Source organism: Lemur catta, chromosome 10, assembly GCF_020740605.2.
Source record: "Lemur catta isolate mLemCat1 chromosome 10, mLemCat1.pri, whole genome shotgun sequence".
Classification (NCBI taxonomy): domain Eukaryota; kingdom Metazoa; phylum Chordata; class Mammalia; order Primates; family Lemuridae; genus Lemur; species Lemur catta.
Window position 1 is genome coordinate 11,244,399 of NC_059137.1, and position 244,138 is coordinate 11,488,536.

Genomic DNA, 244,138 nt, shown 5'->3' on the forward strand with positions numbered 1-244,138 from the left:
TTTCAATATGCCCTGTTTGAGATTTCTGTTCTGGAAATTTGGGGTTGAGATGAACCAGTGGGAGCATGGGGGCTAGTTTGGTGGGTTGGCAAACTAACAGTGATAGGAAACAAATGAGAGGTTTGCTGTGACCACACATCACAGGGGCTCGGGCCCCGAGGAGACAGAGAGGTACGTTTCGGGACGTCATTCCAAGGGTTTCTTTTCACATTTTGTTAACGAGGAGGAGGGAGGCTGTTCTTCCATAATGCCGGTGGCATTTCTGGTGCAAGCCGGGTGTTTTCCTGCATCTCCCCCCCATGCCTCCTCCCCACCCCCCATGGTGCTCCTCCACTTCCAAATGCCATGTCACAACAGCTCTTGGATGTGTTTTTCTCAACTGTCATCAGCTCCAGCTGGCAAAACCAACTTCTTGAAACACAGGAAGCATCCAGCGGAAAATATTTTAATAAAACAGACTCCTCATAAAATATTGTTCTGGGGGGGAAGAGACGGGCTCCGCCAATCTGTCGGCATTGTGTTTCGGGACGCAAGAAGACAAGCCGGTGGGCAGGAGCCAGAGCCTAATGGGCTTTTGTTGGAGGTGGTTCTGTCTTGGGCACACGGGCTCCGTGCCTGGCCCTTTAATCTGGCCTGGGTTTTCTTGAATCACAGATCTTTGTCTCCACTGGGAATATCAAAGTGCTTCAGAAACTTGAGGATTTGGGCGGCAGAAAGAGATGCAGGATCTTTGAAGTTGAAGGGAGAGAGTCAGTCCTCCTGACTTCTTGCCCCAACTCTCACTGCCAATAGCACAATAAATAACTAACTTTGTGGACAGCAAGATGGAGCTGATTAAGAATAAGTTTGTCTGCTGCAACAGCCAAGCACCCTGGGATTCATCAAGGCCCAGAAGCGTTGGCCATCAGCTCTCTGGCCAGTGAATCGTTGAAGTTCGTTTCTTCCTTTCCAGCTGACGTCCATCCATCCGATGCTCCACCTGTCCATTCGTGCATTCGTTCATTCAGCAGGTATCTTTGAAAACCTACTAGGTGCAAGCTACACAGGATTTTTAAGAGGAGGCCTTACAAGGGAGTTTCCATGCCGACTCTTTTGTTGACTTGCGTTGTCCCAGAATGAAATTTTCCTTTGTCAGATTTTCTTCCTGAATCAAGGGTAGGTTTCCTAGCCCCTTAAAACCATCTGTTGGCAACTGGAAAAACACTTCAGAAAGGTTTCTGGGGAAAACTGAAAACTCTTGTTTTTCAGGTAACATTCATTGGTTAGTAGTTAACATTTCTCTTCAAAAAATGTTAGCTACTTCTATTATTATTCAGAGCAAAGCTGGTGGAATGCCAGGGGCTTCCTTAGGGTAGAGTTAGGGGTAGGAGGATCCAGCAAGAGAGGCGCTGGGTCAGAGGCTAGTCAGCAAGAAGTGCAGCTGGGCCCCTGTGACGTCTGGGCCAGCGTGGTTTCCCTCCAGAGTGGGCACTCACGCTCAGGACATGTATCTGACTGGTGTCACCCAAGGTCATCCAGCTAGAAAGTGGCAGGGCCAGGATTCAGAATTCTGCTCAATTTCATTCTCTCCATCACACTCTGCTGCTCTCCTTGGGGCAGGGCCCATGGGCATTCATTTGTAGTCTAGTTTTGCCCAGATAGATAGCGCCATGTCCTAAGAGGACTTGCCCAGCACACCACCCTTCCTCTCTGGTTCCTTGGAGGCTGGAGTTGGGAACTGGATTTACTCAGTCCTCTCACCACCAAAGAAGCAGTGTCTACTGTGCCTGAGTGTTTCTTCTTGGGGAAGGAAAGAAAAGTGACATTTACTGTACAGCCCTTAAGATTGTGAAAGGTAGGTGGTGGCTTTCCCATTTAACAGATGGAGAAACTGAGGCTCAGAGAGAGACTTTCAATAACCTGACCAAGGTCTCAGGGCCAGAAAATGGTAGGATTGGCTGTCTAATGACAGAAGCCTGGTCCTTTCTTCTCTGACATCCAGGCTTTTTGCTAAGAACCTGATTATGAGGACAGTGGCTGCTGCTATGGACACAGTGAGGTTCACAGCTCCCACCTATTAAAGGCGGCCCCGGGGGTTTCCAGCCAGGCCCCCAATTACTTTCCTTTTGGCTTGCCAGGGAGTGTCCCACCTAACTTGAATGGCAACAAGAGCCAATAACAAGCTCTGAAAGGCACTGCTGTGATCAGTGTTGCCAGCCCCCTCAGGACCGCACTAAGGCCAAAGTAGGGGTGACCACGCTGACCCCAGGGACTTCTCTTGCCAGGCAGCCCGTCATTCATTCCCTACTGGGAAGCTGCCCTAGGGCCCAGGGCAGCAGCCCTCACAGAGTTGCTGAAAGTATGGAGGGAGATCGTTATATGCATCTGCCAGTTGCATGGGCCATTTGCACACATGCTCTGGCAGAAGATGATGTGCTGCTTTTGCATGTCCAACATGCCTCACCCTCCTCAGCATTGGGCTCGGCACAGCCTCCGCAGTCCATTGCTCCTGGCTGTGGATCACAACAGAGTGGAGCCCTTTCCTTCCTCACAGCCCCAAAGCTGTCCTGCGGGTGTGGACCCATAATTTGGATGGTGGCCTGGTACATGGGCAGGGCTTTGGTATGCAACAGGCCTGAGTCGGCATCCTGGCCTCCCAGCTACACGCCCTGAGACTCCTTGTCTTCTTTCCTTAGCATGATGCCCGTTCACATCCCCAGGAACGTGGTCTGGGAAGGGCCACAGGAGATGCAGGAGCATCCTAAGCTAGCAGAGCACATGGCCTCCCCTCCTGCCTCATCCCCTGCTTAATCTTCACAACCCAGACATAGGGCTGTCTTCTGACTCCTAATGGTTAAGGGGCTTGCAGTCGGTGGTGGATCTGAGAGGGCCACTGTCCTGACCAGCTGCAGAGCAGAGCTCTCTCAACCACACTTTGTCTCCTAATGGACGAGTCAGACACCTTCCAGTCACGTGAGGGTCTTGCCGGGCTGCATCCTGGTTATTTGAAGTTTCACTGTGCTGAGTAAGATTGGTGCAGATTCAGCCACCAGGGTTGAATGTTGCCCTGCTGCCTCTCTGGCCAGATCCATGCAAAATCTGCTCTGCTCTTTTCAAGTAATTTTTTGTTTGTTTGTTTGTTTGTTGGTTTGTTTGTAAAAGTAACCCAATAGCTTTATAGACAATCTGGAAGTTAGGGAAAAGAGACAAGGTCATTCTGAATCCCACTATAATTCAACTACTTGTTAGCATTTCTATGGATTTCTGTACCATCTTTTTCCTATATCTGTTTTTCAGAGCTGCAACTCCTTGCAATATCCCATTATATGGACTTGTTCCATGTGTCTCTGTAACCCCTATTATTCCGTGACTACAGAAGATCCCACTGCATACCGATTTGTAGACTACCTAACCATGCCCCTCATATTAGATCTTTAGATTGTTTCCAGGTTTTCGTTAATATGAAAAATGCCAGGGTAAATATCCTTGTTCTCTAAGCTTTAGCTTATTTTATATCATTATAAGAAATGGAATTATTAACAACTACCATTAACTGAGAACTATGTACTAAGCACTTTACATGCACCATTTCATTTTATCCTCATAAGAAATATCCAGAGGTAGCTATTATGAGCTCTATTTTATGGAAGTAGCCGAGACTCCAAGAGCTTGTTACTGCCCTTGGTCACACAGCTACTTAGTAGCAGAGCTGAGCTTCAAACATGTCTCTATAATAGCAAAAGCCTATACCCTTAACCAGTTATATAGGCAGATTTCTGCTCCATATCGCTAAATAACTTTCTAAAAGAATTGTACCACCTTATACTCCCACCAGAACTGCATCCCCCAGAAATCTGGGTCTGGGGCACCCAGAGGAACGTGTGGCTGGCATTAGAAATCCTTCTGCAGGTTGTGCGAGCTGGATAGGCAGCGTGTACACCAAATGGCCAGCCGTGCTGCTTAGGAACTGGAGTGTCTGATCCTCTGAATTGCACTGCGTGACCCCAGCACCAAGGCCCCAGAAGATTAAAATAAGATCAGAAGAAGCTGCCAGAAGCATTTAGTGAGAACCCTGCCCAAAGCCCAGGTCTGGGAACACTTTATAATAGTCTCTCTTTGTGCCAGTTGCACACATGCTCTGGCAGAAGATGATGTGCTGCTTTTGCATGTCTAACGTGCCTCACCCTCCTCAGTATCTGGGCTCGGCACAGCCTCCACAGTCCATTCTCCTGGCTGTGGATCACAACAGAGTGGAGCCCTTTCCTTCCTCACAGCCCCAAAGCTGTCCTGCGGGTGTGGGCCCATAATCTGGATGGCGGCCTGGTACATGGGCAAGGCCTTGGCATGCAACATCCCTGGTCGGCATCCTGGCCTCCCAGCTACACGCCCTGAGACTCCTTGTCTTCTTTCCTTAGCATGGTGTCTGTTCACATCCCCAGGAACATGGTCTGGGAAGGGCCTGCAGGGGCTGCCCAGGCCTCTGCACTCTGACACCCCAGATGCAATACTCCCCTGTGAACCACCCATTCCTCCTTCCCACGGCCACAGTCTGCTGGGCTTCCCCTGACATGGCAATGCCCTACCGTGCTGCAGTTCTCTCTCTCTCTCTCTCTCTCTCTCTCACACACACACACACACACACAAACACAAACACACCAGTAGTCCCTGAGCTCCTCCAGGGCTGGAGCCATGTGCCCATTAGCTTTGACTCTCCAACTCCCAAACCAGACCAGCCTCTGCTCAGAGATGTTTCCTAAAGGAATGGACAAAGGAACCGGCGAAGGCAGGGCGCAGTTTACAGCCCAGCCCCCGGGAGATGGGGATACGGAGTATCAGTTAACAACCACAGACATGTAAGGAGCACCTACTATGTGCTGGGTATGATTAAGACATGAACAGGAAGCTGCCAGCACCTCCCCTGCCCTGGCCTTCTAAGAGCCCGGAACCACAATCAGCCCCAGAAGCAAGTCTCCAAGATGCCAGCTGGGCCCTGGGCCCCAGGGGGTAAGGGCAGCTGTTGGCTCTACCCCCTGGCAGCCTGCCAGGACCCCCCTCCCTGAGCAGCCAGGAGTCCAAACACCCAAGCAGAAGGTCACAGACCCAATTAGCAGGCCAAGGGGCTCCTAACCTGACTGTCTCTCTCTCTCGTCTCTCTCTCTCTCTTCTCTCTCTCTCTCTCTCTCTCTCTCTCTCTCTCTCTCTCTCACACACACACACACACACACACACACATAGACACACACATGCACACGTACACACACATACCCAGTGGGTTCTGGGCCCTGGAGACAAAGCCAAGCCTGAGGCCAGACATGGAGCCCAAGCCCAGACTGCAGCAGCAGGAGCTACCAGGCAGCCCCCTGGGATGTGCCGCAGTGCAGGGATGGTCTCCAGCCACTTCTGCCTGGCCACAAGGCACAAGAACTTTTCCGGGAGCTGTCACCATAGGGGGAGTTAATTCCATCTGGAAAATCAAGCCTTTAGGATGCTTTAGGAGAAGGGGCCCCATCCTCAGGACAGCACTGACTCCAGTCACCTCTGAAAGGCTTTGTTGTCCCCACAGAGACCCCTGCTTCTTCCAGATTCCATGTCGCCATTTCTCAAGGGCCTGTTGCATGCCCAGCAATTTCACACGTGTCATCTTGGTTAACCTCCCTGCTCCCCAAAATGTCTTTGCAGCCAGGGCATTATTAGCCCCATTCAGCCACGAGGGAGCCAAGGCTTAGCAGCGGAGTGACCTGCTCTCAGGCCAGGATGTGCACCCAGCAGGGCTGCCGGGTCCCACACCTGCCGCAGTCTCACCCCTCCACTGCTGCCCTGAGCCCCAGAACTTGGTCTGAGGGAACTTAGGCTCTTGGTAGGCAGAGGCCATCCTCAGGCTGAGGGCACTTGTTCTGTACAATCTTCCCAGCAGGGGAAAGTGTCCCCAGCGTGTCCCCGTCCCCATCTTCCCTCTGCTGTACATCCCAGAGAGCAGGCAGAGGAGAGAAGCCCTTGTGCTTGGGCCTCTCTGCCTGTGTGAGTGTCCACCCGGTGGCCTTGGAGGGAAGTCTCTCAGGGCATGCTGGGGCATGGGTATGGACATGTGAAATTGGCACTAGTGATTTTTATTGAAAGAAGGAATGAATGCATGAACATACAGGTTGAGAAATAGTTGAACAGAGGCACAAATGACACCTGGAAAGGCAAACGGCGTGAGCCACCCGAGGCAGAGATGGGGCAGTCCGGCCAGTACAGCTTCCTGCATCTGACTGCGCCTGCACCTCACATCACCCCCGACCCCACGCGTCCTTCGGTCCTTGTGCTGGTTCAAGTCCCTCCACCCCTACTTGGTCCCTGCCAACCCCTCCAGCCTCTTCTCTTGAACTCCCCACCCCAGTGTCAAGTCCCCTGTGCACACTCCTCTCACAGACACCTCCAGGCCATTGTCTGGTCCCCAGCAACCTCTGCTGTACTCAGGATTAAGAGCCCGGTTCCCATGTCACCTCCCAAGCGGAGACCCTTCCAAGAGCCGTGAGCCGTGTACACCCGGACCACTGTCCTCTGGCAGAACAAGCCCCCAGTGGGGGGGAAGGACCTGGTCTCCCACACTTACCGATCTCCCCTTGACCCGTTCACCTGACAGGTAGAACACCCTCTCCTTGCTGGTCTGACCCGTTGCAGCAATGATTCTTCTCATTGTTTTTATGTAGCTAGTCACCTACTACTGAGTACAAAGATCCTACGCACAGCAGGTTCCTGTATCTGTCTCCAATTCTTCCTCCCTGAGAACACTCCCAGCCCTTACCCTGGGTCACCCAGGGAGCAGCTGCAGTGCAGTTCTAGAGCTTCCTCGCGGGTACTGCACCACCCTGTCTCTCCCAGAGATCCCTCGGTCTTGATCAGAGCTGTTTCCTTTTTGTTTTCCCCCACTTCCGCACATGTCAAGGGTGTGGCCTGGAGTGCTAGCTATGTCGCGGTCGTGGAGGGAAGCAGGTGGGATCTCCAGATGGGATGTCTCAGACCATTCTGATGTGCTAAGATGAGCAGCTGAGACTGCTAACCCTGACTGGAGAGGTCTGGGAAGACAGGGACCGCCTTATTCGTCCTTAACATCTGGGGAAGACCCTGTGCAGGATAGAAATGCCCAGGATCTATTTGTTGCAGGTGAATGTGGTATGTGGACGGTAATTGAATATTCACTATGTGCTAAGCACTCTGCAAAGCCCTTTACAAATATTTTCATTTAACATTTATGATAAGACTCTTAGGAGGGCTATAGAATCTCCATTTTACAGATTAAGACAATGAGGTTCAGGGAGGTGAACCGGGCAGGAAGGGGAGGACAGTGGACAGCTGGGCGGACTGGCGTCCCCTGGACAGGCAGGAGCTGGCCTCATCTTGGGCCTGTCCCTGTTCATCAGCCCCTGCCCACTGGAGCCACATGCCGGGGGATGCAGCAGGGCCCGGACGTTACAAAGTGAAGATCCTTTGTGCTGGAGTGAAATGATCCCTTGGAAAATGATCACCAGCTCCCCTTCATTACCTCTGGAGACCAAGTCCTTGCTGATTTTTCCCATCTTTATCTCAAGTACATTTAAATGTCAATTAAATTTGAAATATCTACATTTGTCAGCATTTCATTTTGGGCCAGCGTGACGTGCTGCTGATTTGTCCACGCGATGTGACACATGAAAAAAACTCCCGAGATGCAGATCTTCCTCATTAAAAAATAAGCTGGTGCGATCCTGGCACGGCGGAGAGCACAGAGCACGTCCCCGCTTCCTGACGCCGTGTCTCTGACATGGTATTTAAAAAGGAACAGCCTCGCTTGTCACCACTGTCACACACACGCGCTAACCGGCGACACGTTAAACCAAACATTAGAAAGGGTTCGGGAAGTCATCTGCATGGGAACTCCGTGGAGACGAGGTGGGCAGAGGCGGGAGCAGCCGTGGGGGACGGCGGGGGCCGAGCGGTGATGGACGGCCCGGCTTGCTTTCTCGCCAAGGCTCCGGCAGCCCTCGCTGGGCAGCCGGGTTTGCCACGACCTGCCTTTGCACAGACAGCTCTTTGTGTGTAGTAAAATCCAGGCAAGTGGTGGGTGGCAGACTGCAGGGTAGTAGCTGAATTGGGTTAATGAGGGAAAAGGTACATTTTTTTTTCATATTCTGCCTTAAGCTAATAAAAAATTTAAGCCTGGACGTTTTCGATGGTTCATCCTTTATCTCTGACAAATATCTGACTGTATGTTTCATGGGAGAACATGAGCAGCTGAATTTAAATAAGATTATTTTGAAATCTCATCTTTCATTAAAAGTAAGAGAGGAAACACCCCACCTCTTATTTCATTGTTTCAGATGCAGGAAACTGAAGCGGCAGGATCCCGTAGTGGTTTAGAGTCAGGAAAATCCAGATTCAGTTCCCGGCTCTACCTTTAGTTGCTGTGTGACCCCTGGCAAGTGACTCCCCCTCTCTGAGCCTTGGCTTCTTTGTCTGCAAAATGGAGAGTGATAAGGAATTCGTGAGAAATTATATGGACAGCATTTCAGCCAAGGCTTGTAAGTACTGCTAGTGTCATCGTCATCGTCCATGTGGCCTGGACCCGACAAAGCTCTGTTCTGACCATAGCACATGGCAGACTTCTCACCTGGGTGCCTTGCCACTCTTGAGAGACAGGTGGTATGTTCAGGAGACAACCTGGGCCTCTTGTGGAAGCCGCTGCCCACCCAGCCCGGCCCGGCCAGAAGGCAGGAGGAGAGTGGTCCATGAGCTGGAACTTGAGGCCCCCCAGCCACCCTCCGCAGTCACACCAGCCTGGAGGCACGGGGTTTTGACAGTGACCTGAACTGCAGCAGCCTGATTTAATGAAGCCAACATCTAGCCCAGCACAAAGACTCTTTGCTCTTATATGAATCCAGAAATTCCTGGCAGGTTTAGTGGCATTCCACTAGAGTGCCAAGCTGTGATCTTTGCTTTCCTGTCAAAGCAGTGGAGGTGCCCATGCCTGGATGGGTGTCAGAAGGGCATTGAAGATGGATGTGAGGGCCACTCGAGAGCCTCACTGTTTGACACAGGACGGAGCAAGTGTCCCCTTGTGTGTGTCCACGTCAGCCCTGCTGACACAGTGAGGGCTGGAATCTCTGCTCGCCACTTCATGGCGGGGTCACTAGTCACTTCTTTCTTCTTCACGAGTGGCTCCCCAGGGCTCGGCTGCCTGGGTCTGTGCACAGCGAGCAGGTGGAAAGTGCCTCTTGGTGCACGGGTGGATGGATGGACTCACTCTCCATCAAATCAGTACAGTGACACCTTCCTGCCAGGTTCTTGTGAGGGGTAGAAATGACATGTGTAAAGCCCCGGCGCAGTGCCTGCTTGTGGATATCATTTTAACACTTTCCTGAGGCTTCTGCCTGCCCCTGTGTACCTGACACCCTCACGCCCTAATGTGGTCCCATTCTTCATGTCCTAGTGTCTCGGAGGACAGAGGGGAACCCAGAGAGGGGACCCTTTTAAACTACAACCGCGCTAGGGAAAGGAGCCATGTGATGTGGTGGGGCTCCAGGACAGTGGATGGCACTGGGCCCCCGGCATGCTGGCTTTCCTTCCTTCAGTTGCTGGGCACCCCGCCCCCCACAGGTCGGGGAGAGAGCAAGCGGACACCTGCCCTGGGGGAGCTCACTCGGAAACAGAATTGCAAGAGGTTAAATGGTATCTATGAAGCACTGAGACACGCAGCCAGAGAGAGCTTTCTCCATCTGGGGGGAAAACTCCAGCTGGGAGCTCCAGGGGGCTTCCTGGAAGTGCCATTTGAGCTGAGTCTTCAAGACCGAAGAGCAGTCAGGGCACCAGGCAGAGGAGACAGGGGGAGTGTGAGGCCCCGTGTGCTCAGAGACAGCATTCCTCAGACGTAGGCATGGCTAAAGTGCAGGGGTGCCGGCAGGAGGCCGCAGAGGCAGGCAGAGCCCACATGCAGCACGGAGTCTGCCCCGCGCGGAGCTCGCACTTGACACAGCCGCTCCCCAGAGTGGAGCACGAGCCCAGGGCTGCCCACCCTCCACCCCTCACCTGCTCAGGGGAGCAGGCCCCCCTACCTGGTAAACAGAGAAGCCATTCTGCAAACGTCTGGACATTCTTATTCCTAACAGTTTACTCAGTGGATGTGTTTACTCACCACACAACCAATTGCGGCAGAATTGTGATTCACGATGGCAGGTGTGCAGGTTTTAAGCAGGAGAGTGACAAGGTCAGGTTTGTGATTCAGAACAGGACTCCAGTGGCTGTGTGGAGGGGGCGTCTCTGCTCCACCTTGTTTGCTGTGGAGGGAGCAGGAGGGAGCGGCCTGGCCTCGCAGCTGGCCAGGGCACGTGCCTGGGGTCAGATCTTCCTGCCCTCTCCGCTGAGGCCAGAGGAAAACGTTCCTGGGCCGATGTCCTGTCTAGGCCAGGAAGGGCTGAGGTGTGCTTGCCCCTAACAGCCGGCAAGGCGGCCTGGGAGCAGAGAGGAGCCAAGCGCTGTGACCCGCCACCTCCCCGGGGTATGACCCTAGGTTAGGGGCTTCTTTTTGCCTGGCCAGACCCTGGGGACGATGCGCAGAAGTGAAGGTTCTGGTGTGAGCGTGCAGGGACCCAGCTCTGGGTACAACTGCCTTAGCAGCAGCCATGGTGGGTCGTAGCAGAGCCCAGGCACAACCCACTCGCCCAATCCCAGGGGCAGCGGCTGTCCCTCATTTACCCTCCAGCTGTGGTTCTCGTGTCCTTTTCTTGAATACATTGCCCTTTCCTGAAATAAAACCTTAAAGGAATTCCTGCCATATAAAGCAAAGATAGGAGACTGCTTTGGCTGGTGGAGAGGAGAGCCCCTCTCAGGCACCTGGTGTCTCCCACCCCACCCTCTCCCCAGCTTCACCATCGCCTCAGAGCAAGCCCAGCCCGTGACTGGGGCAGGCATGTGGCGCACCTGCTCCCTGGCACCTGAGCCAGGATTTGAACCCAGGTCTGCTCGGGGGCCAGCTCCTCTCTCCTGAGCACACGGCCTCTTGCAGGCCCCGGCCGGTATATAATTCACAGGAGGCTGGCGTGGAGTTGCTCTGGCCTGTGTACGTGTTTGTGTTTACAGAGGTAGAGCTCACAGGTGGCTGACAAGGGAGATGCATTTTTTATAACAATGAATATTTAATTTCCACATCACAGATGAAAAAGACTCTCTGAAGAGGCATCTGAGGGAAACTCCAGAGAGCAGCCGCTAATCAGAAAAGGGCCTTCTCTCGATGCTCTTCCACATGGCTCACTTTTTTCTTTAACTTCTTTTTTATTTTTTAGTTTTTCCTGATTATTGAAGTAGATGTGCTCATTGTAGGAAATGTACGAGACACGGAAACCACCCGCGATCTCACTAGCTGTTACTGACATTTAGGCACGTGCCTTTCCTGTCTTTTTTCCATGCATTTTCCCGTAAGTAGAGGAGAGAGTGCAGTGTAATCACAGTTCTGCATCCTGATTCCTACGAACCTTTTGTCAATGCGAAGACAACATTCAACCACTGCACAGATTCCTGTTGCAGAAAATGGGTGGCTTCATGTTTTAATATTATAAACAGCAGTAATGAACATCTTTGGGCGTAACTCTTTGCTACATTTAGAGTTATCCAAATGGGTGTAATTACTAGGTCACAGATCATGAGCTTAAGGCTCTTGGCACACATGGCGAATCCACGGTTTCTTTTCCATCTGGGACCAGCTTCCTCACCTTGGGGCCCCTCTGGCCTTCTCCCAGGAGCCGCCACCACGGGCTGGCAGAGGGAGGCCAGGGCCAGGCACGGAGCCCAGAGCCCTCCTTCCACCCGCACGTGGAGTTCCGACGACGCCCCTAACTGTCTTTCTCTTCTCTTTTGTCTTCCTCTGCCCCAGCCTGGTAAAGCCCCTGAGACACTATGCGGTCTTCCTCTCCGAAGACTCCTCTGACGATGAATGCCAGCGGGAAGAGGGCCCGAGCTCTGGCTTCACCGAGAGCTTTTTCTTCTCTGCTCCCTTTGAATGGTCTCTCCTTCCTTCTTCCATTTCCCTGAGCATGGCTTGGTGACTCTCAGGGGCCGCATGGTGGTGAGGGGTGGGTGCTGCTTGCCTTTGCATGGGGGTGAGGGGTGTTTGGAGCTGCTGCCTGCCAGTGCCCCAGTGCCATCGTGCAGGGTGGATGCCTGGATGCCCCCTCCGTGTGCCTCCTCTTCCTCTCAGGGCATCATTCGTCTTGTGCTATGGGGGCCGTGATGATGGAGTGGGGTGACAGGGTGAGAAGGCAGCAGGGGTCCCCTTTCCTTACGAGGGGCAAATTGGCTTCGAGGTTAATGTAATTAGTGATCCTCAAGTCCTTGTTTATCTCAGCACATCTTGGAAAGCCATGGAGAAGAGGAGTTATATTGTAAGTTAAGAAAAAAACAAAACTTTACTAATATGGAATGTATATATCAATCCCAGCATACCCAAATGTTCTGATCTGCCTGACTTTTTAAAGATAATTTTTATCATTATTATTTATAGCCTAAGCTTCATACCAATTACAAATAGCAATTTTAAAAAAGAAAAAAAAGGTTCACCCACAATCCTCCCACTCCCCTCAAAGTTAAGCTTTTATAGTCCTCCTTTCTTTGCCAGTTCTTGCCCCTCCACCCACAAGTTCTCCAGAGCTGGGATTGAGCAGAGAGACAGCTTTGGTCTGTTTTTATTTGTTAGCAAGGTCGTGTGTTGTTCATGGGAGCCTTTAAGGGAAGGAAAACGGCCGTTTGCTGAACGCCCACAGTGCGGTGGTTGTTTTAGCCGAAGAGGAAATGTTCCCCCCCCTCCCCTTCACACCCCCTTTTACGCTCTCCCTGTTCCCAAACCCCAGCAGAAGTCCCCTGCATCAAGTCCCTGCCCCTGGGTTCCTCTAGGGACCTTATAAACCCCAGACCGCGCTGCCTTCTAGGGGTAGGAGGGTCCTGGCCCTTTCCTGACACCAGGTCACCTGGGACCCGGGCAAGTCAATCCCCTCCTGATGCCCTCAGTTAGAAAGTCGTGGCCTAAGTCAGTGTTGCCCAAGCATCACATGCCACCTTTTCTGTATGCTGAATCTTTCTCTTTAGACTTTTTTTTTTTTCCCTTAAGAGACAGGGCCTCGCTCTGTTGCCCAGACTAGAGTGCAGTGGCATGATCACACAACCTCAAACTCCTGGGCTCACGCGATCCTCCCACCTCAGTCTCCTGAGTAGCTGGGACCACAGGTGCACACCATCACACCCAGCTAATTTTTTAATTTTTTGTAGAGATGGGGTCTCACTGTGTTACATAGGCTGGTCTTGAACTCCTGGCCTCAAGTGATCCTCCTGTCTTGGCCTCCCAGAGTTCTGGGATTATGGGCATAAGCCACCATGCTCAGATTTTTTTCTTTTAAAGTTTTTAAAAATTAGCCTTGTCCTAAGAAATAATATCTATGATATCATAGGTTTAATGTCTTAGTTATTATTTCTATGGCTAATTAGAATAAAAATAAAACCATTGGAATAAGAAATGTTTATCCATGTGTCAACTTAAAATCACCTTGCAGAAAAAGGCATCCTACTTGGGTATCACCCAGCTCCCACCAAGGATCCCAGCAGGTTAAGTCCAAGGCCCAGCCCCATCACATTCGCTTTGAATTAACTGAGGCTTTAATTATTTAAGAATGTTTAATGTTCACTTTCTTAGCCCCTGACCTCAGAGGTTAGTGCAGGCCTTCGTGTGTGTGTTTAAAAAGGAATTGGCCCATCCTAACTCAACAAAATAAGTTAAAAAGAACAGTATTTCCTTACATTTCAGAAGCACAACAACTTAATTTTCTTTATCCCGTTCATTGTGCTCAAACTCGATTAAAGGGTCTTTAATCCCTCAGTCAGAGTGAGGGAGGGACTTTTGAAGTCTCTGGAACTGGGCTTCCATTTCCATCTCTTCCGGGCGCGTCGTGCCAGAGGGTGAGTTATTTAACTTCTCTGAGCTTACAGGTCTCATCTGTAAAGTGGGGCTGTGAGTCCTACTTGCACCTTGCAGGGAGACAGTACCGTCTGACGGCCGCCCTGCTGGTAGTTGGGAGTCTGTCCCGGCCACGGTTCCTTCCTGGGCCTTCGGCGCGGGCCTGTTCCTGGCCGGCAGGTGGCGCCCTTGCCCCGCCTCCCCAGCGCCACGCGCACGTCTCTGCCAGACCCGGGGCCACCCCAGCCCCGCCCAGCGCTTAGAGGAGGCAAGATGCAGTGCCTGCCGGGGCTCCACCCGAGGTCAGGGTTTACGCAGGCTCAGCCTCTCCGCGTACCCACTGGCGCCCTGGGGCTCAGGTCAGTGGGGAAGGCAGGCAAGCGGAACCCTTTGTTACTTACCGACGCTTGGGTCGGCTGCAGGGTTTTGAGCGTGAATGTACGGAAAGTGCTAGCACGGGGCCCAGGTGGCAGCCACGCTCACTGGAGGGTTAGTGATGCTGTGACCAGCCTCCGCGTGTCTGCTGTGTGCCAGGCACCGCATTTGCTCATGTGATCACCACCCCCACCTGAGCAGCTGAGGCCCAGAGAGGTTAAGTGACAAGAGATGGCACGACCAGAACCAAAGTCAGCAGCAGCCGAGGCCCAGACGATTCCCCTGAGGGTCCTGGGGTTCTGCCCTCTGGAGTTTCCCCGTGAGCTGTGTGTGCACAGGACCCGGCTCTGCGGCTACCTGTCGGTCACAAAACAGGGGCGGGGGATCAGGACACATCTGCCCGCCTGCAGTTCCCCTCTGGTCCCGTCGCTCCCCACACCGTATCTGAACGGCTCACAAGCCCACCAGCCAGTTTTGTGAAAGGACCCGTGGTTTGCAGGAAACAAAGCGGGTCCCTTTGGCTGTGAGTGACAGCAGCCAAAGCAACTGGCCCGAGGTCACAGCCCCAGGTCTGTCAGAGTGGCCAGCTTGCACCGTCACTGCCACCCAGACGCCTGTCCTCGTGGGGTCCCCAGGACACTCCTATGTCCCGAAGGCTCCTGGGCAGGCTCTTCAAGGACTAGACGTTCTCAGGGGCTGGAGCTACTCGTTCCGTGAAGGCCCTGGGTGGGAGGGTCAAGCCTGCTCTGTCTCCTCCCAGGCCACAGCCCTATCGGACGCTCAAGGAGTCAGACAGTGCAGACGGCGAGGAGGTGGAGAGTCCGGAGCAGCGAGCGCGGAAGCCCTTGGGCCCTGCCCCAGCTCCCCCTGACCGGGCCGCCAGCATTGACCTTCTGGAAGACGTCTTCAGCAGCCTGGACATGGAGGCCCCCCTGCAGCCGCTGGGCCAGGCCAAGAGCTTGGAGGACCTCCGGGCCCCCAAAGACCTGAGGGAGCAGCCAGGGTCCTTTGACTATCAGGTATGGTGTTGGGGGGGGCTCTGCTTTGCACACCTAAGGCGGGTCACCCATATGACAGTGGAAGAGACCAAAGGAGAAACCGTGACTTTTCCAAGGTCCTCAGGCAATGCCTGGGGTCGGTCTGACTGCAGACCCCGCCCAGCAGCCAGACCACCCTAACAGTGATGACTAGAGAAGATGCTGGAGCCTGGTGGAAAGCTGCCCCCCGCTTCCGTGTGTGCCTCAGACAGAGGTGGGCTGGTGCCCCCAGACCTCCAGGCAGGGCTTTAGCCACTGCTAAAACTGGGATGGTTCCCATCCCCACCCAGGCTCCTGACAAGAGCTTTTGGATCAGAAGTCCACATTCTGGATTATTCCTGTGTGACTACTGATTTCCATTGTGACTCCCAACCCATCACATCCCCTCTCTGGGCCTCAGTTTCCTCACTTGCAAGTGAACGCTGCTGACTTAGCAGTCACGGGGTCCCATGGTTGGATCCACAACGCTCCCACAATTCTAGCAGTTGACAAGTGCCCCCTACCGGGAGTGGGGAAGCTCAGGCCAAGAGAAAGGGAGTGACTGGCCCAGGTCGCCTAGCGTGTAAGTGGCAGAGCCAGCACTCGAATCCCGTCCTCCCACTGTCTCCCTAGCCAGCGTGCCTTCCACCAGCCCTGCGCTCCCTCGCCCTGGGGCTCATGGTGACAGAAGGTGCTGTGGTTCTGGAAAGTAAAAAGGGCCTGCCCTTGCCGGTCGATGCAGTCGCCTTCCTAAAACTACTTGGCAACCACTGGCGTGAAAGGACAAGAGCTTTGTCTCGAATCCCTTTGTGCCACACAGTGAGAAAAGCCTGGGCTTGGAGTGCAGACAGACCTGGGTTCTGCTGGTGACCTGGGGAGCCCCCAACTGCTCCAAGTCCCGGGAGTTAATTGGCTACACACCTGGGAGCACACGCCCGGCACACAAGGGGGGCATGGCAACGGACACACCGTTCCTTCCCGTCTGTCCCCTATGGTCACTGCTTCCCTCGTTCCCTCCCAACAGAGGCTGGACCTGGGCGGGAGCGAGAGGAGCCGCGGGATGATGGTGGCCTTGAAGCTTGCCCACCCGTACAACAAGCTGTGGAGCCTGGGCCAGGACGACATGGCCATTCCCAGCAAGCCCCCAGCTGCCTCCCCTGAGAAGCCCTCCGTCCTGCTTGGGAACTCCCCAGCCCTTCCCCGAAGGCCCCAGAATCGGGATAGCATCCTGAACCCCAATGACAAGGAGGAGGTGCCCACCCCCACTCCAGGCAGCATCACCATTCCCCGGCCCCAGGGCAGGAAGACCCCAGAGCTGGGCATCGTGCCTCCACCACCCACTGCCCGCCCAGCCAAGCTCCAGGCTGCCAGCACCCCACTCGGTGACTTCTCAGAGCGGCTGCAGGCGGATCGGGAGAAGAGAGCCGCCCTGAGCCCAGCCCTGTTCCCAGGGCTCCTCCCCAGTGTTGCTCCCCAAGGCCCCACTGAACTGCTCCAGCCACTCAGCCCGGCCCCGGGGGCTGTGGGCACCGACAGTGATGCCCTGCTCGCCCTCCTGGACCCACTTAACACAGCCTGGCCAGGCAGCACCCTTCCACCATGCCCTGTCACCCCAAATGTAGCCACCCCATACACCCCCCAGTTCAGCTTTCCCCCTGCAGGGACCCCCACCGCATTCCCACAGCCACCACTCAACCCCTTTGTCCCATCCATGCCAGCAGCCCCACCTGCCCTGCCCCTGGTCTCCACACCAGTTGGGCCTTTCGGGGCCCCTCCAGCCTCCCTGGGGCCGGCTTTTGCACCTGGCCTCCTGCTGTCCGGTGCTGGCTTCTGCACCCCTCACAGGTCTCAGCCCAGCCTGTCCGCCCTCTCCATGCCCAACCTCTTCGGCCAGATGCCCATGGGCGCCCACACCAGCCCCCTGCAGCCGCTGGGGCCCCCAGCAGTCGCGCCCTCGAGGATCCGAACGTTGCCCCTGGCCCGCTCCAGTGCCAGGGCTGCTGAGGCCAAGCAGGGGCTGGCCCTGAGGCCGGGAGACGCCCCCCTCCTGCCTCCCAGACCCCCCCAGGGCCTGGAGCCAGCACTGCGGCCCTCTGCTCCTCAACAAGCCAGAGACCCCTTTGAGGATTTGTTGCAGAAGACCAAGCAAGACGTGAGCCCGGCCCCGGCCCCAGGCTCGGTGGAGCAGCTCAGGAAGCAGTGGGAGACCTTCGAGTGAGCCAGGCCTGAGGGCAGGCGAGCCAAGCCTGAGTGTGCATCGCCCACTGCTGCGGCTCCGAGGCTCCCCTGCCACTGGTTCTGTCCAGGTTCTGCCGGTGGGTAGGGATGGGACCCCTCTCTGCCACCCCCTGACGCCCTGGTCTCCACACCCACTGCCCATCTCTGAGGGAATGGCACCAGTTCTGGCCTAGGAATCAACCCGGCCCCTGGGCACCCGTCCCACCCGGCCACGGCCCCTCAGCACCCCAACTGGGTTTTGCACTAAAGAGGTCAGTCAGCTGGGCCAGTGATCGCCCAGACCACGTCCTACCCTCCTTCCCTCCGGAAACATCCCGCAAGGCTCCGCAAAGCCTCTCCTCCTGAGCCCAGTTCTCCTCCCCCTACCGCAGCCCAGCCCTGCACACCCCACCTGGACGGGCACAGGCATCAGTGTTACCCTCAAGTGTGGGCTCCTCTGCACGAGACACAGGTGATTTGGGGGTTCGAAGTCAGGACTGCTTCCGGGTGGAGCATCCACATGGCGGGGCATTTCCAAACCCTCTCTAGCAGTATGCACATGTGTTCTTTCCTGAGTCTTCACCCAACCCCAAACTTCAGCTGTTTCTGGCCTGGTAGGATCTGGGTGCCGAAGGATCTTGGGCTCCCCTTTGATAGCCAAACCCAGCCCCAGCCACCCTGCACGGGGGCCGGGCACCAGCAACTCTGATTTGTGGAAGAAAAATAGAAACCCACAAATCTCAGTGAGTGAGGAGGAATCCCCAGCCCTCTGTCACTCTAATACTTCCAGTTCTTCTTGTCTCTCCTGTCACCATCAAAGCTCGGCTAAGCCTATTGTCACTTGGGGGCTTCGTGGGCAAAGCTGAGAAGGAACGTCCCAGATTTCAACTCAAAGGTCAAGCTTAACGTCGCAGATTGACGTGGGAGCCCCAGCTCCCTGGGCTGGAGCAGGGTGGTGGCCCTGGGCCCCTTCTCCAGGGTCCCGGTGGTCTGGAGGCAGGAGTGGCTCCAGAAGCCTGTCCCTCCCCACCTGTCCCGAGCTTCTGGCCAGCACAGCAGTTCCTGAGGCCAGCATCACCAAAGTTAGATTGAAATGTCTTGTTATTGTTTCTTTTATTTTTCTTTTCCTTTTTACTTTATTGATTTGATGAATCTTGAAATTGATTCATTTCCATAAAGCAAGTTAAAGTATGGCCCAACCATTTAAGAAAACAACCATCTGAGACATGCAGGAAATTGTGAGCATTTTGACCTGGTTTCTCATTTCCTATTTGTGAATGGTCAGACACAGTCTATGCAGAGTGTCTGATGGAGCCAAGGGGGTCCCTGGAGGTCCCTGTCATGCCAGGAAGCCCCCTGTGTGTCTGAGAGGCTGCTGTGCGTGCTGAGGCCTGACGGCCTGTCCAGCACACAGCCCGTCCTGGGTCCGCTGCGGCCCAGCTGGGCTTCTCTTACCATCTGGGGAGCTCTGGCTGCTGGGGGAGCTGTGTCGCCTGGGCCAGTGGGCGTCTCCCCCGGCACTAGTGTTTCAGCGCAGGTTCCAGTTCTGCCCCCGACCCAGAGCAGACCCACAGGCCCATCTGGGACAGGTCAGAGGATGAGAAAAGAGGTGCTGGGCAGCCCCAGGGCAGGAGGCCCCACAGTCTCCCTGGCTGTGCTGGGGCTGGGGGCAGTGGCCCCGTGTTCACGTGAGCACTGCTGTCTCTTCACTTGCCGCATTGAACTTGCAAACCCAAGGAGGAACTTTGTGTGTGCATTCAATAAAATCTTCTTAGGAAAAGGCTGACATCTGTGTCCTTGAAGGAGCTCTGTGGGGACAGGAGTCTCCATGTGGGCTCTTGGCTTCTTCACCACCACCTCCTGCAGAGGTGGAGGCCAGGTGCGGAGCGCCTAGGGAAGGATTCAGTGCCCTCCCAAGCCTGTGCCCATGCAGGGCTCTAATCCAGTTCATCCCTTCCCCTCACAACAGGACACAGGGGCGAGCTGGTGACAGGCCTGCACAGCCCTGCCGGGATCACAGAGCAGGCTACAGGCCCCCAGTGGTGTTGCGGACACCCAGTCTCCAAAAAAGAACAAGTTCAGAGGGATGCCTGGCAAGTCACCCCCACAGATCTCTCAGCAAGAGTAGAACCTGGACTCTGCCCCTCTGCTGGGTATTTGTGTTCGGAGGGGAGATCTGGACCAATCAGTCACCCACAGTGGGTGTTAAACACACACCCCAATCCCCCCATGACCTGGCCGTGCTCCCCCTGTCCCAGGGCTGACCCTGAAAATGACAAGCACCCAGAACCCACAGGAGCAAGGGAGAAGAGGACAAGGGGCTCCCCGAAAAAGAGCAGCCAGCCTGTAATCCTAGCACTTTGGGAGGCCAAAGCCAGAGGATTGCTTGAGCTCAGGAGTTCAAGACCAGCCTAAGCAAGAGCGAGACCCCCCTCTCTACTAAAAAAAAAAAAAAAAGAAAAGAAAGAAAAATTAGCTGGGCATCATGGCATCCACCTGTAGTCCCAGCTACTCAGGAGGCTGAGGCAGGCGGATCGCTGGAGCCCAGGAGTTGGAGGCTGTAGTGAGCTACGATGACGTCACTGCACTCTACCCAGGGCAATAGAGCAAGACTGTCTCAAAAAAAAAAGGCAGCCAGCTTTATCTATGTGTTGGGGTTCCACATAAACTGTCTCAGGAGGTCTGCAACTAACATGGGTTTGGCAAATTCCTGACTTCAACAAACTAAAATAGGAACCAGCTGTGGCTGAGCGGAGGGTAATAGACGCTTCCTCCCCTCTTTTCTAGGGGTTGTGGAGAAAGTTGTGGCAAAGGTGGTCCCACCTCCAAAGGATGAGGCCCAAGCAAGCCTCTCAGCCAGCATTCAGGGCCCTGTGTCCCAGCCTCTGCCACATCCCAGTCCCTTTCCCCACCCAAGTCCCCCAGTTGTCACCTGGCTCCACCTCACACCAGATTCCTATGCCTCCTGGGAGCTGGCTGACGCTACAAGGTCAATTCAACTGCCAACTTAGAAGTGCAAAAGGATCTCCTGGCCTTGACACCTGGAGCCCTCAGTCACAGGAAGTGTTGGCCCAGGAAACGGAAGGATGAAAGGGACTCCATGAAGCTCGCAGGAGGCCAGGCCCTCAGGCAAGTGCCCCTCTGGGCTCAGAGGTCACAGTGACAGGCATCACCAGGGAAGGGACTGCAGCAAATTCCCCGAGTCTGCCCCTGCAGGACCCGTCCCACACAGAGGCAGCCGTGTCTGCTGAGCACTCGTCCTCGGCAAACAACTCTGAGGGCTTCCTTGAGTCCCCCCGCTGACTCCTGCCAACGGCCATGTACAGAGGCAGCCGGTCTGCAGGTGAAGGCGTGACCTTGCCAGGCCACCCGGGAGGGTCTGAGCTGGAGAACCAGGTGGTCGGGTGAGTTGGGGGCTTGGGAGGGGGCAGGGCTGCTCCTTCGTCCTTAGCCCCCTCTGCTCTGGCTTCTTGCCAAACCGCAGGTAGCCCCTCCCCCCTCCCCCTCAACTCTGGCCAGGGGAGATGACACTTCCAGACACCTAAAAGGACACCCAGACAGTCCTTCACGTCAGGCAGGAGTTTACGACTTCCAGAGCTCTTTCCCCATTGTCATCCTCTCTGATCCTCACAACAGCCCTGTGAGGTAGGCAGGGTGCCATCCCCATCCAACGAGTGACCACAGCGAGGGGGAGGCTCAGGACAGCCCGTGGGTCCTCTGCTCCTGCGGGCCAGCCCTGGGCAGGCACGGGGGTGGGCTGGGTCTGCGGTTCCCTTGTGTGACCGGCTCCGGGCAGAGACATCTGCCCGAAGCAGCATTTGTTCTGGGGGCCAGGAGCCTGCGTGGCCTCCACTAATGGGCTCCCTTGACTTCCCAGCTGCCTCCAGGGCAGGGGCAGCCCCTGGAGGAGGGAGAAGATGCAGGAGCCGCAGCCTTGGTGCTTGGGCAGGGCCTGGGCTGCCCCCGCCCCAGGGCGTAAAGGTGGTTTCCACGGTGCCCCCACACACAGTCGCGTACACACACAGCAAGAGCGGCGGACACGCCCGCGAGCCCCAGCAGAGCACTCACACCGGCTCTGCAGACTCACACGTGCCCAGGCACACGCTCACACACACTCCTGAACGCACCGTGTGCGCCCACGGGTGCCCTCCCATGCACGGTCGCACACCTGCTGAGGCAAACCCGCTGGGTCGGATGGAGAGGTCCACACCCTCGCCAGGCCCCTCTCTATTTCCCTGAGTTGGTCCCCTTTTCTCAGTCCACGATGGGGCAGAGGCAGGGGCCGCCAGCCACGGGGACCCCTCCCCAGCGGTGTCCCAGGCCCTGCAAGCAGCCTCCTTGGGTCTCCAGGTAGAAATCGCTCAGGACCTCCAGGGTGCTGGCACTGGCGGCCAGGCTGGCCTAGATGAGTCTCTCCTCGGGCGGCACCTTGAGGACACTGTCCATCTCCAGCCGGGCCCCGGCCACCTCCTGCTGGCTCGGGCTGTAGGTGCCCTCGGACTGACGGCGCTTTCTGGCTGCCAGGATCCCTGAGAGGAGGCCCAGGAGGAGGAGGAGGAGGCAGGCGCAGGCTGCAGGCACTGCCACCTCCAGCAGCGGGAACGGCAGCGGCAGGGGCAGGCCCTTCTGCAAGAGACACACCAGGAGGCCTGAGACCGCAGAGAAGGCGAGCCCCTCGGAGAGGAGAAAGGGGGGCACAAGGACCTGCTCAGAGGAAACCAGCGCGGGAGCTGGTTCCCAGGGAAGTAGTGAGACCTGGCACCAGGGGTGTGCAGTCAGGTGCCAGGAACCCACCTGTCACAGCCACTGCAAGGGGAGTCCTGTACAACCCAGGGTTCTGGCTGGACAGACAGAAGACAGACATTTATGGGACACCAGTGCGAGCCAAGCACTGTGTGGGGGGCTTCACAGAGCCCTGCAACGGCCCGATGAGGCTGAGCAGGAGCAGGGTGGCCGAGCCCAGCTGACGGGGATCCACCAGGGCCTGCCTTCCTGTGGGGCCACTGGGACCAGGCCTGGGGGCGCCAGCAAACCTCCTCCTCAGCTCCAGCCGCAGACTCCCGGGATACCCCATCAAAGAGTCTTCACACCTGGAATCCTGAAGTCCCAGAATCACAGGATTCCAGGATTCCAGAGCCACAGTCTCAGACTCACCAGCCCTCCCTCTGCACCTTGAGGCTTCTCAGCGCGCTGTGACCTGGGTCCCCAGCCCCAACCCTGGAGAAGGGGTCCCAAAGCAACAGAGTTCATCCCAGCCCTGAGTGGGCCCTTGCCAGCCTCCACCCCTGGGCACTTCTGGGGGAGCTGTAAAGCCATTTCCTCCCCCTGCCCTGGGAGGAGGCTGGGAGCGAGGGGGAGGGGAAAGAGAGGGAGGGGAGGGGCAGAGGCTGTAAAAGTTCAGCTTGAAAGGAAACATTCCCCAGAAGCAGAGGGGATTTGCGGTTTATGACCCGCACTGCCAGGGCCTGTGGAGATCAAGGCTGCTCCCCAGACTTCACTTCCTGAGCCCCCTCCCACCAGCACCCACCGGGCTCGGCGCCCCTCCAGACAGCAGGGCCTGCTCCACCCCTTGATGGGGGTGCAAGAGGGAGGGTCGCAGCTTCAGTGTCTGCGCCCCTCTGTCCAGGCCCCTCCTCAGCTGAGCCTCCCTGAGGTCGGGCTGCCCGCTGGGCTCAGAAACCTGGGCTGCCTGGGTCTTCCGACCCCAGGACCCTGGCTCAGAAACCCCTGGGCTCTTGGATTCACCGACCTAAATCCTAGAACTCCAAGACCCTGTGGGCCCTGAATTGTGGCCCCAGATGGGACTTGGCAGAGCCCACCTGTCCCCACTGCCTCTCCCCTAGGCACTGTGGGGAAGCCCCTGACCCGTTGCTGATAGAAGGGGGGGGGCAAAGCTCTCCCTACAGTGAAAATACCTCCTGTGTGGGGAGTGAGGAAGGCACCTGAGTCTCCTGTCCCTGCCACTCCCACCCACGACAGAGCTGGTCCGGGAACAGTTCCACGGGTGCCATACACCTTCCCCCACCCCCAACGTCATCCCACTGAAGTCCCCAACAGGCCTCTGCCGGGGCCCTCGCCCCCTCTGGCATTGCTCACCACCACTTCGCAGAACTGGCCGGAGAACCTGGCACTGCAGAGACACTCAGACACCCCAGCAGCTGCCCGGCAGGTGCCCCCGTTCAAGCAAGGATTGGCTTCACAGGGGAGGGTGGGGATCCGGCACCTGGGAAGGGAGGGGTCTGAGAAAGCTGCTCCCCTCATGGCCGCCTCTGACTCCCCCAGCTGCTCTGGTGCCCCCTGCCCGCCAGCAAGCAGCAGAGCTTATCCATCCACTGTCCCCACACACTGCCCCTGCCTGGCTGGGCCCTGCCGGGTGGCTGAAGCTGGATGTGATCTACACACCTGCCACCCGCTTCCCCCAGAGTTCATGACCGAGAATGACTCTCCCTCAGGGTGGCCAGAGGAGCCAACTCCACCGCGCTGAGGCCCAGAATCTGCCCTTTTAAGGTCTCCCCAGGGGGTCCTGACACAGGTGGGCTGAAGACCCAGCTCTAAGCACCACCAGGCAACCGCTGCACACAGCAGGGGTCTGCCTAACACAAGGAAAGGCCTCAAGTGACAATTGGACTGCCCAGCACCGCGATGCCAGTGAGGAAGCGAGCAAGGAGCCCCTTGCCCATGAACTGGCTGCAGGGGCAGCTCTCCACACTCACCGGGCCACCTCGCAGTTCCCCTGGCCCCTGACCCACCTCTGGCCAGCAAAGCCCTCCTGGCAGCTGCAGTTGGCGCCCGGGGGCCCACCCTCACACGGGCCGCCATGGGGGCAGGTGAGGTTCAGGCTGCAGTCCTCGGGCAGCACGGGCAACCTGGGGAGACAGCAGAGGCTGCAGCGGGCGGGGTGCCTGGGACCTGTCCATCCCCACCCCCTGTGACCGCAGGCCGCCTGCGCCTGTGTTCTCATCTGTGGGACTCAGGGCCCACCTCCTGCAGACTTCGAATCAGTCATGGAAGCCGTGTCTGAGGAGGGGAGGAAGGGACACCCGGGCTGTCACTCAGCTCCTCCACCCACCACAAGTACAACCTTTCCTGAGTTTCAGTGGCCTCTGAGAAGCTGACAAAACGTAAGGACCCTCCTGGAACAAAGTCACGCTCCTGAACACAACACTGGGGCCCGACGCTCCCTGAGGGGCGAGGGGAGCATCAGGCCGCCGGGCTGCTGCAGGACACATTCCGTGAGCTCCGGAGGGAGCGGGGAGTGGAAGGTGACACTGAACAAGGGAAGAAGAACAACCCCTCACCTGCCCGGACCCGAAGGACTAACGGAGAGAACATGAACGGTGGCAGCTCCTCTGGAAAGCCTCCAGGTCACTAGCTCTGGGTCCCCCACGCCCACTCCCAGACCACGGGTCTTGTTTATCTGAAACTCAAATCTAACTGGGCTTTTTTTTTTTTTTTTTTTTTTTTTTTGAGACAGAGTCTCGCTTTCTCACCCAGGCTAGAGTGAGTGCCGTGGCGTCAGCCTAGCTCACAGCAACCTCACACTCCTGGGCTCAAGTGATCCTCCTGCCTCAGCCTCCCGAGTAGCTGGGACTACAGGGATGCGCCACCACGTCGGGCTAATTTTTTTGTTTGTTTCTATTTTTAGTTGCCCGACTAATTTTTTCTATTTTTAGTAGAGACGGGTCTGGCACTGGCTCAGGCTGGTCTCGAACTCCTGACCCCGAGCGATCCACCCGCCTCGGCCTCCCAGAGTGCTAGGATTACAGGCGTGAGCCACCGTGCCCGGCCAAACTGGGCATATTTTGATCTGTGTTTTATCCGTAAATTTATCAAATTTAGCTGTCGTCCCCGTTTCACAGATACGGGCATGGAAGCGACTTGCCCACAGCGGAAGCAATCCGCAGGCGGCTTTGCGGACTTCTGTGCCCCACCCACCGCCCCAGGGGTCCTCGCTCCAGGCCCCCTGTCGGTGCCCGCTCCCCCAACCCAGGAACCGCGGGCCGGCACAGGCCGCTCCCGGCCACGCCCCGCCAGCCGTCGCACCTGCAGCGTGGGCCCGCGAAGCCTGGCAGGCAGCGGCACTCGAAGCGGCCGTCGGGGCGCGCGTGACAGCGGCCGCGGGCGCAGGGCGCGGAGCGACACGGGTCGGCGCGGGCCTCGCAGCGCGGGCCCTCCCAGCCCGGGCCGCAGGAGCAGGCGAAGGCATCGAAGAGGTCGCGGCAGGCGCCGCCGTGCAGGCAGGGCGAGGGCGCACACACGGGCTCGCCGCGGCAGCCGAGGCGCGGGGCCGGCGCCCCAGGCCAGGCCGCGAAGTGCTCTCGGGGGCCGGGGGGCGCGCCGGGCCGCGGCCGCGCCAGGGGCAGCGGGAGCCCGCCCAGCGCCACGCGGCCCAGGCAGCCGGTGAAGTTCTCGGCCAGCAGGACGCGCGCGGCGCCCGGCCCGTGCAGGAAGCCCAGGTCGCCGGCCAGGCCGCGCAGCGCCACCGGCGTCGCCGCGCCGTCCAGCCACAGCAGCCAGGGCGAGGCGGCAGCCGCGGGGCGTTCCATGGCCAGGCGCACGCGGTGCCAGCCGCCGTCGGCCACGCGCGGCCCGGGCGCAGGCAGCACAGCGCCAGGCAGGCCGCGGCCCCGCACGCCGGCCGCCAGCGAGCCGTTGCGCACCGCCAGCCACACGCCGGCCTGGGCGCCCGCCGCGGCGCGCAACAGCCAGGCCTCGCGGTCGCGCGTGCGGAACGCCAGCGAGATGCCGCTGAGCCGGCGCTCCGAGGACGCGTTGTGCCCGCTGAACGCGGCAGGGGGGCCCTCACGAAACGTGGCCTCGGCCACACCTGCGGAGAGAGAGCGTGTCAGGGAATGGCCTGTGGGAGCCTTCTCCAGAAGGCGGCTCGTGCCATCTGCCACCCCCATTCCCCGGGCCCATGGTGGGGGCACATGCACCCACCTACAGTCTAATCTCAGAAACTGCCGCCGCTCACCACCACCCTCACTTCCACCCCCTCATGCGTTCCCCACCTCTGCAGAACCAGTTCCAGGCCAGTGCTGGAGAGACCACGATGCTCTCACTACCCTCCAGGTCACAGCCCCGGCAAATATCAACCCCTCAAAAAATCTGCCCCTTCCCTCCATGAAACTGCTCCATGTCATCGCTGAGGCTCACTCTTCCCTGCAGCCAGTCATCTTTTTTAAATGCAGATCTGATCATGTCCTCTCCTGCTTAAAGCTCTCCCGTGGCTCCCCACTGCCCTTGGGATAAAGTCCAAGCCGCCCAGCCTGGCATTCGAAGCCCTGCCAACTTCTCCCCATTTCCTGCTGCACCCCTTCCCGTACTTGCCTTTCAGCTGTTACAACCCTCAGGAGCTTTGCACACGCTATTCCCCCTCCCTGAAATGTCCTTCCCTGTGGCCCCTCAGAGTTCACCCTTGAAAACCCAGCACGTGGTCGCCTCCTCCAGAAACTCTCTCCCTCTGGGTGCAGCGGCTCCGCCACATTGGACTGGGGCTGCTGGCCTTCCTGGTCCATCGTCCAATATCCCGTGAGACCCAAGAGTGAGGATGGGACAGAACCAGCATGTGGGCTGCCGGGGACACATACTCACAGACAAAGCCATCGGGGACCTCCTCACAGGTGGCCGGTGGGAGACAGGGCTGGCCAGGGCACCACAGCGGCTGGGCACACGTGGGCCCTGTGAAGTTGGCAGGGCAGGTGCAGTGGAAGTCATTCCAGGTAACAAGGCAAGTCCCGCCGTTGAAACAGGGGTCAGGCTTTGGGAGAGTCAGGGCAGGGGTTGGCTCGGGCCGGCGGTTAGCATCACCCCGCCGTCACCATCATTGCAGTGGCTCTTCACTGAGCATCTACTGCAGACACATTATCTCCTCACAAACAAGTGGAGAGGAAGTCACTATCATCTCCATTTTACAGATGAGGAAACTGAGGCTCAAAGAGGTGAAACCACTTGCCTGAATCACCCAGCCAGCAAAGAGAGAAACCAGAGTTCATGCCCAGGCTCTTCCCATTGCAGGGCTGGTGGAATTTTGTTCATGATCACGTGGGTGTCCCTGTCTCCCAAGGAGCTCCCACGGAAAGGCTCAGGCAGCCCTCTGTCCGGGTCGGGGCGTCCATCTCAGGCCAGGACAGGGTGAGGGAGGCACAGGGACCACCACAGGGTAAGAGCAGCTGAGCGGACAGGAGGTAAATGCAAATCCTGCTATGCCACTCTCCAGCAGTGGGACCTCAGCAGGTCACTTCACCTTAGCCTTAGTTTCCTGATCAGCAAAAGGACATGCTAACCCCCAGTGATGCAGGATAGACAGATCTGGGAGAAGGACCCACGCCCAGATACTTACACTGCACATGTCCTCAGAGACGCAGCCCATGGTGAGGTTCTGGAACTGCCTGCCACCAAGCTCCCTGGGCTGGCTTGAGTTCTCCAGTGGCCTCGGAGGAAAGAAGAGGAGGTGGCGGCCATTGAGTCGCAGGTCCTGGAGGCAGCCTCGGAAGGGCCCGCCCCAGGGCTGGCTGTCAGCAGCGAAGAGCCTCCCACCCACGTGCACCTCCTGCCCCAGGTCCTGCAGCTGGTCGGGCTCAAAGCTGAGCGTCACCAGGTGGCGGAGGCCATCATCCCAGCGCCCAGGGAGCACCACAACAGGACTGCCCAGCGCCTCCACCCGGATCTGACCCTCGCTCAGGAACACCGTCAGGCCAGCGGCTGAGTCGTTGGTGAACTGGAGCAGCAGGCCAGCGGGCTTCCTCGTGCGAAGGAAGAAGGACACGGTGAGGTTGGGGCCTGGTGGCTCTTGGAGCAGAAAGGAGGCAAAGCTAAGGGTGCCCCCCAAGCCAAAGGTGGCGGCAGGAATCTCTGCAGGGAGAGAGGGTGCCGGCTGTGAGGCCCGCGGGCTGGGGACGCCCAGACTTTAGGCGCTACCTTCCCACCTTGCTCATTCCTCACCGTCAGCACACGCGGGTCCGCTATGAGGCCTGGGGCAGTCGCAACGGAAATGAGTCCACAGGTCCACGCAGGCCCCTCCATGGGCACAAGGCAGAGGCTGGCATTGCTCACGGCGCTCGCAGCCCACGAGGACGTTCTCGCTGAGATGCTCAGGCAGCAGGAGGTGCCCATCCACACGCACGTCCTGGAGGCAGCCTGCAAAGGCCGCGCCGCCCAGCTGGGCAGAGAAGAGCCCGGCAGGCAGCGGGGCCGCCAAAGCCGTAGGAGCCAGGGCCACAGGACCAGAGGCCACACAGAGCTGGGCAGGGCAGCTCTCATGCCACAGCTGCAGCTCCAGGGTCCCTGGGCGGAGCGCCACCTCCACCTGGTGCCAGTGGCCATCATTTAGGGCCAGGTCCGGCAGTCTCAGGACAAGTGCAGTGGTGCCGTGGCTCCAGAGTGTGGCCTGAAGTGTAGCCCCTACCAGTGCCAGCTCTAAGCTGTCCTGGGTGCCAGTGCGAGTGGCCAAAGCCCCAGTGGGCAGTGTAGTGCGAAACCTCAGTGCCAGACCCAGGGGGCCACCGGCTGGCACCGATGCCTGCACAGGGCTCCCTGCCACCAGAGAGAAGGTAGTATTCTGGCCACACAAAGGTCCATGGGTACCAGGTGGGCAGAGGCAGACATAACTGTGGACCCCAGACTCGAAGACAGGGATGCAGGTGGCAGCCAGCGGACAGGTGTGGCCCTGGCAGCCAGTGAGCTGCACAGAACAGTTGAGCCCGCCCCAGGCCTCTGGGCACCGGCAGATGTAGCCTGCCACGGTGTCATCGCAGGTTCCACCGTGGAGGCAGGGATCCAAGAGGCATTCATCAACATCTTCCTGACACGTGAGGCCTTCAGGAGAGACCAGACCAAGGCTCAGTAGCAGCCAGGGCCAGAACCGCAGTCTTGACCGAGAACTTACATGCCTCCTGTGATAGGGACCTCAGTACCTATCAACCAAATCAGTTCCCAAGGGATTTCTCAGGGTTCCCTGCAATACCCAGGTCAGAATCCAAGATGCCCCTTCCCTTCCCATGTCTGGTGAGTCTCCCAGCCCTGTGGATTTGATCTCCTAAACACTTTCCAGTCCCCCTTTTCTCCCACCCCACACCTCCTGCCTCACTGGCTTTCTGGACCATGGTCCAGCATCCTCCAGTTCACCTACCTTCAGAAGCTCCCTCCTGCCCATCTCCACCAGTAACCAGGGCTCCATTTCTAAAACATCACCTGGCCACATTCCTCTGCTGCTTAAGGTCCAATCACTCACTCTGACATTCAAGACCTCCTCATGGGCTAGACCCTATCAGGCTCTGAAGCCTCACCCCTGCTTCTTACGAACCTTCAATGGCCCATTCCCCCAAGCATTTCCTGGAAAGTCCTACCTCTGGGCCTCTGCTCGTACTGTTCCTTCTGCTTGGAATGCCTCATTCTCCCTTCCCTTGCCTTTCAAACTCCTATTCATCCTGCAAAGCCCAAACTCAAAAAGCCCAGAGGCTTTCCCTGACTCCCACCTCCAAATTACTACCCACTCCCAGGCACAGCTCCCCACAATCTCACATTGAAAATATCTGTTTACTCAGCTGGGATCTCCTTCAGGGACCTGCAAAGGGCCTAGCATGGCTTTTGTGAATAGAATGATGAAATGGAGTGAGTGGGGGTAGGTGTATGGATCTGTGACACTCTGAGTAGCCCCCAGGCTCTAACCACTCAGTCCCTCTGGCCTAGGGCCCCCATGCTGGTGTGAAGGGGCCTCCTCATCCTCCTTACAGGAGCTCCCGCCAGGCGCTCTGGCCCCAGCTTGGGTCATGAGGTCACAGCCCAACTCCAGCTCAGCCAGGGTCTCCACAAAACAAACCAAGGCCAGCCCCGCCCCCATATCCCAGGAGGAGGAATCCAGGCCCAGAGAAGCCACCAGGATTTGAAGCCTGGCCCAAGTCAGCCCACAAACACTACAGCCTCCTGGGAACAGCCAGCCACCAACCCTAACCTCCCCCTGCTGGAGGCCCCAGTCCTGCATACCTGCCAGGAGCCACAGCCCCTCCAGGAAGGCCCGCAGAGCCCGCAGCCCCATTGCATCCCCCACAGATGGGCTGAGAGCGGTGGATGGGCGGGCGCCAAGGCTGGGGAGCAGAGCTCCCCGCCTGGCCCAACTGCCTGCTTCAGAGCCGGCTCCGGAATGCCAGGCACTGCCTCCCCCTCGCCCAGGGCCGCCCAAAGGGAGGATGGGCAAGGAGCCCAGCCCTGCAGCCAGGGTCCCCCCTCCCCGGCCCTGACCTCTGAGATCTGCCCTCCCTATCACCCATCAGCTGAGCGCAGCGGGAGAGAGGACCCAGGTTCCCGCTGACATGGTGAACCCGGGACATGACACCCCCTCTCCAAGCCTCCATCGCCTCACCTGCAAGATGGGGACTTTAAATCCCTGCTTCATGGGGCTGTGGCAGGGAAGAAAAAACACACAGCGGATGCTTTTCAGAGGCCAGGCTTGCCGTGTGGGCCCACTGTGTGCCAGGCACCCATGAGGCCACTACTCCTGGGGCAGGACTCAGGGAACCTCAGCCCATGGGGGCAGTGGACAGGCTTGCGGGACCCCCAGGGAGGTTGGCCAACCAGGAGGGAGGATGCTGAGCCCGAGCACCTTTAGGTGATCACCACCCCTTTCCCCCGGCGGAGGAGCCCGTGCCCAGGGACCTGCCAGGGAGAGGAGGGGTGTGCCCGAGCAGGAATGTGGGCGGGCATGGGGGAGGCGTCACAGGCATTCCAGAGGGGGCAGGGACACTCGGTGAGTGTGTGTGTAGTCCCTCTGGTTCACCAGTCTCCTGTGTCTGTGCATCCGCATGTTCCCAAGGCAGGAAGAGACTTTCTGCACCCCCAACTCCTGCCCAACAGGCCCCAGCTCCCCAAAAGTCAAGCTTACCCTTCTACACGTGGCCCCTTTTCCTCCTCTCCCCTGGCTGAACTGCGTCTGTCCTCCCTACACCTCCTGCTCACACAGAGTGTCCCTCCTAAATATTTCTCAAACCAATCAGACCCCTCCTACATCAAAAGCAAGGCCCAGCTCAGTCACCCTCAGCTATAACCTGGGCCACCACACCCACCTCCTCCCTGATCCCCATCAGTCCACACATCCGACAGAAGGAAACTTCTCGCCCCAGGCCCACGACCCATCCTCATTTGCCCTGTCGCAGAGCCCGCCCGCCCCCAGGCACCTGCGTAGCCTTCCCGGCAATGACACTGGAAGCTGTTGGGCAGGTCCTGGCAGCGGCCTCCGTTGAGGCATGGCTGTGACGCACACTCGTCCACGTCCACGCTGCAGTCGTCCCCTGTAAGAGGCCCAGCTGTGGCTCCACCTGCGCTCTCAGAACCAGACCAGAGCTGGAGGGGTCCGTTTTACAGCTAGGGAGACTGAGGCCCAGAGAGAGGCATTGACTCAGGCAGGGCCGCACAAGATGTGCTGCAGGGCCAGTCCTTAAGCCCGCCCGGGATCCCTCCCTGTGCGCCTGGACACTGGCGACCACTTGCCCGGCGGGAGGCTCACCCTCAAAGCCAGGAGGGCAGTGGCACAGGAAGCCGGCGGCGTGGCGGAAGCTGAAGGTGCCAGGGAAGGCGGCCTGGACGCCCCCATAGAGGGCCGGGTCGGAGCGCTGCAGGCACCGACCCCCGTGCTGGCAGGGGCCCGCCGCACACTCGTCCTCGTCCACCTCGCACCGCTCGCCGCTGTAGCCTGGGGGCGCACACACGCGGGCATCAGGTCACATGGGGTCGCCAGGCAGCACCCTTCCACTGTCACCAGGCCAGCCCAGGGCCAGACAGCAGCGACAGCTCGGAATATAGTCACCAACGGTGAAGGAGGGACGCATTGAGGGGTTAGGAATGACCGTGCAGCCTTGGGCGGCAGCAGCACGTTACTATTACTACTGGCATTACTGAGCGCTGTGCAGGTGCCAGGCCCTGTGCCAAGTGCTTCACGAGCATCGCACCTTCGCTCTCCTCACAGCACCCTAGGAACAGCACCTATCGGCCCGATTTTGCAGACCAGGAAACTGAGGCTGAGGTTGCAGAGACACCCCGAGAGGCTGGCCCCGAGGGCGCGCGCGCGCGCGCACAGCTGCACACCTGCCCCGCCGCCCGGGCCGCGCACGCGCGCGCACACACCTGGCCAGCAGAGGCAACGGAAGCTCCCGAGGCCCTCGAGGCAGGACGCGTTGTGCGCGCAGGGCGCCGACGCGCACTCCAGCACCTCCTGCTCGCAGCGCGCGCCCTCGTAGCCCGTGTCCGCGCAGTCGCACCGGAACCTGCGGCGGGGACGGGACGCGGGCGGGGCTGAGCACGCGCCCGCCCGCCCGCCCGGCACCCCCGCCCAGCCTGGGGCACCCCGCGCCCGCTCGGCCGCTCGCTCACCCGTTGACCAGGTCGTGGCACGCGCCCCCGTGCGCGCACGGCTGGCTCTGGCACTCGTCGAGGTCCAGCTGGCAGCGGGCGCCCCCGTAGCCCGGCGCGCACACGCAGCGGTAGGAGCCCACGCCGTCCAGGCACGAGCCCCCGTGCAGGCAGGGCGCCGACGCGCACTCGTCCACCTCGGCCTCGCAGGTCACGCCTGCACGGGACCGGGGACACAGAGACCGCGAGATGGACACCAGAGGAGGCCGAGGGAGGCCGAGTCAGGCCGACCCAAAACGGCTCCAGCGTTGGAGGGAGAGAAACGGGAGACTCTAAAGAGAGACTCGCGGGTGCATTCGTTCAGAGCAGGTGTTTCTTGCGGCGGGAGAGCAGAAACCAGACAGACATCCCGGCCCTCGTGCAGTTCACAGCCGTCCAGGCCAGGGGCCGGGAATTCGGTCAGTAATTGCAGAAATGAAGACTAGTTTTTATATTGCTAACGCAACAAGGGGAAGAACTGGGTCCTGTGGAGGCAAGAGCTGGGCCCTGGACTGGTCAGAGAAGGCCTCTTGGAAGAAGAGGCTTTGGAAGGACTGGGATAGGGGACTATGGCGAGTGGTTGCATTTCAAAGAGAGACTGCAGCGGTGATGATGTCCAGCCTGGGACGGGGCCGTGGTGCCCTCGGAGGATGTTTCTGGAGGGTCAGGAGCAAGCCGGGGGGCAGGGCCTTGGGGCCCAGGTACCAGACTCTGGGCTCATCCTGAAAGTTTCAAGCAGGTGAGTGATGTAGTCCTACTTATACTTTAGAAGGCCCTCAGGGAAGAGTATTGCAAAAACCGTGAGCAGAAGATGCTGGAGTGGGAACCAGCCTTTCCTGGTTTCCGTGCACTGCCTTGATTTGAAAACTGAGTCGTCCCAAGTCCCAGGAACCCTCACCATCCTGGGCAAACCAAGATGGCTGGGTGGCCCTCCCAGGGTGGGGGCGGAGATGAAGGGAGATAGTCTCAGAGTTTGGAGACGTACTGCCCGAGATCATCCTGGAGCTCACATGTCATTGGAGACTCCAATGGGCCCTGCCCCTGCCCCTCAGTGGGTTTGGTGCTGGGGGGCCAGGGACCAGCTGACTCCAGCTGGAATCCTCCCCCTTCCCGGCACAGTGAGCACAAAACACGGCCCCTCCCTCCTCCCACCCCAGCCCCACTCCCGCCCTTTGTGCCAGGGGGAGCCAGGCCCAGGCTGCAGGAATCCTAGCCTCCCCCGCCCGGCTGGGAATGGAAGGAGGAAGAGAGAAGTGAGTCACAGCAGACACTGCCCCCACTCACATCCCCAGCTCACCCAGAAAGACTTACCCGAAGCGTCTGAGCACCACACATCCAAGCACACACACCTACAGCATGCACACACGTACATTTGTCACACACGCATTCAGAGAGCCCAGACCCCCTGCAGATGCTGGCAGACGCACACAGATATGACCCACACTCACACCACACAGCTAACACATCCAGACACTGAGACGGTGAGAAAGATGCATGGAACCCATTTCCAAATCCCACGTTCATTCTTTGCACTCTATGCCTCCCAGAACACAGCCCCCCAGTCTGTACCCCTTGCTCAGAGTGGAGTTGTCTGAATTCAGGATTGAAGTAGAACCCAGAGTGTCTACACTGCAGACTCCAGACCTGTCCCCAGCTGCACCCCTCTTCCCGACTTCAGGGGGAAATAGCTCCAGGGTGCTCCCGCCTCAGAGCACGGATGGGGCCGGGACAGGCCAGACTCTGCAGGAGGGAACTAACGCACACTCATGCATGTGTACATTATTCTGCAGACAGCGGGGGTCCCAGGGCGTACCTCTATATTCCAATTTGAACAAGACCACGAGTGTCTCTATACTAGAAATTTGGAGGACACCCAGAGGGAAGAGGGTCCACATTCCCCCCCAGACCACACCAAGGGTGTTCATACTCCAGAACCGTCAGGTGAGCCAGACAGCGTAGTGTCTACCTGACAGCTTGACACAGGTCTGGAGTGAGCAAATGCTAGAAAGACTGTCTGGGGTCCCTCATTAAAGCCACACCAGGCATGTCTGCACTGCCAGAGATGCCTGAGGGGAGTCGCCACCCCGAGCCAAACAGCTCTGTGATGGGACTGAAATAATGCTGTGGAGTAGGCACCGCGCCCGTGCGTACGTACTCTGATCCAGAACTGCCAGGTTGGCCCAAGAAGCGTCAGTCCTGCAGTAAGACTAAGAGAGTGTACACCCCAGAGCTGCCAAGATGCCTGGGGGCGTTTCTATTCTAAAGTCAAAGCCAGATCTGACACGTGTACTCTGAGCTGCTAATGGGGTCGACAGTACAGACCTCTTCCCAGGGCAGCACAGGCCATTACCTGCATAGCCGAGGGGGCAGTGGCACTCATAGCGATCGGCCAGGTTGCGGCAGGTGGCCCCATGGTGGCAGGGCCGGGATGCACACTCATCGATGTCCAGCTCGCAGTGTGGGCCCTGGAAACCGGGCACGCAGTAGCAGCGGAAGCTGCCGGGATCTGGACCCTGGGGCACACACAGAGCACCGTGGTGGCATGGCTGGCTGTCACAGCCCCGGGACTCCGTGGGCCCACAGGTGTAGCCGCCACTGTCTGTAGCCTGGCACTGGGTCCCTGGAGCACACGGGTCTGAGGCACAGGAACTCGGGGGCTCTGAAGGCACCGTCCCTGCAGAAAGAGGACACTGGCTGGGCGGGGTGGGCAGGGGACACCAGGACACTCCCCTCCCCACACTCAGGCCCAAGCCCAGAGCCCGGAAGCAACATGAGTCTGCTCATGCGCAGGAGGATGGACGGGGGCCCAGGGGTCCACAACCCAGGTCCTAACAAGCTGCACACGTCGACACTTGGAACTGGGACTGGTTTTAGGGGTGTCTACACAGAGAAATAGGACCAGGGGTGTGTGGCCCCTGGGCAGGAGTCAGGGCCCCTCCACGGCCTCACTGCATCCCTGCAGCACCCCTCTGAGGCAGGGACTGTCATGCCCGTGGTACGAGACATGGAGGCTCAAGAAGGGAAGTGGAGACTTGCTGAGGTCACAGCGAGGTAGCACTGGCTGGGACGGGCTTCAAGGTCTGTCTGGGTTGGTTCAGCCCCACCTGGGGCGGGGTCTCCTCTGGGTCTCCCCTTCTGTAGGCCTCATGCCTCGCAGGAGGCCGGGGAGGGTGACGGGGTCAGCCTGAAGGAGGGGAGGGGACGGCCCACTGCCCCCACCCCTCCTGCTGGGGGTCTGGTAACTCCATCCCTGCGTGAAACTGGAGATGGGCCCGACCTCAGACCTCAACCCCGGGAGGACGGATGGCCGACTTCAAAGGCCAGGCCCTGTGCTCAGCCCCTCTCATTCCCACCCTTGTCCGCCTCCCCCGCTGCTGGCCTGGGAACGTCTAGAGGGTCCCTGACCCTCATTTCATCCCCCATTAGCCAATGCCTGAGCAGCCGGCCCCACCGAGGCACACGGCACAGAGCAGGTATTGGGACCTGCTCCCTCAACACCTGCCTCGGCCACTGCGGTGCTGCCACCACTCCCGGGCCCCGTTAGAGGGTGACCGAGGGCTTTGGAAGCCCAGCCCAGACAGCCTGCCTCCCCCGTCCTTCCCTCCGGCTTCCTGAGAACCTTGTCACCAGAATGCCCAGGCAAGAACTCAGGCTTTGACACAAAACAGCCCTGGGTTCAAATTCTATTAATAGCTCAGAAAATTGTGAGCTCTGAGACCCTGGGCAAGTCATTTTTCCTACTGGGATGACAGCGCATCCTCGTGGAATGCTGAAGGATTCAAAGCCTCGGGTGCACAGGCAAGTGTTGGCTAGCAGTGGGACTCAGTGAGTGACGGAGGAGGACGAGGAACACCCCCTCCCCCACCCTCGCACCTGGAGCTCCCAGAGCCACCCTCCCCTGCCCAGGTTGTCATCCAGACGCTAACCAGGCCCCAGACCCTGCACCCTCCCCTCCCCCACTCTGGTGACGACCCCCAGATAAGGCTGGCAGCCTCTCCGGCGTCAGCCGCATTCCACCGGGCAGGCTGGCCACTGGCCTGGCCCCCACCCCCGAGCGCCCTCAGGAAAGGGCACAGGTTTGGAGCCTCAGGCAGACCTGGGTTGTATCTGGGGTGCAAACAGTGCCCACCTCGTGGGGGCATTGTGAGGGCCACAGAGGGGACGTGCGTGGAGCCCAGTGAGCCCTCAGTGAGAGGCTGTGCACCCCGCATGCCCAGAGGTCAGCGGGCAGAGCCCCCGTTGTGAAGGGCCCTGGCTGCTGGCTCCTGTGCCAACAGCCCCCTCAGCCGGGTGACAAAAGGGCTTCACCCAATCTGGAGCTTTGCCCCAGTTCAGAGCGGCGGGGACCAGGCTGGGGAGACGCTGCATCACAGTCTGCCCACCTCGGGGGTCCCCCCAAGGCTGTGGGAACAGCAGATGGGCTGTTACTCTAAACGGCAGAGTCCAGCCCGCAGGAGGAAGGAGTTTCCCCAGTCCGAGCCAGCCAGGGAGGGAGGGAGCTGCCCACCCCGGGAGCCGTGCAGTGGCACCAGGGGCCCGCCTGTGTGGGACAACCGTGTTTCTCGTGTAATCTCAATTACTCTTGGCATTTTCCTTATGAGCTGGACGGTGCTATGACTCCTTCTTTGGGGTGGAGGGAAGTGAGGCTCAGAGCTGGAGCAGCCTCACAGCCCCATGGCCCACGAGGGGCTGCAATCCAAACCCAGTGCTCCGGCTCCGGAGCCCCCACGCCAGTGTTTCCTGAATCACTGGGCACATATTAAGAATACCGATTCCTGAGGCCCCGCTACAGGCCTAGAATTCAAAACCACTGGGCCCGGGAATCTGCATTGCAGCCCCTCGCTGGGGATTCCTTTGCACGTTGAGGTGTGGGAACCGCTGACCTCGGGGTTGTCTGTCTTCCAGGAGTGAGCCCGGGAGGCCGGGCTAGCCCAGGGCGGAGAGGGAGAGGCAAGGAGGGGCGGGGGCTGGAGGGCAGTGGGGCGAGGACAGGCTGTCCCTGGCCAGGCTGGAGGGCGGAGCCTGTTGCCAGGGCAACGAGGGGCCTGTGCTTATCTTTACAAATCCCTCCTGACCTCTCAGACTGCCTGGGCTGACCTGGCAGGGGAGGGATTAACAGACATCCGCCCCACCCCTTCAACCTGCCGCCCGGCGGTGGGGAGGGCAGGAGGACCGCAGCCGTTTAGTGAGTGGGTACTATGTGCTCAGGGCTGTGCATCTGTTGTTACGTTATATTTGATTCAAGCTAGAAGAAGTGAATGCCCTTAAGAAAATTTGTTTTTTTAACTCAAAGATGTTAATACGCTTGCCCAGGTTGAAACTAAGAATCAGATTGTCTCCCGATTTCTGAGAAGTCCACATCTCCCAATGCATGTGAAATTTCCGCTTTGCAAACTCTAAATTGCCACCCAGGCATTGTCATTTTAGTACATTCCAGCTGCCTCACCCAGGCTCCAGGAAGGTTTACACAAAAATAGAGGTTCCAGCATCAGCCTGGGCAGAGTGGGCAATCCTCCCTGCCTATCCAGAACCCAGCCGTTAGCCATCCCAACTGTGCTTCAGGACTCACTCAGTGCTTAGTAACTCCTGCTTTACGTGCACTTATAACAGGTCCAGTTATAACTGCCAGCAACTGATGAGAAGTGTTTTATTGAGGGTGAATTTGGGGAAGCTTCCTGTCTTGACAAGGCAAGAGAGAGAATATTTCTAAGAAGCGACCTAAGATCTCATACAGTGTAGGAGCTTCTCGCATCGGGAACAAAACTGTTCATCTAATATTCCTGGGCCCCACGGGTAGGGGTGAGTAACAGCAGAGCACACCACAATAGAGGTTACAAACACTGACTCAGAGTCAACAGGAAAGGGCGAAAATACCCTTTTGGCAGGAAAGTTTGGAATATTTTTTCCAAAAATGTTTACCCTAAGGTTAAAAAGGCATAATTTTGATAACAGTAATTGCAACAATAGCTGTCGTGGACCGAGCACCTACCCTGTGCCTGGCACTGGCATATCCCAGTGTTTCCGAACGGCAGCCTCGGAGCACAGCGGCCAGGAGGTGCCAGCGAGGGGGGGACAGAGCAGGTGGGGTTCCAGACCTGCCACCTGAACAGACCACTTTGAACTATCTTACTGTTAACTATCAGTGGGCTTCCATGTAAACTTTCATTTGAAATTGGGGGTTGCCTGCCAAAACCTAAGTTGGAGAACCTCTGCGTTATTTCATGGAATCCTTGTACCAGCCCTCACAGTGAGCCAGACTGTCCCCATTTTACAGAGGCACAGAGAAGAGATGAGGCGTTATGTGGGCTGTGAATCCCAGCCCTGCCGTGCACTAGTCTGTGACTCTGGGCAAGTTACTGACCCTCTCTGGGGCTCATTGTCTCCTCTCTAAACCAGGGATATCAGAGCCGACCGCATAGACTGACCTTACTCATTCATCAGCAAATCTTTACTTGAGGCCAACACTAGTATCCCAAAGATCCTGAAATTGGGGCAACTGTGTGTGGCTTCCCCCTCGATCCCTGCCTCTGTCCCGCAGGTCCCCACCCCCTTTCTGGTTGGAGGAGGGGCAGACTTAGGGACTGGACTCACTGCCCCTTTGTCTGCTGGGCTCCCTGGGTGTTCGGGGAAGAAGGGGGGTGGATATGAGCCCAGCGTGCCCCATTGTACTCCAAGATGCTTGGTCCTCTCCATGGTAACCAGCTGGCCTTTGTGGCAAATTGGGCCCAGGATGGAGGGGCCCAGCTCTGGGCCTGGCAGGGGTGGGCAGCCAAGCCAGGGGCCCAAGGCCTCCAGAACCCCCCACCCCCTCTGGTATGGAAATTGGTTTTCAAGTGACACAGTCCCCGGCCCCTCCCCTCCTGGCAGGCAGGCCTTGGGTACTGGCATCCAGAAATGGTCATGCCTACGGTGCCCCCGTCCCGCTGCCGGGGATCCCCAGGATTGGGGCTTCCTGTGCAGGAACTGCAGGTGGAAAGGCTGCCCCTGAAGCCCAGCAGGGCCGTGTGGGGTGTGTATGTATCAGCGTACACTCTGTTTTGCAGCATCAACCCATGTCATGTCCCCTGTGCCTCAAGGTTCATGTGACTGTACATTTGAGTGTGAAAGCAAGGGTCAACATACATGCATTGGTGTGTGTAGCCACAGGCCATGTATATGTAGATGTGTGTGTATACACACATGTGCCAGTCGGTCTAAAGTGCCTGTGGACACCTGTTCATGTGGTGGCGTGTGCCCTTGTGCATGCCACACAGGTGTGCAGCATGCGGGTGCGTGCACCTGTGTGTGCATTGCTGGGCAGGGGATGGTCACCAGATCCGCAGACCAGGATTTCATACCCTTCATGTGCAGAGAGCAGAGAGAAGCCCCAGCTCCTCTCTCGAGCCCCAGTCGCCTGGGGGGGCCCAGCTCACAAGTCCCCATCCCTCCCTGCGCCACGGTTGCCTTCACTAGAAAATGGGGTCCTCATCCTCCCCGGATGAGAGGAATAGGAAATGAAAAGTTGTGAGCGCCCCAGGAAAGCCCAGGCAGGGGCTTGGAGAGGCGCGACCCCCATGCCCTGCAGTCTGCAGAGCTCTGAGGGGGGCGGTCCCCCAGCTGCAGGGGAGCCCAGGCCCTCCTCGGCTCCCTCCTCAGCCAGTGGGGGTGGGGACAGGGGACTTCCCAGGCCTGGCCCCGTGGCTATAGTGACCAAGACCAAGCGTCCTGTAGACCCCCGGCAGGAATTCCAGGCTCCCCTAGCTTGTTTGAATCCACGAGGACAAAAGCAAAGACCCCTTGGTGAACGAACAGGGATGTAGCCTCAGGGAGCCCTTTCCGCTTGATCTGGGAATACTGGGGAGGGGGCAGCAGGGGACACACACGTGTGCCCAAATCCCAGGCCATCCCCCAGGACCCAGAACATCCTCAGCACCCCCGCAGAGCAGGCAGGGCTACCACACAAATGGGGGGTGCAGGCAGATGCCCGGCTCGCCTGGGTCTCCTTCCCCTTCTCCGCCCCCCGCCACTGGGCTGGGGTCTGCAGCCCCCACCCCCGCCTCCTGTGGACAGCAAAGTCCCAGTTCAACCCCTGGGCAGCTTGTGCCCCACAACTCGTGCTGGGACACAACTCCCACACCCAAACACCTCAGACGCAGCTCACAGCTCCCCCACCCCACAACTGTCTCACACGCGCCACCTGCCCCACATTCAGAACACACTCTGGGGAAGGCTCATGCCACCTGCAACTCCCCCAACTCAGCCCCGCACGCCCCGGAACTGCCCCCACCAGGAGACAGAGCACCAGGACGCAGCATTTCCCAAGATGCACACCCCGACCCTCACTCAGATCAGCTCCCCAGATCATACCCATCCCTGGGCCCCACCACCCGCCAAGCCTCCCCGAACACACCACAGCCCCCCAGTCCCAGAGCACACTCACCTCCTCGGAGCCCCACAGAGTCACAGTGGCCCAGAGCAGTGCACCCCACCGTCCAGCCCGGCACCCACATGGACTGGCCCACCTTCACCCCAGCAGCCAAGGCCTGGGGTGTCTGTCTTGGGGGGCAGACCCTCCCTGGCCCCCACCAAGGCTTGGACCCCAACTCACCAGCCAAGAGGGCCCCGAGCAGCAGCAGCAGCAGCAGGACAGGGGCCGGGGGACTGGGGGTCCGGGTCCCAGGCCTGGCCAGCGCCATGGCAGCCCGCTCTGCTCGCTGCTGTGGGAACGGGCGGGCGGCCTGGCTGGCTCTGCACCCCCCTCGTCCCTCCAACCAGCACTAATGCCGTGGACAGAGGCCCGGCCCTCCCTCCCCTCCCCGCCTCCTCCCACCGGACTCCCAGGCTGCGCCACCTCAGGCTTGAGGGAGGGTCTGAGCCCGCCCGGCTCTCCAGACAGCAGCCCCAGGCCCCAGGCCCCAGGCCCGGGCTCCAGGCTCCAGCCGGGACTCGGGCCCTGCAGGGCTGCCCTGGCGACCAGGCGCCCACCACCCTCTCCCCCGCCCCTCCCCCGCCCGGCCGGCTTGGAGAAACCTCTGCCCTGGGGCACTGCTCAGGATTCGCTTCTCCCAGGTGATGCCAGCTGCTCCCAGCCCTCAGTCCCCCACCGTGGGGGCCTCCCTGCCCCCAGCTCTCCAGCCCAGGCCTGCACATCCAGCAGCCCCCCAGCCCCTGTCTCTGTTGTACAGGAGCCCCAGGCCCCCCCACCAGGCTTGCTCCCCCAACCTGCTGCTTCCCAGGGCTCCCCACCTGTACCAAAGCACCCCCCGCTCCCCACATTCAACCTGCAGCTCCTGGCAGCTCTCTCTTCCCTAGGTCTCTTGCCCCCCCCCATCCTACCCAGCCCTGTACAGCCCCTGGGCCACTCCCACCATTGCCCTTACGATAGGATTTAGGCCCCTCAGCCCTGCACCATGTGGCCCCCACTTCCCTCCACCCTCCACCCTCAACACCCACTCACCAGCCAAGCTGAGCCTTTTCCATCTCTCCCATTTGACTTTGACCTTTGCCTCTGCTATTTGCAACTTCTGAAAACTCATTGCAATTCGAGGCAGCCCGTTCTACCAAACAGCAGTTCTAAGCAGGCTCTCCTCACCCTTGCCTGGAAGTCCCTCTTGTTGTCTAACCTTACAGTTTCCTGCTGCACTCAATGTTTGCTTGCTCCAGGTGGGCCTCTGGGCTGGACGGGGGAATGTTGTTTGAATGGTGAGGAGTTCTTCAAGGGCACCTGGACCCAGCAATCCAGGTCATCTCAAAGATACTGCAACATAAAACAACAGTCCATTCTTCTACTGCCCTCAGCTCCAGTGGAGGGTGAATCCTCTTGCTGAAGGGACTTTCCTGAAATGAGCCACTGCCCTCTGCCAACGCATCCCTGTTTGGCCCAATTCAGTAACCATGGACTCAGCCCACGCAGGCCCAGGGCTCTGGGATGTGTCCCTGACACCAGAGGCACAGTCTGGAGAAACAGCAGCAGCCACTGAGGGAGCTCCAGGCTAGAGGGATGGGCAAGGGACGGGGAAGTGCAGGGAGGGAGCTGTGGGCACCTGGTCCTCAGTCACAGGGGAAGTGCCACAGCCCTGGGTCCCAAGGGGCTCAGAGAGGGAACCAAAGCCCTGGGTGGACAGACCCCTCGTCCACAATGCCCGCCCCGTCCCCACCCTCGAGTCTTGTGCCCTCCAGGGTGGTGGTTGCTCCCTGTTTTCTGGGACCCTCCCCCAAATCCACCTTGAATCCCCGCCCTTCACAACACCAGGACCCCGCCACCCGTGGAAGCCCCTCTCCACGCCATGGGAGAAGCACAGTCCCCGCAGCTAAACAGATCCGGTTTGAGCCCAGCTCTGCCTCGTATTAGCCAAATGGCCTCCACGGGTGACTCCCTTCTCTGGGCCTCAGTTTTCTCATCTGTGAAATGGGGTAGTAACAGCTTGTGAACTGATGCGGCAGCGCGAGCTCCCTTCGTTGCGCATCTCAGACACTCCCGAGACGTCCAGGCAGAACCAGGATGCCGCAAGTCCCCCAAGGTCCCTGAGTATCTGGATACACAGACACAAACACCCACGCGTCGACCCCGAGTCGCCAGTGCCCGCAGGTGGTCCTGCAGCCGCCACGCGCCACCTTGTGGCCAGACCTGGGAGTGTCCTGCAAAGGCTGGAGGGGACGGAGGGGGAGGGGGCCAGGGCGTCGCTGGGCAGCAGGCTGGGCCGAGCTCAGGCAGGAGCAGACTGTCTTGACCCAAGACCGCTGGGTCTGGGCCTGGAGAAGACAGTAAGAGTTGGCCAGCCCCTCTGAGACCGTCCCTCGGGAGAGTCCGCTTCCCCCACCCTCCCCACTTGAGGGGTGGGGGGTGCGAAGGGAAAGGAAATCTAACCTCAGTTTACCCCTTCAACGACACTGCAAGGCCAGCATGCTGGCCCCCTTCCCTCTGGCTTTCCGGAAGGGTGGGCCAGTGGGAGGGTGGGAGGAGAGGGAGGGGTCAGGGCATCTCTTCTCTTCTCTCTCCCTGCATTGCGGCCAGAGTCTGACTGCTGCTCCAGCTGGGGGCCCCCCACCCCCATTGCTTTGGCTGTCACGGCTCAGGTCACACTGTTCCCTCTGAGGCCAAGTCTGGGGCTCCCTCCAGCCCTGACCTCACTGGGTCTCCCTGAGGCCTTGGGCGTTGTCACCCCCCTCCTCTGTCTTGGATCTCTCTCCCTGTGGCTTCCTCAAGCCCTGTCCCCTGGTTTCCCTCCTACGTCCCTGACCTCACCCTCTTTGCCCACAGAATGTTGGGGTGCATCAGGGTCTGCTCCCTGCATCCTGCCGAGTATGTCCACACCAGGCTTCAGTGACAGCCCAGCTCCCACGGGCTTTCTCTCGGTGGTTCTTGACCTGGTCCCAACTGCCCCTTGAAACAGAGATCTTCTATCACCCCTCATTACCCTGAAATGAAGACATATGATTTCCAAAAGAAAATCATCTCAGTGCCCTAACTGAAATATCAGAAGGAGGTGCTAGATTCTAGAGGTGACATGCACAGATGCTGGTTCAAATCCTGGCTTCTCCACTTCCCAGCTGTGTGACCTTGGGTAAGTCACTTAACCTCTCTGTGCCTCAATTAGCTCCCCAGTAAAAAAGGGATAACAACAGCAACGTACTGCATAGAGTTGTTTTGAGAATTAAATGAGTGATTATTTATAAAAAATTTAGAACAATGGCCATGTTAAGAGTTAGTTTAGTATTAAATTAATAAATAAGGACAGTAATTTATTTTCTTAGAATTGTAAATACTGTTATTGACTACAGTAGCAGACATCATAAAATAATGACAAGTTTGTGGGTATTCACAGAATCCTCCTGAATGTGGCAGCCACAAATGCAGACCAATATGGGGAGCGTCCTATTGGCAGCTCAGATCCCATAAGTAGCTTTGCCATTAATTTCCAAATTACGTAATTTCCAAGTATGTAAGTTTCCAAAATGGCGACAAATCTGGGTAAGTCTCTAAACAAGATAAGGTGCAATCTTCCTTCAATTTACAAGGAAGTCAGCCAGGCACGGTGGCTCACGCCTGTAATCCTAGCACTCTGGGAGGCCAAGGCAGGAGGATCACTTGAACTCAGGAGTATGAGACCAGCCTGAGCAAGAGTGAGACCCCGTCTCTACAAAAAATAGAAAAATTAGCTGGACATGGCAGGAGGATCGCTTGAGCCTGGGAGTTTGAGGTCGCAGCGAGCTATGATGATGCCACTGCACTCTACGTGGAGTGACAGAGCGAGACTCTGTCTCAAAAAAAAATTTTTATAAGGAAGTTGTATTTCTGGCAAATTCGGTATATGTTAAAAATCATGTAAAAATGCTCTCTGTTTACCTGCAAGCCAGACTTGGGCAGTTACAAACAGGTGTTTTCCCTCTACACTAACAGCTGGCAGGAAATTCAACAGTCAAACGGCACGTGGGACAATTCTTTGTGCTGTGGACTATCCTAAACAACACAGGTGTCCAGCATCCCAGGCTCTGCCCACTAACTGCCAGTGGTGCCCCCCAGCATCGTGATAACTGAACACCCCCCCCAAATTCCCAAAATAGGGCCTAGGAGGCCCTGTGCATTCTACACCAACTGCCAGAGGGATTTTTCCAAACCCCAAATTGTGTCTCTTGCCAGGCCAAGTCTAGACTCCTGAGCCTGGTGCCCAGAGCCCTTCCCAATCCAGCCCCCTGCTTGGCCACCCTACAAACGCATGTCAGTACCACCAGCCACCACCTTCTCCTCTGTCTTCTCTTCTCACCCACTCAGCATCTCTCCCTCTCCCCCAGCTACAAACACACACACATGCACACACGTGCACACCCACACCCGGGCTGGTGGTGGGTTTTTTTGTTTTTGAGACACAGTCTCGCTCTGTTGCCCAGGCTAGAGTGAGTGCCGTGGCGTCAGCCTAGCTCACAGCAACCTCAAACTCCTGGGCTTAAGCGATCCTACTGCCTCAGCCTCCCGAGTAGCTGGGACTACAGGCATGCGCCACCATGCCTGGCTAATATTTTTAGTTGGCCAGATAATTTCTTTCTATTTTTAGTAGAGACGGGGTCTCACTCTTGCTCAGGCTGGTCTCAAACTCCTGACCTCGAGCGATCCACCCGCCTCGGCCTCCCAGAGTGCTAGGATTACAGGCGTGAGCCACCGCGCCCGGCCTGGTAGTGGGTTTTTTCTGACAAGTCTTTGCTCCTGGGGTCTGCTCCCTGGAATGCCCACCGCCCTCCCCTCATGATCCAGTGCTGGCTGACACCTCAGTTCTGGCATCACCTTCTCAGAGAAGACTTCCCTGGTCCCCACCCCACCCCCAGGCTTGACCCATTTCCCACAGACCCCTGGGCTTCCCTCAAAGACCCTGGCACTGATCTTACCCTATTTTGGTTGCCAGTGTAGACGTCTGTACCCATCCCAAGGCAGGACACATGGTAGGTGATTAATACGCAGGTGAAAATCACAACCCTCGCCCTTGGGAGCTCATGTCTAGCGGGAGAGACAGACCCATGGACAGCACGAGGAGGTGCTGGCTCAGAACCTGGTGGGGACCCAAGCACAGAGAAGCCAGCTGCCAGAGGGCAGTCTCCCAGAGGAGGTAGGACCTTGGAGCATGAATAGTTTTCCAGGCGGAGAAGAGGCAGAGGCGTACACTCGCCATGGCGGAGAAGAGGCAGAGTGGCTGAACACTCGCCATGGACAAAGGTGAGAGAGGGCATCATGCCTTCAGGAACTGCAGACGGGTCAGTGTTACCTGAAGTCAGAATGTGAAAAGGCAGCGACTAGAGATGAGGCTGGTGGCTCAGCAGAGGATGATGACGCAGAGCTTGTAGGTGCCAAGGAGGTTGGACTTTGTCCTGGGGGCACTAGGGAGCCATGGAGGAGGTTAAAGCAGGAGAATGACGTGGCAGGTCTGCATGTGGCAGAGTTCCCTCTAGGAAGAATGTGGAAGAGGCACTGCAGGAGGACAAGCATGGAAATAATCCAGGGAAAGGTCACGAGGTCTGGATCAGGACAGGCACAGGATGGACAGCAGGAGCCAGCATTTGAGCAGCAGGAACAACAGAACTTGGCGTCTACGGGGGCTGAGAAAGAGGGAGGCCTCCAGGATCTCAGCCAGATGAACCCCCTATGGTGGAGACACAGGGCTGGCAAATGGCCTGGGGAGGGTGGCCAGGACAAAACCGGCCCTCCCCTGGCTGAAGGCCAGGCTGCAGGCCCCTCTGGCGACACTAGAGGGCGCTCCAGGATAGGCCCAGGCTCCTCTTTCCCGCCCGCAGGCAGGATCCCACCCCGGACCCGGTCCCAGACTAGGCTCTGGGGGTCCTGCCAGAGCCTGGCCCAAGTCCAGCGGCCTCACCGTCTCGGGGCCACCTCATCCTCCAGCCACTGGATTTGCGGGTGGGGAGGGGCCTTCTTGAGGTGGGGACAGGTGGGGGCACAGATTGGGGACTGCAGGCAAGAAACCCTGATAGCCTGTCCCCCTCCACAGCTCTTTCCCCACCCATACCCACGGGAGAGGGGAGTGGCTCACCCAAGGTCACGTCACTGTCAGGCAAAGCCAGTCCCAGCCAGAACTGCTGGAACAGACTGGAAGAGAGCAGGCAGCCCTTCCGACTCTTCCTGCCCCTTCCTGCAAATCCTAGGTGGCGGGAGCTTCCCAGGAGCCATCCCCCCACAAGGACACCCCTCCCCCAGGACGTTCTGGGGCTGGGAGTAACGGGGCTTATTGGGTGGGGGCAGAGCATGAAGGCTGCCACGTTTCCGTGGCGCTCTGCGCCTTCTGGAGATGCACCCATTTCGCCGTGAGGCCGAGGCCCGGGGGACAGGGCCTTACGTGGGTCACTCCGGGAATTGGGGCGGAGGTTAACATTCGAACTAAGATCTCTCAATCCCAGCCCAGAACTCTCCCCAGCAGTGATTTCATCAAAGGCCCTTGGGGTCACACTCAATCTGTGTTTGGAGTCGTGGCTAAGTGTCTGGGGTCAGAACCGTCTGGGGCTGAAGTCTGGGCTGCGTCTGCAACCGGGATCGGGGCTCAGTCTCTGCTCAGGGCCAGGGGTCAGGCCGGTGCCCTAAGCAGAGCGCGGCAGAGCCGGCTTGGAGCCGGAGCCAGGCACTCCCGATGGAGATGCTGCCTGGCCCTCCGCCCGTGGCGTTTGGGACTTGGGACCCCAGGAGCTAAAGCAGGACGGGTGGCATGCGTTCATTCACACATTCGCTCATGCGCTGAGCGAGAGTGCGTTAAACACCCCCTGCGTGCGGGCAGCCCGCTGGGAGCTGGGTCTAGCGCGGAAGCGGACGTGGAACAGGGCTGGCCGCCGAGTCCCCGCGTCCCGAGGGAGGAGGACGAAGAGTTAGCCAGAGGAAATGAGCGGGAGCCTGGGGGGCGGGGACAGCATTCCAGCGTCCCCCAGGCCTGGAGGCAGGGCAGGCTGGCAGGGCCAAGGAATGGGACGAGGGCGGTGTGGCTGGAGTGCAGAGCGCAGGGGCGGCCCAGAGCGCTGCAGAGCAGGGGGCAGCGTTAGGGAGTCCCCAGAGACGGGGCGCCGCTTCTGGACGGGAGTGGCTTGGCATTTGAGAAGGATCGCTCCCGCCGCGGAGCGGGGAATGGCAGGATGACAATTTTTGGAAAAGTGATTGGCATGTCTACTTGAGTCTAAATGGCACAATCTTTTAAAATTTTATGAAAACAAAAAATGAATAACAAATACAGACACTGAAACAGGAAACCTTTTTCCTATTAAATCTGATGGAAAGAGCAAGCCCAGGCCCAAAATAATGCTGACAGGATTTCAATAACCTGTGACAGAATACGCCGCGATGCCAACACGGCTCCCTAAGCTGCCTCCTCCGCCGCGCTGAGCACCCGGATTGGAGGCCGCCTGAGCGCACAGGGAGGCTGGGGCTTGGGCAGGGCCAGGGAGGGGCCCGGGGGCCCATGGCCAAGTTGGAACTTGAGTGAAGACCCCCGATTCCCAAGCTCGGACCTCTCTGCGCACTCCGTGCAAGTTCACACGCACCACACACCCCATACACACACGGCACACGCCACATACCACATACCACACACCATACCCACATACCACATGCACACCACACACCACACATTACACACATACACCATGTACACACCACACACACCACACACACCCATACATACCACACACATACCACACACCACACACACACACCATGTACACACCATACACACCACACACACCCATACATACCACACACCACACACATACCACACACCATACACACACACACCACACACACCACACACACCACACACACCCATACATACCACACACATACCACACACCACACATTACACACATACACCATGTACACACCACACACACCACACACACCACACACACCACACACACCCATACATACCACACACATACCACACACCACACATTACACACATACACCATGTACACACCACACACACCACACACACCACACACACCCATACATACCACACACATACCACACACCATACACACCACACACACCCATACATACCACACACATACCACACACCACACATTACACACATACACCATGTACACACCACACACACCACACACACCACACACACCCATACATACCACACACATACCACACACCATACACACCACACACACCCATACATACCACACACATACCACACACCACACACACCACACACACCCATACATACCACACACCACACATATACCACACACCATACACACACACACCATACACACCACACACCACATACCACACACACCATACACATACCATACACACACCCCATACACACATGTCACATACCACACACACACCCACACAACACACGCACACCACATACCACACACTACACACATACACCATATAACACCATACACACCACAAACACACCACACACACCACACATACCCCCATACATACCATACACCACACACCACATATATGCCACACACCATACACACACACCCCATATACACATGTCACATACCACACACCACATACCACACATACACCACACACCACACACTACACACATACACACACCATACCCACACACATACCACACACCACACACTTCACATACCACATACCACACACCACACACTTCACACATACCACACACCACACACTTCACATACCACATACCACACACCACACACCATACACATACACACACCACACACTATACACATACCACACACCACACACTTCACACACCACATACCACACACCACACACTACATACACCATACCCACACAGCACACACACCACACCCCACACACCCCACACACCACACACTACACACACCATACCCACACACATACCACACACCACACACACCACACACCATATATATACATACCACACATACACTGCACACACCGTGTATACCACACACGTACCACACATACCATCCACACATACCACATATCACATGCCATACACACATACCACACATACACCACCCACACCATCCACACATACCACATACACACACAATACACACACATACACCCCCACATCATGCATCGCACACCCTGTACACAGCACAGACCACACACAGGAAATGCTCCCCAAACTCAGATATGCAAATATCTATATACATATACAAGATTCCACAAACACACACAGACTGGCTCACACAGATGTACACTCGCCTGGACAGAAGTATAAATGTGCATCTACGCAATGCCCCCCAGAGCATCCAAATTCATACACAAATTCACACTCATGTACACACGTGTTCACATGCACATATATCTGAGATCACTCCAAGTCTAAATGCCCAAAGATATACAGACACCCACACAGAACACACCTGCACACAAATGCAGATATGTACAGATAGACACAGTATACTCACAAGATATAAAAATATCCTCAGTACACATCTACACACTTCAGCAGACACACAGAACCCTGTGTAATCACAGACACTCACACAAACACACACACACACACACGGGGGTGTACAGCATGCCCCACAGCCCACAGCCCCGAGAGGCTGACAAGCTGGAGGTCTGGGCAAAACAGCCACATGCCCTTGCTCACACCCAGACCGTGCCGGGACCCAGGTCAGCGTGGAGAGTCGTGGAGACCCTGCCACTCCTCTGCAAGGCCTGGGAATCTGAGCCACAACGTGCTGCCTCTTGTGGAAGGCCAGCGACACTGGCCCCATCAGGAGAGACAGGCAGGTCCCCAGGCAGCCCCCGCTCAGCCGCCGCCTGACCTCACCCGATAGCGTGTTCAGGTGTGTGTTTATTGGGAAGCTGGGGGAGCTGGGGCAGGAGCAACGTGAAGATGAAAGGAGAAAGTTGGTCTACTGTATGGCTTTAGCCTGCCTGCCTGCCTCTGCTATTTAATAAGGACCTTTTGTGAACCCAACAAAACCAAGACACAGCCTCTGCCCTCCAGGAGCGCAGGCGGGGTGAGCAAGCACACCTGGGGTCGAGCTGTTGCAACACACATTGTGATCATTGCTGGGAGGACTCAGAGACCTGGCTTCCACCTAGGGCTGTGGGACCTTGAGCAATTCATGTCCTTCTCTGAACCCCAGTTTCCTCATCTGAGAAAGTGGGACCGTTATCTCCCTGACCACCTGTTGGGTTTGTTATTAGAATCAAATGCCATGATGGATGTGGCAACACTCTGTGGGGGAGGAAAGTTTTAGTCAAATAAGAGCCAGGTGTTGGCCAGGCGCCGTGGCTCATGCATGTAATCCTAGCACTCTGGGAGGCCGAGGCAGGTGGATCATTTGAGCTCAGGAGTTCAAAACCAGCCTGAGCAAAAGCAAGACCCCATCTCTACTAAAAAAAAAAAAAAAGAAAGAAATTAGCTGGACAACTAAAAATATATAGAAAAAAATTAGCCAGGCATGGTGGTGCATGCCTGTAGTCCCAGCTACTCAGGAGGCTGAGGCAGAAGGATCGCTTGAGCCCAGGAGTTTGAGGTTGCTGTGAGCTAGGCTGACGCCACGGCACTCACTCTAGCCCGGGCAACAAAGTGAGACTCTGTCTCAAAAAAAAAAAGAAAGAGAGTCAGGTGTTTAATAAGCACCAGCTGTGTGCTAGATCTGTCATATGGGAGAGTGAATAAGTGTGCAGGCCCTGGGTTAGAGAGGCGTGGCTGGGTTCAAAGCTTTGGCAGGACTAGCTATCTGAACTTGAGCAGGTTACTTAACCTCTCTGAGCTTCTATTTTCTCATCTGTAACACAGATATAATAATAACACCCATTTTACGTCAGTGCTGTGGGATAATGCATGTTAAATAAGCTCTTAGCACAGGGCCTGCCACAAAGTACATGCTCAATTAAGTCAGTTCCTGTTGTCATTTTTAAGCTTTCATTTATTCATTCAACTAACATTTGCTGAGCACTTACTATGAGCCAGGCTTGATCCTAAGTGCTCTCCAAATTCCAACTCATTTAATCCATTTAAAAACTCCATAATTATCCCCGCTTTACAACCGAGGAGACTGAGGCACTGAGAGGTCCAGTCATTTATTCAAGGTCACACAACTGATAGGAGGCAGAACTGGGATTGGAACCCAGGTCGATGGGCCTCTCTAAATCCATCTATGAGACATGGAGTTCAAAGTCCTCCTCCCTTCTCCCCAGCAGCAGCCCCTGTTAAATAAATCATCCAGTGACGGTTTCTAATTCCCAGACTTGGTTGCAAATGAATTATTCACATTGTAAGGCCTGCAAACTGCCAGCTGGGCCTCATTACCCAAGAAGGCCCACCCGCAAGATGCCGCTCCCTCCCCTGGGCACGGGCCCTGGCGGACGGGCCAGAGGCAGCCAGAGCTGGCAGGCCCTGCTCCGGGGCCCTGCTCCGGGAACTGGCAGGAGGGGCTTTCCTCCCTCCATTCCTAGGCTTTGCTTTCTAATAAGCTCACACTCTGGTATTGCCGAGAGATCATAAGTTCTGGACTCAGCCAGCCCTGGGTTCCAATCCTGCCTCTGTCCTGAGCAGCTGTGTGACCTCAGGCAGGTGGCCTACCCTCTCTGAGCCTCTGGGGGAGGCTGAGTGGCTGGCCCACACAGTAAGGACACAAGGTCCCACTTCACACTTTCTCTTCTTCCTTCATTTGTGGTCTGAGGCTTGTGCTGCCCTGCTGGGGCCTGTGCTGAATGCTAGGACAAAGATCCTGTCCTGTGGGGACATCCAATGTCTGACTGAAACCTTGGTGCGAGCCAGAGCCCTGGGGCTGGCTGTAGGGGGTACCGTGTGCCCCAGAGCCCCTCTGCAGGGCCAAGCTGCTGTGACTGCTGATGCCTCCCTGGGTTATGCCCCATGCCAGGGGCAACCCATGGCCAGCGCCTGGCCAACATGCGGCTACAAAGGCCCGGCTCCCCTGCCCCCTGGAGCAACTCTGAAGACCCTCAGCTCCAGGGATCCGCGTAGGGGCCTCAGCTGCAACCTCACTGTGGGTCAGTCTCCTTCTGCCCAGTCAGCCTTTCCACTGCCTTCCACACGGCTCTCCCAGAGGTCCCCAAAACCCTGCATGCGATCCCCCAGCCCGAAGTCTGTTTCCAGGAACCCAATCTGAGATACTTGTCACAGACAATTCTGTTTACAGATTGAGCCTAGTTTCTTCCCCAGTCCACACTCAGACAGACCCTAGTCCCAAACTGAGCCCTGATCCCAGCCCCAGATGACTGAGCCCTGATCTTGATCTGACTGAGCCCAGGTCCCATGGAAAGCAGAGGACCGTCTGAGACAGAACAAAGATGGTAAGTGGGAGTTAGAAGGAGCCTGCGTCTGGCTTAGACTAAGAACAGAGCCAGGCTAACAACCCAGTGGGCCGAAAGTCAGAGCCACCCCAAGAGGCCTATTTCAAAAATACCTAAATGGTTTTCTCTTTATGGAAGAAACAAAATCTGAACCAAAATGACAAGAAAAATCATAATAGCTGCCATTTCTCGAGCAAGGAGTGTCCTGGTCACCAGGCCACAGATCTACGTGTGACCCACTGCTTCCTTGGACAGCCTGTGGGGTTCTGTTGTCACCCATTTTACAGCTGAGGAAGCTGAGGCTCAGGGGGAGAGTGACTTGCCCTCTGGACCACTCCGTATTTCTGCAGGATCTACGCTCAAGCAGAGGCCCATCTCCCAAAGGGAGACTCATGACGGGCTTCCCGGCCCCCGTGTCACCTGAACTAGCTACTCGCCAAGTTCCTGAACCTGCCTAGGGCACTAGAGAACTCAGGGGCAGAGTGGTGAGTGGCCCTCGAGTCCATGTGACTGTGACCCAGCCCCAGCCCCAGCCTCAGGCAGGCATCACTGCTCTCTGGGTCTCCCAGTTCACGTTGATTTCATGCTCAACTCCTCGAGGTAGTCACCGTCATAGTAGACATGGCACAGGTGAGGAAACTGAGGCCTAGCAACAGGACGCCACTTATCTGGGCTCACAGAGCTGAGACTCACCCTAGAAGTTCTGATCCTTGGCCTCCCACCCTTTGCTGTTATATATATGGAAGAACAAAGGCCACTTTCCCCGTAAGCTCCACCCGGTTGATAGTTCACGCATGCATGCGCCCACCCCGTCAGTGGCTGTGTAGGGAGCATCCTCTAGGTATGGGGTCTGGGCTGGGTGCTGAGGACCGAGGAGGGAACCAGAGGAAGAGCCTGCCCTTGCAGGGTGTTCAGACTGGCAGGGGAACCACATATTAAACAAACATGCCCGCGATAAGTGAATGCATTTCCACGTGCTAAGTGCTGGGGAGAAGCGTCCTGAGATGTTGTAAGCAGTGTAACAAGGACTGTCTCTCTTGGGGGTGTTCTCTGGGCTCCAGGGAGCTGGTGGGCAGAAAACCTGCAGAGACGGGCCCTGTGGGCTTGGCCTCGGGGGACAGAGGCTGTGAGAAAAGGGTGAATAATGCCCCAAAGGAGCCAGCTGGCTGAGTGAGGCTGCAGCCAGCCCACCTGGCCCTTCCAAGGGGATGGGGTCCTGGGGGCTTGGTTGCAGCAGGAGGTGAGGTGGGGGAATCTTTTGAAAATCTACCCCTGGATTTGCTTTGTGAACCATCCCAGCTGGGGCCTGAAGCCTCCAAGAACTATATCAGAGCTTTAGGAGAAATAACGAGAGAGATTATTTCAGGAAGAGGGAACGGCATGAGCATACGGGTGGAGGTGGAAAACAGTAGGCAGACCCAGGAAGGCAGAGCAAGGAGAGAAAAAGGGCAGAGAAACTGGATCCTGGTCCTGGCCCTTGGAGATTTCATGGCACCTTGGGAGACTCAACTCCCTCTGTACACCAGTGACAATAACCGCTGCCCTGCTGAAAGCCGACTGTGTGCCCAGAAAGGGTCATGTGTGATCTCATTGCATCCTCACTAGATCTGGTAAGATTCTTACTGCTAAGTCCCATTTTACAGATGGAAAAACTAAGGTCAGGAGGGGCGAAATCTGTCGCCCAAGAGCAAAGCATTAATAAGTAGAGGATCAGGGTACCATCCCACGGTGCCGAGCTCCACAGCCCCTGCCCTTGACACTCCCCTGTTGTGCCCACGAAACAATCAGAGGAAGTGTGGAGGTGAAGGGCAAGGCCCACGCCGGCTTCACTAGGGGTCCTGACTGTCTCTCCCACTAAGCCGAGGGCTCATTTACCTCCGTCACTGCAGAGCCCTGTGTGACACGAGGCACAGCATTGGTACTTAGGAGATATCATGAATAAATCATCGTCCTGAAAGCAAACACTTATAATGTACTCACCACGTGCAAGGTCAACACCACTCTATGAGGCTGATACTATTGTTCTCCCCATTTCATAGATGGGGCGAGTGAGGTGCAGCTAGTAAGTAGCGAAGCTGTGATTCACCAGGCAGCACATACATCAATAAATGAACACAGTAATTAATGAGTAAAGGAGTGTGATGATACTGAATGAGAGAAGAGGCGAGTGAGTAAGTGGAGGGCGAAGGGAGGACCGAGGGAGTGAAGGTGAGGTGTGGTCTTGGCGGGGTGGAGGGGAGGTAGAGGCCTTTCTTCCTCCAGTCACCACCTTGTTCCACCTCGGGCTCTAGGGACAGGCCTCTCCTGTCCTCCCAGGGAGCCCGAGACTCTTTGCTGGCTGTTGCCTAGCAACGGTGCCCTGGCCCAGCCAGCCCCACCCACTTCGGTCGGCCAGGGCTGGGAGCTGCAGCCGGCTGAGGGCTGCCCCTGGCAGGAGGGCATGGGGCACCCTGAGCACCAAAACTGGGGAGAAAGGAGGTCAGAGACCTGCGAGGGGCCCAGGTGGGCTCGCGAGGAAGGCTGTGTGGACCAACCGTTTATTCTGAAGGCACCTGCCTGGTACAGGGGAGGGAGGCGACGGACAGCTCACACCGGTACCACAGGGACCTCGAGTCTGATGTCCTTTGAGTAGATCTTGGATAAGTCACTTCCCCTCCCGAATCCGCTCCCTCGTCTGTAGAATGGGGACATAGTGCCCACTCCCCAGGGAACGGTGTGAGGATAGAACGGGAACAAGGGGACGCTTTGTGCTGGGAGGGTGCGCGCTATTTTTGTAAGCAAGGAGTGTGCAATCTATTTCTAGAGGAGACAAAATTTCGGCACAAAGAATTCTCGCAGTCCCCTCCAAGAGAGGACAGGATGAGGCAGGCGGATGGGGTTGCCCTAGGCCAGGAGGGCTCCCTGCAGAGGTGGCCCTGGGGCTGGGCCTGAGGTGGAGATGGGGGCAGAGAGTAGGAGAGGATTTCTGGCTGAGGGAACAGCCTGTGCAGAGGCCTGGAGGCACGCGACTGACGTGCATCTGTGACAGCCCCGTTACTCGCAGCCAGGCACATTTATGGCTCACCCTAGGCTGGAATTATTGCTCCCATTTCACAGGAAATGTTGGCTCAGAAAGGCACAGGGACTTGCTTGAGGTCACACAGCTGGTGAGTAGCAGAGCTAAGCCCAACTGGCTTCCCCTGAATTGTGCACTTTTGGAGAAGAAAAGGGCTCAGATCAGGGGAGCTAAGAGAGCCAGTGGCAAGAAACAAGGCTTTGGAGTGTGCAGGGGCCTCCTCATGTGGTCTCTGAACCACAGCAAAGGAGTCTGGGCTGTGGGCACAGGGTAATGGGGAGCCATTGATGGTTTCTGAGCTGGAGAGAAATGACCCAGCCTGTCCTCCGGTGCTGTCCCAGGCCATCTGTCTCCACCTCCTACACTTGACGCTCTCTGCATCCATCCACCCCACCCTCCACCCCCGCCGCTTCTCAACCACACCGAGAAACCATGTGTGACGGTGGAAAATGTAAAAATATATATGCAACCGAAAAACAACATCGGGCTGACAGTACACGGCTATAAATACTCTGACGGGTGCAGAAACATTCCTCCGATCCTGCTTCCTGCTGCCTGAGGAGCGGGGGCATGGTGTTTGGCAGGTGGGGTGGGGGGACTCAGGAAGGGAAAAGGAAAAGGGACAACTATTTGCGGACCTACTTTGTGCCAAGCACTTTCCAAGCATTACATCACTGAGTCTTTGCAAAACTCTCCAGTGAATCACTTCCATTATCCCCGTTTTACAGATAAGGAAACTGAAGCATAGAGAAGTGGGTCATCTGGCCAAGGTCACACAGTCGCACAGCAAGGGACCAGGGAAGCTGGAGTTCCAGCAAGGTCTGCCTGGTGAGGGAAGCCAAGCCCTGCCATGGGCCCACTGTCCGGAAGAAGAGAGAGCCAGCTTCAGGCTCTGCCTCTCTCCATCCTTATCCAGGCCAGAGAGAGCTTGAGGCTTCCAGGAACTCCCCTGCTTACACACCTTCCATGGCTCCCCATTGCCCTCCAGATAAATGACAAACTCCTCAGTGTGGCCTTCAGGGTCCTGTGATCTGGCTTCTGTGCACCCCAAGAGCCCACCTCCTGCCATTGCTCCAGATTTCTGAGCCACAGCCACGTTGACCTTCTCTCAGGACCTCTAAAGGGCTGAGTGCTCTCTGTCTCTGCACATGCTGTGTCCTTTGTCAGCCATGCTGTTCCCTTCTAGTCACTTCTATTTGCCCTTGGGCCTCAGCTCAAGGGCCACCTCCTCAGGGAAGACTCTCTGGCCTCCTCTACTGCTCAGATGCTCCCATTAACCTGCCCTCAGCACAGCCGTAATCGCACAGGTCCTTGTGTGCGGTGAGCCACCGCTGGTGAGTGGCAGAACCAGGCCCAGTGGCAGGTGGTGTGGCCACAGAGCATCGGCTGCTCAGGCCACCCCACGAGGACCTTCCTCACTGGCAAGAGGAAGAAGGCGCCTCCTCTCTGAGGAACGGGCAGCGCTGGGGCGACGGCAGAGACAGTCTGGAAGCGAAGGGGTGAAAGGGACCTGAAGGGGAACTGGCCTCAGGGCTCTGGAAAGAGAAGGAAGGAAAACGGAGGAGGAGGACGAGGGATGGCAGGGACTTCCGGGGCCCCTGCAGGGGGCACTGGGCACCGACCGAGGAGAACCGGAAATAAGTTGGCTCCATCTCTCGGCCCCTCCTCCTGCTCCAGACCAGCTTTCCACAGGTAGGCCGGACCCAGGTGCACCCCTGCCCAGCGTGCGGCACAGGGCAAGGTTGCCAGTGGGGTTGGTTGTTCATTTTCGGGCCTTCCTTACAGAAGGCCTTGCAGTGTTGCCCAATAGAAATACTCTATGACCCACTTATGCAATATTTAATTTTAATTTTCTAGTTGCTACTTTTTAAGACAGTAAAAAGAAGCAGATGAAGTTAATTTCAATGTTTCATTTAATCCAATATACTCCAAACATTTATACATATAATCAAGATTTAAAAATTATTAATGAGATTTTTTTTTTTTTCCATATCCAGGGTCTGGCACAAAGTGGGCGAGCAGGAAATATTGGTTGACTGACTGGCTGGCTGAATGAAGGAAGGAATGAATGAACCAATGGTCCAAGGCCCTCTCCGATCAGAAGCCAGAGTCCCAGTGTGGCCATGGGAAGAGCCTGGAGAGAAATCTTAACCTCACCTTGCATCCAGTCCTCTGTGTGACTGCGAGTCCCTCCCTTTCTGGGCCTCAGTCCCACCATCTGTTCGATGGCTGGAGGGGTTGGACTGTGTGATTTTTCTGGCCTCTCACCAGAGGACTATCCCCAGAAGAAGGGAGTCAGGCCCTCGGCGAAGGTCCCTGCTCCACTCCATCCCACTACCCTACCCTCCCTCCACCCGTGTGTGAGACAGGACGTCTCAGGAAAGGCCTCCAGGCCACTTTCTGGGGACAGCAGAGCCAGGCCCCAGAGTGGGAAATTAAGTCAGGGCTCCTGCCACAGAATGGCCTTGGCACAGGCAGCAGGGCCAAGGTGGGTGCTCAGGCTTGGCCCTCCTCTCGCCACCGTCAGCAGCTCCATACCTCACATTTGATCCGAACTGGGAAGAAAGCAGGGGAGGGCTTATCCCTTTGATTCTGCAGAGAGGGAGACGGGAGGCAGAGAGACTTGCCAAGTGCAGTCTGAGGTCACACAAGGAGCAGGACAGAGCTGGATACTGCCCCGGGCCTCTGTTTTCCTTATCTGAAAATTGGATATGAAACCTGCCCTCATCCCATCAAACATCAATGCCTCAAATCCAGGCTCCACTGCTTAACACCCCTGTGATCTTGGGTAAGACACTCCACCTGCTGTGCCTCAACATCCCTGTTTGTAAATGGGGTTGTTATGTCAAAGAAACGTGTTAACGTGTGAAGTGCTCACAGAGTGCTTGGCGCGCTATAGTGCCATACAAGTGATAGATATTGTTATTGGCCTTTATCACAGAGCTGTTCTGCAGTTTAAATCAAGTGAGGGGTGTGGCCAGGGTTTGCAAACTCTGAAGTCCCCTCTGGAGAGGCAAGCACCTTTTGGCTGCAAAGGATGTTGCATATTATAAAATGCATTGTGACTTGCAAAGCATTTCATAAATGTTGCCGCAGTAAGGAAGCTATTGTAGGTTAGCCTTTTATAATCCAAAAAGCACTTCAAAATCATAAATCACTTTGGGGACCGAAGAGCTCTTTGTAAGGGCTTTCTAGACTGTTGAGTGCTGTGCAAGTCGGAGACAAGTGGCCTTTCAGAGGCGTGGGCAAGAAGCAGGGTGGGAGTGGGGAGAGAGAGAAATCAGCCCCAGAGGATCAAAACAGCTCTGCTCTCGTTTCCTCCCGTGCCAACCAGTGCAGAGAAATTCCAGCAGATCTGCAGATTCCTGCGATTCTGTTCTGAGGCCAGGGAGGCCTCCCTGCATTGCTGACTCAGCCCAACCGGACGGCGCGAGTTAAGCAGGAATCGGCCCCGTCTTCCTTGTATCTGTACCTTTTCTTTTATGCTTCTTTCTGCCACAAAGGCAATGAACCTGACACCATTTAAAGATTTCCCTCTTGGGCTGGGGAGGTGGTGAGCTCCTGGCCACTCCTGATGACCTTGCTCTGAGGCCCAGCCTCTAGTGTCTGCTGTGTGGTGCATCATTGAAGGAGTAGCAAGGGGTGAGCTCTGAGGGCAAAGGAGGGCTGGGCCGTGCAAAGGCCCCGGGGCTGCAAAGTTCCCGGGTTCCAATCCGGCTCTACTGCTTTCTCATTTATGACCTTGGACAAATGCCTGAGTCCCACGGCCTTAACCTGGGGGTGATGACGCTCGTCTTGTGTTTGCGTGGTGATTAGGTGGCCTGGCATGCATGCAAGTTCTGTGCCTTCGTCAGACCGCAGGCCTGAGGCCTTCTAATAAAGGAGAAATAGACAAGGCAGCTTTACAGAGTAGGGATGTGAACATGGGTTTTCAAATCATAAAGACCTAGGTTCAAATCCTGGCTCTGTGACACACCCTCTGTGTGGCTTTAGGCAAGTCACGTGATCTCTCTGAGCCTCCATTTGCTTGGCTATAAAATGGGTATAATAATGGTCTCTATGTCGTAAAATGCTTGCAAGGATTTGAGACAGGCTGAGTATGGCACGCGTGGCACAAAACCTGGCACACAGGAACTACTCAATGAATGATCACATGATTCCCTCCTCCCCAGACTAGGGGAGCGTGTCTCCTCTGCCATAGCACACGCTTGTCCTCCCTGTGCCTCCTCCCAAGCAAGCAGCAGATAAAAAGCCTCGGACCCAGCCGGAGCCCTCCACCCCTGGAGTCTCTGCAGACCCCCAGACCTCTATCCCACAGCCCCCTCTCCTGGTCCCTGCCCTACACATGTCTCTGGGCTATAGGGCCCTAACCCCAGTGTGAAACTCAGTTCACAGACCACTCATGGGCGATGCGCCCTTCCCTGTGGATTCCATGGACAGGGCCGCGTCCACACTGCAGCGTTTCTTCCCAGGAATCGTGGTGAGTGCAGGTCGTCTTTGTCTAGCTGCAGCCACTGGTCCGCATGGCCCTGGAGGGCTGGGGCTGTGTCCCTCACTCGCTGTGGCTTCCCCAGCACCCAGGAGGCAGCTCCGAAGCGCATGCGAGTCAGTGGATAAATGAGGGGGACCACAGCTATGGAGCGCCCTCAGCTCTTGGATGTCAGTGCTGTGGCAAGGGGACTGTTCGGTCCCCTCCTTGCAGTTAGAAAGAGGCTGACGCTGGTGGGTCCCCAGAAACAACCACCTGCCCAGCACATTCTTGGCCCCTTCCAGGGTCATGTGAATATTACCACTGGGCAGTCCTTCCTCACCCTCAGGCCTGATGCTTTGCCATCAGCAACTGTCCCCAAGGGTAACAGAGACACAGGCTGCGGTTCCCCAAACCAGCTGCACATCAGAATCCCCTGGAGAGCTTTCGAACACCAGAGCCACTTGGAGGTCAGAGTTCCCCTGAGATTCTGATTCAAAGGGTCCAGTGTGGGGCCCGATGATTGATTGTTTTTTAACTTCCAGTTGGTTCAAATATACACCACCAAGGCAGAGAAGGGGACTGGTTTTGGGGAAACAAATGGGTCTCTGAATGCCTGTGGGCTTTCTGCACGAAGCTGTCCATGGGTTAGGCAGTCCATGGGCTGGGCGAGGTCCTGGCCGGAGGGTGGAGGGGAAGGTACGTGCATTTTGGAGCCCCTGTAGACCTGGGTTTGAATCCTGATTCTACCTCGTCCCAGCTGCGCGGCCTTAGAAATGTCACTTCACCTGTCTGTGCTTCGGTTTCTTCCTCTGTTAATTGGTGATCAGAATTCCTGCCTCACAAGTGGTTGGGACTAATCAATGAGAGACCGTTGTGTATAATTACCTGGCACAGGGCCCAGCCCAGAGCTGGTGCTCACAAAGTGTGGTTCTGTTGCCTTCCTGGACAAGCCTGGGGATAGGAGGGGAGGACAAACATGGCCCCAACGCTGGCCTGAGCACCTGGTGGGAAGAACCCTGGGCTGGGAGAAGGGACGTGTGGTCCTGTCCTAGGTCTGGCCCATCATGATGTGTGACCTTGGCCAAGTCACTCCCATCTATGAGCCTCAGTGACCCTGTGCACCTCAACCCTGGGAGGCTGTTAAGAGGTGAGCTTTGAAGGCAGATAGACCTGGTTCAGCCGGTTATCGGGGGCAAGGCACTCAACCTCTTTAAGCTTCAGTTTCCTTTTCTGTAAGACAGAGATCCATTGGTGTGCTTGTTCTTCCCAACTTTGCATCCACTGACGTCATGTTGGTAGCTTGAAATTGGCTGTAGGGGGAGCATTTACACCAAGGAAATTGGCAAACATTACAAGTCAGGACTCCCCTTACCCACCCCTGACAGTCAGTTTACCAGCGCGACACTGGGACTCGGATAATGATACCTTCCACCATGGTTGTTGGGAGATTCAGAGAACTATCGCCTATGTTTTTTAAGCACTTAGCACAACACCTGGGACCCAGTGGGCACTAACACATGCTAATTAAACACACTTAACATTTGTCAGCCATCACTTTGCCTGGTATAAACTGTTCACATCTGTCATCTTATATAACGTTAGCAGTCCTAGGAAATTTCCAGAGGAGGAAATTCAGGCTCAGACAGGCTTGCTGGCTTCAAATGCAATTACATTTTGCAGGCCTACTGTGTACTGAGTTATTCTTCTGTATCCATCTCATTTCAGCCTCACATCTCCCTTTCTCTCATTACAGATGAGGAATCAAAGGCCCAGAAAGGGCAAGTGACCTGCCCAAGGTCACACATTGAGTCTGAGGCCCTCGTGTCAGTCTTGAACCTGCATCTGCCAGCCCCCAGCTCTCCTGGGCGCCCTCCCCACCACATCTAGCTGCATCCTCTTCTGGGTGAGGGCGAGCTTTGCTAATATGATCTCTCCGGCCCTTTCCAGCTCTGACATCCTCGGTATTTAAATCAGCACATGAATATTTCACAAGCATCCTGGGCGAAAATAACCCCCTGCCTGGTTATGTCAGGCTGCGGGCCCCAGTCGCTGGGCCACGGCGCTCTTGCTATTTGCGAGACATGCAATTCTGCGAGGCCTCCCAGCAGCAGCCCAAGGAATCGATAGTCTTTAAATAAGTAATTAGAGGAGCTGAAGATGTCGGCACAGCCAGGAGGGAGCAGGGGAATATAAACTCATAACTCTCCCGAGTTCTCTGTTAAGAACTCGGCTCTGTTTCTCGGTCAAGAAATGTGACAGGGCCTGGGGCAGGGCGAGAGGTGGGGAAGGGCAGGGAGGCTCAGATGAAAACAATCATAGTTGGCATCTGTTGGACCCTTCCTATGCATCAGGTTTTCTCTCATTATTGCCATACTCAGTGTTCTCCTAAAGTCACTGAGGCTCAGAGAGGGAAAGTCAGTTGCCCAGGGCCACACAGCTAGAAAGTAGCAGAGGTTGCAGACCTGTCTTGACTTCTGAGCAGGGTTTTTCAATCTTGTGCTACAGGCATTTGGGGCTGGATCGTTTTCTGCGGTGGGGGCTTCCTGTGCACCCACCAAAGGCTGTTCAGCAGCCTCTACGTACCAGATGCCAGTAGCACATCCTCCCCACGTGTAACAATCAAACATGTCTCCAGACGTGGCCCAATGTCCGCTGAGAGGGAAAATCACCCCCAGTTGAGGAGCACCGCTGCAGTCTGTGTTCACTTTGCTGCCCCTGCCTCTGCTTTTAGGAAACCCTTCTCTTGGCCTAGAAGGTAGTTCTGGAGCCACTGCGGGCTGAGTGAGGGCACCAATGTGGTTACTCACTAGCTGTGTCACCTTAGGCAAGTTCTCAACCCCTCTGTGCCTCCGTTTCCCTGTCTGTAAAATGGGGCCTCACAAAAGGTTCTCATGAGGTTCAAATGAGTTAGTACATACACAGCATTCAGAACAGTACCTGGCACACAGGTGTGAGCCACTGTTATGACTCAAGGGCCCACGTGACCAAGCCTCAGCCGGTCTCTGCAGCCTTAAACTGTCCCAGAAGGCGGCGAAGAAACACCTTTCGCAACTTGTGCTCCCTTCCGTGATGCACGCTCCTTCCTGCCAGCCCCTGAGGAATTGGGAAAACAGCAACGAAGAATGGCCTTTGGTCCCAAAGGATCACGAGGTAATAAGAACAAAAGCTGCCACTTCCTCTCTGTCTGTGCAGGGGAGAGGGTGGAGGCGCTGCACACTGATTCACCAAAAGCATCCGATGAGAACGCAATTCCTTTTATTGTCCAGGAAGCTATAAAAATACGTATAAACAAACATAGTCTATCACTGGAGTTGGTCTTCGCATTTTATTGGTCTATAGCATGTGTTTTTGTTTTACTGACGTCTGTTAGAAATGAGGTTCCGGAACAACTGTCCTCATTTGGGTGCTTGTGAGAAACTGTATCCAGAAAGGCATTTCGGGCCTCTCCCTATGGAAACAGCCCCCATGCTGGAGTGTGTGTCCACAGCTAAAATCCTCCCTCTCCCAGGAGGAGGTTCTTGGCGATCACCTGGTTCAGCTTCCTCACACAGGGAAGCTGGGGCCCGGCAGGGCAGCGCTTTGCACAGGATCCCAGAAAAGCCTGGCTCATTAACCGCTTTCTGAGTATATCAGCGTCACCCTTTATTAGCTGCTGTAATAAATAAATAACCCCATCTCAGAGGCACGGTACAGTTGCCTCTCTTGCTCACAGAACACGGTTCCTGGCTGGTGAACGGGCCTTCCACATGGTGATTCAGGGACCCAGGCTCCCCTTCCTGTGGCCACACCCTCGCCTGGAGCCTCAGGACCAGCTAGCTGCATTCATCTAGAGGAGGGAAGAATTTGGAAGGTGGCACATCGGAGGCTTTCATGGGCCAGGCCTGGGAGTGGCCCATGTTTCTGTCCACGTTCCATGAGCCAAACCTCAGTCACGTGTCATGCCTAACCACAGGCAGGCTGGGAGGTGTAGCCTGGCTGTGTGCCCAGGAGGGCGAGATGGACTGACAGGGAACAGCCGGGCAGGTCTGGGTGCCTGGGCTGGAAGCTGCATGGGCAGAGGGGAGGAGACAGGGACCCGCCCTCCCGGACCTCACAGTCCAGCGGCGGAGGTGGGGGTGGAGTAGCAGCTGCAGACTCAAGTGACTGATGGCCCCGGCTTGAGGCTCAGAACAAGGACTCACCTTTTTGTACTCCCATCCCATCCATCACCAGAAATCCATTTACTTCTCCCTAGAGAGCACCCCGGGGTCCTTGCTAACTCAGGCCCAAAGGCGTCAGCAGTCCTTGTTTCTAAAGGGCTGCAGAGAAGAAACTGAAGCTCTGGTCCATTTCCTGAAAGGCCCTGTTCTCTGCCTCAGACCCAGATGCATTTCCTTTTTGGAGGGAAAGGTGGGAGCCTCTGTCCTCAGAGTTTCACGTCACTAGACACCACCACAGCACTGGAGAGATGACACAGCTTAGCTCACTCATGAGCAGTGAGCTCGCACACACAGACCCACGGCCCGCCCCCAGGACCAGCTGCAGCAGACATTTACTGCTTTGGTCGGCCGCATTTATTTGGGGAATCCCAAGATGGTGGAGGGTGCCCCACCTCCCACCACACAAGCTGACAGGCGCAGATATTCTGCATGCTCTGCGACTAGAATTTGGACATGTGGCCTAAAGTGTGGCCAAGAGGACACGCCCTCCCAGGACTGCCTCTTCAGGTGACACCGAGGCTCAGGACCAGTCAGACTTTTAAAGGCTGTTGCAACAGAGTGACACCTAGTGCTGTGGGGACATCATCTCTGCGGGCAGGAGGTGTCAGCGGGGGCCACTGTGACCAGCTGGCAGGAGGCAGCTTCCCATGGGGCACCTTAACCGGTCTCTGGGTTCCGGTCAAGCCTGTTTCTCCAGTTTCCCTGTCAACTATATGAGCCACCTGATACTTCTCCAAACAACTGCTTTGCATAAACCAGAGTCAGTCTTTACCACCAGGAGCCAAGCTCACAGCTAATAGAGCCTTGGTGCCACACCCGAGTCACCAACTAACTCCCACCAGGATTGTCCTACTGCCAGCTTCACGCAGGGCCACCCCAGAGCTGGGGCAGGTCGAACACCTTTCACCCTCAAGGCAAAGGCCCAGGTTCCCATCATGTTCCTGCAAGAGGCCACTGAGCCATCCCTAACTAGCCTGCCTTTCCACCCTCCTTCAACATGCAAAGTCCTCGAGAGGGCTGTGGGCAGAACCAGCATAATTGGTTTACTCTGCAATCCTATGTATTTTACTTTATGCATTTAAAAATATTATTCTGGCCAGGTGCAGTGGCTCACACCTGTAATCCTATCGCTCTGGGAGGCTGAGGCGGGAGGATCGCTTGAGGTCAGGAGTTTGAGACCAGACTGAGTGAGAGCAAGACCCCATCTCTACCAAAAATTTAAAACAGTTAGCCGGGTGTGGGAGCACTTGCCTGTAATCCCAGCTACTTGGGAGGCTGAGGCAGGAGGATCACTTGAGCCCAGGAGTTTGAGGTTGCAGTGAGCTATGAGGATGCCACTGCACTCTAGCCCTGGTAACAGAGTGATACCCTGTCTCCAAAATATATATATATATATGTATATATATATATACACATGTATTATTCTGAGGAAGAGTCCACAGGCTTCACTCAATGCCAGAGGGTTCCAGGACCATCTGGAGGTGTACTGGAGGTGAGGATCGCTCTGGGTGGCAGCCAACGGACTACTAGTATCAGGATTCCTTCCTCCACAACACAGCCCCCCTGCCTCATGAGACCCTTACTGGTTTGAGGACCAAACCCCCATTCCTTCTGGAAAGAGCTGCCTCCTCCTTCTTGGGAGCAGCTCCTCTCCCCACCCTGTTTGGGTAGGTGGTCCTGGCAGGAGTGGCCATGTCGTCACGTGACCCCACCCTGCAGCCGACTGGTTAAGGAGGGGTGGGCTGCAGCCCCAAGCCAGGCCCACCAGGTCCCTTCCTGCAGTTGGATGTTTTGTTAAACTGGAACTGGGGTGAAGCAGTCATATTCTCCCTGGTGGGGCCGCTGGCGCTGAGGGCTGTCTTGTTTTCTACAACGTAGGGGAAGCCAATTTGAGTAGGAGAGGAAAGCTGGAGAGGGGGAGTGGGAGAGAGAGAGAGAGGAAGAGGAAGGGAGGTGGGAGAGGAGGAGAGAGGAGCAGAGAGCTGGCTGCACTGCTGTCTGGGGTCCAGCGGTGGCCCTGCCCTCCGGCAGTGTGGTTATTTATTGCTTCCTTGGGTCCCTGCTTTTGGCCTCAGCTAGTTAGAGATGGAGTTTGCCACTGTCCTGTGCTGAATGCCCCAAGGCCACACAGAGCCCGGCGCACAGCAGGTGTGCAGTCAGCATCTGCTGGTGGATAACTTGGTCCGGAGCTGATGGGAGGTGGAAAGTTGGGGTCCCCAATTCTAAGTGGTCCCTGAAGCCACAGAAATGGATGAGGTTGTCCAGAGTGGACACAGGGCCAGAAGAGGACCCAGCACAGGCACTGGGAGGCCACCAACTTTTAAGGTATGGCGAGGGGCCCAGGAAGGGGGGACCCTAGAGGCAGAGGAACAGTGGGGGGCAAGGGCAGATGCAGGAAGCAGCAGAGGCCAGGGGGGACCGGGACTGGGTAGGGCCCGCTGGCACAGCCACAGGGGGCTTCTTGGTGACCCCGTGGAGGCAGTTTCAGGAGAGGTGTTGAGGGGGTGGGAGGAGAACCGCATTTTCTCATTCGCAGGGTCACTAGGGGCAGGAACACGATGGACACTTGCAGGCACCCAACCCTCACTTCCGTGGAGGTGGAGCTCGGCCACTACCGGGAACACCTGAGCCTCAGACCCAGCTCAGCCTCTAGGTGCAAAGTCTGACAGGTGAGCCTGCTTCAGTCTAGTCCCAGCTGTCTTCTCTACCTCAACTACCACCGCCCTCCCTTCCCCCACTGCAACCGTCCAGAAAACTCCTTTCACCTTTGACTATCACTCCTGCCCCAGCAGTTCCCGACATCCCCTCCGGACTCATCCTCTGCCCCTTCCCACCGTGGCAGCCATGGTACGATGCACACAGCACTTGCCCGTTCAGCCACCCTGTGGGGACAGGACCGCCAGCCCCATCGAAGACAGAAGGAAGCAGGCTCGAAGAAGGACAGGACAGAGCTGCACAGGTGGGTCCACCTGACTCCAAGTTCGCACTGTTTGATTAGGACTCAGGATGGGGCAATGTTTTTCACCTCTGACCCCCGGGCCTCCCGGGGCCGGGGCGGCAAATGTGGACCAGATCGATTTCCGCCGTGCTTGGAAGGCAGTGGTCAGCTGCTGACCACACTGTTAATTATTCAGGCTCCTTGGGATTCCACCAAGAGCCACGGTTTAACTAAAACACGGCTCCATTGTCCTCACACCCCCAGTTTCCCCTCAGAGGCCTGGGCGGGGGTGGACAGCCAGCCAGCCCGCCCCGGTCACCTCCCCGGGCAGACATCTGCCCCAGACCCCCACTCCCACGCCCCACCTGACAGGTCAGCCCGGGCTTAGGGGCTTCCTGGTCCTCAGGTGGTTGGGCCTGGGCAGAACTGGGACCGGCACCAGGAGTTAGTTACCTGAGGGAAGTTACCGGAGGCATGTTCCAGTCCATTCCATGGGACACAGACTTTTCTTGTCACCGGAGGAAAGCAGACACTCTGGGAGGCAGGGGGCCGCCAGTCCCCATAGGACCATCATGAAGAGGGCTATCTATTCAACGGGGAGAGTCCAGGGCTGTCGATGAGTAGCAACTAGAATTTTAAGTGTACTTTAAAATTCATAAAGCTTTCAATGACATACTTATCTTGTCCCTCGTCTTTTTTGGAACCAGGTGGTGCATACATAAAAATGCATTCATTCAACAGTCGTTTACCGAGCATGCAGGCACTTTGCTAGGTGCTACCAGATGAGGTAAGATATCAACGTGGCCCTGCCCTTGAGTCACAGCAGTACTGACCACTCCCAGTGAGGGGCCTGCCATGTGCCAGGGACGGGTCTAAACACTCCCTGTGCTTCAGTCCACGTGGCCCTCGCAACAGCCCAGCCAGGCAACAGCTGGCACTGTCTCCATTTTAGACAAGGACAGAGTTGACAGATGAGGCATGGAGAGGTACAGAAATGTGCCCAATGTCACACAGACTGTGCAAACGAGGGAGCAGAATTTGAGCCCAGGCATCTGATTTCAAGCCCCTGCTCTCAGCCTCTGCTCAAAGTCATGGTGAAGGAGGTCGGTAGACGTTGGGTAGATGATCACGTAAGTAAAGATCTAATGACAGAACCATGGAGGAAAGATCGCAGGGAGTGTAACAGGAAGGACTAATCTATCCAGGATGTATCTTGGGGGAGGGGTGACAATCAGAAAAGGCTTTCTAGAAGGGTCCTTTAAGCTGTGATCTTCAGGAAGAAGAGTTTGCTTGGGGGAGGGTCCAGGGAAGGCACATTCTAAGCAGTGAAAGCTCCAGGTGTGGAGACCGTGAGCCTTCAGTGCTGTCCTGTCTCTGGGACCCCCTCTGAGCCTGGCAGCAGGGAGCAGGCTGGGCAGGCAGCACACTGTGCAAGGCTGAGCGTCAGCTGTCCCCTTGCTGGGCCCACTTCCTCTTTGTCTGTCATCTATATTTTTAGATCTCTCACTTTCCAATGCCATGGGGTGGGCAAGGGGGAGCCCCCTTCCTCTGTCAGGACATCTCTATCGCGTCCCTTTCCCTCAGAGACCTGACTGCATGCCTCACTGAAGACCTGGCTGCTTCTCTGAGGTGTCATTGATCATCCACTGCCCTTGCTGCGGGCCTCACTCAAACGCCAAGGGACACTGGGCCTCCTCACCCCACCCTCTGCTTTCTTTCCTTCTTCCCGCCAGTTTCATCCCGCTCCACTCCTGCAATCCCTGTCTGGGCTGGGTGCTGGCAAGACAGACCTAAAAATGACACAAAGGCCTTTAGCAGCGTGTGTGCTGGAGTCTGAGTGAGAATGTATGAGTCATAGTGCAAACTGAGACACATATGAAAGTGAAAGGGTGCTGGTAATAATTATTGATTATTAAAGCCCAGCGCCACAGTGCAAGCCCAGCAAACAGATGCATGGTCACCCCGGCTCCATAGAAGGACGGAAAAATGAGGAGAGATTTGGCAAATGCAGGACAGGTAGAAGGGCATCCAGGCAGGGGTAACAGCTTTGCAGACATGTGGCAAGTCTGGGGAAGCGTGGAGAGATTATGTGGCAATAACCTGGTATGTGGGTCCCCATGCTGCAATCCTGAGCTGTGGGGCAGGGGTGGAAGGAGAATCCAGCTGGACTTCAGGAGAGAAAATGTGGACACTTTGATACGACTAGTGTTACAGCGAGTGTTACAGCGAGTAGCCCTGAGGACAAACAGAGCGGCACACGGAGAGTCGGAGAATCAAGGTTTATTCCCCGGCGGGCTCAGAGGAGTCTCGCCACCAAATTCTGAGCCCCGTCTACCCAATTTTTCTCATTTTTATTAAGTTGGGATGATCCAAGGGGAGGGGTCTCAGGTGTCTAATGCTCGCCAGGTAATAGGTTAGGTTAGTGCCTGCACCAGGTAATAGATTTAGTGTTATGCTAATGTGCCAGGTGTTAGGTTAGTAATATGCTAAAGTGGGTCTTCCGTGAGGGGTGGGGGTCTCAGGTGGCTGCTATGCCAAGTAATAGATGGGGATTTTCCTTATCACTAGCACAGGCTGACAAAAACCTGGCAGGTCTGCCATGCCTGTGCCCATGTCAGGCATCGCTAATTGATCACAGCACTGTCCTTCCCTCTGAGCCCTGATTCAGCCTCTCAGCCTGAGCACTCACCACAGTGCTCTGGGGGCCAGTCATTGCCAGTTGTCAGGCTGGCACCGGGGGCTGTGCAGTGGGCAGGAGCACGTGCCTCGCTGGAGGTGAGAGTGGAGGTCAAATTGAGAGAAGTGGGGGATGTGAGCATACGGAGTTGGAATCTTGCACTCTAGGTAACAGGGGCCATCAGAAGCTGGGAAGGGGAGTCACTGGCAGTGGAGGGAAGGAACGGGGTAGGGAGCCCGGCAGATGTCCAGGCCGTGAGCCTGAAGCAGGGCCGGAGAAGTAGGCCTGGGGAGGAGGGAGGAGAAGGCAGTTAGACACCTGGTTTCTGGATTTCTGGCTCTGTGTCTGGGAAGATGCTGTGGGCCAGGCAGGCCAACTTGCACGTGGGAGGTCCTGATAGGAATCTTCTGCCCTGGAGGTCACCAACAGTGAGGGCCACCCAGAGACTGTGTGCCCCAGGGGGAGAGAGGCCAAACTGGTTTGGTCGGTTTTGCCCCGAGAGAGGTAAGAATCTGGAGAAATTCACCTTCTGAGGCAATGAATAGTCACAAAAATGTCTCCCCCATCAGGAGTCTGCAAAGGAGGGGGGGTGGTTCTCCACCCCAAAGCTGAGAAATGGGACCCCGACAGTACTGCTTGCCCAATCTAGGGGGCCTGCAAGGGGAGACTCACCGTCATTCCCTGGCTGGATGTCTGCTCAGCGGCCAGCCGCCCCAGGGCCACCAGAGGGGTTCATGGAGGGGGTGCCAGGGTAAGGCCACTTGGCTTCTGATTCCTAGGGGCACAGAAGTTGGGGAGCAGATGCTGTGGAGGGCAGGAGTCCCAGAGTGGGTCCCGGGGTCTGAGGGACCAGCTGAGGGTTAGCTGGAAGGTGTGGCTTGTCAGGGGAGGGACCGCCAGTGCCTGGGGTGGGGGCTGGGAACTGAGTTCCTGATCACTGGGGCCTGCAGGGGCCTCCACCTGCTGCCACCAGACCCCCAGACTTCGAGCTAAGTGCCCCCAGCCATGGCTCACAGTGGGGAACCACAACTGTCTGGGCAAGTGTCAGTCCAGAGACAGCTGTTCCCCTCTTTCTTCTCTCCTAACCCCAACCTGGGGGTGAGCACAGAGGAGGGGTGTGTGTGCTCACCATGGCACCCCACATTTCGAGCCCCTGATCTCCCAGACTAGCTTGCCTTCTGGATGAAGAAGAAAATTCTGAGTCAAATCTCAGCCTGGAGTTTTAAAACAGCCAGGCCTTAACCAGAATGAGACGGTTTTTATAGCCAAAAATGTCTGAAAGCTAGAAATCGAACCCGTGTATTGTCAAAGATGCATAACTAGTAGGAGGGGTTCGCAGAGCCCAGTTGGTAGCAGTTATTGGAAAAATAAACTGTGTCATAATTGTAACCCAATGAGCCAAAAGTCCTTAATTAGCTATTTACAAAGGGAATACAAAAATAGGATTGGATTTGAAGAAGGAAAGATTTGTAAAAATAAGGATAGAATGCAGTTTTATTATTAGGGACCCGGGAAGGTCTGGCGCTGTCTTTCCACTCGCCCTTCCCTATGAAGTCCCACAGGAGCCATATACGTACATCAGGGGAAACAAAGTCCTGTGGGAAACAGGCCACTGTGTTGCTAGTTGGGTTTCTGCCCCCAGCCCAATGCCAAGCCCTCCCTAGGTTGTCTTGAGGACCAAGGAGGCCTCTCCCTCCAAGGCCAAATCCAAATCTCAGGACCCCGTCACCTTAAGTGGGCCAGGCCTGAAGCAGTGAGGTCATCCAAACATGTTTTCCTGAGGGACCCGGGGCCCTTCTGGGGCCAGGGGAAGCCCTGGAGAGGAGTTGGGTGAGGAAGGGGCAGATGTCACCTCTTGTTCCCCTGTGCCAAGGGCTGCAGAGGAGTTCAGCTTGGGACCCTCTGAATTTGAGGGGTCTGTGGCACAGCAGGAGGTGAAGGGTATGAGGTCAGAGGGCTCTCAGGAGAGAACTCGGGGCAGAAGGTAGAAATCTGAGCGTCATCAGGAAAGAGGTGACGCTGCAACCTTGGAGCAGAGGCATTGGGGAGCGAGGAGGCAGCAATGAGAGAGCCTTGGAGAACTAGCATTTAGGAGGGGAAGAAAGCTGGAGGACCACACCTAGGAGCCCTGCAGCCGCCAGATCCGGCTCCTGGCTGCCTTCCGGCCCAGACCCCCCCCTCTGGCAGCAGACAAGATGCATCTCTCACTGAGCTGCGGCCCTGGGAAACCTAATGGCCTCAGAGTCTGCCCAGGTGGGCAGCGGGACAAGTCTACCTCCCTGCTTCCTGCCGTGCCTCCTCCTGGCCCTGGCCGCTGTGCAGGCTCTGAGGCAGCCCCTGCAGGCCCCGCATTCCAGACTCTCTCCTCATCAGAGTTTACCAGCCTGGTCTCCTTCCCTCCTCCTAGTCCCCTGCCAAGTTCTGCCTGGCTCCCTGCCCCTCTCTTCCCTTCTCCTCAGAACAGGAGCCAGCTGAGGCCTGTCTTCAGGCTCAGCTCCACGCCGAGCCCTGGGACCCTCCCACCTGAGCAGCAGAGTGGGCCGGGGTCTGAGGGCCGGCCTCCAGACCCACCTGCCTCTGCTCCAGCCCCAGTCCGGCAGGAGGGCTTATGCTTGGCCAGAAACACAGACCCAAGGACTCTGAGCCCCTCCCTGACCTCTTTCTTACCTATGTCCGCAGCCCACCCGCTGCCAAACATAAACTAGGTGTCTGATCCTCCAACTCCAGCCGGCTAGTGAACATCCTCAGGGTTTGGGCCTTCTCTAAGCCTCAGTTTTCCATTTCTGTGTAACCCACTTGTCACCGGGGCCTCCCTTCCCTCACTAGTTCAAAAATACCAGTTCAAATCCATATTCCACACCCCGTGGAAGTGCAACGCTGTCCTTCATGCTTCGGAGAGTTCTGGAATGGATTGCATTTTCACATTCCCCTCTGTTCGGAGCTGTGGCTTCTGCTACATCCATTTAGTGTCTGGACTGGGCCGCTGACCCAGGTCTGCTGTGTCACTTTCACACGGCTCCCAGCTGGGGAACTCAGCCAGCACCTTCCTCTGTTTCCACCAGAAACCCATCACAGAAGGTGTCTGTGTGTGAGGCAGGCGGAGGGGACTTACGGAAGACAGGAGGATGGTTGCAAGTGCTGCAATTCACACTCCTTCCAATCGGACAATCCTGTTCTTAAAAGTTCTTTTATCAACCCACCCCTGGGAGGTTTTTCTTCACCTCCCACACTTCCCTACCTTAGTCCGCCTCTTCTCTTCTCTTTTTGCATCTCTCTTCCTGAGAGGCCAGGCTGTGCAGTGGTTAAATGCCAGGCCTCTGCTCCCAGATGGCCTGGTTCTGCTAGCCTGGCTCTGCGTCTTATCAGCTGTGTGATCATAGGAGAGTCCCTAACCTCTCTGAACCTCAATTTCATCTGCAAGTGAGGCTAACATAAGCTGAAGGTAATAGGTTGGTGGTGAGGATTAAAACAGTTGTGGGAAACAGGTAGCACAGTGCCCACTCAATCTTGTTAGCTATTATTATTGTTGTTGTTCACGCCTCCAAATTCTTCTTACTCTGCTAGGCAGAACAATTCAACCATCTCAGACCCTTTCCAAAATCCCGCCCGTGTATGTATTCAAGCCCAAGAAAAGCTCAGATCCAGGAGCTTGCATTTAACAGGACTGGCCCTCCTTTGAAGGCAATGGGTTGGGCTGTGAATGGGCTCTGTCACATGTAAATGGGTCTAACATGTAGATGCTAAAAAAATGTTATGCCCTTCCTTCCTCTTTCTCTCCTCTTCCCAACCCCCATCCGCATAGGGTTGAAAGTAAACAGCTATGACCAGCAGTGGCAGATCCTGGCCCTAATGGGAATGGGGAGGACTTTTGCTAAACTGTTAGGAAAGAGGTGCTGTCTTTCAGGGGTTTCTGTGCAAGCCTGGAATTACTGGGGGCCACCTTTTCTACCCCATGGGAAAAACCTAACTAAGAATGAAGCCAACATAAAGAAAAAGACAATATCTTCATGATATCATTTGAAGTCCTAGATCTAGCCATACCTGAATTCATCCCTTGAGTTTTCCAATTGTGTGAACCAATAAATCCCCCCTTTTCTTGTTTAAGTTAATTTGATTTGAGTTTCTGTCATGTAAAATTGAATGAATCTTGACTAAGAGAGGAATTCAGCTAAAAACAGGGTATGTTTTATAAACCAGGGGAGCCAGGCACAGTGACTCACTCCTTTAATCCCAGCGACTCAGGAGGCCAAGGCAGGAGGATCACTTGGGGCCAGGAGTTTGAAATCAGCCTAGTCAACATCCTGAGCCTCTGTCTCTTAAAAAAATAAAAAAGAAAAAGAAAAATTAGCCAGGCATGATGGTGTGCACCGATAGCCCTAGCTACAAGGTAGGCTGAGGCAGGAGGATTGCTTGAGCAGGAGGAGTTCAGAGCTGTAGTAAACTATAATTGTACAACTGCACTCCAGCCTGGGCAAAAAAGCAAGACCATATCTTTTAAAAACATTTGTTGATTAAAAAAATAATGAACAAGGGGGAAATTCATGGACTCCCACTGCAGGAAGTATAGCCAGAAATCACAGGAATAGAAAGGTTGCATCTGCCTACATTTCTCTCTCTCTTGTTCTCCCCCTCCTCTTCCACATGGTCTCCCATTTCTGCTTTTCTCTGCATGGCTGGCCCTTTTCTTCACCTCTGCTGATCAGTATTTCTGCAGACTCATTGGCTCATCTAGAAAAAGTCCCAGGGTAGATTATCATTGGCCCAGGTTGGGTCATGTGACGACTCCCCCCCACCCCGACCCATTCATTGTGACCCATGTACTTATCTCTGGATCTGAGGACTGGGGTCAAGCCCACCTAAACCGAACAGACTAAGAGAGGGTGAAGAATGGTTTGAAACAAACAAACAAAAAATCAGAGTGCTGTTTTCAGAACAAATGGGGGATGAATGCTAAATACGCAAAAAACAACAGATGATCTCTCCCATGGCGTTAAGTGAATTTTTCTTTTACAACCAACCAAACCCTGAGGAAGCTCAGGGGCAGTGCCTGGAACCAACGGAGCAGCTCTAATGGAAACTTTCCCCTGTGGCAACAGGTTCTCAGAGCTGGTTTTGCTTGGGCTTTCTTTAATAGCTTCTCAAATCACACCGGGTGTGCCAGAGGGAAACTGGCTCATCTACAAAAGATCCCAGTATGGGTTATCATTGGCCCAGGTTGGGTCATATGACCACCCCTGAGCCATTCATTGTGATCCATGTACTTACCTCTGGGTCTGAGGATCAGGGTTAGGCTCACCTAAACCAAACAGCCTAAGAGAGGATGAAGAATGGTTTAAAACAAAAACTGACTCTGGCCCCAGCATGCAGCCCTTCCATGGCATTTGAGTTATAAATGCCCCATTACATGGATCTATTGTGGGGAAAGACTGTCTCCTAGGTCCCGAGGTGGGCAGGTAGCTCCACAGGAAGTGGAGAGGGCCAAAGATGCTAGAGAGAGGGATCTAGGGCAGTGTGTCACTGTGACAGGCACCCCAGCTCTCTGATGGGGGTGCCAGCTTCCTTGGTTTGAGAACAACATCAGTGATGTCTGTTTGGCTCTCAGTGACCCTCAGTCATTGCCCTCTCTGTCTCAGAGGAGGGCTCCTGGCAGTCATGTTTGTGCTCATGGCCCTTGGCTGTAGCTCCTTGTCCTGGTGTGGACCTCTGACCCAAGCTGAGTCAGTCATGGTCCCCTCTCTAGAATTTGGGACTTTAACAGAGGAAGAGACCTTCCCTTGCAGGGCTGGAATATGTGGACTGGGGCTTGTGGGCAGCCATGGCAGTGCCCCCACCCCCCAACAGTGGGCAGGGCTGAGAAGAGGTCCCAGCCCTTTGGGAGGCACGGTCTTCGGTGGAAGTAGCTCTAAAGTGAAAGCACCTGGGAACATTTGGGGCCTCAAGGGCATCTGGGTGCTTTGTGGGGAAGGCCCTGAGCAACCAGAGCAGCAACAGTGAGAACAGGGAAGCAGCACTAACGAGAGGAGGCAGAGGAAGGCCGGATGTCCCAGCAACTTCCCCAGTGAGGGTTTGGGAATCAAAGGCCATGGCCATTGGTAACCACTGCCCTTGGCCAACAAGTTCCAAAGAAGCAAAACCTTCACTGGTAGCCACAATAATGGCCTTGAGAATGCTACCAATAATCAATATTGTGCCAGTACAGCCCATTAGTACTTTCCAAAGGATGTCCACCTCCACAGTCTCCTTTGCTCTTTCTCTGCCTTTACTGGAGAAAGGTGTATTATGCTCTAAGAACTGCCCACAGCCCCATCTCAAAAAAAGCTACCCTTGTGACTGCCCCTTTTATACTGGATTAAGGTGTGCACCTGACACAAAGATAGCCACCTCGTGGTCGGGCCAGGGACCTCTGACCCCCAGTGCTGCAGGAAAGTGATACCCAGTGGGGATAAGGGTGACCCACTGAGCCAACCCAGCCTCTCTCATGGGGTTTGAGAGTGAGCCTCGGAGGCAGAGCTCTGGTTTCTCAAGGTCAGAAGCCACAAGATACAGAGAGAGGCAGTAAGAGGGAGGCAAGAATAAATAAGGAGTAGAGGCAAAAGCCCGGAGGGGGATGAAGGTAGAGGAGAGACGTTAGCAGGCAGGGGAAAGATCCGGGCAGTGGAGGTGGAGGAGCCACCGGAGGGCCCCAGTGCAGAGAATGCCTCTAGCAGACGACATCCCACAGCCTGCACATGAACAGCACTGCCCCCGAAGGGTGTTCCTGGCCCTGAACACCATTCTGAGCTCCAGAGAGAGTAGCCAGGTGGCTTAGCTCCCTGGCCTCTTATCACATGGTCACCCTTAACAGTCACCACCAGAGTGGTCCCTATTCCCTAGTGCAGCCACACACACCCCATCCAAGTCCTGGCTCAGCAGGAGAAGGTGACTCTTGGCCAATGTCAGCTCACCTCAGCAGGGTCCTTCCTCTTGTCTGTCCCTGGACCCTCTCTTCCCCAGAGGGGACTCTGTCAGGGGCAGACTATAGGAAGGACCTTGATGCAATGTGATGACAGCAGTCAAGATGTCACCTGCTTCCAGGCTGGACAGTTCAGGGATATGTCTCAGGAGAGGTGAGCAATGCCTCAGTTAGTAGCTGACCAAATTAAGTCAGGGCATGGTGAAAAAAATCCTTCCTCCTTCACTCCTTCCCTCCGTTCCTTTCTTCCTTCCTGCCTTCATTCATTCCTTCCTTCTCACCCAAGGGAGCCATGCTGAAATCAGGGGCCTGAGCAGCCCTGAGAAGTGAGACCACCTTGAGAAAAGTCAAACCCCTTAAGCCAGAGAGGGGGTCAGAAAGTGTCTCCATCTGTGATCACCTGGTGTCAGGTGGCCAAGAACAGGGAGCCTGGACACCTCTCTGCATGTGACCCTCTAGGTCCCACAGGCCGCGGGAAACCCTGAGGATTTTAAGCAGGAGAATGGCATATCCAGCTTCTGGAAAATGGATTGGAGAGATGGCAAAGGAGAGCCAGGGGGATGAATTAGAAGGCTGCAGCCACCATCTGGGTGGCAGGTGAGCCAGAGAGAGCAGGTTTCTGCCCTGTTGGAGCTTATGGTCTGGTCTGGGAGATAGGCAAGTAAATGTTACACTTCTAAGACACATTCACAGAGTATAAGAAATACCAGTGGGAGAAAAAATGAAGCAGGACAAGGGGTAGAGAGCAGTGGGGACAGAATGATAGCACAGGGAGTGTCAAAAATAAAGGTTAGTTCAATGAACAGCTGCGTCTCGCACTTTTATAAACGCTATTTTTCAAGTCCTGAATTACGTTGTCTTGAATCAGGTTTTAACTCTAGTGGATTCTATTGTTGCCTGGGACTAAGGCATTTTCTACATTTTCTTTTTTTAAGAATCAGCAGCTTGAAAGATACCATGTTCACACATTCTTCAGGAATGTCACATTTGATATGGCCACTGGACACACTTGACTTCTTCATTTATGATTTCTGGCACTTTTCCTCTGAGGCTGCTCAGAATAGCTTCTGATCCCGCTCACTCACAGAAACGATGAAATGAAATCTTCCCGTACTAACCCTGCTGGCGAGCACATTCGCCTGCGTGAGCTGCCCCCGCCCTCTGCGAGGAACTGGGTGGTTAGAGCCGTCTGTGGGCAGAGCCCTGTACTGACTTCGGATGCGGCTCTCTTCACAGAAACATCTTTTGTCTTGCATACTATTTTTCTGGGAAAGTGCATTCGTTTCCAGAAATCTTGTCTCAATCAATAGAAGTTGTGTGCACACAACTGAAGGCCAAGTTTGGCCATTCACTCATCACTAACCTCTTTATACCCCTTTAAATGTTTTTGGTCTGTCCCCCGGTAATACTCAAGTCGATGTTCTGACTTATTTATTCTCTGGAAGTCTTATTTATCTCCCTCAGCATCGTACCGCTTCTGTTTGATTGCTTCTGTTGAACTTTTGCACTCTGGACAAAGCCACGGGCTCAAAGAAGTGTTTGTTATGCTGGCGCTGATGTGTGTACTTGTGAACGAATGTACATGGCGTGAGTGTATTTGTGTGTGAGTGACACAGTTGAAAGATCTCTAAATTTGAAATCAAACAGATTTAGGTGATGGGGCAGTTCTTCTGAGTTCTAGCTGGTAATTTTGGGCAAGTCACCCCTTGGGGACACAGTTTCCACAACTGTGAAGCAAGAATGTATGTGTATATCCAAGAGAAAAGAAAACATATGTACACACAAGAACTTGTACATGAATGTCCATGATGCATTTTTCATAACAGCCAAAAACAGGAAACCACTCAAATATTCGTTAACTGATGAATGGATAAATAAATGTGGTCTGTCCACGCAGGAGAATATTGTTCAGCCATGGAGAGGGATGAATAGTGACACATGCCACAACATGGATGAACCTTGAAAGCATATGCTAAGCGAGGAAAGCCAGACACAAAAGATCACATGTTTTAGTTTCTAGGGCTGTCGTAATAAAGCACCACAAGCTGGGTGGCTTAGATAACAGAAATTTATTGTCTCGCAGTTCCGGAGACTAGAAGTCCAAGATCAAGGTGTTGGCAGGGTTGCTTCTTTATGAGGCCTGTGAAAATCTGTCCTATGACTCACGCCTGATTTCTGGCTGTTTATGGCAATCTTTGGTGTTCCTTGGTTTGTGAAAGCATCACCCAAATCTCTACCTCCATCTTCACATGATGTTCTCCCTGGGCATTTGTCTCTGTATCTAAATCCTACCCCCAATCTTTTTTTTCTTTCTTTTTTTTTTTTTGAGACAGGGTCATGCTCTACTGCCCAGGCTGGAGTGCAGTGGCCTCATCATGGCTCATTGCAACCTTGAACTCCTGGGCTCAAGCGATCCTCCTGCCTCAGCCTCCCAAGTAGATGGGACTACAGGCAGGCACCACCATGCCCAGCTAGTTTTTTAATTTTTTGTACAGATGTGGTCTCACTCTTGCTCAGGCTGGTCTTGAACTCCTGGCCTCAAGACATCCTCCCACCTTGGTCACCCAAAGTGCTAGGATTACAGGCATGAGCCACTGCACCTGGCCTAAATTTTCCCCCTTTAAAAGGACACCAGTCATATTGGATTAGGGCCCATTCTAATGACCTTATCTTAACTAATTGTATCTGCAATGACCCTATTTTTAAATAAGGTCACATTTTGAAGTATTGGGTATTAGGACTTCAACATATGAATTTGGTGGGGGATGGGAGGACACAAGTCAATCCATAACACCACATATCATATGATTCCATTTACATAAACTATCCGGAATAGGTAAATCCAGAGAGACAGCAAGAAAATTAGTGGTTGTCAGGGGCTGGGAAAAAGAGGAAATTGGGAGTGACTGCTAATGGGTACAGAGTTTATTTACAAAAATGTTCAGAAATTAGAGCAACTATTGAATACAGTAGTCCCCCCTTATCCGTGGTTTTGCTTTCCACGGTTTCGGTTACCCAAAGTCAACTGTGGTCTGAAAATATTAAATAAAACTTTCCAGAAATAATTAATAAGTTTCAAATTGTAGACCATCTGAGTAGGGTGATGAAATCCTGTCACCTCATTCCATCCCTTCTGGGATGTGAATTATCCTTTTATCCAGCGTCTCCACACTGTATAAGCCACCACCCATTAGTCCAGCGGTCCCCAACCTTTTGGGCACCAGGGACCAGTTTCATGAAAGACAGTTTTTCCACAGACCAGGGGGCAAAGGGGGGAGAGGGATGGTTTGGGGATGATTCAAGCGCCTTACATTTATTGTGCAGTCGAACTCCTCTGCTAATGATAATCCGTATTTGCAGCCGCTCCCCAGGGCTAGCATCACCACCTCAGGTCATCAGGCATCAGATTCTCATAAGGAGTGTGCAACCTAGATCCCTCGCATGCACAGTTTACAGCAGCGTTCACGCTCCTATGAGAATCTAATGCCTCCACTGATCTGACAGAAGGCAGAGCTTGTGTGGTGGTGTGAGCCATGGGGAGCAGCTGTAAATACAGATGAAGCTTCACTCCCCAGCCTGCTGCTCACCCCCCACTGTGCAGCCTGGTTCCTAACAGGCCGCAGACCCGTACCAGTCCTCGGCCTGGGAGTTGGGGACCACAGCATTAGTCACTCAGTAGCTGCCTCGGTTACCAGGCCGACTATAGTGGTATCAAAGTGCTTGCACTCAAGTCCCCCTTATTTTACTTCATAATGGCCCTAAAGCGCAAGAGTAGTCATGCTGACATATTGTTATAACTGTTCTATTTTATTATTATTACTGTTGTTAATCTCTTACTGCACCTAATTTATGAATCAAATCTTATCTAGGTAAGTATGTATAGAAAAAACATGGCATATGCGGTTTCAGCCATCCATTGGGGGTCTCAAAATGTGTTCCCTTAGGATAAGAGATCACTCTATGCTAAAATCTAATGAATTGTACTTTTTAAATAGGTGAGCTGTATGGTCTATGAATTATGTCTCATCAAAGCTGTTTTTGTTTAAAAAAAAAGAAAAAGTACAGAGCTTGCTACTCTTTCGCCATAATAGGGTTGTACAGATCACATGATATGGAAATGAATGTGTTTGGAAAACTCCGCAAAGACAAAACAATTGTAACCTTTCATCTTTAATTTTTAAATGCCTTCGGTATCTGCTGTGTGCTTGTCATCCTAACTACATGGTGAATTCCCTATTCGTTCCAAACCTCTCTAATGCAATAAGGAAAATTCCAGCTCTCCTTAAAAGCTAACTTAAACAGTCCCTGCAAGCTCACTCTCATATTACTTAGAAAAACATCTCCCTTAAACCTGCCCCATGATTCCTATGAAACGTTCACCCTTTCTGAACAGACGTCTCTTTTACCATGGAATTTATCTTGGTGCAATCTCCAGAAAGCAGCTTCAAGCCTTTGCATTACAAGAGACGAGCTTTCTCCCTTGTATCTTTGCTTTTGCCCTTGTTGGATCACAGCTAGTTTTTTCCCCAGAGGCCAAATAAAATTTTATGAAACAATTGGGATTCCAGAGGCTAACCAAGTCCTTGCTCCTTCTCTGAGGTGCCTCCCTGCATCTCTGCCCATCCCTAAGCCACAGGGGGAGCGGACAGGGCCCTTGTCTCTGTTGAGGCATAACCTTAGGGGCCACTATGTTTGTGGCCAGTCCACTCAGCTGCCTCTGGTTACAGAAGCAATGGGCATCCTCCTCTTACTCGTGACCTTGGCTAGGTGCCTTGCACATGCTCTGGAGTGAATTGCCTGAGTGTTTCAGGCAGCCTGTCTCCTGTTCTGTGGGGTGAGGGATTGCTAGGTATGGACTGCACCAAGGTGAATAGGTTGTAGGTAAACTGTGCAGTTGCTGAATCTAACTTGGCAAATCCTAACTTACAGATCCCCCCAATCCCCTCTTCTCCTACGTGTCTGCTAGATTCTGTGTTTTGGGGCCTGGTCAATCGGGGTCCCCATCCTAGCTCTCTAATCACTTGCTGTATGTCTTTGACTGGGTTGCTTAGCTGCTCTGGGCTTCAGTTTCTTCAACTGTGAAAAGGGGAAATGATCCTTTTCTCATACACTGTGTTAAGGATGGCATGAGATTTCTATGGTACACAGTGAGACCCCAACTAACGTTGGCTCTTTCTGCCCTACCATCTCCTATCCCTCAAGGAAAGCAAGATCTGATCTGCAAGGTCCTTCCTGGCTGGACTGAGAACTAAGAAGCGGTGGAGAGAGTACTGCACTTAGGGTCAGATACACCTAATTTGAAGTCCCAGCTTTGATTCGTGACCTTGTGCAGACTGTTCTAACCCACACCTTCCTCTCCCACTGGGGTTGGGGGGAGGTGAGGAGCACGTGGGAGTATGGGTGAGAAACAGCTTAGAAACCCGGACAGGGCTGTGTGGCTGGTCACGACTGTCTTCCCAGTGACCATGCGACTCGCATCCCTTGGCCCCCTCCTGCACCTTCTGGCTGCTCCTCATGGATCCCACACCTAGTTCCTTTCTAACTCACTTAGCGAAGATCCGGCCAGGTCTCCCGCTCTCAGGGTCCAGGCCCCTCTCTGCAGCCCCTGTGCATTTTCCTTTCTCTACATCCGCCCAGCAGATCTTTTCCTGGCCCACAGCAGCTTTGCAGAGCCCGGGTGAGCTAACAGTCTCCTGTCCTTGACTTGTACGCAGTGGGTATGGTGTTCCTAAGGGACTGGGGAGGGTCCTCTCCATCATTCCTCACTTAGAGCTGGGGGCAGGGCTGGGACAAGCTCCTTTAGCTCTCTGCACTTCAGTGCCTCACCTGTAAGTTGGCAATGACAACAGCACCTACCTCGTAGGTGGCTGAGTAGATTAAATGTCATCATGTGTAAAGAAGTTAGATCAGGCCGGGCGCAGTGGCTCACGCCTGTAATCCTAGCACTCTGGGAGGCCAAGGCGGGTGGAATGTTTGAGCTCAGGAGTTTGAGACCAGCCTGAGCAAGAGCGAGACCCTGTCTCTTCTAAAAATAGAAATAAATTATATGGACAACTAAAAATATATAGACAAACTTACCCGGGCATGGTGGCGCATGCCTGTAGTCCCAGCTACTTGGGAGGCTGAGGCAGGAGGATTGCTTGAGCCCAGGAGTCTGAGGTTGCTGTGAGCTAGGCTGATACCATGGCATTCTAGTCCGGGCAACAGAGTGAGACTCTGTCCCCCCCCCCAAAAAAAAAGAAAAAAGAAGTTAGATCAGAGTCTGACATATTTGATATAATTGTTGCTTATTCATTTAATTGTTTTCTCCACAGTCACTCACAGGACACCTCTCTGCTGATGCTAGGGACACAGCGAACCAGAGACTCCACCCTTGCATAGTCACAGTCTAGGGGGCTGGCAGACAAGATCACGGGTTCCTGTTGCAAGGTGAGAACAGAGGGTGGGTACTGCGGGAGCCAGGGCACGGAGTGGTAAGAGAGGAAGGGTGGGACGGGAGCTAGCGGGAGAGGCACTGACTCTGCTATGGTGGGTCAGGGGAAGGCTCCCAGAGAGTGTTTGGGTCCCGAAGGAGGCACAGGAGCCCACTGCTAGTGGAGGAGAGGCCCAGAAGAGGGCAGCCCGGGGATGGCAACACCACAAGCAAAGGCACAGAGGGGAGGAGAGTGGGGTCCAAACTTGGACAAGCTAGGCAGCCCCTATCACTGCCCTGCCTGATCCCCTCCCACTCATCTGGAACCTGCCCCTGGGCGCCTGCTGCGAGCCTCTGTGCCTCTCTGGCTGCAGGTGTTCTATCAGCCTGAGCCAGGAGCAGGCCACAGGTAGCCAGGAGCAAACACCCCAGGACCTGCCCTCACCAGAAGGAGGGGGAGATGCAAGGTAAATGCCGCAGTATCCTTTGCCCTCGGTGGGACGACTCTAAATTGTGCTTCATCCCATTTCCCAGAGGTCCTCAGCAGGATGGAGCCCCAGTTGCTGGGAATGGTGGCTGCTGTGCACGCACCCCATGTTAGTGCCTACCTCCCATGTTTGCCATCTGCTTCCCAGCCCTCCTCCCAGGGGCTGCTTCCTGGGGAGCCCGTGAGCTCAGCCCAAGACATCAAGCTCTGTCAGAGTTGCCTAGGCACGTCAGTTGTCCAGAATCCTTCTCTTATCCATCCTTCTGGCTACTTGATTGGTTTTTCTGGAAGTTACTGAACATTTAGTCCGTGGCCAGCACTGCGCTAGACATTGAGGGAGATTCCAAGAAGTGGAGCAAATAGTCCTGCAGGAAGCTATCTGAGAAGGCAAGACATATCCGGAAAAAGAGAAAAGACAAAAAGCCAAGAAAGGCAGAGTTCACTTAGGGAAGACTAAGTTTGGTGCAGGAGAGCCCAGGGCGGCGCCACAGAGAGAGATGGGGTGTGAAAGCTGAAGGGCGAGGAGGGAGGCATTTGGACTCAGAGGCCCAGAGCGCCTGGTAGAGATGGTTCTCTAAGCCACAGGCAGTGGGGAGCCATGGAAGGGTTTGGAGCAGTAGAGGGGTAGGAACAATCTCTGTGTTAGAAGGATCCCGTGGGCTCGATCAAATGAAGGATGATGGGTAGGGGGAGGCCTGAGTCAGGGAGGCCCGGGAGGAGGCTGTTGGTGCAGACTTGGCTGGGCCAGTGAGGTTCTGCGACTCCAGCTCAGCCCTGGCTCAGCCAGCCCGGGCTCCCCCAAGACCTCCCCTCAGACTCTGGAGGGCCGGCTTCTCATAAATGCTTGGGACGCTTCCTGCCTTCCCACCCTTCCTTTCAGACCTGTTTCCTGCTTGGCCTCCAAACCTATTCTCAGTCCTCCTACCTTCTGCCATTATCTCTGACTTCAGAGTGTTTGCTTTGGCTCCCACTGTCTCGCGTCTGCTCTCTCCTGCGGTTAGTGGTGGATACTCAGCAAAAACTCTCCTTCCTGCAAGCCGGATCAGACCCACCGGGGCAGGGATTGGTCTTCTCTCTACTTTAAGTAAACGGAATCGGAGCAACCTTGGCCTTGGAAGACAGACTTTGTCTTCTAACGACTTTCCTTCAAAACCACAAATGCATTTTGTCTCGATTTGAGGTGGTTCTCGCCTCTCGTCTCAGCAACCTCAGGGTGAGTGCGAAGCAGTATCTGGCAGCCTTAAGAGTCACAGCGGATGCTGTGCTTTTGTGAAAAGTCGATTTCTCTGCAAACCAGCTGAGAGGGCAAAGATAGCTCAGTGCTCCGTCCATTCAACAACTGTCTGTGAGCCAGGCCTTGAGCTGTGTGCTGGGGAGTCTGCGAGCAGGACGTCTGCTCTCCAGGCCCCCGTGGCCTGGTGTGGGAGGGAGACAGCTAGGGAGACTGGCCACGTGAAAGGTTGTAGAAAGTACCATGGGTCCTAGAGGGTGTGCGTACAGCTCACACCGACCTTGTATTTGCATAGCACCAGAGTTGTGCAACCGCAAGTTATTGAACCTCCCCTGCCTCAGTTTCCTCACCTACAACATAGAGGTAATGAGAATTCTTCTCTTGTAGGGTTGCTGTGGAGATTAAATAAGGCAACACACAGAACGAGCTTAGCCTGGAACCTTGAGGAGTGGGCTTCAAGGAAATGAGAACTATTCTCTTTTTAAAAAGTTCTCATATCATCAAATTCTCCCTTAAAGTGTACAATTCTGTGTTTTTTAGTATATTCACAAGGTTGTACACCCAACACCACTATTTCCAGAATGTTTTCAATACCCCAAAAGAAACTTTGTACCCACTAGCTGTCACTTCCCTGCTCCGGCGACCACTAATCTACTTTCTGCCTTTGTGGATTTGTTTATTCTGGACATTTCATATAAATGCAATCATACAGTATGTGACCCTTGTGTCTAGCTTCTTCCACTTAGCACAATGCTTTCAAATTTCATCCATGCTGTAGCACATATCAGTACTTCATTCCTTTTTGTGGCTGAATAATATTCTATTATATGGATAGACCACATTTTCTTTATCTGTTCATCAGCTGAAGGACATTTGGGTTGTTTCCACTTTTTGACTATTATGAATAATGCTGCTATGAACATTCGTGTAAAAGTTTTTGTATAGACATGCGTTTTCATTTCTCTTGATTATATACCTAAAAGTGCCACTGCTGGGTCACATGGTAACACTAGGTTTACCTTTTGAGGAACTGCCAGACGGTTTTCCAAAGCGGCTGCACCAGCTAATGTTGACTCTAGTTCTCAAAACGCTTTCCCACACGCCATTGCTCCACAGCCCCAACAGGAACTATGACAGTGCCAGGAGGGAAAAGGATACACCCAAGGTCCCAGGGCAAGTTAGTGGCAGTGCCAGGACCTGCCCCTGAAACAGTGGGGCCCAGAATCACTTTGCTGCCTTAGGCACCTGGATTGTTTTTTATGCTCCTAGTGGATGAGATGCCCCTGCTCACGGCAGCTCCATGACTAGCAGGTGGACAGACAGCCTTGGCTTCTCTGAGCCCCGCAGACACCACAGGCCCTGAGCCCCTCTCCTCAATCCCTGCCAGCAGACACAGCCCCACATGGTTCCTGAGCCCCTGGCCAAAAGAACAGTGGCAGACGTGGTCTGGGATGGCTGTGCTGTCCCAGATGGGTAGGTAGTGTCTCTGGGGTGGAGGGGAGCCCTGGGAAGCTTCCTCCCCAGCCTGCAGTCTGCCTGCCAGGACTGGAGCCAGCCCTGGAGGAGGCCTCAGCCCCATTCCTCACCCACACCAGACTCTCCCCTTTTGTGACCCTCCTATTTACCTATTCCCTTACCCAGACCAGCGTCTGCCCACTGCTGAGCTCTCAGACCCTCTTGTTGCTGTGCTAAAATGACCTTGAACCGTGACTTAACCTTGTGAAAGCTCAGTTTTCTCACCTTTCAGCCCTATCCCACAGGGTGGTTGTAGAAGCAGCGCAGGGTTGTGATTAACGGGTGAGGTTGGCGCTCAGACAAGGATTGGTTTGAACTGAGGCCCCACCCCTCCCTTACTAGCTCCGTGACCTTGGACAACTCACCTTACCTCTCTGAGTCTCTTTTTCATACTTTGGGGACTGGGGATACATGGAAAGAGTTAATTGAATACAGCAGTAGGCACAAGATAAGGCCTCAGTAAAGGGTCACTATGGTTATTATTTTTGCAGATAAAGGAAATTGGCACATAAAGTACCTACTATGGTTTTTATCATCCCCTGCCTTTGTGCAGGTGGTTGGCACAGGGTTTGCAGGCCCAAAGGAAGGTGGCCTTGATTATTTCTCAGAGCATATGGATGGTGTTCACCAGAAGGTGAACTCCAAAGCACCTGCAGACCCCTGGTCAGAACAAGGCAGGTCACAGGGTGCTGGAAACTTTGGAACAGGGCCAAGGTTTGAGTGAGCCGACCATGAAGAACAGAGTGAAACCGGCTGAGTGGGAGAGCCCCTGGGGAATGCTAGAGGCAGGGGCTTTTGAGGGTTACTGGGCTTTTAGGCACCCAGATACCTGCTGTGTAAGCAGCCAGATCTATTTAAAGGACCAGGGACTGAGCAGCCGCCATGGAGATGCCATAAGCTTCCAGGGCTGATGAGCCATGTTCCTGCAGGCTTTGGCAGCGTCACATGACCGTGCAAGGACAGAAAGGTGAGTATGCTCTAGGAATCCCAGAAGCCAGCAGAGATCACAGCAGGCTTCCTGGAGGAGCTGGCTTTACAGAATGCCAGGGTAGATGTGGGGGAGGTCATCATCTGGGAGGGAGGAAGCCTCACAGGCAAAACCACAAAAGTTGCTTTGGGGGAAGAGCAAGGAGCTGCATCTTCTTGAAAAAAATCAATGCAATTTTGCCTTATTCAAAGGGATGCACTTTCATCGTAAGAAATTTAGCAGGGGTGAGTTGTGAAAATACAATGAAGAAAAGGAGGAAATGATAAAAATCTGTATTCTCACTCCCCAGAGGTAATTATTACTAACATTTTGGTGTGCTTTCTTCCACTTTTTTTCAATACCTATATGTTACATTAGCTTTCTTTTTTTTTAAAGCAAAAACGGACTCGTGTAATACTGTTTGTGGCCTACTTTTAAAAATGTATCATGAACTCTGTTCTCTGTCATTAAATATGCTTTTTCAGTACTGTTTAATGACTTTATAGTATTCTCTCATATGAATGGAACATAATTTATTTAAGTAATTTTCTATTCTTGGATATTTAAGTGGTTTCCAATTTTTCAGTATCATAAACATCTTTGTAAATGAATATGCTTGTAGCTGAAACTCTGTACATGTCTTTAATTACGTCCTTGGGATAAATTTCTAGAAAAGGAATTGCTACAATAAAGGGTATGCAGATTTTAAAGAATTTTGATACATATTGTCAAATCGCTCCCAGAAGGCTTGTACAGATTTATGCTCTTACTAGAAGAATCTAGGGTGCCTATTTTCTGGCATTTGTATTACTGGTAAGTATGATCCTTTTTCGTTGTGAATTTGATAAATTAAAGACCAGAATTTATGATTCCAAGTTTCCTGATATATAAAATGGAAGTGATAATAATGGTGTCTATCATGGGTTTATTGTTGGATATCATATCATATCCATATCACATACTGGATATGATATGCTTAAAAAGAAAACACGATTTACAATTAGGAAGACCTGTGTGTCAAGACTGAAAAGATAGACGGGAGCCAGCTTTATAAAGGGCTTTGTTTATGTTCCCTTTAACTCCAAAATTAATAATACTTGTAAAACTGGAAACAATCCACAGTTCTGATGATAAAAAGTGAAAGCACTCCTTTGCCTCCCCTGTAATTTTCTCCCCAGAGGTTAGATGCGTATCCTGCTAGCTCTTTTGTTATACAAACTGTGTGTGTGTGTATGTACATCCATGCATAAAGTTTTGTTGTTTGCAAAGTGGGATCCTATATAGGATTTTACTGTTACCTCAGAACATAGTGAATCTACCTTATTCTTTCTGACATCTGCTTGAATGCTATGGCTGGATAAGGCATAATTTGCTTATTTTTGTCTCAAACAATGCAGTAACAACACATCCTCATACCCATTTCTTCAGACACCTGAGCTGGTATTTCTGTAGTTTGAATTCCTAGCAGTGGAAGGCTAGGTCAAAGTAAGTGGACATTGTCATATGATCAAATTGCTGCTCTCCAAAGGGATTGCATCAATTCATTCTCCCAGCACCAGGGCAGGAGCGTGTGGAAGGCTGGAAATTAGGACAGCCCTTCAGTAGCCTGCCCTGGGTCAGCAACAGCCCTTGTCTCCCCTTAACTCTTAAAGTTCTAAAGGAAACCTAAAGTAAAGCCTGGATCTGTCTCCAGCATGAGTTTCTTGCTGTCCTCTGCTGCGAAGCAAGCCACAAAGGAATCTTTTTCTTATTAATTAACTGGGGTTTTATTAAACACCTTAGCAGCTAGCCAACTGCTCTGACCCAGCCATTCCTGGGAGACGTTTTGATGAGAACTTTTGTGGTTTAATTTATGCATCTTCAATGACAGCTTTTGTGCCAGAGTATGTGCTCTATAATCAAATATTAAATTATTTGAGAGACACAGTTCTCCAATAACAAACATTTATAAAGCGCCCCTACTCTTGAACTTTATCCTGTAGGTGATAGAAACCCTGTCTCTAGAAAAAAAATAATTAGCCAGGTGTGGAAGTGCGTCCCTGTAGTCCCAGCTACTCCAGAGGCTGAAGCAGGAGGATTGCCTGAGCCTAGGAGTTTGAGGTTGCAGTGAGCTATGATGATGTCACTGCACTTTACCCTTAGCAACAGGGCAACAAGTGAGACCCTTTCTCAAAAAAAAAAAAAAAAAAATGCAAATTAAGACAGCATTGTGATTTTTTTTTTTTTTCTTTTTGAGACAGAGTCTTACTCTGTTGCCCGGGCTAGAGTGCCGTGGTGTCAGCCTCACTCACAGCAACCTCAAACTCCTGGGCTCAAGGGATCCTCCTGCCTCAGCCTCCTGAGTAGCTGGGACTACAGGCATGTGCCACCATGCCTGGCTAATTTTTTTCTATATATTTTTAGTTGTCCAGATAATTTCTTTCTATTTTTTAGTAGAGATGGGGTCTTGCTCTTGCTCAGGCTGGTCTCGAACTCCTGACCTCGAGCGATCCTCCTGCCTTGGCCTCCCAGAGTGCTAGGATTACAGGTGTGAGCCACCATGCCTGGCTGTGATGATATGTTTTAGCCTATGAACTTTAGAAGGTAAAACTTACTAATATACAATATGTACTGGCAACGGCGTGGTAAGAGAAGCAGTGTTTATCACAAATTTGGGTATGATTCTGTTCAGCCTTTCTGAAGAGCAATTTGGCAATATATATCAAAATCCTTTAAAATGTATAATTTCTCAATAAAGTTGATTTTAAAGATATGTAACTCTATTTCTTGGCTCTCTTGAAATAACTAAGGAATTATGTACAGGTGTACAAGCAAGATAGCCTATCACAGCATGTTTTTTTCTTTTTTTTTTAATAAAAGGGGCCATGCTAATCTCTATATTGTTCCAATTTTAGTATATGTGCTGCTGAAGCGAGTACACAGCATATTTCTTAAATGCACTATAAAAACCTGTTAAAAATAATGTTACAGAACTATATTTATGGGTGTGTAAATGTGTGTATAATATATTGCTAAATTTTAAAATATAGATAAAAACTTGTATTTGGTGTGATCTCTTTAAAATTATTTATTTTTGTATGTGCCAAATGCAGGTATATATATATGTATATATGTGTATATATGTTACTAATATGGCATGTAATATGCTAACATTGGTTATATCTGGTTAGGTGGGATTATTGCTATTTTAAATATCTCTAAAATAATTATCTCAAAACCAATTTTAAAAATCTTGTAGATGTTTAAATAGAGATTTAAAAGATAACCCCCCAGTTAATAGGCTGGCTGAGTGCTATTGCAGGTTCGGCAGGATTAGTCCCCAGGAATAGGCTACAGGAGCCTCCCTGGATAACTGAGTCCTACTCTCTTGGTCCATGGGGAAAATGCTTCCATTCACCTGGATCCTGGGTACCAACCCAACCAGACCAGTCCTTCTTGTAGCAGGATGAGGAGACTAGGAGAGGCCTAGACCACCAGGGTTGGCCTGAGGCTGGGGGCCAGGCCCGGTGCCAGCTGGCCATAACGTGACCCCTTTGAACCACTTAGCCCTTTTCTCCCTGCCTCCAGTCCCCCACACACTGTACTCCAGCATTCGGAGCGTCTTTCAGTTTGTCAGTTGAAACTTGCTTTTCCATACCCCAGAGCCTTAGCTGGAGGGTCCCTTCTCCCTACAAAAGTCTTCCCCTTTCTGCTCCCCCTTCACCTGCACACTTTTGCTTCGTATTTCGTCTTAAAAGTCACTTCCTACTTTTAGAGATGATGGTTACACTTATTTTCTTGGGGGTGTGGTGATAGTTTTATGGGTGTATACATATACCAAAACACATCAAATTGTACACGTTCACTATATGTGCAGTTTATTGCATATTAATTATAGTTCAACCAAGCTGCTATAGCCCAGGCAACAGAGCAAGACTCTGTCTCTAAAATAATAATAATAATAGCTACTTTATTATCATTAAGGATTAAGTGAGTTAATATGTGTAAAGGGCTTTAAACAGTGCCTGACCTGTTGGAGGTGCTAAGTATTCATATTGAGCCTTATTTGGTTGTCACTAGCCATAGTGATCAATTTGGTCAGGGGTGCCTCTGGTATAAACCTTTGGTTAATTTGGATTCAGGTTGATGGTGGATGGCTTTGGGTTATCCCCTCGTTCTAAGAGACCCGTCTTTTCCTCTCTCCCCTTTCACCCAGATGTTGGATGCCCTCCACCACTTAACCTTTCCTACAGTGCATGAAATCTCTGCCAATTTCTCTACATTCTTTTGCAAAACTGTCTTTCTAAAGCCTTCTCTCTCCTAATGACAGAGAGGCACATATGTTGCACCTTATGCTTCTATTTAGAGTTGGGGATTTGAAAAGGGAGTGTGCACACACGTGGACAAGCATGCATGTGCATGCCTGTGTGGGCTTGTGGTTGTGAACACGTGTGTGCATGCATGAACCCACATGGTTGTGCATTTATACATGTTCATGGGCATGTGAGCTTCTGAATGGCTGCACAAACACATAGATTAGTGTTCAGAGTGTTTACACACACACTTGTAAGCATACAGATGTGCCCATGACCATGTATTTGTGTGTGTTGCAGTAGGGTGCATTTAGGTTCATGTGCATGTTTGCCTGTGTGTGCTTTTGTGTGTCTGTGTGCATATGGTGTGAGTTTGCCTTCCCTCATGCACCAGGAGGCACCAAGGCAAGTGCAAACTACAAGGAACAAAGGAATAATCTGCATAATTTAGCCTTTGATCTCTGCCACCCCTGAATCCTCCCTTGCTCTCACTCCAGCTGCCACGCTGTTTCCTAGCCCTGTGCACTCCATCTTTGAGCTTTGTCTTCCAGAAGCCTTTTCTTGCCATTCCACAGGGGAACAATTCTATAGAGGGTAATGAGCATTTATTGAGCACCCATAGCACTCAGGCACCTATGACAGATACTTCACATACACCCTCAAATCCTCGCAGCAATCCTGCAAAGTATAACGATTGTCCCCACTTGACATTTGAGGAAGCTGAGGATCAGGGACATTAAGCCATCTGCCTAAGCGACGGAGCAGAATTTGAACTCAGCACGCCAAAGCCTATGTCTTTCCACTGCATCGAGCTATCTTCCTGCAGCATGCCCAGCTGCCAGGTACTGAGGAGTTGAAACTACAGCCAAAGCTCCTGGGGAAGACGATGTCCTGCAAGGTGCAGGCAGTCTGATGTGGAGGGAAAGGGGATGTGAGACGGGAATCAGTGGCAGCCCCAGAGGGTTGCACTCAGTTTTCATAAGCAGAACAGGACAGAGAAATCCCAGGTGTTTTGCATTGTCCATGGGTGGAATGGGCAGAACAAGACATGGACCAGTAGCAGAAGCAGCTGAGAAGAAAAAGCATCATTTTTGCCACCCCTGTCTTCAGGACCATGGACAGATCACACCAACTCCCTAAGTCTCAGTTTTCTCATCTGTAAAATGTGTTTGGGGTTAGTGTTTTCACAAGCTCATCGTTAAAACTAGTATATGTTGAACTCTTATGGTGCTAATTTATGCAACCTCGTGATAATGCCATAAGCTAGTTACTATTGCTGTGCCCGCTTTTACAGATAAGGACACTGAAACTCAGAGAAGTTACGTTGCTCGCCTGGGTGGCAGAGCAGGACACAAACCTAGAAGCTGTCTAACTCCAAAGCTCCCACCGGTCTTCACTGTTTTAAGGTTTGGAGTATGTACAATACTAGGCACATAGCAGACATTGAGCAAATAGTTGCTATTAATAATAAAAATAATAGAGTAAAAAAATAAAAATTTGTTTTACTGAGGGTTGAGGTGGCATTAATTCCTGAGGTATCAAAATTGCAGTGGATCCCACACAGTTAGTGATTGTTTTTATTTTAATGTTATTTACTTATTTATTGTAGAGAAAGGGTTTTGCTATGTTGCCTGGGCTGGTCTCAAACTCCTGGCCAGGAAGAGCTGGGATTATAGGCGTAAGCCACGCCTAGCAATTGTTTTTAGAATGAGGGTTGCTTTCCTCAGGGAGAACAGTGCTGCCTGTTCCTGACCCCCTGAGACAGCCCGACCAGACTCAAAGCCCGGCCACCACTTTTAGCTGTGTAGCTCTTAACAACCTAACTTCTGGGAGCCTCATTTCCTTATCTATAACAGGAGGATAATAATAGCTTGACTCAGTTCTTCAAAAGCTTAAACATGGAGTTACCACATGACCCAGCAATTCCACTCCTAGGTATATATATCTCTAAGAAAGATGAAAACACATGTCCACACAACAACTTGTACACAAATGTTCATAGCAGAATTATTCATGATAGCCAAAAAGTAAGAACAGCCCCAATCTCCACCAACCAATGAATGAATAAACAAAATGTGGTGTATCCATACAATGGAATATTATTCAGCCATTAAAGGAATGAAGTATATCAAAACCACAGTGAGATACCACTTCATACTTACTAGCCTGACTATAATCAAAAAAATGGAAAAACAGGCCAGGCGTGGTGGCTCACACCTGTAATCCTAGCACTCTGGGAGGCCAAGGCACGAGGATCACTTGAGGTCAGGAGTTTGAGACTAGCCTGAGCGAGAACAAGACCCCTGTCTCTATTAAAAATAGAAAAAATTAGCCAGGCATGGTGGTGTGTGTCTGTAGTCTCAGGTACTCAGGAGGCTGAGGCAGGAGGATCACTTGAGCCTAGGAGTTTGAAGTTGCTGTGAGTTGGGCTGATGCCACGGCACTCTAGCCTGGGTGACAGAGCAAGACTCTGTCTCAAAAAAAAAAAAAAAAAAAGACAAGGAAAAATAACAAGGATTTAGAGAAATCAGAACACTTACGCATTGTTGGTGGGAATGTAAACTGGTACAGCCGCAGTGGAAAATAAGTGTGGTAGTTCCTCAAGAAATTAAGCATAGAACTACCATATGATGCAGAAATTCCACTGCTAGGTGTACATTTGAAAGAATTAAAATCAGGCAATTGAACAGGTAATTTGTAACCGATGTTCATAGCAGCATTATTCACGAGAGCGGAAAGATGGGAATGACCCAAGTGTCCATCAACAGATGTATGGATAAACAAAACATGCTATATACATGCAATGGAATATTATTCAGCCATAAAAAGGAATGGCATCTTGATGTATGATATAATATGGGTTGACCTGAAAACGTGATACTAAGTGAAATAAATCAGACACAGAAGAATAAATATTGTATGATTCTAATTGTATGAAGTACCTGAAATAGGCAACGACATAAATACAGTAAATAGTATAGAGGTTCCCAGGGGCAAGAGGAAGGGAGACATGGGGAGTTGTTGTTTAATTGGTACAAAGTTTATGTTGGAGATTATGAAAAAGTTCTGAGTTTAGATAGTGGTGATGGTTATATAACATTGTGAATGTATTTAGTGCCACTGAATTGTGTACTTACCAAAGGTTAAAATGATAAGTACTTTGTATAATTTATCACAACTTTAAAAGAGAATGACATACCAATACATGCTATAGCATAGATGATACTTGAAAACATGCTGAGTGGAAAAGGACAGTCACAAAAGACCACATATTGTATGATTTCATTTATATGAAATGTCCAGAATAGGCAAATCCATAGAGATAGAAAATAGATTAGTGGTTGCCAGGAGATGGGGTGAGGAAAGGATGGAGAATGAAGGTTAATGAGTACAGGATTTCTGGGATTAAATAGTAGTGATGGTTACACAATTTTGTGAATATTCTAAAACCTGATGTGTACATTTTATAACAGTGAATGCTGTGGTATGTGAATTCTATGTGAATTTGAAAAAAAAGTTTTACTTTCTAGGGTGGTTGTAAAGTTTAAATGAGATATTACAATTTATGTAAATCTGCTCACACAGAGCTTGCCTTATAGTAAGCACTCATTAAATGCAAAGCAACTTGAATAAATGCTAGCTGTTATAACCATTATTACTATTGCTATTATTATTATTACTATGGTCATTACTATTATTTGTGGGTCATTTTAGTCTGTTCACCTCTCCAGAGCTCCCAACTCCTCACCTGCAAGCAGGAATAGTAATTCAAATTCATTATTTAGTTAGGGTTTCTTAGTCACAGGCAACAGAAACCTACTCTGGCTCACTAGTGAAAAAGGGAATTTATAGCAGGGCTGCAGTGTGGATGACTGAATTAGAGGGAAGGAAAAACAACCAGACTTAGAAAGAAAGACCCAAGGGACAGAGTCTAAAGAAAAGTATAACTGAGAAGCCATGGAGTGATGGTGAAACAAGTGGTCCTGAGTCAGGTTGGCTGGGTTCAAATCTAGCCCTGCCCCTAGAGGCTGCCTGCCCCTCCTTTGCTGCCTCTGTTTGTCCTTCTGTTTGACAGGGAAGACAAGGAGTGTATCAGGGCCTCCTTCACAGAATTGTTTTCAGGATTAAATGAATTAATATCTGTATAGTTCTTACCATACTGCCTAATACTCGTAAACTCCCAATAAATGTTACTATTATGGACAGGGCCTTATCCCTGGGATGATTGAACTCTCCCCATTTTTTGGCCATGTTTGGCTCTGTTCAAGATTCAAATCCCTGCCCAGGAGAGGCCAGGACTTCTTGATTGACAGCCCCACTAGCCTACAAATGTGGGGGCATGGGAGATGACACACACAAGAGAATCCAGAAGAAAGGGGAGAAAACCAACTGAGGCCCCCTGCAAACAGCTTCACAGAATGTTGTTAGGAGGATCAGAGATAATATGTGTAAAGTGCCTGGCACATAATGGGCTCTTATTCTCAGCTTTCTCTATAAGGAGGCTTTGGAATTTTCATTACCATTGCAATATAGGTTCGGGAAGGATTATATTAATAAAAGGCTTTGAATGCCATATTAAGGCATCAGCACTTTATTCTGAGAAACAAGCAGGAAGGACCTTCTCCTGGCAACCCCATGGCGTGCTCAGAGCCCTTGAGGACTGGCAAGTCTTCCAGCTGTGTGACTGTGATTGTGGGCAACTTACTTAACATCTCTAGGCTTCAGCTCCCCTGTGCATAAAATGTAGTCACATTTTGGGTTGCTGCAGGGATTAAATGAGATAGCATTTGCAAAGTACCCAGAACAGTGGCAAATGCTCAATAAATCATAGCAGTTATTATACATAAAATAAAGTTAAAAAGCTCCATCTCACCAGGTTGATGGGAAGATCAATCAGGATCAAAGAGGCTACAGCACTTCACACACGGAAAAATGCCATGTCCTGGAAAGATGTGTCCTTATTAAAATATGCAAACCATATTAAAATTTGGAAAGGGTGAGTCTTAGAATTGAGGAAATAAAATATTAATAAATTGATGTTTCAAATAATTAAAGAATGTTCTCATAGAGTCTATTACCAACTTCCCAAAACTTAGAACACAGTATCACTTACTTAATGCTAAATGGGCACAGAGCATAATTTAATCTTTCCTTGAAGCTTTAGAATTTCCTTGAAGGAAAGATCAGCAATTTAAAAATGCACTTTTAGATCCTCTGGCTCAACGGTTCTCAACCCTAGCTATACATTACCATCCACTTGGGAGCTTTTAAAAAATACTGTTGCCCGGGTCCCATTTCAGCCCAATTATATAAATCTGAGTCTTGGGAGGAGGACCCTGAGCCCTGGAATTTCTTGAAGCTCTGCAGGTGATTCTGATGCACAGAGTGTCTGAGAACTACTCTTCCATCAGGGGCCTCACCCACAGAGGGTGCCATCCGTATTTGGAGATAGGCTGAAAGAGGTACACAGAAGCTAGACCGTGGAGGGTTTTATACACCATGATGTGGAAGCTCAGTGTTGTCCTATAAGATGGGGAGCTACTGAAGACTTTTAACAAAATCATTGATCCAGTGAGAATTCAAGTTGGAATGACCATTCTGGTGACTTGTGGAGCTGAATTGGAGCTGGCAAGATGGGAAGAAGAAAACCTAGAGTGGAGGCCACTGGAACCATCCAGATTGTATCAGTTATTTTTACTGCATTAAGAAGACAGCCCCCAAATCTGGTGGCTTAAAACAATGATTTGTTGTTTCTTATGATTCTGTGGGTTGGCCGGGCAGTTCTTCCACAGGTCTCTCCTGTCATCCTGCATGCAGTTGCTTTCAGCTGGCAGGGTGGCTGGGGGCTGGGCTCAGCCATGACAGCTGGGTCTCTCCAGCATGGTCTTTCATCTTTGACTTCTTCTGAGAATGGTGCACTTGAGGCGGTGTCCTAAGAGACTGGAGAGAGTGCTAAGAAACTGCAAGGTCTCTTAAGGTTTGCCTTGGAAGTCGTAAAATGGTTACTTCTGTCTGGTTCTATTGGCTAGAAGCAGGTCACAAGATCCACCCAGACTCAACAGGTGGGGAAATGGGCTCTGCCTCTTGGTAGAAGCCTGGCAAAGTCACATTGCAGAGGGGTGTGCATTTGATAGGAGGAATTTATGGCCGTATTTTGCAATCTACCACACAGATGGGAGATGCTGAAGCCTGGCCTACAGCAGGGGCAGTAGGAAGAAGTGGACTCATTCAGTCAGTCAGTCAAGTAGTGATTCATTCAATAAATATTTATTGACTCCTATACAGCAGGCACTTTTCTAGGCATTGGGAAGAAAGCTGTAAGTGACAATGACAGAGTATTGCTCTTGTGGTGCTAACAATATAGGGGTGGAGGAGGCAGGAACAAAAAACAAATCGATGTAGCATATAATGGGAAATTCATAAGTGCTTATGAAGAAAAATAAAGCAGGTTAAGGGATTAGAGAATGCTATTTTAGACGAGATTTTTCTACTGAAAGAAGGCCTCTTTGAGTAAGTAAAATCTGAGCAGAAACCTGAATGAAGTAAGAGAGTGAGCCATGCAGATGTTGGGAGGTTAGGGGAAGAATGCTCAGGGCAGAAAGTGCAAAGGCCCTGAGGCAGGAGTATGTTTCATCTGAAAAACAGCAAGGAGTTCAGTATGGCTGGGGCGTGGCTGGGGCACAGTGAGAAAGGCAGAGGGTAAAACATGATAAGGTGGGAGAGGCAGGCAGGAATCAGAGCTTGTGGGACTTTGTAGGCCATGATAAGGATTTTGGATTTTATTTCAAGTGAAAAGAGAGAAGCCATTGGTAGAGTGTGTGTGTGTGTGACTTTTTATTTGTTTATTTTTTGTTAAGATATAGGATCTTCTCACTCTGTCACCCAGGCTAGAGTGCAGTGGTATGATCATAGCTCACTGAAGCCTCAAATTCCTGGGCTCAAGTGATTCTCCTGCCTCAGCATCCCAAGTAGTTGGGACTGCAGGTGCATGCTACCACGCCTGGCTAATTTTTAATTTTCCTTTGTAGAGATGGGGGTCTTTCTATGTTGCCCAGGCTGGTCTTGAACTCCTGTCCTCAATTGATCCTCCTGCCTTGGCCACCCAATGTGCTGGCATTCCAGATGTGAGCCACCATGCCCAGCCATGATCCTTTTTTAAAAAAAATGATCATTCTAGCTACTGAGTTAAAAAAGATTGAAAGCAGGGAGACCAATTAGAAGGTTACTGCGACCAGGCTTGGTGGCTCACGCCTGTAATCCTAGGACTCTGGGAGGCAGAGGCAGGAGGACAGCCTGAGATCAGGAGTTTGAAACCAGCCTGAGCAAGAGTGAGACCCACATCTCTACTAAAAATAGACAAAAATTAGCTGGGCAACTAAAAATAGAAAAAATTAACCAGGCATGGTGGCCAGCACCTGTAGTCCCAGCTGCCTGGGAGGCTAAAGCAGAAGGATCGCTTGAGCCCAGGAGTTTGAGGTTGCTGTGAGCTAGGCTGATGCTATGGCACTCTAGCCTGGGTAATAGAGTGAGACTGTGTCTCAAAAAAAAAAAAAAAAAAAAAAAGAGGTTATTGCTTGGACAAGAGTTGTAGCAAGGAAAGTGGTGAATGAAGGTTAGATTCTAGGTATATTCTGAAGGCAGAGCAAATAGAATTCCCTGAAATACTCAGTCAGGGTTTATTAAGGAGAAGTTAAAAGCTTTTGGCTTGAGCAACTGGGTGAATTGTGGTGCCCTTTACTGAGATATGGGGGGAAGCTTTAGGAAGGAGTAGTTGAGCAGGGGGAAATCACAAGTTTGGTTTCAGATAAGTTAAGTTTGGAATGCCTTTTAGACCTCCAAGTGAAAATACTGGGTAGGCAGTCAGCCACTGAGTCTGGAGTTCAGGGTGGGGCTGCAGATAGAAATTTGAACGTTATCCATGATTACATCAAATCTTGAGACTGGATGGATTACTTAGGGAGTGAGTTTTACAGTAAGAAGATCTAAAGACTGAGCCCTGGGGCACTTTGATGCACTTTGACATTAGAGGTAGGAATGACAGGGAGGACCCAGCCAAGGAGACTGAGAAGGAGTGACTGGTGAGATGCAAAGAAGAGGAAGGGCTATGGAGTCCTGGATGCCTGGAAGAAAGTGTTCCCAGAAGAGAGCATGTGAAAGCCAGAGAGATTAATAAAGCCACAGAGATTAATAGTGCTGATTGCTGCTAAGGAGTCAGGTAAGCCGAGGCAGAGACAAAACTGACCCTTGCAATATGGCAACATGGAAATCACTGGTGACTTTGACAAGGTTAAATAGAGCAGAGTAGAGTGGGTTGAGCAGAGATTGGATAATTATAGAGAAATGAGACTCTCTGAGTGTGTTTGTGTGTGTATGTTTAATTGGGAGAGAGTAGTGAGTGTTTGTACATTGGTGGAAATGTTTACTAGAAAGGGCAAATTGTCAATGAGGCAGGAGAAAGGAGGGTAATGGCAGGAACAAAGGGCATGGGATCCAGTGGCCTCAGGGAGCAGCTGGCCTTAGGCAGCAGCAAGGACAGCTCCTTCGTTGTATCAGAGCGAAGGCACAATATATGGGCTCAGAGGAAGGTAGGTTGAAAGATTTGGCAATAGAGGGGTGTGGAGAGAGTCAGGGGCCATTTGGAAGGGAGAATGAGGGATGAAAGCAGTCATTTCAGGATTTAAAGAGTCTCCCCGTGAGCCTGGACACCATCCCTTATCTGCAGTCTCTGCCAACACTAACTCTGTGCCGGGCCTAGCACCAGGCAGAGGGGTTCACAGATGACTCACCAGTGTCCCTGCTAGTGAGAAGTTCACAGTCTAGGAAGGGAGACAGACCTATAAACCGACAACTTCAGTAGAATGTGCTAATAATAAAGTCATGTACAAAGTGTTTTGAGAACAAAGCGGGAGTGAGAAACTTTGCCTGGATAGGTCAGAGAAGGCTTCACAGAGGTGACATTTAAATTAGGCTTCAAGGAGGACTAGAACATTATTAAGCTTGCTAGAGGAGGAAAGTCATTCAAGGTGGAAAGAATAACATGTGAGAGCCACAGAGATGAGAAAGATCCTTCCATGCTTTCTGTCTGCTCCACCTGTCTCTTTTCTTCTTTCTGTACCCCACCCCCCTTCCCATTCCCAAGCTGTCATCCCTCAGGCTTCCTTAGTTCAAGAGGAAATTTTTCTTTTGGGGAAGTTTAATAAACTTCCGTTCAGCCTGTACTGAGTCATGACAAAGGTGTGTTTCACACTTAAACAAACGTCTCAGATGTTATTTTTTGCACTTGAAGAATGAGCTATTTTTAAAGAAATTCAAACTTACTGGGACCCAGCAAGGATGATTTCTGTGACCTGTTTTTAAGAAGTGAGCTTTGGTAAAGGAACATAGTGATCAGCAGTGATGGGATCAGAGGAGCTGGCAATTCTTTTCTTTTCGTGTTCCAGTGAGCCAGTGAGCAGTTTCACCTTGCTAAGTTGCTCATTTTATCTTGGCTATCTGGTGTTCTGGAAAACTCTCAGAGAGTGTGTAACAATTAGCCAATTGTACACAATGAGGGGAGATGAGGACACCACTCTCTCAGAGGTGGACTAAGATAATGATGGAAAAGGGGTGGATGGAAGGAAGGGGATGGATTTGAGAGAGGTTTAAAAGGTGCAAAGAACAAAGGGGAAAAGACATTGTCACTGTACCTGTCTATGGAGTTTGTCTCAATTCCTTCCCTCCTTGTACATGCATAGAATTCTGAGTCTATCCTTCCACCCCCTGGAATCTGGGCTGGCCTGTGACTACTTTGACCAATTGAACTTACAGGTAGGCTAGTCGTTAAGTGATTTGGCAGCTACTACTTTGAGAAGCCCAAAACATATGAAGAAGTTACATGTAGGTAGTCCAGTTGCCATTTCAACTATATTACCCTGAGATATGGTTCATAACAGAAGGGAGAAAAAAGTCTTTAAATTTTTTTTCAGATAATCCTCCAGTTTTTATAAATTTCCAAGAGAGAATTAAACTCCCTTTCCTAAAAAAATTAATTGCTTTTCCCATTTCTTTAGTGAACCTCAAGTGCAAAATCTTCTTGCCCTTGTTGGTCTGAGGAGGTCACAGCATCTGGATGCTGAGAACATCTAGGTACAGGTTGTGGTGGACTTAAATGAGAGAAGATACAGAAAAATACTCTGTAAATGGCAGAGTTCTGAATAAGTGTCCGTTGTTATTATTAGGATTCTTCTCTATGATAAATCCTTAATGCTTTAATGATCAATTTTTAGATAGCAAGTTGGTTTTGCCTTAGAGACATCCAATGAATTGTTTTGTTTTTCTTTTGCCATTTAAAAAATATATAGAGAGAATCATTATGAATTCATGGCTTTGTCTATTTTCAAAGTCTTTTCATTGCTGGTTGTGATTATTCTTTGTGATAACCTCATTGTCTGGTCTTTGCCTGTTGAGAGCCCCCTTAAACTGGCTTTTATAGCCTTTAGGTGTGACCTCATTAGCCTTTGAGATCTTCTTTGCTTTCTGACACGACAAGATATCCCAGGCTCATCTTACACATTTCCTGCCTTAATTGTGAAATGTGCCATTGCTCCAAAGAGCCCTGGCCCATTTTAGTATAGAATGGCATTTAGACACTTCACTGTGCCTGCTAAGGGTGCACGTTGCTAGTGGGTTGCTATTGCTCCTAGGCCTTCACAGTGTACAGAATTAGAGAGCTAGAAATATATATATTTTTTAAACAAGGGAAAAAATATGAAGTAATGCTGATATTTCCAACTCAAATTTAAGATGGTAAGTTTTTTACTTAACCTCTCTGATGTTACGTTTGTATCTCTTTTGTCCTGACAATCTTGGATCCTAATAACATTAATGTAATTACTAATTTATTTTATCCCACGATAGCCATACTTCAGAATAACAATAGCGATATCATTACTCGCTGTCTTAGTCTGTTTTCTATTGCTATAACTGAATGCCAGAGACTGTGTGATTTGTAAAGAAAAGAAATTTATCTTCTTACAGTTCTGGAGGCTAGGAATTCTGAGGTTGACAGGCTGCATCTGGTGAGGGCCTTCTTGCTAGTGGGGACTCTTTGTAGAATCTGAAGGTGGCAAGGGGCATCACATGGCTGGGGACTCATGAGAGACAGCCAAACTGGCTTTTATAATAGATGCACTCTTGTGATAACTAACCCACTCCCTCGATAACCCATTAATCTATTAAAGCATCAATCCATGTATGGATTAATCTATTCATGAGGGCTCTGCCCTCATGGCCCAATCACCTCCCAGAGGTCCTACCTCTTAACACTGTTACATTGGGCCCAAGTGTCTAACACGTGAACTTTTGGGGGACACATTCAAACCACAGCATTAGCAATAAGACTATTGAAAGAAGTTTCTTTGTTGTTTTTTTCCCTTTAGAGCATATCCCACTGAAGATGTATGACCAAAAATACTTTGTTGTTTTTTTTTTTTTGAGACAGAATCTTGCTCTGTTGCCCGGGCTAGAGTGAGTGCCGTGGCGTCAGCCTAGCTCACAGCAACCTCAGACTCCTGGGCTTAAGCAATCCTACTGCCTCAGCCTCCCGAGTAGCTGGGACTACAGGCATGTACCACCATGCCCGGCTAATTTTTTGCTATATATATTTTTTAGTTGGCCAGATAATTTCTTTCTATTTTTAGCAGAGACAGGGTCTCACTCTTGCTCAGGCTGGTCTGGAACTCCTGACCTCGAGCGATCCACCCACCTCGGCCTCCCAGAGTGCTGGGATTACAGGCGTGAGCCACCGTGCCTGGCCTAAAAAAAATAGTTTGTTTTAAGGTGAAATGGAGTAATTCTTTTAGTGTATGTGTGGTCATGTTATCAACTTGATATAAAGGTATGTTTGTGTTTGGGCTTGTTTTTCATTTTAAGGATTATTTAAAAATTTATGACCTAATGATTTAATATTTCCATGAATCATTTACATGACTTCAAAGTCAAAGCTAGCTAACAAGGCTTGTACAGAGAAGCCTCATTTTCAATCCATTCCCCTCTGCTCTGTTCTTTTTCTCCCCATAGAAAACCTTTTAAAGTTTGGTTTCTCCATCTTGGCACTATTGACATTTCAGGCCAGATGATTCTTTGTTATGGGGGGTTGTCCTGTGTATTGTAGGATGTTGAGCAGCATTTCTGGCCCCTACGTACTAGATGCCAGTTGTTACAACTGAAAATGTCTGGACACTGCCTGGAGAGGGGAGGGCAACAATCACACCTCACTGAGAATCATTCTTTTAAAGGAAACAATTTCTTGCTGACCCTTGAGATTTTTACCCTCATTCTAAGATATCTGCATTTAATGCTACATTCTGTCACTTTAGGAAACCACTTTGTACCAACATGATCACTAAATTTTGGGTGCCAGGAATTGTTTACAAGGTGGCGGTCCTGGTGATCCAGAATCTTCTCATATTATTATTGTTTGCAAATTATAACTGAACCAAGACACACATTAAAAACTTCTCTTAGAACTTGTGTATCTCTGAAAATATGTCTACTCAGAGGTCCACAGACACCTCAGCACTTCCCTGGTTTATGAAATACCGGGGCTGGGTGATTTCTTAGGGCTTCCCTACTGCCTTAAGCCCTTCTTGTTCTAAAAGTATAGGACCTTGTTTTTCTTTCTTTCTTTCTTTTTTTTTTTTTTGACAGATTCTCATTCTGTAACCCTGGCTAGAGTGCAGTGGCATCATCATAGCTCACTGTAACCTCCAACTCCTGGGCTCAAGCCTCGCTAGTATTTGGGACAACAGGTGAGAACCACCACACCCACCTCATTTTTTTCTATTTTTAGTAGAGACAAGGTCTCGCTCTTGTTCAGGCTGGTCTCGAACTCCTGATCTCAAGGGATCCTCCTGCCTCGGCCTCCCAGAGTGCTAGGACTACAGGCATGAGCCACTGCATCCAGCAGAACTTGCTTTTCAAACTGGAGTGGGCAGCACAGTGATTGATAGCACCAAGCCAGAGTCCAGGTCTTCCACTGCTCAGCTCTGTGATGTAGTGCAAGGTACTTAACCTTTTCAGAGCCTCATCTATAAAGTAAGATAAAAATTGTACCTACTTCATAGGATTGTTGCAGGGATTAAATAAATAATGCATATTAAGTGCTTAATATACTGCCTGACACATAATAAGTGCTTAATAAATGTCAGCTGTTATTTAATAGTATAATCACCACGGAGCCTAGGTTGTGGTATGCCAGGAAGTACTCAGAGCCACAGGATATATAAGGCGTATCTTCCTGGAGTGTGAATTTCTACTTGAAGAGTTGGGAAAACAGGTTTTGAATTTTTCTCCTAAAGGGCAGTAATTAAAAACATTATTTTCATGTTAAACATGAGAATAAAAGGTAAAATTTGCATGGATTTGAAAGATAAAATGTGAGACTTCAAAGAAATTGTATGCTTGAGGCTGATGAATTTGGGCCTCCAGTGGGCCTGGCTCAGTCTCCTCTGCTGGGAGAGTACTTTGGTGGGAAAGTTTAAGCAGTAGCTCTGGGCTGTTTTGCATCTTGTACTGACAGAAGTCTCAGGAATATTAGAAGAAATTCCATAAGAAGCAGAGGCTTCCTGAACGGGAGCCCCTGATGTCTTCTTGTAGATTCCTCCCCTTCCAAATCACTTTGGTGTTTGTTACCCAAGGAAGGAGAATGGGAAAATTTGCTGAGTATTCATTCAACAAGTATTTATTAAGTGACTACTGTATGCCTGGTGCTATTCTAAGGATACAAGAAGAACAAATCAAAAAACATTCTGCCCACATAGAACATAGAGTGTCCGTTGCTACCATAGCCTCAATAAGGGAACTAAAATGGGGAACAGTGGGGGAATGGTTTGGGGGTTTTGGAGAAAGGCCAGGCAATTATGGACAGTTGAGTGAGTAGCATGTGAGACATCCAAATAGTAAGGCTGTTGAATGAGAGTCTAGAGCCATGGTTTTCAGTGGGAGCTTTTAGACATTTGTGGTAGAGGTGAGTAATCATAATGGCATTTATTGAGGGGAAGCTAGCAATGCTAGATGTCCCGCAATGCATAGATAGCATCAAATGACTTTTCAGTGTCCCACTGGACACTTAATGTGGGTAAAATTCCTGTATACAATTATCTGAGCCTAGCAACTAATTCCACTTTTCATTAAACACAAAGTACATTCTAACACAATTTTAATATTCCAGGGAGGCAAATACCATGCAAAGTGAATGAAGATTATACCTGTTTTGTTTAGTTATCCACCCTTTCAGAACATCATAACAGCAACAGCAATTCTGCCCTGCTATTTAGGGCTCTGATTGGCATCTGTAGCTATTGAATTTGGGTCAGTGCTTCTCAAATGTTAAGGTGCACGTGAATCACCTGGAGATCTTTTTTCTTTTTTAACAATGGAAGAGACTGTTTGGCTAATAACGGAAAGAATCCAGTAGAGAGGGAGAGGCTGATCATACCAGAGAGAGACAAACTAAGATGTGTAGTTCTTTAGAGGGCAGAAGAGGAGGGTGTCTAGGCATCAGGGAAGGGTGTGGCCTTTGTTGAGAAGGCTGGTTTTGGTAAAAGGAGGGACGGAGGACAGAATGGTTGGAGATGCAGTAGATTTAGAAAGGATGCAAGGAAGTTGAGGAATGTCACATCCCTCATACCAACCCCTTACCCACAGCACAACAGCCATTTTTTTGTCTTCAGCTTCTTTCTACAGAAGTGGCCTACAGTTGGGGAAGAGGTAGGAAACGAAGAGTGGAGGCAAGACCAACCTCTCTACCTCCCAGGGCAAGTGCTTTGGAAAATAATATGCAAGTAAGATATGACTGTTATGACTACTGTTATATTATTATTGTTCCTCTAGCTCAGTGCTGACCAATAGGACTTCCTGTGATGACTGAAATGTTTTACATCAGTGCTGTCCAATATGGTAGCTATGGCTAGTGGCTACCATATGGCTATGTAGCTATGGAGCACTTAAAATGTGCCTCATGTGGCTGAATTTTAAGTTTTATTGAATGTTGATTAATTTAGATTTAAATAGCCACATGTGGCTAGTGTCAGTAGTATAGATAGTCCAGCTCTAGGTGTTTACTGCCTCTATCTCATTTGGTTCTTCAAAGATGCATAATCTACAGAGGGCAGTGTCATTTGGGACCAATAATATTGGACTAAGAGTTAGACCAGAGTCCACCTTCAAGTGGAGCAGTGTAGCTGTTTGCTTGCTTCTGTATCCCTAGGGATTAGCACATAATAGGTTTTCAATAAATATTTGTACAATAAATGAATGAAATAGGAGGTGCTGGTATTTAAACTTAGGTGTGATTTCAAAGCATACTGAGCTCCAGAGCATTACAACACCTATTATCTTGCCCTGTTTCTAATAGTGGAAATATTGGAAAGTACCCAAATACCCAACATAGGGGCTTGGTTTAATTAGATGATTCTTAAGATACAACATTATGCAGAGAAGTATTTAGTTACACAAAAAGAGTTACATTTAAGGGAAAAACTAAAACAGAAGGGTATACAATAATCTTACTTTGTAAAAGATATAGATTTATATGCATAGAAAAAGGTTAGTTGAACAATAGATACAAATATTAACAGTGATTATTAATATTGGGTGGGATTGGGAGATGATATTTTTATTCTTTTTTCTAGAAGGTCTATTTGATTAAAAAAACCATATTAAATATATCCAGAAAAAGCAAAAATAGAGACAAAGTAGATTAGTGGTTGCCTGTGGCTGGGGGTGGGGATGGGGATTAACAGTAAGTGGGCAGGAGGGGGGTATCCATAAGATATTCTAAATGTTCTAAAATTGATTTATGCTGATGATGTATCACTCAGTAAAGTTACTAAAAATCATTGTACACTTGAAATGCCTAATTTTATGATATGTAAATATACATAAATTAAATTGTTAAAATGTACTATATATGTGTATGTGTCCTTAAAAAATTAAAAAAGTGCAGATCTATCCCCATACCAAATTCCAGGCATAACCAGCAGCAATTGGTGTTTAATCCTTTCTGACCTTTTTCTATGCAGAATGCAACATACACAGTATAGATACATAATTTTCTGCAACTTTCTCCTTTCTCTGGACATGTAATGTGGGACATGAAAAATTTAACAGTAGCTGTTCTGGGGAGGTGGGATTGGGGTAGACGGAGTGGAGTTAAGGGAAGGAAGGGAGAAGGACACTTGAACCTTTTACTTTCTTTTCTTTTGTATCATTTGCATGTTTTTGTCATGAGTGTTTGGAATTAAAAACCCAGTAAAGATATTGAAATAAACTATTGAATCCTTAATGACATGTAGTTTTGTTTAAAAAAATTAGAAAATAGGCCGGGCGCGGTGGCTCACGCCTGTAATCCTAGCACTCTGGGAGGCCGAGGCAGGTGGATCGCTCTAGGTCAGGAGTTCGAGACCATCCTGAGCAAGAGCAAAACCCTGTCTCTACTAAAAATAGAAAGAAATTATCTGGCCAACTAAAAATATATATAGAAAAACTTAGCCAGGCATGGTGGCGCATGCCTGTAGTCCCAGCTACTCGGGAGGCTGAGGCAGTAGGATCGCTTAAGTCCAGGAGTTTGAGGTTGCTGTGAGCTAGGCTGACACCACGGCACTCACTCTAGCCTGGGCAACAGAGCGAGACTCTGTCTCAAAAAAAAAAAAAAAAGTTAGAAAATTTTACCATATGCTGTACACCATGCTTTAGTAGTACCTTAGATGCATTGTCTCATTGAATCCTTGTAACAACCCTCTGAGGTATGTAATATCATTAGTTTCACTTGACAGATGAGTAAACTTAGACCTAGATTGATTTTCCAAGATCACACAGCTATGCGCAGAGAACCCGCATGTTTACACTGCAGCATCTCTTCTCCCTCTGACAGACTTGTGTTCATCCTGCAAAACCCAGCTTTAATGATCTCTTCTCATATGCATGTGTAGTCTTTCCTAACCCACTTAGGCAGAGAAATGACCCTGTCCTCAAGGTGCTTAGAGTCCAGGGAGGAGACAGACAGCTAAACAATTACAGTCTAGTACCACAAGAATACATGGTTTAAGAGGACTGAGCAAGCAGACGGAGTTTAGACCATGTGTCTGAGGCAGCCAAGGATCTCCAGAGACAATATATTTTGAGCTGATTTATCAATCAGTACTCCTGGGGTTTTTTCAGGAGCATAAAGGTAGGCATGGGTGGTCAGAGGTGGGGAGAGGGTGTAGAAAAGGATTTGGGGTCTAGCTCCTAGCCTCTCAGGAGACTCAAGAGTGTTACAGACCTGGGCATACTCTGGAAACTACAGTTCTGTAGTTCAGTGTGGCTGGAGGGTCAAGTTGATTTGAAGGAGGGGCAAAGTGAAGGGTGTGTATCTTGAAGCTTCAGGCCAGATCACCAAAGCCTTTTCACTTGAAATTGGGCTTTTACACTTTATCCTATGAATGAAGCAGAGCTCTTAAAATATTTGATCCTGGTATGTTAGAAAGATGAGAAGGGGCCCCAAGGAGGCTGTTGTGAGAGGCTCCTGCTCCACTCTCGGGCTCCCCAAGCCCCTCTGCCCTGGCACTGGTGGTCAGGTCATTTCTCAGGCTGGGAATTCCCATAGGGCAGGACCTTGTCTCATCTGCACATAGCATAGGTGCCTCACACGCAGCAGGTACTCAGGAGGGGCTGAACTGGCTGGCAGAATGTTGGGCACCAAGAAGGTGCCGGCCAGTGACTGTAAAATAAAAGGCCAACCTTTATTTTTTCTCCAGCACCGCCCCCGGTATAGTGCAGGTAGGTGTTCAGCCAAAGTCTGACCCAACCATAAGGAGATCAGAGAGGTCCTGGGCTGAAACTCAATCCCAGGGAGGTTCATTAGGTGTGGGTGAAGAAGAGGTGATTGCGGCAACTTCTGTTCAGGGCTTGCTATGGGCCAGAATTCACACCTATTGTCTTATGTCATCTCCCCAAGAGTTCCTAAGTTGGAATTTTGTTTCAGTTTTCCCGACTAGGAACCTGAGGCTCAGAGTGGTTCTGCAACTTGGCCAAGGTCACACAGCTGGCAAATGGGGTGGGGGCGGAGGCTGGGGATCTTAACCTTTTAACAAGTCAAAGCCTACTGGCCTGCCCCTCCTCCACCGGGGAGCCATTGCGGCGTTTACTCCGTTTGCGTAGCCGCTGGGGATGGGGGTCATCCCACACTGGTGCGCGGGACCCGGAGACGCCGGCTCCTGGCAGCAGCCGGGTGCCGCTCCCAGGTTCGGAAGTTACGAAGTTTCCTTGCTTTTCGCTCGCCTCCCAGCACAGCTGGGCTCCGCTCCCCAGCAGTTACGCCGCTAGCGCAATGGGGCTCAGGTGCTGCAGCGGGCGGGGGCCTGGCATGAAGAGGAAGGCGGGGACGGAGTTTACGTAAGCGTCCGCTCGCAGGTGCATGCGGCTGCTGCCGGCGAGTGCTCCCTGCGCGCTCCCAGGTGCGCAGTTGGCGCAGGCGGCGGCGGGCGCTGGCCGGCGCTCTCAGGTGCGGCAGGGCGCGCGTGGAGGGGACGCGAGGCGAGCGGAGGGGCGGGCTTTCCGTTCCCCAGCAGCCGCGGGGCCCGCCCCCCAGCCCGGCCAATGGGCACGCTCGGCGGCGTCACGTGCTCCCCGCCGCCGCCGCTGCTGCCGCCGCTGAAGCGGAGACCGGAGCCGCGAGCGCCACCAGGGCAGCAGCCGCCGCAGCCGCCGCCGCTGGGCTGAGAAGCTGGAGACGCGGGCGGACGAGGTGGCGGCGGCGGCGGAGCGGGAGCGGGGACCGGGGACCGGGCGCAGGCAGAGCGCGACGGCGCGGGTAGGCTGCGGCGGCGGGGCAGGCGCCTGCGCGCCGGGCCGTCCCGGGCGGGCGGCGGTTAAGGCGGCGGTTGAGGCGGTTGGCGGAGCCGGCCCGGGCCCCGCATTGTTTGTTGTGCGTCCTTAGCAGCAGCGGCGGCGGCCGAGGCAGAGAGCACGGAGCAATCCCGGCCCGGCGGCTCCGGCATTGTGGCCGCCGCCGCCGCGGTGCCCCGGCCTCTTCGGGCAAGGGCAGCCTTCCTCACCTTCGCGGGGTCGGGTCCCGGCCCAGAGCAGGGGAGGGCGTGGGCAGCGTGGGGGGCCGAGCGCCAGGAGGTGTGGGTAGGATGGGGGGCTCGGGGCTCGAAGCAGGTGTTGGAGGACATTGCGGGCAGGAGCTGGGGAAGAGGCTTTGGGGGGCAGGTAGAGGTGTGGGCAGATTTGGAGGAGAATGGAAGGCAGAAGGATCCGGCCTAATGGAGGGTGAGGGCCTTGGGGCAGGTTTGGTGGGCCCCTGGGGGGACAGGGCGAGTGCGAGAGAGACGGAGGACATTCCGGCCGGTGGGGGACAGTATGTCTGGGCGTTCAGGAGGGTGTGAAGGGGGCTGTGGGGAGGGCAGGGGCGAGTGGGGTGGGACCGGAGGGAGAAGATTGGGCACTCGAGGCAGGAATGGAGAGAGCTCTGCGTGTGAGGGGCGGGAGTGGGGCGGATATTAGGAAGGCCCCCGGACGCATGTGAAGGGGAATGATGGAGGAGGGGGTGGGGTAGGGGGAGGCGTGGGCAGGCTGGGTGAGCGTGGAAGGGGAGGGAGGGAGGGAAAGAAGGTGTCTGGAGTGATGGTGAAGGAAATGGAGGGTGTTCAGGCAGGAGGTGTGAGTGAGAGTAGGCCCAGAGGCCCCAGGAGACCTGTGAGGGGTGTGAGGGAGTGTCTGGCCAGGTGTGTAGGGGAGACAGCAGGGAGGCAGGAGGGGGTTGACTTGTGAAGAGAGAATGTCAGGTGTCTGGTGCTCTGGGGAGAGGAGTCCGAGGTGGAAGTGGGAAGTTAATTGGAGCAGAGACTGAATTTGAGAGCTTTGGGAGAGAAGTGGGGACGATGGAATAGGGTGGTGGAGGCGGAGAGGAGAGGGTGTCTGGACGGGAGGTGTGGGGCATTGAACGGGTAGCAGGGAGAGGTGAGTGAAATGGAGGATGTTCATACAGGGGAAATATGGAGCAAGGTGGGAGCATCATGAGTGGGAACTTTTGGGTTCGAGGGACACTGGAGGGGACAGGTGTGTGGGGCAGAACCGAATGTGTATGAGGTGGAGGGCAAAAGGGGGTGGAGGGGAGGGAGGAGAGAAATGTTCTTGGTAGCAGGTAAAGTGTGGAGACAAATGGAAGGAAATGTTTCTTGGGAAGGAAATGTGGAGAGAATTTGGAGAGAAGGAGGGAGGTGGAGGGGGTGTGTGGGAAGGAAATCGGTAGAGCAAGCAGTGGGATAGGCTGGGAGGGAAGGTGTACAGATCTAAAGTACAGTATTTGAAGGGAGGGAAGCACAGATTTGCAGAACTGGATTTTGTGCTGTAGGGAGAAGAGAATAGAGAGGGGACAGTGGTAAGGAAGGGGAGAAGACAGGATATTTTGAGGTAGAGGATGTAGAAGAATGCATAGTACCCATAGTGGGGTAAGGGAAGGGTAAGGTAGGGATGTGTGTGATTAGAAAAGGAATAGGTAATGTATTGGATTGGGGAGTGGTGGTGGTGGGGAAGTTGGATGCCTAGATTTAGGGCAGGAAATGACTATTTAGGTTGGAGAGAGTTAGGAAAACAGGTTGCTTAAGAGAGTATGGAAGGTCCAAGGTGTAGGAGTGTGGGGAGAGATTGGAACACTTTGAGTTTTGAGAGATTAAAGGGGCCAAAATTTTTAGGTCTCTGAAAATAGAAGGAAGAGCAGGCAGAGTGCAGAAGTTGGAAAAAAACACTAAAGGGAGAGGATTAAATTTCAGACTTAAAGGAACTGAAGATTTTGGGAGTGGGGCAATGTGAGACTTGTATCCTGGAATGATATTAATGGAAAAGGGAGAACATCAAACCCTGTATCATATCTGAAAGTTCATACTTGTAGATTCAGAGAGATCATGAAGCAGTAAATGGGGAAGGGGAAAGGGAGAGCTGAGTGCACACTCCCAGATTTGGAGGAGGTGTGTGGTTGAGTATCAACTTAGCATATTGGTCTGATGAGTGGACAAATAGAAGAGCTGTGCAGGGTCATGAGGAGTGCACCAGGAGTGAATGGAAATGGGATTGCAGCAGGTGCAGGGCAGATGTCCTTGTGAAACTGCAAGAGAGCAGGGCCCAGCAGCCAGTAGCATTCAAGGGCTGTGTATAAGAGAGGGAGGAAGGGATACCTTGGTGCAGCGTATCAGATATCCTGGTGCTTTCTGGGTAATGGGGCAGTATTCAGGCACGGGTGATGTAATATCTGAGTCCCATGCTACAGAGAGATAGAAGTAATGTACACTCAGCTCCTAAAAGTGGCAGAAATGGACTCTTTAACTCTCCTTCAGGGTGTGAATAACTGATACTGGGTTGTTGGCTTTTTCTCCCAAATAGTTAAAGTAAAATTTAGTTGGAGACTTGGATTCTCTGGTATTTTGATTTGAGTTGGCGAGTGTAATGTTAGCTTTGTTGAGGAAAGACACTTTCGGGGTTAGGTGGACATATGGCTATCAGCTTGCCATTATACATGGGAAGTAACCTTTAGGGGTTTGAGCATAGACATTTCAGTGCAGGTCTCTCGGTATTCTGTGGCTTATATTAGATTCTTTGGGATTTAGAAGGATTAAGCAAACTGCTTTGAGACTGCTTCAGTAAGCAGGGTTTCCTAGAATCTTGGAAAATGACTTCCCTTTGGCAGTTGAAAATTCAGTCTTGTCAGATTTTGCTAAAAAATAAATTTCATCATGTTGCAGAAATAACTTCAGTTATCACTCTATGGGCTTCATGTAGTGTGTAGTGTGCTACCTAATATGATTTCAAATAAAAGATCTGCATTTGGTAACTTGGGAGCTTTCTGGGTTGATTAGTTTTTTCTTTTGTCAGTGTAGGAAGTATCTTAATGCAGCCATTGTATGTTCAAATAAGTTTGAGTGGAAACGGGAATCTTGCTTAAACATAATGAGGGCTGAGCAGAACACCAGTTTGAAGTAATTTGAATCTATAAATTTAAGTATTTAAAAAACAAACTAGAAGCTAATGATTTTTAAAATCCAAATTTGAAGTATGTCATGCAGCAGCAAAATAATGCGCTAAAGGTGTTGCTATAAGATTTTATTTTTGGAGGGAAAGGTTTTAAAAGTATAATATGTCTTTGATTGAAACTCTGGGAGTATTTTGAGATTTATATGTGGAATATAACTATACGGAACATGTTTGACTCCCTTTGCTCCTTGCCAGAGAATTTGAGTAGTAAGATATAAGATGAATAGAGTGACCTTTGAAAATTCTCTCCAATATGGCCATTGTTTCCTCCTAGTATTTTTTAAGTCCATTGTGTTAGTTCATTTTATTGATCTGGGGTAAACAGTACTTTCTTGCTCAGCACACTAAATTCTGGCATAGTCTTCTGATAATATGTATTGTTCTGTGGCTTGGGATAATTTGTAGGCACAAAGTATTATCCTAAGTTTATGAACCAAGGAAAGCAGGATATTTAGACTTTGTAGACTAAATAATTAGCTTCTGGTTTTATTTTCACTGGTGACTTGCTGGACAAGATACTTAATCCCTTTGTGCTTGTTTCTCCTCTAGAAACCTGACTCTATCTGCCTTCCATGAGAATTGAGATGGTTTGTATAAAACAAGTTTAAATTTTTCGGGAAGACTAGGACTATGTAAATGTGGGGATAGATGTTATTTCTTTAGTTCTTCCGGTGGTTTTTAGACTGGTCAAATGTTAATTAGTACTTCATCATTTTTGCTATTTGGTGATTCATTCATTTTGAGAAACTCGGGTAGAGATGAAACTTATGTGAATATCAGAGATGTCTGCAAACTGAAGTTTGTTTATTCTTTGCTCTACTGTCTAACTTAACTTCCCTGACTTATTCCTGCAGCTGAGTGTTAGTGCTGATTTGAATTCATCACCTGGAGCGCAAGCTTGTGAGAGATTTTCTGAGTTCTAGCTGTAGCCCAAGATTGTTTCGAAGCATGAATTTCCAGAGACAGGGTGCTTATCTAGCTCAGTGAATTCAATTCTTATGTAGGAATAATAAATAAAATACAGTTTTCTATGTGTTTTGCAGAAAATTGATTAATGTGGAGTGACTGGAACAGAAAAATAGAGCTGTCCCTTCTACCAGTGACATTAAGCTTCCTTGTTCCAACTTATTGAATACTTTTAAAAGTTTTAGTTATGAAGTAATTACCATTTGATATTTCCAAGTCCATTTGACAGATTATGCTCTAATTGAGGGATAATGATTTTTAAGCACTTTTTTCATGTTGGGTTTGGTTTAGTAGTTGTAAAGAGCCTCCACATACTGGTCATGATTGACACTGCAAAAGTGTAAATAACGAGTTGCTTTGTTGGACATTAATTTGCCTTGGTAATACCCAGCTCTGATAGTTTTCCTGTGCTAGCTGATCTACTTTGTTTACTCTCTTACATAACAAGTTTGGAAACTATTACCTGTCTTAGTGCTTTTCTGTTTTCATTTGTATTGCATAGATCCTTTTACTGGAAGATTGGTTGTTTTTCAAAATTTGTTTAGCTATAGAAAAACTATTTTCTGACAGGTAATTATAAGAGGTTTCATAATCCAGTCTGATTTTAGAAGACTGTTTATTGAGAGATGTAAGTTAAATGTATATGTCAGTTAAAACAGAAATAAAGTAATGAGGCCAGATTAATGGTGATATAGATAATTAGATGATTTGAACCTGAAAGGTGTGTGTTAATCTTTAATCTAGCTTTTTAGGTCTTGCATAGTAAGGTGACCACATGACCTGATTTGTCACTTTCATGCTTAATTTGAATTATTTTTTGTCCTAAGGGTCCATTAAGTGTACCGTATTTGAGAAGTATAGTGCCTCACAAAAGGCTCTCAATATATGTATGTGGCTGAGTGAATGAAATGGTACTAAATTTAGTTATTTGATATTCAGATTCTCCTCTGACATTGCTAACACTATGTAAAACATCTGCTTTCTTTAGTTAACTTTAGCATGACTCAAAAGGGTACAGTTGTTTATGTCAATAATAAAATCACAGCCTTGCATGCATTGTGTGACTTCATGGTTCATTTCCATTTGAAAAGTGAGAATTCTGCAGCAGGTTGTGTAATAAATTCTGAGGCGTTTCTGGGTCATGGATAAGATGTTGTTTCTTACTGCACCTGCAGAATTTCCTGTTCTTTGCAGTTTTTCAGGTGCCAGGGCTTTTCACAATATCCTATTGGGCAGATTGGCATTTTTTTTTTTTTTTTATAATTTAACTTAACCAATTTTGTACTGTTGGCATACAGCAACTAGTAATTGCTGTAAAGGGCTTTTTCTAGATTTTTTTCTTACTGTGCCTATTTTTGTATGCCATTGCTAAGTCTGTTTTGCCAGTTTAATTTAGCAAACAGGCATCAACATTTAGGTTCAAAGGCATGTTTTGTGCCAGACCTAAGATTTCTTAGTAGAGTTCAATAATATTTTGAGTAAAGAGTAGATTCTTCCCTAGGTAGATTGGCCCTCAATGTGAAAATAGAGTCTGTAACTTTGGTTACTTACGTTTAGTCAGCCTAACTGAACATCAGTACATTTTAAGACAGCTAGCTAGTGACCTAATAAAGAAGTGGTTTGTTTGTAAAAGTTAAGATGGAGGCAGTTCATTCTTAAGATGTTTATAGTTCCAGGTAAATCTGAAACTCATCAAACATTGCATCTAATCAGGCTTTTATACCACTTAGGCAACGTACATTTTGACCTAATGAAGTTTTGGATACCGAGTAGCTCTTGAATTAAATAATTCTGGATAACTCAATTTTAGTTAGGAAAGCTATGAACTAACTAGAGGGGAAAGATGTTGCAGTTTTGATGATTAGCAGCTGATGGCAATAAACATCTCTAGCCCTTGGTGTTCCTATTTTCAGTTTTTGAAGTAAATTGTGAATTAGCTTACAATGTCAAGGTTAGCGTGGAAGAACAGATATCAAACATGTTAGTGATGAGGCTTTTAAAAAAAGGCATCCTAAAATAAATATTAACTGTGATGTTTTCTGGTCTGCCAGCTTTGTGGCGAATGTTGTGGAATTACACAAAATAGCTTTTGAAATTGGTCAGTATTATTGTTTAATAGTGTCCTTTATTTCTAGAATCCAGAGTTCACATAATTGGACTTTTGTCCCTATGATAGTTGTATAAGATAGGTGAACAGCAGAGTATAAATGGAGGTACAAGGAGTTGACTCTAGATCAGAGATAGGCAGACTGTCAGATCACCTTTTCAGAAATTGTATATCAGATTCCTTTTAGTTCCTGAATTTGGCAAGGAAGTTTAGTGGTTGCCAAATTAGAGATCTGCCTCTTTCAGTCAAGCTGTTGAGTACAAATCTTTTCAAGGACTTCAAGGACTGCATGGGATAATGCTTAGTCTTCCTAGGAAGCACAGGGTCCGGGATTATGGAATAGTAGTGAATCTGTGAAAAAGGGCTGGCACTGAGTGGACTCTCCTTATGGGTATGCCCAGAGGACTCTGTGTGCAACCTGGACTGCTGTATTAGAAGAATGTTTTTGACACTAGAAGGCTTGGCTTTGAGGTCTCATCCTGCTATTTACTAGTTGAATATCTGTCTCCTCAGGTCTAAAATTGGAATAAAACCCTTCATTTACAGAGGTATAGTGAGGATTAAAGAAGATAAAATTGTTTGTAAACTGTAAAAAGTTATGTAAAACATAAATTTTTTTTAAGGGAGGATTGAGCAGAAATTAAAGGCAGGCTTTGATGTGATGAGAAAATTTGACTTGGAAGGACCTGGATTTTTATTTTTTATTTTTTATCATTGAATTTTCAAACTTATGTAAAAGGGAACAGTACAGTGAACTTTCATATACCCATCAACCAGCTTCAACAATTTTGCTGCTCTTATTTAATCTGTCCCTCACTCGTAATTACATTTTGCTGTTGTTTTTGCTGGAGTATATACAGCAGAATTGTAGACATCATATGGCTTTCATCCATAAATACTTCAGTATGTATTTCTGACTGATAAGAACTTAAAAAGAAATAACCACAGAACTATTTTAACCCCCTAAATTAATAGTAATTCCTTATCTTGTATTTGGAAGGACCTGGATTTAAAACATAGCTCTACCACTTACTAGCTTTGTACATCAAGCATATTATTTGCTTTCTCTGAGCTTCTGGTTCCTTATCTGTAACATAAAGATAATACTTCATGAAGTTATTTTGAGCTTAAATGAAATAACATATAAAATGCCTAACACAAAGATTCTTAGTAAGTGGCCCAACCTCTTTTTGAGCCTCCTGTGACATGTGAATAAGAATTATGGGCTGCCCTCCTTCCTTCTTTAGTATTACAAAGGGAAATAGTAATCTAAAATTATTGCCCACTAGCCTAATGAAATTTCTCTTCATTGGGCTATTTGATTCTTTTAGTGAAATTCTATAACAGTTGAAATAATGTCCATTTTCTCCCTCTCCTGCAACATCATTATACCCCTTGTCTACTGGCTCATTCCAGTCAGCACACACATACTGCATTTCATCTGTGTGTTTTTTTTTTGTTTGTTTGTTTTTTTTTGAGACAGAGTCTCGCTCTGTTGCCCGGGCTAGAGTGAGTGCCATGGCGTCAGCCTAGCTCACAGCAACCTCAAACTCCTGGGCTTAAGCGATCCTACTGCCTCAGCCTCCCGAGTAGCTGGGACTACAGGCATGCACCACCATGCCCGGCTCATTTTTTCTATATATATATTTTTAGTTGGCCAGATAATTTCTTTCTATTTTTAGTAGAGACGGGGTCTCACTCTTGCTCAGGCTGGTCTGGAACTCCTGACCTCGAGCGATCCACCTGCCTCGGCTTCCCAGAGTGCTAGGATTACAGGCGTGAGCCACCGTGCCCGGCCCTCATCTGTGTTTTTTAAACAACCATTCTTGACTGCACTCTCTTCTTGCTACTACTCAATTTCTTTGCTTCCCTTTGTAGCAAAACTTCTTGAAAAAGTTATTTATTCTACTCATCTTTAGTTTTCCTTTTCTCTCCAGAACCCACTTTAGTAAGATTTCCAAACCATCGCTTTACTGAAACTGCACTTGTCAAAACCATCACGTTTAATTCTTATGACCTAATAGCAGCATTTGGCACAGTGGATGCCTCCCTTTTTGAAACATTTTCTGCATTGATTTCTAGGATACCACATTCTTCTGGGTTTTCTACCTCTTTGGCTTCTTATTCTTCTTTTTTGGTTCTTCCTCGTTACTCGTACCTCTTTATTGGACACCCCATGGGATCTGTGCTCTTTATTCTCATTCCTTTGGTGTTCTCTTCCAGTCTTATGGCTTTAAGTACCATGCATGTGCTGATGACTACCAGAGTTTTATCTCTAGCCAGAACTCCAGGCTTGTTTATCCTACTGCTTACTCGACATCTCCACTTACATATTTATCCTTATCTCAAACCGAACTTAATCTGTCCCCTCATCCCCCTGTGCCCCTCTTATAGTCTTCCATATCTCAGTAAATAGCAACTCCGTCTTTCTAGTTGCTTAGACCAAGACTTTGAGTCATCCTTGACTGTCTTTTTCTCACGCACCATTTCTCTCATGTACCACATCTGGTCCATCATGAAATCTTGCCAGCTCTGTCTTCAGAATATATCCAGACTCTGACCAGTTCTTATAACTTCCACTGGTTTAAGCCTACATCAACTTGTCCAAATTATTGTAGTAGCCCTTTTTGCTCTTTCGCCCTTATGGTCTATTCTCAATACAGTAGCAAGAATGATCCTTTTAAAAAGGTAAGTCATATTTTGTCTCCTCTGGTCAAACCTCTCTAGTGATTCCCTGTCTTGCTTAGAGCAAAAGGCAAAGTCTTACCAGGTCCTTATGTGATTTGATCTTTTCTTTGCACTCTAACTTCATCTTTTCTTGCTCTTCTTTTTGCTTACTCCATTCTGGCCACAATGGCCTTCTTGCAGTTCCTTTACCATGCCAGGTATATTTCTGTCTCAGTTCCTTTGCACTTGCTGTTTGCGTTGGCTAGAATACTGTTGTTCAGGTATTTGGTTGGCTCCATCTTAATCTCCCATTCTCTGTGAAGCCTTCCCTTACCACTCTGTTAAAATGTCAGCTCCTCCATTTCTGGCCTGCCTTAGCTTAGGCCCTCTTTCCCCAAACCCTCTTTTTCTCCATATCACTTAAGCCATTTAACTTACAATATATCTTGGTTACATTGTTTATTGCTTTTTTCTTTCCCTTTGAGTATGAGCTCCATGAAGGCAAGAATTTTGTTGGTTTTGTTTTTTGTAGATTCCAAGCACCTAGTAGAACAGTGCCTGGCACTTAGTAAGCACTTGAGTATTTGTTGAATGAATTACTGTTTTATTAGTTGTAATCTATTACTTGGTAAAGGGTGCCATAGTTGTAATTTTAGTTTTTCCTTTGGAATACTATGCACCTTGAAGTCATTTTGATGTCTTTCTGTTTTTCTTCTTTATGAGTATCCTTTCTTATTTATTCGTCTTAATTTTCAGCCCTTATTAAGCACTGTGCTAGTTGCATTGGGGCATACAGAGATAGAGTATACATGGACCCTGACCTTTAAGAGTCCATTAAGGGAGTTGCTGGTATGATATGTATTTAAAAAAAGTACCTAAGAGATAAAGTGGTCCAGAATTCAGAACAATGAGAAATTGTTTCTAGCTGAGGGGAATAACTGAGAGACTTCAGAGAGGATGTGGTATGTGATATTTGTATTGAGCCACAGAAAACAAATACGATTTGATTATGAGAAAATGGAAAAGAGAATTCCGTATGAAAGGAATAGCATTAGCAAAATAGCAATGCTCAAGATTTGTATGGGAAATAACAAGTGGTTTATTTAATTAAAGATAAGGAAATAAGAAAGGAATTGGTATAGTGTAAGTTTGGAGAGGAATGTTGGAGCTACTGATAGAAGGCCTTGAATGCAAGAATAAGGAATTCAAACTTTGTTCTGTCAACCATGGAGCTTCATTGAAGGACATTTTTGGGACTGTCTTTATGAATTTGACAATTATGTGGAGAGACTGAAATGCATATGGCAGGTCCTCCAATTCCCAGCTGGGGCCACTGTCTGTGTGGAGTTTGCACATTCTCCCCATGTCTACATGTGTGGGTTTCTTCTGGGTATTCTGGTTTCCTCCCACGTCCCCAAAATTTGCACATTAGGTTAATCAGTGTGTTGAAATCGTCCCAGGATTAATGAGTGTGGGGATGTGTGTGAGTGTGCCCTGTGTGGAATGGTATCCTGTCCAGGGTTGGTGCCTACCTTACACTGTGTGCTGCTAGGGTAGGCTACAGCCACGTGTGACCCTGAACTGGAATAATTGGGTAATTAGTTATCTTACCTTACTTGGTTTTTATTAATCTTTCTTAAATGTATTTAATATGCATAGCTCACATTTATTTCAGTGTTTAATACTGGAAGCGTTTTGGAATTTGTTTAGAAGTTTGGTGTGGTTTTATGACCAGAAGAACTTAACTCTTGTTTACAAATCAGTTAGCCCATGTAATATTGGTTTCGTTATATGTTGTTTTGCTTAAAGTTGGAGTTTCCAAGAACTTACTGAGAATGTTAAGTGAGCACTTACTGTACATTGATCAAAATGCTTTTGTAATAGTTTGGGGGAAAAAGTGATAAAAGTAGTGCGAGTGAGTATAGAAAGGTTGCCTTGGAACTGACGAAACTTGATAACTGGATGTGAGGGCTGAGCAACAAGTCTGACAACTACAGGGTTTCAAGCCTACTTGATTGGCAGGCTGGGGTGGCCTGCCAATGTAAGCAGGGAACCCAAGAGAAGTGAGATCAGGAGGCAAGTTTAGTTTGATTTTGGTATGAAGTTAGCAAGTGTAGTGGTGACATCCAGGTGATGATTGTTCTGACAAAAAGAAAATTTGTAATCTTTTTAGAAAGGATATGCATCTGTGGCTTTGGTGCCTTCATTTTGATACAGCTAACTGCCATAAAGAGAATTAAGACTTAATTGCTGAGTCTGTTGATGGCATCAGAATCTAGATAATTGATTTGGAAAACTTCTGATATTTTTCTTTTGATCTGTAAGTGGCTCAACTTATTTCATTAAGTTTGTTATTAATAGATAAGTTGCTCTTATAAAAGCACTTTATGTGTTCTCAGTAGTTTGATACGACTTGTTATCCTTTGAGCTCTTCTCTACTGCTTCTTCGTTGGCAATGGATATCTAAGCAGTGCCTGTCTTATCCCCTTGAAGGCAGTAGGTAAGTGTTCCTAACTGCTAACCTTGAGCACCTTTTTTAGATGAAGGCAGTACTTACTTGAGTTAAAAGGTTTGTATGATCTTGCCATACTCCCGTCTTTCCCCTTAGGACATAGAGCCACATTGGAAGAAGACAAGGCTTCTAACCTAATTAGTGGTAGTTAAGGTGTTGGTTGCCAAAACATTTCTTTAACAACCTATACCTAACAACATACCAGAAGATATTAGAGGATTTAGCTTCTGTTCCAAGCAGAATCAAGAACAGTTTAATGTTCTTTTAGATTTATATCCTTTTCAGAGCTTTGTAAAAGGAGGTGTTTTTGACCCAAAGGTTATTTATAGGGAAAAAAATTATTTGCAAAATAATATTGATAATTGTATACCATTTTTATTTATAGGCTATCTAGTGATGCATGATATTTAAAATTTTTCTACTTAATACATTTTTAATAGTTGAAAAAAAGGCATCCTTGAGTTTATTAAAAACTTGCGATTCACTAGCTTAGCTTAAAAGGGTGACTTTGAGCTTACCACATTAGTCGTCTCTTTATTAAGTCTTTTTCCTTTGTGCTTAGATGATAATGTCAGTGGATATGATTTTGTCATTATAGAGTATTTTGCTTTCAAGTAACTAGGAGTCAATAGGTCCCAACTGTCCTGAAATGAGAAAAATTTCCTGTTTAGGATAATTTATATTTTTCACTTCAATGGAGGTGTGGTAGCTTTTAGTTTGTCAGATTTTGCATATATTGTAGTTAAATTTTTTTTAAATCTAGGCAATTTTATTTCACATAATTGGTTTGCCAAGAATATAAGGTATAAAATTGAAATCTTGTAAGAAACCTGGGAGATCCTTTTTGCCCTGCTTTGTTCCAGAGAGGTTAAGGTACTAGTCCAAAATCACACACTTAACTAGTGGCAGAGTTGGGGTGAGAGGTGAATTTCATGACCTCTGGTCTTGAGCTCCTTCTGCCATGTCAGGCTGCTGCTTAGAAATGTGGACCAGAAAACATTCAAGGAACTTAGCTGGTCACATTGCTAGCACCTAATAATGTTCAATAGGAATAATTAAGATATGTTTTCTTCATTCCCTCTGCAAATACTTTTTTAAAAAGTTAACCATTTTAATCTGAACAATTAATTCAGTGGCATTATGGTACCTTCACAATGTTGAGCAACCAACACCTTCTGTAGTTTCAAAACATTTCCATCACTTTGAAGTAAAATCACTTACCCATTAAGCAATTTGAAAATTTTTTAAGCAATTAGAATAAAAATCTTTACCATGACAAGTAAGGTCAAGTATGACAAGTTTGTATTAGAGGTCACCCCTATGCTTTGCTACCCATCTCTGATTTGCTAGTGAGAAATAAAGAGAATCTTCCTTATGTTCTTTAGTAGTGGATGTATTACAATTACAGGAGCAACATTAAAAAAGAAAGTATCAGGCCTATAATGATTAATAATGCTGTAGCAGACATGCATTGTGCATAATATCTCTAATCTTCACACCAGCCTTTCACAATGGTTACTATATCTCAGATGAGAAAACTAAGCTTGTTCAGTAACTCCAGAGTCACTTACATGGTGAGTGGTGGATCTGGGATTCAAATCCACGTCTATTTGGCTTGAAAAGTTGGATGTTGTCTTCACTAAATCTGGGATTGAGCAGGCAAAAAACAACAAATATAGGGTAATCATCTCAGTACTGTCTTAGCAAAACAGTTAGAAGGGAAGAGAATTTGAGTTTGCTACTCCTGTTAGTTTCTGTGCATTAGTAGCCACTTTCTCCTGACTAATTGTGATCTACATGCAGTAGGGAAAAAACAAAATAGGAAATAACCTTTGGAACTCTTTAATGGACATTATTATAAACAATTAGAAGAAATTGCAGTGTAGCTTCTGCGATTTGTTCTTAGGAATTCATTTCTTTTTTTCTTTCCCATTTATTTTTAGTGAATATTTGATTTGCTTTTAAATTCATAAATTGATTTGCTAGAATGGTTAATGATTAGTCTTAACAGTATTGGAACTTGATTGATTTCCCTTTTTAAGATTCTATGAAGAAAAGTGGTGGTTCAGTTTGAATGAAGAATAGCTCAAATGGTGTGTGTTGAAGTATTTTGTAATTATAGTTTTGCCCCTATTAAAAAACTTTATTTTAGCTTTTTTAAAGTTTGAAAGAACTTTTGGTAGGCCACTTGACATTCATTCCTCTGAAATCCCCTAGTAAGTAGCCTCATAAACCTTGTCACTTTTCTCCTGTGTTTTGGCCTGAATAATGTGACTTCTCCTCAGTAATAGACACTGGGTAATGTGCTTCAATATACTGGGTTTGGGTAAAAAGGATTGTATCATGTAAAATATAGCTTCCTTGCTACTTTGGACAATGGGTTTTTTTTGATTATGTGAGCATAACAAGAATATGAGCTATAGCAATAGCAGCTATCTACAAATGTCCTGCATTTAAGTGAATTGATAGTTATCCAGAGAAGTATAGATTTTTGACAGTGACCCTGTGACTTTTGCTAATATCTAAATAGTAAGTACTTCCATAAATGGATTTAAAGCTTTTAAAAACTTTTATTTAAAAATTTTAAAATGCCTTTGTAACTTGGCTCAAATATTACACATTGCTTTTCTGTTTTGACCTAGGGATGAGGTTTCATTCTCTCTGGAACCAGCAAGAATGTATTATAAGGAGTACAGGCTTTGGAGTCAGATTTGTTTTCAAATCCTTTTCTGTCATTTACTATCTGTGAGATCTTTCCTCTTTTAAAATGATTATAATACCTTGCAGAGTAAGATTAGAGGCAATGTCTCTAAAGGGCTTAGCATAGTACCTGGCACATAGTAAATTGTGTTGGAATTGTAACTGTCGTAAGAAGTCTAAATTTTGGTAGCCTAACCAACATCATCATAATGTAAATACAGTGAAAACTCATCTGTATACTGACCTTTAATCAATACATTTCTTCTTGGGTTTTTTGTCTTTTTTGTGTGTGTTGAAGTGCCATGTGTCAGTTTTCACTATTTCCTGCAGCTTGCCCTCATTTTCCCAGAAATGCTTGGCAAACATCTCCATTGATTATTGTATAATTTACCTCAATAGATGGTGCTATACAAGCTAATGATGAGGCATTTGCTCCCTTATAGCAATCCTTCAGTTAGGTGTTCCCGTGCAGCATGCTTACTGGTGCTTTCTACCTTTAGACATGTCAGCTGGCTGAATGCCCAAACTTATGCCAAGAAGGAAGCTTTGGTTGTCTGGAATGAAAGAAATACACAGTGCCTACTTAATGCTTATCGTATATTTTATGATGATTGTTAATATTAAAGCATGAAAGGCTATATCCTTGCATTAATTTTACTCATTACTTCCCCATTATTTGTATTGTTTCTCTTGTTCTGTTCAGAAGGACATGCAAAAGGCCTTTTACTCTATAACTGTAGGGTTCACGTTGTGATGAATCATAGTCTAAGAATATTAGCTATTGAGGGGACTTTGGAGATCAGCTGGACTAATCCTCTTATAGATGAGAAAGCTGACTGAGAGAAATTGTGACTTGCTCAAGGACACAGAAAGTATGTGACAGGTTTAATTTCCGATCCAGTGTTAAAAAGGTAACGTGGTAGAGTGGAGAGAGCACTGGACTTTGGAGTCACGCAGGCCTGATTTTATGTTCCGATTCCACCATTTATTAACTGTGTGACCTTTGGCAAGTAAATCTGAGTTAGTTTCCTGCTCTGTGTTACTTTATTTGTGGGGTCATGAGGATTATGAGATAAAGTAAGTACAGCACAGTGCCTGGCATTTGCTATGGGCTCAATAAGTGCTGTCTGTTCTGTTGTGCTGTTTTTCTTGATTACTTAAAACAGGTCATATAGCTAAGTGATGATTCTTTATGAAACGGGAATCAATGAGAATGGTTAATGTTTTTGCCAAAGCCTTTCACTGAAAATGTGTTATTGGTTCGTTGGAGGAGGTCTGCTCACAGCAAAATGAGTGCTGAACATTTGTCAAGAGCTTAGTGACCACTGCTCCAAGTTGTACAGTGTTGACATGGTTCCTTCCTGGGAAGTGTCTGCATTTCCCACGTGAAATGGGCCGAGAACCTAGCATGGGGAACACCAAAATCAACTTCCATTTAGTTAGGCCGTTAGTTCTCAAACTTTTCCTAAAACTTAGGACCCTTATCTGCCCTTAGAAATTTATGAGAACCCCAGTGATTTCTTGTTTATGTGACTTCATATCTATTAATATTTGTATTATTAGGAATTAAATTTGATAAAAATTTAAATACTTGTTCATTTAAAAATTCCAATAACAACCATTGTATGTTAACAGAAGTGATATGTTTTTAAAGAAAAATAACTTTTCTAAGACAAAAAAATTAGAAGAATAGCATTGCTTTACAGTTTTGCAACTCATTAATGTTTAGCTTAATAGAAGACAGCTGGGTTCTGATAGCTGCTGCTTCATTCTTTCTGTTGTAATATGTTTGGGATGAAGTATATGAAGAAGAAAATCTGACTTCGTAGAGATATGTAGCTGGAAAGGGCAGGTGTATTTTAATAGCCTTTTCAGGTAATTGTTGGATATTCTTTGATACTACACCAAAACTTGACAAATGATATTTTCTTAATGGAATCTGAAACCAAATCAGTGAACTTTTTATGTTCTGTTACATTAAAGTCAATTGGTGTATCATGCATTTTGATTGGATCTTTTATCCATACATGATTTTATAACATCATACATTAGTCATTTGGAAAATACTGGTTCACTGAATTATGTTGATCTTCCAAATGTGACACATTTCATTATATTTTATCTTCACACATTATGTAGCCTCTGGAAACTCTGTATTCATAAGAGAATGAGAGTAAAAAAGGCACATAATGCCTTCATACTACTTGGAAAATAGTTTTGGCCTTGTATAATAGACCCATGAAAGAGTCTTGAGGATCTCCAGGGGTCCCTGGACTACACTTGGAGAATTTGAAGTTAGACAAATTGGTTAACTAATGGAGTGACCAGATTTGCAGACTATTAATAATAGATATTCTGCAAATTATCATGGAACAGATTGCTGTACAAGTCTTAGTCTTAGAAACTATGGTATTCCTTGAAATAAAGAACAGCCTGATTTTGACATGCAATGAATTGGCCATTAAATATTTGAGATCTTTTTATTGACAAGGCATTGTATTAGGTACTGTTAAAGATATAAATTATGAAAAAAGGTTCCTTTTCTTCAGTAGTTTATGGTCTAGATGGAGGATAAGACATATAATCTTGTGAAAAGATGACTAATGCAGTGTTCTGTAACAAGGATGACATACATGGAGAGAGGAAGCCAATCTGTTTTATGGGAAATTGCAATGCTCATTTAGGTAATCACTACATCAGTTAGGTTGGACTGAAGAATTCATACAGAATAATTGAGCTAGGCTTACAAAATTAAGTTGCAGTTTATATTTTTATTCTCACATTGTTATCCTGTTTTTATAACTTTTGTATAGTTTCTGCTATTTATACAGGTACTTATTTGCTTTTTTTTTAAAAAAAAATTACCATGATAAAGGTAAGACTAGTATGTTATTGCTCTTTGATAGATGAGAAAAGATTAAGTTAAAGCTGCCAAAATCACACAGATATGAGCAATATGCTATTTGCATATATTGGAATATATATACTATCATTAAAATAGAGTAAAAAACATTCAGATCCATTTCTTTGGGTAAAAAATACATACATGTACATATACAGAGTAAACATCTCCAATCAAGATTTTGTAGAAAGAGTTTAATGCTTCCTGAGGCACTTTGTGCTTAGGTGTTTCCTTATTAAATTATTATACAGATTTTAAAAATTATAACGTGCCTAGCAATAGAAGGCACTTATATGGCAGCAATTGTTGTTACAGCTTTTTCAACTCAGAGTTAGCTCTAATGTTGTACTAGTTTAGTTTATATAAGACATCCAACTTCTCAATATTTTGTATATTCTGATTTCTCCATTTGTTGAATGTGGTAATTCAGCTATTCTGGCCTCTGTTTATAGAGAGCTTATTATTTTCAGGCAGTGTGTTATGCATTTTACATGCACTGCATCTTTAGATCCGTACAACAGTTTTACCATGAGATGAGTGATGGTGTTTCCATTTTATCAATGAGAAAACTTAGACCTGGAATGGTTATAGTTGTCCAAGGTACTTACTAGCTAAGAAATACAACTGGAATTTGAACCTATATCTCTTTGTCTGCAAAGTATCTTCTCTTACCTTTCCGTTTGGGCAGTAAATTGAGGGAATTTTTTTTTTTTGAGACAAAGTCTTGCTCGGTTGCCTGGGCTAGAGTGCTGTGGGGTCAGCCTAGCACCTGGCTCACAGCAACCTCAAACTCCTGGGTTTAAGCAATCCTTCTGCCTCAGCCTCCCGAGTAGCTGGGACTACAGGCATGTGCCACCATGCCCGGCTAATTTTTTTTTTCCTATATATTTTTAGTTGTCCAACTAATTTCTTTATATTTTTAGTAGAGATGGGGTCTCTGGGGTCTTGCTCTTGCTCAGGCTGGTCTAGAACACCTGACCTCAAGTGATCCTGCTGCCTTGGCCTCCCAGAATGCTAGGATTACAGGCGTGAGCCACTGCACCCGGCTAAGGGAAATATTTTGGATCATAGTAGAGTTTTTGCTATTTTTCAAAGCTTTTTTGGGGAGGGGGTTGGGTGGTGCTTATTCTCACCTTATAAATGTATTAATTGGTATTTGGATTCTAAATCTGATTTTTTTGTTATTGATGCTCTTAATTATTTAATTCCTTGATGAAATTACAGTACAATAGTAATGATAAAATTTTCCAGATCTCTTTTTCCAAGGTCAGGGTGACATCTTATTATTATAGGTTGTTTTAGGCGAAGAATTGACTTACCTTATGTCTAATAACATTACTACTTGTTTGAATAATAATCATAGTCACTTTTGAAAGAGTATTGTGGCTTACAAAGCTTGTTTGAGGGAAAAAATTCATTTGTACTGGCAGTCAGCCAATATTTTACAAGCTACAATTTTCCTTTGAATAGCTGGTGGTTTGGAGCTCCATAATTTGTGGTTCTTCTGAACTTGTAAAAAGATTACACATATTTAAAAATGACCTTATCACTTTAATGTTTTAAGAAATATACAACTGTCAGATTGTTATGTTATAATATTCTTGTTGTTTTACTTAGTTTTCCTGGGCTGCTGAGAATATGTTTTAAGTTAATAATTTGTACAGTATAATTGAAATCCTGTCCCCCTCCCCCCCAAAAAACCTCCAAACAAACCTAAAAACCAAAAACTGCTTTATAATGTTAACAGGCACAGTAAAAGGCAAAAGAGATGTGAATGTCTTTATCAGTCTGCCAAAACCCTTGCAGTACCCATGCTATTCCATTACTTAGCCACCGCTTTCCCAGTGTGTTGGATTATGTGGTATGTGGGTTTGTTTGGGTGTGTATAGTTCTTGTATGACATTTAGTTTTATATCAGTTTTTTTGTGATGCTGCCACTGTTGCTTTTTCATATGCAGGTACAAAAGAATACTTACTTCATTTGAAATGATGCTCTGTGTTCTGTACCTTGTTCTCATAGTTTGTGTGTAGGTAGTTAAACTTGTGAAAGTCACGAGATTATTTTAAATTCTTCCTTTTGATTTTAGGTTAAACCCAAAATAGAATGTGATAACTTTTATGGTTGAAAGATTTTGGAAAGCTAGATTAATAGTTCAATTTTTGTATTTATAGGAGTTTCACAGATAAAAACCTGCTATTCAACTTCTGATTCAAGCTCCATTGCCAAATAGGAACATTATTTAAAAATATGCCATAGCAAGCTATTGTCTTCTTGGGCTAATTCTTTGAGTCTTCTTTTGTTTCTGGAAGGTGAGTGAGGTTTGGATTAACGTTTCCATTTATCAGTGGAATCATTATGGTGGTTAAGATTTTAGCAAATTGTTAATATAGCTATATCCTTAACAACTGATAATAATCTTGGCATGTTAATAAGGGTTTGTTTTTAAAAAAAACTCTCTTAACTCTGGAGTATACTGATTCTCTTTCTTGATTGAACACTGGAATTACCTGAGAGTTAAAAAAAGAATACAGATGCTTGGGTTTCACTTTGAGGGATTCTAATTTAATTGATCTGGGATGCTGCCTAAGCATCTGGATTTTTAGAAGTAATTCCAAAGTGCATGTGAAGCTGAGAAATCCTGCTTTGGAAGATTTGTTAGTCAACCCAAGGAGAAATATTTGATTTCAGAGAATATATCTTTACCTTTGAAGTTGATAAAACTTCTTATTTTGAGATAATTGTAGATTCACATGTTGTTGTAAGGAATAAAATATTCAATAATCATGTCTATAATTCTGCCATTTCAAGAATGTTATATAAATGTAATCATACCAAATGTAAACTTTTAAGATTGGCCTTTTCACTAAGCATAATTCCCTTGAGATCCATCCAAGTTGTTGCATGTATCAGTAGTTTGTTCCATCTTATAGCTTAGTAGTATTCTGTGGTAGGCGGGTAAGTACCACAGTTTGTTTAATCATTCACCTGTTGAAGTCATTTGGATTATTTCTGTTTTGGCTATTACTAATAAAGCTGCTGTGAACATTTGTGGACAGGCTTTTATATGGTCATAATTTTCCATTTCTTTTCTGTGGGATAAATACCAGAGAGTGCAATTGCTGGGTTGGATGGTAAAAGCATTTTTAGTTTTCTGAGACACTGCTATACATTTTCAGAATGGTGGTGCCATTTTACATTCCCACCGGCAATGTATGAGTGATTCAGTTTCTCTTTATCTTCACCAGCATTTTTTTTTAAGAAAAATTAATAGACTTTATTTTTAGAGCAGTTTTAGGCTTACAGAAAATGGACCAGGTAATACAGAGAGTTCCCATATACACACCTTCCTCCCTCACATGTTTTCCCTTTTGTTAGCATCTTGTATTACTCTAGTAAATTTGTTGCAATTGATGAACAATAATGTGATATTAAAGCATTATTATTAACTAAAGTCTATAATTTATATCAGGGTTCACTTTTTGTGTTGTATAGTTCTATGGGTTTTGACAATAAATGCATAATGTTATGTATCCACCAATATAGTATACAGAATAGTTTCACTGGCCTAAAAATTTCCTGTGCTCCACCTGTTCATATCTTCCCCATCCCCAGCTCCTGGCAACCACTGATCTTTTTACTGTTTCTATAGTTTTGCCTTTTCCAGAATGTCTTATAGTTGAAATCATACAATATCTAGCCTTTTCAGACTGGCTTCTTTCACTAAGCAGTGTACATTTAAGGTTTCTCCATGTCTTTACATGGCTTGATAACACTATCTTGGGTTCCCTCTCTTTTTTTATTGTCAACTAATATTCCACAATGAGTGTACCACTATTCAACCGTTTACCACAGTTTACCCATTGAAAGACATCTTGGTTGTTTTCAGTCTTTGGAAATTACAAATAAAGCTGCTATAAACATTTATGTGTGGCCTTTTGTGTGGGCCTAAATTTTCAAGTCATCTGGGTAAATAGCTAGGAGCATCATTCCTGGATTATGTGCTAAGACTAATATGCTTAGCTTTGTTGAGAAACTGCCAGGCTTTTCCATAGTACCATTTTGTATTCCCATCAGTGATTAATTATTTTTTATTTTAACCATTCAGATAGATACGCCTCTACACATTGTGATTTAATTTGCATATCTGATGGATAATGGTGTTATACATCTTTTTATGTGCTTATTTTCTGTCTGTATGTCCTTTTCAGTGAAATGTTTATTCATGTCTTTTGCTCATTTTCTAATTGGATTGCTTTTTTTTTTCTGTTGAGTTTTGATGTTTCTTTATATATTCTTATATTCTAATTAGAAGTCATTTATTTGTTATGTGGTTTGTAGTTATTTTCTCCCTGGCTTTTGCTTGTCTTTTTATCCTCTTAATTGGGTCTTTCATAGAACTAAATTTAATTTTTTTTTTTTTGAGACAGAGTCTCATTCTGTTGCCTGGGCTAGAGTGCTGTGGCGTCAGCCTAGCTCACAGCAACCTCAAACTCCCGGGCTCAAGCAATCCTCCTGCCTCAGCCTCCCAAGTAGCTGGGATTACAGGCATGCGCCACCATGCCTGTCTAATTTTTTCTATATATATTTTTAGCTGTCCATATACTTTCTTTCTGTTTTTAGTAGAGACGGGGGTCTCACTCTTGCTCAGGCTGGTCTTGAACTCCTGAGCTCAAACGATCCACCCGCCTCGGCCTTCCAGAGTGCTAGGATTACAGGTGGGAGCCACTGTGCCCGGCCCGAACTAAAGTTAATTTTGATGAAGTTCAATTTATTAGGTTGTCATTTTATGGATCTTGCTTTGGGTGTGAAGTCTAAGAACTCTTCAGTTAGCCTTACGCTCTAAAGTTTTTTCCTAAAAATGTTTTTTTTCTTGAAAGTTTTATAGTTTTACTTCAAAGTCTGTGATTTATTTTGAATTAGGTTTTGTATAAGGTATGAGGTTAGATCAGAGGTTTTTTTTTTTTTTTTGTCTTATGGATGTTCAGTTCCTCCAACCTCATTTGTTGAAAAGGTGATGTACTTCTTCCATTGAATTCCTTTTGCACTTTACTGAGAAATTAGTTGGACATGTTTATGTGGATCTATTTCTAGGTTCTCTATTCTGTTCCATTGATCTATGTCTCTGTCTCTCTGCCAATGCCATGCAATCTTGGTTACTGTAGCTATATGTTAAGTTTTTAAATTGGGTAGAAAGATTTCTCCTATTTTATTTTTTCAAAATTGTTTAAGCTATTCTAGGTCTTATATCTTTCCATATAAGTTTCAGAATAAGTTTGAATATGTCTATAAAAAACCTTGATAAGAATTTCATTTAATCTACAGGTCAACTTGGGGATAATTGACATCTTTATTATGGAGTGTCTTTACCATTGGGCTTTTTTTTTTTTAAAGACAGGGTCTTACTTTGTTAGGGCTAGAGTGCAGTGGCATGATAGCTCACTGCAACCTCACACTCCTGGGCTTGAGGGATCCTCCTGCCTCAGCCTCCCGAGTAGTTGGGAGTACAGGTGTGTGCCACCACACCCAGCTAATTTTTCTATTTTTTGTAGGGACAGGGTCTCACTCTGGCTCAGGCTGGTCTTGAACTCCTGAGCTCAACTGACCTTCCCGGCAGAATGCTAGGATTATAGGGGTGAGCCACCATGCCTGGTCTACCACTGAGTTTTTAATAGATTGGAGTGAGATTGGAGAGAGACAGTTAAATGCTATGGAGATAATTGAAATAGGTTGATATTACAATAGGGGAGAGTGACATGGTGGCCACTTGGTTGGCTTGATCAGGAAAGGCTTCTGAAGAAATCTTATTTATGTTGAGATCCAAATGTCAAAAAAGAGTCAGCCTTGTGAAGAAAAGGGAGAAGAAAACTATTTCAGTAAGAGAGGAACAAGCTAGTGCAAGTACAGGGACACAAATGGAGTCTGGTAGGAACCAAAAAGGAGGACAGAATGGCTGGAGTGTAATGAGTGGAGAGGGGGAGTAGTACAAATGAGGTTGGTGAGATAGGCAGGGGCCAGGGTAAGGGTTATGATTTTTATTTTGAGGGCGATGAGAAGCCACTGGAAGGTTTCCAATAGGGGAGTGAAAAGGTTTACTGTTTTCAAAAGATGACTAGAGTTGCTATGTGGAGAAAGGATTGAAGGTAGGGGCTAGAACAAAAGCAGGAAATGAAATAGGAGGCTGTTTCAGACCAAGTGAAAGGTGATTATGGAAAAAGGTTCAGGATATATTCTGTAGGTAGAATTGACAGGGTGCATTGATGTATGTCAGGTCTGTAGGAAAGGAGAATCAGGGTAATGCCTGGATTTTTGTTTTTTCCTTATAAAACTTGGGTGGATGATTTTGGTCTTCAGTGAGTAAGACTTTGGAAAGGAACAGGTAGGTTTTGGAGAAAAAAGATCAATAGTCTTGTTTTTATCACTTTATGTGTTTAGTGGTCAGTCTTCAATTAGATATACCAGTCTGGAGTCCAGGTAGAGGTCAGGATTATAGATATAGTATGGTGATCTGCATACAGACGTTATTTAGAGTCATGAAACTGGGAGAGGCCACTTAGAAGAAAATGTGATGCAAGAGAAGGGGGGGGCCCGGGATAGAGCCTTGGGAGTACTGGCACATTCTGAGGTCTGGAAAAAGGTGGCAGCAGAGCCAACCAAAGCCTAAGAAGGTTTACTCATTGGTCTCATTACAATGTCTGTGACTACTGTTATAGAAAGATAAGGATATAGAAAAATGAATTCTTTAAAGCTCTCATTGAAACTTAAAATTTTGTGATATCCATTGCTTCTATCAATTCTGATGAAGGGGAGAAAAGATACGAGGAGACAAATAGTAGAAGTACTTTTTGTTGGAAAATTAGCTAGTGATGTTGCTTTTAGTGAAATGCTAGTAAAATCATATCCTCTCCGTTTCTTTCTTATTTTAGTTTGCCTCCCTGAATTCATAGAGTTGATCACATTGAAGAAAATCCAGGATCTCTAGATTTTAGTGTGATGGGCAGACAATACTTAAAACTTTTATATATATCAAAAATAATTTAATGGTTTCATCAAGAAAGCATCATATGCAGTATATTAAGTGATTGTGAGTACTCTGGGTCTAGCATGGTGCTAAAATTGGGGGAGAACCAAAGGAGTGAAATATAGATCTTGCTTTCATTGAACTTTGATGAAAAGAGACATAAAAAAGAATAAGCTAAGGTAGTTGGAAAGGATTTCTTAGAGGAGCTGGGACTGAAGCAGGTGGAGCAGAAAAGCAAATCCAGGCAATAGAATTACGGTATGGTGGAAAGAAAATGGGCTTTTGGTCAGAAGACCTGGTTTGAATGAGGACTCTCACTTAATAGCTTTATGGCCTTGGATGAATCCCTTCATGTCTTTGAGCCTGTTATCCCTTTAGGGGTATACTTATACATGTCTCATAGGGCTGTTTTGAAGGTAAGACAGTATAGATAGCTTCAACAGTAATAGTAACTTACTAGTTTTCATGTCAGGCTGGTTTGCAGATGTTCATTTCATTAACATATTTCATAAATTTACATGTTTCATTTAGTAATTTATGTTTACCAAATATTTTATAACTTTCTTTTAAAATTCATGGGTTGGGCATGGTGGCTCACGCCTGTAATCCTAGCACTCTGGGAGGCCGAGGTGGGTGGATCGTTTGAACCTCAGGAGTTTGAGACTAGCCTGAGTAAGAGCGAGACCCTGTTTCTGCTGAAAAAATAGAAATTAGCTGGACAACTAAAAATATATATAGAAAAAATTAGCCAGGCATGGTGGCGCATGCCTGTAGTCCCAGCTACTTGGGAGGCTGAGGCAGGAGGATTGCTTGAGCCCAGGAGTTTGAGTTTGCTGTGAGCTAGGCTAACGCCACAGCACTCTAGCCTGGGCAACAGAGTGAGACTCTGTCTCAAAAAAGAAAAAACAAAAAGTTTATGTATAGTTCCTAGCTCAGTGCTAGGCATTCGATATGTTACAGGTGATATTATTGTTACTCTGCTCCTGCTACAAGAATAGCATGACAAAAAGAGATGATGGTCCTTGCTCTATAGGAATTGCTTTCAGTAATAAGTCATACCCATAAGAAATTGAGGTGCAAATGCAAGACTTCCTAACCTAGTGCCTAAATTTGTGATATAGGTACAAATGAGGTCAGAGTAGGCTTGTCACTGGGACAGGCCTCATTGTGGCAATGAGACTAAATGTGGCCCAGGAAAAACAGGTAAGATTTGGATGGGTATGGGCAAAGCATAATAGGCATTACATACTAAGAAGACATGTATTTTATTTTACGTATTATTTATTTTAGAGGCAGCAAAGCATAAATGTTACTGCCACTGCTGAGGAAATCTTTAACACTTAAAGATTCTCATTCTGAAACTTTTGTAATGTGATAATTGAATTTATCTTTCTGCCTCTATAATTTATTGAACTTGTGTCTGTTCTCCAGATGACATTATAATGTAGAATTTATTTTGGTCGTGTCTTTTTTTTAAATATGGAATTGTTATTATGATATACCTGTGTCTGTTATGCCTTTTCTCTTGTGTGTAAAAATAATAAAGTTCTTTCAGGCTGTAAGATTTACTCTTAGAAAGGGCAAATTTCTGAAATTTCCTTCAGTAGTCTCCTTTCACACCTTTAGATTACTTGAATCTCAACTATTTATCAATTCATATGCATATGTGGGATGCTAGGATGACTTTTTGTTTTGAAAAACAATGCTATCAGAGTTCCTGTACAGCCTGTGCTGAAATTGGGTTGCCCTGGTACAATGGACTTTTCTCTCTTGGTCACTATAATGGTTTTATAAGTAGTCAGGCCTTAGGTCATGCTTCTTTTATGCAGCTATCTTCCTTAGTTACTGGAAGTTAGATGGCTCTTAGTTTGCCTTTAAGAGAGTTTAGGTTTAATTGCATATCTACTAGAACATTTTGCATCACCAACTGGGCCACAGAACATCTTTGATAGCATTCTAGTAGCCTTATTTATTTATTTTTTAGAGACAGTGTCTTGCTCTGTTGATAAGGCTGGAGTGCAGTGTCTCTAGATCATCCTTCGTTGCAACCTTGAACTCCTGAGCTCAACCGATCCTCCTGCCTCAGCCTTGCCAGTAGTTGGGATTACAGGTGCATACCACCACACCTGGCTAAGTTTTTTATTTTTTTGTAGAGACTTTATCTACTTTATTCCCATTGTAAATTAGAGACTTGGGTGATAAATGTTGAGTGAAACTGGCTGGGAAGTTGCAGAGCTGGGACTTAAACCGAGGTCTCATGGCTCCAAACTCAGTTCAGTTTGTATAGCACGTTGGTTTTTTTTTGTTAGAAAATTCTATCCAATGATTTTTATGCTTGCTGTGGTCACTACTCTTGTACCCTTCCTTAACAATGTGTCTAATATTACTGATGTCCATTATAAGATACTGCAAATTATTATCATGTAATAATAATTATTAATTTGATTTTATTTTGAAGATTCAGAAAGTACCTTAAGAACTTGCATTGCCTCACAGTCATCATTACATTCATAAATGACATCAAACTTTAGAAATGTCAATTTATGGAAAACCAAGTAACAGATTTTACTCTCCTTAGAAGTTACACTTTATAGTCTTGCTTCCAGTAGATACAATGACATGTAAAATGAGCAAAGGAAATAAAAACAGAAATAAAATATTGGGGCAGTTATATTTTCTCTTAGTAAATAGAATGTATTTCTTGTGAAATACAGTGCTTATCTGTAATTTCATAGGTAATTTTGCTGTACTATGTGGTAAAAACCATTTTAGTACATGCTACTCAAGAAATTGGGAACATTTTATACAGTATAGCAGCTGGAAGAATACTTTCTCCTTGGTGAAACTAGAAGGTAAGGTACCATTCCTCAGTAATTTTAGTATTTTTGAGTGTTCATGAGTGTTGAAATGTTCTTGGGAGTGCATTTTCAGCTGCAGAGTTTGTGGTAATCTGATTGAGGGATTGGAAGTTGTGGACTGTGGCAGAATGTTAAGTATTTGTACAAATGGATTATTAATCAGAAAGTAAGATGGAGAGTTCTGTACATTTCCATTTTAATATAGCAGGTAGCAAGCTCATCTGGTTTTCTTATTTTTGATTATTTTTCTTGGAACCCTATCTTGCTGAGTACTCTGTTCCTGTATTTTTTCAGAAGAGATGACTTTAGTATAGCTGAATTTTAATAGATAAAAGTAACATGATTTCAGTTTATTTTCCATATAATAAACTATCTCCTTTAGACATTCTTTACAGCTTTAGTTTTGCTATGTGAAAGGGAAGAGATCAAAGAAATACCATTCTTTTTGCATCTTGTTAATGACTGGTAGCTCTGTGGGTTAACAGTGTATTTTGTTGGAGTTGTCCCTTAATCCAGTTTTTACTTGTATTTTCAGTTATCTGACAAGATAGCAATAGAAATACAGTAGTTGTGTCATAAATTCACTGAAACCTAATTAGGGTCTTTATATGACTCAGACTAGCATTCTTTGAACGCTTTTGCGAGAATACAGTTATCCAGATCTCTGCAAGCCATTATTTTAACATATACATGTTGAATAAAAAAATAGACTGAATAAAAAAGTTTAATCTTCAACTTCTGTAGCTTTGTATTTTTCACTTGTTGGAAAAGTTACATATAAAATTTTGGCCTTCTACTACAGAGAAGGAATGCAGGCAAGTGTGTTGTTAAAATTCTGTCATTATGTCTTTATTTGCCTAAAATGATGAGACAACACTTTCAGGTCATTTTAATGGAGTTCAGTTACAGTGATTTATAAGGTATGTAATTTGAATTCTGGTTGTAATTTGATTCCTGTATTCACTTGTATTTGTAACTGGAATGAATGCCTGTTACAAAAAAAATCAAGCCAGTTGAACAAATACAACATGTTTATGCTGACATAAGGCACTTCATGTAATATTACTTTTCAAAAAAAAAAAGAGATGGAAAGAGCCCTGAAGTTTAGTCATGATTAAAAGTTTTAGTTACAAGTAAAACTCCAGGGTTTGAATCTGAACCTTGCTAAGAAGTTACTTAGTAATCTTGGGCAAGATACTTCACTTCTTGGGGGTCTTAGTTTTTTTCTTTAAGAAATAAAGATCTTATACAGTATTAGTCTTTTTGACCAGTTTTAGCAGTCTGTGATTCTTCAATTTTTCTGTATTATGAAGAGAAAGTTAATGGTATAAAGCTGCTAGATCTTTTTCTTTTGTCTTGATGAATACTGATTTGAATTATTCTAACTTTAATATGTTTTCTAAAACTAGTTTTAAAGGAGGCATGAAATTGGGAAGTATTTAGTTTTAGTGTACATTTTAATTGTACCTCACTGTTGTCACTTTAAAAGAAGCATGTGACTTGGAAAGACAGACAAACACTGTGAAAGGAAAGATACAGTTGATTCCTATTGTACTTACTAAAGTTCTTTGAGTTTCCATTTTAGGCAGAGGACAACTAAATGAGTTAATACCAGCATGTGTATTTATGTAGACCTTTCCAATGCAGATGTATGGCTGTCACGTTTTTCTCCAAAAATTTTTATTGTAGAAAAGTTTAAACATGCAAAAAAAGTTGAAAGAATTGTATAGTGAACATCCATATATTCTACAATTAACACAACTCTAGATTCTAGTTAACATTATTTTTTGTTAGCTATATCTCACATCTATCTATCAGTCCATCTTATTTTTTAATCCTTTCAAAAATACATTTCAGACATCCTTACAGTTTACCCCTAAACATTTTGACATGCATATGATTAGCTAGAGTTCAATACGTGTTTACCCTTTTTTGAGTTAAAATTTGCATATGTAAAAATGCATGATTCTTAGTGTTCCATAAAGGGCAGTCATTAGTTTGAGTACCTGACATTTTTCAGGGTCTTTGCTAGTCTTGCACATGGAGAGATAAATAGGAGAGACCTGTAAGAAAGTAATGTTTTATTTGGACCTTTTCATTGCAAATAATAGGAATCGGCTATATTTTAAAGACAGAGGTCTTGCCTACAGAACGCAAGGGCAGGAATTCAGAGGGGCTTTGGGAAGAGCTGGAACCAAGAACTAGAAGGTCCACAGGACTTTTTCCTAACTCTATTTTATTTTGCCCACCTATTTCATTCTTTTCTCTTTGAAGATCTGCTTTCTTCTCTTTTTAGTACAAGTGGTAGACTATTGCTACCCCCACAGCTTTTATTTTACATCTAACAATTCTTAGCCAAACAGACATACCGATTTTCTTTGTTAATTTCATTTCTAAATTCCTGGGAGGTGGAATCATCCCGGGTTCAGCCATGCGTGAGGGCAAGGTTTTGAAGTACATATTTCCTGTTGGAAGCCTACTTTTGTGGATGGAGTGAAATAGTGGGGAGAGAAGAGACAATTCCTAGAGCAAGTGTGGGGCTATTGTAAGCTGGGCTGTGACAGTAAAAATAGTTTATAAGTTGGATAAATAATTCTATAGATAAGAACAGGGTACAGAAATAGCATAGGATGGGGGAATGAATCACTATTTAGGGTGGATTGGGGGTCAGGGACAGCTTTCTGGAGAAATTGGTGGCTGGGTTGGGTTTTGAAAGATTAATTCAAGTGCAGCATTGGGAAGGAAGGATATGCCCTGTGGAAGAGCAGCAGGAGAAAGATAGAAAATGGGGTATGGTGTGTTTAGGTAACTGTAAGCCAGTTAGTACGTTTGTCATAGAAGTTTTGAAGTGGGGTGGTTTCATCAGAGGCCAGAAAGAGAGGGAGATTAGGGCCAGTTTGTGGAGAACCTTATCTTTCTAAGATACAGGGAACTGGGGGCAGGGGACGAGTGACAATCAGATTTGTTTCTTTAAGGGATCGTTTCATTCACTTAATGAACTGGGGGCAGGTGGGACAGAGAAAAAGTCTTTTGAGAGCTTGGACTAAGAAAATGGCAGTGAAAAAGAAGGGGGCAGATATTTAGGTAGTAAAATCTTCAGTACTTGGGATTTATTTGATGTCAGAGGAGAGGGAGAAATCTTAAGATGATGTGCCCTGATCTCCTGACCTGGGTGACCGGATGAATTAGATACTAGCCAAGATAAGTACAGGAGACTGGTACTGGTAGTAGTATATTTCTTGATCTGGCTGATCAAGGGTACTTTTTTAGGACTATTAAATTGTGCTTATATGTTTTATGCATTTTTCTGTTTGTAAGTTATATTTCACAATCTAAACTTTGTTTGTTTGAGACAGGGTCTTGCTGTCTCCTGGTCTAGAGTGCAGTGGTGTCATCATAGCTTACTGTAACCTCAAACTCCTGGGCTCAAGCGAGCCTTCTGCCACAGCCTCCTGAGTAGCTGGTACTATAGGCTCATACCACCATGCCCAGCTAATTTTTAAATTTTTTGTACAGAAGTAGTCTTGCTATGTCGCCCAGGCTGGCCACTAACTCCTGGGCTCAAGTGATCCTCCCACCTTGGCCTTCCAGGGTGCTAGGATTACAGGCATGAGCCACTATGCCTGGCCCCGCAATCTAAAATGTTAAAGAACAAAGTCAAACAGAAGAAAATAAGTTTGGGAAAAATGATGCTGACTTTAGGATAGGACTTCTACATTTGAGATATTTGTGCAGCCCTTCAGATGAAGATGTGTAGAAGGCAATTGGCTATAAAATCTGAAGTGCAATAGAGTGTGGGCTGCTGATACAGGTGAAAGAATTAGGTCTGTAGTTCTCAAGCCTGGCTGTATGTTAGAATCTTCTGGAGAGTTTTAAAGAATGCTGATAACCTGAATCTCACCCCAGATCAATTAAATTGACCTCTAGGGGTATGAAGGTACATCTAGCTTAAAAACCTCCCTGTGCTTTTTATTATAATGCTTCAGTCCCCAATCCTCGGGCCATGGACTGGTGCTGGTTCACAGCCTGCCAGGAACCTGTTGGCAGAGCAGTGGGCGAGCCCAGCCCCGCCTCTTCCTACCCCCGCCCCTGCCGTGAGATCAGCGGGGCCATCAGACCCTCATAGGAGCGCAAACCCCACTGCAAACTGCGCATGCGAGGGATCCAGGTTGCATCCTCCTCATGAGAATCCAACACGCCTGGTGCTCTGAGGTGGAGCCAGGGCAGTGGCGTCCTCCCCACCCTTGTCTGTGGAAAAACTGCCTTCCACAAAACCAGTCCCTGGTGTCAGAAAGGTTGGGGACTGCTGTTCTAATGCACAGAGTTGAGAACCACCGAGTTACAGGAAGATCGCTTATTCCCTACTTTCTGTAACTGAGAGAGAATTCTGCAAAGACGATTTTGTAATTGCTTTAGAACTCAATGTTGGTTTAACCTTTTTGTTTTGGACATATTCTTGTACCTTGTGCTTTTCCCCCATTAATATCAGAAATAACTATGTATGCTTTTTATTAAAATAATACACGTGTGTTCTCGAAAAAAATATGTGGAAGATACAAGGTGTTTTAGTTAAAACAATTTTAAAACAGAAGCTTTCCTTTGATTAACTGAATTGACTATATCTTCTGTAGTGTTAATTACTAATAGTATATACTTTTTGTGACCCATTATAGAAAACTGCCTCATCAGCTGTAGTGTCTTTGAATAGTAAATATGAAGGACAATGATTGGTAAATGAATTGTGTGATATAATCTGAAAGGCACAGTAATTTGTAAATGGTGAGAAACTGTCTCTGATATATGTGTGTAGAAAGGACAATTGATTACTCATCTGTCTTCTCATTTCCACACTGCATGGCTTTATAACTCATCAGGATCCTGCTATCTTCCAGAAGTATATTAGGAAATTTATGTAAGTTAATAAATAAAGAGAAAAAAAATGCATGGGACTTGCACTAGGTTTCCCAGTGTTTGAGTTGGGGAAGGCATATGTAAATGACAGTTGAATGCCAAATTATGTGATTATTATAAGAATACAGTTGCTGTTCAGAGACTGAAATGATTTCTTGCACTTGAGCATTTAGGGATGACCTACACATAGATGATTCTTGAATTCACGTGGGCTTAACAGTTTCTTGAACTCTCTTCCTCTAGTGGTCTTGTTTTCCGTGGACCTCAGATCCGTTGATCTACCACTTTTTCATTGTCCTTTATCTTTTTTTGTTGTTGTTGTTGACAGAGTCTCACTCTGTTGCTCTGGCTAGAGTGCTGTGGTGTCAGCCTAGCTTACATCAACCTCAAACTCCTGGGCTCAAGCAATCCTTCTGCCTCAGCCTCCCAAGTAGCTGGGACTACCAGCATGTGCCACCATGCCTGGCTAATTTTTTCTATATATTTTTAGTTGTCTGGTTAATTTCTTTGTATTTTTAGGTAGAGAACGGGGTCTTGCTCTTGCTTAGGTTCGTCTTGAACTCCTGACCTTGAGTGATCTCGCCTCTGCCTCCCTAGAGTGCTAGGATTACAGGAGTGTCATTGTCCTTTATCTCCTTGATGTTTGCACTCTGTTCCTCACTCAGCTTAGATTCCATAGTCAATCATTATGCTAACTTCTCTGAACATACCTTGAACTCCTATGCTTTTTTCATATTCAGTTGGCAAAACTTAGAACCCTGGTTAAATCTCATTCTCCTCATACTCTGCACCTGTACCTGTGCTTCTGAACATAGCTGAAAACTACATGCCTACACCCACACACATCTACACACACCTGTACTGACTGATCTTATTCTTAAATTTATGACCTTGACCCTCAAATGGGCCCTTAATACTGCCATGGAATCATATATACCTAGTCTATTCATTCTGTCACTCTCTTAGACAGCTGTTTGGTTACCCCATCTCTTAACTTTTTAAATCCATAACACCCTCTCTCTCATTCAGCTGATAGCCTTGCTTTCTACTTCACTAAGAAAATTGAAACGTGTAGATAACATGCTTCATGTAGATACTGTGCATTCTGCCGTCATTCCTCTTACCATGGATGATGGTATAATATTACTATTAATATCTACTTATGTCAAAGACAACCTCTTCACCTGTGTACCAAATACTGTCCTCTCTCAACTACTCCAGGATATTGCTCCAAGAATTCCCCCCCACCGCTAATTTTCATGCATCATCAATATTTTGTTTTCTATTGGATTATTCATTAGCATATAAACAAGTTATTTTTCCCACCTTAAAATATTTGACCTCACTTTTACTAACCAGCATCTGCCCCATTTCTTTGCCCTCCTTTGTAGCAGAACTTCTGGAAAGAGTTGTCTATATTGAACTGTTTTTAATTTCTTTTCTCTCATTGTTTCTCTTCTATTTTTTATTGAGATATAATTCATATACCATAAAATTGATCTTTTTAAGTGTACAATTCAGTGGTTTTTAGTATAGTCACAAAGTTTTGCATCTATCCTCATGGTCTAATTCCAGAACATTTTTATCACCCCAGAAGAAACTGTACCCCTTAGCAGTCACTCCCTGTTCTGTCCTTTCCCCAGTTCTGGGCAACCACTAATCTACCTTCTGTCTGTATGGATTTGCCTATTCTGGACGTTTTATGTAAATAGAATTATGTAATATGTGGTCTTTTGTGACTAGCTTCTTTCCCTTAGCATAATATTTTCAAGGTTCATCCATGTTCTTATATGTATTAGTATTTCATTCCTGTTTATGGTTAATATTGTGTTGTATGAATATGCCACATTTTGTTTATCCATTCATCAGTTGATAGACATTTGGGTTATTTTCACATTTGACTATTATGAAAAATGCTGCTGTGAACATTCATGTTCAAGATTCTGTGTGATGTATCTTTTTAATTCTCTTGGGTACATACTTGGAATAGAATTAGTGGGTCATATGTAACCCTGTGTTTAACATTTTGAGGAACTGACTGTTTTTCAAAACTAACTGCACCATTTTACATTTCCACCAGCAGAGTATGAGGGTTGCAGTTTCTCTGTCTTGTTCTCTCTTTAAGCCATCTTTAATCAGGTTTTCCCCTTGCTTCTCAACTGAAAGTGCCCTTGACAGGGTTATCAGTAACATCAAAGTACCCAAATTCAACAATCAATTCTCAGTCCTCATTTGTTTGAAGTATAAACAGCACTTGATGCGGTTAACTATTCATTCCTCCTTCATACACTTATTTTACTTCTGGCTTCCAGAATACTGCACATTGTTCCCCCTTCTCCTCACTTTTTATTGTTCAGTCCTTATCAGTTTCCTTTGTTGTTTCCTCCTTTCTTCCTACTTTTTAAAATTGGAGTGCTCTTTGGGGATCTTATCTAAACTTATACATCTTTTAGTACTGTCCATATATTGTCTCCCGAGTTGATAGCTCTAGCTGAGGTCTCTTTTTTTTTGTCTTTCAGAGCTATATATCCAACTGTCTACTCACCAGGATGTCTGATAGACATTTTAAATATAACATGTCTAAAATCAAACCTTTCTTCCTTTCTAAATATGTTCCACCCACAGGTCTCCCCATCTCTGATGAAGACAATGCCATTCTCCAGTTGTTCAGGCCAGAACCCATGGAGTTAACTTTCATATCCAATCTGCTAGGAAGTCTTGTTGACCTTACCTTAAAGTGTATGCACAGTCGTTAACATTTCTTACCACTTCCACTATTGCCATCACTGTTGCCATTTGATTATCATCCCTTACCTGGATCACTTTGATAGATTCCTGGTTAGGCCCTCTGCTGTACCTCTGCCTCTGATAGTCTTGGTCAACACAATGGCCGGAATAATCCTTTAAAATATGTCAGATCATATTCATTATCTGCCCAAAGCCCTGCATTGGCTCCCTATTTCACTCGGTAGTAGCCACACCTGGCTAATTTTTTCTATTTTTACTAGAGAGGGGGTCTCGCTTTTGCTCAGGCTGATCTTGAACTCTTGACCTCAAGTGATCCTCCTGCCTCAGCCTCCCAGAGTGCTAGGATTACAGGTATGAGCCACTGCACCCGGCTCATAGATGCATCTTAAGTGTCACAGTACATGGCATATAGTAGCCATTTAAGAAATATTAGTAGAATGAGTAAATAAATGGATGGCTATATGGCAGAGATGGGATCTGAGGTAGGCCTTGAAAAATTTTGATAAGCAAAGTTTTGGGGAGAAAAAGCGTGAATTTTCTTACCTTTCTTGCTCCTGTCTGTGCAAAATCTCCTTATTCTTCAAGGTGTGGGCATTTGAACTAGAACTTCAGTTTGAATTTACTTCTTGCCCAATATGTGACCTTGATCAAGATTTTTGGCCCCTTTGAGTCTTTTTTAAAAGTCATTTTTGGCTGGGTGCCATGGCTCATGCTTGTAATCCTAGCACTTTACCAGGCCAAGGCAGGGGCATCGTTTGAGCCCCAGAGTTCAAGATTAGCCTGGGCAACATAGTGAGACTCTGTCTCTTAAAAAAAAAAAAAAAAGGGCAGCCAGGGGTGGTGGCATGTGCCTGTAGTACTAGCTACTCAGAAGGCTGAGGCTGGAGGATCTCTTGAGCCCAGATATTTCAGGTTGCAGTGAGCTATGATTGGGCCATTGCACTCCAGCATGGGTTACAGAATGAGACTCTGAATGAGACTCTCTGAAAAAGAAAAACAAAAATTTTTATTGAAATGTATTTTACATATAGTACTTTACATATACAAAATTCACCCTTTTTGGGTATACAGTTCTATGAATTTTGACAGACTTAGTCATGTAACCACCATCAAGATATAGAAATATTTTCATCACTGCAAAATGTTCCCTTGGGCCCCTTTGTAGTCCATTTTCTCCCTTTACTTCTCACCTCTGGCAACCACTGATTTGATTTCTATCCCTATATTTTTGCTTTTTCGAGAACATCATATAAATGGAGTCATTAAGTAAGACTCATTTTGGGTTGAGCCTCTTTCATTTAGCCTAATGCTTTTGAGATTCATCCATGTTACTGCACGTATCAGGAGTTGATTTGTTTTTATTGCTCAGTAGTATCCAAGATATGGATTTATCCCAATTTATTCATTTACCAGTTTATGGATTTGGGGGTTGTTTCTAGTTTTTGGCCATTATGAGTACAGTTGTTATAAACATTTTCATTTCTTTTGGGCAAATACCTAGGTGTGGGGTTTGGGATTACTGGGCTGTATGGTAAGTGAATTTAACTTTATAAAACACTGCCAAACTCTTTTTCAAAGTGGTTAGTCTTTTTTTTTTTTTTATCAAATGAGGTATTATTCAGGACTCTCAGTTGTGAGCAACAGAAATTCATTTTGGCAAAAGAACTTACAAATAGAATATTAGGTGGCTCACAGAATCTTTTGGAGGGCTGGAGAGATAGGCTCAGAAGTTATGTATGGAGGAACATGATCCTACGCACAGACACTGGAGTTTGAACTGCCAACACCATTAGGGAGTGCTATACAGTATAGGTAGAACTGCTGTCTCTGGAAACTAGATGAAGCTGCTATGTTCCTTCACTTGCCAGAATGGATTCTCTGAAGACCCAGCTTCTTTGAGTCATTAACTTTTGAATCACCATCTACAGGCAGGCTCGGCCTCATAAGATGGGCGATTCCCCAAACATAGGATAGGGGGTTCAGATGTGGGGCTGCCAAGGGAAATAATACATGTACACCACAACCTCCAGAGGTGGTTGTGATTAGATAAAATAATTTCCTTAGTGTCTAGCACTTAGTATGTGCTTCTACTTAGTAGACTATAAATGCTAGTTTACTTTTCTGTGTTCCTATCTCCCATCTCTCTTTTGTAAGTAAAATTTTTATTGAAGTATATAATAAAACAAAGTATATCAATCATAAGTATGTACAACTTGATGAATTTTCATGAGGTTAACCAGTACCCAGAAGAAATAGAACATTGTCAGCACCCCAGAAACCTCTCTTGTGTCCTCCTCCTATTCACTGTACACTGTCCCTTCCACCAGGTAATCACTGTCCTTATTGACTAGTTTTGCCTGTTCTCAAAACTTTATATAATCAAAGCTATATGTTATGTTTTGTGCGTATAGTTTCTTGTTTCAACACTTCTTTCAACATTTGTGAGCTGCATACATTTTCTTATGTGTAGAAGGAGTTTGCTGATTTCACATTGTTCCATTGTGTGAGAATAATACTACCCAGTCTACTATTAATGGATGTATGGGTTATTTCCAGGTTTTGACTAATACAGGTAAGTGCTGCTGTGAACAATTTTTGCATATGTCTTTTGGTTTACATATGTGTACACATTTCTGTGGGTATGTACTAGGTCGTGGGTTTTGTGTATGTTCAGCTTTTGGAGAGACTGCCAAAGAGCTTTCTAAAGTAGTTTTCCCACTTTCCACTCCTACTAGCAGTACATGAGAATTCTAATTGGTCATATCTATCTTTTTGACATGTTTCTCTGTGCTTTCAGTAGGACTTCGTGCCTCAGTATAATACTTGTTTGAGTTTACCTAATCAGTTACATGTATCTCTCTCACTATATTGTTAACTCTTTGTGGTGAGATTTCATGTTTTATTTATCTCTAGCTTCTCAGTACTAAGTACAGATATATAGGGCACATAATAAATACTCGGTGAAAAATACATGAAAAAATGATTAAAGAACATGGCTGGAATAATCCTGGCCTTTTTTGGAAGAGAGAACTCACTGGTCTGACTGAAATTAGAAGTGATGGGATAAATGAATGATAGGGTTGAATTAAGTCAGATGGAATCTGATTCCATAGATAATAGGTAGCCATTTTTAGTTCCTGAACTGTGAAAGAGTTAATGAAAGCGGTTTTATTCTGTGAATGAGGAATTGCATTTTTGTTTAAAGCTGTGCTCAGCTCTTAGGAAACAGCTACAAAAAAGACTTGGGCCCATGGTATGAGTTGATGTTTTCTTATGCTTTATATATTTTATTATGTGGCATTCCAAGGTTGAGAATTTTAAATCCTATGTTGTAGAGTAATTTATGAAAGAGGAGAATTCAGCTTCTGCCAGTGTAAATCCATGTGGAAATTCTACTAGCTATAGTATCTCCATAATGGCTTCCCTACTGTTCTCTTCCACTTTGGTGTTCTACTCTAGCATCTTTGGCTCTGCATGTGTTAGAAATAAAAAAAAAAAAAAATTTATAAAGTGGCATGAAGCTTCTCATCTCTGAAGGCTTATCCTACAAAGAAATGTTGGACTGCTGTTGGTAATTTTTGGTAATTACAAAGCACATATATAAGTATAATTAATACTAGGAATCAAGATTTTTAGTGGAAGAGAAATAAAACCAGTAAGTGAAGAAACAAATAACTTGTAGTGTTAGATTGGATTGGAATTATCCATATGAACTCATGGTTTTAAAAACAAATATATTTATTTGCTCTATCCACTGAAAGGGCTAGAAGCAATGACAGCCAGCAGAGATGAGCATACCTAGTGCCCATGTGTTGGGTTTCCAGTATTTCCCACTAAAAAGAACCTTGGTGTCCAGGTGGGGGGCCAGAAAACTGCTATCTGAGTCTGGCACATCTTGTGTCAAAAAGCAGGGGAGCTATGAAAGATTAGTGGCACATGTCCAAAGGACACAGGAACTCACTTATAAAGGCTACCGCAGGCCACATTTGAGACAGTGTGGCTATTACAAAGAATGATAGTAATAGATACTGAAAACAACAAAAACTATGAGTCCATTAGAGGAAGGGGGAAGGGAAAGAGCGAAAAAGAAAGATGGAACTCTTTGCAGAAGATGGCCAGGTAATAAATGTAAAAGGAATAATATAATTAGGAAATCACCTTTTTGTGTACCCAAATGTAATAATTTGTTTTAGGCAAGGATCATTGGATGCTAAAACTGTTAGGTTGTATAAAAAAGGATATTCACAAAGTACCTTGTCACTTACTACTTAATACTAACTTACTACTTACAAAAGGGAAAATAATTTTGCAATATAGAGATCTGGCATTCACCACCTTATCCAAGTGATCCAACTTAGGATCAGTGAGCTGACATCAGGTACCCCCTGACTTGATGCAGTAAGAACTATGCAACATTACCTTTGGTTACAGCATTGTCAGAAATGAGGAGACAATCAGAAATCACAGTGTGGAGCATTATGTAAAATAGTTTGCCTGGACTCTTAAAAAAGATACGGATAAGAAAAACAAAAAGAAAAGTAAGGAGCCTGTTGTAGCTTAAAAGCGAGTAAAGTTACAAAAAAAACCAAACAAACAAAACTATGTGTGTGAACCTTGGTTAGGTCTTGGATTTTAAAAAAAGCTTATTAAAGAAATTTTGAGAATAAGAGAAAATTGAATACAACCTGTATTTTGGATATTGTTGAATTATTGTTAATTTTCTTGGGTATGGTAATAGTATTGTGGGTATGAGGGATCATGACCTTTTTCTTAGGAGGTGCAGTGAAGTATTTAGGGGCAAAGTCAAGATGTCTTAACTTACTTTCAAATGGTTCCACAAAAAACAGAGACATAGCAAATGTACCAAAATATTAACTTTTGGTGAACCTAAGTGAAGGGTATACACGAGTTAATTGTAATATTTTAAAAATTTTCCTGAGGGTTTTAAAATTTTCAAAATAAAAGGTATAATTAAAAAAGTTCATTGATAATAAAATGTGAGCATCTGAAGAATCTTAAGAGATCATCTATCTCAATCCTTAATTTTACAAATGGGGTAACTGAGGCCCAGGGAGAGGAAAAGACTTGTTGTCCTAGGGCACTCTGCTGATTATGGAGAGACCATAAAGAGTATGAACTGTTAACTGTTCTCCGTATTGTTGCCAGATAAGGGAGGTGTGAGTGGCAGTTTGTTGGGGCGGGGTAAAGAGACAGAAAAGAAGGACTGTCTGAAGTCATGGTAGGAAGTCGTGGTATGTAGGGACTCCATTAGTGGAAGCATGTTGTCGGTCACAGCCACAGCCAAGACGGGAGGATATTCTGACCTGATACACAGGCAGGCCTGAAAGACCCAACGTTCTAATCCAGCTTAACTTCTTTTTTTCTCTTCTTAAATTCTTCTTTATTTTCTTCCTCTACTCTGTTCTTTCCACTACCTTTTTCGTCTCTATTTTATTGTCACATAATCATCTTGCTGTCTCCACCAAGAATTAACTTGGTATCATGGAAATGATGTAAGTTTTGTAACTAAGCAGATCTGATTTCAAGTTCTAGCTCTACTAGCACTACAACTTGGAATAGTCATGTCACTCTGCCAAGTCTTGGTTTATTCATCTTTGAAAAGTTGCTACTTCCTACTTTGAAAGGATGTGGCATATTGTACTTTTTTTTTTTTTTTTTTAAGGCAAGGTCTCACTCTGTCACTTAGGCTGGAGTGCAGTGGCCTCATCATAGCTCACTGCAACCTCAAATCCCTGGACTGAAACAATCCTGCTGCCTCAGCCTCCCGAGTAGGTGGGACTACAGGCCTACAGGCGTGTGTCACCCCACCTGGCTAATTTTTCTTTTTTTTTTTTTTTGTAGAGATGGAGTCTTGGTCTTGCTCAGGTGGGTCTTGAACTCCTGATCTCAAGCTATCTTCCCGCCTTGGCCTCCCAAAATACTAGGATTACAGGTATAAGCCACTGTACCAGCTAGTATTTTTGTTTTTTAATAAATCACGTTTCCCTCTCAGTTACTTTCAAAGTTATACAGACCTTTTCAGTTCTTTTAGTGGTTTTCTTAGAAAATAAAGTCATACATCTTTGACTTATTAGAGTCTGTTGTTAATTGCTACTATTACTTTTTATCCTGATAATGTCTGCATCTTAGAATACTTTTAACTTCCTGTATCCTCCTCTCAACTTATATGCTATTTTAGTTGTGTACTTTTTTTGGTAAGTTTAAGTCCCGCAAGTTTAAATACAGTCATTCCCTGCATAATGATGTTTTGATCAATGATGGACCACATGTACAACAGTGGTCCTGTTGATTATACTACCGTATTTTTACTGCACTTTACTGTTTTTTCTGTGTTTATATACACAAATACTCTGCTGTTCACACAGTGACAAAATTGCCTAACAATGCATTTCTCAGAACATATCTCTTTTGTTAAGCTGTACATGATTGTACTAAATATTTAATATTATTTTATAATGTTATGATTGTTAATATTCACTTTGATTTACCCATATACTTAGCACTCTCTTTGCTCTTTTTCTATCTTAATCTCTGATCTTTTATCTGTGATAATTTTCTTTCTGCCTGAAGAAGAGCCTTTAGAATTCCTTTAATACAGGTTTGCTGGTGGCATAATATGTTTTTGTTTTTCTGAAAGTGTCTTTGTTTGCATTCATTCCTGAAGGATATATTCCTTGGGTATAGAATTCTGTATTGGCAGTTATTTTCTTCAAGCGCATTGAAACTACCAATTCTCAGTTTTCTGGCTTCCATTGTTACATATTGAGAGCTGTCAGTCTATCCCTCCTTTGAAAGTAATCTATCATTTTTCTCGTATTTAAATTTTGTAATAACCCTGTGAGATGTAGGTTTATTTTTGTACAGATGAGAAAAGAAACTCAGCATAACTTGCCACTGTCAAACAGCTAGAAAACTGTAGATTAAAATCCAGGTCTGTCAGACATCAAAGCCTGTACTTTCCCCACTTTGCCTTACTGCCTCTCACCAAATAAAAGTGCACTTTCATTTATTTAACAATATTTATTGAGCTCCTCTTATGTATAACTGTGCTGTGGACTGAGGTATACACTGAATTTTGGGGTGTAATTTTGGCCCTCAATTTATAGTTTGGAGAAAACATGTTGAAAACATTTTAGGTAGATGAGGCAGTATATGATCAATAGCTAGAATGGTGGATAGCTTGCGATATAATCACTGAAAGAGTTTATGCAAAGCAAATTTTACAGTTGGCTGGATGTGTCAAAGAATGTCCTGTGAGGGAGGTGGAATTTGTTCTGAACCCCAGGCAGAGTTTCTTGGCCGTCAAAATTGTAGAGGCTGTTTTGGTCAGGGATAAATCACATGAAGAAAGACATGGGGGACTGAATGATGGATTTGAGGAATGGCAGCAGGGTTGATTTGGCTCTGGCTGAAGTTTATAAATATTATTGTTGGAGATAAGATTGTATGTGAGGTGTGCTTTTTTATGGAGTGTCATAAATTCCTATTCTCTGTCTTTTAGGGGATAGGGAACCCTTGTAGAGTTGTTTGAGTGTGGGATGATATGATTATTAGGAGGGCAAGAGCTTAGCTTGACTTTATATATTTCAACCTATATTTCAATAATGGCTTTGTCACTTCCTCACTTACACTGTGGATAAGTTAGTGAAATTTTCAAAGCCTCAGTTTTCTCATCTGTGAATTGGAAATGATAGTACTTACCTCACAGGGTTGTGAGAATTAAATGAAATAATATGTGCAGGATACTTAGAACAGTGTACATGTTGTGAAATATGTACAGTGCACTTAGAACAGTAAACACTGTTTACGTGTTAGACATCATTTTATTATCATTGTTACTGTTACTAAATGAGATTATGTATGTTCATATTCACCCCAGTGCCTCGCACGTGATTAATCACGATTCCAGGCACCCGTAGAATGTATGGGATAAATATTAACCCAATTATATTTTCCTACCTCTGCACATAACATAGGAAATGTAAAACCTTTACAGTTGTATTTAATCTATAAATAAGCTGTATAGTTTACTTAGGTTATTTGCATATTGCATTGTTTTGTGATTACATGTTATATATCATTCCTCAGTTAACTCCTCAGTTAATTCATTATATTAGTAAAAATAAGAGTGAAGAAAAATGAGGAAAGCATTCTATGTTAAAAAGAATCTCTAGTAAGAAGAGAGGAAAGGAGGTAGTGTTGTTAAATCTGTGATAAAACAGTGTATTGTAGAGGGAAGCTATAAAGATGCCACAGGAAAGTTGTAGGAATTGTGCTGGTTGCTGACTTTGGAATCATTATCCACTGGCAGTGTTTAATTTGTTTTCTTCAGGAAATTGTTTGCAACCTGAGGATGCTAACTAAGCTTCTGCCGTAGTATAAAGAATAAAAAACTGCCTTCTCTGTTAAAATTTTATTGTAAGAGAAATTGTATAAAGCCATTCAAGCATCAGGACTGACAGGCTAGAAATACATTTAAGTGAAGGCTCATTGATCTTTAAGAAGTTGAAAAGCAGACATGTGGCAGAGAAACCAGTGTGGACTTGCAATATTAAAATACCAGTGTCTTCAAATATTGTCAGTAAAGGACAAGAAGAAATAATTTAAGAATGGACACACTTATATATTTCTTTTAAGGTTAGAATAGTTCAGCATTAAATCAAATGCCTTTAGTGAAAATAACCGAACAAGTAGCTAATTACAGTTTTAAATGATGTTTAGCTTTATCTGGTGACTGTTTGTTAAGAATCATGTAGATTTGCATTGAGTAGAATGATTTCACTGTAGAGTATTCCTTTCAGTGGACATGCTGTTAAGTCCAGAGGAACTAAACACATGGTGCTGTTTCTTCAATTTAGGTCTTATGTGGTCTAATTACTAATGATTTATGTCCTGTTTTAATTGGCAACTTAAAAAAAAAAACGATTTCCTTTAAATGCTGTCTCATTGATTTTCCTATTTCTTTTCCATATCCTTTGTGTTTCTTATAAATTGGCAAGGGAATATCTTTGCATATGGTTTGTTGTTCTTGGAATAAGACACTTTTTTCTTTCTTTCTGGTCTGCGTTCCTAACCTTTAACCACTCTGTTAATAGATGGTCAAATCATCCTTCTATTCCATCATTTTGAATAACTTTGTTTTGAAAAAGCCTAACTTCTAACAGTGACTTAACATTTTACATGACAGTGTCATTTAGGATTGTATAACACTTATTTCATTATGACAATTTTGATTCTTGAAGCTCCTATTATCTTTCAGGTTGAGTTTGTATTTGTATATAGTACTAAATAGAAAGCCTAACCTTACATTTTAAGTTATTGGATGAAGGTCTCTTCCTGACACCTTAGCTCACTTTTTAGTTGATTCATAACACCTTACGAAGCAGGTAAGGTGGATATCTTTTATTTGGTGTAGAGAACCACGGGTTTTGGCACTTAACAGACTTGGGTCCAAATTGTAGTTGTACCTGGGTGTGCTTTAGAGAAATTACTTAACCATCTGAGTTGCAGTTCCTAAACCTTAAAATGGAGACTAATCATATGATATTTGCCTTGTAGAGTTGATGTTAATATTAAATCAGATGATTAGCGTAAAGTGTCTTGTACACTATGTGGAACATTGGAGATCAAAAATGAAGGCTTACTATCTGAGGTAATCATTTTACCAGATTTTCAGGTAATTGTGCATGATATGGTAGCAGTGTTTGCTATGTATATTTCCTTAAATGAATTACCTGGGACTAAAGCACTTTTAGAATGAATGATAGTCAAACATCTCAGTTGAAGCATAGTCTTTTAAGCTTGGATTTGCTTCTCAGTGACTATAAAGGGTGGTCAGCACAGCAGCTGTGGTCATGGTATATATTTGCATAGAGCCTGGTAGAGAGACATCCCTATGACAAGACTGTCTGTTGTAAGTTACAAGTCTAGCTGTGTTATAACTATAAAGAATGATGAAGAGTTGTACATATTCCTCACAAGGAGTATCAGGAGTCATAATTGGGTTATCAATCATCTATTCATTTGTTTATTCATTTGACAAATATTTGAGAGCCTACTATCTAGGCACTATGAATGTAGGAGAGAACAAAACACAATATCTGCCTTTAAGGAACATGTATTTTCAGAGCTGATAGATGGTAAAAGATAGGCAGCAAAAGGTAGGTAAAAGTGCATTGGGAGCATATGGGCGGACTACTTAATTCAGTCCAAGCTAGAGGAAGGATTGGGAAGGTGGTAGAGGTACAGGTCAAGATCAGGGGATGCTTCCTGTGAGAGAAGGCATTGTCTAAGCTGAATGCAAGGTAAGGGTGGAGGATTTAAGAAGTTAAGGATGGTATTTTGAAAAATTTTATTCCAAGGGTTAAACATCTTATTTCTGTGAGTAGGTTACTAAGTAAGCATGGTTGAGTCTAATTTTGAGTGTAAGAATGGGAAATTGGATTTCTGAAATTCTTTCTTTCCTTCACTGTCATTAGGGATTATAAGTAGACCTAACTTTGTGATCTGACAAGACAAGAATCTGGGATCTTACTTGGAAACTGAGGGCCTTCTTTCTCATGGAGTTTTAGATATTACCAACACTGTATTTACTGAGCTTATATTCACCTACCTCTGACAGAGGTTCATGAGGAAAACAGTATGTAAAAATAATTGATAAGTACTCATGAAAAATGACTTTCACATGTAAAAAGGGCCCCCTTGTCTGAATTTCCAGTGAGAAACAAACCTCAAACTTCTAAAATGGTGTATTTATCAGCTGCAAGGCTTTAAATTGCCCAACTATCTGGATAATATTGAGAGGCAATAATGATTGGGTGAACTATGTAGATACTGCTAAGAAGTTGGGCTTTGGAATCAGGCAGCTGACTTAGTAACATAGATTATTAAGCATGAATTCATATCTTGGCTCTGACAACATATTAGCCTTGTGGTTTTGGGCAAATGACTTAATCTCTCTCTTAAGCACTATGAAGACATTCTTGTTTAGTTTTAAAACAACTCTTGTTGAAGTAGATGGTTCCTCAGAACCTGAGACTCAGAGAAGTTACATGCTTACTCAAGGCCACTAATCTAGGAATGGTGGAATTCACTATTCAGACCAAGGTCTCTGGTTATTAAGGAGAGGGGCAGGGAACAGGCTAAAATGTGGACACCAGAAACTATAATGCAAAGTAATCTATATGCCCAGAGACTAAAGTAAAGTTTTGGTTTTTAAAATCAGCCATGATTTTATAGATATAAATAAACACACATATGTATGTATATATATGTCAAGATTCATGTTACAGATTTTGATATTTGTTTATTCATATCTGTATGAATATAATATAGATAGGCATAGGTGTCACAGAGAGAAAATAAAACTGCTTTGAGAACAAAGAGGAGGGAGAATTAATTTTACACTTGGGAGGGGATGATGAAGGCTTCCTGTAGAGAGGTGGCATTTTAGCTGGCTCTCAACATGGGTGGGCTTTTTTGCAGAAGCTTTTATAGCATAATGAGTTGTGAAGATCGTTAGCTCTATAGATAGGTGGTCTAGTTCTAATCCTGGCTCTGCCATTGGCTAGCTGCTTGATCTCAGATAAATTACTTTATTCCTCTAAATTTTTTTTTTTTTTTTTTGAGATGGACTGTCACATGGGCTAGAGTGACGTGGCGTCAGCCTAGCTCCTAACAACCTCAAACTTCTAGGCTCAAGCGATTCTCCTGCCTCAGCCTCCTGAGCAGCTGGGACTACAGGTGCATGCCACCACATCCAGCTATTTTTTCTATTTTTAGTAGAGATGGGGTCTCAGGATGGTCTCAAACTCCTGACCTTAAGCAATCCTCCAGCCTCAGCCTTGCATCCCCTAAATTATTATTTCCTATGTACAATTGATATAATTATGTCTTCCAGGGGGGAGGGGTTTGAGGATTAAATGAAATAATGCATGTAGAATGCATATCTGAGTGCCTGGTCATTGTTACTATTAGGGATTGGTGGGAAGAGCTTTGCAGGCTGAGAGAATTTAGTCAACTCTGTTCTCTGATAGTTTATTTTGATAGTAAACTATCAAGTTTTGATAAATGAACCTAGTGGTGGTATTTTTCCACTTACCAGTTACACACTCTGAATAATTGAGACTTAGTTGGGATTCTTCTTGAATTGCAGAATTTGTTGCAGAATGAAAAAACACCAGTCACAACCTCATAGTATTGTATTGTGGTTCCTTGAGTTCAATACATCGGTTAGGTTGGAAAGGTAATCTTTCCTGTTCATATAAGACTTTGTACTTTTCAAACTACATCCATGACTATTAGCCAATTGATTCTCACAGTAGCCTTGGGGTACTCAGAGGGCAGGAGATATTATTTTTATTTTAGTTCAGTAAGTACCATATTAATTGGGAATTACAAAATAAAGTAATGGAAACTCAAGAGAACAAATTCTTTTTAAAGTCTTTTCTCCTGAAGTGTTAAATATATACATATGCATTTATTTATTAAGTGGCTGAATTAGTTGTAATGAAACCCTGATTTTAAGTTTTCTAAAAACTGAGTAAATCTGTTTTAAGGAAGAATTTTTGCATTTTACTTTTTTTTTTTGGAGACAGAGTCTTGCTCTCTTGCCTGGGCTAGAGTACAGTGGTGTCATTATAGCTCACTGCAACCGCCAAAGCCTAGGCTTAAGTGATTCTCCTGCCTCAGCCTCCCAAGTAGCTGGGACTACAGGTACATGCCACCATGCCCAGCTGATTTTTAAATATTTTTGTAGAGACAAGGTCTCACTGTGTTGCTCAGGCTGGTCTTGAATTCCTGGGCTCAAGTGATCCTGCCTCAGGCTCCAGACTAGCTGGGACTACAGGTGTGCGCCACCATGCCTGGCTAATTTTTCTATTTTTTGTGGAGATGGTCTTGCTCAGGCTGGTCTTGAACTCCTGACCTCAAGCAGTCCTCTGGCCTCAGCCTCCCAAAGTGCTAGGATTACAGGCATGAACAACCGCACCCTGCCCACCCTGTGGCTTTTTTATAGCCATCTTTTACATGTTGTTTTTTCTGTGAGAAAAGTGGACAAGGAGAACTTACTGTGCTTTACTAATAAGAATATGAGTGTTGCTATCACAAAAATAACATATTAGTATAGTGCTTTATCTAACACTTTTATATGCATTTCTCATTTAATCCTTACCTAAAACCTATGTGATTGGCTGGCCAGGTTATAGTCCCACTTAAGGCTGTGTAGAGTTAGAGTCTCACTAAATACTGCTTTCACCCTACAATAACAAAGTTCAGTAGTTGTCTTGGAGACTATATGGCCCTCAGGGCCACAATATTTACTATTTGGCCCTTGAAGAAAAAGTTTGCTGACTCCTGCTCTAGAGTAAGGCCTACTCTAGACCCCTCCCTAACAGTTAACTGTGTCCCAGATGAGATCTATAGCCAAATTCTGACAAAATCTGCAGGGGAGATAGAAATTAGAGTCTGAGTTCTGCCAGGTTACAAGGACTTCGGAGACATCTTGTGTTTTCCATAAATCTGTCCTAATAAAAGTATTACTGAACTTTTTTTTTTTTTAATTAGAATGTTTTGGGGCAGTATTACCTCCTGTCATGCTTTGGGGCCTTCGTAAGAGTGGCAGTGACTTTAGTCTGCACCAATACTTTGAATGTCTTTGGTTACTGTCCTAGATAATTCTGTGATGGAATATGTCTCATTCCACTTTAAAAAAAATCTCACAATCTTCGTTGGTGGGAGAACTTATCTTCTGTCTTCTACGCAATATCAGTATTTAGTTTACATTGAATGGTTATTTTGCTAATCCGCAAAGACAAGGCCAAAGCTAAGGTAGTTTCCTGCTAAAGAGGACCAAGTTTCCTTTTGTTTCTGAAATATTTTATGTGCGGACTTAATTTAAAAAATATTTTGAAATTATAAATTATTAAAGCATGTAGGCAAAATAGAATATGATAAATAACTGTATACTTGCCACACATAACTTTTCCATATCCTGCTGTTTTGTCAAACTTGCTTTTTTTCCGAAGAGATAGTAGGTCAGATATGTACTGTGTACATATATCCCTCCTTGATCTTGTTCTATTCCTTCTTTTCTCAGAGGTAACCACTCTCCTGAATTTTTTGTTTGTCATTATCATGAATGATTTTATATTAAAAGAGTGTACATATCTCTCTCATAAATTATTAATATATGTAACTGGTTTTTTCAAGCTTATATAAAAGGCATCACTTTGTACGTATTTTCTGCAACTAGCTTTTCCATCAACATTTTTTTAAGTTTAGACATGGATTAGATTACTATCATTCATAAACTGTGCAATGTATATCTTCATTGTCTTGTTTGATAGACATTTAGGTTTCCGGTATTTTGTGATTATAAGCAGTGCTGTAGTGAACGTTGGTGTTCATCTGTCTTATTGGGTTTATATTATATGTTGGAATTTCTCTAGGTGCTACAAACAGAAACAGTATTTTTGCTTGTAGGGTATCCACATCTTTGACTTTATTAGTTGTTACTAAATTGTTCCCCAAGGTGGTTTTTATCCTCTTACAGTTGGACTTGCTTTGGTTTTAGGCAGTAAGACATAATGGAGTCTCTAAAGCAGACATGTGCCTGAAGTGAAGAAAATATGACTATGAAAATCTCATTTTACTACAGGTAAATCAAAAGTTGGCTGTTTGGATTCTCGATAAATTTATTTCTATTTAAAATCTTCTTATGTAAATATTTAAACATATACAAGTAGAGAGAACTCCAGTGAACCACAAAGAACCCCCCCTATCATTCATTTTCAATACTTATCAACATATGGCCAATCTTACTTTATTCCCCCACTTGCTCAACTAGATTGCTTTTCAAAAATCTCAGATTTCCATATAAATTCATTTGTAAATACTTCAGTATGTATCTCTAAAAGGTATGAGCACCCCATCCCAAAAAGAAACACACACAATACCATTATCATGCTCCAGAAATAATTCTAAAATGTCAAATATTCAGTGTCCAAATTTCCCCAATTGTCTGTTTTTTAGTTTTATCTATGATATTTGAAATATGATTACATCGCAAAAATGTATACTTTTAAGGAATAACTTTAATTGGTCTCATATGAAATGTACTTATAGATTGTATCTCATTTATCATAGAATCATATTTAAACAGACTAAAAAAGTAATCTACTCTAACCCTTTTCCTTTATAAATGAAAGAGTTGAGGCTCAGAGGTGTTGAAGTTTGTTCAAAATTGGCCAGCTCATTAGTAGCAGAGCTGGAGCTAGAATGCAAATTTTCTAACCCCCAAATCCATTGCTCTTACACTAATTATGTTGTATGGCCTGTCTCATATTTTTCTTTTGTCCATTACCTCAGAGTTATTTTTTCCAGTGGCTTTTCATAAATATCAGTAGTACTAATCTTGTGATTTACGTCAGGGTTTATTGCAAAAGGAGTTTCTGAAAGGGTTGAATTATAATATCAACACTTGAGCCAAAGATATTGAACTGTTCTGAAAAGCTACTTGTCTTTTCTGACCTAGATACACAGTTTCCAACTGTGGCAGAGGATGCCAGAAAGCAAAGAATGAGTGTTGGCAAGAGTCTGGAAATTAAATTATTATGTTACTGAAGGATCTAATATATTTATTAATTTTTAGCACTGTTGTATAATATAGGAAAAATTTCCTGTATTGACATAATACTTGGTGAATCTATACTTTTTATTTTTTTTTGCAGCCAGAATCTTTTGCCAAGGTGAAAACAAAATGACATCTATTTGTTTTTAAATTGGTGATTTTTAACATTACTGCTTGTTTATAACTAGATTGCAGGTTCTGAATTTTGCAAACATGCCTCATTTAGAGAAGAATGATCGTGTCCATTCTGTCTCCAGATAGGTTTCTTTGCCATGCTTTGTTCTGCAGAATGGCAACAGAAGATCTTTTGAGAATCAAAGAGGTTGTCTGAAGCCTGTTTACCAAGGTGTTGGTTTACCCTTTAGTGTTGAGTGTGCTGCTGTGGGCACAGAAGGACAGAGAATACTTGAATTCTTAACTGTTTCTTGGCACGTTACTTCTTTTTCCTTTTGGTCAGAATTGTCACAAGATCTGTAAATTCTAAAGATAGGCTGATGACCTCTATCACAGCCTTTTAGAAGAAAATTAAATAGCTACAGACGCACATATAGTTCTGGTGCTATTTCATGTTTGATCATGGTTTAAAGGAATAGATGTCAAGTTGAGCTTTTAAAGATCACTGTGCAAAATTAAATATACACCTGCTCTTTGATTTGCTTGTGGAGACAGTGATATGAATTGAAAAGATGCAGGAGACCCCAGTTCTAGGGGTGGCTCTGCCAATACCTCACTGTGTAATCACAGACAAATCATTTAACATCTTTGTATATTTGTGCTTTTATATTTTCAAAGACTATAAAATAAATTTATACCATTGATTCTATTCTTCACTACTTTTCAGGGTTGTTTCAGCCTTGAATGTGATGCTGTATGAGAAAATATTTTGAGAAGTTCATTTGAATTTCTCCTTTGTGCCAAACATGGTTCTAGGTATACAAAAGAAAGAGTAAACAAAGTAAAGACATGATATGTCAGTGGTAAATCCTATGGAGAGAAATAGCACGGGTGTGCTTTGGGAAGGGGTTGCTGCAAGAAGGGTTGCTATTTTATATAGAATGATCAGGGATGAGCTTATGATAAGATTACATTTGAGCAGACAGCTAAGAAGTGAAGGAACAAATTATGGGGGTAAACTAGCAAATGTAAAGGCTCTGAGGTGGGAGCCTCAGCGAGGATACCAGTGTGGATGGAGCACAGTGAGTGAGGAAGAGAATGATAGAGGATCAGGCCAAAAAGTTAATGGGAATCAGATTTAATAGGGCTTTATAGCCTTAATAATTATGAAATATTTAAGACAGGAAACTAGTGGAAGGTTTTGTGCAGAGGAATGACATGACCTAATTTAATTTAGATTTTAAAAGGAATACTCTGGATGCTATTACTGAGAGTAAACTCTAGGTGGGGAAGCAAGATGACTACTTGGAAGACAGTGTATAATCCAAGTGTGAGATGATGGTTGCTCAAACCAGGTTGGTACTAGTGGAGGTGGTTAAGAGTGCTTTGATTTTAGATACTGTTGGAAGGACAGGATTTAATGATGGATCAGATTTGGAGTATGAGAGGAAGAGAGGTGTCAGGGATGACTTAAAAGTTTTTGTCATGAGCAACTGGAGGGCGGAGTAGTTACTTTCTCTTGAGAGAAGAAGACTGTCAGGAGCAAAATTTTATGTGAGAAAAGAGACAGTAGAATACTTCATGAAGTAGGAGAACTAAGAAAGTGGTATCTTCCATGGAAACAAGGAAGTGAAGTGTTTGAAGTAGAGAATAGTCAGCTGTGTCACCTGTTACTAAGATGAGGATTTAGAATTGTTCAAACATTAAATCCCATGGAGATCCTAGGGGACCTTGACAGGAGCTGTTTCAATGGAGCATTGTGGAGAGATGCTGACTGGGGTAGATTTAAGACAGAATGGACGGAGAGGAAATGGAAAGCAAAAGTATGAACTTTTAGGGCAAGAATTATGCACTAAAAGGTGAGCAGAGAATTGGGCTTGTAGCTGTAATGTGAAGCCTAGAGGTCAAGGAATGTTTTTAAATTTTCCTTCTTTTATTATTTTTAAAGATGGGTGCTATTAAAACGTGGGAATGCTGATAGAAATGATCCAGTAAAATGGGGGGAATTGATGATGCAATAGAGAAGGGAGGGGGCATGATTACTGAGTGTTATCCTTGATGAGACAAAAGGGAATGGATTTAGTAGGGTTTGAGTTCAGGGATTTGGATTAGATAGTAATAGGGACAATTCATTCATAACAGGAAGGAAGAAAAGAAGGAAGGACATATGCATAAAGATATAGCAAGGCTGGCATTTTGCATGAACTAGGAAGCAGGGTGACCTGTCAAATATGAGGAGGTGGGAAGGAGGTATAGATATTTGAAGAAACAAGAAAAGATGTGAAATAATCATTAGGAGAGTGAGAAAATGAATGAACATTAATTTTTTCACTGGGGTTCCTACTTAACATTTTAGGTGAGGCAGTTCTTGAACATGCAGGATGGTTAGCATCTGAGGTACCAAATGCTAGGAGTACCCACCTAGTTAGTCATTATGACAACCAAGAAACTTCACATTTTCGAATCCCTCCAGGGGTGTAGTACCACCATTTGAGAACTGTTGAGTATTGGGGCCTTTTGAGGTTCACAATCATGAAAAAGGCCAATTAGCAAGATTATGTGATACATTTTTTTTCCTCATTAGCCACATTCAACTGTCTAGGGTTACTGGTGTGGTATAGCCAAGAGGGTTGGAGTTAATCAGAATTGGAGTTTTGCCAGGAGAAGAAAACAGAAGGAATTGCTGGTGTGAGTGATAAATGATAGATCACATAATTTTAGTTGCATAAAGACAGAAATGAGGGCATGAAAAGGATGAGGGACTGTGGAAGGTTATAGCATTAGTGGATTATAGGCCCTGGTGGGGAGTGGGTATCTAAAATAGGAAAGAAGATGAGAACATTGGAGGAAAGGAATATATAAAGAATGTCAAGGCCAGAAGTTTTACTGAAGTGGTTACTGAAATTCTAAGATATATGCCAGGAGTAGAGTTGAGTATGTGTCAGTGAGCTAAGTACTAAGGTCCTAAAGAAATGGGAAGGGACTAGGGAGATTAATTCAAGATGAATGAAGTAAGTCAAAAAAATAATGGAATGTGCTTATGGAGGAAGGTTTAGAAATTCCCTGTAAGGCACTGTGGTGATGACCGCCACGGAAATACATTGTAAGAGATGGTGATCTTTTCAAGATGAGTGGGATAATTGTCATTTCTCTGTTCACAATCCTCTAAGGGCTCCCTATCTCAGAGTAAAAGCCACAGTCCTTAAAGTGACCATAAGAACCCTATATTAAGACTTGACAACCTGACCCATGACCAAATTTAGCCCATTGCCTATTTTTGCATGACCAGTGGGCTAGGAATGATTTTTACATGTTCAAGTGGTTAAAAATATCAAAAATTGGTATTTTGTGATGTGAAAATTATGTGAAATTAAAATTTCAGTGTCCATAAATACATTTTATTGAAACACAGCCACACTTACTTGTTTACGTGTTGTCTATTGCTACATTTGCGCTACAGAGGCAGAGTTGAGTAGTAGAGACCTTATGGCCTGAAAGTCTAAAGTATTTACTATCTAGCACTGTAAAGAAAAAGTTTGCCAACCTCTGCTCTATATGGTCTGACCCCTTCCCTCCTACCTTTCTGTACTCTGCCCTCCTCTCCCCAACTCCCCCCATTCCAGCCACATTGGACTTCTTTTTTTTCCTCCCCTACTCCAGGCACACACTTTCTTAGGGCTGCTGCTTTAACTCTTTCCTTTGCCAGAAGTGCTTATTCCATAGAAGTCTGCATGGCCAACTCAATCACCCCATCAGGTCTTTGCTTAGGTGCCACCTTTGCAATAAGGTCTGATAGTCTTTTTAGAATTGCACTCCTCTCCATGCAGTTTACCTGTGTGTGCTTACGCTGTCTGCTTTCTTGCTAGCTCTCTTTTCCAAGCATTTCACACCTTCTAACATACTATTGAATTTACTTATTTTTATATTTATTGTCTTTGGTTGTTTCTCCCCTGATGGGCTTAAACCACAGGGCAGGGATTTTTGTCTGTTTTGTTTACTGATGCAGCCCAAGTGTCTAGGACAATGCCTGGGATATTTTAGGTGCTCAGTAAGTACTTGTTGAAATACATTGAAGTCATCTGACTTGTTGAATGTTGTTCTTTCACATAAGATATACCAGGGATTGGGAAGGGGTAGTGAGTATTTATTTCAGTGAGCAGATGTGTTTTTCAATTATCACCCCCCCCGCTTTTTTTTTGTAGACGAGGGTCTCACTCTTGCCCTGGCTAGAGTGCAGTTGTGTCATCGTAGCTTACTGCCACCTCAAACTCCTGGGCTCAAATGATTCTCCTGCCTCAGCCTCCCGAGTAGCTGAGACTACAGGTGTGCACTACCATGCCTGGCTAATTTTTAGTTTTTTGTAGAGGTTGGGTCTCGCTATGTTGCCTAGGCTGATCTGGAAGTCCTGGGCTCAAGCAGTCCTCTTGCCTTGGCCTGCCAAAGTGCTAGGCTTGCAGTTGTGAGCCACCATGCCCAGCTTATCCCCTTTTTAAATTGGTTACTTGAGAAGAGCTTTTCCATTTTGCTCACTGAAAGTAAATATTCAGGTTCAATTTCATTGGCTCATTCAGTGTATTTTAGGTTAGGATTATAGTCATCATGTCATCTTTGTTAATGCTGTTAATTGAGAAAGGACCTTTTGGCCTCTGCACAGTGTTGTAAGGCTTCAAATGATATGGTGGTATCAAGCTTTTCTATCATTATTATAGGTGTTTTTAGGCAGGGATGAATAGCTGGATTTTTGGACTAGGTAAGGATTTTATATTAGCTATTGATATGTAATTCATAGCATTTTCAGTTTAGCCTTCCCTCACGTGCTTTTTTTAATATAAAAAAAGGAAAGTTTCAGAGGAAAGTACTGAAATTCAGTATTCTTTTCACATTAGTGTTGCACAGAAATTTAATGCTACCATGTAGAGAAAGTTTAATTTATTTGAAGAGATTTGGGGGGAGTTTTATATTTATATGTTTGTTCTTACTTCCCATAGTATGTTCGGAGTTCATTCATTGTTGTATCCTCTGTAGTACCAAGCATAGTACCAAGTATAGAATAGACATTTAATTAGTAAGTGTATTTACTCATGAATCTCACATAATTTATCTTAAAGTGATCTTCTTGGGGTACCATTGAGGTGTTGTTTTCTTAATTTTTTTTTGCCCATCTTCAATATAGTGGATATGTGGTTCTTTCCTAAGAAAGAACCTTTCATAAAAAAGTAGAGCCTGCTTGTTTTATTTTTACATAGCTTGTTTTGGAGAGGTGGCCTATATTTAGCATTAACAAAATTTAAAGTTTTCTAAAGCTACTGTTTTGAGAGTAAATAATTTGCTGGATTCCATTTCAATGTGTTTGCAAGATATTACTTGGAATTTTTAAAGAAAGTATTTTTAACATTTTCTCCTTATTGCATTTCAGAAAAATCTTTAAATATTGGACTGATTTTTATAGTTTGAACACTGAAAGCATAGTTCTTTAGTTTTGAGATTTGTGCCTTATGAAAGGGTCTGATACTCAAGAACCTTGCTTTGTAGGCTGAGTTGCCTGACATTCTAAAGCCTTTCACTGTTAGAGGTCAGTTTAAAAAGTGATACACTACCACCAAAAAAGCAAGATCCATGAAAGAAAAAAGTTGATAAGTTGGAATAAACTAAAATTAAAAATTTCTGCTCTACGAAAGACACTGTTAAGATGATGAAAAAACAAGCTACTGGGAGAAAAATCTTTGCAAAACACATATCAGATAAAGGACTGGTATCCAAAATATAGAAGGAACTCTTAAGACTATACAATATGAAAATAACCCAATTAAAAAATGACTAGAAAATCTTGGCACCCCACTAAAGAAGATAATACGGATGGCAAATAAGCATATGATAAAATGCTCAACATCATATGTTATCAGAGAATTTCAGATTAAAACAACAATGATATACCACTATACATGTATTAGAATGGCCAAAATCAAGAACACTGAAAACACCAAATGCTCAGGAGGATGTGGAGCAATAGGAATTCTCATTCATTACTGGTGGGAATGCAAAATGGTACAGTCACTTAGACAGTTTAGTGGTTTCTTAACAAAACTAAACATACTCTTCTTATATGATCCAGCAATTGCTCTCCGTGGTATTTACCCAAGGAAGTTGAAAACTTATGTCTACACAGAAACACTTATGTTTATAGTACTTTATTCATAATTTTTGAAACTTGGAATCAATCAAGATGTCCTTCAGCAGGTGAATGGATAAACTGTCGTACATCTATACAATTGAGTTATTCAGTGATAGGAAGAAATTATCTATTAAGTCATGGAAAGACATGGAGAAAGCTTAGATACTTATCACTAAATGAAAGAGTCTGAAAACGCTGCATATACTGTATGACTCCAACTATGACATTTTTGAAAAGGCAAAAGTATAGACTATAAAAAAAAATCTGTGGTTACCATGGGCTTGTGAGGAGGTGGGGATGGTCAAATAGGTGGAGCACAGGGGATTTTTAGGGCAATGAAACTATTCTATATGATACTGTAGTGGTGGATTTATGTCATTTTTTAAAACTCATAAATTCTACAACACAAAGAGTGAACCCTAATGTAAACTGTGAACTTTAGTTAATAATAATATATCAACATTGGCTTATCATTGGTAACAAATGTACCATACTAATGCAAGATGTCAATAGTAAGGGAAACTGTGGGTGGTGGGGAGAAAAGGAAATACTCTCCTCTCATTTTTCCTATAAATCTAAAACTGCTCTAAAAATAATCTCTGTTAATTGAAAAAAAAAACCTGCTCAATAAAAAGTGTTACGCACACCTTTATATAACATTCCACCTGTTGCTTAAAGCTGTTCTAAGTAGAGCACAGCTAGTATTTTTCTAAGCTTAGTTTTTCAGACTAAGCATACATCTGATGTGTAGACAAAACATTTCTATTTAACATTAGAAAATTTAAAGTGTTTTTTTTTTCCTGAAACCATTTTTTGAGTGTATACTATTTGACAGATATTACTAGGTATTTTTTTAAATAACCTGTCTCACTTACTAGTCACCCCATTGCACAGGTGAGAAAACTCTGGTTCAGATGAGGAAAGTGGCTAAACTCGTTCTTTAAGGCCTGTCTGACTCCAGAACCTGTGTACTATACAGCCTTAGTAATTCGCATAGACTTACTTTTGAAATAGCAAAAGTTGATCCCATGAAATAAATAAATGTAAATCTTTTATAGCCAAAATAATATTAAAGAAGATTATCTGGATCTGAATCTTGGCTCTACTGTTTACTTGCTTTTTGGTTTTAATTAGGTTGTATTATCTATCTTTATCTTTAGTTTCCTTGTGTGTTAAATGGAGACAGAAATTGAGATTGTTGTGAGGATGTGAGGATTAAATGAATTAATGTATGAAAAGCTCTTAGGCATTGGTTTGCCTGGTACAAAGTTTGAGTTTCATAAATGTTATCTGTTAATTAGTAATGGAATAATTTATCATTTTATATATAAAGGAAACTGAGACCTAAGGAAATTAAGTAACTTTTTGAGTCACATGGCTTTCTAAATAAGGTCACATAGCTATTAAATGGCAAAGTTAAAATTTCAAGGCCCGAATTTTATCCACTCAGTTGACCTTTTTTTCCTTAAAAAAGAGAAATTCTTAAAAAATGTGTTGCAGTTGCTCCCTGTCAGCATAGAGTAAACCAAATACAATTGGACTTTTTCTCAATCAGATTGATGTAGTAGGGGAACAGTATTGATTTACGATTTAGCTTCTAGACCATGCTCTGTCACTGGTTAACTGTATGACCATGATGTCTGATTCTGTTTCATGCATAAACGGAGGGTAGGGTTGGTCACATGATTTCTAAATTCATTTTACATCACCGACAGAATATGATTGTAAGAATCTGTGCTTTTATCATGAATTATTGCACTGTGCTGTTATCCTCTGAAGTTCCTAGAGGTTTTTGATGTATGGGTAATGTAGTTATCCTCTATGCTAAATGGCTGCAGAGTACTGTACTCTTATACTGGTGATCCACAATTTCCCCACTACATCAGAAAAAAGCTCTTTCTTAGCATTGTTCCCACTCTTTCTGCTTTCAATCTACTTTCTTAAAATGGTTGATTTATTGGCTTCACACCTTTATAGAGAAAGCTTGTGGACTTGGTTTCAGTTCTCAACTGGACACATAGCAATCCTTTTTGGCTGCTGGATTTACAGCTAAGTATTGAATGGTTGAATCCCCTAGAATGGAGTAGGGTTGGGAATGGGAGATGCTGAAGACTTTAGTTGTCTAGTATGATCCTTATATGGAAGGTACAATTTTAGGGACGAGCATTTTTGAGATACCTCTTACCCTGAGATCTTGTTTTAATCTCTGTTTCTTAACTTGGTTGTACAAAAGGACCCTATGAATTATAGCACTTGTGCGTTCCCTCTTATTTGTGATATAAATAATAACCCAAGTAAGTTCCATTTATTAGAATATGTTCAGTTATATACTTTTTTTTTTTTAATCAAGGTTGACTGCTTATTTCAGGTGGATTTTGTAAACCAGAGCTAGGGAAGGTGGTTAGAGGATATGAATAGTTTTGCATGTAGGTCACACACAGCTTAGTGTCATTTGACTATAATTGTGGGTCTGTGTTTTCATTTGAAATACTGAGAAGAGTTAAATGTCACATCTGTAATTTTCCTGGTCCAAATAATTTAAAAAGGAATTTATTTCTTGAAGAGAGCAACCAATAATATTAAGAAACTGTTATGGACAATAGTCTTCTAAGGGTGTTTCCTTATTTAAAGGAAAGATATTTAGGTGAAGAGGAAGGTATTTTTCTGTGTGTTTTTATATGATATGTGTTATGTAAATTAGTTCCTCTGCTATCCATGTAGTGAAAGCATGTGTTCTATTTTGATGTTAGCCTTTGTTTTTGTGTTTTTCTTTTTTCACTAGCTGGGCTTCTGTTATTTAAAGATTTCATGAATGCTCAGAAGACTTGACTTTTACACTATCTGGAATAAAATAAAATCTTATGAAGATGGAACAAAGTGGGTAACAGAAGGGTAATTAGACCTCTGGGCAGAAATATACTGGTGAATTCTGGCAAGAATTCATACCCAGGGGTAATGAAGTTAGAATCTAGCGAATATTCAGTAGCCTGTGGCATAGCAGTGCATACAGGCTAGGCGCAAGTAGGGTCTTTTGGGAGTTAGGAGAATAGAGCCAAAAAAGCATTCTGAATTTTAGACCTAAAAATAATTAATGAACAAACATTGTGCTAACATGTAGTATCTGTAGTCTAATGGCAGCATCAATGGGAAAACATCATGACACATTTTCAGGTTTCTTATCTACCGAATTTTCAGATAGGTCTGAGTAATACCAATTTCTAGTTGAAAACCTGATGGTTAATTGCAACATTGTTGCCACCAGTAGTAGTATTACTCTTCCAGGTGGTGCTTCTTGACTGAGTCTGTGTGTGCAAATATATTTATCTTATTGAATACAAGTCAGCCAGCTGCCACATTCTGGCCACCAGGAGGGTTAATTTTTCTGGCCATATCGCTTAGACTCTTGGGCTCAGGGCTTCAAAGGATGTGTTAGCTTTTTGTTTGAACTGAGGTAATTTTCCTCTATAAACATGTTTCTGGACTTCACACTTAGATTTGAAACTAATTGTAAATAAGCATTTTTGAAATTTTCCTCCTCTCTTACAGGTGTATTCCAGAGAATAGGTCTTCAAACATCTTTGCTGCATTGACGCTGAGCTGTCAGGGGACTGAGGCTTATGAGGAGGTATTGTCACACAAAACAGTGCCTAGTGAAGACCACAAGAAAGAGGGGAAAGGATCGGAAAAAGAAGCTAAAATACCATAGAAAACCATGGTGGGTTGCTATTTATATTTTATTAATTTAGTTACAAATGATTCCAATAATTTAAAAATGGAAATGTTAACAGTGAGGACAAGTGAAAAAACAATGGTGTTAATTTTTGGCTCTATGGCCTCAGATTAAGATGGCACTCCACTATTTAAGCAAAGCAAATGAGTTCAGATTTATTATAAGCCCTTTAAACCACAAGATGGAGCCCCATGAGCCTACAGGTAATAAATTATTAAAACAAAGTAAGGAATGCTCATAAATAATATTTTCTAATAAACCTGGTGTTACCAAACTGATACAAATAATTAGACGACCTTGAACTTGAAATTAAGTAATTTTTCTCTATTCTTCTACCTGAAGTTCAGTTTTTTCCTATGGAAATTAAAAATCATGAACCAGTCCTTTAATTAGTGATATAAATGGTATAGGAGTTTATAAAATGTGTGAATGTTTTATTCAAAAAGCCACGTCTTTTACATGCTTTTAATGAGTGTACAAGGGGTACTGAACTGAGTATCAGAAAAAAATTGCTTTTTGTGGAGATTTCAGACTTGAATTCGTGGTGGTAGATGAGGTCATAACCTCTGATACCTAGGTTTTTAATTGATAAAATATGCTGAATTTTTTTCCCTTAGTATTTTGGTTCTAGAGGATGTTGTGTGAATTTTTTTCCCTAAGAATAAGTAAGAAAAAGTTTAAAAAAGACATTCAAGCAAGAGAAAAAGCACAAAATATTAATCATCAGTATGTGTGGAATATGTTGTTTAGCAAGTCTGACTGTGTTTCTTTAAATGTTACTGAATTTTGAAATATTTGTGTCCAGGATTATAACTTGGTCGACTTGCTTTTTAGGGAAGATATTCTACGAATATTTTAGATCTAGATGGTGGGGAAAAAATGTTAACTTGGATTTTCTCTGATTTAGTTATATTGGTGAGATGTGAAAAAACCATACTGAGACTGGTGTTTCTTACCATGTGAATTATTTGCCTGTTTAGCTCTTTTCTTATGGTCTTGATATTCTTACAACTAAAAGAAATGCTTTATATATAGTATTTGTCAAAGCTGATGAAAATTCCTTCCCTAGTTTGTTCTTTTTAAATTTAGCTTAGATTTTCCAGTGTAGAAATGTTACTTTTTTATATAATTGTTCAGTATTTTCCAATTTCTCCTTTTGCTTGCTTCTTAAATCTCAGAAATGAATAGAATTTTCTGTTTCTGTATAGTTCTTCTGATTTAATTTGTAATACCTAAATCTATTTGGAGCTTATTTGAGTGAATAAGATTTCTTTCCAATTTTTTTTGTTTTATCTATTTCTTCAGTTCTTCCTTTTACCATTGTTTCAAAATGATTATCCTATTATACCCAGTAGACTCTTTAACATTGGCAGTGTGTATTATTTGTGAGATAAACAGCAAATGTTTGTGTAATGTAGCAATATGTAATTTTGCTCAGGTGAGGCCACTGGGCAGGACTGAATAATTTAGCAAGTACTTGAGCCTAGCTGACAACCTAGCATCTTCAGCTCATTATGTGGGTCTTTTGTTTTCTAGCTACTTGTTTTAGGTTATGAATAAATTTCATAAAGTGCTTAAAAAGTTTCTTTGTGGCAAAAAGGCTCCAGTTGGAAACTTGGTTATGGATGTCAAGTAAGAAAGAAATCTAGACAGATGATTTTTATTGAGAAAAAGGAAAACTTTCTGATTGATTTTAGCTCTATATTTATATAATGATTGAGGTTTTTCAAAGGATTACTAACTTTGTCAGTTAAAATTTGCTTCACTTTATAGGGGCCAGTGACACTGTAATGTTAATTTACTAGTATCCAAAATAATATGATTTTTAAACATTGATATTCAAACAAAAGCAAAAGAGGCAAGGCTACTTATAAAGAATTGTGAATGTTTTAGTTTGCAGTGGACTTCAAAACAAAATATTTACCTTGTACACATAATTTCAGGTAAGTAAAGACACTGTAACCAGTCTTTAAAGGGAATACTTTGGGATTTATGGAAAACTCACCAAGTTATCCTTGTTCATTTTGCTCTGTACTGGTACAAGTGTCTTCATGATATTAGTAAATTTGGAAATATTCAAAGCTTTTTGGATGTGTGACTCATGAGTGTTAAGGATCTGCTCTGTTAAATTTTTGTGAAATTCATTGTATTTCTAGGCATTAATCTACTCCATTAATTTCTGGGCCAGCATGTCATTTTAATTATTTCTTTTTAAAATTTTTTGATGTTTGGTTTTAGTACAATGCAACTACCCATCCATGTTTTTAGAATATTTCTTGATACTCTCATTCATGTTTTTTACCCCATGTGAGCTTTAAAATGACTTTAGTTGAGGTTTAAGTGAATCAATTCTGAGGAGATTTTGATTGATAATGTAATATATTTGTACATTAGCTTGGGAATTTGTTTTGTAATATATATTATTCCCATTCTGGAATTTGGAATGTCTCCTGCTAATCTATTTTAAAAATTAAAGCCAAATTAAACCAAAGGTTTGAATGTCAAATAGTAAACACTATTCCAGTGTTTCTCAGTTTTTTTTATAGTGTTTACACATAACTTTGTATTTTGTACTATTACCATATTATGAAATACCACTTTTTTTAAGGTGCTAAAGTCTGTAGCAGTTTGGAAAGGAGTGGCTGGGTATCATGAGTCACCATCATGCATTTGTAGAGACTCAGTAAAGCTAGGAAGTTTCTTGCAGATGTTGTGTGGTATGATGACCTTTTTTTTAAGTGGTATTCAGAATGCGTAGGTTCAGCTAAAAGATATAGAATACATAATGTCAAGTGTGACCTACGTGAACCTTACCAAAACATGAATGAAAGCTTTAATTTTCTGGTGTGAAGTTCAGTAGAATGGGATTTTACTTCCCATTCCTGAACAATTTTTTATTGTCTCAACACTATTTCACAATGGTTTGACAATTAATGCTATGAGTTGGCTTAAAATACATTTGTATGTCATCCTTTTCAGGTGGTAGGTGGTGTTTCTTTTGTTGAAGTAATTGTTTTCTTTTTCCATCTGACAGAGATCTATTCGATCTTTTGCCAATGATGATCGCCATGTTATGGTGAAACATTCAACAATCTATCCATCTCCAGAGGAACTTGAAGCTGTTCAGAATATGGTGTCCACTGTTGAATGCGCTCTTAAACATGTCTCAGATTGGTTGGATGAAACAAATAAAGGCACAAAAACAGAGGGTGAGACAGAAGGGAAGAAAGATGAGGCTGGAGAAAGCTATTCCAAGTGAGTGTGGCCTGGCCTCTGTGATGCTGTATTAGAGTGCAGAGCAAAGCTTGAGGATCCTGCTGGATTGAGTTTGTGATGTGGTATTTTTTGGGTCTTCTCAATTAATGACTACAACCAAAGAAGTAAATGCTATGTGGGATATTTCTGAGTTAAATGTGAAAGGAAAGCAAGAAAGGAATAATGATTAGAGCCAGAAAAAGAATACAGAACTGTTTAGGATTCCTTTTGAGAGTATATCAAATCGTTTAAAATCTTTGTTTGAAGGTTATGATATATGATCTTTTTCCTGTGTTGGTTCAGCTTCCTAGATTTTGAAATAAATAACAGTGTTTTTGATCTCTGGGAGATCATAAGATACCATTTTTGTCAGGCATTTAAAAATCCTAACGTAGAAAAAAAAGAGTGTAGGAAATGTATTTTAAAGGTGTTTTTTTTTTTTTTTTAACTGTATCTGCCTTGTTGGTTCCAGGAATTTAGCACAATGTCTTGCATGTTGTAAATGCTCATTGTATATTTGTCAAATGAATGAAGGTCTAAATGAAGCCAGACTCTACAATTATAGTAGTGTATTCTAAGTACTGTGATAATACTAGAGATTATTAGTGAGATGAAGCTGAAGTGGTAACTTGAGTCAGATCAAGAACCTTTTTATGCTATGCTAAGCTTAGAGTTATTGTTTTGAGCAGTTGTCACTATGGTTGGAATAAATGTATAACTTTGAAAGATGGAGCTATGATATATATATACACACACATATGTATATATGAGATATATCTATATATCTCATAAGGCTTGCCATTTTTTTTTGTTTTTTTACCCATTGTTAATACATTTTCTCATGATGTTTCTCCTCAAGTCTGGCATACTTTTGGAAAGTATTCCTATAGACTTGATTAACGGGATGAGGTCACTGTGTTTTAAAGGTTTTTTTAAAGGATAATATGCTCTACACTTTCATTTGGATTTTTAAATATAGCTCTATGTGTGGATGCTGTTGATTGTCTATGTAAAGTCTTTCCATTATGTGGAACAGTCCCTAGTTGAGCACTTGCCTATGATCCTTCCCATGTTGCGGAACTCAGGGAATACAGAATGATAAAACAGAGGCAGGCATGTCTTCCAAGAATAGAATTGTGTTCTGATAATAGACATATATTGTTCTAAAAGGCACCAAGATGGGTGAGGGCTACCTTGTATTTATTAAGCACTTTCTATTGCCAGGCACTGTCAGGCAGCTTTTACCTTTGCTCTCTTATTTCAACCTATTATTTTACCTTTTCACAAACTGACTCAAAAATCAAATAAACGGTATAAGGTCCTACAATTTGTATTATTAGGAATGTTAGGACTTTGTTTTTAATTTTAAGTAATTCACATATAGTAAATTAAAATACATTGGGTCCTTGCTTTACAATAACTGCTGTATTCAAATTTATTATTCAGATTCAGAACTATTTGAATTAGGACTTAGTTTCTCTGATCAATCATGCTGTCTTCTACATGTGGGGTGTTAAAGGTCTAGCTAAATCAAGATTCTGCAGAAGTCACATTTTCAGGTTGCCTTGCTTGACATTGGTAATTTGGACCAATGCCTTTTCTGAACTTGGGAAGCAGCCATATGGTGTAAAAAACCTGATTGTTATGGTCAGACCAACTTGGGTTTGAATCTAGGCTTTACTTTCTCTGTGAACTTGAACAGTTATGATTTAGAATTTAATAATTGAGCTAATAATGGCTATCTAATAATAGCCACCATTTATTGAGTGCCAGCTAGTGTACCAGATTATTTTTCACATTATCTTCCAACAAACCTACTAATCTCTATTATTATTATTCCCCTTTTCCCACCCCCATTTTACTTATGAAATTTCCACTGCTCCAAATTTACATATGAAAAAAGAGTGATTGAGAATCATTAATGAACTTTAACTTGCTTAAGGTCACTGAGTAATTATGTGTGGTGGAGCCAGGAATTCATATTCATGTCTGTCTAACTCCAGATCCAGTTTTCTTAGCATCTGTGCTTCAATTTCCTGTGAATAAAATGTATAAGTACAGAGCAGGGAGAGATAATATACTGGTTCTGGGAATCAGAAAAAGCTTTGTGAAGGAGGTAGCATTTGGAGTAGGCTCAGAGGATGGGTGGGTAGGATTTTGGCAGGCAAAATGGAAGAAAAAGTAAATCTCAGCAAAGATCTAGGTGTGAGAAGGTATAGGGTCGGTTTAAGGAATAATAGCTGTTGTTTATTGAGCTACTAATATCTATTGGGCTTTGGGCAAAGTTCATTACTTAAATTATATTCTTAGTACCACTCTGTGAGAAAGGTATTATTCCTGTTTTACAAATGAAGAAGCAGGTTCAAAGAAGTCAAGTAATTTGTGCAGTGTCACATAGTAAGTGGCAGAGCCAGTATTTGAACCAGAAAGTCATACCGCCTCCTAAATTGCTTCCCAATATGGGAAGTGTCTAAGTGTTTAGTGGGACACCAAGGAAAATAGTAGGTGGAGTGCCATCTAGGCAGTGCTTTTGGAAAATTATTCTAGTTGTCATATACTGTATACAGTGTGTTGGAGATAACAAGAGTTTGGTCAATAAGGCCAGTGAGGAGGAGGTTATTGAGGTCATCTACTTGAGAGATAATAAGAGCCTGAAGAAACTTGTTTGAAGGCAGTGGTTTAAGGGTGATTATGAAGGAGGAATTTATTAATATATACCATTACAGGGTACTAGAATTGAGAGGATGAGAGGGATACAGAGGAAGAGAGAATCAGAGATGACTGGCTTTATTCTTAATATCAGACAATTGCCTACATGGACATATACCATCTTTATAGTTTTTGGTTAGTGTTTATTGAATCCCTAAGGTGTGCCAGGCACTAAACCAGTGTCTGGATTATTTATAACTTCCTGTTTAGTTTCCACTGCCACAATTTGTTTCTCTTTTTCTCTACTTGATTCTCAACTTTGCTGATCATTGCCCAACTCTGCTGATTCTTTGCTTCCAGCTAGAATGACCTTTTTCCATCTAGCTAAATCAAGACTCTGCTGAAGTCAAATTTTCAGGTTGCCATGCTTGACATCTCTAATTTGGACCACTGCCTTTTCTAAACTTGGGAAGCAACCATATGGTGTAAAGAACCTGAGTGTTGTGGTCAAACCAACTTGGTTGGGTTTGAATCTAGGCTTTGCTTTCTTTGTGAACTTCAACAGTTAACTTTGCTGAGGTTCATATTTCTTATCTTCCAAGTGGAGGCTTGTTGTGAGGTTTTTAAATGAGAATATATGGCACACAGTTTGTTCTCAGATGTTACTTTCTCTTCCCCTTTTATGCAGGGTACATAAACTGTTATTGCTTTTGTTGCTTAACTGCAGTGTAAGCTGCAGGAGAGACTGTATCTCCTTTGGTATGTTTGCCATACTCAAACACTTGCTTACTTGTTGAATGACTGCTAAGCTTAGTTAATATTTTTACTTATGATTAAAGGAGACGAACCAATAAGAAATTTTCAGAATTAAAATTAAGGGTAGATGAACATTTTTCTCATGCACCATTCACGACTTGATGTTCTTTGAGTATTTGCTCTTTAGTATTTACTCCTGGATTTGGGATACATATATACTGGCAGTTTATCTTTGGTCTGATCTTTTCCTTCCTCAGCTCTTTACTTTAGTCACATTTTTCTGCTTTCCCCATAAGCTTTTGTGGATTCCTAGAATGATAAAACTAGGAATTTATCATTCCTAGAATGATAAAACTGGATGACCTTAGGTCATCTAGCGGATGGCCCTTTTACCATTGTGAATACTGAACCAGCAGGCACCACTATTAGTAGAATCCAGGTCATTTAGATTTTTACCCTGATGCTCTTTCTCAGTATACCATGGTGTTCATGTTTCTCACAAGTTTTTAAATTACTACTAAAAACAGCAGAGAAAAGGATAATTTGAAATAATGTTAAAGGGGATACAATATATTTTGGTTTTCTTCAGCAATATAGATGTAGTAAAAGATTTAAAGATCTATAGTCTGAAATACCCTCCCTAGTGAATCTTTGGGGGATGATAGATACTTTATGAACCTTAAATCAGAGACTTAATTCTGTAGAATTTTGGATATCTAGGTATATATACTCCCTTATCAATTAATATGGTTATCTGAGAAGCCAGGCGATGATTATAAGTTATAGTTTGGGGGGAATGCATTGTAAAAGTAATCATGCAGACTTTTATTTTTAGGGATCAAGGTGGTCGGACATTGTGTGGTGTAATGAGGATTGGCCTGGTTGCAAAAGGCTTGCTGATTAAAGATGATATGGACTTGGAACTGGTTTTAATGTGCAAAGACAAACCCACAGAGACCCTGTTAAATACAGTCAAAGATAACCTTCCTATTCAGATTCAGGTGAGTACAGTTTAACTGAACCTCTAGGTGAATTTGTGAAAAGGTGAAAATAGGTAGTGACCTTTAATTTATTGACAAGAATTGGTAATAGTAAGGGTAGGCACAGACAAAAGGAATACTGCTGCTCTGAGTCTGACTAATCAATCACATTTCAAGGAAACTTCTGGTGATCAGTACACAGGATGTATTTATCAAATTAATGTGGCCATTAAGGTAGTCTTTTTTTTTTTTTTTTTTGAGACAGAGTCTCACTTTGTTGCCGGTGCTAGAGTGAGTGCCATGGTGTCAGCCTAGCTCACAGCAACCTCAAACTCCTGGGCTTAAGCGATCCTACTGCCTCAGCCTCCCAAGTAGCTGGGACTACAGGCATGCGCCACCATGCCCGGCTAATTTTTTGCTATATATATTTTTAGTTGGCCAGATAATTTCTTTCTATTTTTAGTAGAGAACGGGGTCTCACTCAGGCTGGTCTCGAACTCCTGACCTCAAGCGATCCACCCGCCTTGGTCTCCCAGAGGGCTAGGATTACAGGCGTGAGCCACCGCACCCGGCCGGTAGTCTTAAACTTTTCAGGTGTATCTTGCTGAGAGTCTTCGTTTTTTTCCAGACTAGGTTTCTCAGCATTATAAAATTCTTGGAAGGGTTGATAAAATGCAGAAGAGAATTGAAAGATCAAAAAGAGCCTGAACAACTAGAGACTTTCATAAATGATGACTTTTAAAATTGAAGACTCAGTTAATTTGTCATCCATTCATTCTGTTAATGGAAAGTCACTATTAATTCCTTGTCTCCAAACCTTTTCCACATTGGGATGCATTCAGAAAAATTTAATGTTGCCATGCTCCCAGGAGGATGCTGCTGAAGGCTGAAGGCTTCTAGGGTTGAAGGCAACCAGTCTGGGGCTCTGTTCACTGTAGGACCTGCCCTGTCAGCCTATGCTAAGGGCCAGTTGCATTACTGATGGGGAATCTGTTATCATCTTTCAATTTCAGATATGTGTTATCTGTGGTCTAATTAGATTACAGCTTTTTTTGATAATTTCATATCAGTTTGTCCTCATATCGATGTCACAGAAATAGGTGTCAGTACACAGGTCAAAATTTGTGAGTTGTTGAATGCTCCCTTTTATTTGTATATCTTCTAAAGGGGGCCTTTTTTTTTCCCAAAATATGAATTCTAAATTTGTTTTATTAGCTTTCTTACTGGACAATTTTCTTTCATATCTACCAACTGACCTTTAAACCGTCTCTCTGATTTTTTTATCGTTCTTGACACTCAAATTTGTGTTGATACATTCTTTTATATTAATTTTTGGGACACGATTTTATTTTATTATAAATCTTAAAATATGGTTTTCTAAGTGACAGAACATATTTGCCTTTTCCACTTTCAATTTTAATGGAGAAATGTTTTCTGGTCTTTTATAGGGTTAAATTTCTTTTTTTATAATCCCTTTGTTGATCATTTAGGGAAGTAGATTGGTAAGAAACATGAAATATAATAAAGCTTTATGAAATAAAAAGCTTAGTAGCAGGATTTCTGGCTAACTATACTTTTTGCTTATTAGAATATTAATAGAATTCCTCTTCATTATTTTTTGTATTGTTTTAAAATTTAATTTGTATTCTTTTAGTACAGTGAACATTGTTACTCTTGAATCTATAATAAAGTCATAATCAAAGGGTCAGACATATTACAGGCTTTTTCAGCCTCTTTCTGTTCCTTTAGTGAGTCATGTTTCTTATGAGAGTGGTCATATTCCTCATCCTCAAATGTGTCAGGGTGGCAAAAGGGTTAAGAACCAGTGCTATAATAAATTAGTTCTTGTTCTGAAAATCTATCGTATCTCTCCAGTTTTGAAGATACAGAAGATTGGACCAAACTTCAGTTGATATTAAAAGAGCTGCCGGGCGCGGTGGCTCACGCCTGTAATCCTAGCACTCTGGGAGGCCGAGGCGGGCGGATTGTTTGAGCTCAGCCTGAGCAAGAGCGAGACCCCATCTCTACTAAAAATAGAAAGAAATTATATGGACAGCTAAAAATATATATAGAAAAATTAGCCAGGCATGGTGGTGCATGCCTGTAGTCCCAGCTACTCAGGAGGCTGAGGCAGGAGGATCGCTTGAGGTCAGGAGCTTGAGGTTGCTGTGAGCTAGGCTGATGCCACAGCACTCTAGCCTGGGCAACAGAGTTAGACTCTGTCTCCAAAAAAAAAAAAAAAAAGCTTTCTCTGTGCAGATCACAACTGTGTGAGCTTTACATTATTCTTCTCTTGAGTGAGAGTCTTTATTTCTGGGAACCACAGTTTTAAAATGTTCTTGTGAGGCCTAGCAAGTATTCAAGGGAGGGATCCAGGAGAGAGTGCAGGTTGTATGAACCATCTCAAATTTGAGGAGACTGAGGCTTTTTAGGGTAGAGAAGAAAAGACTAAAAAAATCATAAATATCTTTAGGTCTTTGAAACACTGACTTGGAGAAGGTAAGAGAGATGTGAACTCTTAAGACCAATGGTGGAAATTATGAGAGATGTATTTCAGTTTAACACAGCCAATAGAGTTCTCCAATAGTGAATCTATATTTGGGTAAACGTACATTTTTCTGTAAAATGGGAATGATAATTGTATACTCGTTTCAGGCCAAAGTATATGTATGTACACACATGCCCACATATATACACACAAGCACACGTGCGTTATTGTTCCTAATATTTCAGGAAATTATTTTAAGCATGACTTCCAGATTTATATCCCTTCTCCCCCATTTTCTTGGTGTTTGCATGTAAAACCAGTCTCTGATATGATCTTATTTTCTTATAGATTAAAAATCTTTTTCCTGAGCACTTACCATAGCAAAACTTTGTTATCTAAATACCTTAATTAATTGAGGTTGTACCATACCTTGTCTCTCCATATTCTTTTCTAGGGTGATTTTAGAACTTCTTTGAGCAAAGGAGGATGAGGGTAACCCAAATCAGAAATCACTTAAAATTAGTCTAATCCAAATCACGTACCATATATTTATTACTTTGCATGTTTCTTATGATAATCTGCATGCATAATTGAAATATTTAGTTTGATTTGTTCTCTGATAGATGTCTTTAGTGCTCTTTTAGTGGTAAAATGAACATGATCAGTTTTTTGCTGTTTCTTTATGTTCTGGTTCTGGTTCTTCCATCTACTGTGTGGCCTTTCCCTTCCTTGGCTTCCTCTATTTAAAAGAGGATAATGAATTTTCTCTTTCCTACCTTTTGGGATTGTTTAATGGTAAAATGCTATTTTTATGTAAATGACTTTTGAGTTCTTTTACCACACACTGATGAGCAGAGACCTAGTAGTGTCTCCTGGTATAATAGCCTGGCTATTTTGTGTCAGGTAATAGGTACTAAATTTCACCACCAAGAAGAAAGACTCTGTAACGTGTTAAATCATACGTTTAATGTATAAAAATATATTAAATATAACAATATATGATTCTAATTGGGTACTTACTTTGTGGAAGGCCCCTAAATTGTATGTTTATAATTGTATGTTAAAAGAAGCAATGTAGGTTTCTCTGTGGATGTCAGACGACTCATCCCATAATAAGTCTCATTAGAAAGATCTCTGAGACCTGTTGTCATGTCAGAGAAGGGAAGAAGTTACTTGTTTATACTTTTTTTTTTTTTGGCTGGTGACTGACTGCGGAGATCCTTTTTCATTCATGCTTACTCAGTTCTCTTTATAAATCTACATAAGCTTATCTTCATGAGTCTTTGGCAAGTAGGAGTTCCTGTTTAGGCTGTTCTATCAAAAAAGCTATTGTTTTAGAGAGCATTCCAGCTATTTATTATTCTATAATAGTTCTCTGTAATAATTTCAAGAACAATAATTTCCATTTATCACATAATGATGCTCTTGGAATTTTACTTTCAAATATTAGAAAGAATGGTTTTAAATATTGTTTCATAATCGTATGGTTGGTTGATGTTGTGGTTGCTTTTTGAAGGATGGAGAATGAGGATTTATTTGCCTGTAAGTTGGGAGGAGAGAGATGTGTTATCTATCCCCAAACTGAAGAACTAGTTACAGGTTTTGTTTGCCCTTTCAGCACAGTAATATCAGTAGTTAATAACATATGAGAACTTCGTGCAAGCATTTTTTTTTTTTTTTTTGAGATTTCAGTCTAACTGGATGTTTTTGAAATCTTGGTCACTTTCAGAAACTCACAGAAGAGAAATATCAAGTGGAACAGTGTGTAAATGAGGCATCTATTATAATTCGGAATACAAAAGAGCCCACGCTAACTTTGAAGGTGATACTTACTTCCCCTCTAATTAGAGACGAATTGGAGAAGAAGGATGGAGGTACACGTGTGTATGTGTGTGTGTGTGTGTATAAATATATATGTGTGTATTTATGTAAAAGCTCTCTTAAGTGCTATGTTAACTATGCTTTATGGATTTAGGAAATAACAGTCTTTATTTGCTTTATGCCACCCATAGTATTTTAAATAGCTTTGTTTCTATATAATCAGTATATTTTATAAAAATGTATAAATTCAAAATATAAAATATTTAAATTCAAAAACCTGTGCTTATGATAATGGTCTTAACTTTGCTTTAATTTTTATACTATTTTGGTGTTCTGTTTGCATTCAGTTATTGGTATCAGCCAACTTTGTGTATTTTGGCTTAATGGTCAGATTTCAGGATTGAATGTGGTCCAAAACAGAATTTTTTTCCAAATTTACTCACTTACTATTTCAAAATTACTCACTTGCATATTGTTCTTGACTTTTGATAACTATATATTCTTGTAAGTTTTATGCTTTATTTAGTTGTCTATGTGTAGATTTGTAGTGTAAGGGCTGTAAATTGGGGGATTTTTTTTTCTTTGAATAATCTTTTTTAGGAGGTTTGTGACCCTGTTAACATTTTGAATGTGATTTATCTGAGCATCATGCTTTAAACTAACTTTCTTCGGAAGTTAAAAAGAATTACCATATGGCAGTGTCATCCCCATAAAAGTAGAGTGAGAAATCTATTCAAATGTCAGTAGTTTTGAGAAGTAATGATGGAGCTGTGCTGGGCGCCTTTTTCTGATGTTTTTATCCTGTCAAGTTAGCTTGTTTTTGCCATTCAGTCCTGTCCCTAGAAACTTGCCATGTGATATTTCTCCTGTGTCAAACCTTTGACCAACTGGCTACTCTGTCACGACAATTTAGAGGCAGTGTGGCCTATCTGGGCCAGTGGGGACTCTTGTTATTTTTATCACTAGACTTTCAACGGGTCCCATTGCTTACTCCCCTACCTGGAAATATCAGCGCAGGAAGAAATATTGGTCAGTTTCTTAGTTTATTTCAAATTGGTGATAAGGATAGAGAAAAAGGTACATTTACCAGTGAAGTTAGAATTTTGATTTTTGCCAGACATGACTCATAGGATCATTTAAAGTAAAAGTGTTAGACTCCTTTAAAAAATTTTTTTTCGGGGTAACAAAGCTGTATCGTATCCAATAGATATAAACCAGACACATTTATGAGTCATATTTTAAAATCAAAGTGCATCCAATCTATAATTGGGTTTATGCCTGTACATTTCAATTTTTTTTGCTGTATATAGTATCTATAGCACCTCTGAAGAACCGATCTTAAATGACTTAATTTTTTTAACAGCTTTACAGTTCACCATTAACTGTAGAACTATAAAATGATTTCTGAAGTGTGTCAAGATAAATGTTAATTCTGGTAAGCTGTGTTCTACTTGACCCTCTAGTATAAAACCAACCATTTCTAAGTAGAGTTGTAATTATAGGTATTATTTGAGTTTAGGGAGATGAGAAAAAGATTAAAGTATTGCCCAAGACTAGAGTGATTATGTTTGCTTGTACCTGTTGGCATCCCTTCCATTGTTTCTTTGAAAGTATTAAGGGAACATCAGGATTCTTTTTTCCTGTGGTTTTTATCTTACATGGGATTTTGTCATAGCTTTCAGTGATACTTTTAAGCTTAATCTGTTGCCTTTATAACTTTAATTTCTGTTTGGAGAAGCTGAAAACATATTCTTAGTGTATTGCACCCTTGCTAGAACACTATTATAGAATGGAATTTGTGATAAAGTAAGAGAGTCATAGTCTCTGTTCAAGGTGTTTGAGTTACTAAAGGATCCAAAGACCTCTATGAGCTGAGTCTCGTCAGCTGATATGTGGGATCAGGTAAGGTGAAGGAATCAGCTTGAATCTAATGTTTTACACATCTTACTTTCTCTCCTTTTGAATGGCAGAAAGATTTGCTTTACTGTTGTCCTTAACATCCCAGCCTTGTTGACTCACTTGATTATCTTTTATAATATGCTCATTTTTGTCTAACCTGGGCTTTGTCAAAGACAGATTTTTGTTTTTTGCTAGCAGTTTGTGTATTCCTGGACATCTTGGAGGATTTAGTATATACTTGAGCATTTGAGACCTGTGCTATACAATTCTGTTTTCTCACACTATATACCTCCTCATCCTCTTGTTACAGTTCTTTTCCACTACATGGGGTGGAAGTACGAGATTCATTCAGGTTCCAGAGATATCTCAGACTGAAAGATACCCCTTTTTTCAATTGCTATTCATTTTCTTTCTCAAAGTTAAAAAAAATATCCGTTACAACTTTTCTCTTAGAGACATTTTCCTATAGAATCTCAACTTCCTTTCACCCCCTCCAAACAAACTATTCACAATACATACACATCTCATGTATTTCTCTTCGCTTTCTTACTTTTCATATATTTGGGTAAAATCTAAAAAAAGAGAAAAAAAGCATAGTTGAGAGCAGGCAGAACCAGAGGACTGGGGCAAGTTAGAGCATCAGACATATCTTCTCAGGGTTGTCTGTGCAGAAGTGGATCTCACTCATTTCAAATCACCATTTAGCTTTTAAATTGCCAGAGTACATAGTGAATCTCTTTGATATCCTTTACTGTTTCACATGTAAGTTTCCTCCTATGCTGTTAGTCTTCCTTCTAGATTCGAATCTTTTACTTAAAGACCCTGGAGAATAACCATTTTCCCATTGCTACATGTTTCCTGCTAATGAAGGCATAGGAGAAAAAGCACAGACCTTGGTGTGCAGTAGCCTTGTGTTTGATTCTTAACTCTATTAGTTACTATTGCTATGTGACCTTGAATAGTTTCTTCATTTTAAAGTGTGGATAAAAAATACGCCAAAAAGTTGTTTTGAGGTTAAATGAGAGAATTTATGTAATGTGACTAGTACAGTAACTAGCACAAAGTAAATAGTAGTAGTCACTCAGCTTATTAAAGATTCATAGCACAAACCCACCTACTCAAACTGCCTTCAGTTCACAGTGAAAATAATGTGTGCATGATAGGTCTGAAGAACTGAACCTAAACACAGTTAAACTCTTACATACCCACTGTAGTACTGGAATCAATATACTGTATTTATACAGTGCTAATAATAAAAAGCTAGTGTATTTTATAGCTTATGATTCATTGAAGGGGTATCTTTTTCCTTATCTTTTATCCTTAGCACCCTAGAATGATACCTAATACATAGTAGACAATCAGAACCCCCCCCATAAATCTGTTAAATGAATTTACGTAGTCAGCATATTGTCTAGGAAAGTCTCACATTTTACTCAGGTCTTCTGACTCTAAGTCCAGTTTGCAGTCCACTCTTCTGTTACTGTCTGGGATTAGTGCATGAGTGGTTTAGCTGATCTAGTCATTTTGAGCATCACACAGAGTCTCAGCTTCTTTTGGTGCTTGTGATTTTAAATTAGAAGTATATTTGCTGTTGAGGGGGTGACATTGTTTATTGTATTTGTAATTTGAAACCAGGTGGCTAGGGAAACTATAGAGATTCTTGTGACTTAGATTAAGACAAACCTCTCTCCTTAGTACTGGGGTGGATTTTCAGGGATTCACAGAGAAGTTGCCAAAAGTCCCTTTTCACATTGGTGCCAGTGTCAACTTGTGACTGTTCTTGGCAGAAGTTCACTAGCATGTGTCTTGTTGGGTCAAGGCAGTAGATTCTTACAGTCCAGTGATCACAACTGGGATTATAATGATGATGTGGGCTTTATTTTCCTGTCTTTCCCAGCTGCTAGATCTATACTCTCCAGAGAAAACTTTTAGCCATTGTCTTTCCAGTGGCCATCTGCCACTGAAGAGAGTCATCCTGAGTGACATTACTAACATAAATTAGGAGAACAGTGCTCTTCCTATTCTACCTTATTGCTGTATTTACCTGTCCATATTATTGTGTCCTGATATTTGCATGGACAGTAGCTTGGGGCATAATATCTATTCTCCAGAAAGCTTGAAGGAATTGAGAGAGGAGGGGGGTGCCAGGATATTCCCAGGCTAACTAGAAAATTCTGTCAGAATGAACTCAGTGGCTCATCTTCATGTCTAGGTTATCAAGGAGCCCCTCATGATACTGAGCTTAATTATTTTACCTTTGAAGAGCCCAGGTTCCAGACATGTAACTCCTATTTAACACAGCCATGTTTTGGCTTTCTGTTGGCCCTATCTTCAAGCTAGTCTTTTTGTTAACAGTGTCAGAGAGTTAGCTTGCATGTAAAGCATTGAGAGAAACTGACCAACATTTCATGCAGTATGGTCTGATTTGGTCACTGATCTAACCTCTAACCAAATAAACATGGTTAATCATAGTAGACTTCTTTCCAGTGCTTCCATTGTTCAGAATGCTGTATGTATCTTCATGCCCTGATGCCAGTAATAAAATTGAAAAAAGCTATTTTTCTTTGCTTTTGCCATTTTTGTCACCCTTATCTCCTACCCCTGCCTCCATGCTTTTATGTTTCACTGATCACTGTAGGAGAAAATGAAATGGCTTACAGTTCTGTTGTTTCTAATTAAGAACTCCAAGAAGGCTGGGTGTGGTAGCTCACACCAGTAATCCTAGCACTCTGGGAGGCCGAAGTGGAAGGATTTCTTTGAGGCCGGGAGTGCCAGACCAGCCTGAGTGACAGTGAGCCCCCATCTCTACAAAAAATAGAAAGATTAACCTGGCGTGGTTCTGCACGCCTGTGGTCCCAGGTACGGGAGTGGGGTGGGGTTGCTGAGGCAGGAGGATAGCTTGAGCCCAGGAGTTGGAGGTTGCAGTGAGCTATGATGATGCCATGGCACTCTAGCCTGGGCAACAAAGCGAGATCTGTCTCAAAAAAAAAAAAAAAAAAAAAGACCTCCAAAATGTCTCTTTTTTTAAAATCAGAAAAGCTTTGCTTCTCCATGAAATTGAAACACGTACATTAAACTTTAGAAATATTAAATTTGAGTTTCTGCTACCAGAAGTAGCAGTGTTTTCCAAGCAGCAGTTCTGTCATTGATACAGTAAATGAAGTTATTTTTTTAATGAATGAAAATGTAATATAAAACTGTATATTATCAATTATATTAAGGAAATAAGCAAGCTGGGCTTATAAGTAGCACTGTACTGCCATATGAATTTATGTTGTTTTAATATAGAAAACTTTGAAGAAGATAAAATGAGGTGAATTCAATATTCCTACCTTGTGAATATTGAAACATTTTGGATCTTTTGACTTTCTGTCAGAGCATAAAGTAACATGGCCATTCTGATGGTGATGTAAAAGAGAATCCAGTGCAAGTCTTCTGTTCAGTGCCTGTCCCTTTCATCTTTTTTTAGTAGAGTCTATTGTCTTCAAATGTTGACTGTGTAGCAAGCTGATGTCTCAATTTTTTTTTTATTATAAGAGTTTGTGGTTATAATCTGTCTTTGGGATGAAAGAGTTTATCAAATTATTTTTGTCATTGTCCCCCATTAAAAATGTCTGTGTCACAATCATAGTAAGATGTTATTTACAAGCTATGATCCTTGGAAGAAAGTGTTAGAGAGTACAAAAAGAATTTTGGCTTGCCGTGTTTTTTCCTATCCAAACTTCCTCTGCCTCACTTCCCTCTTCCATTGTCTCCCTCTTCCTGACATCCTTAAGATGGTAAGATGATAGAATAAAACTTAGCTTGCCTTACTGTTAATTTAAAAATTGAAGTCTTAAAAAATAAACATCGACCATAGCTTTTATTTTGATTATATTACTTAGCAGTCAATCTTTCTCTTCTCTGATTTTTAAGAGATTCTAATTCATTTACGGTAGTTTTTTTATATCTGGTACATGACCATAGCACAGATGCTTGTATTGACCACAGTTAAGTGTTTTGACATTAAAACATTAAAACAGATTAGTTGTATATTTTGCATCACTGTAAAGACAAAATTGGGCAAGTCCAGAAGCTAGTGAATACCCATAGTATATTTGTTTATGCTTATATATAAGTCCAGGTTAATAGTCCTTTTTGAGCCTCCCCATTTTATGAGTAAAAGGGGGTAATAAGACCCCGTGTTGTGATTTTGTTAGCAGGGATTAATGGGAAACAATGCAAATACCTGCTGTAGAGCTTACCTGGTCAGAAAATAAGCATGTAGCACTTCAGTGTTTATAGTATTGTAGCCAGTAAAGAGAACCTTAAATCATCCTTTAATAGTTTTGTTTTCTTTTGGACAATATGTCTTCAGTTTTAGTTAATGACATTTCATCAATTAGAGCAAACATTGAATTTGCCGTAATAGAGTCCTTTGATAACTGAAGAAACCAAAAAGTATCAGTGCTCTTGTCATCCACTTAAAAATACTTATATTGTGTCACCTGGCCCACACAAACACATTACCAAGTCTATTACTATCATGATAATACTGGGAAAAAAGTGTTGCTGGACTTGCTGACATTTAAGAGAGTTCTTAATAAAAAGAATAGTGAATCTGACTTAATTCAGTTAGACTAAATATTATTCCCCAAGAAACATTTGCATGTTGTATGCATTTAAATAATGTACCAAGTCTTCAAAAAATTTAAAAACTCACATCCCAGCAGCTTAGAGGAGATAAATTTGGCTGTCTAAACTTGGATTTAGTATCATGTGACATCTCAAATATGGATATTTGTTATTAATCACGTTTGAATTTTTAATTTTGCTACTTTGGGCCATCTAACGCAACTTTAAAATGTTAAGGCAAGCTGAATAGCCATAATTAGATAGTATTCTTTGCTACTTTTATAAAACAAGGGTATTTAAACTTGAAATATATTTCAATGTACATTATATTTGTAGTTCTAATAATTTTGGTTTAGAAAATAAAGAGAACTTCACACTTGACTTCTCATTCATGGGGTAAAGTTTCTATTAACATTAGCACTTATTTTGTTGAAAAAAAAAATTGCCATACTCAGTGTATTCTCAAATTGATTATATATATATATCTATCTCGAATTGATTAGTACAAAAGATTGCTCCAATTTTCCTTAAAAGCTGATCAATGATCAAAATTTCTTCTATAAAAAAGTTGTTATTGCTTTTGGTCACAGATTTCCCCTCTTTGCACCCTGCCACCGGAAAAAGTGCTGTGTACTTATTTTGTGCCCTGTAATGTTAAATGTGCTTAGTCAGATCCCAGATTGTAAGCAGCAGTGATCATTGATTTGTTTACTGAATGAATTCCTTTACGATTCTTTGTATTTGTACACAGAACTGCTCTAATGACTGTTTACTTAAATAATGATAGTGCACATAGTTTTTAAAAAAAAGTAACAAAGTCAAATCATGAAATTTTCTGGGAGTTCACTCAGATGCTGCTATTTTAAGTTTTTTTATTGTTTGGTAATTTGACAGGAACCCCTTGGTCAAATTGTATCTGTCTCTCTTTATCCCATTTTATCATTAGAAAATGTTTCGATGAAAGATCCTCCGGACTTATTGGACAGGCAGAAATGCCTAAATGCCTTGGCGTCTCTTCGACATGCCAAATGGTTTCAGGTTGGCTCTTTGTTGTTATCTTATTATTATAGCCTTGTGTAAGTGTCATTTGGAACACCTGCCATTTAATGGTTTTTGTGTACTATGTAAAATGAGGGTGCTTTCTGTCTCATAGGGATGAGTTAATTTAGGTAAATTTCCTAATATAGCTTCTATGTTTATTGATGTTTTATAATCATGTAATTTTTTTGGTTTAGTATTCTGAATTTCAAATGATTGCTTATAATATACGAACATGGGTGAGAAAAACTGAAGTTAAGATAGTTTCCTGGAATGGGGTTGCCATGGGGCTACAAAAGGAATTTTAATATTATGCTCCTTTTATTTTAAAAAGCTGCCTTTCTAAACCACAATTTTGGTACTTTGATAACTTGATTTTTTTTTTTTGCTTGACAACTGATGAATTTGCTAATTACTATTCACTTGAACCTGTCCATGATCAGTGTGCTTAAAATGAAGAATGAATTTCAACAGGGATATTAGAATAATTTTGTTTGTTTTAGGCAAGGGCAAATGGATTAAAATCATGTGTAATTGTCCTCCGCATTCTGCGAGATTTGTGCAACAGAGTCCCCACATGGGCACCATTAAAAGGATGGGTAAGTACTTATGGCTAAGAGCAAATTCAGAAGCTATAGCATAGGAAATCCTATAGAAATGAAGTGTTACTGTAAAATGGCTATCTTCTGAGTTTGGCAAGGCATATATTATCTATTTTTGCCCTGGAAAAAAGAATTAAGCATGTTTTTGTATGGATTTTTTTTTGAGATAGGGTCTTGCTCTTTTGCCCCTAGGCTAGAGTGTGGTAGTGCTATCTTAGCTCACTGCAGCCTCAAACTCCTGGGCTCAGCCTCCTGAGTAGCTAGGACTACAGGCATGCACCACCACACAGAGCTAATTTTTTAAATTTATTGTAGTGACAGGATCTTGCTATGTTGCTCAGGCTGGTCTTGAACTCCTGGCCTCAAGCAATCCTCCTGCCTCGGCTCCCAAAGGGCTAGGATTACAGGCAAGAGCTACTACAGATTCTTCCTTTATGCATATAATCTGTCCCTTCTGTCTCATCATATTCATGTTACAGAACCTTAGGGTTTTTTTTTTTTTTTCTGACAAAAGGTTTTTGTTATACCTTTTAGAAGTGAGTGTCTTCCTGTACTTGACTCTGCATTGGTGGTTGTTCACTTAACTATTCATCTGCTGTCCACAGAAGCCTCCTTGGGTGACCTGTTTCTCTTTCAGTTATCTCCTTCCGTTACAGTGGAAATTACCCTATAGGCCAATCAATATATGAATCCTGTACCTTCTGTAACTTTCTCTTCGAGTGGAGACACTTAGAGATAAATTCATGTTAGTAATTAAGGTCAGGCAAACAGTATACTTGATGCAGTTATGGACATAATTTACAATATATTGTAAAATTGACTTAATCAGGAAATAATCATGCCTGACTGAATTGAGACTACAACTTAAGAGCCTTATAAAACAATTTAAACAAAGCTGTGAAGGGTCATTTTATAAATGAATCTAGCAATTATTACTTTGATATAGTATGAATTTTTAGTTTATTGAATATGAAGATTTGGTCCTTCGTTTATTCTGATTGTAGTATTAAATACTTGGGGCAGGCTGTCTGAAATAAAGTCTTATTCTTATATTGAGATATTTGTGGTTTGAGTGCTTTCTAAGTTAAGTGGGAGATAGGTGGGGTGGATTTGTACATTGTCTAGTTATTAGCTATTACTAACTTATATGAAGGCTTGTAAGGTCTTTGTTAAATGAATTAGATGACTATAGTTTCTTTAGTGATCTTTTCTGGGTAAGTGAAAATAAAGTGTTTGTTGCAAAAATGTCCTTTGAAAATATTATCTCAAAAATGCTCAATTTAAGAACTTTGTCTTTCTGAGGCTGGACAGGAAAGGAAAAGAAAAGAAGAAAAAACCAAAAGACAAATCCCAAAAAACTCTTGCCTGGGTGGAAGTTGATAATCATGGGGGAAAAGTTAAGAGGGCCCTAAATCTGAAATTGACTTTCACTTTTTGGCCTCCCTTGTTAGATAGAAATGTTAGTTCACATTTAACTGGAATCCTTTTAACATTTGGTGCGTGTACTAATTTGTAATTTAATATTTTCTAGCCACTAGAACTTATATGTGAAAAGTCTATAGGTACTTGTAATAGACCTTTGGGCGCTGGGGAGGCCTTGAGAAGAGTAATGGAGTGTTTGGCGTCTGGAATACTACTTCCTGGTAAGGGTTTCTTAGCTCTGGAGGCAGAAGAATCAGTAAAATCTCATTTTATTTTATTTTTCTAAATATATACTAAATCTGTCCTCTGCACAGGAAAATGACGCATAGGAGTTATTTTGCTTGAATTTTAGCAACTAGAATGTTTCAGTGTTGGAAAAGTGCTATGAAACTCTTTTTCAGTAATTATAATTTGTATTTTATGTGTGCTAACATAAATAGTACTAATAAGATATTGTGTCTGCCATGAACTCTGCTTTACCTTGAACTCTGAATTTGAAATTGCAGATGTTTGGTTAAAATGTATGAAGTTCATTCTGTTTGTAGTCTGGTTTTAAATTTGAAAAAATTAAATTTGTTTTTATTATCTATATGTAATCCCCTTTAAGATTTGGGATGATTCATCATGCTATTTCTGAATTCTCAGAGTAAGACCCAATTTTGATCTTAGATATATAAGTCACTTCCAGTATGAAATAAGGACGTGTAAGTGCTAACATTGAAAATGAGAGTGTCCTTTTTACTTCACTTAATTGATCAGACTTTTAACTTAGTTCCTCAGTTATTTTTCTTTTTGTTCTCTCTCTTTTGTGTTAGTTTACTGAATTCTAAACTCAGTTCTAAATGATAGTTTTGTGTTTTGCCTTTGCCAAAGGGGGTCCTGGTCTTCACGATCCTTGTGAGCGAGACCCAACAGATGCTCTGAGCTATATGACCATCCAGCAAAAAGAAGATATTACCCACAGTGCACAGGTATAAGACTGAGTATATCACCATGATTTATTTTCTTAACCTTATTTTCTGTTTTACCACTTTTTTCTTGCATGTTGTTAGGGCCTTCTGTTGTCTTAATATCAGCATTTAATGAATGTCTTTTTAGTTAGGTGTCCTAAGAGCTTTATGAATAGTTATTGAATTTGATTAAATATAATGTTTTGTTCTTCAGCATGCACTCAGACTGTCAGCTTTTGGCCAGATTTATAAAGTGCTGGAGATGGACCCCCTTCCGTCTAGTAAGCCTTTTCAGAAGTATTCCTGGTCAGTTTCTGATAAAGAAGGTGAGTGTGTAAGTTTTTTTTAATGAGGGTTGGGGGTCGACAGTGGTGGAGATAGTCATGGGATGCATCTCTTTTTATTGCTAGGGGAACTCAGTAATTGTTTATCCAAGTCATGTATGAGAAAGTTTATTGCTTTTCTTCCTTACTTTCTTCTCATTTGTTACCATTAGTGACATCAGTTTGCTGTCATTTACTTTTATTAGTGACCAACTCATTTGGGTATGTTGGCCAGATCCCATTACTGCAAAGACTTAAGAGATCGTACTGTGAGAACCCCTGGTGTGAGGAGGAGACATTATCACCACCACTAATCAGTTTGATGATCTTTCTCATGCTTGGAAATGTTATGTAACTGAGAAAAAAAGAGCAAAAATGTAAAGGAAGAGAAAAACATATTGGAAAATTCAGGACCACCTTTCATTTGTACAAGCCTGTCTCAACTCAGAGGTTCAGCAGAAGCAGTGTAGATTTTGGAGTCAGTGTGACCTGGGTTCTAATCATAGCTCTACTAGTTACTAATTTTAGGCCTTGAGCAATTAGTTCGTATCTCTCAGTAGGGAAATTACCCTCTTTCTTTCTTTATTGGCTATTGTTAGGTTAATGCCTTAGTGCTTAGGATACAATGGATGCTTAAACGTGAATCCACTTACTTTTCTTACTATGCCACAAAAAGCATTTTGTTTCCCCCCATCCCCTTCCTCTCCTGTTATATCAGAAGGTGGGATATTTAATACCAGATATTCTTTACCTGGGATGTAGCCCACCTCCAACAATTGAAATTATTCTACTTATAAATTTTATATAACAAAAATAGTACAGTTGCCCAGTCTATTTATTTAGACAGCAGAATGCCAGAATGCTAGGATTCACAGGTGTGAGCTACCATGCCCGACCCTTTCCACTTTTAGTTTTATGAGTGAACAATTTTCCAGAGGCTACATATGACATGTGATGACATCATTGCTTTGATGACTAGTGGACTGTTTTCTTGTATATTCTTGTGTTTGAAAAATTTTGTTTTAATTTGTAATATGCTAAATATTGATTGATATTACCCACAAAGCAAAGCTCTTTGGGTCCTCAATAACTTTTTAAGAGTGTAAAGTGGTTTTTAGTTTGAGAATCACTGCGTCACACTGTAAACTCCTCAGGGGAAGGAATACTCCAGATTCTGCCCTTTCATTATTATAAAGTAGTGCTCAATAAAATTTGTGGCATGAAAGCTATTTTTTTCCAGAGCATGTTCACTCAGTGGTAAAGCAATTATTGAAAGGAATTCATATATCCATGTGACATTAAGCATTGCCTGTGAATTTAATGATTGAATAAAAATTTCAAATGTATATAAATTCTTACGTTTGGTAACGGAAAATTTTATTTCAAACACTGAGTTCATAGTCACTCTTTTAATTTTGTATTTTTTCCTTCAGATAGTCATATAATAGCAGATACACATTTATTTAGGTTTTATTTTTAACTTTAAGATCTTTCTCGATAGTATGAGAACTGCTAGTTTTCAATTGATAGCATAAAGTAGAACCAGACTGCCAGTGTTCTAGACATATCAGTTACTAGCCACGTGACCTGGGCAAGTTACCTTACCATTTTGTGCCTTGGCTGTATATAACGTGATCTCCCTCATGCTTTCATGCTGTTAGCACTTAGCTTCCCGATGTTCACACTTAAACTTTGTTCCTATAATTCTTGGTGTTTTCAGTAGGCATTCAGATGAATTTTTCCAAAACTCTGATGTCTTAATTCCTTGACTACTTCTCCCATAAATATTTTGTCTTCTACCTTAGCTTAGTTACTGAGTTTATGAATACACCCTACATCTTGTCTTCATTAATAACTGTACCCATATCCTTTCCCCAGTCATGTTTTCAAGAATCCCACTTTCCAATCTCCTCTTGTCATCACTGTTTAGTACCCTCATTCCAATTCTTGGACTGCACCATTTATTGTGTTGGCCCTTCTTTGGTCCCCCATTGTTCTCATATTCTCAGTTCTGTCTTTACTTTGCCTGTGGTCCATCATTATGATCACTCCCTGCCTTCACTTCCTCCATTCTCTGTTTCTGGCAAAATTCTAACGGGTTGAAATCTCTCTCTCTATCAACTCTGTGCTGATCCCAGGTTGCTGAACATGGCTGGGGAAGAAAACATACAGCTGTCTTGACTATTCCCCTTGTAAGTCTATGACACTAACTTATCAGGGATTTGTGTTGTCTGGCAATCCTCCTATAAGTTTAATACTTCTCTAGTTTTCCTAGACAACTATTCCACATCTTCTTGTATCTCCTACTCTACCACCTTATTCTCATCTGATGACCTTGTTTGCTTCTATTTTCTCAGATAAATAGTAATGTTTTTACCACTCTGTCTACCAGCCTCACTGTATCTACTTATATGCTTTGCTTTTCCCTCCCCATCACTCACATCACTGCCCAAGCCCAGTCCCCCATCAGATCAGTGGTGGCATCAGACCCTCATAGGAGGGCGAATCTTACAGCAAACTGCACATGTGAGGGATCCAGGTTGCGCACTCTACATGAGAATCCAACACCTGATAATCTGAGGTGGAGCAGAGGCAGCAATGCTGCACCCCCTTCACCCCCTCTCCGTCCATGGAAAAACTCTTCCCCGAAACCGGTCCCAAGATTGGGGACCACCGCACTACATCACATTTCTTCTTGCCTACCAATGGACATTATTCCAGCAATTATCTCTTCTCTCACCAGCATCAGTTCTTCCCTGTCTACTAAGTCATTTTCATCAGCATAAAAACCTGATGTAATATCTCCCATCTGAAAGACAAAACTGAAGCAAACTCTCCCTAGATCCTATAGCTCCCCCAACAGAGTGCTGTTTCTTTGCTTCCCTTTATAAGCATTACTTTTAAAAAGAGTGGCCTTTTTCTTCTTTCTCCTTTCCTCACTTTCTGTTCTCTTTGAACTTGTTATAATCAGACTTTCTTCCTCACCACTCTCCCTAGGTATCTCTTGTGACCTTCACGTTACTGTGTTCAGTGGTCAGTTTTCAGTCCTCATCTTAGCCAAGATATCGGCCACATTTGGCATAGATGAATACTTTTTTCTTACATATTTAGTATAAAAAATATATAGTTTAAAAACTAATTATTTAAAAAATCCACATAATCACCACCATGGTTGAGAAACAGAACTTTGTTAGCTCCTCAGAAGCCATTCATTTATCCATTCCCATGACCTTCCTGCCTCATGAAATACTGACTTTTTGATAATAATTTCCTAGATTTTCTTTTTAGCTTTTCAACCTGTGTATGCTTTCCTAAATAATTTGATTTTGCTTGGAACTTTCTAGAAATGGAATTGAACTGAGTTTAATCTTTTGTCACTAGCTTCTTTCTGTCTAGCATTGTTTGGGATTAATTCATGTTGCTGTATACAGCTCTGGTTTGTTCATTTCAATAGTTACATAGTGTCTGTTATGAATATACTATAACTTATTCTACTTTTGAAGGACATTTAGGTTCTTCAGTTTTTCATGACCACTCACGGTATTGCCATGAGCATTCTTATACATGTCCCCTGAGGTACATGTCTAGGAGTTACTGAAGGCCAGTAAATTGTTATGTGTACCAATTTACACCCCCATCAGCAGTGCAGGAAAGTTCCTGTTGCCTTGTATCCTCAACAGCATTTGATATCGCCACTTTTTCTCACATGAAATACTACTTTTTATTTGACTTCCAGGTCATCACTGTCTCTTGGTTCTTCTCTACTGCTGTCTCTTCAGTTGTTTTTGTTTGTTATTCATCATCTTCCTGACTGCTAAATGTTAAAGTGTCCCAGGGTTCATCCCTCAGACCTTTTTCTCTTTACTGACATTGACTCTTCACGGGATCTCATTTAGTTTGTTGTCTTGAAATACCTTTTGTATACTGAAGATTGTCCCAAACTTTTACTTCCACCCCAGACTACCAGCCCTTGAACTCAGACCCAGATATCAAAATACCTCCTCAGTATGTCCACATGGATGCCTAATAGGCATCTCAAACTTAAGATGTCTAAATCCAAACTCCTGTCCTCACTCTGCTTCTACTCTTTTCTTTCTGTAATTATCCCTATCCCAGTTATTAGAAACTCTCTACATGCTCAGGCCAGAATCCTTCCAGTTGGTCTTGCGTCCTCTCTTTCATTTACCTCTCTCTATCCAAACCATCAGTAAATGTTGTCTGTTTACATTTACAGTATGTGTAAAATTCAGCTGTTTCTTTAACTTCCTCACTGCTAACATTCTTGCTTCAGCTGCCGCCATCTCTTACCTGGTTGCAGTCACTTTCTACCTGGCCTTTCTGCTTCTGTCCTTGTCTCTGAGTCTGTTCTCAACAAAGAAGCAATTCTTTTTCCCCTCTTAATTTTTATCTTAAAACACTTACAGATTCACAGGTAGTTTCAAAGATGGTATGGAGAGGTCCTGTGTACCCTGCACCCAGTTTCTCCTGATGACTGCCTTTTATGTAACTATAGTACAATATCAAAACCAGGAAATTGGCAGTAATACAATGTGTGTATAAACTTTACACAATTTTATCATGGGTAGATTTCTGCAAACACTACTGCAATCAGGATACAGAATTATTCTATCCCCACAAAGATCACCCTCATCTTATTCTATTATACCCACTTCTCTCCCCCTCAACCATCCCACAGCCCTGAAACCACTAAGTTTTCTCCTCTGTAATTTAATTATTTTAAGGATTTTACAGAAATGGAATTATACAACATGTGACCTTTGGAGATTCCCTCCCCCCCCCCACTTAGCATAATGCTGTTGGGGGTCCATCCAAGTTGTTGCATGGGTCAATAGTTTGTTCCTTTTTATTGTTCAGTAATATTCCATGGTGTATGGATGAGCCAGAGTTTGTTTAACTTTTCACCTATTGTAGGACATTTTGTTTGTTTCCAGTTTGGGCTGTTACAAATGAAGCTAGTATGAATAATCATTTGTAGGTTTTTCTGAGCAATTCACAGAAACACAGGTTTTTGTTTGTTAGATTGGCCAGTGAATTTCCTATGTTGTGATGTTTTGTTAAGTTTTGGTTTCAAGGTTATGCTAGTTTCATCAAGTGAGTTAAGAAGTGTTCCTTTTTTTGTTCTTTTAAAGAGTTTGTGTAAAATTGATGTTATTTTTTCCTTAATTGTTTGGAAGAATTCATCAGTGAAATCATTGAGCATGTAGTTTTCTTTCTGGGAAAGTTTTTAATTATGGATCTCATTTCCTAAGTAGACATAAGATTGCCATTTTCTTATGACAGTTTTGGTAAGTTGTGTTTTTCTAGGAATTTGTCCATTTCACTTAAATTTAAAAATATTTTGGATAAAGTAATTTCATAAGATCCTTTTTTATTGTTTGCAGTAATGTCCTCTTTTATACATTTTGTACTATCTTTTGTTTGCTAATTGCTCTCGCCTAGGGGTTTATCAGTTTTGTTAGTCTTTCCTAAAAAATCAGCTTTTGGGTTGGGGATGGTTGCTCATGCCTGTAATCCCAGGAGTTTGGGAGACCAAAGTGGGTGGATCCCTTAAGCTCAAGAGTTTGAGACCAGCCTGGGCAACACAGTGAGACCCCATCTCTGCAAAAAATTAAAAAAAAAATTAGCCAGGAATGGTGATGCATGCCTGTAGTCCCAGCTACTCTGGAGGCTGAGCCAGGAGGATTACTTGAGCCTGGGAGTTGGAGGCTACATTGACCTATGATCGCGCCACTGTACTCCAGTCTGGACAGTAGGGCAAGACCCTGTCTCAAAAAAAAAAAATTTCGTTGTATATTTATATTGTATTTCATTGATCTCTGTTCTTTAGTTTTTCTTCCTTGCTGCTTTCTTTGGGTTTAATTTGCTGCTCTTTTTTTTAACTTTATGAAATGGATGAATATATTCTTGATTTTTTAGGCTTGTATTTTATCATATATACTATAAAGATGATAAATTTCTCTTTAAGCACAGATTTATGTACATTACATTCTTTTACATTAGTATTATCATTTAGTTAAAACTATTTTTTATTTTCCTTTATTTTTTTTTTATTTATTTATTTTTTTTTGAGACAGAGTCTCACTTTGTTGCCCGGGCTAGAGTGAGTGCCGTGGCGTCAGCCTAGCTCACAGCAACCTCAAACTCCTGGGCTTAAGCGATCCTACTGCCTCAGCCTCCCGGGTAGCTGGGACTACAGGCATGTGCCACCATGCCCGGCTAATTTTTGCTATATATATTTTAGTTGGCCAGATAATTTCTTTCTATTTTTTTAGTAGAGACGGGGTCTCGCTCTTTGCTCAGGCTGGTCTCGAACCCCTGACCTTGAGCGATCCACCCGCCTCGGCCTCCCAGAGTGCTAGGATTACAGGCGTGAGCCACCGCGCCCGGCGTATTTTCCTTTATTACTAGTTCTTTGACCCATGGGCCATTTAGATGTCATTGCTTAATTTCCAGACAGATGAGGATTTTCTAGTTAATTGTTTTGTTTTTGAGTTCTCACTTATTCTTCTGTCATCTGAGAACATGCATTGTATGATTTCTATCCTTTGATATTTGTTGAGAATTATTTTATGGGCCAATACATGAATTTTTTTTTCTCTGAAAAAGTGTATGTTTTCTGCAGTTGGTGATCATATTCTTTTCACATCAGGTCCCATTTGTTTATTATTTTGTTCAGATCTTATATACTTATACTGTATATTTTTTGTTTGCTTGTTATTAATTACTGAGAGTTCTGTCAATTCCTCTGTAGTATAGATTTGTCATTTTCCTTTGCAGATCTGCTGGTTTTTCAATTGTATTGTATTTTTTATTTATAGAACTTTGGCTCTTTGACTCTTTTATAATAAAGCTTGTTTTTGAAAGCCCCATCATCTGGGTCCTTTTTGGGTCTGTTTCTGTTGTCTACTCTTTCTCTTGATTTTTGATCACAGTATCTTGTCTTCTCATTTGCCCGGTTATTATCAATACTAGAGTTTTTAAGTGAAAAAGCCTAGAGTAGTGATATCTTCTTCCAGAGAGGATTTATATTTGTTTCTGGGAGATGGCTGATGGAATTGGTAATCGTAGATCATTTTAATGCAGTTAGGGATTAAGATGATTTGAAGATCGGCTTCAGTCTTCTGTGAGGTTCAAAGCATTTCCATTTTATCTTGTTTCAAGCATATGACATTTCAGAGGTCCAACCCAGAGTGTGGGGGATTTGCTAGGCTTTCTCTTCCTGGTGGTACTTGAACTTGAGTTTTGGACCCCTGAGACTTGGGAGCCTATTGCAATTCCTCTGTTCAGTTATTGGTGACCTCTTTTGGATTTGGAAGATGCCCCTGGGGGAAGTATGGCTTCCAATGCAGGATTTCCTTTACCTCTCAGATCTTGATTCCATAATTCTTCATTGTCCAGGAACAGATATTTATTCTATATATTTTTAAATCTATTTATTCTATTTTTTTAAAATCTACTTAGTCTCTCATACTGGAAGTGGAATCTTGATAGTTTGTCAATTAATGGCAGCTAGAATTGAGAACTACTGCCTTACATACCTGGCTCTCCTCATCTTCTGCTCCCACCTGCTCCTTGTTGATGCCACTCCAACCACTCAGGCCTTCATATTGTTTCTTAGCATGTTCCCACCTTAAGGTCTTTATATTTGCTGTTTTCTCTTCCTGGAACATTTCTCCATATGGCTGAATGGTTCACTCTTTTACTGTCTCAGGTCTTCATCAAAAAGTCTCTTTATCAGTGATACCTTTCTTATGAGAACCACTTAGAGCAACAGTTCCTCCTCCTTAGGCCTCTCTTACTGTTCTCCATCGCACTCACTACCACAGGACATGTTGTAATTAGTCTCCACCACTATGTATAAGCTCTTTGAGTACAGGGAGATCATTTTGTTCCCGATTATATGCTTAGCACCTAAAATTGTCCTGCACATAGTAAATGCTCAATTAATATTTGTTGTTGAATGAATTGATAATGGAGATGATTAAGGTACTGGCTTCACAGGGTGCTTATGAGGATTAAATAAGTTAATACATGTAGGCTGTTAAGAATAGTGCTAGGCCTACGGTAAGCACTAAAATAATTATTTCGAAAAATTGTTGCCTCAGTTATGATTACTTCTCATTACTAGATATTATAAAGGTTGAAAAGTACTTACTTACTTTACATTGTTTTTTGTGATTTTTTTTTTTGCAGATTACTATTATTAGCCCCAGATTTTACAGCCCTTTTCCAATGGCTAGAATGGTAGAATGAAGTTTAATCCATGGAGTGATACTTACATACCTGGAAGATTTAGAGCAGTGGTCCCTAACCTTTTTGGCACCAGGGACTGGTTTCATGGAAGACAATTTTTCCATGGACTGGTGGAGGGGGATGGTTTTGGGATGATTCAAGTACATTACATTTATTGTGCAGTCAAACCTGTCTGATAATGATAATCTGTATCTGTAGCTGCTCCCCAGCACTAGTATCATCACCTCAGCTCCACCTCAGATCATCAGGCATTAGATTCTCATAAGGAGCACACAACCTAGATCCCCTGCATGCACAATTTACAGTAGGCTGCACTCCTGTGAGAATCTAATGCCACTGCTGATCAGACAGGAGGCGGAGCTTATGTGGTGATGTGAGCAATGGGGAGAGGTTGTAAATACAGATGAAGCTTCGCTTGCTGGCCTGCTGCTCACCTTCTGTGTGGCTTGGTTCCTAACGGGCCACGGACTGCTACCGGTCCTCGGCTCAGGGGTTGGGGACCACAGATTTAGAGAATAGATTCTGTGTTGTATTTATGCCAGTTTGTGATTTGCAGGCAATCAGGGAGCTGCTTTTTATGTAACTTAATGAGCAGAAGAGTGGTTGAATAGATACAGTTTGTTTTTAACTTTTAAAGACTGTGTTCTGGGAGACTGGCACACTTGTAGTTTTATGTAATGCAAATGAAATACAATACTAAGCAGAGATTGCCTTCTGTTGAAGAGAACATCAAGATTGATTGACCTGAGTGGTAAATACTGACCCAAGTAAACGCTGAAGTCAGTGTTTACCCCCAGGGACAATAAATCTTGATCAGAGGATACATAGTTAGTCTCATCATTCTTACTAAAAGCTTTCACTAGAAGTATCTGGGAATCTGGTGGCACGAGTATCTTGAACATAACTTTCCTTAGGAAGAACCTAACAACCAACTTTTAAGTCGAAGACACAGAGTTTTCTTATAAGTACTTGGACAAACATCGCTTGACAATGTTACTAACTGGCTACTTTATCCAAGAAATTGATTAATATCAGTTCAGTTAGTTTTTGCTCCACGCCAATTATGTTGTTTCTAAGTCTTGTCTTAAAGTAGTTTCTAAGATACAAGGCAAGGATAAAATATCTTTGATCTTCAAAGAATGCTAAGGACACATAAGAATATCTGAAATGGTCAATAATGTAAAACTATGGTACTTTATATTTCTGATACCATAGAAACTCTTTCAGAAAGTTAATATGAGATAAAGGGTTTGTGGAGGAGGTAAACTGTAAATAAGATCTTGAATAGGATTTGAAGAGGCAGAAGAATATTTTATAGCTTGGTAATCAGATTTCTGAAAGCATAAGATTTAACACGTGAACTTTTAAAGTTTGTACAAGTATAAATGTTAAATTTTAGAAATGTTTGAGATGATGTAAGTAAAAATACTGGTGACTATTTTTAATATTTTGCTATATAGCTTTCTAGGCTTTTCCTGTTCATGCATATAATAGATCTGAATATATGCTACCGTAGCCTGTTAGGGTTACTATAACAGAATACCTTAGACTGGGTGTAATAAGCAACAGAAATTTATTGCTCATAGTTCTGGAAGCTGGGAAGTCCAAAATCAAGGTTTCAGCAGATTTGGTGTCTGGTGAGGGCTCATTCCTCATAGATGGAACCTGCTGTGTTTCCTTACATGGCGGAAGAGACAAACTAATTCTCTTAGTCCTCTTTTATAAGGGCAGAAATTTATAAGGACTCCACCCTGAAGACCTAATCACCCCCTAGATGCCCTATTTCTTAATGCCACTGCACTGGGATTAAGTTTCAACATAAGCTTGTAATCCTAGCACTCTGGGAGACTGCGGTGGGAGGATCACTTGGGCTCTGGAGTTCGAGACCAGCCTGAGCAAGAGCAAGACCCATCTCTACCAAAGATAAAAAAAATTAGCTGGGCATTGTGGCACACACCTGTAGTTCCAGCTACTCGGGAGGCTGAGGCAGGAGGATCACCTGAGCCCAGGAGTTAGAGGTTACAGTGAGCTGTGATGATGCCACTGTACTCTAGCCGGGCAACAGAGTGTGACTCTGTCTCAAAAAAAAAAAAAAAAAGTTTCAATGTATGAATTTTGGGAAGACACAAATATTCAGACCATAGTATATATATATAGTATATATGCATAGATATTTGTGTCTATATATGAATAAATGGGAAATAAGTATATATAAAAAGTGATAATATTAAATTATTTCAAGAAGATTTGCTTTTTAAAATTTTGCTTTTCTAGATTATAAATATGGCAATTTAATTGATCAGTGAAAAGTTATATGGGCCTTGTTGGGATTCCTAAGATTGTCCTACCTGAACATATTAGATATGTGGTAGAGTAAGTAAGATCATTATTTTGACTAATAAAGAATCTCTCAATTGTTTTTAGGTGCTGGGTCTTCAGCTTTAAAGAGGCCATTTGAAGATGGATTAGGGGATGATAAAGACCCCAATAAGAAGATGAAACGAAACTTAAGGAAAAGTGTGCAAAATCTGTATTCTTATAGATGTGAATTAGAAAGGATTTATAGCCTCAGATATGAAAACAAAAAATGAAGAATTTGATTGATTTCAATTACAGTTATAAGAATAGATCTTAGCTGAGAAGTTGATAATTGAGTTACTTTTTTGTATTTCCAAGCTTCATTGCTTAGGATACATTATTATTGACAAATGAGAATTAATGTATAGATACAGTAATGCATGCTGTTTTTACAGTGATGTTATTAATAGCATAATAAGTAATTTTCCAAATTACTTACAACATAAAGTTAATTGGTGTGTTTTGAAATTCTCATTTTTAAGAAACCTGGTGAATTTATAGTGGTCAGTAGGAATCTACAAATGCATAGATTAAAGCAAAATGGCTTTCTGTTTAATTTCTGATCTCATTCCTCTTTCTTTAACAGTCCTGGATAGTAAGGCAATAGACCTTATGAATGCACTCATGAGGCTAAATCAGATCAGGCCCGGGCTTCAGTATAAGCTCTTATCTCAGTCTGGCCCTGTCCATGCCCCGGTCTTCACAATGTCTGTAGATGTGGATGGCACAACATATGAAGCCTCAGGACCATCCAAGAAAACAGCAAAACTTCATGTAGCAGTGAAGGTACGGTGTTTATTTCACTTAGCAGTGCTTTGTTATTTTATGTTCCAAATAATGTGCTTATTATCCTATAGTAAATTAACAATTTTTTTCAAGATTTTAATGATAATATATAGAGTTTTATCACCTGTGAATACCAGAATTACTCTTTTTGTATAAAATGTGTTTATTATGTAAAATTTAGAAAAACAGAAAAAAAAATATGTCAATTGAATATTTCTGAGGCAAAGACCATTAACATATATAGTATTTTGGTTTATTTCTATCATTTTCTGTTTTGTTTCTTTTTTTAAGTTGGGCTCACAGTGTATGTGTAATTTTATTCTCTGATTTTTTCATTAATATCGCACTTGTGTTATTCCTTGTTATTAAAATAAAATCTTCATAAATTTTAAGGGCTGTATGATTAACTTGATATGGATGTATACTATTATTTGTTTAAACATTTTCCTATTAGATATTTTGCTGTTTCCAGATTTTTTCTGTCATAAATAAATTTGATCAGAATCTTTGTACATGGTGCTTCTTCTTTATTTTAGAATATTTTCATAGGGAATAATGTCCAGGATTGGACCGATCATTCATTTAGGTTTGTAGAAAATTTCCAAATAATGGAAATCTCTTTATAAGTACACTTGACTTCTGGCAGATTAATGCCAAAACATCAAAGATCATGTAGACTGAAGGTCAGTTTTCACTTAAGAAAAATTCTGTTATGTAACAGATTGGTATGAGATGTAACTGTTCTGTTTTCATGGTCATTCCGTTTTGCAAGCATTGTTAACATAGATACAAACACCATCCTAGATACCGGGGATATAACAGTGAATGAAACAAAGTCACCGACTTATGGAGCTTACATTCTAGTGTGGTTAGGATGAGGAGACAGATTATAAAACGAGTATATAAACATCAGATAGTGATTGCAATGCATACAGAAATATAGTAACCAAGCTGTAAAAAATCAAACACTGTATTATTTATATTCTGCCTTGCTTACAAAAAGGGTGTCTGAAGTATGATGAAAGAATATGAGTTTAAATGAGGTAGCAAAAGAAAACAAAGAATGATGGAAAAGTAAATCCAAGAGTAAGGCTAAAAATAGTTTAATAACAGTGTACACTAAGAAGGAGTCACAAATTTAGAGTTGAGTTCTGTAGCAACTCACACAAAAACCTTGTGAAATATGTACTTTACTATCTATGACATAAGAGCAGTTGATTGTGAGAGTCACAGTTTTTGAATAAAGATCAGGTGGGCATTTCTGCTGTGGTAGATCTTCACAAAAAGGAATATCCGTGATATCCTTTAAAGGCATCCGTGATGCAGCGTTATGTTTTTGTGGGTTGTTTCTTATAATAACCTTTACCATACTCTAGTGGTTTCCTGGCAAATTGCAATTCAATAAAATTTGGGAGAGTAAATAGTGTGGTGAATTTCAGTACGTGACAAGATTTGGATACTATCTGTTCTCATTTGATGCAGTGATATATTTTTATAATGGAACTTTGGGTATGCTTTTGTCTTTAATTCTGAATATTTTTTTTTGTTCAATTAAGCTTTTGGTAAACATGGAGGGGCTGTAAATTTGGGATTAAACTCGTTGACAGAAATCTGGAATGTAGATATCAGTTATAATTTGAACATCATTGGATCTATGGAAAGTGTTAACAGCTTCTTGTGACTTGTGTGGAGGTACATGGTCTTCATATCTTTATTTGCCTTGAATGGCAGTTTGGGTAGAATGTGCAGTTAACTAGTAAATCTGAAATTTGTGAACAGTTGAGATTTGCCTTTGTTGAAAATGGGATAAACCAGACTTTTGATCCTCCCAGGTAGAATAAATGAAGTTTGGAGTAAACCAGTTCTGAAGGTTTGAAAATTTGCTTAGGTACTTTATTTGGCTTAAAGTTTCTAATCAGCTATATGGTATGAAGGCCTATTACTAGCTATTAGTCAGAAGTGGCCTGCAGTCTTTCTGGGACTCCACTGCCTCAGGTTTATGACTGGGTAGCTGTATTCCAGAATTTGCTTTCTGTGTTCAGACGGTTTTCTACTTCAGGTCTTTACAGAATTTTTTTTATGTGTCTAATTTTCTAAAAGTTAACTTGTGGCCTGCCTGCCTGCCTGCCTTCCCTCCCCTCCCCTCCCTCCCTTCCCTCCCCTCCCCTCCCTCCCTCCCTTCCCTTCCCTTCCCTCCCCTCCCCTCCCTCCCTCCCTCCCTTCCCTTCCCTCCCTCCCTCCCCCTCCCCTCCCTCCCTCCCCCTCCCCTCCCTCCCTCCCCCTTCCCTCCCCTCCCTCCCTCCCCCTTCCCTCCCCTCCCCCCCTCCCTCCCCTCCCTTCCCTTCCCTCCCTTCCCTTCCCTCCCCTCCCTCCCTCCCTTCCCTCCCCTCTCCTCCTTCCCTTCCCTCCCTTCTCTTCTCTTTCCCTTTCCTTCCCCTCTGCTTCCTTTCTTTCTTTTCTTTCTTTCCCTCCCTTTCTCTCTCCCTCCCTCCCTTTCTCTGTCACCCAGGCTAGAGTACAGTGGCAAAATCATAGCTCACTGCAGCCTCAAACTCCTGGGCTCAGGTGATCCTCCTGCCTCAGCCTCCCAAGTAGCGAGGACTATAGATGCATGCCACCATGCCTGGCTAATTTTTTAATTTTTTGTAGAGATGAGATCTTGCTATGTTGTCTAGGCTGGTCTCAAACTTACGACCTCAAGCAATCCTCCCACCTCAGCCTTCCAAAGCCTGGTGGCATCATCGTGCCTGACCTTGACTTCTTTTTCTTATTATAAATATTGTAATGTGTGTTCATTATAAACAGTTTAGAAAATGAGGGGGAAGAAATCCCTGATTCTAACAACTGGAAATAATAACCATAAACATTTTGGTTTATATATTTCAAGCCTTTTTTTTTTTTTTTTCCTGCTTGCAATTCCAAACTCCAAAAAGTACTAAAAATGAAAAAAAATTTCCCTAAGTTTGATGCAGATTCACTGGGTGGCAAAACCTGACCTGAATTAATGGCTATTTTTAGTCTTTATTATTCCATTTAGTGTGAATATTTTATATGTTTCTTTGCACAAACATGAGAACCCACTGGGGATTTGGAAAATATGTGGTATATGTATTATATTTGCTTTCAAAAATGAAAAATTATGCATTCTCAAAACAACCTGGTGCCAAGGGTTTGGGTAAGGAATGGTGGCCTGTCCTATATAATGTGTATAAAAGTATATATACTTAAAATAGGATCATGCTTTCTTAATCTAAAAATATATTATGAATTTTTTATAGTTAATACAAAGACTGCTCTAATTTTTAGTGATGGCCTAATATTTCATTATTATCAAACTATCATAATGTAACTAATAGTTTTAGATTTAGATGCCTCCGTTTTATTGCTTTGCATATTTTTTTAACTTGTTTGATTATCCCCGAAGATACATTCTAGAGGTGGAATTATTAGGTCAAAAAGAAGCACATTTGAATAATGCATTAAATCATTAACAAATGTACTGGTATTTTTATTATATGCCAGACATATATTGCCAAATTGCCATCCATAAAGATTATACATGTTGTAGGTTCTGTTTATAAGTGAGTTTGAGAGAAAATTTTACGTCTAACACGTGTTTATGAAAGTAGGTCCCACTAGATAAAAATCCTTGCAGTTCTTACTCAATAAGTTGGTAGGGGGTTTGTACCTGTTAAGACAAATCACACCAGCAAATCAAATCAAAACAAAACAGGAAGAAATTAGTTCCTTCCGTGTGATCCTGGCCTTGCTGCCCAGCAGCAAACACCATAAAGTACTGGAAATTAGTGGCCAGTCTTCCCTTTCCTCTTCTACTTCTTTAATCCTGGCAGCCACTCACAAAGGACACCTTTAGGGACATAATTCGCCATATTCCATGAAAAGAACTTTAGTCATTGTGGGAAAAGATCAGCTAGACAAGGATAAGAAATGAAGCCTCTTTGGAGAGGTTCTTGGAGCCATCAGAAATCTGATGAAATCAGATCTCTATCATGTAGAACCCATGAATGTTACTTTCTTTTGAGTAGAGAGCCATGGTGTAGAGTGCCATGTGTTTTCTTTTCACTCTTGGCCTCTAGTCTTTGGGGGTATCATCTTGCTCAATCTCAACCTTTCTGAATCTCAGCCCCCTTCTAGGAAGAAGGGTACATAGTTACACACAGCTGATTTCCCCGCCAACTTGTTTCTATCAATAATCTTGTGATTTTTTTAGCTCACTTGATGTGTTTTTTACGTTTAAATTTATTTGCCAGGCACTTGAAACTCACTTTTCTTTGGTATGCTGATTTTTGGGCTTTAGTAATTGATTCCAAATAAACTTTGGTTCTATCAAAGAAAATCAAAGCTCGGTAGTTGTTGAAGTAGCAAAACAGATTTTACTCAGGAACTATTGCAATAGGGTAAAAGAGACATCAGTGTAAACTGGGCTCAATTCTGAATTCAAAGTGGACAAGTGGAGATTTATAGCCAAGGAACAGGGAGGGTCAGTGGATGGAAAATTACTAAGAGGAGACATCAGGGGTGAAGGATTTCTAGCTTAAGCGGACATAGGGATTCTTGCTGAAGGCAGGCCAGGGTAATCAGACATCACCTGGGGGACAAGGGGAATCAGGAAACTTGATGAGATATCAAGGATGATTAGATATTGAGGGTGGAAGATTCTGGCTAAAGAAATTTAGCATGATTCTTGCTACAACCGGGTTCTTAAGGACTAGTTGAAAAAGTGGCTCAGGGTATCCGGTCTAGAGTTTGGTCAAGAAGAGAGTATTTATTGATTCCAAAGGTCTGAGAACTCTTTACTTTTTTGACTTTCGTTCTGTAGCATATGCTAGTATATGCTCTTAGAATTTGTGTTCATAGAAAAATGACTTAATTTGAAATTTTTTGTTTAATTATACTGTATTGCAAATGGACACTGTATCCTTTGAGATCTAATCCATCAGTTATATAAACTATTTGTAAATGTATTGAAATATATTGCTGTAATAAGTAAATAAATGAATTTGCTATGTGAGAAAAGAGTAGAGAGAAATGGTGTTAATTTACATTAGACTATTTTAATTGTCTATGTTAAGTTGGGAAAAGCTGAATATGTTTAGTTTTTATTGGAATAAACAAATATATTTGTGATGCATTGGCTTTTGACTTACAGCCTACGTAAGTTAGTGTTAATTCTAGACTGATGGCTATTCTCTGAGAGGAGATTTCTCAGGGAGAGCATGTTTGCAGGACTCAGACAGTGGAGAGGTGTTTTCTCTATAAAATATTGATGAGGATATAACCAAATAATGTTAATGTCCTTAGTGTAATGTACTACCTGAGTACTTTTAAGAACTTAAGATGTTAAAAAAGGGTTCTTGGCTTTACTCCCAAGTAAATACAAGAAATTTATTCATGATGAATGCCAAGTTCTCCGTATGAATTCAGTGAATTAATTTCAAGTTCTCTTGGTACAGAGTTCTATGTAAGCCCATTTTTTTGTTTAGAGTAACACTTTTATTTATATTGGGAGAGTCCTTTATACAAGATGTCATTGTCTATACAGGCTGGCTTCTCATTCATGTGGCCACTGTAACAGTTTTTTGAGACACCTACTAAGTACAATTGGTATTCTAAGGAAATATGATTTTGCTTTTACACTCTAGCAACTTAAAACAGCTAAAAGCTGAAACAAATGCAGGAATCTTTAGGAACCTAAAGGATGCAGGGACATCCTCTGATATAAACCTTTAGTAACTGACAAAGCAAGATCAACCTATTTTCAAAGAGGCTTATAAAAATGCTAGCGAACATATTCTTTTGTAAACATTTAAAAAACATTATAACCCAGAGGGAGGTAATCAAAGGCATATATGTGTGCATATGCATGTGAGCATGCTTTTGCACACACACATACGTGTTCTGAAAGTTTTATTTCAAAAAAGTTTGAGACATCCTTGGCATCAAATGGAAACATAAGAAGTTTGAACATTGGAGGTAGCCCTAAAATTATCAGGCCTCGAGAGGGAGGGATAGAAATACAAGACTAAAATTGTTCTTAGCTCACTTAGTACAGGGAATAATATTACCCAGAGACTGAATCATTTAAGTCTTTATTATGGTTTACATTGAAAGCATAGTAAGTAAGTAGAAAGATTTAGATGTTTGTAATTGATAGGCAAATTGATTTAAAGGTAAAAATATTTGTTGATTCCTTTTCTGGGCCAATTTCTCCTAATGGATTGAGTTATAGAACTTAGAAGTCAACTAATCCAGTCTTCCTGTTTTATAGATTGAAAAATGGAGGGCCAGAGGAGAAATATAGGATTAGATCTTCAGGTTTTTTTCTTTCTAATCTAATTTACTTTTATAGTGTGGTTTTTGACTTTCCCCCTCATCCAATTGGTTGAACCTGGCTATGTTGTTTATTTTCTCTACCTCCCACCTCCAAATTAAATGAACTAGGAGTAGCCTCAGATTTGTATTTCTTTTATCCCTTATTTAAATCTAATTGCTCTGAGGAGGTTTTCCCCATTTTTCCATAATGTTACCCTGGTAGGTATAGCTTATTTAACCAAGGACTTACAGATTTAGCACCATCTTACTCTTCTTGCAAGGTGTTTTATGGATCCAAATGTTACGAATTTGAAATTTTTATGCTTAATATTTCATCTAATCTCTGGTTTCTGATGTGTGAATAAAATTGCATCTTAATGTAATTTGTACAGGTATTGCAAGCAATGGGATACCCAACAGGCTTTGATGCAGATATTGAATGTATGAGTTCCGATGAGAAATCAGATAATGAAAGCAAAAATGAAACAGTGTCTTCAAACTCAAGCAATAATACTGGAAATTCTACAACTGAAACCTCCAGTACCTTAGAGGTATACTTATATATATATCTTTTTCTTAGAAAACAGTCATATATATGCATTGTAGGAAATGTGAAAGATGTGGAAAAGTATAAATAAGAAAATCAAAAGCATATACAAACCTGTAGATTCCAGAGGCAGATATTAATTTTTTGGTTTATTTTTAACCAGCTTTTTTTAAATGAATATTTTTATGGAGATAGTCACATTTTCATGCAGTTTTACATCTTGATTTTTTTTCCACTTGATTCTAAAAACACCTGTAAACATAACTGTACACCGCCCAATACATGAATATATCCTAATTTAACTATTACAGCATTTCCCTATTACTGGCCTTGGAAGCTGCTTCCATTATTTCACAACTATAATGTATCAAGAGTATCAACAATAACTGAAGGGCAAAAACCTAAAAGATCTAATGGAGGAAATTTGGGGTTATTTGAAGTTTGTGCTAAGCTGTAGGGAGCATTGGATCATCATTTAGTTGGTCCAGCCCTGAAGGAAGGCATAGCCTGACCCAGTGTGTACCTCAGACTGTGAGCTTATCACCACAGATAACAGAATGGAACAAAATCCAAGTACTGAGTATTATACAGCACATTGGGGAATTAACAGAACCCTTGTTTACTGCATTTTGTATAAAGAAAATTGGCTTTTAAGTAACAGAAGAGCTTACATTAAAAAAGGGTTTTAGTTTGTTGGCTGGGCGTGGTGGCTCATGCTTAGACTCCTAGTACCTTGGGAGGCTGAGGCCAGGAATTCAAGACCAGCCTGAGCAATATAGTGAGACACCATCACTACAAAAAATAAAAAAATTAGCCAGGCATGGTGGCATGCACCTGTAGTCCCAGCTACTCAGGAGGCTGAGGCAAGAGGATCTCTTGAGCCCTAGGAATTTGAGGTTACAATGAGCTATGACAACGCCATTGCCTGGACAACAGAGTGAGACCCCAAAACAGAAAGTAGAAAAAGATTTTAGTTTGTCATTTGTAAGAATAGGTGTTTATTAAGGACTAATGGACTAGTTTTTTTCAGTCCATAGACCCCGTTTAATGCCTGCTTAGTGTCAGGTACTGCAGAAATTGTGTCTAGAGCCTGAAGTTGCTACCAGGTTAGAAGGGTAAAAAGACATGTTTGTAATGAATGATAATGAAATGTGATAAGCACTGCAATTGCAAAATAAATATGATAATGTCAAATCTCGAAGAAGTGATTGTGAGACTTATATACACGCTCACACAGCCATGTAAAATCAAAGGGAGTAAAGGTTAGCAAAGTTTTAGATGGTGAGTTTTGCCATGTGGAAAAGAGGTGGAAAGAAAGCATTCTGGGCTGGACAAAGAAGAGGTATGATGACATGGAGTTGTGCAAGTAAATGTTTGAGAAGTGCCAGGTGGGTTAGTATGAAGAGAAGTGATGGGGACTGAAGCCTGAGAAAGCCACGTTTCACTCTTCATGTGATGTTGTGGAGCAACAGTCCCCAACTTTTTTGGCACCAGGGACTGGTTTCATGGAAGACAATTTTTCCACGGACTGGGGGAGGGGGATGGTTTCAGGATGATTGAGGCGCATTACATTTATTGTGGAGTCAAACCTCTCTGCTAATAATAATCTGTATTTGCAGCCACTCACCAGCACTAGCATCACCACCTCAGCTCCACCCCAGGTCATCAGGCATTAGATTCTCATAAGGAGCGCACAACCTAGATCCCTGCCTGAGTGGTTTGCAGTAGGGTTCACACCCATTGTAAGAATCTAATGCCACTGCTGATCTGACAGGAGGTGGAGTTTATGCTGTGATGTGAGCAATGGGGGTCTGGGGGGCGGCTGTAAATACAGATAAGATTCACTTGCTGGCCCACCGCTCACCTCCAGTTGTGGGGCCCAGTTCCTGATAGACCATGGACCAGTACCGGTCCGTGGCCCCGGGCTTTGGAGATTGCAGCTGTGGAGGACAGAAGGCGTGGCCCCTGGCTGTTTAGAGGACTGGTCAATTACAGGTGGTAGTCATAGGGCAAGATATTGTTTTGCTGGCAAATGTTACTACACACACCATAAGAAGAAAGGGCTAATTAATTATTAGGTCCAGACCATTAACGACAAAAGGAATTAAGAAAGGAGAAAGCAGTGTGGGCTGCACTAATATCAGCCACATTGGGCATGTGAGCGTTGTAATAGTTACTATATCTGTATTTTGTTTTTGTGTATTATAGTAATGGGGGGAGGAGAAGAAAGCCCTTATTCTTCATTTAAAATAGTAGTAACATTAAAATTCACATATTTTTATGTGTTAATTCACTTTTATAAAAGTGATTTCAGGTTTAGAAAAAAGAGTGATTGCTATAGACCTAGTTTAAAATTACTTATTATCTTTTAAATATGGTGACTGGAGATTTGCCATGAAATTTCAAAAATGTAGATTATAAAAACTTATCAAGAAGGGATATTTATTGCAAAATGCCAGGAATGTTTATTAAGCTTTCCTTTAAAAATTGTCCATTGTTTGACTTCTACACTGTCAACCACATCATATCAACTTTAGGGTATTTTATTAAGAGAATCTTGGACCATGCACAGTGGCTCACTCCTATAATCCTAGCACTCTGGGAGGCTGAGGCAGGAGGATTGCTTGAGGTCAGGAGTTTGAGAATAGCCTGAGTAAGAGTGAGACCCCATCTCTACTAAAAATAGAAAAATTAGCTGGGCATCATGGTGTTTGCCTGTAGGCCCAGCTACTTGGGAGGCTGAGGCAGGAGGATTGCTTGAGCCCAGGAGTTTGAGGTTGCTGTGAGCTAGGCTGACGCCATGGCACTCTACTCAGGGCAATGGAGTGAGACTCTGTCTCAAAAAAAAAAAAAAGTTGATGTCCATTAAGTTTGTATACATAACATGATACTTTTGGGCATTCTTTCTGTTTATTCAGCATTTCTTGAGTAACTACTGTGGTGGAATTATAAACATGATCTCTGACCTCAAAAAGTGCTCAATCTTTGGTTTTTCCCTTCTTGAAACTGTAATTGTTGTATTTTTGCAGGGGGTGGGGAGGGTTTGTTTGGTTTTGGTGTTAGCCTCTCTCTTCATTTGAGCCTTCACATTCTTACATGAATTACTTCTCTTTCCTACTTCTAGTCTTACAGCTTCCGCAAGTTTTCCACCACTGTTAGAGTGATTTTTCTGCAGCACAAGTGTAACCATGTCATTTTCCAGGTTTAACTCTTTCAGTGGCTCCCCATTATCCATGAGAAAGCCTAAAGCTTATTTGCTTGGCATATGAAGTCCTGTGTGATTGGGCCACATCAATGGTTTTTCTAATCAGGTTCTAATACACCAGCTTCCTCTCCTCACTTTCTTTTCTTGCTATTCTCAAACATTCTTTCCCTCTCTTGGGCCTTTGCATTGCTATTACTATTTCTTCTGTTTAGAACGCCCTTTATTGAAATCACCTGATGATGGTCTGGTGCTTACATGTTAAGGTCAGATTCACATGTCACTTCCAAGAATACTATCCTGCTTGCCCTAGAAAAAGTGATCCCTTCTACTATATTTCCATCGCATACATTAGTTCCCTAGCATATACTGTTTTGCAGTGATTATGTCTGTCCCTCCCACTACAATCTGGCTCCTTGAGGGGAGGGAATGACTGTCTTTATTGTTATTTTTAGGTTTCAGAATCCATAACCTGTAGCTTACTGTTTTTACCTTAGGTGCCCTTAAATCTGTTCAGAGAGACTGAGAGATGTATAGGAACATTTCCCTCATATCCCAAATTGAGGCTTCTTTCGTCCTAACCCTAAAGATGACAGATGGTGAACCCTTAGGCATCATGTGAATCCCAATTGTTCTGTTTTCTTTGTTAGTAATTTAGAGTATTATTCTTAGATCATGAACACCACAGATCAGACCCTTGAGTCCCTGTAGTGGTGAGGCCACAGTCTTGAATACTAATCTGTTAGGACAGCCCTGCTTTGAAGGCAATCTGGCCAGATGACTGCAGTATTTACTGCTTGTAGAGTTCTCACACTTTAATAATACTGTGCCATTTGTATACAGAGGTGACTCATCCTCTCCCCTAAATGCTTTAAAATAGAATTTTTGAGCCCCTCTTTTAGCATAATTATATTAATAAGAAATTTAATATTCCAAAATCCTACTTGATTGAACCTCCAGTTTCCATTTCTCTTGTAGGTAAGAACTCAGGGCCCTATCCTCACAGCAAGTGGCAAAAATCCTGTAATGGAGCTCAATGAAAAAAGAAGAGGTCTCAAGTATGAACTCATCTCGGAGACTGGGGGAAGCCATGACAAGCGCTTTGTAATGGAGGTGTGTGCCTTGATACGAGCCAGCCTTATTTTTCCTCACAAAGACATAGGATATCCTGAACTTACATGTAAAAAAGTTTTAGACTGAGTCAGTTCTGTGGCTCTGTTAGATTTTTTTCATGTTTTCTGTGTTAGGATACATTTAAATTAAAACTACATAGAGGAATTGCATGGGATAATTATAAAGTGTTGTTCTTGATTTTAGGTAGAAGTAGATGGACAGAAATTCAGAGGTGCAGGTCCAAATAAGAAAGTGGCAAAGGCAAGTGCAGCTTTAGCTGCCCTGGAGAAGCTGTTTTCTGGACCTAATGCAGCAAATAATAAGAAAAAGAAGATTATCCCTCAGGTACGAATTAAGCATTAAACCTTACAGAACATTTAAAAAATGTTATAGGAATTAAATTTGCTTTCTTGTCCATGTGCCACTTTAGCTTTTTCTGAAGTTGTTTCTTGTTCCTGTGTTGGGCAGTCTTTTCTTTGGGTTAGGTCATAAATAATATATAATAAATGTATTAGTGGGTCCTTGTTCTGTGGTCTTTCTAAGCAAATTATATATGTAAAAAAGAGTCTGGCAAATTATATATGTAAAAAAGAGTGTGGTGGCTCATGCCTGTAATCTCAGCACTTTGGGAGGCTGAGGTGGAAGGATCGCTCGAGCTGAGGAGTTTGAGACCAGCCTGGGCAACATATCAAGACACAATCCCTACAAAAAAAATAAAATCAGCTGGGCATGGTGGCATGTGCCTGTAGTCCCAGCTACTTGGGAGGCTGAGGAGACAGGAGGATCTCTTGAGCCCAGGAGTTTGAGGCTGCAATGAGCTGTGTTTGGGCTGCTGAACTCCAGCCTGGGCAACGGAGCAAGACAATATATTAAAAAAAAAAAAGAAAAAGAGGCTATTAGCCTTATTTGGAGGGTCAAGGTCATGCTTGATGGGGTAAAGCGTTGAAGTGATTTGGACCTTAATAAGGTGCAAGCAGTTGTTTAGGAAGCTGCCAAGAGTACTTGGGGCTTATATTCATCATAGTTTGCAGGTGCTCTTCCAGTTCCTTTCCAGTTTTGTCATTTTGCTTTATTTTGGGTTTTCCTTTATGGATGGCACAAAACTTGGCACTTTGTTGCTTCTGTTTGTTACTGGCCTTGGGAATGTCAGTAACTTCTAAAGGCCCAGGGTCTTAGTAAGGTATTTAGAAAAAAATGGCCTCTAAATTACATGCTCATGGATATGAAATTATTCCATCCATTCATTTATGCATGCAAAAATATTTTCTAGATTTTTACCATATCTATAATTGCGTGGGAAATAGAGTTACATCAGTAAATATGACATCCTTTGACTCATGGAGAGTACTGTTGTAATAATGTCTGAATACATTATGTGATAGAAACATAAATTAAAAATGCTTAGACTAATAGAATGAAGCTTAGATTAAGATTCTATGTTAAACATTTTCTTTAGATTCTTTTACATATGCTAAGTCCTTTGTAGGAGGGTAGAATTGATCTCATTTTACAGGTAAAGAAATGAGGCCCAAAGAAATTGAGATATTTGCCAGTAGTAACATAGCTAATTGATAGTAGAGGTTCGTTTTAAAACCAGGTTCTTCTCCTTCCAAAGGTTATGGACATTTTACTTTTACATTACTATGTCAGTCTAGAAATCTGTTTCGTATTTACTGTAATTACTGCTTAAATTCTAGGATTCAAAAGATAAATAGGGAGAATTAGCTTTTACAGAGACGAAATAAAAAATACATATAGAAAATAAGATTTTTTTTTCCCTAAAATCCTCTAGTAAATATAGGACAACATATGTTCTCAATTAGTAGAAAGATAATTGTTACCTTGTTTTGTTGTGTTTTTTTCCCACATTACATTTTGTATTTGGTCAGTTAATTCTAGTGTTTGAAAAGTCTATGTGCAGATATTTATTAGGTAGTAAAGTTTGTTTCCAGTGACATGAACTAGATTTGTGTGGAATCACTGTGCTGCTGCCAGATTACTGCTTCCTGATTACTTTTGACTAAACCATGTTAAAAAGAAAGAGAGATGTCTACAGGAAGTTCACTCATTTTTAGAAATTTTCCATACTAGAAGCTGTAAAACTCATGTGTTCAATGTGCTTGACAGCCAAGAAACAGTCTATTTTGGATGTGTGGGTTGGTTTATTTTAGGCAAAAACAAAAATGGCTGTCCTGTGTATGGTACATTTGACCTTGAAACTGTCTTCTGCCCAGCTGCGTTAGAGGTAGAGGCTATCCTGGGAGGAATCAAGGATGGTGATTTTTTAATGTGAGATAAATGTGTGTATATTCTGACTCTTTGAGCTTCTGAGATGCTGTTGACTTTATCATACAGTGTGCTTTGAGGCTGTGTACTCTTTTTCTTGCACCTTGGTTATAGTGGGGAATTCTAGTAGTTTCTATTGAGTTTTTGTTGCATATTTATATTAAGATATGCTATTTAGTTTAAGACTAGACACCTTTTGATTTTCTTAAAATTTCAGTTTGGAAACAGTGTTTCAGGAGTCCAGTGTACTCTTACTCCTGGACTTATCTGTTCTACTTTTCAGAATGTTTTTCTGTTCTCTCAATTGCTCTTTCTAGTCTAAGGAAAACAAAGTGGGTATCATTATCCTCATTTTATAATTAGTGGGAGACTGCCATAGAGAGATATTATGTGACTTCACCAGTGTTGCATGGCATTTTAGAGCAAGGAAGAGGCTATTGAGGTGGTATTTATTTATTTAATAGTTGATACATACATATATACACATATACAGACAGCAGAGGAAACAGGTTCAAAAAAATCCCATGACCTTCCTGAAGTCACAGTTACCTAAAGCAGGAACTGACATGCTCATCTTTGGTCCTCCTGTCTTAGTCCTTTTTTTTTTTTCCTAACCTGACTCAGATTCACAGCTTATTCTAGGTAGTTGCTGGGGTATTTTCTGCCTCAGGGTGGAGAATTCAGTGGATTTGGAACCTAGGTATCAAGTGTCTATAATTACTTCAGTCAGGCCCAAAATGACTTTGGATATTACAGTAGTAGTAATTTGATACTGAAATTTGTGTGTACAAAATGAACTCTTTCTGGATAACACCCAAGTGAAAAGTTATTTGTATGCTTTTATGTGCCCAGCATATTCTGTTGAACAACTCTGTAAGGTAGGTGTCATTTTCATTTTATAGATGATAAATTGAAGGTTCAAGGTCACAGAGAACTCACTGTCTTACCTACAGACTCATAGCTTCTCATAGTGGTTGTGCATTAAAGAGATGACAGGATGATAGTTCTTACTTCTCTCAGTAATGAAAATATGTTATTTTGAACAGGCGAAGGGTGTTGTGAATACAGCTGTGTCTGCAGCAGTCCAGGCTGTTCGGGGCAGAGGAAGAGGAACTCTAACAAGGGGAGCTTTTGTTGGGGCGACAGCTGCTCCTGGCTACATAGCTCCAGGTATAGTACAGCCATAAGAGATGGGCCCACTTTTCTGGGCCAAAATTTGAAGAACAGCATCTCCATTTTCCAAGGTTATACAGGGTTTCTGGAAATATAACACAGGATAAGATAAATTTACACAGAAATTCAAAGTAGAGAATCTACAGAATGTCACAGGTTTTCTCCTGGAATCTGCTGAGTTACTAAAGGCTTCCTGGAGGGAGATGACAGATGAGCAATATTGTACTTGGTTGAGGGGAACATATTTTGATTAGAAATCACGAGAAGTTCCACAGATTGAGGAGTTTGGACATCTGAGCAGAGTGTATTCAGTGGGGACGTAGATGACAGGTTAGATATAACAGGAGAGAAGAACTGCTGATAAGAGGCTACTTAATAGGGGGAAGCCTAGGATTATTAGTCTTTGTTAAACTCAGTGTTTGGGAACTGTCAAAAGCTAAAGAAGTACAAAAAGGAAAAAAGGGGGGGGTTAGGCACTCATTTATCAAGTGCTTACTATTACCAGATACTTTTATGTAAATGATTTCACTTAAGTCTTTTTAATCCTAACAGTATTTCCTCAGGTAGAAGTTATTTTCCAGGTAAGGAGACTGAGGTTTAGGGAGATAAGGCAAGTAGCCCAGGGTGAAACAACTCCTAAACATCAGACTAAGGATTTGAATGTATTTGTTTACATTTCCAAAGTTTATATTCTTTCCATTCCACCTCTGCCTGCCTTCTGTTCTGATCCTTATGTCATTTTAGTAGTAGATGTATAGCTGTCTCATTAAAAACAAGTTCTTTGCAATATTGAAAGTATGGTACTTTTAACTTGATAAGTAAACCCCTTGTAGTTGCTGATAATGATGAATTTGTTATAAAGATTGGGTCTTATCCAGTCATTATTTTTTAGATAATATCCTTAAGGGTTCACTTTGGTTGCATTTTCCTCCTAGAAAGAATTAGAATAGGCAATTTGGGAAGATTTTTGTTTTTTGTCTTTTTTTTTTTTTTTTTGAGATAGGGTCTTGCTCTGTCACCTGGGCTAGAGTGCAGTGGCGTCATCATAGCTCACTGCAACCTCAAACTTCTGGGCTCAAGCAATCGTCCTGCCTCAGCCTTCCAAGTAGCTGGGACTACAGGCATGTGCCACTATGCCTGGCTAATTTTAAAATTTTTTGTAGAGATGGTGTCTCAATATGTTGCTCAGGCTGGTCTTGAACTCCCAGCTTCAAGCAATCCTCCTGCCTTGGCCTCCTGAAGAACTAGGATTATAGGTGTGAGCCACTGTGCCTGGGCCATTTGGGAAGTTTTATAAATGATGTGGCTTTGGAATTCTTCTAGAAGCTGATTCCAGTAGGTACATTGCTCAAAGATGTCTTAAAAAGAGTGTGCGTGCTTTGGCACATACCAGGCATGGATTTTGCTCTCATGCAGCTTAAAGGGTGAGATGTAGATTAATCAAGTAATAACAGTTATAAACTGAGATGAGTGTGATGAGGAGGACATAATGCTAGGAGAGCATGTAACAGAGGAACCTAATCTAGTCTAGTGGGTCCCTGGAGGGTTAGTGGAATAAGTAACATTTGAATTGACCTTTGAAGAATGAGAAGGAGTTAACTAAGAAAAGACTGAGATGGAAGAGTATTGCACACAGAGGGATAAGCATGTGCGGAGGCCCTGTGGTGTTGGTAGTGGGGAATTTGGCTTCTTTGAAGAAGCAGAAGAAGCCTGAAATGTCTGGAGCGTGGAGAGCACTGGGTGCGGCAGAGAGACTGGAAGTGATGTGAGTTCAAGCTGGATGTCAGTCCCTGGGGGCCATGGTTTGGATTTTGGACTTAGAATCCTAAGTGCAGTAGAAGTCATGACAGGTTCTAAGGAGCATTGACAAGATCAGACTTTATTTGCAAAGATTATTCTTTATATAGTGTAAAGAATAGATTATGGAGATAGGAGTGGGCATGAGAAGACCAGTTAGAAGGCTACTGCTTATAGTTTACAGTTATCTATTGTGCATTTCAAAATAGCTAGAAGAGAAGAATTCAAATGTTTCTAGCATAAAGAAAAGACAAATATTTACAGTAATGGGTATAAAGATTTGATCTTTACAAATTACATGACTGTGTTAAATTATCAAACGTACCCTTAAACTGTGTACATCTATTGTGTGTTAATTAAAAAGAAAAAAAAGAAGGCTGTTGCAGACTACTAAGTCAGAGATGATAGAAGCAGTGGAGGTAGGGAATTGGATGGGAGGCAAGAAGAGAATAGACTGGAGGAATTTCGAGGAAGCAAACCTGATAGATTTAATATAAAATGGTGTAGAGTGAGGCTTTAAGCATATTTCATCTCCTAGGATTTTTAGTTAGGGGAACTAAGTGGAATGATTTTGCCATTTAATGAGAGAGCACTAAAAGATGAGCACTGGGGTAAAAGGAAAAGGTTATGAGTTTTCTTATAGTTTGATACAGTATATGTGTCCAAAATTAAGATATTCTGTGCATCCTTATTTCTACTGAACCTTAATATTTTTAGCCTTATTCAGTGCACTATTGAAAGGGCAAAGTTTTATTAACAATAATAGGCAAGTTATTGAGATGAGCCTTTCTTGTCTTTGGTGATGTGTTCCATTGGGGTTTAATCTGGTTGTGTCTGTTGTTGCCAGGACCATTAACCTCCTATGGTCCAGTGGCAGTAATCAGGAGAGAAACCATTTATGTCTGCTGGTTGCCAGGCTTTTTTGGTCTAGAGTGGCTTCTCTCTAATGCCATTGCATTGACCTCTCTGAAAGGCCTGTCTCCTGAAGCTTTTAAAAAGGAAGTTCTTTTATGGCCTAGATTTAGATTAGATTAGTTTATATTATGAATGGGTTATATGTCATTTGTGGAGTATATTCTGTGCAGCAGGGATTATCATAAATATATTTATGTATATCATATAATTCAGTTCCCCTGCCAACTCAGTTACTGCACGTGACACTGAGGCGCAGAGAGGTTAAACAACAGGTACAATTCAAAGATACCTTGCTAGTAAAAGGTGAAGTCAGGACCCCTCAGTGACCTGCTTAGTAGTTGTAGTCTCATCCCTCTTTAAGGGGTTTTTGATAAAACTCTTGAAACTGTCGCCTTAGCCAAATAGCTACTGTTTCCTGGAATATTTGATATGTAACCTTCTTTTCTTTATTTTTTTTTTTTCTTTTCTTTTTTCCTCTTTAAGAAGTAAATTTTCTCTTTTGGTCTCTGATCCATCTCCTGTTTCTACTGCTTATATTAGTTGCATTGATCATTCTTGAGTACTAAGACTGAGTTGTATTACCCCCAGTTTTATGTGACTTAACTATAGATTAAAAAGTAAAAATTTTTCATCCCTCAGGATAAGTTTTGATTTGGTCCCTAAACGTAGTTTACTTCTTCAACATACGTTTGAGTGCTTTGTCTCAAACAGGAGGTTTAGAACTGGCATTCAGAGATGCCTCAGATCTAGCCTTTGCCTCAATGAATGTTTAGGGTCAGATGGGATAGGTACAGATATTTGAATAAACAAAATGTAATATGATGCAAGCTGTAACATGGGGTGGGCAAAGGAGTGAACAGCAAACCTGAGAGACTTCACAGACGAGGTGATATTTGATCCTGATCTCAAGGATGTGTTGCAGTTGGTCATCCAGAGAAGGAGGGAACAAAATCATTCTGAGCAGCAGAAATGGTTATAGAAAAAGGACTTCTAATGTGGAAAAACTTGATGTGGTTTGGGTATAGTGTGAAAATCTCATGTTGATTTTGTGACCTGGTTCTATTTTAGACACTACTTTTTTCTAGAGATTTACTGAAGTGATTTTGTATTTACATATTTTTAAGATATTTTACTGAACGAGTAAAGATTGCAGCTTCTACTAACATAGTATTTCCAATCTATACAACAAAATTATAAAGTAGCTTGGGAAGTTTCCCATTTCATAGATGAAAAAATGGGACTCAGAAGTTAATTGTCTAAATAAGGACATAGAAGAAATTAGGCCAGGCGCTCATGCTTGTAATCCCAGCACTTTGGGAGGCCAAGGCAGAAGGATTGCTTGAGGCCAGGAATTTGAGACCAGCCTGGCAACATAATGAGACCCCATCTCTACAAAAAATAGAAAAATTAGCTGGGCCTAGTGGTGAGCACCTGTAGTCCCAGCTACTCAGGAGGGAGGTTAAGGTAGGAGAATCACTTGAGCCCAGGAGTTTGAGGTTGCAGTGAACAATGATTGCACCACTGCACACCAGCCTCGGCGACAGAGCGAGATCCAGTCTTTAAAAAAAAAAAAAAAAAGGAAATTACTGTTACAACTAATTGGTTCAGAAATTTTTATGTTCTTTAATACTAGTTTTTACTTAATAATTTGAGCCTTTCTCATAGGCACCAGATGTTAATGTCAAATTCACCAGCATTTACTGTGAGAACTTATGCTAAGGCCAGGAATTCAAATATCAACAAGTCATAGACCTTGCCCTTGGGCTCACAAGCTGACGCATGCGCCCTCTGTAATGGCAATTGAGGCCTCAGCCTGCTCTGTCACTACTTTCTGAAAAGAGACTTGGAAAGTTGTTTTCCAATTTTGGGAAATTGGTAATTTGAATGTTTCTAAGTATTTTGTTTGACAAATTATATTTAGTGAATGGTTCCTGTATGTTAAACATTCTGCTAGGTTCAGATGATGCAAAGACAGATAAGATTTGAGCAGGTGTCTGCCACTCCAGTGGGTAACATAGACAAGAGGTAGATACTTATTAATATAATGCATTGTGGGAAGTACAGTGAGAAATAGATGCAAGATAGTGAGGTAGATCAAGGAGAGCCTTGTAGGCCATAGTGAGGAGCTTCCACATCTAAGCAAGCACAGAGAGAGTGTCTAGACTATTCTGGCAGTGGTTCTTATTCATACACTATCTGGAAGAAGTCCTTAGGGCCCATGGTCTTGGGCCAGGTAGTGCTAGTGAATTGGGCCAGTGATGATTGCCCTGGGTCTTGGACTGATCTGCTTTCTTCTCCTTTGCACTAGGGTATGGAACACCATATGGTTACAGCACAGCTGCCCCAGCCTATGGTATGTATACCATCTTACTGATACCTCCTTTTAGTGACTGTCACAACAATCCAAAGCACAGTTGTGTCTAGGGTTTCTGTAAATGAATCGGAGGATCTCAGACCTATTCATTCTAGTGACCCAACTTAAATTCCCTTTGAAAATGCCACAACCTTGTGGTTCTTGGTTTGGTTGGAGTTGCTCTTCTCTCCGCTTTGCCTGACTGAAGGACTGCTTGTTCTAATTGCCTGTTTCTGACCATATTGAAATTAAATATTTTAAGTAGTTCTTCTTACAGCCAACTTATACTCCATTCAAAGGCTACTGAAGGGCCATACCCAGTCTAGCTTGGCTGCCTACCAGTTATATAGCTATGTTTAAGTTTCTGGTTTGAAACTGTATGAACTATGGGTAATTTGAGTCAAGAATAGGAAATGCTTACTTCAAATTTGTAGCCATCATCCTTTTCCATAAATTTTGCTTTGAGGGTGAAGTAAATAGGTGTCATTGGTTCTAGAGAGGAGGTGATGGGCGTATCACCAGATGTGTCACTTAAGTGCTTATTGCAGAAAGTCTGTAGCACATGGTAGAATATCGTAGGTGTTTTTCTTCTCCCCTGCAAAATAAAAAATAAAAACAAATTCATAAATGAACCCTAGTGGCCCTTTGGATAACTTTTGAATGAGGTTTATGTGGCAATGGAGGCAATAGGTTTGGAGTCAGTGATATGCTCTTAGACATTTTTCCTACCTCAGGTGCCACATCTTATAGAATCAGCCATCTGCAGGATGTTGTCATTGAGAGAAGAAGAGAGCAAGAGAGTGTATGTGTGCATGTGTGTGAGTGTGTGTGTGTGTGTCAGCGTGCCCCAGGCTGGGTGTGCATGCACACAGAAGGGAAAAGCTCTTCCTGTGTATTGCCACTTGTGGCATTAGTCCTCTACATGAGCTTCAGATCTTCACATCGTGCTTTTTCTCTTTACACATCAGCTTTGCCATTTTTGTTTGGATGAAAATTGTGGGTCCTTAAGGCACTGCTAAACTGAAGCTTCATCTGATCTCCTAACTGTAGAAATAGATATAAAGTGAATAGTTTGAACACCTTGCCCATTAAGATAGATAATTTATATCCTGGAAAGATGTGAAGTTGCAAGGGTCAAACATTTGGAGCAAGTTTTCTTTGAGGCAAAGTGTGGAGCCTGGAGTTATATCCTTGGCCTGAATGTCTCCTCTGGCACAATCAGGTATGGTCAAGGCTTCCCTGTATTTTGAGCTGGAGCAATAATGGGGTGATTAGGAATTGAGGATGGATCTAAGAATATGCTTTCCACCCAGATTTCTTTCTAAATTTAAACTTTCTAATGCTTTTTGGTTTGGCCATTTGCTTTTACCATTCAGCTAGCTTCTGGATATCCTGACCACCTCATCCTTCCTGTGAATTAGGTCTGGTCAATTTATCCAAATATATTTTGACTCACCTAGACTCACTGTACTGTGTCTTGTGTAAGTGCCAAAGCATTCTGGGGCAGGTTTTTAAGTCTGTGTCTTTCTTTTAGATTATATAGTAAGTTTCAGATTCTTTAGGAAAGGTTTGCTAGAGCTTAATTTTTTCCCCTTAAAACACTTTTATATCTAGACTCCAAGTTACATTCATGTTTTTCCTCAGTCTTTTTAATTTTTCTCTCTTGTTCCTCCCTTTCCTCCTTTAACATATTTTCACCTTGCGGCCTCTGAGCCCCCACTTCAGAAGGCTCTTCTCTTCCATGTGCCATATAACTGACTTCCAAAGCTGGTGAAATTTGATGCCCCCATTTTTCACATAAAAGATTTGGTTTTTAAATGTTACTGTGATGCAAACCTACTAAAACGATGCTTTATTTTGGCTGTAAGGTAAATATGTCTTTTGGCCTTTGTAAAGCTGTTGCATGTGGGGTAATTTCCCTCTGATCATCTGGTGCTCTTGAATACCTGCTGTTGCTGCTTTGTGATTTCTCCGTAGGTTAAATATTAGAGTAGAAATAGGAGCAGATTTCAAATCATGCTTGGGTATGCAGAAGTTTGTGAGGCCACAAGAACGTATTTAATTACAAATTAATTAAGCAATTAATCTTTCCAGATTTGCCATGCCAATATTGGCAGTAGCCATTAAGAAGAGAGACACAGACCTGGTCATGGCTCCAGTTGAGCTGTCTTTCTGGGCAACTGAGGCCTGCACAGAAAGCTTTACTTTGGTTCTTGACAACCCTTGTTTCTTTTGTAATATGTGATGTGCCCAGTTGAGAACTATATGGATTCCTAGAGTCACTTTAGAATATTAACCAACAGCTTTGTTTTGATTTTTAGAATTTGTGGCAGCTCACTCAAATGAAATTGCTTCCTATGATGTAGCCATCTTCATTTTGAGTGGAAAATACTATTTATCAGACTATTCAGAGCAATTTCACAATATATCTGTGAGAGATTTGTGGGCCTCTTCCAAAATGGTACATGTTGACTGACTAATCTGGAAAAGGTTAATGATAATTACTGTAAGATTTTTTTTTTACCTGAAATTTTTATTGGAGTATTAAACTTATTTGGAGTCCTCTCCGTTTCTTTTCTCTGTAGGTTTACCCAAGAGAATGGTTCTGTTGCCCGTTATGAAATTCCCAACATATCCTGTTCCCCACTACTCATTCTTTTAGCAAATGACAGAAGCTAATTCCTATTGAATACAGTACAATACAGAATGTTAGAGAAAAAGCCTTTTTATTCTGCTTTCTTTGAACACATACTTGATCAAAATTATTTGTAAAGAACATCTTTCCTACTTTTTGATTTTAACAAATGCAAATTTAGTTCTCTAAAACTTGAAAACAAACAAACAAAAAAAGAAACCAGTTCTGTGAAACGGTACCTCATTTCTGGAAAATAACTTATACCAGCCCTTCTGTTCTAAGGAAATAAAAGTATAGCAGTTCAAAGTTTAAGTTTTAAGAGAAGTATCAGATTATGTAAAATTTTAATTTGTCAAGGATGTATAGAGTTTCAAACACTGATCACAAATAAACTGCTTTGTTGTGACACAGAGTACTGCCTGGTTCCTGATGCAGCAGTCACTGATTCTCAGCTGATTGATATGTATTTGCCCCAGGGCACTTTAATTGGGCTGTAGTTATTTTTTTTAATACAATAGAGCCTTTTCATTTAAACTTTAACTTTGTAAATATTGAAGTGTGTAATTAAAGCCAATAAAATATGGGTTTGAATATTGTTTTAGCTTATTATTTTTGATATGTTTTGGTATCAAATTACAAAGAATTGAAAACTAATAACAACTTAGCCCTAGAAGCCCATTCATTTGTAAGCAAACTGCTACAACAAAGCAAAGGCAATTGTTAGTTTGAGCCAGTCTACTTACTTTGTAAGCCCTTGGTGCAAGGGCATCCCCGCGATAAAGGTTATATTCTGTTATCCAAGCAATTGCTTATTAAAATGATGGTACTACCCAGAGATGGGGAAGGAAGAATGTGATTATTTAGTTTCCGAATTTCCAAGTTTTAAAAAATAATAAATTAATCGATCAATCACCTTCTTTTGTTCTTGTGGCCTTCTTCACTCTGTAAGATATTGTGTTCACTCCCTGGCCTTTTTCATGCAGATAGAAGATTAGCTGTTTTGCTGGGATTCATTGAAGGGTCTCCTTTCCTCTTCAATTACATCAGAATCTAAAGCAGCAACAGGGTCCCCATAAAAACTTGCTCTTCGATTGTCCCAGTTCTTGTTGAGTGCTGCTGTGAAAAGTGACAGGTTTCAGCCATGGGTCAGCATTTATTTTTAAGACACCTTATGATTGGTGTCTGGTGGAAATTGATCAGTCCGGTAACATTGTGCTGTTCTGTAAAGGGTGCAGACCTAAGTCCTCCACTTGCATTCTCACCTTGTTTGGAAAGCCGATGATGTTACTAGAAGGTAATGGTTTCATTAAGGTACTCACCCCCATGAAGGCAGCAGTGGGTCGGTCCCCTGTTGATATTTACAAGTTTCTGTGTCTTAAAAATGTCTGCTTTTAGTATGAATTAGCTCTCCTTTCCCCTATTAAATTCTCCTTTTTGGAATTGAACAGTGCTCATCAGTGAGAATGGGCTTCACAAAATATGGCAAATTAATGTACCAAGTTACTTTGGGACCACTAAATGAGCGATGTGAAACAAAGGATAGTGTCTCTTCTCAGATGTATTTACACAATGATTAGTTTGTTTCTTCTTTTTGACCTTTTGTCTTTATTAGTGGTGGGTGATACTTTAATAAAACCTCATCACTTGCTGGAAATAGCTGTAACTTATCATTTTCATCCTGTGCATTAGTGGCTAGACATAAACAAGAGGGCCCATTTCAGATGGGAATTTTCATGTTTCATTGATTCGTTTTGCTGACCTATGGATGAAACAGAGCCATCACTGAGAAGAAAAAGCATGGCTGGTAGTGTCCAGTTTTTATTAATTAAATATTTATAATAGTCCTCTTTGTTTCTGGAATACTATTAATTGGCAGCTGCAGCTGTATTGTTATTTGAAATTGGATCATCAAATTTGGATTCCAAGTTGGAATCTCTCTGGAGATTTCTCTTTAGAAAATTCTTTTGAAGTAGCTGACTCTGCTTCATAGCTCAACCCCTCTATAATGGAGAAAAGGGAGCTGTGCTGTTTTCCAACATGATGGCAGTCATTTCAAATGGTTTCTACCAAGTCTTTTTTTTTTTTTAATTTTGTTGTTTGTTGGAAGTTACTAACCATGTTGTAAACCTGCCCAGTTGCTGCAAACTTTTACATTTCTCTGCTTTACTTAAAATAATCGAGCTGTCAGTCCTTTGTTAGAAGTGGTAACCATGCAAGTTCAACTGTTTAAATTCTGTAATGAATTAAGTGTCCCCCCCTCCACCTGTTGCCCTTCCCACCCCTCCATTTTGTAATGAAAATTCCACTTACAGCTGAAAGAGCAGAGAAATATAAATGAAGCTCTTGGCTTCACCAAATTGTGTGAAATTAACATAAAGTTTTGCTTCTCTGCTCTTTTCTCCACTGTAGGCGGTTTTTTCATTGACAGCCCCTATTGCCAGCCTCTGAGCGTCGCACCATTTATTATTCACTTGGGCCCTCAAGATTTCTTCTCTGACTTCTAGAACCATCAGGTTGTCTGGCTTGAAATGGCAATTTCTATGTCTTGGTCTTAAGAGCAATGTGACACCCTGAGGCTATCCAGCTTTCAGATACACCACTCTGACACCTTCTTTTTGAAAGCAATGACTGAGAATTTTAAAGAAGAGCAATACTTTATTCAAAGCCACGGTGTCTGTTTTAAAACTTTTCCTTTGGAAACCTAGCAATATCTGTACTTCACCCCTCTTAGCATAGTTTCTTGTCAGGGAGTTACAAACCAATGTAGAACTTAGAATTAGCGTGTGAGCTGTGCTATCTTCTGACAGTTTTTAAACTTTTTTAGCACATAAATTCGAACAGTTACATTCCTGACTGCGTCAGTTAGCACTATTATAATTTCTCAGAGATGGGGGTCCTCCTTGAAGCCATATCCTCTGCATGGGGACTGGCGCCTAGCCAGGGATGTGGCTTGCACCCTGTGTTTCTTCAGGCTGCAGGAGCACCCCATCTCTTGTGCAAGGTAATTGGTCCAATAGATTTCCAGCATACCTCACACTGACTAGATGGAATGCATGGTACGGTGAAGCAAGGAGTTGGGTTTACATAGTTCTTGAAGTCATTTGTAGTCTCTCTCAAATTGTTAGCCTGGGGAACAAACCACTGATAGATTTTGCTGGTATTAGCCTTTTATTTTCTTCTTTTTTAAAAATTTGAGTGAATGTTTGAAAATCATGAATCGGTCACCATTATTAATGAAGAGCTGGAAATACCTCGTTAATGTATTTATAAAACTGGTGTTGGACCCTCTGTGTATTTCAGGTTAATACTTTTAAGCAGTTTTCAGCACGTTTATCTCACTTTATTCTCGTTCTCCTCGGACCTTCGTAGCCATATCACTTGTATAAAATAGGCTGAGATATAGTGACTGTAAGCTGTGATCTCAGTATACAAAGGTAAGCTCTTTTATTTTCTGATTAAAGAGAAAAATAATTAATACAACATGCATATATGACAATCATATATGATGTATTTGATCTCTTAGGTCTTATGTCATCACATTACCTTTAAAAATTTTATGGTCTAAATGTAAAATAGTTATTTTTCAACACTTGTTTTAATACCCTTGTAACTGCTTTTTATTCAAGAGAGACATTTTACTTTTGCTGAGTTACATGTGTAACGTGTGTAGAATGTGTGCAGAAACTTAGAATATAAAATGTATGTAAATTGCACACACGTACCTGTTTAAATATAAGAATTCAGTGGTAGGAACAGTTCACCTAAGAAGATTTTAATGACAGGGCACTCTTTTGGCCAAAGTGGTGGAATTTCATAAGCAGCAAGATTGGTAACGGTGCTGGTAGGATCCATATATGTCGCTGTTATACAAGCTGAGGATCAAAGTGCCAATTTCTCATTCTCTGAGAAATGAAAATCTCTGATCTGTGTTGTATTGCCCCAATACAACAACAGCAAGAAGCCATAAAAAAAAAAGCAATAGAAAATGAAAAAAAAAACAAAAAACAAAAAACAAAATATTAAGGTAACTATGGAAAAATATGTAATGGACTGAGTTAAGCTAATTATTTGCAGAACCAACTTTAGCAAGACTCAGAATGGTGAATACCAAGTCTGCAGAGACCAAATAGACTTAAGGCAATTTATCTATCTTTTCTAGGTTAGGTATCTTGATTATTTATTCTCCACCTTATTCAACCATCATGGAGTTTGTTTAAAAGATTTGAGAGAGTTAGGCCAAATATTTTAATAAGGATTTGCTTCATTTAGTATGTCCCATAAATGCATTTTACTATGTACTAGATGTTTTGTGCTAAGGCTGTATTTGATATATAGATATTAAAATGAATTTCCTGTTTTATATTTGTTTCTAAGTAGCAGTTTCTTTTGATTACTAACTTTAAGGTTGCTGGAACAACTTTCTTTTCCATACAGAATCTGTATGTACATTTAATGTGGCTTTGGTGTCCATAAAAAGGTTGTATGAGCTATAGCTGACTAGCACCAACTGCACTCCAGTCCTGCTTCAACAGCCCAGTCCTTGTCATGTGTCAGGTTCTTTTCTGGGTACCAGTGAACAGAGGCTCCAATCAGTGGAAACATTTTAAGTGTGAGACTCTCCTTGTTGGGGTAATTTGTCCTATAATAAATAGGCTCTTTTAATATACTATTTTGGGAGACAAATAGTGTGTTAGCTGTGGCAAAAAGCATATTAGTTAATAGTTTAATTATAAACTACTGAATGATGTGTAGGGTCTTTGACATCACTGAAATAGGCATCACTTGGAAATTTACCCATTTAACATATTTTTCTGGCAGTTTTGAGAGACTGAAACCTACTCAGGTTTATATTCATGGAGCTCTTTCCAAGTAAGTGAACGGAGTGAAGTGAATAACAAATACTTCAGTCCTTTTTATGTAGTTTTTATGGTATAGCAAAGAACAAAGTGGTTAATTTAAACACTGACTACATTTTTTTGATGAAAAATGAGGGGAATTTTACTCTTCTAATCAATCCACTCAATTTCCCTATTTCTTAGATTTCATGAATAACTTCAATGGAGGAAAACCTTCAATAGTGAGTTAAGGAAAAGAACTAAGGAGATTCCCCCCCTCCCCAAGTAATTATATTTCTAGTAACCCAGAGCCCTAAAAACCAGAGACATTAAGAGCAGTTAAAGCTGAAAACAACCTGCTCTGTGAATGGTCATCCCATAATTCCTATTCATCTTATGCCTTCTGAGAGGGATTGGGGGTATCTCTGAAATTATCCAGAATAAGAAAGGTTCCATGGTATTCAAACTCGTACTATCTAACAATCTGACGCCATGCCATCCAGTGACCATAGATTTCTCAGTGTTACTAGGAGGCCTGGGAAGGAGATAGGTGGTAAATGAATAACTACAGCAGAGCCAAGAAACCTACTGCTGAGGTGAGTTTCAATATTGACGTTTCTCTCTAGCACTTATTTACGGAGCACAGAGCTAATACTTCCTATATAAGAACAAATCCTTTCCTTTCCTAATAGCATCTTCCAGAAATACTGTTTTAAGTCAAGAATTCAAGTTGTGTTAGTTGTGAGAATAGATTATCCTTTCCTGCATTATCATTTGAGGTAGAAGCTAACAGCTTCCATTGATGCTTGAAGCAGTGATCTTTGGAGGTTTTTAAAATAGTACCATAATGCAAATTAGGTTATGTAAGCTTTACAGCACGGCTAGAAATAGAGAATAGAAACCACATGGGAATCTAGGCCAGAGTATTTCTCTCCCTCCAGCACATTCCTGTGGGGCTCAGGGAATTAGATGAGTTAATATGCAAAAAGCACTTTGAACAATACCAGGTGCCTAGTAAGTACTTAGTAAATGTTGGCTGTTCTTACCGTGACTGGCTGAGGTGAAAGGAGGAATGTGAGGGAGGGCACAGCTGGGCTGACAGCTGGTTGGGAAGCAGGTGCGTGGCCTGCTTAGGATGGAGCTGTGTTGGTTCCTTAGTGCTAACAGGTTCAGCTGCTCCTAGTCTTGGGGAGAGGACTCCTAGCATCTGGGGGTTGGACAAGAAACACAAACCAAAGACCTGGTGAGAGCTGGTGTGGTGTGTTTGCTGCAGATCCAAGCTGAAATTGCTCACATGTCTGCTGTAGTAGTTAGGTCACCAGCCAATCTGCTGCCAAGGCTTGTAAATACTTGGTTTGGAATTTAAGGGTGCTTAGAACTTCACAAGGGCTGAGCTTAGACTATCTACCTGCTGATTCCAGGTCTTCTACCAGTGCTTTACTAATAAAGAACAGTTTTTTGAGTATAGCTGCCCCAGGAATGTAACCTTCAGGACTCACCAGTGTTTGGTAGGTAGAAAGCAAATTACTGTAAACCACAGAAAGGAAAGGAGGAGACTGGGTGGCATACTTAGATGGCTGTCAGCTAAGATGCTTCTCTGAGTAGCATTCCTACAGCTCATCTTACAGAGTTTGCTTCGACACTCTGAGGGGAAAAATCTGTACTCATCACATGAAGCCCCCTCTGTTAATATGTTAGAAAAGATATCCATCTATCCGTCTCTGTCCATCTATCCATGTATCTATCAAGACACAGTTGGGAAGTTGCTTTTTGACAGAAGAAAAATGAGTAGATGGTGAAATTGACAGTTTGATTAAATAAAGAGTATACATTTTACTGTCCATTCTGGTCTCAAATGTATCTACAAAGGCTTCAGGAGCCTCTGAAGAAAGGTGGGCACATGTGTCCCTGCCTGTTAGTAAGAGGCGAGCTAAGTGGGGAACACAGGTTGAGCTCTGAAGTACTCAAAAACTTCTGAAAAACCGTGTGTAGACAAGGACTGAGCATTACCTTTAAGGAGGTAAATAAGATAGATTTGCATCTAGATTTGTAGTCAGGAGGTTTTTATTAAATCTAAGAGATATTTGTATAACTTAATGTCATGGCAGAAATCACCTGATTCTGAACAGCTAAGGCTGTTTGCTGGCATCTTTGCCTCATTCAGCCAACATTGAGGGAAGACTTTTTTTTTTTTTTTTTGCCTTGACCAATTGGTTGTTAACATCCTCATTACTTGCTCCTTCCAAGGAGGGTCTTGGTCTCCCTTGGCAGGACTTTGGTATTTTTGCAAATGAACTATGCTGCCCCTCCTGGTGGGTAGGGTGAAGATTGCCACCGTCTGCCCAGACAGCTTCAGTATGTCTGATTAGCATACCCTGTGGCTGGGGATATATGGTCCAGAGTTATCTTTTTCTACTGCTGTTTGACCAGCAGGAGGGGATAGGATTAGCTTGGCTGCTGTTAGGACGTTGTCTTAGCAGGTTCAAGAAGCTCAGTCTCTGTCTGCTTTGTTTTAGGTTCTCCTACCTTGATCCCTTTGTACAGTTTGGACAGATGGTCTCTGCATTTAAGTGTCAGTTAGCTAAATGCCCCAGATAATGAAGTTATCAGTAGCCTTCAGTTTAGGTCATTTTGGGCTGTGGGCAGCAGTAGATGAAAGAGCAGGAATGGGTGAGAGGAAGGAAGAGAAATGCCAACGTTGGCATCTCACGTGTACCAGGCAGTTGGACAGTCCTCTTAATTTTCCAAACCACCTTCTTGGATGTGGTATTATCCCTATTTTATAAACAAATAAACAAAAAAACAAAACAAAAACACTGATGCTCAAAGTTAAGTGCTAGAGTCAGGAATGAAACCCAGGTATTTCTAATGCCAAAGCCTCTTATTACTCCACCATGCTATGGATTAAAAAGGCTGGGGGTGAAAGGGACAGACTGTGCTGGAATCTAGAGCCTCTGACTTGAGATTGTTCCAGACTAGGTATCCTGGCCTAAAACAGGGATATGTTCTTTAATTGTGAAGAATTGTCTGACAAACTGGAAAGACAGACTGAAAGACTGCAGAGTGGTTATATAAACAGAGAAAACTTTTGTATGTAAAGCTCATTTTTCTGTTTGACTATCAATGAGAAACTGAGGTACATGTTTTCACTTAGCTTATGTTTTCTAGGTGCATGCTGTCTGCTGGCCTGAGATAAGTGATGGAGATGTCTTAAAAAATTAAAGCCAGACTCCGAAGGCAGGCCAATGAGGCTTTGGCTCATTTGGTACAAGGAATAGAGGCATGAATGGGCAGCAGCCCAGGTATGGGGTGTAAGTGCAGGGAGGTGTCCCCGGGCAAATACTTGGCAGAGATGGGCAAGTGGCAGATTGCAGAGGCCAGTTCTCACTGCCAGGAGTTTGCCTCAGAGCAGGCTTCAGGGCAGGATCCCCTCTTGGAGTTTGCCATCTTCCCTCTAAGTATGGCCCATGCATATTGAGCCCTGCTTAGATGGCTTTGGGGTCTCTAAATTGTGGCATGCAAGTCACTCTGCTGAATGTGTTTGATTCTCCCACTGTTGCAGACCACTTCCCAGCTCCTTTGCTGATTAATGCCAGCTGGGTCTCTGCTTAGGGGTTGGAACGTGTGGGGATGGATACAGAATGCTCTTCAGGGAAAGATAGTCCTCACCCACCCAAGTCATCATCTTCCTTGGCAGCTACCGTTTTTTCTGAGCACCCTGCCATGATTCTGGAGGGGAGCAGGAAGAAGGAACCTTCTTTGAAACTGGTTGTCAAGTTCTACAGCACTGATATGTGTGAGGGAGAATGAGCGCCCAGCCTTTGTGGAACATAACATTCTGTGAAGCCCTTTCCCATTCATTATTTCATTTCCTGCTCTATTGGTGGAACCTTGGAGGAATAGCAGTGAATGGATGATTGTTCCCACTCTGCCCTGCAGACAGGGAAATTGAAGCCCAGAGATCGCTGCAAACCACCCCACTTGTTTGTGGCAAAACACTGTAGCTCCTAACCACATAGAAGAAATAACATTTCTTATACTGTTTTTACAGTTAACAGAAGCCCTTTCTTAGGGATCAGTTTTGAACGCCACCAAAATTGTGGGATCTAGGATGAGGAAATGGAGGTGTAAAGTGATTTGCCACAAATTAGATAGCTGTAAAGTGGCAGAGCCCACATATTCTGACAGCACGGTGCCCAATACTTGTGGTTTGTAGTACTAGTCTAGACTGATGTCTGTCCTGTTTTCCAAGACCATTTGGCAACAGTGTCATCTCCTCTCTCTGATGCATTCTACTCACCTTTCTTCTAAGCTTCTGGCCTATATCCTGTGTGGCTTGAAATAAAACAAGCAAAAACCAGCCCACCTCTCCCTGACCCTTCCCTGGTCTCCCCCAAATCCAGACTTTCCAGGCTCATTCTTTCTCTGGTTCCTTTGGAAGAACTGTTAGTTTGTTCCTGGGCAAGGTGACCAACCAGTCGCCCCTGGGCTGGTCAGCCTGTTCTTTTGTCAGCTGCATAACTGGGTCTATTTCCACAGACCACCTTTTTGTACCTTAACTGAACACTACGGTAAAGCGCAAATTCAATAACTGCCATTTGGTGAGCTACTCGGGTTGGAAGGAGGGGAGGGCACGGGCAGCTAGAAATGTGCTTTTTATGTTCAGCCTCATCCGCATTTTAGTTGTTGCCTGTCATCCATTCTTGGCTAGACCTTCAACGTGTGCTCTATCCAAAGGGGTCCCCATCACAGTAACACACCTTCCAGAGCTTTAAGTGGCAGAATCTCCTTTCTGATGCTAGGATCTCCTTGAATCCTTCCCTCATATAGATGGTCTCAGAAGTTGGTCAGCTTTCTAAAATCTCTTACGCTCTTGGAGGCTGCAGTATACGATAGGCATCACCTGGGAGGTAAAAAACTTGTGGAAGTTACACCTGAGGAACTCAGGAAAGCTGAAGGCACCTTTAAATGAGATTAAACGGTGAGGATGTTTGAGGCTAGTGAAGGGAGACCTGGGGAGAACATGGATACTTCCATCAGCTCTTTTATGAGATTATATTTACTTATTGTATGTGGTTCCAGAGGGTAATGACACATAGGGGAAGCCAGTTAGGCAGTTTGAGCTAAAGTCTGCCTCCTATGATGATAGAGCTGCCTTGGGAGCACAGGTGATGGCAGAAGTGAGCTCCGTGTTTCCAGGCAAGAAGCCTGGCTTCTTTCCAAGCAAGAAGCCAGTTGTTTGGACAGCGAAGAGGAAATTCCTCCATGAGATGTCAGTTTGGACTGAACTCTGATGTGATTGCTGACATTACCAAGACCACTTCTTGCTTCTTGGGCACATGGATTTATTGAGAAAATAGTCACTGTCACCTGCTGCTTTTTTACCAGGCTCTGTGTTGGGGGAGAAGGAGAAGTCGGAGAAACTGCCAAGATTTTCAGCTTAGACAACTGAGTAGAAAGTGAAACCACTGACCCAGATGGAGTGTACAGGAAGGGGGAGAAAGATGCCCAGGGGATTTGGACAAAGTAAGAGTCATTTTCTGTGGTGAGAGAAACGCTCTAGCAGGTCTGATTGGGATGTTACTTACTGGCCCTGGGATGGGCCATAGCAGGCCCAGTCCGAGGTCTCCCACCCAGTCAAGGAAAGGAGCCAGGCCTCTGAAGAGACTGACTGGTGGTCACAGGAAGAGACGTGCTTAGAGTTGAGTAACTTATGAAGAGTTATAGGGGCACCGACAGAAGTGACCCAGGCTTCTCATGAAGCTGGACAAGGGTTTGCCTAGTAGGTGAGTGGGGAGGGGACCTTAGGAGGGGAGGCCAGCCCACTTGGGGTGTGCACAGTTTACAGCCACCTCATGAAAGGCCCTGAATGCTGTGCCCTTCAGTGATTACCATCATCCAATATGGTGAGAGAATTCTGGAGGGATGACTTGGACAGTTGGATGGCCAACGACCAGAGTCAGGAGGGCTGATGAGGAAGAGGCTGTTGCAAATGCCCAGGTAAGGGAGGGACAGGAATGGAGTCTCCTCATAGGCCAGGCTCCTATGCCAGACTGAGGGTAGGGAGCTGACGGCACCCATCCCTAGGCCAGGGAACAGTGGTGCCCACCAGGGGGAGGGGATCTGTCAGAGCACTCCTCCCAGACCGCTGTGCAGTAGGGTGATGTAGAGAACAGGGGTGCCTCTGACCAAGCTGGGCCAGGTGGAGGAAGGGAGGAAGATGCCGACCAGGTGCAGAGGGGAGTTAGAACGTCGTGAGGGCTGTCTGGGCTTTGGTGGGCCCAGCTCTCTTGTGCTGGTGCTCTCTGGGAAGACTCTCCATTGGTAATGGGTGGAGAAGTTTGCGGCCTGTCAGTCAGCATCTTGACCATGAAGTTCTGCTTGGCTGGGCTCTGCAGGGAGGAGAGTAGCTGGTGCCGGGTGTTCGTTTATATGGAGGCCTTCTGCTTTCCAGAACGATCATCTTTTTTTAAACCTGGGCAAGAGCAAAAACTCATTGGATTCAGCATTTGTGGAACTAGTTAGCTAGTGGGACGGTACAAACTTTGTTGTTTTTTTTGTTTGTTTGTTTTGAGAAGAGTCTCACTCTGTCAACGTGGCTAGAGTGCAGTGGTATGATCATAGCTCCCACAGGTGTGTAAATTCTTATCTCCGAGAAGGAGCGCTCCTTGCATTTTCTAGATGAGCTTCTGGGTTTATGGAAGGGAAAGTAACAAACTCGAGCCTGGCCAAGTGGAGTGGGCCCTGGGTTTGGTAAAGAAAGTGCAGTCTGTCCCCGGCTGTGATGCCAGATGTGGCCTTTCCTCTGGCAGCGAGTCCTGTGCTGAGGCTCCAGTCTCACAGGACAGTGCCAGTCTGTCGGGCACCACAGTCACATACAGGCACAGACTCGTTGCCATCTGACTTGTTCTTCTGCTTAGGGAAACAGATGATGGTCAGAAAGTCTTTTTGACTCCAACCTAAATGATTCTGTGGCTCCTAAGAGTCAGGGTTTTTGTTTTGTTTATTGTTCATGGAAATGAATCAAGAATAGGAGTAAGAGTTTTAGGTAGCTAGGAAGACTGTAAGAAGTTCCTCCTTCAGCTGTAATTTAGACAGTTGTTTTACGTTTCCAGCCCCCTTTCCCCTCCTCCGGGCAGCTTGTGCTCTCTACCCTTTTGGAATTTTGGTTTGGTGGGTCGGTGGTAAGACACCTGTTTCCTTTAAACGTTTGTCACTTCCAAGCCTCCTTTTGTGGACATCTTACCGACCCCTGAGGTATGATTTGGAAGTAGCCAGGCAAGGCCTAGTTCCAGAAATACTTGTCACCTGATACTAGGCCAGAAGTGCCACCATTAGACTATCCCTCCTCCTAGCACTGATGGCCTCTGCAGTCAGGTGACGTTTCCTCTGGGCGCCCCCTTCTTGGGGGTGCTCAGTGCTGTTTTTCCCTTTGCTCACTTAATATGGCAGCTTCTCAGCGACGGGACCTGCCCTGGCTATGTGAGAGGTGCTTACTACCCTTCACTACCTTTCCTGGAGAGGAGGCTCTTTTTTAGAAACTCTGCCAGGAAGCCGTATCGCAGGCGTCCTCAAGCCCCGCCCAGGGCTCACTCTGCGTCTGCCAGGAATGACGGTGGCTCTGGCTCTCCCATCTCCAGCGGGACTTCCTTTCCAGCATTCCAGGGCTAGGAAGGCAAAGTGAACGCTGGGCCAGGGAAACCCCCTGCTGCTGTTGCTTCCTTGGGCAGATACCATACACGTTAGCCTCTAGCAGTGTTCGTCCTGGTTTCCCCAGAGCGTCTTTGAACGCGGGCAGGCCTTTCACCCTGGACCCACCTTTCTGGCCTGTTGTGCTTAACCTTTGGTTTCTTTAAGTGGCTGGTTGGGCCCTGTCACTTCTTTAGAAGACAGGTCTCCTGAGGTAGCTGTGATTAGGACAAGTGCGCTTCCAGGAACAGCGAGGCTGATGGGCTTGGGCTGAGGCTCAGACCAATGGCTTCCTGCCTGCGCATCCTGGTCTAGCTGCTACGTAGCATTCCTGGAGGAGCAGGGCCTGTGGGACTTGCTTCCCTCCGGGAAGGAGATGGGAAGTGCAGCCAGTCTAGAGCTGAAGTCCTGTTTGACAGCTGGCTTCACTCGCACTAAGGAATAAGGTGGCCCTGTTGAGTTTTAGCCCTTCCTGGGCCCCAGGGCTGGGGGTGCAGGCACAGAGAAGCACAGTTGTGGATAGAAAACCTTTCCCTGCTGCACGGTATGTACATGACATGGGACTCCTGGCCGTAGCTTACTGTGGTCTGGTGATGGCCAAGTTAGTTTCTAGGAATCTATTTAAAATATCTATCATGTAGCTATTTACTGTGTTTTCCTGAATACACAAGTGTAAATAGTATAATTTGCAGTGCAAAGTCCTTGGCAATAACTTTGTTGTGTATTAGTATGTTAAAAAACATTGGAAACCGTGACCACCATGGATTGTCCTTCCTCTGTGGGGCAATGATTACATGTAGGACTCCGAACTTTAAACCTTCGGCGTGGTTGAAGCAGCAGCCTGCATATGTGGACTGTCACCAGTGCCTCGCCCAGAGATGCCTGGCCTTCATCCAAAGGGACCCTGCTGCCCCGACTTCTGCAGGCAGCACCCACTGTGGCTTCTTCGTGCCGAGTATGTTGGACTCTGCCATAGACTGACCCTCTTGTCTGGCTGCTGCAGTTTGTCTGTAATGCCCTGACATGTTGCATTTTCCCCATTTGGATGAATAAAAATGCTTCTGTCTTAAACAGTAATGGGCTGTTTTGTGCAGAACCCACTCTGTTAAAGTGAAGGATCTGGCTTTGATGAAAAGTGCAGGAGAGGGGGGGCCTGCACTTGAACCTAAGACGCTCAGTACATGTTACAGGGGCCGAGAAAGCTTGAAGGGGAGCAACATGGCTCCTGATAATGGCCAGTGGTTTGCGGGGTGGGTCCAAGTCCTCATTTATGCTCCTGTCTGTGGTCCTTCTCTGTAAATAGTGCAAAAAGTTTACTCATCATGAAACTTTAACCTGGCAGCTTGGCACGGAGAGGAGTAAGCTATGTACATTGAGTGCCGAATCTCAAACCTCAGAATCTACCAGGTGCTTTTCACAAACCTCACTCTTAATCCTCATACCTGTTCCAGGGGTTGGCAATACCCAGACATTACAGATCAGGAAACTGAGGCTCTGAGTCAAAGGGCCCTGCTTAATTAAGGGTGTAGTTTCTAGATGGTGGCAGCAATTGGAATCCAAACCTGAAGTTCTTCGTCATGCTCCTGCTGCCAGCCTCCCTGTGAAGTTTCTGCAATGGAGCTGCCATGGCAACTTGGAGAGCCCACCTGGAGAAACGAGGACAAGGAAGGTGTCACCCTCCCAGGGTGGTGGTCTGGGAGGGAGCCAGGCCACCTCCAGGTAAGTGGAGAGCTGTGTGGGGTTTTTGCCTCACTTTGTAACTCAGGGCTCTACCTTCTCCCCACTCACCATCGGTCTGGGTCTACAACCATACTAAAAATCAGTGGAAGAAAAGCTGGCTGGGCCAGCCCTCTGCTGTTTCCATCCTCGTTCCCAGATTTGCCTTTCTGAGGTTGAGGGGTAGCCAGACTTTCTTGTCCACAACTGGCACAAGGCTCAGTCCACAGGAGACAGATTGCTGAGGTGGAACTGGGGGAGAGGAAGGAGGGAGCATTGTTTTTCTTGCTCTTGGGCCCTGGAGGAGAAGGTGGAAGTGCTACAAGGTAGGAGAGACTGAACTCCCAGACGGTGCAGCCTCAGGCGAGCCTTTCACCTTCATTTTCAAATCTGGGAGTAACAACAGTTAACAACTAGAGGAAGAAGAACCCGTAAGAAGAGTCAGTAGCTTCACAGGCAAGCTCAGCAATCCCCGTGAGACAGGCATTGAACCGGTACAGTACAGAGAAGGAATAGAACTTGGAAAGGTGGTGTGATGTGCCCCTAAGATCATGGCCTGAACCCCAAGTTTCCACGTGTTGCTTACAGTGAAGTGCGATGACAGTTTGTACCTACCTGCTGCCCACATGGTCATGTTAAGGCCGGGGGAGGCTGGGGCTCAGGCCTGTTGTTCTGGGAGTGAGTGCCTCAGCCGTTCTGGGTGGTTCCAGGCTTCATGTCCACTTCTCCAGCTCCCTGTTCTTTCATCACCCCCAAATTAATCTTTTAGAAGAGGATTTAAATCCCAATGTCAGAATCAGGCCTTTCTCTGAGCAGTGGAATGACTCTCCCAGGCCACGAGGGCCCATCGTCATTTACTGTGTTACCCTCTGCATAGGCTCTAGTTTCATAGGTGGTGTTAGGTCAGTACAGACCTGGGAGTTGTGTTCTGGGCCCTTTTCTTCACTTCACTCACGGCTCACCTCCTGCTTTTAGGACTTAGAATTCAGAACAGGAGTGGAGATTTTGGGGCTGGTACCTCTTGCCATTCTAAACTGCCTCCTCCCTGCTGAAAATTATTACCAAGGCCCTGGAGATCAGCTTGTGTTGCAGCAGGGCCTGCCAGATGGTCCACTCAGCCTGGGGCATATTCTCACGGATCTCATGAGCAGCCTCCGTCAGCGACATGTGGCCAAGGTCAGAACTAGAATCCAAGGTTCTCAACACCACAGCTCCTCCTCCAAGTCCCCTCCAACCACTGGCCTTCTGTGCCCACTTCCCTCACAGCCAGCCTTCTTAACATCTGCACTTGTTTGTCTCTGCTTCCTGCCCTCCAACCCACACCCCACCGTGGTGGGCCACTGCCCCAGCACCCTCCCAACTG

The 244,138-nt window shown here is 44.7% G+C and overlaps 3 protein-coding genes and 1 long non-coding RNA gene across 14 annotated transcripts in view; 3 read left to right on the forward strand and 1 right to left on the reverse strand.

The window, feature by feature from the left end:
* DENND1A (DENN domain containing 1A) overlaps positions 1-19,327 on the forward strand; it is a 492,893-nt gene extending 473,566 nt beyond the window's left edge. For 4 of the 5 annotated variants that reach the window (XM_045563071.1, XM_045563073.1, XM_045563072.1 and 1 more), the window contains 2 exons: positions 15,069-15,327; positions 16,349-19,327. In XM_045563071.1, coding sequence (XP_045419027.1) covers positions 15,069-15,327; positions 16,349-17,542 — 1,453 coding nt within the window. In that variant the 3' untranslated portion in view covers positions 17,543-19,327. Of the gene's footprint in view, positions 1-11,863; positions 11,993-15,068; positions 15,328-16,348 lie in introns of all 5 variants that reach the window. The other variant, XM_045563077.1, reaches the window with a different exon arrangement.
* A 1,778-nt stretch (positions 19,328-21,105) lies between these two features.
* On the reverse strand, positions 21,106-41,623 carry CRB2 (crumbs cell polarity complex component 2). Its single transcript, XM_045563078.1, has 13 exons — positions 41,510-41,623; positions 35,273-35,596; positions 32,905-33,100; positions 32,659-32,798; positions 32,042-32,227; positions 31,713-31,826; positions 28,486-29,358; positions 27,884-28,395; positions 27,136-27,301; positions 25,585-26,368; positions 24,291-24,407; positions 23,638-23,764; positions 21,106-22,167 (listed from the first exon to the last, which is right to left on the reverse strand). Exons 1-13 carry the CDS (start codon positions 41,595-41,597, stop codon positions 21,943-21,945), a joined length of 3,852 nt encoding a protein of 1,283 aa, XP_045419034.1. The 5' UTR covers positions 41,598-41,623; the 3' UTR covers positions 21,106-21,942.
* A 26,404-nt stretch (positions 41,624-68,027) lies between these two features.
* On the forward strand, positions 68,028-84,328 carry LOC123646283. Its single transcript, XR_006737854.1, has 4 exons — positions 68,028-68,059; positions 68,183-68,349; positions 69,036-69,115; positions 84,272-84,328. It is a non-coding gene; the product is annotated as an uncharacterized LOC123646283 (long non-coding RNA).
* A 27,169-nt stretch (positions 84,329-111,497) lies between these two features.
* On the forward strand, positions 111,498-242,136 carry LOC123646284 (spermatid perinuclear RNA binding protein). Of its 7 annotated transcripts, none has more exons than XR_006737855.1 (19): positions 111,544-111,693; positions 171,783-171,951; positions 175,001-175,221; positions 179,462-179,627; positions 183,824-183,968; positions 191,375-191,466; positions 191,970-192,065; positions 193,600-193,711; positions 194,364-194,461; positions 194,655-194,766; positions 205,462-205,554; positions 205,982-206,181; positions 212,907-213,065; positions 217,242-217,376; positions 217,581-217,721; positions 220,709-220,832; positions 225,856-225,900; positions 231,836-231,969; positions 236,539-242,136. XR_006737855.1 is itself a non-coding variant. In XM_045563080.1 (18 exons), exons 2-18 carry the CDS (start codon positions 171,949-171,951, stop codon positions 231,838-231,840), a joined length of 1,947 nt encoding a protein of 648 aa, XP_045419036.1. In that variant the 5' UTR covers positions 111,498-111,693; positions 171,783-171,948; the 3' UTR covers positions 231,841-232,895. The 7 variants fall into 7 exon arrangements, 4 of the variants coding, with proteins under 4 accessions (XP_045419036.1, XP_045419035.1, XP_045419037.1 ...); XR_006737856.1 differs by lacking the exon at positions 236,539-242,136 and adding an exon at positions 233,874-234,123; XM_045563080.1 differs by lacking the exon at positions 236,539-242,136 and having other exon boundaries at positions 111,498-111,693; positions 231,836-232,895.
* Positions 242,137-244,138: the final 2,002 nt, after the last annotated feature.

What these genes read in the sequence shown, in the direction of transcription:
- CRB2 (XM_045563078.1), bottom strand. Translation starts at nt 41,597, where the DNA reads ATGGCGCTGGCCAGGCCTGGGACCCGGACCCCCAGTCCCCCGGCCCCT. An exon ending in CCGTTGCCTCTGCTGGCCAG is followed by an intron (nt 32,228 to 32,658) that starts GTGTGTGCGCGC and finishes GTGCGCCCCCAG; the next exon opens with GCTACAGCGGCGAGCGGTGC. An exon ending in GAGGGCTTTGCTGGCCAGAG is followed by an intron (nt 23,765 to 24,290) that starts GTGGGTCAGGGG and finishes CTCCCTTCCCAG; the next exon opens with GTGCCGGATCCCCACCCTCC.
- LOC123646284 (XM_045563079.1), top strand. An exon ending in ATATTACCCACAGTGCACAG is followed by an intron (nt 194,462 to 194,654) that starts GTATAAGACTGA and finishes TTTGTTCTTCAG; the next exon opens with CATGCACTCAGACTGTCAGC. An exon ending in GAAACGAAACTTAAGGAAAA is followed by an intron (nt 205,555 to 205,981) that starts GTGTGCAAAATC and finishes TTTCTTTAACAG; the next exon opens with TCCTGGATAGTAAGGCAATA.